This window comes from Nomascus leucogenys, chromosome 17, assembly GCF_006542625.1.
Source record: "Nomascus leucogenys isolate Asia chromosome 17, Asia_NLE_v1, whole genome shotgun sequence".
Lineage (NCBI taxonomy): Eukaryota > Metazoa > Chordata > Mammalia > Primates > Hylobatidae > Nomascus > Nomascus leucogenys.
In genome coordinates this window covers 66,408,469-66,613,549 of record NC_044397.1, presented here as the reverse complement: position 1 = coordinate 66,613,549, position 205,081 = coordinate 66,408,469, and the positions used below count along the sequence as shown (strand labels likewise).

The 205,081-nt window shown below is 38.5% G+C and overlaps 1 protein-coding gene across 3 annotated transcripts; it reads right to left on the bottom strand.

The window, feature by feature from the left end:
• Positions 1–10,796: 10,796 nt before the first annotated feature.
• Positions 10,797–202,821, bottom strand: VPS41 (VPS41 subunit of HOPS complex). Of its 3 annotated transcripts, none has more exons than XM_030795990.1 (29): positions 202,711–202,821; positions 190,522–190,560; positions 157,721–157,828; positions 151,099–151,176; positions 115,881–115,955; positions 106,830–106,892; positions 103,470–103,535; positions 85,060–85,179; positions 83,779–83,925; positions 78,203–78,269; positions 65,059–65,156; positions 62,469–62,598; positions 60,880–60,995; positions 59,561–59,617; positions 55,584–55,645; positions 53,616–53,697; positions 51,491–51,583; positions 46,434–46,561; positions 44,930–45,074; positions 42,995–43,036; positions 42,802–42,852; positions 40,272–40,409; positions 33,396–33,450; positions 31,242–31,382; positions 29,795–29,931; positions 16,499–16,598; positions 16,349–16,393; positions 14,713–14,792; positions 10,797–14,133 (listed from the first exon to the last, which is right to left on the bottom strand). In XM_030795990.1, exons 1-29 carry the CDS (start codon positions 202,714–202,716, stop codon positions 14,053–14,055), a joined length of 2,550 nt encoding a protein of 849 aa, XP_030651850.1. In that variant the 5' UTR covers positions 202,717–202,821; the 3' UTR covers positions 10,797–14,052. The 3 variants fall into 3 exon arrangements, with proteins under 3 accessions (XP_030651850.1, XP_030651849.1, XP_030651851.1); XM_030795989.1 differs by lacking the exon at positions 202,711–202,821 and adding an exon at positions 201,580–201,654; XM_030795991.1 differs by lacking the exons at positions 151,099–151,176; positions 157,721–157,828; positions 190,522–190,560; positions 202,711–202,821 and adding an exon at positions 145,896–145,914 and having other exon boundaries at positions 11,801–14,133.
• Between the last annotated feature and the right edge of the window lie 2,260 nt (positions 202,822–205,081).

The window sequence follows — 205,081 nt, the reverse complement described above, 5'->3', positions numbered from 1 at the left end:
TCATGTTTTCCAAATTTTCTTCAATGAAAATATAAAAATATAAATTGCCTTATGATCAGAAAACATATTAAAAACCACCAATAAATAAATTCAAACAGGAAAAAAAGAGGAGGAGGAAATGTATAGATGAAAAGAGAGTTAAGAAATATATCAATGTGACTTACTTGGCTCCAGACTTGAATAAATTAACTATAGAAAACATTTGTAAGATAATCAGGTTAATGTGACCATTGACTGGATACTTGACGACATGAAGAAATTATTATTGTTTAGTTATGATAATCAGATTGTAGTTTTAATTTTAAAAAAGAGTTCTTATCCTTTCATGACATATACCTAAATATTTGCAAATGAAATAATACTATGTGTAAGATTTGCTTTAAAATGATCTGGTGGCGTAGGGGGAGGTAGGTGAGTACAGAGGAAACAAGATTGACTACTCAAGTAGGATGGTGAGTACATGAGGATTCATGATAATATTCTATTTTTGTATATGTTTGAAATTTTCAGTAACGAAAAGTTTTAAAAGATAGTAACAATGAATAGCATACAGCCCCATGAAGCATAGCAGGAATAGGTAAAGGTGGCATTGAGGTAAGAGGCTGCACTTGGAAATTAATTCCCCAAAAGTCAATTTATTCATATATCTCTTTGCCTCTGGCTTCTGTCACTCTCCAACTTCTGGTGCCTCTCACGCTTTGCACCTCTAATTTGAAGCAATTTCATCCCCTGATTCTCAACCCTCTTGCTTCTGTCAAAGGCTTATAAATGATTTCTCTGTCTTGACTAAGAGCCCCTTGGCCTGATGATCTGGAAAAATACCCCCCTTGGCAGGGCCTGGGGAACCCCATCCTCCCATCCTTCTCTAACTTCAGAAGAAACCCTTTCTAGACATAGTCCAGACCTACAGGATCTGCTCCCTCAGTGCTGAAAGGGTGAAATCAATGTCTCTTGTCCAGGACTTCCGGCAGTGGAATGTTTGTCCCAGCGCCTTCTCAGTTCTCTTGCTATGTTGGGGTTATGGTTAATGCATATCTGTGTTACCATCCAAAGGAGAATGTCCACCTTTTAAAGGTAGGCATTAGTGCTTCAAATATAAATATTGTGTCCAAGAATTCCTGAGCTTACCCGATGGTCTTAGTAAAAGTGTAGCCATACACCGGGTACATGTTATTCCATCATCCAGCCTAAATGACCCAAAGTTCTCATATTAATTTGCACTGATAACAGAAGCAAGCAATATGTTTTCCTTATATACTTTTTTTTTAGTGTTTCATTCCTTTAAAAAATAATTACAAATCACAGATAGGATGGGAGCGAGAGCAAGATCTTTGCATCTCACTTCCTTGGCTTTGATAAATATGCTGTATCACCAGCAATGTTAATCTTTAAATTGTTCATAAAGACCCATGTTTCTTGCTAAATATATTGAAATCTCCATTTATAAATATTTTTACGTGTGACTTTTTCAAAATATCTGCAGTATCAGTTTGAGTTGGACTATAGTTCTACAAGTGGAGCTAAACTCCTGTGGAAGATGGGTGGCCTCCTCCACAGGGCACTGTGATCAACACTAGGAAGGTCCAGGTCCCAAGGGCCTGTCTCATGCCTGGATTAACACTGACTTCACGGTCAGTCGTCTAGTCCCTCCTAAAATATTTTCTCCAGTAGCAGCCCAAATGATCTCTGCAGAATATAGGGGTTGGTAAACAGGTCTATACCGGTTAAGTGTATTAAAAAATATATTCACCTTAACTTTTCCTCCCATTCCCAGCCTCCTCTCCCCTCTCAATCTATATGGTTTGGATAGGACTGACTCCCATTTAGTGGCTTCAAGTGTCCACATGCAAACCAAGCTGGGCCAATCACGTTAATAGAGACAATTTTCTGGGACCATTGGAAAAGGGGCTCTTTTTCCTGTGAGCTGTGCCTCTGATGGACTGTAAATGCAGTTTTAGGAAAAATCTTAGCTCAAGTCTCTTAAGGCCAGTATGTCTTTTCCATTCAGGAACCTCACTATTTGTTACTGGAAAAAAATGAGATTTCCATTATTTTTGTGGCCACAAAGAGAAATTAGAATCATAAAATTTCAGCTGTGGCTACTGCCAGTGACCAGGCTGCTGAGGTTATTAAAGCCATTTTTCTATCTTAAATGAATATAAGAAATTGTAGGCACTTTGGGAAGAAAACTACAATCTAATATGTTTCCAGGGATCTTGAAGGAGCATCCTAACTATGTATTAAGGATGCAGCGTTGAATACAGGGTCATCTAAAGGTTATGTGGCAGGGAACAAAGATATTTCAGACAGGACTGAGGTTGCTACTGAGGTGTAAGGAAGAACGTAAGCTAAAAAGCAAGCAACAATTTAGTTTCTCTGTTGGTCTTCCATACTGGGCATCAAACAAAATGGTACCCCTTGGGAAACTGCCAATTTCATGAACACTTTTTGGATGACCATGAGGCCAAATCATTCTTCACTGTCTGGCTCTGCTTCTGGATTTGGTTAGCAAAATGATAAGATTAGAACGGGCCAGGCCTTACTTAGCAAAGTTGTGTCATCTCCCTTTGGGAGCATTTCAATCAAGAGATACATATTGATAACCTACTGTGTGCAAAGTACTTTGTTTTCCTGCTTCTTCTTTCTCCCTCTTTCCCTGCCTGCTCCCTCTTCCTCCTCCTCCACCTCCTTTTTGAACATCCTTATAGCATAGGAAGGATCATGCCAGACTCTTTGGACCACCTCAAAGCCACAACGGCAACAGCACTATTCTTGGCACTTGAACAGAGAAGAAAGGGAGACTGAATGCAGACTGATTCCACATTAGGCTTCTGTAGTGACTAAATATGCTTCTCTGTCTTTAGACACTAGATTTGGGTCTGAGTTGCCTGGGGCTGATGCAGTTAACTCCACTGTTATCCTGCTAGTCAGTTGTCCTAGTCTGTTTTGTGCTTCTATAACAGAATACCTGAAGCTGGGTAACTTATTTTAAAAGGAGGTTTATTTGGCTCACAATTCTGGTGGCTGGGAAGTTCAAGATAGGGGCAGCTGCAGCTGGTGAGGGCCTCAGGCTGCTTCAACTCATGGCAGAAAGTGGAAGGGGAGCTGGCGCGTGCAAAGTAATCACATGGGGAGAGACGAAGCAAAAGAGAGAAACTGAGGGAGCCAGACTCGTTAGCAATCCATTCTCAAGGGAACTAATCACTTAACCCGTGTCAGGGGGCATTTATCTATTCATGAGGGATCTGCTCCCATGACCCAAACACCTCACACTAGGCCCCAACTCCCAACATTACCACCTGGGGGATCAAATTTCAACATGAGTTTGGGTAGGGACAAACCATATCCAAACCAATCCACAACATCAGTGAACAGATATTTGAGTGTCTTCTACATATATCCCCAGACACTTAACAGAGGCACTGGGGATAGACAAATAATGGCACTCCTTACTCTTTAGGAAATAATAGTCTAATGGGAACAAAATGAATCATTAAATTACTCCAAGGGCTCAAATATCTTTGGATAACTCCAGGTTGCTATGGAGGCACTTAACAGGGAAGGTAGCCTTATCTGGAAAGGCAAAGAAGGCAATTCTGGGGAAGCAATGTTTAAACTGAAGGATGTGTAGGAATTAGCCAGAAGGCATCTAGGGGAGTGTCCTCCTTTCTTGCCATCACTTTCTCCCCTAATATTAAGTTAATACCCTGTCCCTATTTATTGAGGAGTATGGCCCTGACCCTAGCTGACACTATTCACAATGGAGAAGCAATACGTGAGAATGCAGCTCAAAGTCCTGGCTTAAATACTGACAAACTGCCCATCCTTGTGGTAAAACTCCTCTGGGCAACCAGTGGTTCTCCGAGGCTCCTCAGTTTGTTTATCCGGATTGTGCATGGATGGCACGTTGTGGGTGACAACTCAACTCCAGTAAGTCAATCTTGCTTCCTCAGGCTGCACAAGGATCTCCTTTGCAGATCAAGCCCTGGCGTCACCAGAGTTCAGGAGGCCCAGGCACAACTCCAACCGTCTTGCAATTCCACTTTGACCAAATTTAGTTTGAGTTGTGTTTCTGTCGCTTGCAAGCAAGAGTCCTAATGCAGTCATGTTACTGAACGTTTGTATATTTTATATATATATATATATATATATATATATATATATATATTATATATATATAATATGTTTTGAATCTAAATCTTAGGCTATGTTTTTTAATTGAAATAAAAATAAATCTTAAAGAAGCTACCTATGTAAAAATGAACTTCCAATCATGGTAATATCATTTACAGATATTTTATTAAAGCTCTTAAGAGCAGCTTTTCTAAATTTTTGGAATTAGAAATGTATGTTCTTGAGCCTTTTCACATTGTTTATAAGTAGGCAATTCTCAGTTATACATTTTGGTGCAGCCTGGCATCAAAGCATAGGAGAGAAAGCGTGGAAAGTCATACCTGGAGAAATGATAAAGACATATGGCATTTTTGGATACAGAGCCAATGTGTGAGTGGGCTCAGATGGGCCCCCTTGTGTTTATCAGAAGTTCAGGCAGTAGCCCTTAGGACAGAAGTGGAATTCTGTTCCTATTGCTGAGACAGAGCCCAACAGCAGAATAAGGAATTACGTTGTATTAGTTTGCTAGGGCTGCCCTAACAGAAGACCACAGACTGGGTCGTTTAAACAACCGAAATGTATATTCTTAGAGTTCTGGAGGCCAGAAGTCCAAGATCCAGGTTTGGGCAGGTTTGGCTTCTTCTGAGGCCTGTCTCCTTGGCTTGCGGAGGGCCATCTTCTTGCTGTGTTCTCACATGGTCTTTCCTTTGTGCACGTGCATGTCTGTGTCCAAATTTCCTTTTCTTTTTTTTATTTTATTTTATGGAGACGGAGTCTCACTCTGTCTCCCAGCCTGGAGTGCAGTGGCCCGATCTTGGCTCACTGCAACCTCCACCTCCTGGGTTCAAGCAATTCTCCTACCTTAGCCTCCCGAGTAGCTGGGACTACAGGCACACGCTGCCACGCCTGGCTAATTTTTTGTATTTTTAGTAGAGACAGGGTTTCACCATGTTGCCCAGGCTGGTCTGGAACTCCTGAGCTCAGGCAATCCACCCACCTCGGCCTCCCAAGGTATTAGGATTATAGGCATGAGCCACCACGCCCAGCCAAATTTCCTTTTCTTATAAGGGCACTAGTCATGTTGGATTAGGGCCCACTCATATGACCTCATTTTACCATACTTACCTCTTTACAGGTCCTGTCTCTAAATAGTCATCTTGTAAGGTAATGGAGTTAGGACTTCAACGTATGAATTTGGGGAGGGCATAATTCAGTCCATAACACTTGTGGTAACATACTCTTATTAATTTTCCTTTTAGAAAAGAACTAGCTCGTAAGAACTAGTAATATTTATCAGTTGAAGAATGCATTATCAAGCAAAATAGAGAAGAAAGCTGCAAAATAGATGGGAGACACAAGTGGATCCTGCCTTGCAGGGAGGATAGAAGAAAGGACCCTGTAGTGACACTGAATTAATAAGCTAGCCAAAGATGTGGGTATTCAGACACAGAACAGATGGGCATAGGATCTGCATATAAAAATAACAGAGTGTGAGGGTAACTGATAAACCTGCTGTTTCTAGGGAGATTTAGATATGCTTACAGTGGAAAGAGGCCTTAGAGAACAACTTGGCAACTCAGAGTTCTGTCTGCAGCAACCTGACACATGGTCACCAGCCTTGGCTCAGAGCAGGGCTCCAGAGGGCACACACATCTGTAGATGGACATCTCCAAATGTTAGAAAGTGTTTTTTTTTGAGATGGACGTTTGCTTTGTCACCCAGGCTGGAGTGCAGTGGCGCAATCTCGACTCACTGCAACCTCTGCCTCCCGGGTTCAAGTGATTCTCCTGCCTCAGCCTCCTGAGTAAGTGGGATTACAGGCACATGCCACCATGCCCAGCTAATTTTTTGTATTTTTAGTAGAGACAGAGTTTCACCATGTTGGCCAGGCTGGTCTTGAACTCCTGACCTCAGGTGATCTGCCCGCCTCAGCCTCCCAAAGCACTGGGATTACAGGTGTGAGCCTCTGCACCTGGCTGATTTTAGGAAGTTGTTTTATGTTGAACTTAAACCTTTGTTGCTACAACTTTCACTGATTAACCTCAGCAACTGGACTTCTGAAACAATGTGAAAAAATGCTATCTTCACTTTCCCCTTTGCATGCGACAAACTTCTAACCCTTGCACATTTAATGTCCTCAGTTTTCATGGTTTTGAAATCATGTACTATCCAATTCCTCCACTAGTTTCTCAAATTGTAAGATTTCAAATTCGATCACTCTCCTAACGACTTCTACTTTGTCAAAATCCTTGTTTTAAAAAAATGCCCTAAGCAAAGTGTTCTCAGAAGCAGAATGGAGAATGCTACTTTCTGTGAATAGGACGAATAGCCCATTAAAATGTTGCATTCAATTTTCATTTTTAGGAGTCACTGATGGTCCATATTTGTAGTCAAGTAACAGAAACCAGGCTGATTATTAATGGATTGCCTATTAGTTACCTACTGCTGCATAACAAATTGTGCCCCCCAACTCCCAAATTTAGCAACTTCAAACATTTATCTCACACAGTTCAGAAGATCAGAAATCCAGGAATGGCTTAGGTGGGTGGTTCTAGCTCACAGTGTATCATGAGGTTATAGTCAAGGTTTTGGCTGGGATTCCTGACTCTGAGGATTTGACTGTAACTGGAGGATCACTTCCAGGTTCACTCATATGGCTCTTGGCAGGGTGCTTCCACTCTTCACCAAATGGGTCTCTTCATTCACAACATGGCTTCTTTCAGATGGCATGATATCAAGCTGCTGTCTCATTACCTAATCTTGGAAGGGATGTTCTGTCCATTCTGCCATATTCTTTTGGTCACACAAACCAACCCTGGTAGAGGTGGGGATCATGGGGACCATCTTGGATGCTGACATTTGTGAAGCATTTGCTATGTGTTAGTTATTCTTCCTGTGCTAGCACTAGCTAAGCATTTTGCATGCATCATCTCACCTAATGCTGTTAACATCCTCCCAAGTAGATGTTATTATCATCACCCCATTTTACACATGAGGCAAGCAAAGCTTAGAAATATGAAGTAAATTGTTGCTTAGTAAGTGACAGAGCAGAGATTAAAACTTAGATCTAACTTCAGAGGAAAATGCTCCAGTTTTCTTACCCAAGACCTCTCTTTTCATTTTGACTACTAACCAAATCTCTCCTTACTTATCCTTGTGTGAATAATTTTTTGAGTATAATTGCAGAATTTTGCATTTCATCTCTATTAATTGTGCCATAATTATTAAAAAATTACATGGTAATTTTCATTCTTGAGTCTGTTACTTGTGAGTTCCCTTCACCCTTATTTGTATCATCTACAAATTCTCTTATTTTCATACAGAACATGATGTAAATGGATCATAAAGAAACCAGGAGGCACAGATATGTCTATAAAACATAATACACACTAAGATTAGAATAAAATCCTGGTGACAAAATGTACGCAGTTTCTAAACTGAAATTATTGCCCTCTTTAGCCAAATGTCGTCAATAGAGATAGAAATGTGTAATTTGATGTAGCTGAGGTCACCCAGTCTTTTGAATCCATCTAAAATTGGCTCAATGCCTTTCTCCACTGTTCTTTGGGAAGACTAGTCTCTTGACATTTCTGCAGATTTTAGGGTTTTTATATTCTTCTTGTCTCTTGTGGGTCTAAATTCCTGTTCCCATTCGACTCCAGCTACTGCCTCCTGCTGTTCACTTCTTTCTGCTCCTCAGGGTCCCAGATGTGGAACACAGCTCTTCAGTTTTCCCTAAAAACTACTCAGAGATGACATTGTTTTTACACCAAACTTTACTGAATATTTGGGGAAGATGGAAGGGTTTAGCAGCAATGCAACAGAAAATTGAATATTAACCCTTCCCTTCTTAAAATGTCCTGATTGCTCAGGTTGCTTGACTTTCCCTAAAACCCTCACCTCTCAATTCCCCTCACTTTAGAAAGCTTCACTCTTAATCCTCTATGGAACTCTGGGCTAATTCCTGCCTATCTAAAGATTCAATAATTTGCTCTGCTTAGGAGCAAGGAATTTGAGGCTTTGAAGTTTTAGTGTTTCCTCTTCCTCTTCAGCCTCCATTCTATTGAGCCACCAGTCTTTATAAGTGGAAGTGTGTGGTATAAATATTTCTTTTTTCCTCTGATATGACTTATACAATTTCCCTGAGAAGGCAGAACCAGTTTGGCTTTAAGTAACATTATTTTCCTCATTCTGTTACATGCAGTATTGCATCAATAGAACTACGCAGTGGAGACTGGATGAGACACTTCTCAGGTTGCCAGGAACAGTCATGGTTTCACTAATTTGCTTGGAGTCATTTATTTTTATTTAAAAAATATATACATTTAAACAGAGATGGGGTTTCTCCATGTTGCCCAGGCTGGTTTCAAACTCCTGAGTTCAAGCAATCCTCTCACCTTAGCCTCCCAAAGTGCTGGGATTACAGGCATGAGCCATCGCACCAGGCCTGGAGTCATTTTTAATAATACACTTTACACTCTCAAAGTGCTCTGATTTGGATCACAAATTATATAATCACTCTAGTCAAAGAGGAGTTGATGGAATTTTGAAAATATGTCACTGACATGTCAACATCAAAGCAAAAAAGATTGAGGCTATCTGGAATAATTGGGGCAAAAAGATTAATTTTGGAAAAAAGTGTTTTAACTTGTATTACTCCATTCTCACACTGCTGATAAAAATATACCCAAGACCGGGCAATTTACAAAAAAAAAAGTAAATAAAAAAGAGGTTTAATGGACTCTTGGGCATGGTGAGGAAGCAATAAAGATCAACTTGCATGGCAAAGTCTGCATTTTCCACCATCAGAGCCATGAGGCAGTTCATCAAGTTTTCCCAGCCCAGACAGAGGTGCGGCAGGAGCTTGTCAGAAGCAGCAGGGTTACTGCAAGGACTGATGACCACAGCCAGCTGGGACTCAAGACATCCTGGAAATGATGGCAGCAGATGAAGATGCTGGCGAGGGCCGGTGGGAGGCATTCCAGCCAATGCTGGCCTGGACAGAGCTCCACTGAGGACCACATGCCTCCTTCTAATTGATTCTGGGGCACAAGGAGACCATTCCTGCCACAACCCCCAAACTTCAGGCAACCTAGGAGAGAAAGGGGTGCCTAAACTAATCAAGAAAAGCCTGATTTAGCTGAGTTTACTATGAACTACATTAAGTTTATGCCACTAGGTAGAATGTGAACTCAAGAGAAAACTTAAAAACCTATTCATTTGTAGACCTGAGTTTGTGGACTAAGATTATACTTGCTTCACAGACAACTGCAATGCAGTGTGACAAGGCAGATGGGTCCCTGGGTACTATATGAGGACAAGTGAGAGGTCTCCTACCCAGTCTGAGGATGTCAGGGTGAGCAAGGGGTCCCGTCTGAGCAGAGTATTGGAGGATGAATCCTTCGATAGCTGCAGTACAGGGGTGAAGGGAACCAGAAGTATACTCACAATGGCCAGAGTTCAGGGAGTGAAAAACGGAGGCTGCGAAGTTAAATGCAATGGGTTGCTTAAGCCAAGCCAAAGACAGCAAGCCCTTTCACACACGGGGCACAAAGACTCCCATGGGACTGGAGAAGGGGAATGGCATGACTTTGCTTTCATTAAGAACCACGATTCTGGGTAAATGTAAAGAAAGGTCTGGAGGGTGGCCAACTCTGGAGACTTGCTTTTGCAGGCTGTTTCTCATTCTCGCTCCTGTCTTATCTTTACTATGAATGTTGCATTGATCCTAATGACTCCCAAACCTGCGCTGCATGAGAAAAGAAGGAACTTCATTCCAGATTTCATAAATCAGCATTTAGCTAAGAGCGCCAGGAATGGGTTACAGTTCAGTACCAAAATTCGTGGTTTTAGTAGCCTGTGTCCTGATAATAGAAACCAGAATGAACTGATGTAGTATTTAGTACATAGAAATGTCTCCCACACACACGTATACACGATTTAATGTTACTGAGAAAGGGCTTTAGGAAAAACTGAGTAACGTGTACACTTTTATTTACCAATGTTTACTTAAAAGTAACAACTGACACTGCTATGTGCAGCCCATGATCTAATGGTGGTGGGGCAGTGGTTCCCTGGGCAGCCCAGTTCTGTGGGGTGGCTTCGTGAATTGCTTGAAAGCTCCCTTATTGTTTCTTTGATTCCCATCAAGGATTTTGTAAGCCATTTAACACTTGTAATAAATCCCATTCTATTCCAAGAGTGGATTTTGCTTTCTAATCACTGACCAAAACAGCTCAAATAAGTTATGTTTTAACAACAAAAAAATCAAATATGCACCAGTTAAGATCAGGCACTCCGAAGGCGACTGCATGGGTTTGAATTTTAGCTAGGTGTTCCACTATCAGCTACCTGACCCTGGACAAGGTACTTAATCTTTATGTGCTTCAGTTTCTTCATCCGTAAAATGACGATGATGGTAATAACACCAATTTCATAGGGATATATTAATATAATTAAATAGTATAAGCAAAGTGCTTCTAATAATTCCTGACACATAGTAATTACTCAATGCATGTTTGGCTTTTAATATTAAAATGCAGTAGACCCTTGAACAATGTGGGGGATGAGGTGCTGACACCCCATGCAGTCAAAAATCCACATATAATTCCCCCAAAACCTAACTACTAACAGCCTACTGTGGACATAATAGCCTTACTGGTGACATAAATAGACCATTAACACATATTTTGTATTTTATTTATATTATATGCTATATTCTTATAATAAAGCAAGCCAAAGAAAATAGTAAGAAAATCATAAGGAAAAGCAAATATATTTACTACTCATTAAGTAGAAGTGGATCATCATAAGTGTTTCATCTCTGTCATCTTCATACTGAGTAGGCTGAGAAGGACGAGGAAGGGGAGGGCCTGGTCTTGCTATCTCAAGGGTGGCAGAGGCAGAAGAAAATCCATGTATAAGTGGATCCCTGCAGTTCCAACCTGTGTTGTTCAAGGGTCAACTATATATATAGCTTTACACTGTAACAACAGCAAAATGAACTAAAAATCTGTTGGAAACTTCTCAAAAATTCTCAAGGATGAACATAATTAAACCAGTATGAAATCCCTTTGGCTAAAAACAAAAGCAAACTAAAAGTACTCCAAAATAATTTTGAACCTGGCTGTTTCACACTTCAAGAATAGCTTTCTTGGCCAGGCGTGGTGACTCAACGCCTGTAATCCTAACACTTTGGAAAGCTGAGGTGGGCGGATTACCTGAGCTCAGGAGTTCGAGACCAGCTTGGGCAACATGGTGAAACCTCATCTCTACTAAAGTACAAAAAATTAGCTGGGCAAGGTGGTGCGTGCCTGTACTCCCACCTACTCTGGAAGCTGAGATGGGAGAATCAGTTGAACCTGGGAGGCGGAGGTTGCAGTGAGTCAAGATCATGCCACTGCACTCCAGCCAAGGCAACAAAGCGAGACTCCACCTCAAAAAAAAAAAAAAAAAAAAATAGCTTATGAAGTGTGTACTTTGCAACTATGTTCTTCCCCAATACAAGGGGAATGGGTTTGCTTTTTACCTATATTTTAAATTGGGCTAGTCACACATGAAAAATAATTGACTAACACTTGGATTATTTTGCCATATTTAAGCCCTTATAGGTCGATGGAAAGTAAAAAAGGATTGAATATCCTTTAATAAATCACCCAATATTGTTTATCCAAAAGAAAAGTCATTCTAAGGAAGGAAAGCTAGTGTGTTTTATTAACGATAAAATCTATATTGTTCAGGAATTTTCCAGTGTGTTACAGAAATTTCTGAAATGATGAACATATTTTATTATTTTCCTTTTAAATCAGTTACTTAAAAATGAAGACTGTTTAATCATTTTCTCCTCTTCTATAAGTAGGATTTTCTTTATGTCCAAATGGGACTTGGTAACTAGGATAATTTACCCCTGAAGCAAAATGACTTCACTGAAATTAGCAAATCCAATTGATGATCTTAAAGTAAACTTTTCTGGAAATGAGCTTGCTCAAATCGTAAGAGGGGATTAATATAAATGTAATAAACTGAATCTTTAAACTGGTAATGTTGAAAACAAAAAACAACTGGGTAAGAACAAAACTGAAAACTAGCAGTGCAGCAGAAAGCACACTAGTCTTGGGATAAGGAAATGCTGAGAAGGCTGAGGGATACCTTCAATAATAACAAAGAGCCTTCCAGTTCTAAATATTTGTGACTAACAACAACAAAAAAATCTGTTGTTTGCTAGAGAATTCTTAACTCTAATGTGAAGACATGTTCTATGCGTTTCCTTTGAACTTGGCCCTATGATTTCTTTTCTTTCTCTTTTTTTTTTTTTGAGACGGAGTTTTGCTCTTGTTGCCCAGGCTGGAGTGCAATGGCATGATCTCAGCTCACCGCAACCTACGTCTCCTGGGTTCAAGCGATTCTCCTGCCTCAGCCTCCTGACTAGCTGGGATTACAGGCATGCACCACCATGCCTGGCCCATTTGCATTTTTAGTAGAGATGGGGTTTCTTCATGTTGGTCAGGCTGGTCTCCAACTCCCGACCTCAGGTGATCCACCTGCCAAGGCCTCCCAAAGTCCTGGGATTACAGGCATGAGCCACCATGCCTGGCTGGCCCTATAATTTCTTAAAGGGATCAGGAGCCCTGCTCTGAAGTTAGGCAGTCACCTCTGTGACCTCAACAACATCTCTACATTTTGATTTCTTCATCTGTAAACCAAGGTGCATCAGATCTTCTTCCTGGCGACGCTGTGACAATTAAATGAACTGCTGCTCATGGGAGTGGCTGGGTGACTTCGGTAGCTGGCATGCTGTCAGTACTCACTAGCACCCTGTCCTTTCTCCAAAAAGACAGAAACAGAAAGCTGTATTTGTTCCCATTTATGGGACTAAGAGATCAGGAACAATAAGGATGTGTTTTGCGCACTTTTACACTCATTAGAGGATGACCGTATATCCCAAGGAAGATGAAGCCAATAACTGTAAGACACAATTACAAGTTTGACTTTTTTCCCTCTATGATATGCTTTGTTCCAGGAGGGCAATGGAGGTACCAGAGAAGGCAAGAGGAAGCATCATTAGTCTGTCCTTCAGCATCAGGTGGTCCCACTGCTCCCGAGACACCCTCAGTTTTCAGGGTCACTGGTTTCCTCCCTCCTGGCAAACCCTAGCCACAAGTGCTCAGGCTCAAAGGTATTTAACTCTCTTTTCTTCCTTACAAGGGTGCCAGAATTCTTAACTGCATTTGTTCATCCCAGTAAAAGTGAGTCCTTCACAATGAGAAGAGCTAACATTTATTCAATCAACAAATGCTGAGTGTCTGCCATGGCCAGATACTCTGCCAGTCATCACAGCACACAGAACATGTGATTAGTAAACATAATGGTGCAGGACACCAGCCTGCTAATGTTATTCCCAGATGTCACCAAATGAGTGACAATTTGTACAATGTTTCATTAAATGCCTATTTAGAGGATAACCATAGTTGATGACATAGAAAAAGGCCAAACCCAGAATGCAAGAACGGTAGCCAGCAAAACACATGGAAACAAGGTCCAAGTTGCAGGTAGTAGCTTGCAGGATAACCACAGTTGGCGACGCTTTCAGGCAGCTGGGAGAATTCTCGGTTGTCCATTTTATGGTTAAATGGTTTTACTAAGGTCTAAAAAATTCATTTCTAACTCCGACACTTATGTTTCCATCACTATATAATGAGCCAAACAAATAAATAACAAAATATTGACTATAGACCCCAAAATCTGAAGGCATGGAGAGAGCCCCAAATTATCTGTCAACTGCAAAGAGAAACCATTAGTACAGGAATAGATGAAGAAACTGTTTTTGAGCATAATATAAACATAAATCTCTTAACAGGATGAGTGTCAACATATGCTTTTGTTATTGCAAAAACAGTCTCAGAAAGAGTGGTGACGAGGAGACTGACAAGGAGAAATGAGCTATTTTTTCATCTCCAAAATTGCACTTCCTGGTCCACGGTTCTTAGCACTGCAGATGTTGCAGAACTGTGCAGCAGAGTTCTAAAAATGCAATTTAAAAACACAGATTTAAAAAATGATCTTCTTTTTCTACTCTCATATTCAGAAACACTAAGGTAGCATTAGTCAGGGGTGGAGAGGAAGTAATAGAATGTCACTCCTTTTTCTGGAGTTTATTTCTGGTTAACATAGGATTTAGTCTAGATCAGCTGTTACTCTGTGACTCAAAGGACACCCAACAGCAGAATACGTCTAATGTGACCTGGGGGAATATGACGCTAAAAAAATGATAGCATCATGGAACACAAATCAGGCTGAGAAACACATAAGACACACAATGGCTCTCTACTGTTGTTGCTCATCTCTACAGCATGACAGCTGTCAACTGGGCCTGAATGAATTCCTTCAAATGGGTATGCTTTTATGTTTACTATAGTACAGAAAACATTTCTAAATATTTTTATATTTGAAAACTAGATTAATTTTTGTTATGTGATATAAATCCACATTATAATTTTTTTAACCCATACAGCCATAAGGATGACAGGTTATAGTTTAAAGCACATTCCTCTAAGTATGTTAATTTCCCTCTAGTTGATAGGTGCCAAGCTGCCAACTCACCATGCTGGGCATGGGCAGGCACTCCTTGTGGAACATGTGCCGGCAATGGAAGACCACCACGCTGAAGGGCTTAGCTGCATCTGGCGAGGAGGGCAGAGAAAGGAGGAGAACTCAATGCAACAAGCAAGATCATTTTAAACCAATCCCGACTGATTGTCCAGTTGCAGTTTAATTTTCAGCAATAAGCTGCCTTTAGAGAATGGCTTATTTACAAAAGCATTCCTGAGGGGTGGTATGATCAGACACAAAACAGGTATTATAATCATGTTGCTATGCGATTCACAGGTTACTTGCTTAGCCTCTGTGTCAGTTACCAAGACTACATTAAGGACAACTGTAGGAAAACCAGCATGTGTATGTGCCGATGCGCCCCTAAACCCTATAATCACTATACACCACAGCTGAAGTCGAGTCTGTGGCTTCATAAAAATGCTTTCGCAGTCCACCTGCTACCTTTGCCAAGACCACACACTGACTTCAGAGGCAGACCTGGGTTACAAGCCCAGGCTGTGACCTTGCAAAAATCTACTGCACTTCTGCTTGGGCAGATCCCCTCATCTGTTCTTGCTCTGTGTGGCCAGCTGATTTTTGGTAAGATTTAGTGTCATCAGCAGATTAAATTTTGAATTAAATCTAACTGTAGAGTGGGAATGTATGTGGTTCCTTTTTACTGCAACACTGTCTGAAACGCTACGGAAGCTCACTTCTTCACCTGAGCCCACTGCAGTTTTCAACAGAAGCACTTAAACATCTAAATCTATTTCCTCTAGAAAAGAACCTAAGTAGAACAACTCATGCACTGCCCCATGAAATAATCCTTTAATGCTAAGTAAACATGAGGTCAACTAGGTTTCTTAGTACTTTGTTATGCTGCACTTATATTTGAAAAGCATTTGTTAGCATCCTGACAATGATGCTTTGTTAATTTCTGCTTTTGAATTATGCAAATTTCTTATGTCATAATGAACCTTAAGAAGGTGCTTTTCATTACAGATGAAGACATATATATATATATCTGCCAAGAACTAGAAATAAACAAATGCTCATGTCTTTTAAAGACTCATAGTTCCAATTAGATAGCAGGTATTACGTATGTTTCCACTGAATGTGAGATGACTTGGGCATGTAGAACCATGTATCAGAGAAAAAGATTAAAGAAAAGGGAATGCTACCTATAAATTTTTTTTCCCCGGACACATACATGGTTCTTCTACCTTGAAATTTAAATGCTGATGGTTAGTTTTCATTTTGTTTTTACCCTAGACTAGCAGTTCTAAAAGAAGGGCCCCTGAACCAGTGGCATCAACATTACCTGGGAACTTGTTAGAAATATACATTCTCAGTTCCTGCTCTGGAAGTTTGGAACCAGAGACTCTAGGAAGTCTGACTGGGCCAACGATCTGGGTTCCAACAAGCCTGCCAGGTGACGATGACTCACCCTAGAACTTGAGAACCTCAGCTCTAAGCAATGGCACCAGCATTCCACTGAACGGGATGCAAGCCACAACACTTCTCTCCACTGGGTTATTCTGAAAGTTACATACTTTTATAAACAGTAGTTGGCTAATTCCAAAATTTTGATTCCACTCATCATTAAAATACATATTTGGGAATTTCGGGGGGAAAACCTTCTTACCTGATGGAAGAATAGGGGAAAGGCATGACTCACAGATGTTCTCCTCTGTAAGAAAACACACACACTTTGGATTATGCCCTGTTTATACCTGCTTGGCCGTTTCTGAAAGCAGGGCACATGGTTCCATATGATTATTTCAATTTTACCCACCATCAACAAGAACACCTTTCATTTGAGTTCGGTGCATTTTCTTCAGTAAGGACAAAGAGTCAGCTACGAGAATCTTCTTGCAGCCTTCACGAAGCAGAATCTAATGCACACATTTTAAAAGAAAAGCCATCTTAAATAGACTCAAATCTGAGGGGTGAAGGGACACTGTACTGGGGATTCCAATAGCTGGCATGCTTGAAATACTCTAAAGGGGCATTCACTGATTCTCTTGCCCTCAGTACCCTCTTCCTGCCAAACCACTGCCAGGCTGACCTGGCCAGCCAGGATCCACTCATTATTCTGTGCATCATTTCATCATTTCTTCCAACCATACACTGGCTCCTGTAGCATTTGTATAATCAAACATAAATTCCAAAGTCTGGCAAAGAAGGCCCTATATTAACTAACCCTATTGTTACTTCAGAGGGCTTCCTTATACAGATTCTCTTGGGCAGAGTTTGGCTCCTATGTCATGTGCTCATTCCATTCTTCAGATATTTACCCAGAATGAAAACCTGTTATTCAAAAATCATCCATTTATTTCACAAATTCATCTATTTACTGCACAAATAAGTACTGGGTCCCTATCATGTACAGGGTACAGGGTATAGGTAATAAACTAAACAGATACAAGCTCTGTCTTAAATCCCCTCCAGGCTGCAACCTTTTTCTTTCCAAATCCAATCCAAACCATTCAGCATAGTGCTATGAATGTGGGGTGTGTATGTGTATGTGTGTGTATGTGTGTGTGTGTGTGTGTGTGTGTGTGTGTGTGTGGTATTAACTGACTACAATAACCTTCAAATTTGGTGACTCCTGGGAGGGCTGACAATTGAAAAATGATCATGGATACGAATATTCTGTCACAAGAGTCCTTTTCTTATTCTTCACCCCAGCATTACAGCTTTTGTTTCTTTACACATTTTTCTTATTCCTCTGTAGGCTTTTTACTATTTCCCCACTTCCTGCCCGGAGAATGACAAGAGACATCACAATGCTTTGGCAGCCTCAGAAGTCAGAAGCACACAATGGAGGATGATGCCCATTTCTGGCTGGTACCAAGGTTCTATTTCAGAACTGGAGGCACGATGGGGTCCAAGATCCTCCCCTGCTTTTAGGTGGGGAAACAGCAAGGGCAGGCGACACTTTACCTTTCATGCCTATTCTGTGGGGCACAGTGTGAGCTTCCACCCTTTGCTGGGTTTTCTTAGGTATTAGTAGGAAACTGAGAGGCTCCAGGAGGTGCACATAAGCCAGATGTCATTTTATTTATTATTATTATGATTATTATTATTTTTAACCAGAACTTGTTGCTGCTTTTTCAGAGGGAGAAACTCAAGGCCTGAAGGACAGAGACGCTCTGGGGCTGTGCCTGTGGCTTCTCCCTTCGGGCCCTATGTGTCTTATTATATGTAGTTATGTGCAGTTACACGTGTCACATCACAGAAATTCACATAATAGCGCTGTCTCACCGCAGCCCAGCTCCAAGGCTGAGAAGCATGTGTCTTTCAGGGGCAAGTGCTACTGTTTAGAGGGGGCACTTCGGCTTTCTTCATACTGAAGTCACTCTCGACTCAACAAGCTAGATGGGTATTTCGCTTTCATAAGTTTTAAATTCATGCCACTGGGGAAGAAAAGTAAGGGAGCAGCCAGCCGCGGCCTTCTATCCTCAGAGGTTCACGTGTTCCTCTGAAAATCCCGAAGAGCATTGGCTTTGGCTGAATTCAGCCAAAAGCCTTTTTTCCCTAATTACACAAAGACAAATTAATATTCAGGAAAACAGAACTAATGTCTAGATTAAAGTTCTATGCCTGCCATTTCTAGTATTGATGAACAGGAAATTATATTATTTTAGTATTCCTACATTAATTGAGAAACTGCCTATGAAGTTTTATTCTTTAAAATTCTACCAGGAATCAATTTTTTTTTGGATTTTTTAAAAAACACATTAAAATTTTAACAGACTGCATTAAAACATACAGGTAGAAGAGAAAAATAACAAATACAGTAAGAAAGATAGCTAAGAAATATTGATGTCAGGAAACTTTAGGTAAATTTAAAAGCAAACATATAAAGCTGCTTAGCCTCCAAGACAAAAATAAAAAACTTAAGAGTAATGGTTTCAACCACAACATCTCAGATAAAACAATTTACAAAAATGGCTCTGACTCTCAGTGGGTGCTCCACTGAGCACCAGGCCCATGGCATGAATAATATAAGAGAAGGGCAGAGCCAGCAGTCTAGACAGAGGCCACTGTGTCTGTAAGCTAAAAAAGAAAACAGCAAGATATGCAAATCATGAAGGAACCATCTCCTCAGCAGGATTACATTTTTCTAAACAGGTACAATCTGTCTGCCTGTAGAAAGCATTTTCTAGGAAAATTCATTATTCAGAGGCAAACAGCCGGGAGAGGGGAAAGCACACAAATACAGCTTACTGCTATTTCCTACTTTATTTGGTCAAAATCCAAGGCTCCAAATCAGAAAAACAGGAAAACATTTTAAGTTTCATTTATATGATCCCAGGCAGGTATTTCAAAATATGAGACTATCCTCTATAGAATGTAAGCATTTATTCTATAACATCTGTAATAATCTGTAGGCAATTAAAGGTGATAAGTGAAGGAAGACAGTACAAGATAATAATGTACTACAATCTACAGGTATTGCTTTCAACATCAGACGTATGACAAGGCATTATGTTGACTATGGATTCCTAGTAGCAACTCCATCAGTGACTCATGAAAAATGTGCTGTTGTTCACATTCATTTCACCCTCAAAAGTTCATATTTGGAATTTCCCATGAGTGTCTTTTTTATAAAGACACTGATGGCCGAAAGTCAGATGCCACAGCAGTTGGCGTAAGCAGGTCATCCTCACCCCTTTCTGACCTTCACACTCACGATTTTGGATGACTGCCATGTTTCAAGGTCATCTTACCCAGCCTATCTTCCCAACCACAGACTATCACCACCTTCCCCATCTCCTTTCTAACTTGCGAATGTGATGTTCTTTACATACTTAGGGCACATGCAGTCTCTTCTGTTATTCAGGTTTCAATGACCAGAATGGCACTGATCACTGCTGCTCTTGCTCTGAGCACTATCTTTCATTACTTTGTGCTATTTTTCTTTTTAAAATATGAAATATTAAAAAAAACTGAAAAGAAAAAAAGACCCAGTCCCTACCACCTAGATTTAACAAATCTGTTAATATTTTCCCACGTGCTTCAGATCTCATTCTAGAAAATAAAGTATTACAGACACAGCTGACACCTTCTTGCCCTCTACCATTCTTGCTCCTTCTTTTCAAACACAATTCCAACTTCATTTAGTGTGTGTCCAACTGAAATATACAGCTGGCTGGGGCTCATGTAACATAGAGCTGGTCAACGAGATAAACATCTAGCCTGGGAAAGCAGCCCTTTCAAATAAAAAAGCAAAGCCTCATTAGGAAAAAAAACCCCTTGCTTCCTGCATGTGCCATATGAAGTGTGGATGTAAAGCCTAGTGATATGGCACCTACTTTGTCACCAAGAGGCAACAACCCTGAGGTACACTCTCCTGTTAATGCATGTTGAGTTTATGTCCAGTTTAGGGCTACTAAGGAAATCCAAAGGACATTCTTGTACAGATTTTTTTATGGAACTGATTTTCATCTCTTGAGTAAATACCTACGAGTGAAATTCCTGGGTCATGGAGTAGGTGTATGTTTAATTTTTCAAGTAAATGTCAAACAGTTTTCCAAAGTGGTTATATACCATTTTATACTCCCACATATTAAGTTGGATATCTAATAAAAATATCTTCCATCTTGAATAATAATCTTACCCTTAATTTTTATGTAAATGTTAGGACCAGTTTATCAATTTCCATGAAAAATTCTTTGGAGATTTTGATTAAAATTTTACTGAACATACAGATGATTATTTTAGGGAGAACTAATAACATTTATATATGGATGTACTTTTAACAATTGAATAAATGGTCAAGTTCAATTTGCTATTGATTTATGTATTATTTTTGCAATTGTGTTTAAAAAAAAAGATAGGGCTATAATTTTCTCATACTGCCCTCATATAATGCTGGTATTAGAGTTACACTAGCATCCCATAAGGAACTGAGGAACTTTTCCAGTCAATTATCTGGAAAAGTAAATGTAAAACAGAGGTTGCTTGTTTTTATTTAGTTTTATTATTTTTAATTAATTTTTTTTGACAGGGTCTTGCTCTGCCACCCAGGCTGGAGTACAGTAGCATGATCAGAACTCACTGCAGCCTTAAGTGATCCTCCTGCCTCAGCCTCCCATGTAGTTGGGACCACAGGCGTGAGCCATCACGCCCAGCTAATTTATGTATTTTTAGTAGAGACAGGGTTTCACCATGTTGCTCAGGCTTATCTCAAACTCCTGAGCTCAAGCCATCCACTCACCTCAGCCTCCCAAAGTGACGAGATTACAGGCATGAACCACCATATCCAGCCCCCTATTTTTTAAAAGGATTGATAAAACTTGTCTCTAAAACTGTCTATGGAATATGTGCCTTTATTGTAGCTATACATTTTGACTACCAATTTAATTTAGTTAATGACTACAGGTCTATTCTATTTGCTTGAGTAAACTTTTACAACTTACTATTTTCCTAGAAAATTGTTCAGTTCTTCCGAGTTTTCAAAGATATTGATATAAACTCGTATTCTTTGCTTACTTTAGGTGTTGGAAACTTAGTCTGCACGGACTGTTTTTTACGGTTATGCTAGTTGTTTCCCCGTGCCTTTTTCTCAAACTTTATGGAATTTGCAAATACATTCAGTGATATTTCCTGAATGTTTATAGACTACAGAAGCTTATAAGCATGCAGTTTTGAAGATTATGTCCTCCTTCACACCAAAAGTAGTTTTTGTTTGCCAAAGTATGTCTAACTGGCCTTTCAAAGATCAATCATTTTTAACCCACTAAAAACTTTCTCACCTGTTTCCTCCTGTTTTACCCTGGTTTCTTATTCTCTATGTTGGACAGCCTCTGATATCACTTTCAGAACTTAAAACTAGTTTGAAACATCTTCTCTATGAAATATCTCTACTTGGCAGATTAAACAGCACCATTATTAACCTTTGCTTTGTAATCTATATCTCTTATTAGAGTATCACTGACAATCGGATGGTTGTGGTAGTTCACACTTATAATCCCAGCACTTTGAGAGGCTGTGATAGCAGGATCTCTTGAGCCCAGGAGTTCAAGACCAGCCTGGGCAACATAGTGAGGCAAGACCAGCCTGGGCAACATAGTGAGACAAGACCAGCCTGGGCAACATAGTGAGACCCTGTCTCAACAAAGAATTAAAATAAAAAAATTAGCCAGGCACAGTGGCACATGCCTATAGTTCCACCTACTCCAGAGGCTGAAGTGAAAGGATTGCTTGAGCCCCGGAGGTCAAGGCTACAGTGAGCTGTGACTGCACCACTGCCACGCTCCAGCCTGGGCAACAAAGTAAGACCCCATCTCAAAACAAAACAAAAAGAATTTCACTGAGGATAAACCAATCTTTTCTTTCCTCAACTTCATAATGGTATTAATTTTCATCTTAAAAAATACTTGTAGGCATAGCTTAGAAAGTACAATATTATCTTTCAGAGATTTATTTTCCTTACGGGACTTTCCTGTATTTTCCCAAGATTATTCAAATCTAGGGGTTAATTTCTTCTTACATCCTACTCCAGGATTCTTGTTTCTTAATATTATTTTGTTTCCTTCCATAGTTCTAAGTTTTTCTAAATTACATATTTTATCAATGTGATCTTTATTCTTTTCTTTTCGTCATTTTGAAGTCAACCAGCTATGGCTTCTGTAAACAATCTGTTGCATATTATATTTTGTGCTACTGTAAATTTAAATAAGAATGAATTTACAATACAACTGTTGAAAACCAACATGAGAACTTAGATTTGCCTTATCTTCCCCTTTTCTCCTTATTTCTCTGCAGTTCATCATCATTGATAATAATCCCAACCAAAAGCAAAACACCAGACCCACAGAGATTTTATAAAGCAATAAAAGACTGTATATCAGAAAAGTTATTATGGTTCATCAGAAACAGCGGCCATGGGAAAAATGCCATCAAAAGTTGCCAAGTTTCTGAAATTTTTATTTTAAAAGATTCTTCGAACACTAAACATTTTGCTGACATTGCCTTGTTCATACTGCAATGCTTTTCATTAGAATTGCAAATGACAGACAGCTACCTGGTTTTAAAAGCCCCCAATATGACATGGGGTTAGACTGAGAAACTTTTCCCCTCACTTCTAATCCTTCCTTTAGGTCACAATGCTATGGGACTTGAATTCTTCTTGAAAAAGCTTTGCTTTTGGCTGGGATTCTTAGAAAAATGATGAACTGCAGAGATATACGAAAGGAAAGAGATCCTAAGGTCTTATGTTGGAGTTCAGAAACAATTTTATAAACACAATTGTATTTAAATTTCTAATGGCACAAAGTATGGATGTACCAAATTAATTTTAAAAGCTGTCACAGGCCACCTATGTCACCTAAAAGCTGTGATAAGGCAAAACTGAAATAATTTCAAAAGGAAAACAACAAATCTCATTTGGTCTTAAAAGTTTATTTCATGAACTTATAAATTCAAAAACTCTCTCTTAGAAGAAAATTAGGAGCTTATACACTGAGAGTCAAAAAAAAGACCATGTAGGCCCAAAAAAAGGTTAGTAAGAAAGAAGCCATTATTTCCTCTTATCCCATTTGGATTGCAAAGTAGAGATAGGGGAAATAAAGGACTATGGGGACTGCAGCAAATGCAAATTTGGGAAAATAACTTTGGGAGGCATGGAGATGTCTGAAATCAGTTTACCAGTTTGGATGAGGTATGTGTGTGTACATGTGTGTGTCTTTGTGTGTGTACATGTGTATATGTGTATGTGTGTGTGTCTGTATGTACAGTGCACGTAGTTTAACCAAATGGAAGTGTTAAGGATTTTACTTCTCCCAGAAACATCAATTCAGATCATGAGCTGCATGAACAAAGGGCTGCGTCTCGCTCATCTCCAGGTCTATGAGACCACCTGTGGAGGTCCTGTTAGCACATACTGTCTGACACAGGAGGTACTCATATATTTGAATAAATGTGTTTATAAGTCATCAAGTATATGGCATTTTGAAAACAACTATTCCATGAGACATTAAGGCCTCTGATAGCCCCTGTTAGGAAGACGCCCATCAGTGTTGCTGAATTCATCTGAGAGGGGCTGTCCTGCTACCTAGCCCCAGCCAGGGTTCAATCCAAGGGGCAGTTGGGAGGAACAGGGCAGGCGAGGGAAGGGAGCCAAGAGATGGATAATTTGTCATTTTTTTTTTTTTTTTTTTTTTTGAGACGGAGTCTTGCTCTGTCGCCCAGGCTGGAGTGCAGTGGCGTGATCTCGGCTCACTGCAATCTCCGCTTCCCGGGTTCATGCCATTCTCCTGCCTCAGCCTCCCGAGTAATAAATGTCATTTTTAAGGCAAAAAAAAAAAAAACCTGTGAAAAATAAACCCCAATTATACCTAAAAATCTAAGCTGCTTTATTAGATCCCAAATATTAAGGCTTACATTAAAATATTAAGTTAACATTAAATATGCAGCTGTATTCACTATGTAAAGACATATTTATAAAATGCCTCTGTTAAGAACTTTAGAAACAAAAGATATTTTAGAGATCATCTAATCTCAAGATTCTCAAATTTCAATACATAGACTAGTGCCAGACTAGGTGTGTAAGAAATATCAAGGTGGTTTAAGGACATGTTCCCTAGTCCTTCCCAAGAGAGTCTCATTCAGCAGATCTGGGCTGGGTGCCTGAAACTATGTAATGTACACAAGAATCCAGAGGATACTGGTGTGCAGCCAGGCTTCACAAACACTGGCTTAATCTAACTGGGAAACAGAGTTCCAGAGAGCTGAAGTACCTTACCAAAGTCTCCATAGGCTTGTTAATGGCAAAGCCAGAACAGCAGCCCAGGTCTGCAAATACCATGTCCACTGCTCTTTAAAAGACAACAGTTGCCTATTTGTCTTCCATGCCAATTCTGTATGTGACTCTGGTATAAACTGCCAGTATAATGAATGTATCTCCAGAGACCAAATGGGCCCAGCAGTGAGAGATACACAGGATATGATGTGAAGACCACACAACAGCACTATGTAGATAGTCCATTTTTATCCAGAGATAACATAAATGAAGTACCACAAGGCACTCACATAGAACTTCATAGACACTGCTAGAATAGAAAGACACTGCTAGAATATAAAGGAGGATGAGTATCATAATTGTAAAACTGAAAGCATGAGCACCAAAAAGTTTTGGCACATATTTGTCTTATAAACGGATTACAAACAAAAGCATTCACAAATAGTTAAACCTAATCATAGGGAGTGGCAAATCTCATCTACAAAGCTTCTATCTCAAGAAAAAGAACAGTACACGGTGGATTTTCCCTCTCTCATCAGGTGAGTTGACCTTACTTTCAACATGCAGAGATTCCACATTCGCACCACTTTTGAAAGTTGGTGGAAAAGGAAGTTGGGCAATGCTTCTCTTAAGATTGGTAGCTGGGGAGAGAATTATCTATCTTTAAAAAAATAAAATAAAAACAGGCCAGGCACGGTGGCTCACACCTGTCATCCCAGCACTTTGGGAGGCCAAGGCAGGCGGATCACGTCAGGAGATGAAGACTATCCTGGCCAACATGGATAAACTGTCTCTACTAAAAATACAAAAATTAGCTGGCATGGTGGCACGTGTCTGTAATCCCAGCTACTTAGGAGGCTGATGCAGAAGAATCGTTTGAACCAGGGAGGTGGAGGTTGCAGTGAGCCGAGATCATGCCACTGCACTCCAGCCTGACGACAGAGCAAGACTCCGTCTAAAAAAATAAAAATAAAAAATAAAAACAAAACTTCATAACCATAGTCTTGGTCATAGATATAGACAAAATAAAACATAAATCAAAAGCAAGAGTAATGGCAAGCATTACCCATGAAAAGAAAATATAAAACTGCCAAATCGCAGGAGGCAGAGCAGCACCAAGTGCACAGGCTTGGAATCCTGGCTCTACTGCATGACATGGGCAAATCACACAACATCTTCTAGCCTCAACTTTCTCATCTGCAAAGCAGGGGCGAGGGCCTACTGGGAGAACCACGTGGCATGATTCTGCCAAATGTAAAAGGATACAAATATGGGGGTCAATCACCACAATAACACAAGTCCAGAGGAGTTTCCATCACAGTGGAAACTCCTGAGTGTTGTGTCCATCTTGTAAAGGTTAAGTCACAGGTTTCTGTAGTGATCTTTGAAATTTTTGTAATCAGGAGACCCAAAACAGTGCCCAAAGGTGAACATCCTGCTCCAGAGAGAAATGTAGAGAAACCTAACTAGGCAGGTGTTGGCCTACAGGCAATTCAGCTTTGTACCTAATGCCTTAGATCCAGTTAGCCTTAGGAATGTCTGCAGCCCCTAAAGCATCTAAGATGGAGGTTTAATCTAGCTCCTGCTCCCTTTTATTTTTCTGGGGAAAACAGAGGTCCAAGGATGTGCAATGACTTGTTCAGGATCATCTGCTACTTTATTTAAGGGTTAGACTCACACCAGGGACTCAGGAGGCTTAGCCTGGTGAGATTTCCACCGCACCATGACACCTCTTTAGAAGCAAGTTAAAACATGCTTGCTATTTTCTTTTCCCAAGAGGTGTTACCCATAATGAAAAAAACTAAGACCCCACTCTAATTAGCAGATTTTTAGAGATTACTTGCGGCTGTAAAAGGTAATGTAGTCATGGATTAAAAAAAGGCATGAGATTTAGTCAGATGATCTGTGTTCAAACCCAGTTCATCACCTTCCCAGACTGGCAAATCATTTAAGTTTTCTGAGAGACAATCTTCTCATCTGTAAAACGAAGATGATATTTCCTACAGAAATGTGAAGATGAAATGTTTGTCAAATAAAACCATCAACAGAAGTGTTTAAGAACAAAGCTGCTGGAATTCTCAAGGGAAAAAGCCTCCAACTACAAAAAAGGACATAAACACTAAATAAATAAATGCTAAATTTATAATGTTTTAAAAATAGAAAATACAAAAACATTTAACAAGGTAGCCAGGTATAAAAACATAGAAAGTTAAAGAAATTAAACACTGCTGATGTAGTTGATTATACTATTTCCTTAAACTATGTCATGTCATAGGCATCTAACAAACCTAATGATGCTAACCTTCAGTTGAAGAGAGATGTTACATTTTAGAAAACGTGAAACTAAAAGCAGAAGAGTTACTCATTTCAACTTTTTCCCACAACATTCTCTAACCGGCTAATGAATGATCTCCCAAAGCAGTGCCCAAGTAAGTTTTAAATGCTGTACACTATTTTGTCAATCTCCCTTTAGAGATTCCCAATGCATACTAGCAAGAAAAGGTGCTGAGAAGCCCTGTGAGAACATTTCCCCAACATCTGACCATAGATCCCTACATTACTGAATGGTTCTTGATAGCCCCTGGGGTTACTGTCCCACCCAACCCCATCACACACACAGTCAGTTCCAGATTCCTGGAAACTGATGAACATGCAAAATTTCTCCCCAATTTTCAGTTTGAATAGGGTTGCTAATTTTTTACTTTGCTAGGTAAGAGTATGTGAAAAACAACATAGTTTTATAAAATACAAAATAAAAAAAGAATAAAATAAAAACATGCATGTGAAATCCTTCTGGAAATTGCAAAATGCTCTCTGGATAGATTTATTTTTACAGTGAACCCTAATAGGTTGCCAGAGAAAGGAAACACATTAAGTGGTCATTGATATATCATGTAAAAAGAGCAGAAAAATATTTTAAACTCTTTATCTATGAGTGAAAAATAACACCTGGAATTCTTTGAACAACCTGCCCCCGGAGAGCATTTTCTGTCTGCATTCTCAACAAGATGCCTGACCTCCAGTGGGGACTCCAGATGCAGCAGTTTCCACAGGCTCTGCTGCCTTCCCTGTTCATCTCTCCCTCACCCTCTGAGAAGCCACTCCTTGGTTGGGGGATTCATAGGCAACCACAGCTTTTTGGACCCACTGGCTAAATAATTCTGAACCTCCTTAACACATTACTGAACTACATACTTACATATCTTAAGGAAAAGCTCTAATTAAGAAAAAATATTGATTTAGCAGCTTCTTTAGTAGGTATTTTTACGTTAGGCATTCATTTTGCATCTAATAATAATTTTATTTTTATTTCCAGTTGACTCAGAACGATGCAAATTTATTTATTAAAAATGAACGAACACTGAGACCACAGTGGTGCCCATGAGCTTGGTTCTCTGGAAGAATGACCTAGTCAGAGGGATGCACTATGTGGTTTTGCAGTCATTGCAGAGGCTGGCAAAAAAGAAAGGCACAACTTTTAACCTGGAGGCCAAGCTTCTTGCACTACAGCTGAAAGGCAGAGGGACAATTATTTACTACTTCCCTTGGGGGAGGGTTGTTCAGAGACACCCAAATGACTTCTCATCAAATGTGGATTTGAAACCTAGAGCACATCCTGGCATGCCTGGGGTTGGTAGGGGTCAATGAAGTACAGGTCATTATGAAGCTCACTCACACCCAGAGGCTTATAAGGTCTGACACTGAAAACACTTTCACCAAAGCCCAATTCTGACCTTCAAAATTAGTGACTTCCCCAGGCAGGGACGTCACCTTTCTGGATTCCTAGGGCGCGGCATAAAAGGCCAGCTCCTCACCTCAACTCTCTTTGCCTATTAACCCATTCCCATATTTTTACTTCCTTCTTGACTTTCTCATTCTCCTTCCAAAAACCTTTCCCCTGGGTCATCTGCAAACCTCCAAATCCCACTGGAAATAGATGCCTGTATATCGTTAAGCTTTTTGCAGAATAGGTAATCTACTTCTTTGGCTTAACGAATACCAATTTCTCTCCCATGAACCCAATTTCCCACAAAGCCCTCCTGAGTGAAGGCTCCATGATCTCTCATACCCCCACCCCCGTCTTTAAACTTCTTCACTTTTAAAGTTGTGTTGTCCAGTTAATACCACTGTCCCCTGTGGAGAAGCTGGAGCCTGGCTTAGGGAATCTTGTTTCTTCCTCCCGGGCTTCATGTCCATTAGGATGACTCAGAAAGGCTGTGGCCTCAGTTTCTCTACTAATTCTACACAAATGACCTTTACCATCATCCCACTTTTTGAACATGTATACACCATGACTCCACTTCAGAAACATTGACATCGCACTCTCTGGCACAACCTCTTGTCCCTGCAGCTCTGCCATCCCTTTCATCTCTTACATCTGTTTTTGATGCCACCAATGTTCATGCAGTATCTTCTCCTTTCCACCCTGCCTCTTACCTAAGGCTGTTACCCTGAGTGCAGGCAGACCTCTACTTTGCAACCTGCATGGTGAATCCTGGCCCAACAGATCTCACATCATAATGGTCCCCAGCCAATAGCCTTTTCTTTTGGCTTTACCTGCAAAAATTGTTTCTAGGAAAGCAATTTCATCCATTATTAACAAAACATCATTTTCAAGTGAATTAGAGGAAGAACAACAGTCTGAATTTTTAAGGAAATGTTTTCATTCAAGTTCTGTAGAAGCTACCAGCATCCTGAAAAATAGTAATTGCTAGAGTCTTTTTAAGGAAAAGATTAAGATGCTTTGTAATTAGTATAATAATTTATATGGAAATAATGAGTTCCACTGTTCTTATCACAAATTCTGATTTAACAAGGATAATAAAGTTGCACTATTCTAGAAAACAGACAAAAGGTTAAATAAAATCCTATATTTTAACAGCTTTCAGGCAACAGATTACTGAACAGCTTCAAGAAAAATTATCTTACCGAAAAACATTTTGTTAATTCCCTCAAATGGACACAATACTTATTCTCCCTAAAAACGTTGGGGTGGCCCGATCTAATGGCCACTATAACTGCTTTCATACTCGCCTCAATTCCACGTTATATTAACCATACAAATGTAAGAATGTCTGCTCAAAAACAAGTGAAAATTGGAGATAGCTAAAGAATCAAATAGCCTTCTTAAGGCCTTTAAGGTATTACTGGACAACACAATTTTAAAGGTGATGTTTCTAATTACTCTATTTGAACAGTTTTCTAAATATCTGGGCCTAAATAAAATGTAACCATAAAATCGAAAGTTTTTAACTGATACCTAACATAAACCCTAGAAATATTTATCCAGTACTAAGTCAACTAATTCAGATGCTCATTTGTCCAAGAAAGGATACTTACTTGCAAATTGTAGTCTTGCAGAATTTTAACCAAGGAATCTCTCAAATTGGGAATCTCCATTCCTTCCTTAATACGGTGAATCAGTAGAATTGGGTCAACATGTGTGCCAATGTTGTTTAACAAGCCAGTAATAAATGCTACAAAATATCACATAAAACAATGAACATATAAGCAACATTATAATGCAATTACAATGAACATATAAGCAACATTATAATGCAATTTTATTTGCACATAATTTGCATATAATGCAATTTTAGACCAAAAGTAACTCAAAGAAAAAATTATTTCCTTCAAAGTAAGTGTTAAAACCATTTGAATTTCTAAACTCTTAAGAATTAATCTTCTAAACTTCCAAGAACTAACGCTCCTTAAGACAAGAAGGAGAAAGTAAATAACTGTTTTAAAACAGTTGAACAAATGATTACTTGCCTTCAAAATACAGTTTTTAGCATCAAATGGGTGCAAATAATATTTATTGACAACTGACTATGGCTCAGGTATTACACGCACTTTCCTCAAATACTGTGCAAGGTAGGAATGCTGTGTCCCCATTTTACAGACAAGGGAAATGGGGTGTTTAATTTTTCCAGGGTCACACAGCTAATAAGTAATGTGCCCAAATTCACTCAGGCCAGCCTCAAATTTATGATATGTTCTGCCATATCACTTTGCCTCTTGAGATCCTTAAACTACTACTTTATCTTGCTACTTACAAGTGAGATTCCTTATATTGTCAAGAGGATAGTTATTAAAGTCAATTTCAGATTAAGGTAGTTACATGAACATAAAGACTTCCTACCAAACTTAAAAAAAAAAAAAAGGAAAGAGGAAATTTCAAATCACTACTGCTAGTTATTTTCAAAAGAGCTGGGTTTCTGTTAGGTGACTGCTTTTGTTTTTTCCTTTCCAAAATGGGAGACCCAATGCAAATAGTCAAGCTGAGGACCAAGAAATACAAACTCTGGGTGCTGTACTGATAAAAATAGTGCAGGAAAGAGGCTAAATACTACAACACAAACATCCAAATATCATCAATGTCCAGAACAGTTACATGTTTACAAAAAAGACTGGTAAGGTCTATACACTTAAACTATAAACACTCCCATATACAAGCTAAAAACAATAAAACCCACACCAACACAACCCAGATGACATTTATTCAGTTTGCTTGCAGCAGGTAAAAATATGCCTCATGGGGACACAATTAATAAACTGTGTAGCCACCTGTTCTTCATCACATTCAGGTAATGCAAAGTGACGAGGCTCCAGGTTTTCCAGCACCGTAGTAGTATTGGAAATCATTACAACACACCTGGCCTATTTTTATTGTAGGTACACTGCCATTTTTTTAACCCAATGTACCTTGAGATAGTTTTTAATCTAGACATAACTGGCTACACTGAGAGAAAAAAAAGTTATAACCACAGATGGCTTTTATGCTTACGTGGTTTGTCAATGGAATATAAAATCAAATCTTCCCATAGCTCTCCATCATCTTGCTCCTTGGCAAATTCGATTGCTTTATCAACATCATGTAATTCCTCCATAATCATCTTCAGGGCACTTCGGCTATTACCCATTCGGCCTAGGTGGGGTGAAGACGGGAGAAGGAGTTCATTTAAGGTATTTTAATAATTTTTTTAAATAAATTGCATATCTCTTAATTTGTTTACATAGTTGGAAAGCTAAGACAAGGCTATTTTCTCATGTGACACCAACATTTACTGTCTATAACATAGCAAAATAAGTATTTCCTATTTACTGGATATTTACTCTGTGCTGAGTTATCATTTAAGTGCCTCATATAAATGACATCATTTAACCATCACTACAACCCTATGAGGCATGTTCTACTAACACTCCTCTTTTATAGGAGAGGAAATAGAAATATTAGTAGCTTGCTAAGATCATACAGCTACTAAATAGTACACCGTGAATTTGAAGCCAGGTCTGTCATACTCTGACTTCCTTTTGATAGACTTATATATATTCTGGAGGTCAATACCTTCACATGCAGATATACTTAAGACGTTTAAAGGCCCTAAAGTCATTCTGCCTCATGAGGTAGCTGTGCATATCACTTTTCTGATACACTTTGTGCCAGTCGCAAACTCAATTATCAGAGGGCTACCTCATTTTCTTCTCTCCCATATTCAGGGGAAAGCCTTTCAATAACCCTCATGAGATGAAAGTATTTATCAACCATGCCTTCTATTGGCTAATCGTCTTTACATACGTTGCTCATTGATCTATGGCATTTTAATAGTTTAAAATTTTCCATGAGTTTTTAATAGAGTACATGTAAGAAAGCCTTACTCAGCGGAGGGACAACAGCTGCCTGGTTGTAGGTTGTCACCCTTACCCCTGTCTCTGGGCTTGCAGGAACTAGTAAAGGATCTTGAATCCTTCCCCCTGCACACAGCCATTATCAACTGATAAAACCTGGCTTGTGAATGAAATGATATCCCATTTGATACCCCTTCCACAGCATTTTGTGTTTCTTACAAATATTATCTCCACAGTTTATGTCTCTAAAAATGGTTATTTAAAATGTTTACAGGATTATCAAGTTTTTATAAAATCAGACTACATGTCTCTATAAGTCCTCTACTGCTTCTAAGACAATATGACAAAAATTTATTCCACCAAAATATTTCTTGGGGAGAACACTGTTTGGAATTAGTGAATTGATGAGCTACTTAAAATTGTGATTAGAACCCCAGAAACATGCTGAAGTAACAAAATCAGCCCCAAAAGCACTTCTCCTAAGAAGGGCAGGTGCTATAACTGGACAGTTCTGGGTTTGTGGCTGAGCACCCATGAATCTGCATACATATAAATGGGAATAGAAGATTTGGATTATTTTTCAACAGAGGCAAAGAGGCCAGTGAGGGTGAGTGCTGTATAAGGGAAAGGCGTAAAGCGGAAAAACCCTACTGAGGTCAGCAGGAAAGTGACAATGGAGAAACACCAAATATGAATGCTATGCTATATGCTACATTATGCAATCCTCAGTACAACCCACGTTGTTGTCATGCACGTGGCTCATTTTGGAAGAATGTGAAAAGATGACAAGTTTTGTTTCTTGGTATGCATGGTACAAAAATTGTGACTCATGTGGAGGTAGGAGCCAGAAGACCAGGAACCCTGACACCTAGATTATATTAAAAAGCTCTCCTCTTTCTCCAAAACTATGGTATTCAATTGCATTTCCTCTAGTTATTTAGGGTGTCATTTCTAAAAGTGATTATTTATTTTCTACCAATATGATGGTAATATAAGCTGATTATAATTTTTTTTAAAATGAAAAAACTTGTCAACTCATCTACAATTTATTTTAATCTATGTTGTGAGGTATAAACTGATAAATTTTTATATGTTGATTATACATTACCAATATGTTATTTCAACATTTATTAAACAACTCTTCCTTCTTTACTGTGCGTGAAGTCTGTTTCATATATTAAATTATTGTAAAAATAGGCTCAAATTCTGTGTTACATTGGTTTAAAACCTATGTCCTTTCTTACACAATTTACTTCATGTTGTCATCCCATTTCTTAGTTTATGGGGACCAAAATGAATAAAAGCTACTTACTCAGAAGATAAACTGTCTCTTCTACAAAGTTTCTCTGTTGACAGATCTCAAGAGCCTTCAATTAAAGCAGGGTAAAAATGTTACTATAGACGATCAAATAAGAACAAATAGTAATAAAGTCATTTAAACTTACACTTGAAAGAATTTTTCCACAGCTTTTCTTTAAAAATAAAACAAAGCAAACAAATAAAGAACACATCTCCCTAGACTGGCTGCACTCAGTTACCTCTCAGAGGTACTGGACTCTACACAATTCAATTTAAAACATATTTGAAGCTACTTAGAACATTTCATGAGCAAGAGTAGAAAACAAAACACCAAATGAAAAGAAAGGGCCTTTCCCACTAAGCTTTCTCTCTTTACACTACTTCAGGTTTCTTTACAGCACTGCTTCCTTCCAAATCTGTAGTCATTTGTTTAAGCTCTGTTTCCCTCCATTAAGATGTAAGGAATGTTGCTCATGGTTGAACTTTCCTAGTATTGTGCATACCATAAGCTCAGGAAATATGAATTCATGCTGCATGAATGAATGAATGAATGAATGATTGAATTTACTAGGAATATTTGTACTGCCAGATCACAGGGGCTGAAAGAGAACTCTGCTCAAGGATCTGTCAAAGGTGAGAAGGAAAAAAATACTTTTGATGATCAAGAAGGATCCAAAAAGGAGCAACTATGCAGATGAGAGCATTTCCATTAGTCTTAAAAAAAAAAAAAAAGAAGACCTACTATATATTGATAAATTACTTACTAATTCTAAATTAATCAGGATAAATTTACTATATGCTCTGTGCTGGGTGCTAGAGGGTCAGGTTGGATAGAGATGCAAAGATGACAATAATAAAAATGTTAGTGATGATTATAGGTAAGAGGAAAACAAAGAAGAGAATAAAGGAGGAGGCCTAGTAGGAGCATTAGCAGCATGAGTCCACCCCCGGGAGCTCAGGGTCCAGGAAGTGACAGAGATGTGACAACACATTATTCCACGATTAGAGTAACATGAACAAAGGTCCATGTGTACAAAGGAGGGACACCAAAACTGTGTGGTCCTCTTGTGAGAAGCTTCAAAGGGAAGTGGCATCTGAACCGGGTGCAGTATGATGAATGAGTGCACCTGGGAAACCTTATCTCATACCCTGCCTACAAAACTTTCTATTGCATTGCTCCACTCAGACTTAAAGCTGAGAATCTCCACCACGACTTACAAAGCATGCACAACCTAGCCCTGAATTCCTGTGCAGCTTCACCTCCCTCTGCTCATCTCTCCATTGCGTCCCCTTGCCTGAAATGCTTCCCTTACCCTGACTCTCCACTACTGGATGGCACTACCTTACATCATGAGGTCAAGGTCACCCAAGGTGGATGAACAAGACGAAGGAGCCCCAGTCTCTGACCCTGCGGCATGCTGCCCTCAGCAGGGCCATTCCACCAACACTTCCACATGACAGAAAAAGAAACTGTTGCTCTGTTAAGCCACAATTACTTTGGGATTTTTATCACTCACAGTTGAATCTAATCCTAGCTAATACTGAGAAAATCTTCCTTTGTTTTGATTAAAAATATGGTTTACCTATTCCTATATGGTCTTGCCTGTCAATTATCATTGTAAATGATGAAACTTTCTTACCAACTCTTCACTCTCCTGCAGTGATACTACTGCGGAGACAAAAAACTTAAGTAAGAAGTTAAATAATAAAGCAAAATAGTGCAAATACATCAGAGGACACGGGATTCAAACAAAAAATCACTGAGAAGCCAACTGAGTGCCTAGATTTGTTCTGGGTGTTAAGATACAGAGAGTTTATAGTTGAGTGGGACTGCCATTCACAGATAAACAGAACACTGTAATACAACTGAATAAGGAGAATGTTTAGAGAAAGATAGTCTGACTAACGATAAGTATTCATGCTGCTTAAAATAATTTATTATTAAAAGGTATCCATGAATCAATTTTGTACTTGGAAATTCACTTACACACTTTAAAATACCATTCAAGATTTCAAACAGAACCATTACCCATTTTCTTCCGCACATGAGAATGCTTAAGAACATGCTAGTCTCAAACCACAAAGAGTTTGCAGTTTGAAGCCTCATCTGAGTTATCCAAGACAGCAGCCACTTGCTCTATGTGTCTATTTAAGTTTAAATTGATTAAAATTAAATTAAATTAAAATTCAGTTCCTTGGTAGCAATAGCCAGATTTCAAATACTCAATTGTGACATGTGGTTGGTGGCTACTATGTTGGACAGAGTAGATTATAAAACATTTCCATTGCTGTAGAATATGCCATAGAATAGCAAGGCTATAAGATCTTGTATATACTTTCAAAAAGAAAGTCATGTGGGAAGAAATGTCTGAAGGCAAGCTGAAGGAATGACATGGAATGCAAGCAGATGAGTATCACCAAGTTCAAAGATAATTTGAGTCTCTGAAATTTCAATTTCACATAATTTTAGATGTTTCATGATGAGTTTCTAACAGTATCTTCAATCATCCTCTTCTCACAAATGAGAAAATGGACTTTAGAAATCTCTAGAAATTTTGAGTGAAGTGGCCGGGCACGGTGGCTCATGCTTATAATCCCAGCACTTTGGGAGGCCGAGGCGGGGGGATCACGAGGTCAGGAGATTGAGACCACGGTGAAACCCTGTCTCTACTAAAAATACAAAAGAAATTAGCCGGGCGTGGTGGCGGGTGCCTGTAGTCCCAGCTACTCAGAGAGGCTGAGGCAGGAGAATGGCGTGAACCCGGGAGGCGGAGCTTGCAGTGAGCCGAGATTGCGCCACTGCACTCCAGCCTGGGCGACAGAGAGAGACTCCGTCTCAAAAAAAAAAAAAAAAAAAAAAATTTTTTTGAGTGAAGTATAAAAAAGAAAGCATTTAGATTCTTGAATGTTCCTGGACCATGGTGCTCCCTCTAGAGGAGACAGTAGGGAAACTAAGATTTTTAAAGCAGACACACACACAACACATGCGCGCGCGCACACACACGGACAATGCAGTGAAAATAGAAGTGAAAAGTCAGAATAATAATAGAACTTGAGTAAAAAATGATGCAAAAAAATATTTTAATTCTCCTCTTTCTGATTTAGTATGAAGGTAAAGAATGAAGTTAGAAAAGAGGGTAACTAATAAGAATCTTATCAAATGTAAATTAAATAATTATTTCTACCTATCCTTGATCTCGTCATATTTTATCCAATCTTCTGTTTACATTTATTTAATGAAAATCTGCAAACTTGGCATCTCTCAGCTTTATTCTTCCAAATTCAGAAATACTGCCACCTTGTGAATACTATTAGATATGAGAGCGATCACAAATTCCAGTATAAATCTGCCAAACTATAAAACTGATGATCTGCTCTTAACCACTCTAGGCACAAGCAAATCAGATTTGCAAAATGAAAACCAGTGCCTGATGACCACATCTGTAAATTACAGGACAGTTTAACAGTTAAAAAAAATAATCTTTCATGATTCTTGCAATACTAGGAAATACCTTAGTTACTGTTATTTCCATTAACTTTTTAAACCTGAAAATGATTCCCCAACATAGTGGAAAAAATACAGAGCCTAAAATTAAGTTCAGGTTCTACGTCTTGACCCCTCAACTAATTATTAGCTCTAGACTTTAGGCTTTTTTCCAGCTCCCTAAGACTTGGCTTGTCATGTATAAAATGACTCTATCCACCTAACTGCACTTTTTTAGAGATTAAATAAAACAATATACATGAAGGCACAGCATACATTATAAAGCACAAAAGAACTACAAATAATTTTTATTATCTTTAAAAATTGCTGTAGATGTTATAAATTCCCACAAACTCTGTATTTCCTTTAGAACAAACAATTTCATAAAAGTCTGTGATTAATTTTTGAATTTCAGAGTCCTGGTGATTTTAAATCCTGAACTCTGGCCTTTGATAACTATAACTAGGGCTTTTGATGTGACGTCAAGATCTTTCCAAAGTTTTGGGCCAAATACTATTGATTGTGGGATTTCAATCAATTCAAAATAAGGTTGACCTAGATTCTTGAAGATTTCAATCAGTTGCCAATCTGAAATCACCTCCTCTCAACAATTAGCCAATCCCCAGCAAAGGAAGACAACCAAAATTAGAAAGATATAGTGTTATTCAGCCAGAGGTAAATTATAAACAACAGTGCATCAATGGGTTCTGAATATGCCTTTGAAAGCTTAAACACTTCTCATTTAAAGTAGAAACAAAGAACAAAAAATCCTCTTGTACCAACAGGACTCAACAATCTCTAAATTCTAAGGAAGCAGACAGAAATTTCTTTGGGAAAAGGGAGGCATTATAATTTTAAAGTTCTCAATTTCATATTCAGGAAAAAAAGAGACCACATTTTCTATGTGTTGCTCTTTACACAAAACAGGCAGACAGGTATTCCGTGCCCTTTACTAGCAAGCTTGGGATGCGTTTAATTGGAGAAATCCACTTTGTCATTCACAAATTGGTACATATGATGGCTTTTCATGTCACATGTAAACACAAAAGGGATTTGTTTCTAAGATGACTGAGTATATACGGAATTCTTTCTTATTATTCTTTTTTATTTATTTAAAGAGAGTTTTGCTTTCTCGCCTAGGCCGGAGTGCACTGGTGCAATCATAGCTTACTGTAACCTCAAACTCTTGGGCTCAAGACCTCCTCCCTCAGCTTCCTGAGTAGCTATGAATACTGGCATGTACCACTACACTGGACTAATGTTTTTATTTTTGTAGAGACAGAGTCTTGCTATGTTCACCAGGCTGGTCTCAAACTCCTGGCCCAAAACTATTTTCCCACCCTCAGCTTCCCAAAGTGCTGGGATTATAGGTGTGGGCTACCACACCTAACCAGAACTTATTTTTAAGGAAAAAGGAGTAAGAATCTTGAGTTAGTAATACTGTCATGAACCTCTCCTTTAAGACAGCTTTGGGTACCTGATAGGGTAGAGTGCTATGTTTTCTACAAATATACAGATTTCCCACAACAGATCCTGACAAAGAGATAATCTCCTATGAAGAAGTCTCAATAACCTGAAACATGAAAACCTATTTAGGGAGTCCTAAAAATATGGATTACTACTTGATTATCTTATAATGGTCTGTTTCCACCATTGCCACCTCTAATCCATGCTCAAAATTCTCTTTCAGTGGGACACATGAGATAAATTTTTAAAAATAACTGTGCCTAAAACATAATTGGTTTTACTATGCTTGTGCTGAGTTCTTTTACATTCAATATGTTGTTTTCAGTGGACAAGAGAGAAAAATTCTACAAGGTCTACACAAATGCTCTAAGCAAGCCATATGTGTAGGAAGCATCACATGCAGGTCTGCAACGTTCTGCTGCTCCCTACTGGGTGGAGCAGGGTGTCTTCCACTGAGTACTACTAGACCCGAAAACTTTAAACCAGGTGGGCATAAAGTGTGTGAGCGATATAGAGATACTGGAACCTGGGTGGCGCCTCTGCACCTTGTGCTTAGGGAATGGGAAGGGCTGTTAATCACCCACATGTGACCTCTCTGTCTCAGAGGTCAATAGGAGACTTCAGGAGACTGCCACATCCTCTCTGCAAATATACAACGTTTTCTTGAAAAGTGAGAAACAAATGAAGGAGCACTGTTCAAAGAATAAGATTCTCCCTCTATTGCCAGGTTATAAAGTCCTATGGTGAGAGAAAAGGGTAGTATCTGTTTTTGCTTTTAGAGTAAGATAATGAATTTCCAAATTAAGTCCTCAGAAAATGTCTTAGGGCCCCAAATATAAAATGCTAACGTTGTTTTATAAGTTAACAGGCAGGCAAGATTTTTTTCATTAATTGTGGACTTTAAAAATCCATTGAGCTAAATTGGTTCACAGTACTCCAATGCATTTAATCATCGTGGGCTAAGGAAGCATACACGGAAGTTGTTAAGTGTACATAAACTGTGTTATCATCCAGCTTCTTTGCACATATCTCTAATGGGTCAAATATGTTTTTTATTTTGTTGGTCCACACAGCTGACTTTCAAAAGCATCTGGCCATCCAAATTTAGTCAGACATTTGTAGATGTTAGTGGTAGATGGTATTGAGAACTGTAGGACATAATACTGTTGGCTTTAAGGCTGCCCAGTCATTAGCACATATATAGTTAAGTACTTCAGTTTATTTTGAAACAGCAGTCTCATAAAACTTACTAGTCCTTATTTAGCCTGAACTAGGACCTTGCATGTATATAATGTATTCATTCATTCTCTCACTCGTGATGCAACACACATTTAGTAAATGTCTAATGTGTGGTAGGTACTAGATTTACCAAAATGAGTAAGACAAATTCCTTGTCTTTGAAGAATTTCCAGGAGAGAGAGACTAGTAAGCAGATAATTATAGTGGAATGTAGGATGTAGGAGAAATAAAGAAAAACATAGGGTAGACACTTAAAGAAGATAGGATGCAGGACCTAAGCTATGACCTTGTTTATCAAACCTGATTCCTGACTGGAGCAACTGCTTCTGGCTTAGGACAGTCTGTGTCTCCCTCCCAGGCTCTGACTCTGAGGTGTCACTCTGATCCTGGGAGATGGACTGAGACTCCTAATATATCATTTTTGCCTGATGGTTGATTAAGTCCTAGACCCTGGATTAAACTGTTCTTCCAATTAAACCTATCACAGAAATGCTTCAGCTCTTCACCAAAGTCTAATCCAATGAGATCTCCTTTTCTTGACAGAATGTCCCAGCCAAAAACCTACTTCTTTGAGAGCAACGGTCTTCCCCCTGGACAGAGATGGATGAACAGAGATAGGAAGAGAAGAAAGACAAACAACTTACCATCAATGACAACCTCTTCATCCAAAGTGTACAAGTGGGGGAGCCTGTGCCTTACCTTTTCAAGTGGGCAATGGGTACTGTCTCGGAGAAAGGGAAGTAAGTTTGGTCGATCATATTCAGCATAAAGACTGATCTGTTTTTCATGGTAACGCTGCCCCTTATGGTGGTCTCTCTTGAAAAGCTTATGCAAATACTAAAAGGAACAAAAGATAAGCCGTGATCCATTAAAATAAGAAAAGCAGTACCTGACTAACATTGCTATTTTTAGCTCTAAACACCTGCCATGGAGAGGTTGGGGGAGAAGCAGTCTTCAGGGAAAACCTCTAGGTGATGGAGAAGTGGAAAGGAAAACCCTTTGGGAGAGCAAAGGATTCTGATACTTTCTCTAGAAGGGCCCCAAAACCTGACTCTGCCACGTACCAACTGTGACCTTAGGCAAGTCATTAATCACTCTGAGACTCAGTTTATCTACAAAAATTTTATTGAGTTACTGTGACAATTAAATGAGTTGCCATTACGAAATCACTCAGAACCAATGAACTTAGCATACACCAAGAACTACAGAAAAGTTAATGACAGTAGTTGTCAATATCATCATTGATATCTGCTTTGGCTCAGAAATAAAAAGATGAGTGGTCTTCCCAGGTCATAAAAATTATTTTACATAAAAGAGGGCAGAATCCTGGGACAAGCATATGTTCTTAAAAACTCAAGTAGCGGGCACTAAACTCATTTCCATACATTCTGCATCTCCTCCTTGTTGACTCTTCAAATGAAATGCTGCCTAAACTGGTAACATCAAAAACAAAAATACAAAGTAAAAATCAAGAAGAATGCAGGTGTTCTGAAACAGTTTTCAAAACTGATTCCTTACCCTAGCTGTCTGAAAAAAAGGTTAATTGACTTCAGAGGAAATCAGTAATTCACTTTCTCCTCACAGGCAAGATTAAGTCTATCAATACAGTACTCAGAAGTGAGAAAACAATTCAATGTTTAGTTAATATTAAATGTAAACAAAAACCCCACAATCTACTGAAGACGGGAAGACTTAATCACCAATCCCGCAATGCGCATTAACACCTTGGGTGGCTGTTTCCAAGTGGATTGGTTTACAACATACATAGAGCACCAGGCCGCCCTGCAGCTAAGACTGTAAATGCACTGATGTTTGTTATCGCTGTTGAATCTAGTCACGATGACACCTAACCATGGACACATGCACCTTAAGAAACCAATCTTCAGGCTTCCTGTTCACCTCTTCCTAAGGCAAAATGGAGCAGTACAAAAAGTAGACTGAACTCATGTGCCAGGCAGAGGTCTGATGAACACCACCGCCAGTCCACTGGCACTGGGATCAGTGTGTTGAGCGGGGATACGTGGTGCTGTTTCCCAGAGTGCAAACAGGACGGGGAGGCCCTGTCACATGAATGCTGAGTCAAATTTATAGAGACAAGCCATTGCCTGGCAGGGAAGATGAGCCATGTTAGTGTGGGCTGTGCCACCACTTTACCATTGCACTGATTACACTGTCACACAGATAGCTACTGCCCGTAATCCTGTCTAGTGGCTTAAGTAGGTCAGAAATCACTACTTTATAAATGAATTCCCAAGGTGGCTAGCAGTGTGGATTCTTGCTTAGGGAAGCAGATAATCTTGAGATTTCCAATCATGAACAATGCAGCAATAGCATCTGAGCAAAAGAGAAAAAAAGGTGCCTCTCATTCCCTTCCTGCAGTCTTCAAAAGCTTCAAAGCAGAAAACCGACTTTTGAAAAAAAAGCTCTGTTCCCTAAGCCTCCTCCTACAGTGCAATGAGATGGGCAAAGATACAAGCGCACTTACTGTATCTGATACCCATAGTCCTACTGATATAATCCCTATGTGTGCTGAAGTTTTCTCTTGTATAAGTTTTAAAGGACATAGAAAACAACTATTCCTGCTTTACTCTCATGATGATGCAATGCAGAGAATCGAAGTAGCCCCCCAAAGAAATCTAGAATAACAGGCCTTAATTACACAACCACCAATAGCACACCATAAATATGGAATTAGCTATAGTCATGGTGAGGGACAAAAGAAATGAGGCTCTGCCCTTTTATCGCTCTGTGGTCCTGGATATGGAATGGTTGTCTGACATTTCCTTAGCAGAACTTGGTACAGTATCTGCAGTGCCATACTGGCCTTTACTGTGATGTATGCCATGGTTATATTTAATGGCAATTACAGAGGGAGAGTGCTTATTCCTAGACATGACGTAACACAAAAACATTCATTATAGTTAAATATATAGTTATGTTACATATATTTATATTATAGTAATATAATAGATAGATTGGTAACTTTTTTCCATCACAATTCAATTGTGGGTCAAAATTCAAGTGCCTGATCTACAATTAATCCCTGACCTTGAATTCACAGCATATGCTGCATTTTGGTAATTACAGAACATTGTTTGTGGTGAAACCGCCAACTGGAATATTAACCTCCTTGAAGAATTCACTCCAGTATCCTCCTCGCACCAATACTGAAAGATGATTCACCCACCGGTCAATCAAAAGGGCAAAAGGAGGAGACTGCCGTGCTCACCACATGCTGCAGTTCTGGTCTGTCTTCCAATTCTTCCACTACCTTTTTAATCTAGACAAAAAAGAAAAGTTTCAAGGTGGAGTCATGAGGACAGAAAGCCAGCTGCAAAATTATCTGATAAACTCTCTTCTTCACAGCTATAGGAGTCCCAGACGTTCATCTGGTAACACATATAAAAACAAATCACACTCACTGAAATTTTATCTTCATTGTCCAAAAGCATGTCAACAGCTTTCTGAAACATATAAAAAAAGCCACAGTCAATGAAATCCGTTATTTAAGAAGAGAAGACTAAACACAATGCAGTGCAGCTACCACTGTTCACAGGTGGAAGGCTTATTTTGTATACTTAAGGAGGCCCTTAGCTTTACAATGGCTCTTATGGAAAATGATATATGTGAAGAAATGCATTTTCAAATGCATCTCAATCTGAAGCCTATGTGTTTTACATACCACTAAAATGGTGCTTTGCTATAACTTACCAAATACAAAACATCTTGACTGCCCATATCCTAGCCCCCCGCCCCCCGATGTCTCGGATACCTTCACACCTTCTCATGAGACTCTCAGTAGTTATGGAGAGCATCTCTTTACCAGTATATCAAGAAAATGAGCTTTTCTTCTGGCTACTTCAACCTTGACCTAGTCTCCCTATAAGACTCCACAGACAGAAGGAGCTGGTTTTATGAGGAGAAGGGAATAAGAGCCAGAAAGAGAATGAGATACCTGAAGTTGCATAATGACATAAAGCTTTTGGACTTTCAGAATTTACTTTAGCCACTTTTATCATTCGGGAAACACAAATTAGACAGTTTATGTCAAGAGGAAGAGGGAAAACAGCACACCAGACTGAGCCTCACACAGAACACCTGGGGGCCCTGTTCTGGACTCTGCTACTACCTAGCTGTCTGCTCCAAATGCTACTTTTGCTCTCTGAAATACGAGGGTGTTGGAGTAGATTATCCCCAAGGTCTCTTCTAACTAGAAGACTCTGATTCCTTACATCTGGATCACATTCTAGAATAGCAATTAGTTTCAGCTCATTCATCTTTTTTCCACAGCTACATATGCAAAACGAGGCTCTGGAGAACAATGGAGGGGGGTGCATGAGGGGAGACGAGATATGAGGAAAATGTAATTAATTTTTACATAAGCATCTCATCCTCTGCCAGACAAGCAGAGCCTCTCTACCTGAACTTCCTTGGAGCTACATAATTCTTTGTAAATCTGTAGTCCCTAAAGACTTCACTCAGTATTTTAAAAAGGGCTAAAGCATCTTTGAGAAAAAGAGGTAGCTCTAGGTCCTATCTAAATTAAGTTTAAGTTGGTGGAGATTAAATAGCACACAATATCTCTAAATACAGTACAATATAATTGAAAAATGCATTAATCTTTTTGGAGCCTTTAGGGTTCTATTTTTAGGTTTATCAAAAATTTCAATTTTTTGAATAAGAACACTGTTTTATAAACCTCATTATTTCTGTCACGAGCACTTGTAATTAGATTTATTTCACACACACATACACACACACACACACAGCTTGCATCACTTTGCAAGAGCCAATGTGAGCTGTGGCTGGGTCCACTCATTAGGTTGCTTAAATTTAATATTAGGTTATTCAAATTTGTCACGCAATAAAATAACATATTGCACATGTCCTAGACATGAGCATCAACTCAAACCAGGGGAAACCCCACATGCTGGATACGTGAACACCAAGAAATAAAATAGTAATAAGTGGGTCAAGACGGAAGTTCACTTAATTTTTAAATTCTGGAACACAGGTTAGGAGGGATAAATGAGTCAAAGTATATACCTGGTTTGTTTCTATAAATTATACGAATTGTTTTAGCAAGAAATTACTTTATACACGCACACACACAACTTTAAAAGTTCTCTATCAAATTTGAATTGCTTTCACAGAATAACCACATTAAGAAAAGGATTCCTGAATGCCAAACAACTAAAATAACAACATCTAGTGAGGGTGAGAGTGTTCTAAAGATTGTCAGCATACAGCCAAGTTATGTGATTCTTTCACCAATCCAGCATTTGGATAGATATCTAAGTATTAAATATCTGGAATAGTAAAAATAATTGACAGTACTAAAATAAAAAGCACATTACCTCTGAATCAAAATCCATTAATAAAACAATTTTATCCTTGATAGAACTGAAAAGATTATGCTTGTGGATCAATTGAAAAACGTCTTTATGTCTTAATGTTAAGTATATTTCCAGAGCGTTGCCATAGTTCTTGTCATAGGTGTACCTGGTAATACAAATTTTTTATGTTAATATTCATCAACAGCTCTAATTAAAACACAGAGAGATCATGGTTCACAATATTAAAAATGGAAACACTCCTTTAGAGAGAAAAGTTAACTTTATTTCAAAAAATATTCCTTGGGATTTAACTATACATGACCAATAAGTATTTCTTTCTCAGAACTTTGCCTCTCATGTTGCCAAAATTTCAGAAAATTCACAATATTCAAGTAATAAAAATGGTCTTTTTTGGGGGTCTCAGTCTCAAAAGTTTTACAAACATCCATACAGCAAAGAAACTAGGATCCAGGATGAAGTTCTCATTTTAGTAACAGAAACATCTGTTCCAATTCTTACAAGCAGTAGTCAGCTGACAAATGGCTAATATTCCAAAAGTTGATTTTAAGGGGGCTGTGTCTAACTGAAATGTGTTTTTCCATTGAAACAATGTTTTTTACATTAAGTCCCTAAGTCAGCTCTTGAGAGCTCACTGAACTGAAGCTGTACTGTTGGTCCATTACGAACAGTGCTGCAGACTCTAAGGGGCATGTAACAGGACAACGTTTCCAAGAGAAAATGATTAGCATTTCAACTTAGAATGCCATAAACACAACCTCCTCTGTGGAAAATCCAATACGTCCAGAGTTCTAGGTCATTTTGGTATACCTTTCTTGGTTTTGGGCAAAAGAAGAAAAAAGAAGGGAGAGGAGTGGTCTAAGGTGATGGGGGCACTGAGGAGAGGTGGATGCAGGGATGGTCGTCTTGGCTAGACCTGCAGTATACTTCTTGTTTCCCTAGATGGAAGGTACTTGAGAGCATATCTTATCTATCTCTGTATCATAAGCATCTCGCACAAAGCCTGCATCACTGAATGTGCCCAAGAAATATGAAAAATATTAACCAAGCTGCCATTTTCTGAGCCCTGACCCAGGGTCAGGGAGTCCTCTATTATGACATCTCTTTTAAAGTTTAAAATTATCCCATAAGGAATTGACATTTGAGAGATTAAATTAACTGACTTGAAGACCCTAGAAGAGCAGAATCCAGAGCCTCGCTCATTGGGAAACTGTTATGCTTGAGTGATCTAAAATTTGGCACCCTTTTGTTTCCTAACCACTGCCTCTCCTAAGCACTGTGCGTTAGGGTTTCTCTTCTCTGGGAAACAGATTACATTGCAATTGTACAGTTTCACACATGTCCTTACCTCCTACTCATTTGAGGTTTATGAAAGGTTTTTACTAAGAGGGAATGTAGGAAAATGGTATAAAATGCATCCTCTCCACTTGGAGTTTGCCAAATCTAAAGTATGAAAAACTTTTCAACATAGACTGATATGGAAAAAGAAACATTTAAGTATACTCACAATTCTGCCAGGGTTTTAAGTAAAGTCTTGTTCTGATTATCTTTCTTCAGATGATCCCGAACTGCTTGAACTATGACTGAATTATTATACAGATCTCCAGGCCATTCTCGGATCAGTGTGGCAAAACCCTAACCAAAGGTGAAAAACAGAAAAAGAACACTCATTCAACAGAATAATGGTTGTGATATTGTGAAATATACATTTGGTCTTCCTTCTGTTTCCTGGCATATAACTCTTAAAAAATTTAGAATCTCCAAAATGATGTGTCTTCTTGCATGCTAATGAGCTGACTGGTGGCTAGCAGCCCCTAGGTAACTTAAGGATGGGGTTGGGCACAGGATAGACCGAGACAGGATTAAAGGGTTGGAACTTTTCAGCCCTACCCCCAACCCTGCCCCACAACCTCCAAGGAGGGGAGAGGGGCTGAAGGTTACGCCGATCACCAATGGCACAATGTTTAAATCGATCATGTCTAAGTAATGAAGCTTTCATTAAAACCCAAAAGGAGTGGCTTTGGAGAGCTCCCCAAGAGCTGAACACCTGGAGGTTCCTGGAGGGTGGTGCATCCAAAGAGGGCCTGGAAGCTTCATGCCTCTTCCCACATACCTTGCCCTCTGCATCTAATCCATTTGGCTGTTCATCTGTATCCTTTGCAATATTCTTTATAATAAACCAGTAAATGTAAGTAAAGTGTTCCACTGAGTTCTATGAGCTGCTCTAGCAAATGAGTCAAATCTAAGGAGGTGGTAGTGGGAATGCCAGTTTATAGTTGACCAGTCAGAAGTACAGGTGACAGCCTATAACTTGTGATTGGTACGTCTGACGTGGGGGCAGTCTTGTGGGCCTGAGCCCTCAGCCTGCAGGATCTGATGCTATCTTCATGTAGACAGTGTCAGAATGAACTGAATTAGAGGACGCCCAGCTGGTGTCCACTGCAGAACTAATTGCTTTCTTGGTGTGTAGTGGAAAAACCCAGACATTTGGTCACAGAAGTGTTGTGCTGTGAGAGTATAGCATGAGAAACTGAGTTTGGTTTCTCCTAAATTCTCAAAACAAACCGAACAATTTAAACCATCCCTAAAAGTATTCACTTTTAGTCACATAACAGACCAAACAATTATATGATTAAAAGTTTGTTCAATAAATATTTCATCAATTTTCAGACTATGGGTTTGGGTGTGGTGAAGAGTTGCAGGGAATATTATTGTGCAATAAATCTCCATTTAGCATTCCTGGGAGGCAGGTCATGCCATCTACTTCTGTCCTTAGTTTTACGAAATGTACAACTAAGAAAGGTATCCTGTTCCTTCTATAAAGTGCATGGACAAGAGTTTAGGTTGGACTTGCTCCGTCCCCATTCTGGACTAACTGTAACATTTGGATGACAGCTTTAACATCTTACAGATATTGCCCAAGTCAGCTACTTTCCCCACCACCAACAGTCCTCTAATGCACTTAGGCCTGGGCTGCTGGGTGCAACTGGTTATGCAGTTGTGCACTGTACAGCCAGCACAACTGACCGTGGCAGTCTGCTTGGGGCAGGGCTGCTCCCACAATGAAACTGCCCAGCATTCTATACCTTTAACAAGTCACCATCTTGGTCCTCCTTCCACTCTGGCTTCTAACGCCAGTTTTATGTTGGAATTTGGGACTTTGGCTCAAGTCTTATCCCCTGGCTCTTACCCTGGCTATCTCTAGATCTCAAATTTTGTGGTTCCCTGATTTGATCCTGTTTCCGTCCCACAGCTGATTCTGGGCCAGTATCTTGCTCAGTCTCTACCCCCTGATTCCTGACTTTAGACTTCATGTTTTATAACTCAAAGTATGATGGAGCAGTTTACTTACTGATCCTTGATAACGTTTAGAACAAAAACATGTTCATAAGACAGTAAAGAGAATTAAAAACGTCTACGTTATTAAATGTGAAAGGAAAATAAATTATCAGGACCCCCAATTCACTAGGCCAAAGGGAAAGTTAAGGGAACTGAGTCATGCAAAAATTGCCTTCCTTTTGTTCCCAGAGAGCTGTCATTTCACATGCTTCCTTTATCTCATGTCAAAGCTAGATCTACTGAACAAGAGATGAATGCATAAATTGACTTTTCCCCCACTTCTCTCTTTTTACATGTAAAACGTAGATTCCCTGAGCTAATCAGAGCATCACTGGAATGTGACCACATGCCTCATTGCTTACTCTCCCCCTACTTATTTATTTGTTTTTAAAATTTCCTCCTTGCCTCCTGCTTGCTCTTTCCCCTTTAAATTTTGAAGTCCTCAACACTCTCTTTGGAAATAGCACAGGACACAGACCCTGTTTCTTTTCCCCAAGTATGTCCCTAACCTTGGCAAAATAAACCTTTAAATCAATTGAGATCTGCCTCAGTCACTTTTTGGTTTATATAAAAAATAGTACATTATTACTATTACATAACTCCATTAATACTTTATTGAACTACTGTGAATTTGTTTAAATAACATTTAGAAGTGAAAACAATGTGATAGAAGCTGCTTCTGTAATGCACCAGGATTTGGTAAGAAAAGTGCAAAAGAATCAGTAATACAGTTTTCATTAAAGTTCCATCCAAATTCTACCAAAGTAACCCCTGGAAGGATGGCAAGAGACCAGAACAAAAGACCACATATTTTCCATTTAGATTACAATCTTCTTATATACTAATGTGACTGAAATTTTACTTCAGAAATTTGGGGAATGGATTCAATCAGAACATTAAAATGCTTGTAGAACCAAAATAATATTTCAGATCAAGTTTCTTTCTTTTCTTCCTTCCCTTTGTTTCCCTTTCCTTGTCCTTCCTTTCTTCCCTCCCTCCCTTCCTTTTCTTTCTCTCTCTCTCTCCTTCTTTGCCTTTCTCTCTCTCTCTTCCTCTCTTTTTTTTTTCTGAAGTGGAGTCTCGCTCTGTCGCCCAGGCTGGAGTGCAGTGGCGCTATCTCGGCTCACTGCAACCTCTGCCTCCTAGGCTCAAGCGATTCTCCTGCTTCAGCCTTCCAAATAGCTGGGACTACAGATGTACGCCACCATGCCGGGCTAATTTTTGTATTTTTTTTAGGAGACGGGGTTTCACCATGTTGGCCAGGATGGTCTCCATCTCTTGACCTTGTGATCCGCCCGCCTCAGCTTCCCACAGCCTCCCAAAGTGCTGGGATTACAGGGGTGAGCCACCAATGCACAGCCTCTTTCTTTATTTTTGTGAGAAAGGGTCTCACTCTGTCGCCTAAGCTGGAGTGCAGTAGCATGATCACAGCTCACTGAAGCCTCAGCCTCTAGGCTCAAGTGATCCCCCCACCTCAGCATCCGGAATAGCTGAGAATACAGGCGTATGTCACAGCACTCAGCTAAGTTTTAGTTTTTTATAGAGACAGGTCTCACTATGTTACCCAGGCTGGTTTTGAACTCCTGGGCTCAAGCAATCCTCCCACCTTGGCCTCTCAAAGTGCTGGGATTACAGATGTGAGCCACTGTGACAGCCCTGTTTTCTTAAGACTATATAAAATAAAATAGTCTGTAAAGATTTCTACCCCAATACCAGCAGCTCACAGTAGCCCCTAGACCATTAATAACAATGCTCAGGGAAAGAAGAAATTTTGGCCCCATTTTTTCTTTTCCCTATCATGCAACAGCCTCATGGTACTGCCAACTTCGAACACAAAATAAAGACAAAATAACCAATCATCTTGTGTGATAAAAGCATGATGACCCCACCATAAACTGAAATAAACATCTATCATATTTCATGTTAGGCTTCCCTCTGTTCAACTGGCTTTGTGTACCCTTGAATAAATGTGCTACCCAAGAAATATTTATAAAATCTATCTGTGGCCATTATTACTAATTAGAGGACACAGGTACGAGGGACCTGTTATGATTGAATGAGCAAAGTTATAGAAAACCTCAGTACCTATTATAATAAGTAAAAGTCTAGAAAGTATTCACGAAATGAAATGCCACAGAAATCATCCCATTTTTGACATGCTTATACATTTGTCATTAATATTAAACAAAGCTTAACTGTTTAAAATAACTCTGCTGGGTTGTAAATTAATAGGCAAAGCTATAGGCATATGACTAGAAACCCCATACAAAGAGGTCATGAAGCATCTTTACCTCCAATATTACTTCATATCTTTTTAGGGAGAAAAAAATTGACAAGTCAATACTCCAGAGAAGTACAGTTTGTTTTTTGTAATCTGACCTTCAGTGCTCTGTTTAGCAACACAAAATTTCTCTCCACATAATATGTGATCAAAAGTGTTGTTAGGGAACACAGCTATTTGACTGATTATGTGACAATTTAATTCAAAATGAAATAATTAAGCTGAGACTATGGGAAGGTAAAATACGAATTATTTGTAAGAGCTTATGAAAATAAAAACAAATTATTTACAACCTCCTTAACAGTACTGACCAGACAGACATCCTAAAACATTCAGGAGAAAACATCTACAATCTCTAAGGTTAAGTCATGCTTCTTTCCATCTCAGTAAAAAGTGTTCCAGATATGAAATCAACAGGGTAACTTTGATGATACAGGATTTTTAAAAGTTTCATGAAAAAATAAGAGTTCAATCATGTGCAAGAACTGTAACAGATTCATAAAAACAATAAATTTTTTTAAATGCTTAAATTAGATTACTTTAAAAATAGGAAAATTATACTTCAGCATTTGTAAAGAAAGTTTGTACTCTTCTCCATCATTTTCACAGAACACTCATAATTCTCTTTCTTCTGGGATGATATCAAAGATGGAATAGCAGCTGCTATTGTATTTATGAAATCCACAAAATAGCACTTAGCTCTTTCTCTTTAGTTCTAGAAAGAAGGTAACTTTAAAGAATTCCTTAAAATGCACACAGACTAAGTGTTTTCACGGTCTACATAAACATGAGTTATACTGGAGTTTCTCTAGCTCAGTTTCACCTGCCACATGCAAACTACAAATCTGTTTCCTTTACAGGCATTGCTCCATTGTATTCCTTTCTAGATTTCCTAACACTTCCCATTGAGAACAAGTAAATATGACCATATCAGAACACCATACCTCATAATCACTCTCCAAAAATTCATGTAAGATCATTTCATAGATGAGTGGTTTCAGAACTGGATCACCTCTTGGCAAATAAGAACTAATAGCCTAGGTAAGGAAAACGAAAAAAAATCCTTTAAAAAATGGCAAAACAAAACTGCATTCCAATTATGCAGAAAACATGAAGTATATTTTTACTTTAAAAATGTGAGACAATACAGTACTCTGAAAAAAATTTTCTGAAGAGGATTTAAATGAAAACTACTTTCTAACAATAAATTATATTTTAAAAGTATATACATGTATGAATGAATTTAAAAATTGCCTAGATTAATCTTTATCTCTCTGTTCTTCCTGATGAGTTAATAGAAATCTAAATAATAGGAAGGAGAAAGTCACAGAGATGAAAAAAGTCGACTTCTTAAGTAATCAAGGAGTATAGGCAATCTATTCATCTTTCTTTCCTTCAACTGGAGTTTATCAACCTTTACCAACTCATAATCATCTTTTGAAATTAGGAAAAATACATCTTGTGTTCTTCAGATATTTTCAGCACTGTGTTAAAAGTCAAATTTACAAATACTGTTCAATGACCCTATAATGTCCTACGATCCAATCACCACGCTTTTTACTGGGGACAGACAGATAAGGTCACCATCCCTAAGGAGCTCACAAGTCCTAGAAGAAAGATATGCAGACAATTAAACAGATAATAACTGTATTGTGTGGTAAGTGTTACAAGAGAGGGGTCAGCACAGTGCTGCAGCAGCAGAGGAGAACCTTGCCTACTAAAGCCCTGGGTTTCTCAGAAAAAAACAAGAGAAGGGCAGGACATCTGGCAGGGGGAATAGCATGAGCAAAGGCATGGAGCCATGAACATGCATCTGTGTGCAGGGAGGTCAGAGGAGCCCAGAGATGCGAGATGGCGTCACAGAAGACAGATGAGGCTGCAGAGGAAGTGGAAGTGGGGTCTTGAGAGGAATTCCGATTTTATTCTACAGGCAGGAGGGAAGCAACAGGTACTAGGGAAGTGAGAGTCCAGACTTATTTTTTATGCAGATAACTCTGGGCTAGGGCTGTCCACAGATCTATCAGAAGGCATTTGCAATGGCTCAGGCAAAAGTTAAGGCAATGGTACCACAGGGGAAGAGAAGAGCCCCGATTGGTATTGACATGAAAAAAATGACAAGAAGTGGAGATTAAGCAGAATGAGGAGGGGTGTAAGATGTTCTAATCAAGAACAGTGGCTTTGAGCTAATACGCCCTGGGGAATGGGTATATTGTGTATCATAAACACAGACTCAATGGAAAAGGACTGAATGTGGGAAGGAAATTGATTTATATTAACTTGAATTATCATCATCAGCAGTATATACAAGGAGAAACGGCCATCACATGATATTCAAAAAAGAGGTCTGAGTTACACAGCCATTAAAGTAAACAGGGAGGCAGGACTGGATAAAATCCTCCAGAAACCATCCAGTAAACCCAATGAGAAGTGTAACATTTACAGGGCAGACAGGAGGAGTCACACGGTTGACAAGATGATTAACTGGGAATTTTTAAAGCATATTTATAACTCCAAGAGAGCATTCAAAAGGTCCACAAATAATGAAAATTTTTTAAATGTTTAAAACAAACACAGGAATACTTTATTGATTGATTAGGATGTTGTGCACTAAGTTGAAAGATTTAAAAAAAGAAACATCAAAATTATTCATTAGAGCTAGGTGGTCAATTTTTTCCATCTGTCTTTCAGCAGGTAAAATATTACTTGAAAAATACATTAATTATTCAGTAACTCTAAAAAAAGTCTTATGCTTTATAACCTACTGGATGAGATTACACCTATTTTCAAAAGTCATTAAAAAGAGCATGAAAACTTCATCTAAACACAGAGAGAACTGGAAAGAGATAAATGAACACGTTGTACATGTAATATATATATAATCTTATATATGTGTATTTTTTTTACAAGAGGCTTATATTTTCAAACTGATCTCTAAAAGTTTGATTTTTCTTTCCATCTGAGATAATAATCAAGTCCTAAAAAAGAGCTGAGTACTATTATCTTTGTTTCTATTGCAATATCAATATACTACTTGCAGAAACTGAGAGTTAAAAATAAGGCTTTGCTTACCTTAAGCTGTCCAATTTCTTTAAATTTATAAACTTCATATTCCCAGAGTGCTGCATTTTTCCCAAGAATTTTCTGGCATTTGCTGGCAGTAAAAACATCCCAGGGAGAAAGAAAGTATAAATTAAAAAAAAAAAAAAAAAAAAAAAAAACAGAGCCAGAATAAGTAGACATTTTCCCCAGAGGTTTAGAGAAATCTCTCTTCTTAGAGTTTTGATGAATTTCTATCTCAAGTACCAATGAACATAAAGGTATTACTGTTACTCATCTGGTTGCATACATAAATTAACACAACTTATAAAAGTTAATATAAAATGCTTATAAATAAAGATGAATCACTTTCAGAAGACTACAACTAGGGACTTTCCCAACTATCTGCCTGTTCTAAGTTTCCCATTTACCCAGAGGAGCACTGCTGGTTTCGGGGAACCTTTCTTGCCTTGAAGAAAACTCATCATACCCCGAAGTGCCAGATCCTTTCTAAATGGCTTTAAATTATGCACTACAAAATCAGACTTCGGAAAATTAGAATCCTATCCTACTATATAACCTGGAGGACTGATTATGTACGGATGAAACCTTACTTTACACATCAAAGAAACACATTTTCTTAAATAACCTCAGGAGACGAGAAGCAGGTTTGAGGGCACTCTTCCAGAGCTGCCATGCAGTCATGCAGCGGGCACTGCCCAGTTCCAGTGGGAACCACTCACACAGACTTGCACACCACTACATAACATTTATGTGTTCTGCCCACCACAAACCTCTGCAACCCAGATCCTGGGGTCTGGTCACTTCTATTTAATTGCCATCCTCTGGTTGGGAAAATTCTCTTTGAATCATAAGCAGAGGCACTTTGTTCTGGACTATCTTCCAAGGATGCTTATAAAGCAAACAGCTCTAGAAATGAGAGGACACAAATAGTGTCTCCCACCTGAGTAAAGGGAAGGTTTCTTACTGCCCAGTACAATAAAGATAAAACGATGCCCTTAGGACAAAAGGCAGACAAGGTGATAGGGTTTGGCCGTGTCCCCACCCAAATCTCATCTTGAATTGTAGTTAGCATTAATCCCCACATGTCATGGGAGGGACGAGGTGGAGACAATTGAATCATGGGGACGGTTTCCCTCATCCTGTTTTCATGATAGTGAGTTAGTTCTCATGAGCTCTGATGGTATTATAAGGAGCTTCCCCCTTCATTGGGCTCTTGTTCTTCTCCTTCCCGCCTGCCTTGTGAAGAAGGACACGTTTGCTTCCCCTTCTGCCATGATTGTAAGTTTACTGAGGCCTCCTCAGCCATGCTGAACTGTGAGTCAATTAAACCTCTTTCCTTTATAAATTACCCAGTATCAAGTATGTTTTTATTAGCAGTGTGAGAATGGACTAATACACGGGGTTCCTGGTCACTAGAAAAGATTCAGATACCCTAAGCTCAGGGGTCCTCTTCCGTATCACAGACCGCTGTGTGGGCAGGATCTCCATGCCCACCCTCTGTTGCATTGTGGGAACTGGGACTTGGGGATCGGGGCAAATGTTGACACTCTAGTTGACTACTATTGTTGTAGCAGTACCTTGGCTGGTACTATTGCCCAGAGAGTCCTTTAGCTCTGACCTGGGAGTCTCTTGTCTTCTGCCAGCAACCAGGGAAATGACCGGCTAACTTGTTAGACCGTAAATAGGTAAAGTCTGAGATCCTTCATGGTTCTTGATACCTTTCTCATTAAATAATGACAAAAACAATTCTCCTTTGGTAAAAATGAAATAATTGGGAAAATAATATACATTAACTGATTCTGTGCTTGAAATCATTAATATTCAAAAATTATAATTTAAAAATAATATTCAAAAATTACCCTCGTTAGAAAGATGTACAAAAATAAAATGTCAACTGCAAAGAATGGCTTATTTTTATTGTTAGCAATGCTCAATTCTATTTATATTAACAAATAATTGTGAAGATGTCATCATTACCGTGCTGCTATGTCATAGTCTCCTCTCTCCACCAGGTGATTTATATATGCCAAGCCAATATCCTAGGGAAAGCCAAATGAAGAAATGTCAAAATTTAACTGAAACAACTGAAAAGTTGAGTCTCGGTTTCTGCACAGGGCACAACATAAGGGTCCTATTAGCACTACTGACTATAACCTGTTTATACTCTTAGCTTGCTTTATGTAATTATGCTTGCTTCTTAAGCATATTCATATTTAAATGTATTTATATTTTCATACATTTTAGAATTCACAGGTCAGGTCATTAAAAAAAGTAAATAACGCTAGTATTTTAAAGGCTCCTAATCTGCCCCTTTAAGACATTTTTTCATAAAGGAGGTATTCGATATTAGAAACATGATCCGACAATTCCACTTTGCCAATGTATATAAAATTGTTTCCTGTGCCTTCATCTGTAGAATGCAAGCTACCTACTTCTTCTACCCCAAGTCTGAAGAGAAGTTATAAGAAAAATGAAATAATGACTATCATACTAAAGGAAATAGGGAATATTAAAGTTGATATGAGCTCAGAAAAACCTATGATTCAAACTCATCAGTTTATAGAAGAAGAAATTGGGCTGAAAGCAGGGAAGTGACTGGCTTCAGAGTATTCATGTTTATTCGCTTATTCTACCTCGGTTCTGAAAGGATTTGGGGTGGCCAACATCACCAGAGGCATGGGAGGACAGCTCTTGCTTGATCTCCCCACGACTCATCTTCTCATATACTATTTGCACCTATAAGTATTTTCACCAGAAGCTTAAGCTTGACACATATAACAAAAGTTGGGTTTTAATTTCTACTTTATGTACAAAAAGGTGCATATGAAATACCTTTCTTGGATGGCAAAAAAAAAAAAAAATGGCAGGAGCCCATTTCTTCTCTGTATGTTTGGTATGAAATTACATCATGCTAAGAGAAAAAAAATCTATTCATAACTAATGTATAGGATGAATGTATAGGACATGCCCATTTCAAGAGTAAAGGAAAATACCCATCATTTTTTTTTACTTTAATAACTACTATTTGAGAAATCACATTTCAAGTCTATAGGAACACAAGTGAAGAAAGAGTGTCTAACTTCCTTATTTTTCTGGAAACAGATCACACATAACAATTCTATACAGGATCTTTCCATCAAGGTTCAGAGAAAGAACGTCTCCTTTTCAGAGTCAATCCTTCCAACCTTTCTTCTCACGTCCATGCTTCTCCACTGTGGAGCTTATCCTGCACTCCTCCTCTTCCTTTTATATCAACCTTTTATGTCAACTCTATTTTACCTCTTTTCCCTCAGCATAAGCATGTTTAAGTCCCTCTCTTACACAAAATACCCAAAAACTACCATCAGCCGGGAGCGGTGGCTCACGCTTGTAATCCCAGCACTTTGGGAGGCCGAGGCGGGCAGATCACGAGGTCAGGAGATCGAGACCACAGTGAAACCCCGTCTCTACTAAAAATACAAAAAAATTAGCCAGGCGTGGTGGCGGGCGCCTGTAGTCCTAGCTACTCAGAGAGGCTGAAGCAGGAGAATGGCGTGAACCCAGGAGGCAGAGCTTGCAGTGAGCCAAGATTGCGCCACTGCACTCCAGCCTGGGCGACAGAGCGAGACTCCGTCTAAAAAAAAAAAAAAAAAAAAAAAAAAGAAAACTACCATCATCCCAGGACGCCATAGCCCCAGCTACAGCCTTCACTCTCTTCACTCTCTTCCCCTTCACAGCTAACCTGATAGTCTATACTCAAAACCCTACTTTATAATCTCCTATTCACTTTTCACTATCTATAACATGTTCAGAATAAATAATACATATATAGAAAATTCACTACTTTCATATTACCAAATCCAGTGTACAAATGACCAGTTGACATTGTCTTACGCTTCTGACCTGCTTACTTCCACTACTCAAGCATTTAACTCTTTACCCTGGAATTCTCTCCTCTCTCAGCTCCCATGAAATGACCTTGCTCTAGCTGTTCCAAATCTACTATGTATGCATCATCCTTTGAATGACAGCATTCCTGATGGTTCCATTCATGGTCCTCTGTTCATGACACTCACTCTAAAATGTATGAAAATATAAATACATTTAAATATGAATATGCTTAAAAACAAGCATAATTACATAAAGCAAGCTAAGAGTATTAACAGGTTACAGTCAGTAGTGCCAACAGGACCCTAATGTTGTGCCCTGTGCAGAAACAGAGACTCAACTTTTCAGCCCAAATTTCTTTCCTGGACTCTACTACGATGTCCCACAGATGCCTAAAACTAATGTGTTTAAAATAGGATTCATCATTTCTCCCAATCCTGCTCCTCCTTCCACAGGGTATCTCTATCAATCGGTAAATGGCAGCACCAAACCAGAGACCCAAGCTCAAAGCCTGGGAGTCAGCCTAGATTTTTACTCTTATTCTCTCTTCCACACAGAGTCAGTCACCACATCCCAAAGATTAAAGTTTACTGTATCTTCCATCTATCTTCACCTCTCCAATCCTACTGATTCTGTGTAAGTCTCGTGACTTTCCCCACAGATTAGGAAGCCTCCTGATCGATCTCCATCTCAGCTGGCCCTCCTCTGGCCCCATCTCCATCAGAGAATCTTTCTAACAGGGAAATCTGATGTCTGAAAGCTTAAATTGACTTCTAGATGTTCCAAGAGAGAACCAAGCTCTTAATTATGAACAGCACTTCAGGATCTGGCCTTTGCTACCTGTGTAGTAAACCCCTCAACTGCTGTGTGCAGTGGCTCATGTCTATAATAGCGGCACTTTGGGAGGCCGAGGAGGGCGGATCACCTGAGGTCGGGAGTTCAAGACCAGCCTGACCAACATGGAGAAATCCCGTCTCTACTAAAAATACAAAATTAGCCAGGCGTGGTGGCGCATGCCTGAAGTCCCAGCTACTCGGGAGGCTGAGGCAGGAGAATCGCTTGAACCCAGGAGGCAGAGGTTACGGTGAACCGAGATTGTGCCATTGCACTCCAGCCTGGGCAACAAGAGCAAAACTCTGTCTCAAAAAAACAAAAAAACGAACAAACAAACAAAAAGCCCTCAACTGCCCACATAACCAAGGAGGCCAAGTTGTGGCACCTCTCTGCATCTTCACATATATTAACTACTCTAAGGGCCGGAATGCATTCTCTTCCATTTCTAGAGAATCCTTGCTTATTCTCCACAATTTTGGCTGGATTTTTTTTTTTTAAAGATGCTCTGGTTTTCTCTTCTCCTGTTATTCCTAAATTATTTTGCTTCTGCACTCTCTGACAATTCAGGCTTTCATGTGGAGTTTTACAGAGAAGTTTACGGTAGGGAAAATGTAGGCAGAAAGAACTTGTACTGAAACCCAAATAGGCATAAAAGACTGAGTTTCCAGTTTTCACCTGTAGAAAAGGGAACTAGGCTAGATGGTCTCCAAGGACCCTTCACATGTGAAGGATATGAGTTCCTCTCTGCTCTCCATCTGCACATTCACTGTCACAGTTAGCAAAGAAAAGGGGCTTTCAGTCACTCTATTTTTCCTGAGTCCAAAATGTAATAAAAATGTATTTGATATTCTAGATTAGCTTCCATAACAAAATCAATTGAGTCTGTTATTATGGAAACACCAAAGCAATGCAGTTTTAGGAAACCTCTCTTTTGATAAATTTTGTGATAATGTGATTTTTACCTACGATTTAGAGAAACTTTCATACACGTAACTAGAAAGCTCTGTATTTAAAGTGTTTTTCACAGATACAGTTTCCAAATTACCTAAAACTGCCTCCTAGCAGGTGTTCATGTCTCTTGTTTACAAGCAGAAACTGATTTGATAAAATATTTTGATCTCATAGGTCAGGGAATTAGTTTAAAATAAATTCTCAAAAGATAGGAAAAACCTGTTCTTTTCAAATTATTTTCAGTCTCACTATAACTTATTGAAAGATAAAGTTATGTTTCAAATAACAAATTGCACACTTACCAGAATCTTATGTCTTTTAATATTTTTTTGGCTAATTTCAGCTGCCATCAATGCTTCCTATATTTCAAACATAAGGGTGATAAAAAAAAAAAAAAGGCAGAAAAGGAGGGAGGGAAAATGGGAAAAGGTGGGAGAGAAACATATTGAGGTTATAAACACTATAGTTACTATGGTTTAGCATTCTGCACTACACGAATAAAGCTCCATTTTCCCAAGGCTTTTGCTTGAAGCACTAGAATTGTTAATACTATGGCTGAATGAACCTCACTGAATTCAAACTCAAAGGCAGTCAACCAAAATGAAGATTTCTCCCACTTCCATTTGAATTCATTTCCCCATTAGGACATTAGAATCACATTCGAGACACAACTCAAAATACAACAAAGTCTCCTAGTCTCCATACAAAAAAAGGCAGCTGTCTTCTAAATCTTTATGACACATATTGATAAAGAAGCATTTTCCCTTATGTTTCAATAAAAAAGTGAACTATATGCATATGTTTATGTATATCTAAAATTAAGTTTTTGAAAAATCTCTTTATTTTGGAAAGTTTACAAATACTACTTTAACATACATGTTTAAAACATACAATTATTTCTTTGAGAAACTACTGGATTTAAAGTAACATGGTAATTACTAGGTTATGAACTAGGTATCGATACCTGTACTTTAAATAGTTTATAAATGAAAAATAATTTTTTTTCCAAATCCTTTCAGATGGTTACAAACTTAATATAACAAATACGTAGACTATTTGTTGTTGATGCTGTTTTAAATTAGTATATAAGCCCATCTACAGAACGTAACTTTGTAGCTATTAAAGTTGAAAAATGGTTTTTTTATTTTTTTTTTAAGCGATACTGGGAATTATCTATTCAAATTAATCTAAGCCAAACCTCAATGAAGTGGACAACATCATTCTATCCAAACTGGTAGTTCAAACCATCCTAAGTGACTACCAATGTGATAAGCATAAAATAAACGATTTCATTAAATCCAAATAGACACCTCTGAAATACTGGCTCTATTTTAATTTCTTTGAACAAAATCGAAAAATAAAACTTCCAACAGTCTAGATCTAACTCACCTCCTCCCTCTACTCCCAACTCCTCCCCCACTTAACAGTAAAGCCAGTCAATCCATTGCAATCTTTTGGTTCCCTAATTTCTGAAGGGGGTACTGGAAAGTTATTAACTTCCTACATATTTTTGGCTTGGGGTACTCTACTTTGACTACGTAAAAGATTTATTACAAAAATATTTTATCCTCTCTATGCTGTAGATTAGTCAATACTTTCAATGAAGTAAAATCAAGGGTACTTCATATTTCTTCTTTTCAAGGAGCCAGTCAATGTGATCATCTTGGTCTCGTTCCTTAGCCACTACAACATCTCTCGGACTCACGATGTAAAAAAGTGATTCCCCTTCAGAGTATTCTGTAGGTGAGAAAAGAGAGGAACGACTTGGTGACTCAACAGCAGAAAATTGGCAACGGTTTCAGAGGACCTGGTTAGGTTACCCAACCCAAGAAGGAACAGAAAATGTGTCTATCTTTGTTGTGTGTTTGGCTCTGTTGGAAGGTTAAGTGTGGGAGACAGGGTAAAGAATGACAGAAGCGTATTTCAGTGCTTTTAAAAATATTTAAGTGTAAAAATACTTGATAAAAAAGCAAAGGAGTAAAGGAGAGGGACGGGAAGGGAGGGAATGACATACTAAAAAACTTGAAAAAAAAGTAAGGTGAGTTTAAAATTCTACGTTTAATACATTAACACTCTGACGTCAGCTGAAAAAGTGTTAAAAATTCTCCATGTCTATTGCATATTAGAATTCATCTACTGTATATAAATTTTATTTATGGCCATTTACAGCATTGTTCTACTTTTACAGAACAATTACACCCCACAGTCGGCGATAAATGTTTCCTCCTCATCAAGGTCAAGGCCACCTAAGGCATAAATGACAGATGCCCAAGCCCTAGGGACATAATCTATCATTTCAGCATGTTGTGCACAATGCCAATCTGAGGGTTTCCTGCAGAATTCAATTATAAAACCTGTTCTGAAGGGTTTCTAAGTGTGCAGCAGAGTTTGCTCTGAGCCAAATACCTAGATTGGACACTTTCAGTTGTGAATCACAGTTGCTTTTTGCCAAGTCTAGAATATACTCTTACGTTTTTCAACAGATTAGGGTCTTCATATAAGAAGGTTTAAACATATATAGAATATTTCTTCATTTCCTATGGCCACAATGAGAACTGAAAATATTCTCAACAAACGTCAACTGTGTTTAAAGTAGTACAGCATTCCTACAAAGCTTAACTGTTCTATTTTCATTAATATATTTTACAAGGGTATGATAACAGCCAAACACAGATGTCTCTGGTATGACTAAATATCAATGGTTCTCCCTGTATTTATGAGCAGTGACTAAGTGTATTTCTCTGTGCACTCAACAAATATTCGCTGAACATCTAGAATGTGCCAGAAGTCTTTCAGGCTCTGAGCACTCAGTTACAAACAAGAAAGACAACTTCTCTGCCACTCCAGAGCGAACTTTCCTGACACATAAAATGGGAGTGATATGACAACCATGGAGCCATGCGGCTTGACATTAAATTATGTGTCACATTAAATAGTTAGGACAATAGAAAAAATACAAGAACAAAAAACAAGGAGCCCAATCCTCCCCTGGGCCCTGGTCTGAACTCTAGCCTTCCCTTTTGCTATAGGAGCTTATGCAAGTTCTGCAATCTCTGCATCCAAATGTCCTTGTTTTCAGCATACATGGTCTACCCAGGTATTCTCGTAAGATTCTTTCAGCACCTTAATTTAAATTCCATTTAGTGCAAGTAGGAAGGGGGAAAAAAAACATAAAAAAAGCCTATCAGCCAGATCTTTGATATCTCTTACCTAAATGATAATCTCTACATTCATTCTCCTGAAAGCCTCTGACTGTCAAAGCATCAGAAGAGATCTCTTCACAAGTCTCAGAAAGTGGCTGGATGATGTCCAGTCTAGGCCTGGCACAGTATTCTCTTTCCTAGTGGGGGAAAAGAGAGAAACATTAATTTAAATTACATTTCTATATATCATACAAATTAATTCTAGTTAGCCGTACATATTAGTTTCTTCTCACATTCCTATGAAGAAATACCCAAGACTGGATAATTTATAAAGGAAAGAGGTTTAATTGACTCACGGTTCCACATGGCGGGAAAGGCCTCAGGAAACTTACAATCAGAAAACATTCCAAAAATAAAATAGCAACTATAAAAGATCAACTAGTGAAGAAAAATCTATCAGATCTGTGGAGAAATTATAAATTGCTAAACTCCGAAAAACTGAAAAAAAAAAATGGAGAAAACTGAAATATATTTAAAAATTGACTACTGTAACAATAAAAATATCAAAATCAGAATAGCAAAATAAAAAATATTTTGAACAAAATAAAAAGAAAATCGCTTCACTAGACCATAGAAAAGGCTCTTTTTTATGTGTAAGAAAAGCATCAGCAATGTGAATCTCATTTTATACTTTTGTTCCCTGGCCAAACAGCCCTTGCCTATGAACTCCCTAAGAGCAGAAATCTGGTTTTGTTGATCTTGGATCCCCAGCGCCCAGCATAATTTCTAACACATATGTGCTTTATCAATGAATGAAAGAAAAGTAAAATACTAGAACACCTTAATAAATCAAAGTGTACCAAGCAGATGGAAGAGTACACAACCACTAAACACAATGATGGTGGAGAGTACACAGACATACGCAGGGAGAATGGAATAATGCTCATGGAAACAGGGCAATGCAGAGTAGCATGTGACTATCCCTGCAACTATGCGAAAACATGCATGTATGTGAAGGTATCACGTGGATATCTGGGGGATAATATTTGGGGGATAATACTGAATGATATAAAACAAATTTTATTCAATGTTGCTAAACCACCTTTTCAGTATGAAAAAATAAAGGGGGAAGGGAGCTTACCTCTTTGCTCCTTTTGCCTTAATTTTATGAGTTTCTTCTGTGTTTAAGGATTTAAGATGTACTTTAATGTTCTATAAAATGAGTACCTACATACACTGGCACACACATTTTCCAGTCATCTCCGAAACCCTCGCTTCTTCTTCTGGAAAAAGTCCATTTTCTATGTACTCTATGAGGCTGGCCTGCCTTTGGCATTTATTCCCTTCAAATACTCTTTTATTAACAAAGGTTTCCTTTCTTTCTTTGCTCAGTTGTTTATTAGGCTTCTCCTTTTTCGTTTTACTTTACTGCTTCTTTCTTTATTTCTTCCAATCACATTCTCAAACCTTCCTGCATTCCTCCTCAAAAAGCATTGTATTTACTCCCCCAGGAGCCACTGCTTTTCTTTATTTTCAAAAAATAAATAAAATAATAGCAAACTGATGTCCTGCAATAGGGCTAGAAGCCAACCCTATTGATTTTAGTAGGTCTGAGTGTTCACTTAAGCCTATAGCATTTCATTGCCTAGCAACATGGGCACCCAGAGCCTCAGGTTACTATAGTGATGGCTTCCTAATGCAAGTGCTTGCTCAGAGAAACGCTCAAGAGCAGCTACCACTTCAAAACCAGGGCTCCCAGGGTTTTTCTCCCCCATTTTATTTCTTGCCATTAAAAAAAAAAAAACAGGATACAAACAAGGATAGCCCACTTGCCTACTTACTGTAAAGGACTAGGGAATCAATTACAATTTCTTTTATATACAGCATCCAAAAGAAAATCCTTTACAGTATGCTCTCCTTGTTTATGCCTCGAAGCCACCCCTATTCTTGTGCTGGCAGGACCCCTGGACTCTCATAATAAAGACAAGCTGGGAATGGGGCTGTCCTCAGCTTCAAAGAGAGACTGGGTGTGGATACCCCTCCACTGGGCAATATATAAGCTTCTTCCAAAGACACGCACAACAAAATTTAGATCATCTGCTGCTTTTTATTAGCCACAGATTTTGACGTACCATTATTTGCACTGATAACTGAGATTTCACAACAATCCATTTCAAAGCCATAGTCAAGCCACTCAGAATCACCAGCCCACTGGGAAGTAAACAAATATGTCTGGACCAAAGAAAATAATGAAATGCCCTTTCTGTAATTCCCTCTGACCACAGGGACCCCTGTTGCTCCTGCCGATCAACTTCATTGCTGTCATTTCTGCTAATGCACAGTGTCAGCTTAGTTTCTTCCCCTTTCAGCAAGAGGAATCCTTCATTCCTTTTGACTAATATACCAAGAGAGGTTGAAAAAAAAGGAAAAAAAATGACTCTTTTTTTGGCTCAGCAATAGGAACAAAGGCAGGCAATGAGTAGAGTTTCTGGAAAGTAAATATGTCAGGTCTAAAGGGTAATCTCTGCCAACCTTATTTTATAGGTCAGAACATTCTGCTCAGATTATAGCATATGCTACTGATGAACAATCTGATCTGGGTGTAATGCTAAAAGTGAACCCCCACATGCCATTGTATTTGGGGAGAAAATAATTACCGTTTTTTCTGAAATCTCCTTCACATAGGAAAGTACAACAAGCTGATCACAGAGCGGTGCAAGTCCACTGATGTAGAATTCAGTTTCAAACTGAGACACTGCAAACAAAAGGGATACAGGAGTCATCATTAACAGGGGCAAACAGCAGCACACATCTGGAGGGACACACTGACTGTGAATGCTAGTGGACCCCTTTTTAAAAGCTAACATAAAGGGGACACCGTTGAACATACTTTCATAACTCAGCACTGCAAGTGCTTCACAATGATCAATCCTGGAAAAGAATATGCGGGAAAGCAGACTTGCAAATTCCCACCACAAACAAAAATGAATCCAACAATAATAGCAGCATGAATGGGCAAGGGTGACACTGTGCTCAGGTAGTTTAAAATGACATAGACTACAGGAAGACACTTTGAAACCCATAAAAAGAAATGTAAACCATTATTAGTTACAGTAATAATTTTTTTAAATTCCTGAGTTCGTTTTTCTCAATTGGGGCATTATAGTAGTACAAAGGTCACAAAGAATGTTATCTGTAATTATGAAACACTATTTTGGAGAAGAGGGATATTATTTAAAGAACTTGAAGTTAAAAAAAGATGCATAAATACAGATTACTTTATGATGAAACAGTACTATTTCTTAAGTGAAATAAAGGCTAGAGAAAAATAATAAATTTCTCTTTTCTTTAAAAAAATAGTCCATTTAAAATCGAGAAGACATATTGCATCACTTAAGAAGTACGTGACTTTAATTGCATTGGACCCCAAAGATCTAACAGAAAGCTCAGATGTACACATATTATTATTATATGATTCTAATTATTAGCCACTACAAAATATAAAAGATCATTGTTTTAAGAGACTGAGCTTGGGAGTGGTTTGTTTCAGAGCAGAAGCTAACTGATACAGTAGTAGTATTACAGACATCCTTCCAGAAATCATACTCTACACTTCACAGATTCATTTGGGAGTAAACTCTCATTCTGACCCACCACATTTTCTAACAGTTTCTTCATTCAGATCATCTCCACGGTTCTGTGGTATTAGCTGCAGATTTAGTTAATTTCCACACTCTTTTCCCAATTAGGGGGCCTCAATGTATCATACTGGAACCAATATTGAATGCTGAATAAGGAAATTTGGGTTATAACTTCCATTAAATTGAACTTGAATAAGTCATTTTAACATTTCCCATCTATAAGAGAAAGGAATGACGGTAGAAATAAAATCCATAATACAGATGAAATACTGAATTTTCCTTTGTCCTCCTCTTTCTTTCCCTTGCAGATCACTTAGTGTTCCTTATCTTTGCTGACATTTAATGATCCTCCTTACACAGCTGTTATCACAATTTAATTTTCGCACCAAAATAAAATTGTGGATGACCAAAAAGATATAATAGTTAGCAACATAAACTTATAAAAAGATAATATTTTGCCTGCTTTGTCCTCAATTAAAGTACCATACCATAGAAGTCCAAGGGCAAGTGCTAGGTCCCAGTTCTGCCATGAACACATTTTCTTCTTCATCTCTGTGGGCTTGAACCAAATGTGTTTATCCAGATACTTAAGAATAGTTTTAGTAAAGTGGTAATGTGATAAATGTTCACAAAATAGGAACAAAGGCAGGCAATGAGTAGAGTTTCCGGAAAGTAAATATGTTAGGTCTAAAGGGTAATCTCTGCCAACCTTATTTTATAGGTCAGAAAATTCTGCTGACCTATAACCACCTCAACCTCCACCACATGTGCAGAGACAGTGTTTCTAGCATAACCAGGCTGGGGAAGGTTCTAGAGAAGCTTACAGTGCTGTGTATGTGTGTGGGCGGTGAAGCAGGGAGCAGGAGAGAGCTGGAATGTACAGATGATATTAAACAGTATGGGGCCACAAAGGACCCAGTGATGAAAGAGATGGCAGTTTCACATTTTAGAAGACATATTAACAAGAGGTTTTGGTTGTCATCACTCTTGAGGTTACTAACCTTTGATTGGTAGAAATGGACTTGCGTTCTGTTTTACTAAATCACATTCCATTTTTGAAATGCTACACATACAGTTCCCTTACCAGCAACTTGGGTGAAGAGCAGAGAATCCGAGATTCTCACAGGAATCACAGGCTTTGCTGTGCTTGTCTGCCATAGACATCTAAGGGAAAACATCTTCTAATCGCAAAAGAAGTGGTGGGAGAAGGAGGTATTCTCCCCACTTGGGATGTCAAACAAGCTGCCTACTCTCACTGACAGACACTGTCAGTATTTCTCCTAAAGGTAACCAAATATACATCAAACGCCTTGGTTTTTGAGAATGAGCTCCAAGATACAGAACAGAGAAACTACGAAATAATCCTACCCAAATCTTTCCTCCTCTACATCCCAACTCCCCAGTCCACAACAGCTTGTATGAGTAAGACACAAAATTTCCTGTTCTCTAATTAAGGACATGATAGAAACTCCAATGTGTTCTAAAACAAAACAAAGAAAAACTGCAGATGCACATATCTATTTCACTTCTCAATTCCAGATGTTGTAATAAATGCTTACTTGTTAAGTACTAAACCTTGCCAAATTTTGCTAATTGAGAATTAATAATTTGGACACGGACTATATGCAGTGGCTAAGTTACAAGCTGACAAAAATGTTATTTATAAAGAAAAGATGTGGTACACGAAAATAATATTGTCAAGACTTCCAGACGCACAGGTAAGCAAGTAATCAACATTTGGATAAAACTGAAACTAAACTGTATCTTTCTTTTTGTTAAAGTAATTCCCTAATACCAACAAAAATCTCTTATAGAAAACAAAATTGCAATTATAGTAATACTCAGCATGATTCTCAAATTAAGAATTCCAAAACAATGGCCATTTATCTGGTTTCGAGTACTCTCCCACTCAGCAATTCGTCTCCATTAATACCCACTAGTAATGATATCATGCAAAAAAGAACTCACTCCTAATGTGAGTTGCTGATTTAGGGAAATGTCTGCAGCTACTCTGCCACAAAGTAAGACATTTTAGAATAAATGGTGGTGTCTTGTTTTTCCATTAGTCTTTACTAATGCAGCGAAACATAATGGCTTTTAGATTTAACAAGATTCTGTTTATCTTTTATATTAATGCTGAGTCCCAGAAGGGCTGGCTGCAGACAGTGGTGTCAAAGTGAACATGAAGGTATAAGGAATATTCTTCATATAGATTTAGAGAAAGAATGTTGAATGACAATATATATTCTTGTAAAAAATGCATATAAAATATATAAAAGCTTATGGACTTTGTAAAATATATTCAAGTAATTACAGACTTTATATTTCAAATTTTCAGTGGACGAATGGAAGTTCCAGTTTATTTACTTTCACTAAAATTCTATTCTACTCCACATAAAAATGACTCTATTAATTTAAATAAAAGTATTTTGTTCTCCTAAAGGAGACTCAGTTTGAATAGAGGTGGCTGTCAGGTCTAATACTACAGAAGCTCATTTTTAACCTGATTATCTGGAAAAGATAAATCACAAACAAAATAAACATAAATTCTGCTGGAGAGGAAATATATGAAAACAGGAAGCAAAAGCTGGAGAGGGTGTTTTTTTGTTTGTTTGTTTTTGAAGTGAAAAATGCAGGCGGAGTTCCTAAAGGTAGACAGAAAAGACAGTGGCTTTACTTCAGATCAAGGTCATCTAGAAAGCCAGCTGAGGCTCAGCTTGCGGGCCCTGCAGGAAGTGTGCTATGTTCACCTAGATGATGGCCTTATACTATGGTGGGCATTACAGCTGAGGCACAGCCTTCCTCCTCCTGATGGAGATGGAAGGACTTCTGCATTCTGCTTTATTCAGGAGGATAAAGCATTCCTACACATGCTAGAAATAACTCAAGAAAAAAGACAGAGATTCTAGCAGAGTAAGAGAGTTTCAAAAGGACTATATTCACAGGAAAATTCTATTCAGCAAGGTCTTCTGGATCCAGAATGAGGATGAGATGAATACGATTCTGTACACAGTCCTCGTCCAAAAGGGAGGCTAGAGTTCTTGATCAGATGCCTCGTGGAAATATAATGTGGGCCTAAACACAAATGACATACGTAATTTAAAATTTCCCAGTAGCCACGTACCGTAGCTTGGATGTGTGGCCCTGCCCAAATCTCATGTTGAACTGTAATCCCCAGTGTTGGAGGAGGGGCCTGGTGGGAGGTGATTAGATCATGGGAATGGATTTCTCATGAATGGTCATTTCTCATGAATGTTGTAGCACAATCCTCTTGGTACTGCCCTCACGACGGTGAGTTCTCACAAGATCTGGTGGTTTAAAAGTGTGTGGCATCTACCCCTGCCTCTTGCTCCTGCCCTGGCCATGTGAGGTGCCTTCTCCCACTTCATCTTCCACCATGATTTAAGTTTCCTGAGGCCTCCCCAGAAGCCAAGCAGATGCCAGCATCATGCTTACTGTATAGCCTGCAGGACCATGAGAATTAAACCTCTTTTCTTTATGAATTATCCAGTCTCAGGAATTTCTTTATAGGAACGCAAGAATGGACTACACCACGATAAAGAGTTCAAAAAAAGAGGTGAAATTGTAATAATACATAACATACCTAAAATATTATTTCAACATGTAATAATATAAAAAGTGATTAATGAGATATTTTACCTTTTATTTCTAGACTGTCTTTGGAATTCTGTGTGTAGCACAAATCAATCCACACTAGCCATACCGCAAAGACTTAACAGCTATAGTGGCTAATGGTTACCACGTGTGACAGTGCAGGTCTAGATGCCCAAATTTTTCTCTGTCTTTAAAGTCCAGTAATTTTATTAGAACATATCTTGGTGTTGCTCATTATGGGTCACTATTTTCAGATACACAGTGTGCTATTTTAATTTATAATGTCAACTTCTGTTTCTTTGCATTTTCATGAAATTTTTCTTGAAATTCTATAGTATTTGTCCCATTCTCTAGTTTTATTTTTTCCTCAGGGACTCTTTATTGGTAGACTGAATCATCTTTGCCTGTCTTCAGTATTTAGCACTTAACCTTAAATCTTTTTGTTCTTATTGCTTTGTGATTTTTACAGTTTTCCTCCGGCTCCCCTTCTATTCCTCTTACCAACGTTATCTTTGTGTCTATTTGTTCTTGTCTTCCTTCAGGTTCAGTCTTCAATTCTGAAATGAGCTTTTATTTATAAATTCTTCCTGCAGCCTGTCACCTAATTTGAGATTTTCAAATTCTGATTTCCTACATCACTTTTTAACGATGTCTTGTACCTCCTTCTGAAACAGGAAATTACAGTTGTAATCTATTGGGTAGGTGTGTCTTTCTTGTATGTCTCCTTCTTACTCACTTTTTCTTAAAACTTACTATGGATTTGCCCTTGCTCGCTTTTTAGGTGAAATGACCATTACTGAACTCTCAGAGCTCCCTCTTCTGCTGTTTCCATTTAGTATGAAAAATATGGCAGCTTGCTTTCTGAGATTTCCTGGCTCAGCTCCTCCCTCGTGTTACCTGGACCTGTTTCTTTTGTTTCTATTGTCCCTGTCTCTTCAGCGGAGACAGCAGGCCTGGCTGCTCCACAGTGTGAGTTCCCAGGGGTAGCTGGGCTGCCCAGCCTCTCAGACCTAACTGCAGGTCCTGGGCCCACTGTTCTCAGAGCAGCCTGTTGGCCTTTCCAGTGAATGCCAACTGGCTATCTTGGAGTTCCCCTGGCCTCAAGTCTGCTAGATGGCCACTTGCTCCCCTCTGCTTTCTCTCACACAGATGCTGATACCACCCTGCGGCTATCAGTGTTTTATTTTCCCATTAATTTGTGTCTTGGGGCTCTTAGGACTACCTCTGTCACTAAGCTTTGTTGTAAATGTTGTCTGTGCATTTTTGGTTTTGTGACCTAGTTGTTCTGCTTTTATGGGAGGACTAGGTAGGTTGAAAAATTATGCTGCCACTGCCACCACATTCCCAGAATCTTCTAACCACAAAATTTTCACATATTGGTGTTACACATGTTTTGTATATCAACCTTACATTGCCCAGGGCAATGGGGTCAGGGTGAGAGTCACAAATAGATCAACAGTGTCTGGCCCTCGACAGCATACTACCATCAGTTTCAGAATGAATGCCATATGATTGGTATAAAAATTAACAAGAAAGAACTTTCTCATACCTTGGGTCTCATAATCTCTGAGGGTTACAACTTAATTCAATGAAGAGTGACTGAGGCTGGGTGTGGTGGCTCATGCCTGTAATCGCAGCAATTTGGGAGGCCGAGGCAGACGGATCACTTGAGGTCAGGAGTTCGAGACCAGCCTGGCCACCATGGTAAAACCCCGTCTCTACTAAAAATACAAAAATTAGCTGGCAGTGGTGACATGCCCCTGAAGCCCCAGCTACTTGGGAGGCTGAGGCAGGAGAATCGCTTGAACCTGCGAGCACCCAGGAGGCAGAAGCTGTAGTAAGCCGAGATCCTGCCACTGCACACCAGCCTGAGTGACAGAGCGAGACTCTGCCTCAAAAAAAAAAAAAAAAAGAGTAACAAAGTACCAATTACACAAGACACTCTTCTAGATGCATCAAGATGACTAAGACCTGACCCTGACTTAAAGGAGATTGTGAGTCTGCATAGTTAAAGAAATAATTAGGCCAGGTGCAGTGGCTCATGCTTGTAATCCCAGCACTTTGGGAAGCCAAGGCAGGTGGATCACGAGGTCAGGAGCTCAAGACCAGCCTGGCCAACATGGTGACACCCCATCTCTATTAAAAATACAAAAATTAGCCAGGCATGGTGGAGGGCACCTGTAATCCCAGCTACTTGGGAGGCTGAGGCAGAGAATTGCTTGAATCTGGGAGGCAGAGGTTGCAGTGAGCCGAGATCGTGCCTAGGCAACAGAGCGAAACTCTGTCTCAAAAAAAAAAGATAATTAAAATACCACATGCTATGTGCAAAAACAGGAACAGGTGTAAAACAAAAAATAGTACAGCGCAGGAAAATTTAGCTTCTGAGGAGGTACAGATGAGGGTGGAAACAGCACCAATAATCATGACCATAAGCTCCTTAAGCCAGAAACGGTGTGGACAACATGAGAGAAAACAACCTCTTTGTTTCGTTAAAAAAAAAACTGTTTAAAACTCTAATGGATATTAGATTACAAAGGATAAAAATCAAAATTTTGTTGAAAGAAAAAAACCATCCTGCAATAATTCCCAACTAGGTTATCTCACTTCTTATCTGTGTATTCAGACCTATGAGACAACATTAAATCAATATGCTTATTACTTGTACCTCTGTCATATTTGTTTATAGATACATTTTACTGAGAAATGCAATTATAAAATGTATCAATCTCCTCGGAATCATTCAGTAAGCCCTTATTTATATCTTCCCAAAATTTTCTTTAAATTACTTTTATAAAACACAATTTTCAGGTCTTCTGATTTTAAAAGAAACCACTATTTTTCTCTCTCACTGTAACTAAATATAACACTAATATTAATAATACCTCCCACTTAATGAACGTTACTATGCTGTGAGGCAGTATGCTAAATATTTACATGCAATATCGCTTTTCACCACAACAACCCTATGGTTATTTTAGAGAGGGAAAGAGGCTCAGAGGGGTTAAGTAACTTGACTAAAGTCACTTAAGTGGAAGATAAGAGAAGTAGGAATTTGACGTCCTATTTTTCCCCAACTATAAGTCACACTAGAAAATATAAGTCAGGGCCGGGAATGGTGGCTCACGCCTGTAATCCCAGCACTTTGGGAGGCCAAGGTGGGAGGATTTCTTGAGCCCAGTTTGATACCAGCCTGGGCAACATAGGGAGGCCATATCTTTCCAAAAAATTAAAAAATTAGCCAGGCGTGGTGGTGTATGCCTGTAGTCCCAGCTACTTAGAAGGCTGAGGTGGGAGGATAGCTTTGGCCCAGGAGGCTGAGGTTGCAGTAAGGTGTGATTATGCCACTGCACTAAAGCCTGGGCAAAGAGCAAGACCCTATATCAAAAGAAGGAGGGGGAGGAGGAGGGAGAGGAGGAAGGAGGAAGGGGGAGGGGAAGGGGAAGAATATAAGAATAGAGAGATGCTTAGATTCAAAGCACACTGCAGTTGGCAAGAATAGAAGCAAGGGCTCTCTGGTGATTCTGCTGCGCACAGTCAGGGTGCCCCAGCCCCTCTCTTGAATTTGCAGTGCTACTGCAAGGGCTAAAGCTCTACAGTACACAGAACTTGCATTGCCTTTTTTCCCCCATTTCTTATCCCCTTATTGGTCCTCAAATGTCCATTAGCTAAATGTTACCCAGATTTCTTTATTGAAGTTAAATAAGGTGACATCCCATAGATCTTGGCTTCTATGATTCTTAAAGAAACACACAAAAAAGTGTGTCAAGCAATTTACAAATAAGAACAATTACCTTTCATTGTCTTATATTCATTTATGAAAATGCATTGAGGGCCCTTTATGATAGTGTCTTATTCCCAAGAGATTCTGGCCCCTTAGTCACCAGATATTAGTATTTTATAAACAACTGGATGTAATGCCCACAGACTTTTCAATAAGTTTGGACATTTTGTCAGCATGACCACTTATCACTGAAAATACATTTGGAAATCACAGCACTTCAACAGCTTCAGGGCTGTGCTATGAGGCAGACACATTAAAGTAAAACTGACTTCACAATGCTTTACATCAGCAAATTATGGAGAAGTCCTGATACATGAAGTGAAATTGAAAAGAATGGCTAATGGACAAAATAACAAAAACATTCAAATCAGACAAGAGCCAAACAGTACACACAGGTAAAAAACCACTGAAAACAAATGTAGTTTGCAATTTAATTCCGTATTTTATAATCAATATTCAGCAAACTATTGTCAATTAAATAACACTAAGCTGATATGATTATCTCGTCTACTAAATTTTAGCACTCCTGAAACAGCACTGATGAGGAATATTTAGTGAGCATATTACAGCACACTGCTTAGACAAAAGAAAAGGAAATGCATTGCCAATGACCTGCTAATCACAAGTTTCAAACCAAATGTTACACTTTATTTTATAAATATAAAACTACCTTGTTGCATCAACTAAACTTAAGTTAAACACTAAAAAATAGCAAACAAGGGCTTTTCTTCTTTTTAAAAGGGCTGAAAGAAGCATAATCTAAGTTTGGTTCCCTTTTCTTAGAAACAATTTCGAAGGTCATCCACGGCAACCAGGTTCTGTAAAGTCTCTAAAAATGTGGAGGAGAAGCAATGAAGAAAAGCTCTCAATCTCAGGATAAAGCAAGTGAAAACATAATTTCTAACTCTCCAAATGAGATATTTCTCTGAACCAAAATAAAAAAAAATCTACTGCATTTCCATTTCATCTGGTAGTTCCTAGAAAAGGTGAGCAGCCATCATCACTGATACAGAAAAAGGGTCTTCAGATTCTAGAGCTTTTCTGCAGTGGTTTGTATCTGAATGCCTGGAACAAGGCTCTGTAAACAAAGGCCAGGGGCTGGGTAGAAGAAACATGGGAAGCACTGTGTGACACCATGACTACAAGCAACAACTTTACAGCTAGGCAAACCTAAGTGCAAAAACTGCCTTCTTTGTTTATGAATAATCTTGAGCAGGTTACCTGACCCTTCTGAACATCAACTTCTTCACCTACACCATGGGAATAGGAGCCGCTACCCACTTGCATACTGAGAAGATTAGATAACATTCTGTTTGCAATGTAGTCAGCACTGTGCTTGGTGGTGGTTGTTATATAAGGAACAACAGATACTTGTTACTTCAGGTGCTTCAGATTTCTTACCATTACTTATTATGAAGAAACTTCATTAAATCCACTCCTAACAACAAAAACCTGAGTCTACAGTACTGCGTGGGGAAAGAGTTGTTACATCCCTCCCAAAAGGAGGAATGAATAGATGAACAGATACGTAATAAAGCAAATATAGTAAAATCTTAACTGCAGAATCTTGGAGGTTCTATTCACTACAAAGTTCTTTTCTTTAAGGAAAATTTCATAACAAAATGTTAGAAAAAAATTCAATGCAGAACAGATTAATATATTACAGAGATTTATACTGAACTATCTATAACAGAACACAAAACCATACATACCTAGACCCTCAAGTAAAAACACCTTGAAGAATGCCAGCTGTCATCATCTCTATGGAGACTCAGACTAAGAGATGAAACCACATCACTCCCGGGCACACACACAACGATCCCACTACTGTAACCCATATAGTGGAATCAAAATGGCAACAGGTGGATAAAGAGAGATACTTAGACCTAGGAAAGAATTATCTCACAACTCTCCTCCACTGTGAAAACAGATCATCGATTTTCAGGTCATTGTTTTTTCAGTCAATTAAGAGACTGAAAAAGAATGATGTGCTAAATTCTAAGACCATAGTATATGATCAATGAAGATACAGACAATACTGAAAGTAAAAAAGATTTCCCTTCTTTTCTCTTCCCTTTCTTCCTGACTTGTCATTCTATATAGATTCTCATATAGTTGTTTAATCTCAATTAAACAAAATTCCATATGAAATTAAGACCAAGAAGTCAATCATTAATTCCTTGCATGTAAGTCAACTACCCCTGGCAGAAAACTCCCAGAAAATGACACACAAACATTGGTTTCATTTCCCAGCATCATGATGTCAGCTCTCCAACTACCATACCACAGAGATCATGGAAGACTTTGGTGAAAAGTACAAGAGGCTCAAGGAGTCCTGTGAGAATACAAGAGATGCAAGTGAAGTTAAAGTATGGATGCCAGGCACAAACCATCATCTATTTTTAACAATGCAATTTGAAAGAAAACATGATGTCCCAAAAGCCTTATGTATAGAGAATCTCTTCATGTGTTGGTGATTGGCCAAGAAGCTTAATCCTCATTATATTATTATTATTTTTTATTTAACAGAATAAATCAATAGCCTAAGTGATAGGAATAACTTTCATGCTATTTTTGAGAGTCTGAGTTGCAACAGAAAGAGTTATAAACAATTGGCTTCTAAGAAATGTACAGCCATACGTATTTCTTTAATCTTAATGCCATTTTCACCTCATTTACCAAAGAACAGAGGCTCACACTATTCAGGGCTAAAGGAAATTGTAATCCAGACCTCCTAATATTTCCCTTTCTGCTATCCTACTCAAGGACTCTTATCCAAAACTGTTTTGCCTCCTGCTGTGGAAATGGCTTATATTCTTAAAGGTTTACTCTTAAGAGGGGAAAAAATGGTACTTAACCATTAACCATAGTAGTAAAATGTCAGTAATGTGATACTGTTAGTACCCACATATGGTCTACTTCACGTAAATCACAGTACAGATGAACCACACTGTAATAATGTGATCCCAAGGTTCTAGGCTAACAGGGCCACCACTGAGCCAGCTATCAGCAGTCACAGAGTTGGGATGAAAGTCTACATGGTGATAATAACCATCATGGTTTAGTGAGCATCTACTGTGTGCCAAGTACCATGTTAGGCACATTTCTTATGCCATGTCTAATTCCCACACCCATCCTGAAAGATAGATATTATCACCTCCATTTAACAGGTGAGAAAAGGATGGTCAAGGTTAAGTAACCTCATCAAGATCACACACTTCAGCAAACTTCCTTGCCTCCCTGGAAGCTTTCTGGTGGTTCTGTAGAGTTAGATTCTATCAATTTTTAACGCTATAGTAGTAAGATCCTGGACAAGTCATTTACCTCCTAAGCCTCAATTTCTTCATCTATAGAATAAAAAGCAAACCACCTGCACTGAAAGAGTTCCTGTGAGGATAAAGTGAGTTACTGCAGTTTATGTAAGCAGCACGATGCCCTCCACCTAGTATATGATCAGTATCAACCAAGGAAAGAAGATGACAATTGCTACATTTTTATACCTCTCTGGCAATTAAAAATATCCAAATACTAATCTCTCAGGACATTGCATTGAGATGTTGAGAGGTTTTTGTTTTTCTTTTTATTTTCTGGTAGGCAACGAAGGAAGAAAAAGATATTGAAACAATTATCTATATAATCTAGTCATAAATCTTGTCTCTTATCTTGGTCCTCAGTTTTTCTCAGCACTACTACATTCTTCATATACCTACTGTCCATACACTAAGCAATCTGAACTATGTAGTTAACCTCCTAAAGTCAAAAAAAATGATTAAAACTCTACCACCAACTTCTGACTTCAAGTACAAAATTGTCCAGATTTAAATGTTATAATCACATTAGCCATGTGGGTAATTATGTCTATTTACAGAAATAGAGTCATGTGCAAATAATTTATTTCAAGTTCACCTTGGCAGAATAACCCATCAAATTGATATTACCCATCCACCAAGCAAATGGGCAAATGAACTTTTCAGCTGACTCATAATATGGCAATTTTTTTTCTCAGAATAATTTTTTCAAACTAAATTATAAAAGTCATGGTACATCATCCAGGGCATACTTCTCCTGAACAGTTGTTTCCCAGAGTCACTGATTCATTCAACTCAATATTAAGCACCTTCTATGTGCAAGTATTGTGCCAGGTCCTCAAGATACAAATGGTGAGCAAAAACAGACGCTGTGTGTGCTCACAAGGAGGTGACAGGTAGAAAAGACAGAAATGCATCGAATAATCACAGGATCTCTGGCACCCGTGACAAGTGCTAGAAAGGGGAGGAGGCCTGCAGTGTTGTAGTGCCTAAAATGGGAAGACCTGACTCAGTCAGGGAGGTCCACTGGCTTTCCCAGTGTTTTCCCTGGAAAGCAACACTCAAACCAAAGAATGTGCTAGACAAGGGGAAGGAGAGGCATGGACAGGTAAAAGGTCAGTGTGGCTGCGGCACAGAGACCAAGGAGAAGCTTGGCGTAAGCTACAGCTGGAGAGGTGGGTAGGGGCCAACACGGATCCCCGTGATCCACTGAGGAGTTCCATCTGCGCTCTGAGAACGATGTGGAGGAACTGAAGGATGATGACAAGATCTGATCTGTATTTTGACAGCAGTGGGGACAGTAGATGACAGTAATTCACAGCGGAAGAAGATAAACCAGTTAGGAGGCTGCTGCAGGGGTCCAGGCAAAAGACAATGACAGTCTGGGTGAGATTAATGCAGATGAAAATTTTGAATGAAGCTTTACATCCACAGAAGGCAAGTGTTGGAGCCATACCTATTTCAACATATCGACTTGGCAAATCCCTCATTTCACTGGCATGCCGTTCCTTCACTGAGCATACCTGGAAAATAAGTTCGCAGGTTATTTTATTCATTTGATGGAAAATTCTTCATAACACTTTATTCAATATATGGTATCTTTGTTAAATTAACCTTGTAGCACTGCAGATGGAGTACAATCTACCCTATGACTTAAATGACAGAAATTAATGTAAATGACATATAGCAATCACTATTTATATTCACCAACATTATTCCTCAATAAAGCCTTATTCACATAAGTTCAGCTTTCCTGGTGAGACTGAACCTGAAGTCAAGTACTAATCCAAGTACAACTTCTGTCGGTGATCAGGGATTTTTCCTTTTTCTTTTACATAGTGTTCTTTTATAGCTGCTAAAATAACTATAACTATGGTATGGAAAATTCTAAAATACGGAAAAACTCAAAGGGGAAAACAAGCATTAGTCATTCTCCCAGCACAAAGAGAACACCATTAATAATCTTCTTTTTTATGAAAGCTACCTTTATTAACCTAACAATTCAATTCAAGTAATTCAATATGTTATTTAAAGATTCTTCTACAACATAATTCTGTAAAGTCTTTATAATACAGTGGGCCCTCCATATCCATGGGTTTTGCATCCATGAACTCTACATTCATGGATTTAACCAAACAAGGATCAGAAATATTCAGGAAAATAAAAATTCCACAAAATTCCAAAAAGCAAAACTTGACCTTGCTGTACACCAACTACTTCATTAAGTCTATGCAAATACAGTGATGTGTAGGCATTGTATCAGGTGTTATAAGTAATCTACAGATGATTTAAAGTACACAGGAGGATGTTATATCATTTATATAAGCATCAGAGAAGCCCAGGATCCACAGGGGTCCTGGAACCAATTCCCCACAGACACTGGAGGGATGACTGCCTTTTATTACATGAACGTACTATACTTGATCAACCCCCTTTGAGGGCATATTTTTTTGTTTTTATATCTATTGTAAGCAATAGTGCAATCAACATACTTACATATAAAACTTTAGGACTTTTGTTTACTTAGGATAAATTCCTAGAAGTAGAATTGATACCAGTGGGTACATAAACTTTTGTAAGGTTTTGTTTTTTAATATACATAGTATACTGAGCTGCTGCCCAGCAACACTGCAGTGACTCAGTGAATGCAAAGTGCCCACTTTCCCTAATGCAGGGCTTGAACCCATGGCTGCAGAGGTAGAAGCCTCCACGTAGAAGTGACCAGCTGTCTTCTTCCTTGATTGCTTTTTGCCATTTGTCTCTTGTCCGTTTCATATAACTGCCTGTCCACTTCTCCAATTTTCTTCCCTTCTGGTAGACTTTTGAGCTTGTAAGTTATCCACTCTTCTTCCCACACTTACTAGGGAAACTACTAAATTATCTAATGGCACATTCCACAATGCCAAATGGATAACTCTTTAAATGTGCTGATATAAGTACATGAGGAACAGTCTTTCAAATGGTTTGAAGTATAATAAAAAAGCAAATATAACGGCAATATTAGTGAACACTTTTTGGGCAGTTACTGGCACTGCTCCTGAGTTAAGGCCTTTGTGAAACGGATATCGTTATTTTCTTAAGATTATGGTGCAGTGGGGGAGACACAAAAATAAGGCACTTCACTGAAGTGTGACAGGGAAGTACAGAGCAGGGGCATCTCCTGCTACGGCAGGAAGACTTCCTGGAAGAAGTGACATGTAAGTTGAAGCAGGAGAGACAGCACACGAGAACAAGGTGATATGACAGCACAGGGCCTTCAACTGGAAGCTCAATCGGATAGAAATGAAGGGCATGGGGAAAGAAGGGGACAGAGTTGAGGCTGGAGAGGAATGGAGAGGCAGATCACACAGAACCTTGGAAGTCATGTTTACGATCAGTTATCCTACGGGCAAGGAGGGGACTGACCTCATCCGACCTGCACTTAGATTATTCTAGCTATACTGTTTAGGATAGGTTTAGGGGGGGTAAAACCAGCACCAAAAAGACTTGACAGGAAGATGAAGTGCAGAGATTTGAGAGACACTGACAGAACTTGAGGGCTGACAGTCTTCCAACAATCAGACACTCCTAAAAGACAATGTTATTATGTTTAATCTAGAGATGAGGACACTGAAGCTCTGTGAGTGATGCCAGACTGCCTGGCCAGAGCTGGAATTCACACCAAGGCCTGACTGGTAGCTCGCTGGCCATGCCACAGCTTGAGGACAAGGACGCATTGTACTACTGGTAGCTGGGCATGGCTCTACTGCACTCCTCAGCTCTGTGGTCTGGGCTCACCCAGCACCTGTCTCATAGGTAGGAAGTGGCAGGTAAAGGTGGGTGAATAGGTTAAGTGCTACCCTAAGCTCATGTCTTGCATAAGCACAAATCAAAGATTATAAGAGCCCTTTAGCACTGATAGGTGGGTTCTTACCCATGAATTCTAATCTGCTTCCTCCAACTGTCTCCTCCACTTCTCCACATGGGTGGATAACAGGCATCTCTCAAGTAGACACACCTAAAACCAACTCTTGCCTTTTTCACTCTAAACATGCTCTATCAACAGTCTTTCCCATTTCAGCAAAAGGTAGCTTCACCTTCCAGTATGTTAGGTGACTGTGATCTTACACCCCACATCCAACTGTCAACAAATACTGCAGAGTCTACCATCAAAATTTCTCACCAGCTGCATTACACTGACCTGAGACAACATTATTTTTTATGGAGATGACTGCAGTAGCCTAATTGGTCTCCCCTCTTGACTGCCCCTTTGCTGTTTAGCTCCACACAGCAACCAGAGAGATCCTTCCAAAATACAAGTTAGATCACTTAACTGACTCCACAACAGCTCAAAGCCCTGTGCTGGCTTCCTACCCCACTCAAAAGCCAAAGACTTCTCAAGGGCCCCTGGGCTCCAACATCATCTGCTCCTCCACCGCACCCTCCCCCACCCCCACTTACATCCCTCTCCTCTACATCTGCTCCACTCACTCTGACACAGCTTCCTTGCTGTTCCTCAAAACCACACCAATCACACTCCTGCTCCTTCTGCAAACACCTCCTACCCCAGGCCCCCACAGAGCTGCATAACTTTTCTCTCCAGACCTCTGACCAAACAACATATTAGTTATTGGACAGGTCATCCCTGGACCACCCTATATTAAATGGTACCTACCCCAATCCCTTTTCCTATTATCCTGTTAAAATGTTCTCCTCTTTATTTGCCACCTTCAACATGCTATACTTACTTGTTTTTGTCCACCTTCCTCACTAGAATATAAATTTCCCAAGGGAAGGAACTCATGCATTTGTCTATTTGTGTTCTGCAATACTAGAACACTGCCTGGAACACTGCAGGCACCTGGTAAACGTTTGTTGGGCAAATGAATGAATGAAGTAGATGGTAAGCTCCAATTGCACACTTTATTATACTGTTTCTGGTTGCTTCTCCCCAACAAGATTGCTGTCTCTCTGAAGAAAGACCATGTCCTTATCTCCTCTTCCTTGAACAGAACTCACTAAGAGTCTACACTGAGAAGTGCTCAACATATAGAACTGAGTTTGAAGAAAAGGAACCTCCAATAAAATGAAATATTTGACATAAAAATTGTATAGAAGCTGGATCTTAACTTGGGCATAAAGAAAGGGTATATGTTTCCCATGGCTGCTATAACAGACTGCCACACTTGGTGGTTTAAAACAACAGAGATGTATTCTCTTACAGTTCTGCAGGCTACAAGTCTGAAATCGGGTTCACTGGGCTAAAATCGAGGTGTTGGCAGGGCCGTACTTCCTCTGGAGGCTCTAGGGGACAATGTGCTGTCTCCTCCAGCTTTCTGGTGGCTGCCACCATTCACTGGCCACCTCACTCCAATTTCTGCCTCCACAGTGGTACTGCCTTCTCCTTCTCTCTTCCATGTTAGCATCTCCCTCTGCCTCCCTCTCATAAAGACAAACGTGATTGCATTTAGGGCCCACCCAGATAATGTAGGTTAATTCCTCATCTCAAGATCCTTAACTTAATCATATCTTTTGCTAAATAAAGTAATATTTACCTTTTTGTCATATAAAGAAACATTTACAGGTTCTAGGAATTAGGGCTTGCTATCCTTGGGGCCATTATTCAGCATACCAGAGAAAGAATTTCTGGTAGTAATGAGTAAACTTGTTACATATTCCTATAGGCTAATTTTCCTTGTCTTTCACCATAAGAAAAGAAAATCAGAACTTTAAAACTAACAAGCAACCTGGTCCATTTAAGGGATTTTTAAAATACTAAGAATATAAATTTATTGGATGAGTAACCACACACATGGGACAGGGAGCCCAGGGAATCCCTTTTTCCATCCTACGCTATAGGCACAGCTTCCTTCCTGTTACCCTAAATATAAATCAGGTTGTGTTCACGTAACACATGAAGAAAAAAAGAACCTGAATGATAACAACATAAGGGCTGGGAGGGCCTGAAGTGTAACAATGTTTGTTTTGCTAATAACAATCATCACATTAATAATTTTCCACTTTCCCTTTCCAGAGAAGAGTAAATTTTAAATAGCCACGTCCCCTTCATGACATTGCTAGAACTTTATATAATAATGACAGCTAACATTTATTAAGCAATTATATCAGATTCCATGCAAAACTCTTTACATGCATTAACTCATTTATTTCTCCCCAAAACTTGTGATGTAAGAAAAATTAGCACTACCATTTTGCAGATGAGGACAGTAAGGCTCACAGAGGATCACAAAGGAAAATGGAGAAGCTGGACTGGATCCCAGGTCTGTCTGGCCTCAAAGCCTGAGCTCGTCCATGAGACTATTGCTGGGATACTCTCTCATGCCATTTTTATACTTCTGTTAATTTTTAGCTTATTTTGTTTGAATTAAGCTGTCTATTTTTTAAAGGGAAACAACTTTTGGCTCTGAAGTAGCTAATATAACAGAAGCACTAGTAGGCATAAAATAAATGTGAATGAGCTTTGGGCCCCCTTTCATAGAACAGCTAAATTTCATTTACCTAGGTGCATAAGGGTCAGATAATTAAACTTCTGAAAATATTCCCAAATCTTATTATTGATGATAAGTCTGGGTCTCTACTCCATCAAATTATTACCAAGCAGCAGGATGATTTAATTTTAACCTTCTCTCTCTGCTATCAATAACTCTAATGAAGAAGTGAAGGGTCAAAGCTAAGGGAAAATGAAAAGAATAATAAAGAGAAGAAAACCTGACTAAACAACAAAACTAACCCCATGTTCTGTAAATAGCTAAGGCCAGCTGGGATGTGAGAAATTAAAAGAAGATTGAAAAAGACAGCACCATTCTGAACATGAAAAAGTTCACAAACAGTTTTATATGTCATGGAAAAGAAAGAATATATCTTAAAACGTATGCACAGGAAATAATTTGAGCATTAAATGGTAATCACATCACAATCACATCCATGTGAAAAGATTTGGGTCCTAGAAGCCAGTCAAGACTCACAGTCCTTTGGACCACCCTCAGTGGATCTATAACAACACGGACTTATTATAAAGACAAGCAAAACCACCTTGACAGAAGTCCCCCAGCCAATAATCAGTGTCACATTGTCCTTCCAGCAGAGGCTGCAGGGATACATGTCTGGGCGAAGACTTATATCATCCCGGGGCACATTGGTGATTCTTTGCTTTGAGATGATGTCAAAAATCTTCACACCCTGGAAAATAAAACAGCAGTAAGCATCCTCTACTCAGGAGGAAAGTAACAGAAAACTTATTAATAGCCCCTGCTACATACTACCAATAACCAGCACGGAGAAATATTAGCAGTGTTTACTGAGCATGCAAGGAAAATGCTCCTGCTCCACACAAACCCTGTGGAAACTAAAACCACAAGGAAACCTCCATCCTTCTTTGTGGACAAAGGAGATTTTCTTAGACGGCATGGGTGACCCAAATCCAACAGAAACATGACATGTACAGACATCAACAGCTGCATTTCCAAACTGACAGACAAGTAACATTTCTAATTTTATCGTTCTACCACGAAAAATGAAGTTTGTTTTTTAGAAAGGCTTTGAGTCTGAAAAGCCACCTATACAAAGAAAACTACATCTGACATTTTAAAGTTCTCAAATGAAAACATCAGGCAAGCAGCTAACTAAAAATGAACCAAGAGACCACGGGTTTGTTTTACCTTCATTGTGACCCAGGAGAAGTAAGAAAAGTTCAGAATAAAAAGGTAGAGTCTAGGCAGATTTCTACCATTTAAAACTGAACAGAACTGATTTACTAAATTATACCTTGATGTTTCAAAATATATGCCAGATGTCAAAAAGACCATTTTTAAAACTTCCTACTAGCCCCAATTCATAGCAAGTAAACTTTAACTTAAAATGCAACACTGAAAATTACGATCCACTTTCTTACAGGCAGGTCTATACTTCTGCCTATGATTATACTGGGAGTAAAAGAGAAATCAGCAATATTCTGCACTTGTTTCATATCAACTCTTACTTGCCTTTGGCCAACAGGCAAATGATATTTTCAAGACCCATTCCCAATGCAGTCCTTCAATTATTAAGATAGCTTTCCATTTTCTTGGCTACTCTCCATGCCTCAGGTTTCTTACTCTAAAATAGAGTCCAGAATATGTTGGGAATGACTATATTATGAAAGCCAAGAGCAATCTAATTTCTTTAACCTCCTAGGTACAATATCAATCGTCCTTTCACCCTTTAGAAATCACCACCACAGCAAGTGGCATCTTTTCCCTTCATTACAGCCCTATCAACTTGGCCATTCTTCTGCCACTGAACAAGCATTAGGAAGACAGAGGCGTTATTTTTTACCATATTATTGGCCCAAGCAATCAGATGGCCTCTCCACTTCACACTCCTTATGTTCCCTTCCCCTTCATGCAGAACAGCAGACTTCCATCTGTTCATCCAAGACCGTTCAAACAGTAGCAGCTAGGGACAAAGAGCATAGACAAAGAATCTTAGAAATTGAAAATCATATATCAGGTTCTTTACTTACTAGTTTTGCCTATCCTTGTGACCAAATAACAAACAACTCACTCTCGACATCTTTAATGTAGACTTATAGTAGTATATTATTTGTACCTTGGAAAGAATTCCTAGCACATCATATTCTCCCAAGGACGTTGTTTAAAATGGATGAGTGTTGAAGTTACTACAAGGCCAAGCCACAAGGTGGCACCAAAACACCAAGATTCATGGAAAATAATGCACGTTAGTTATCAAAAGATTTGTATCGCAAAAGTTCTTCAAGTGATTGTCCGGGAACTGATTTATTTTGTAAATTGGGAAATCAAAACCTCTTAAGTTTTTCACTGAAAGTAAGATATTAATCACAGATTAAACTGTAATAGAAGCAGTCTATGTTTTTCATTTAACTCAAATAATTGAACAATGACTTTTGAACAGTAATTCACGTCACAAAATAAGAAAAATTGGAATTAAGCTTCTTTAGAAATTTCATACTATCTAGGGTCTTTATTTTAAAGGGAAGATTCTATCATTCAAAAAACCTGCTGGATAAATTTTAATATAAAATATAACTGGTCAAAAAAACCTCTACGATTAATAAAGATGTAATTCTAGGAAGTCATACATTATTAAGAACACAACAAATATTTTTCTTGATATCTTCCATTTAAATCCTTTAAGAAAAGACATTTATACAGTATGTAACTTAAGGCATGCAATCCTGAAACACGTTTATCCTTCAAAGCAAATGCTGACAACAGATTCCATAACAGAATTATTAAAATCCCTACCACTACAAGCAATTTCAGTCTACCTTAGTATATTTTATGTCCTCTACCCACCCCAAAAGAGGCAGGGGAAACACGTTAACAGGGGAAAGAGAGTAAATTCACATTTTATTTGTAATTCCTGTATATCTTTCTCAATAGACTAATACAGGCAGAGGAAGCACAAAATAAAATCCCTAAAATTAAATATGATGTCCATCACCACAAGTAAGCAAAGTACAGTTATTTTAAAATGCTGTAACAGTTTGAAGTTGTGTGATTTCACAACTTCCACAGGGAGACTGGAGGCAGGGATTCTTCTGACCATACTTAGCCCCGTCTTCCCATCAGATATATCCTATATATTCTCAGAGACCTTCTAACCTACCCTGCCCTCTCCCATCCCAGGTTCCAATTCAGAAGTCACTACTACCATGTCTCCCTATCCCCCAGTTAGAGGCCTTCGGGAGTGTCCCTGGACTGTGATTCAGCCTCTTTCTCCCATTTGCAGAGAACAGAGAACAGACCCCAGAAATGCAGGAAAGGGGGAGAAAGGCTGAGCATACAGTTCCTGCTACAGAGAAGATTATGCCCCACTAAACACAGGCAGCTAAAAACAATTATTTTTATTTATTTATTTTTGAGATGGAGTCTCACTCTGTTACCCAGGCTGGAATGCGGTGGCACCATCTCAGCTCACTGCAACCTCCACCTCCTAGGTTCTAGCAATTCTCCTGCTTCAGCCTCCCGAGTAGCTGGGATTACAGGCGTGCACCACCATGTCTGGCTAATTTTTGTACTTTTAGTAGAGACGGGGTTTCACCATGTTGGCCAGGCTGGTCTCGAACTCCTGACCTCAGATAAGCCACCGGTCTTGGCCTCCCAAAGTGGTGGGATTACAGGTGTGAGCAACCATGCCTGCCCACAACAATTAAACATGATGAATTGATAAGATCAAAATGTCTATCTTCTATCTGTGGCCTGGATCTGATGGAGGTGATCATACGAAATGGGCGAAGCACAGTGAGTGCTCAATAACCACCTGCTGGAATGAAGGGTTGACTGGATGGCTGGGAGAACAGCACGGTGAGACACAGCATCAAATTCCTTTCCCTCACCAATTCCCACCTAGAAACAACCAATGTAGTACTAAGAGGAGAACAGTCTGCACCTGTCTTGAAAAAGTTAAATATGCTCCAAATTTTAAGCTAAAAATTCTGTAAAATATGCTAACAATAAGACCCCAGTGAAGGCCATGATTTAACTCATTCCCCCAGAAAAAGCCTGCCTGGGAAGTCAGGCAGGTACTAGAATGCCACAACATCCCCCACACTCAGTGTAATGGGGCAGGAACGAAGGGGAGTGGCCAGTCTCACTCTGAAACACAAAGGGTTGGGTCCCTAAGCATGCAGCCAGCACTGTAGCTGTCCCAGGTGGGAAGGAAAGCAGGCACTCTGACAAAAGGCAGGCACCTATGGAAAAATCCTGCATTTGAAAAGAATACAAATTATCCAGGGAGTAATCCCCAACTTGTGACTCAATATGAATAAGACATTCAAAAAAACAAAAGAACTTAAAAGTAAAATCTAATTCTTATCATAATTCTCATGTAACAACAAAATTGAGAAATTAATAACAAAGAATGAGAAAAAGAAGAACACAAAACAAAAATGATACAAAAAACATTCTCAATCTTTGGGTAAAAGAGGAATTCATACGGTAACCAGAGTACTTTGAAAATGAGAAAATACTATAAACCTAACCTGTATGGGATACAATCAAAGTTGTAAAAAAAGGAAAATCTAGATTTAAAAGTTAATAATGAACATGACATGCCGCTACACAACAAAACAAAAACATTTCATTGAGGGATACGAAAGGAGAACTCAATAAACAGAAAGGCACATTATATTCATGGACAGTAAGACTCCAATTCTCATTAAAGAGCTTAAGTCTCATTAAATTAACCTATAATTTTAATGCAAATCCAAAAAAAATCCCAAAGGGATTATTTCTAGAAATTCCAAAAATGCTAAAAATTCATTTAAAAAAATGAGAGAATAACAGGAATTTTTTTAAAATTAAGTAATTTAGGGGGAGGAATGGATTTGTCCAGACAGATAGTAAAACATTTTATAAAATCAACACTCAAAACAGTACAGCAATGTTTCTAGAATTGATAGATGAAGGAAAAGTAATGAACTGATAAAGACGAACCAAAATGATATGGTCAGGAATGGGTATGTGGGGTGGGGGGTACAGTGGAGTGTGTGCAGAGAAAGAGGTATCTTCAAACTACTGAGCTGCGGTCTTGGACACCATCTTTCTGGAGGATCGTTTGGCATCATGGACTCAAAGCTTTAAAAAAAAAATGACACCAGGAAGTTGCTACCTAGAAACTTACACTAAGAAATGATCAGACAAGTTAGTAAAGATGCATGTAAAGCTATTTATAACAGCCACAAATGGACTAACAACTGAGGAATGACAGAGCATAATATGATGGAGCACACACAATGAGTATGTATCCATTACTATTTTATGCATGTATCTTCATTAACACAAAAAGCTATGAGGGCATATTAAATAAAAAAGCAGATGACAAAACAGTATTCAATACAATGTCCTTAAAATGTGAATGTATATCCACATATATTATAAAATCTAAAAGATACATGACAAAGTAATCCTAATTCTATAAATGAGTGCTGAAATTTTATATTATTTTTATTTTATAATTATTCTGCACTAAATATATGAATATTTTTATAATGCTAATACATTAATGGGAATGAAAATCCATTCTCTTATTTTTACAATCAGGAAAACTTGGAGGAATAGTTAAAATGTAACAACAAAGTAATATCAAAAATTCACTGGAGATTGGGTGCAGTGGCTCATGCCTGTAATCCCAGCACTTTGGGAGGCCGAGGTGGGTGGATCACCTGAGGTCGGGAGTTTGAGACCAGCCTGGCCAACATGGTGAAACCCCGTCTCTACTAAAAATACAAAAAAATTAGCCAGGCATGGTGGCCGGCACCTGTAATCCCAGCTACTCGGGGTAGGGGGTGAGGCAGGAGAATCGCTTGAACCTGGGAGGAGGAGATTGCAGTGAGCCAAGATTGCGCCATTGCACTCCAGCCTGGGCAACAAGAGCAAAACTCTGTCTCAAAAAAAATAAAAATAAATAAATAAATAAATAAAAATTCACTGGAACTTAAAGAAGTAATGTTTGAGGCATACTGAACATGTATTAGAATGAATTTACATAAACTGTATATACTTTTCAAATAAAACATTAACTTCTTCAGAAAACTTAATTAAATCTCGTTGCAATTCCTACTAAAATGCAAGCTCACTCCAATGGACCCTTTCTGTTACACTCAGTGTGCTCTAAGCTATGGGAGGAAGCAGAGGTGGCTGAACTCTGGCCTCCTTTTGCCTCCTACTCTACGTCCCAAAACAAGAAACTATAAACTTCCAGCAGAGGGGAGGAGGCAAAGGAAGGACAGAAGAATTCTGAACCCAGGCCATCTCAGGATTGATTCCCAAAAACCTTGCGGACCCTGCTCTGACATGCAATTAAAAGAGCAAAGAAGCTTCTCCCAGTGATATTTCTACAATGCAGACAGGCATATGCCATTCTATGCAACTGATGTGTGCTCAAAAATGGAGGGGATATAAAAAATTAACCTCTGTAAATGAAACATTTTAACTAATTAACAAGTTTTGACAGGATTCATGTTATTTTTCTTATGTTTTTCAAATAGCCTAAATCCCTATCACTTTATATTTTGTGGATGAAAAATAAGAAAATATCTGTAAATAAAGTAGGTCATCATAAACATACTAAGGAAAGTCATCATTTAAGAGAATTCTTTTGTAAGTCAAATAATTTCCCCCCAATTTACTGGTTCTGTATATGTTTTATGGTCACACTGGTTTTCTCACTGCACAACTAAGTCTATTAAATCTTGTTCACTGAGATTGGTGTGTTTACCTTGCATTTCCCCAACCAGTGCATTGGGGAAAAGGATCATATCTTATACTTTGCTAGACACACAGGCATAATAAATATTAAATATTAAGTAGGCTATCCGAGTCTACTAGTCTTAATTCTTTCCTTCTCTGACCATACACACAATGCGTTTGCTACAGGAGGAGCTACGCGATTTCCCAAAACCTTTCAGTTACTCAGCCTATCTTTACAGTTAGTAATACTCCTAAACTATTTTGAACACACTGGAATCTACTCCAATCTCAAAAATTTAAAGAACCCAATGACTAATTCATACAATCAACACAGCCTTGCTTTTAGAAAGGGCTCACTTCTATGGATCCCATATCCAGGCATGTAATGTCAGTCTATTTCCCTTTGCTGAAGGCCAGCAGATAGAATTTGTGCACAACTTGTCAAAAATTTGAAAGCTGCTTTTAAGGTTAGCCTTCCTCTATTAAGTTTAAGTAATTGCAGCTCTTTTATTTCAGAGACATGAACTGGCCACACATTTGGCCTGAACGGTAATTTCTGAAATGTGTCTGCAGGCCTGCAGAAGGCTCTCTGGACTGCCACAAGTGCCTACTTCTCCAGGCTCTCTCGCATCTGGCCTGCTTCTCTCCTTGATGTTACCTGCCTGGTCCCGTCGAACATTTATTTCTGCCTTTCCTCTCCACCCTACTTTATTCTTTACTCCTGAGTCCACTCTTCCTATCCTACATAGTATAAAACCTTAAATGCCTGCTAGTAATTATGGAGTCATTTCTATATCTCTGAAACTCTCATGCAGGATTTGCTTTGATTTGACATAGAGTTTCATACAGAAGGGAGAATGGCCAAATGATCCACTCTCCATTGGCTTTTTTATCCTAATCTCTGTGAATTTCAAGCAGAAACATATTTTCTGACAGGAATGCCAAGGAAAGCTTTGCTTTGGTGATTTAAGAAAAGATGAACTTCTTTTCTTACAAACATTCTATACTAATTTAACTACCACAAAACTATCTGCCTGTACTTCACTGACATTTAATAATATCCATTTTTTCCTTCCAGTCATAAAACTGCCCACAGACCTACTGAGCACGAATGTTCTACAAAGCATTTTATGGGGTAAGGCATTGAAAAAAACTACCCTTAAAAGCAGCTGGTTAATTTATTTGGTTCATCTTCCATACCCTGTAATATTGAATTGTCATTATCACAATACTAAGAGCAATTTAAGCTCAATGGGAGCTAAGTACATAGAGAGGAAAAGCTGTTTCCAAGAGGTCTATTTTTTTGTTGGAAAAAGTATTTTAGGGCTTTATTTCCCATAAATCCACATTCTGGCAGTCAGCACTCTCAGTACTTATATTTCAATATGAGCCCTCACATCCTCAGCAATATACTTTATTCTCCTCTGTTTTGTGCTGATAAATCTATCTAGTGCTTTCCTACTCTACAGAGTGGTATAAGGACACGGAGCCCAGAATCTCCCACATGTGTAGCAAGATTCCTATCGGGCTGTAATGAAGTCCTCGATTCTGGTCACCTAACGCCCATCATTACTTATCACTCACTCTTCCCTGATGGAGTTGAAAAGAGTATGATTGGCCCTGCTTTAATCATCTTGTGATCTTTCAAGTTGATAAATCACTTGGCTCCTTCAGGCTTCCTAAATACTGACCACACTGCTAGCTTTGAGGCAGACAAGAAAGTGGGCAAGATTCAGCAGGGGCTTCAGCTCAGGGTCAGGGCTTAGATACCATGTGTGTTCCTACGGGGAGAACCGAGGAGCTTGAAGAAAACAAATATTTCACAAAGGAGAACCTGTGCTAGGTCAGGAAGGTGCAGAAGATCCAGGTAATAAAATAGAGAAATAGAGAAAAGTAAAACCCAGCAAATAAAACTATCTCAATAAAAATAAACAAAGGGCATAACAATGGGAAAGTCTTGTTACAAAAGGATTTAAATATTAAAGATTAGAAAAGATCATGAGCAAAATTTTAAAAGTCAAGAAGGCAAGTGAGAAAAATATGAGTGAGTGTGGAGAAGACCTAGGATGGTGGCTGGCTACTGACAGCAAATAGGGTCTTGAATCCTGAAGGGGGCAGGAATGACCAGGAACCCATATGGAGCAGGTAAGTGTCTTTGTCTTGCTTTGTGCTTAGGCTTAGTGCCAAAGTTTCAAACACGCAGCTTTTCTAAACACCACCAACAGCTCTACTATGTCCATCAAGATAGAATATAAACATGTGGGAGGAAAAAGAGAACTTCCCAAATATATTATTGCCTTAAATTCAGTGGTTATTTTCTGAACAAGTTATAATGCTTCAATCTCCTTTATCTGAATTTAACATGTTTAAAACCAGTTCAGTACAGACAAAATGTTGGTACCATAGAAAACCTCTGTGCACAAGGGTTCCTAGAGCCCACTCAAATGCCACTTGCTTACAAACAATATTTTAGTAAACACCATTCCTATGCAACACAGACATTTTTTTTTTAACTTGTATTTTAATTTCAGGGGTTTATGTGCAGGTTTGTTATGTAGGTAAAGTCGTGCCACAGGGGTTTGTTGCACAGATTATTTTGTCACCCAGGTATTAAGCCTAGTATCCATTAGTTATTTTTTCCAGATCCTCTCCCTCCTCCCATCCTCCATCCTCCAATAGGCCCCAGTGTGTCTTGTTGCCCTCTATGTATTCACGTGTTCTCATCATTTAGCTCCCACTTACAAATGAGAACATGTGGTATTTGGTTTTCTGTTCCTGCATTAGCAACACAGACTTTGGACAGGCCCTTGCAGTTAATTCTGTGAAACCTATATAGACAGACCAATGCTTTGAAATTTAAAAAACACTGTATCAACATAAGGTAATGATCAATTCAGCAACCAAGAAATCCAAGCAAAGGTTCCAGGAGAACAAAATAAGTTAAACACCGGAGGTGCCATTTAGGAGCAGCTTTCTTTGCATTAAAAAACTAGAGATGACAGCCAGATAAAGATCTACCTACCCATCTATGCGGTATCTACCTACACACCTATGTGGGCTTGGCAATCAAGCCAGCATGTGAGGTAGTCCCCTATTTAAACTACTAATCTGCAATTTCTGCAAATGCAAGCACATAATTACAAGTGCGATTTCAGAAATGACTAGGACACTTTCTAAGTAATTTTACCACTTAAAAAACATCTTCCATATGGATCCCACAGATTTAATAGAGCTGGCTGTTCATACCAAACACATTGAGTCTGTTTTTCAGTTTGCAGTTATCTGAGGATACATTTCCCAGGGCTGGGCTCAAGGTCAAACACCCTCACCATCAGGGTAGAGATAACACAAAAGTCATCCACTGGGTGATTAAACTTGAATTAATGTTCTCTGCAATGAACAAATATCTCTAACTTTAACTACATATAATCTCAATCATTGATGACTGGTGAAAATCCTTGCACAGTGAGTATATCAAAAAGAAATGCGAAATTGCTAAGTCTTCAATAATGCAGACAGTTAACTGAAAACACGGGTTTATGTATTTGAACAAGCCCTTCACACAATTCAAAGTAAAACAGGCCAGGCGCAGTGGCTCACGCCTGTAATCCCAGCATTTTAGGAGGCCGAGGAGGGCAGATCACAAGGTCAAGAGATGGAGACCATCCTGGCCAACAAGGTGAAGCTCCGTCTCTACTAAATATACAAAAATTAGCTGGGCGTGGTGGTGCACGCCTATAGTCCCAGCTACTTGGGAGTCTGAGGCAGAAGAATCACTTGAACCTGGGAAGCAGAGGTTGCAGTGAGCCGCGATCGCACCACTGCACTCCAGCCTGGCGACAGAGTGAGAGTCTGTCTCAAAAAAAAAAAAACAAAAACAAAAAAAACTAAACAAAAACAAAAACAAAAACAAAGCCCAAAAGTTGAAAAAAAAAAAAAAATCAAGACACTACCTGCAGAAGAAAATGAGTCAAATGAACCCAATTTCAAACATTATAATCCACTTTCTTACCATCTCTATGAAAAACTGGCATTAACTGGACACACTGGTCAGCACTGATAGCTTTCATGGAAGTGGCAGAACTGATGGTTTTGGGGCAGACTCACATCTACATGGTAACATATGTTCATCTTCTCTACACACTTCAGGGTCTACTCTAAAGTCTCATTTAGACTCCTATAATGCCTCCCTGGGAACAAGAATAATTATTCCAGATTTGGCCAAAATTGGAGAAAAGGCTGCAGGCTATTCAGTAAGCAGCAATAATTTGTGCTCAAACTGACAGTAAATATCAAGTGGACAGCCTTCATTGTCCTGGCTTCTATGGTAATATTAAAAGCTGCCCTAAGCAAGGAATACAATCAGACAAATCACAAAGGAAGCTACAGAAGTAGCTAATAAATAAAAATGTTCAAAATCACTAAAAATTCAAACATACTATAAAATAGAAAAATGGAGTATCTTTATATATCAGATTGGCAATGAGCATGTGGTAAAATAGGTACTCACACATAGCTGATGTAAACTGGTGTAAGTTTTCTGGAATACAATTTTACTTAGCAACACATATTAAATGCCTAAAAAATAATCATAACCTTTGATTCAGTAATTCCAATCCTAAGAATCAATGGTAGGAAAACATTCAGAGGAATAGATGAAAGGCCAAAGATTTCAAGCTTCACCACATCATGATTTATGACAGCCAAACATTGGATATAACCTAAAGGTCCAAAGACAGAAGAATGGTTAAGAAAATCAAATAGATCCATAAGATAGAATATTATGCAACTATTCAATAACACTGAACTAAGAATAGACGTCCACAATGTAGGGAATTTCATATGATGTGCAATGATAAGTTAAAACAAGATCTAAAATAACTGAGATTACTCTATACATTCCTTTACTTTTTATTATTATAAAAATAATGCATGCTTACTACAAAAAGTAAATAAAAGCCAATGAAAGTCAGAAAGAACATTCATAATCCTGCCCAGACACAAATACTGTTAATATTGGTGTACAGCCTTCCATGAATACATCTACATACATAATTTTATTTCTACAGAAAAGGATAATCAGACCATACATGTATTTTAGAAAAGTACCTCAACAGAAGCAATCTATCAAATGTTGAGAATTTTATTTATTCCAACTGAGAAAGAGAAAAGCTGACAACCAGAAGCTAGCCTGGCACCCACAGCAGGGCCCTGATGTTCTCTTGATGAATATATACAATTTCACAGAAAACCAACATCAGCCAAGGCCACTCCACGACCACGGAGGACCAGGACAGAAGCAAGACCACTCCATAATCATGTCTGAATGCAAACAAGACATGAACATTTTCCAAGTCATGGCAATGACCAAACACCTCCCACTTTGGCTAAAATGACAGACTGCTGCTTCTTTACCAGTTATGACTTTGGCTTTGGCTTAGCCTTTTCTCCTTCTAGATAAGATTTATTAAAATGCCCAGCTGTAGAATTACTCATGCTTCATGACAGCATCCAATCTAGAGCAAAGCCCTGATGCCTTAAACCTCCCCGAAATCACCTCACACCAGCCTAAATCCTACAATTCTTCTAACATCTTCCTAAAACCATATGGCGTGCTCCTGGTGATCTTTGGCCGCAGGGCACTGACACAGCTAATTCACTATTGTTAGACAGTTAGCTTGTACCAATTTTCACTGTTACAAACATCAAGAAAATTGGCTGAAATTAAGTTAGAAAATTAAAAGGAAAACAAACAAACGTACAGGTTGAGGGGGATCCAAAAGGCTTAAAGACAAATAAAGGACTGTAAATTTACCCCATAGTGTTGTATGCGAATATACAAATACACTCATTTTCCTATCAAGTCACTATTCTGACTAATGGTCTTATTAACTATATTCTACCTACACCATCCTACCTATATGCTTTTGGAAGCCTGCCACCATTTCTGAAATCAAGATCCCGTGTACACACAGCACCTAACATGAAGCATGACACAAAATTGTATTCAGGAAGCAGATTCAAACCAAATACTCCTGTGAAATGATGTACCATGACACCAACTAACAATGACTGCAATTGTGACCCCTTGCTTTATACAGCCTTATCTTGAAGCAAAAGAGAGAAAGAGAACCTCTCAGTGTTAATGGATCAGCTGAGGTTAAATCCCACAAGAAAATCTAATGAACATCTCTGAACTGGCAATGACACTTGCGGTCATTGCTCAAAATACTTAAGAATAAGCACAGGACTCTCCACATGCAAAAGAAGATATTATCAGCAAGGAGCAAAAGATGGTTGTAAGGAAGAGAGATGGTAGTTTTAACATCAGAGTTCAGGGGAAAGCTACAATCAGTATAGAAATATTATATGAAAAAGTTAGCTGAACTCATTAAAGAAAAAAGTATATTTTTAACAGGCATTTGATGGATATGAGACAATGGGAATCATAAAGGAAAATGAAGTTGCTATGGACCCAACTCTCCCACCCTGACCACTGTAGATACCATTCAAATACTCTGGGAGTCCTACATACTGACATTAAAAAAGCAATCAGCAATGAAGAACACCTGTTTTCAGACTGAAAATGATTTTTATTTAAGCATTATATTTCTATTTTTAGCCTCAGATAGCTTAGCATACATAGGAAAACTCACCAAAAAATACTTTAACAATAGAGCTATTTTATTGCTTGGTTTTTCATATCTAAAAAATGCTTGTGAAGGTTACATTTGTGTTTTACTTCCTACTAATCAATAGTTTTTAATCAATTTTGGTACATTGGTGACAGCATGAAATAAATTTCTAGGAATGGAACCACGACTTACAACACAGTACCTAGAAGAAATAAAGGTATGTATTTACAATGCCTCAACGTGCAACCATTAGACTGGTGGCTGCCTGTGGTGTAACTGTGAATTAACTAGGAAGTCTTAATTTTAATTCTTAAAAATGTTCAGACGATTCACTTGAAAACTACAATGGTAAGTAATGTGGGAAGAAGTTTCAGGCAGAAGGCAACAATCAAGCATCTGAAAACTTGCAGAAATATTATCCTAGAGATCCAAACAGTGGACAGGAGACAAAGAGGAACTGCTAATGTCAAAACCCTTCTAGCCACCAAAACCCCGGCTCCAATCTGACCCAAAGATGAACAAACACATGAGGAAGCACTCCTACACTTCATGTTTAGGGATGGCAGTGGTAAGAAAAGGCTCACTGGATCGTCTAGATTCTAAAAAGATTTGTAGCCAGAGGACTGGAAGCTATGGGGAGATGCTGGCCAAAAGGGCACAGACTTTCAGTTCTAAGATGAATAAATTCGGGGACCTAATGTACACTACAGTTACTATATTTAATAATGCTATATTAAATACTTAAAATTTACTAATAGATTTTAAGTATTCTCATACCCAGAAAAAGGTAACTATGTGAGGCAACTGATAATGTTAATTAGCTTGAACGTGGCAATCACTTCACAATACATACTAAATACATTTGGTATATATCAAATTATCATTGTATAACTTAAATATGTATAATTTGGCTGGGCGCAGTGGCTGATGCCTGTAATCCTAGCACTTTGGGAGGCCGAGGCAGGCAGATCACGAGGTCAGGAGTTTGAGACCAGCCTGGCCAACATAGCGAAACCCCATGTCTACAAAAATACTATATATATATATATATATATATGTATATATATATATATATATATAAAATATAAAATTTTAATTTGTCAATTATACCTCAATAAAGCTAGAAAAAAATAAAAACAATGTTGATAACAAAGGCAAAAGAAATAAAATTTAAGAATAATCTTAATAATAATTTTTTAAATATTTAGTTTTATAAAAAGCTTCCCGTATTGAATCCTCCTTCAAAAAGGATTCAAAATCCAATTTATTATTTGCAGACCACTGCTGGAAGCTTACAGAAGCTGGTTGACGCTACCATCTCTGTCCTTCAGGTAAAATTTGCCATTTCAAATTTTCCTCATTTCATTCAGTCCAGTCCTTTCCTTGTTGGCTGACTGACATTTTCTAGCTTACAAAGCAACTTGTCCCTGCAGCCAGGTCCCCTCATTCTATCCCACCATAATGCCAAACAGCTGACTGTCTGATTTCTAAAAATGAACTCCACTGCAAACGGCATCATGACAATTTAATGATTTGTCAAAGTAGTAGAACCAGTTATTATAAAGTGTATTTCAGTGTTCAAAGGTAAAGGTTCTGTGAAGCTAAAGTTTACCTGCTGACAGGGAAAGCTGGACAATTAAAAAAAAAATCCAGACAAGAATCACTTGGCAGACTTATTTCTAAAATAGAAACTTCATTTGCCATGCTCCTGTATTAAAATTCTTGCTACACAAGAAGGTTACACTTACAAAAAAAATTCATTGGTTCACGTGTTTGAAAGCTCTCTCCAACGGCACTTTTAAGAGATGTGCTTCCTCTTTTCTTTCTTTTTTTTTTCAAGATGGAAACAAAACAGAATATGGAATAAGCTTTTTATGCTCATGTGTCAAGCACTGGAGTCCATAAATCCAGCTATGCCATTCAACTACTAAGAAGATACCTTGAAAACCTAAAATAAAAGTTTATGCCAGACAGAACTACAGCCTCCTAGTCCTAGTCCCTGGTGGATAAAGAGCTATCTCTAAACACCTAAGAAGCCAGAACTTTAAAAAGGAAATAGCTGTCAAACTACAGTTTCACGTTTTCTTCTGCTACATTGCTATGTTCTGCAGTACTGTTTTCAAAAGTATGTTCTGATTACTTTAATAATTTTTATAGGAATCAAAAATTGTAATAAGATTAAACAACTATTAAATATTAATAGACATCTCTCTCAAATTTTCTTATGACTTCATGAATATCTCATAGTGGTCCTCTACTTTTCTACTCAGTTCCTCTAGTCTCTGTGCCACTTTAACTCATTGTTTGTAGAAGGTGGCATATAATTCCAATGATTTATTTGGCTGTCAGTCTAGAGATCAGTGTTCTTAAGGGTTAAGAACGTCTTTATTCCACATTACACCTTCATTTGGCTAGTCTTTGCTCCAATTTTTTGAAGATTAAATTATTTCTTAAAGGTGGAAAGTCGTAACCTCTCAGTTATCTGATGTATGTCTTTATTCTCTTTTCCTCCTATGTGATCTGCCACCTGTTCTCAAAAGAGGAGGGATCTTGATATCTATAACATATGATTATTGCAACGTTATAATCATTTGCTAAATGTTGGGCTTTTCAAAATTGTTCTGCCTAGTTTATGCTGCTAGTTTAAAATTGCAGCTGAAAGGATTGAAGTAGCTACTGAGCCAATGTAGTTATCTCATTTTTCAAAGATATAAACCTCTATAACTCAGTTACAAAAAGAGCAGCTCCTAAAAATTTGCAAACACTTTCAGAATGAAAGTGATCATTTCACAATAGTCCTCCTTTCTTAATGTAACCTTCTAAATGCCTTTAGTTTTTAACATCAAAGATATATTTCTTAATGAAATTAGAAAAATACATCCTAAAACACCTCAACTAAATAAATCTATTTCAAAACAAACAAAACACACTAATGTAAAAAACATGTAGCATAAATAATCTTTACAAGTACATACCACACAACATGTAGAAAAAGGAAATTCTCTGGAGATTTCTGCAAACCACACCAAGCTGATACACATTTTGAAAATCTCCATTTAACCATATGCAAACAGATCATTATAGTTTATCAAGTAAATGGTACCTTTTAGTACTTACTAAATACATATTTACATGATAAAATTTAATGGATCCAAATAAATCAAAGTTTGTATGTTACAAGTCATTAAATTGTGGACACAGTTACATGTTTCTAAAGCCTTTAACATAAGTAAAATAAATTATAATGGCTTTTTAAATAAATTATTCTAAATCACAAACTATTATCACACTTTTAAAAGACTTGTTTTGTCATACACACACACAGACACACCCCTCCATATATATAGATAAACAGGTATATCATATATATATATATATATATATATATATATATATATCTTCTTTAGTAGTGGAAATACTTTGCTTGTATTACCCTAGGGTGCTTTGATTGTACTGGGAATAAAAACAGGTTTTCCTTAAAGAATGATAATATATAATGGCTTTTTAAAGGGAAAGAACCCCAAACCAAAGTTTTAAGAGTAGATAGTCTTTGACTTATGATTATTTGACTTAACGATTTTTTCAACTTTATGATGGTACCCATACAATGATTCAATTTTTCACTTTCAGTCTTCAATAAATTACATTATATATTCAATACTTTATTATAAAATAGGCTTTGTGTTAAATGATTTTGCCTAACTGTAGTGTTCTGACTACAATTAAGGTAGGCCAGGCTAAGATGTGATGTTCAGTAGGTTAGGTATATTAAATGCATTTTTGACTTAACAGTATTTTCAACTTACAATAGGTTTATCGGGACAACCTCAACTGTAAATTGAGGAGCATCTGTATTTCATCTGCCATCCCATAACTAATTACAGAAAAATTAGTGGCTCTGAAACCTAAAAGGAGTACTGGCATAAAGATAGCTATATAGATTGGTAGAATTCAGAGTCCAGAAATAAACCCTAACATTTATGGTTAACCAATTTTCCACAAAGGGCCCAACACAATGGGAAAGGAATAGCCTTTGCAACAATGATGCTGGGTCAACTGGATATTCATATGCAAAAGAATAAATTTGGACTCCTGTCTTACATCATACACAACAATGAACTCAAAATATATTGTACACCTAATTTAAGAGTAAAAAATACAAAAGTCTTAAAAGAAGCAAGCATTAATCTTCATGACCTTGGAAGAGGCAACAGGCAGTGATCTCTTAGATACAACACCAATAGCACAAGTATCAAAAAAAATTAAGATAAATGTGACTTTATTGAAGTTACAAACTTCTGTGCTTCAAAGGATACCATCTATAATGTGAAAAGACAACTCATAGGCTGGGAAAAAATATTTGCGAATCATGTATCCGATAAGGAATATCTACCCAGAATTTATTTTTAAAGTTTACAACTCTATAATAAAAAAAAACCCCAATTAAAAAATAGGCGAAGAATCTGAATAAACATTTCTCCAAAGAAGATATGCAAATGGCCAATAAGCACAGGAAAAGATGGTCAGCATCATCAGTCATCAGATGAAAGTCAAAACCACAATGAGCTATCACTTAACACATACCAGAGTGATTATAATCAAAAAGAGAAAATAAAATGAATATTGGTGAGAATGTAGACAATTAAAACCCTCATATATTTCTGATGAGAATGTAAAATGGAACAATCACTTTGGGAAACAGTTTGGCAATTCTTCAAAATGTCCAACATAGAGTTACCATATGATTCAACAATTCCATACTCAAGAGAAATGAAAACACACAGCCACAAAAAGCTGTACAAAAATGTTCATAGCAGCATTATTCATAATAGCCAAAAAGTAGAAACAATCCAAATGTCAATCAAGCGATAAACGGATGAATAAAACATGATAGATCAATACAATGAAATATTATTTGGACATAAAAAGGAATGAAATACGGATACATGCCACAACATTGATGTACCTAGAAAAATAAGGAAAGAAGCTAGACACAAAGGCCATATATTATATGATTCCATTTATATGAAATATCCAGAATAGGAAAACTTATAGAGAAAGAAAATAGATTAGTGGTTGCCTAGGGATGAGAGGAGGGGAGGAAGGAAGATGGGGAGTGACCGCTAATAGGTACGAGGTTTCTTTTTGGGGTGATGGAAGTGTTCTAAAATTAGATTATGTTGATGGTTGCACAGCACTGTAAATATATTAAAAACCACTAAACAGCATACTATCATCTGGTGAACCTCAATAAGGCTATTTTAAAACATCTAAAAAAACAGATGACTTAATACCAATTACTTACAATGACATGGGTAATCACGGGATTCCTCACTTTAAAATATCATACATGTGCTTTTCTCATGCCCCATATACTAAGCCTTACATACAATATACTAAGTTCTTCAGTGTATGTTTTTCCTTTTAAATTATTTTAGTCCCGAATGTCTAAGTTAATAATAAAATCATTTTTAATTCAATTTTTCACCAGATGACCTTAACTGTTTTTATTTTACTGTCATTTTATATACATACAAACATTTGTTTTTCTGTGTGCTTGGAATGAGATGTCAACAGATGCATTTTTGGAGAACTGAATAGGAAAAAAAAAAAATAATATTCGGAGTTCCAGTATGGTGATAGCATTTATTATAAAATAGTCTTTAAAATATCTCTAGATAATAAAAACAGAAAAAAAACTAATTTGACTTACTCTATAAGCAGACAGATTCTTTAATTTGAGAATTTACTATATCTATAAACAGAAAAATGTTAATATATGAAAGTTTTTCTCTCTTATTTCTCTTTACATTTTTTAAGAGACAGGGTCTCGCTCTTTCACCCAGGCTGGAGTGCAATGGCGTAATTATAGCTCACTGCAACCTCAAACTCCTAGGTTCAAGTGATCCTCCCACCTCAGCCTCTTCAATAGCTAGGACTAGAGGCATACCACCACATGCAGCTAATTTCTTAATTTTTTTGTATAGTCAGGGTCTCACTCTGTTGCCCAGGCTGGTTTCAAACTCCCAGCCTCAAGTGATCCTCCCACCTTGGCCTCCCAAAATGTTGGAATCATAGGAGTGAGCCACCATTATGCCCAGCCCAATCTCTTATTTTTTAAATAGCACTGAGATAATAAAACGTGCCATGAACATGTCAGTGAAGAGTAGCCATAACTGTTCTAAAAGTTTATCAAGGCCCACAAGAGATTTTCTACATGGGAAAAAAAAAAATCGGAAAAAAAAAATCAGTAGTTTAAGCGTGCTTTTGTTATTTTTAAATGCTGCGTCTTTTTTGTGGAAGGGGCAATGTTTCAAAGCTCTAGATGTAATAGCTCTCTTATTTTCTTGTCCTATATCTACTTCAAAGAAATGTAGTGAGAGGCTGGGTGCAGTGGCTCACGCCTGTAATCCCAGGGCTTTGGGAGGCCGAGGAGAGCAGATCACCTGAGATCGAGAGTTCGAGACCAGCCAGGCCATGTCTTTAGTAGAGACATGGCGAAACCCCATCTCTACTAAAAATACAAAAACTACTCAGGCATGATAGCAGGCGTCCGTAATCCCAGCTACTTGTGAGGCTGATGCAGGAGAACCACTTGAACCCGGGAGGCGGAGACTGCAGTGAGCCAAGATCACGCCACTGCACTCCATCCTGGGTGACAGAGTGAGATTCCGTCTCAACAAAAAAAGCAATGTAGTGAGAAATACTGAAGCCACAACTCTCCCAAGAGATGATGATCATCAGATTTCATTACATTTGTCTTGCTCGAATTTCTCCTAACGAATAGCCAGACATAAAAACATTAAGGATAAATTACACAGTAAACACACAACACCCGTCAAGGCTACATATCAAGGTAGAGACACACAGCACTTACCTTCTTCCCTCCGGTCACAAACTGCTTGCAACTGGATCTCACAAAATGTGGATGCACAGCAATAATCTACAAGAGAAATAGAACCCAACTCTGGTTTAGGAGTCATGGCTAATGCACAGAATGAAAACCCCTGACACAGTTCAAGCAGCATGATCTAAAAATCATCCTGAAACCTTGGTAGGAAGTAATATATTCAAATCATATTTTACAACAACTGATGACATCTGAGTTTTCTTCTTACATGAAAAGATTTCTTCTCTGAAGCCAGGTCAAAGCTCAAAGAGTAGGATAAGTCAGTTCTAGTTTCTGGCTGAGGACCCCTATAAGTGGATGTCCCCTGTACAGAGGCAGCAAGGGAAGTCAAGGGAGGATGGTCAAGGCAGCAAGATGTCACAACTGTTTCTAACTGGATACAATTTACAGAAAACAAAACAAAACAAAAACAGAGAAAGAAGTCAACTAACTCCTTGTCCAAGATGCCTCTCAATGATAGATGGCACCAAGTGGCAATGCAGCCTCCCAGATGTTTAGCCCACTTACACCAAGACCCCATCAATGGAGAGAGAACAGAGTTACAGGCCCAAAGAGCTAACCGTTCAGGACTTACCTTTTTACATACAACCTGTTCCCCTGATTCTCATCTGCTTCCCACTCATCCAATCTTTCTCCAGCCCCTTGCCACCCAGGTTTCTCTTAAGGTTCTCCACCACCCTTGTTACTGTTTCCTTCATTTGCAAGGGCTTTATGATTACATAACATCATTAACATTTTGGGGAGGGGGTGAAAACAAAAGCCCTCATGGCTCCACTCAGTGCACCTCCATCTTTGGAGCTCATCTGTTGTGGCTGTAAGCTTGCATAGACTCCACTTCCTTCTCTCTTTATCCCCAAACCACCCATGAAATCACCAACTTAACTAATTTTGTGTTTTTCTAATTTAACATAGAGAATTTTTTTTAGGCAAACACACACACAAAATCTCACACAATTATACTTCTATATACCTTCAATTAAACATATTTTATACTTGTATTAATTGACACATTTCCCTCCTACAATGGAATAGATTCCTCTTCCTACAATGTCATTTTTAAGGCTTAGCATATGATCCTTCATTGCTCTAACCACTCCTACCTCCCAGGTTAGCCCTTCTTCCCTTCAATACTTTCCTAATCCATCCTCAATACCAGTACTGAAGGATTCACACATTCTATTGTTTCACATTCTTAAAACCTCCCCCTAGCTCTCTCGTAATGCATAACTGGAGATCAGTGACTGATTCCAAACATCTTCTCTGCTCCTCAAACACATTATGTTACCCTTTTCTTCCCTTCAGATGTAAGAAAATAAAGCTATCAGGGTCATTGCCCACAAGTGCTCCTCCTTCACTGTCTAACCTGCAATAGCTAGGCTCAGTCCACTTCCTTCATGCCTGTTTCACAGGCAGAGGGTCTAGGACTCTTTTCCAAGATTATCTTCCCTACCTAAGCTGTTGATCTCATTGCTTAGTGCTGCTCCAAGAAGCATTCTCTTTTATTTTTAATCTTTTCCTCTTTACTGGTTTTTGCCATGAACCAAAACATGATCGGCAAAAACCTTCCCAGGACATGGCCCCTCTCTCTACCAGATGATCTCTCTTCTTTATTACCAAATTTCTTGAAAGAAGAGTCTCTGCTGACTGTTTCTACTTCCTCACCTCCAATTTATTCCTTCATGTATAGTGATACTCCTGCTCTGAAAAGAGTCCTCAGCAAGGTCACCAGTAACTTCCTAATTACCACGTAGAATGCCCTTGTTTCAGTCCTTCCCCCTATTTAATCTCCACACTGCATTTGACACTGCTGACCACTTCCTCCTTGTAGAAACCCTCTCTCCCCTGGCTTCTCTGACACCACTCTTCGGGATTCCTTACAGTCCCTCCAACTGCTTCTTCTTAGACTCCTTTGCTGTTTGTTCTTCCACAGCCTGAGTCTTCAAGTTAGAGTGTTCCAGATGTTCACCATCAGTCTTCTCTTCTCACTCTACAGCTCTAAATTGGATAATATCTTTAAAAATAGCTTCACCTTATTCAACTATGGTTATCACGTTTGTGTTTAAGGGCCAATCTCCATCCTGAGGCCCATATTCATGTTTCTAAAACCTCCGTAACATCCCCACCTGATGTACTACACTTACCTAAACTCAGGACCAAACTAGCCATGTCCTTACTCAAACATACCCTACTGCAACTGATGGCATCCCACACCCCATCCCCAAAGTGAGAACCTGAACTGACCCTGAGCTCTTCCATCTTTCATCACCCTCATCCAAGCCATCACTAAGGCTCGCTAAGTCTATTTAGCACAAGCTGTCCAAATAAATTTCATCTACTCTATCTTGAACACTCACTATCATTCTTTTCACTGAGATCCTGTAATGCCCTGCCTAGAGTATTATATTAGGCTTCTAAATTGTCTTTTGTCCCCAATCGCTCTCCTGTTTAAATCACCCTCCGCTCTGGCAAATTCAACTTTTTAAAACATAACATCAGACCCTATCTCTCCTTTACCTGCTGGTCAATAAATGTTTGAATAAACAAGTGAAAAAAATAAATGACCTCTTCCTTCAACAACTATAATAGACACTTCAACCACCATAATTTTTATCTAAAACTAGTCCTCTTGACTCTTATCTGTCCTTCAATCAATACTGTATACAGTCACCATATTAATTTTCTTAAAGCTTAGCTCAGTTTATTTACTTTGTTCTTAAATATTCAGTAATTTCTAGTTATTTAACAAATGGAGTGCAAATTCTTTAGCCTGAATGTAAAGCCAGCCCAATCTTCCTCCACATTCTCTTGTGAAATCAGTTCTTTTATGTACCAAATAAATTGGACTATTTGCCATTTCCTGAACACAAGGTGAACTTTCTAGCCTCTCCATTTCTATTATGTTGTTCTTCCACATGGAAAACCAGCTTCTCTCATCAGTCCCTCTCCATTTATTAAAGCCAAGTTAAACATCACTCCACCAATGAAGCCATCACTGACAAGAACAGCTAAAAGTGATTCCTTTCAGCTTTGGAATGCTTAATATTATTTCTACCTCTTTGAGTCTTTTATCACAGACCGTGTGTGTGTATGTGTGCGTGATCTCACTCACTATAATAAAATACCCCTGAAGACAGACTGAGATCACAATCACAAAATACACATTCTGTCTTCTTTCACAGCATCTAAATAGTATCCAGTACATCTGAAGTGTTGAAAAGACACTTATTGACAAAATTAATACAGAAGTGGTAATGTTCAAATTACTGTAATCCATATTGCCTTACTTGAGAAAACTCTTGGAAAAAGTAAAACTTGCTGAATACTTACTTTAATGGGACAGTCAAAAGTCTCGTGAAATTCTTCTCCAGAATACAGTCCAAATACCTGCACCTACAAAGAAAATGGATTGTATCAGTTCACCATGACAGCAATAGAGAAGGCTACTGAGTCAGTATGAACACATACTATCAATAAGAAAAGTAGAACATTTAATAATCCTAAGGCCCCGTGACCTCTATTGAATATCTAATGAAAACAATCCCATCAGCCAGGCGCGGTGGCTCACACCTGTAATCCCAGAACTTTGAGAGGCAGAGGCCGAGGTGGGTGGATCACCTAAGGTCAGGAGTTCAAGACCACCCTGACCAATATGGTGAAACCCCATCTCTACTAAAAATATGAAAATTAGCCAGGCATGGTGGCATGCATCTGTAGTCCCAGCTACTCAGGAGGATGAGACAGGAGAATTGCTTGAACCTGGGAGGCGGAGGTTGCAGAGAGCCGAGATTGCGCCACTGTGCTCCAGCCTGGGCGACAGAGGAAGACTCCGTCTCAAAAAAAAAAAAAAGAAAAAGAAAAAGAAAATCCCATCAGAGTGAGGGTACTTTACTGCAATTAAGCTTTCATAAGCATTCCATGGATAGAGTTCCCTTCAATCACCACAAATTGTATTAAATGCATGCCATTAAAACAACGAAACAGATTTGAACAAGTTATTAATATTCTTTTATAAACTTCCATAAGCCATCCCTAAAGGAACTATTTTTTCATCTCTTAAAGGAAAGGTGAGTTTTTTTTAGTCTCTCTCATATATATAAAATAAACCAACCACGTAGATCAGTGTGGTAAGAGATTAGGTGAACTGCACTTCACTCACAACTTATGCTGAATCTATTGAGAATATAGAAATGAAAGATTTAAGTTCCTGCTTATCAGTGTCTCCCTTAAAGTTGTTCCAGGCTACTTTATTCATACTTAGTATATTTTCTGAGTGCTTTACTTAACAACAACAAAGCAAAAACAAAACTGAAATATAAAACACATGCTATAAAGAATACAAATCATAAATTTATAGTTTGACAAATTTTTATGACATGAACATATCCCTGTAACCATCACTCTGATCAAGAAATAGAAGCCAATAAGCTCCTTTGTTTCCCTTTCCAGTAAATAACACCCTCCAACTAATCACTACCCTCAAAGCTACTGGCATGGGTAAGTTGTGCTGGTGTTAGAATTTTGTAAGTAAGGAATCATATTCTACTTCACTGATTTATTTCATTCATTATTTAACATTTTCTTTGTGAGATTTAGCCACACTGTTGCATATAGTGGAGGTTGGTTCTTTGCCACTGCTGTGTATTATTTCAAGTATGAATATATCACAGTTCACATATCCATCTTCCACTGATGACCACTTAGGTTGTTTCCAGATTGGGGCTATCATGAATAATGCTGCTAAGAACATGCTTTGCAAATCTTCTGGTGGACTTATATACATATTTATGAAGGGTGTATAACTTGGAATGGAATTGCTGAGTCATAGGTTATGTGCATGTTCACATTTAATAGGCAAACCATTTCACAAAGTGGTTTCAAATTAATTACGCTCTCACCATGAGAATGTTTGAATGTTTGTGTTCCCCCAAATTCATTACGTTGAAACCTAACCTCCAAAGTGATGGTTATTTATACTCTCAGCATGAGAATTCCATGAGATCTCAAATGCTTGGAGCTGACAAATAGTACTAGAGCCAATGAGAACTATTTCCCAACATTGGAATGTGTTCACTGTCTTTCTAGTCTCTAGTATAGTGGTATTATTCTTCTTTAACTTTTGTAGGAATTCACTGGTGAAGCCATCTAGGTCTCATGGCTTTGCTATGGTCTGAATGTATGTGTTCTCCCCAAATTCCCTGTGTTGAAACCTAACCTCCAAGGTGATGGTATTAAGAAGTAGGGCCTTTAGTGGATGATTAAGTTATGAAGGTGGAGCCCTCATAGGTGAGATTGGTGCCCTTATAAGAAAGCTTGGAGTAACTAGCTAGAGCTTGAGGCAATTAGCTAGCCCTTTTGCTCTTCTGCCTTCTGCCACACACGGACACATCATTCATCCCTTCTGCCATGTGAAGTTACAATAACAAGGTGCCATCTTGGAAGCAAGGAGAGCAGCCCTCACCAGATGCCAAATGCTGGCACCTTGAAATTAGACTTCCCAGCCTTCAAAACTGTGAGAAATAAATTTCTGTTGTTTATAAACTACCCAGTCTAAGGTATTTTGTTATGTCAACACAAATGGACTAAGACAGTTTCTTTGTGAAAAGGTTTCCAATTATAAATTCTATTTGAAAAATAAATATAGGACTATTTAAACTTTCAATTTCTTCTTATTTTAATCTTGGTAAGTTCTGAGTGGTTCATTCTTTCAAGCCCCAAGCAGGAAATTCACTTATGTTATAATTTTGGGAAATAGATTCATACATTAGAAGTTAAAGTTTTGGGGACCATCCACTCATTTTGTAACTACTGTTTTCATATACTTGTGCCAAGTTTGTTATTTGGGTTCTACAAACAGGAGATAATATAATGTAAAACGGAGGGAATTTCATTTTTCCTGAGGCTGGCCTTGAAATGTATTCTTGACATGGCAAATATACATATGCCCCCCCATCACCTGCTTCTCATTGTTCAGAGGGTATAAAGTCATTACTTTTATGGAAATATATAGGCATAGGATAATATAACAAACATCTTATAAAATAATGGCTAAAAAGCAGAAAAGGAAAGCACTGCATTCAGGGTTTCACTTTACCTGGGGAAGTTTAACTTGATGGACCCCAACAAATCTAAGAAAACCAGGTGAAAAGAAGGAGGTTCCTGAACCACAGGAATCTTAATGGAGTGAATCAACAAATGGCCACCTTGATGAAGCTACCTCAGTATGAACACCTGCTCAACTAGCAAGCTGAACTTCTAACATAATCTATTTCTTTTCAGTACAATAAGGTCATGTACCGCATGGTCTTGTGCTAAATCTCATAATACTGCTACTAACTTACATCCCTAAATGTGTCAAAATGCTTTACCTTAGTGATTCTCAAACACACCTGCACAGTTAAAATTCCTGGAAACTAATGGCCAAATCCCACCCTGAACAAACAAACTCAAACTTTCTGGTGAGGCGAAATGATATTTTTGAAGTCTGCACAATTGGCAATGTTCTGCTGTTCCTCATTTGGTCCTCATAGCAAAACCGCTAGGTCTGAGAGCAAATACCATTATGCCTGTTGAACTGATGATTCTATAGAAAAATGACTTGCCTAAGGTCATAAAAATCATAAGCAGAAGAGTTAGAACCAGAACCCGGATTTTCTAAATCCTATTCTTCTACATGTTATCTTTACATAGGATAAACTGAAATTTGCAAAAAAGAAAGATATCTCTTTACCTAAAGTGTAAGAAGAGTAGAATAGAACAACAATAAAAAAACATTCAAAAGCCTTAAATATGTGCCAAACTGAAAAGAACATGAATATCAGACTTTGAATTAAGGGCACTCTATGACAGAAATTGAAATTAAATGAAGCTGATTATTCATTCAAATGGATAAACTTCCTTCTGCCTTATAGACGGAATAAAGAAATTTTAGAAAAAAAGTGATTTCTATTATGCAGAAAAGTATATGACACGTAAACAAATGATGCATAAGCCTGTAGAAAAAGACTGACAGATCAGTAAATGTGTGGATAAATACTGGGACTGTGGATGTAATGCTGAAAATTAAATTAGGAATTGCTGAGGATAAATGTCCCTTTAAAAATTAAAAATGCATATTGAAGGCATACTAGTATAGTGATAAAGAGGAATAAACAAAAAAGAGAACAAAATCAAACAAGTTCATAGTAAACAGGCACCGATACACATCACTATCCTTGAGAATTCGCCAGAAGCAAAAATGTCACTGTCATACCCACAGTAGGGGCTGGAGGAGTAACTGCTGAAGGTGGCAAATCAAGAATAGAACTCTCTGGTCAGTTTCTATTATGATGTTTAACTGAGCAACATTTTCCTCAACTGTTCTTGTATTCTATTTCAATATAAAAAACATATAACTTCACGAGACAAATCTCATAAGCTTCATCAGTATCAGCACAAGGGTGATTTATAAAACCTTCAATGTTTTGGTTCATTTCACTACTATGACATGCCAAACTAGCTGCTCACACATTATACTACTAAAGCTAATAAAATCCAAAACAATTCTCATTTATTTCCCCTCTCTCTCCCTATTTATTTTGCCATTTTGTCCGTGAAAATCACACTTACCTGTGAAGGGAATCCCTCGGCTTTTGGGAAGAGCTCATCTCAGATAAGAATCACATAATTAAAGGTTACGAGAGAGGACCCTTTTGAAAATGGTATCTCCTGTAGTAGCCCTAACAACTTCCCTGAACCTGCTAACAAAAATACCTAATGAAGAAAAAGAGAAAATTCCTAACTATGAGCCATAGAACCAATCTCCTGCAAAGTCCTGGGGGAATTCTCATTAGCTACAAACCAGAGAGCCATGTGAGTACCTTAGAAGTATGTGGTACACATTTTGTTACCCCAAATAGAGGAAACTTACCCTCATGAAACAGTAAGGGATGTAATCACTCTCCACTTTAGCATGAAACTCTATGTATTTGCCAACCAGAACACTGGGCAACAGCCCTGATGCAGAGAAACGAGGATGGAGGTGGCCAGAGTGCTATAAGACCTTCCCAGTTAGACTTCCCTTGTAACAGCCTCTCTCAAACTTCCGCTCCAAACAACACATTAAAAATCAGAATAGGGTGGGCATGTGAACTGTCATTACATCTCCAGTGGTAGATAACGGACTCTGGTAGTCAAGATTGCTGGTTTTCATACTCTCCACCCAGGTTGACTATCAGAGACCAGAGAGTGATGACAGAAGAGACCAGAGAGTGATGACAGAAGCCTCTAGTTCCCCCCAGAGAGCTGCCTTCATCTAGTTATGGGAAACTGAGCTCATTTTAGGGTCCCTGTTACTGAACTAAGGTGATTCTAAAATACCCAAAACAACAAGGGCAAGTTAGACACTGAATCTGTTTGCTAACCCAGGTTGAGAAAGAGATCTCCCTGTTCTGGAATGGATAAACAAATCAAACAAAAACATAGCCAAGGTCTATTAAAAAAGTCCTGCAGAACATTCCAAAGACTCAAAGGGAGAAAAATCACGCTTTAAGAAATATCTTAATATTAACCAGAAACCAAAGAAAAAACTAGAAAACTATTTGGCAACCACAATAAGAAGATTAGACCTCTAAGAACTTGGAGCAGAAAAATAGGAAGACGACGACAATGATTATAATAATAGCTCACAATTACTCAGTGATTCTTCTGCTCTAGGTTCTATTCCAAGTAATTTACATATATTAACTCATTTAATCCTTCTAATAATTAAGTAGGTACTGTTATTATCCCCATTTTACAGGGGAGGAAATGGACTGAGGTACAGAGAGGTACAAATAACTTAGCAGACATCACAAGGCTAAAAAATGACAGCATAATTCCACTGCTAACCACTAGACAACACACGTCTGACGCTCTATGGCATATAAAAAGTTGTAATTTTTGTTTATTTATTTATTTGTTTATTTTTATTTTCTTTTTTTGAGACGGAGTCTCGCTCTGTCACCCAGGCTGGAGTGCAGTGGCGTGATCTCAGCTCACTGCAAGCCCCGCCTCCCGGGTTCATGTCATTCTCCTGCCTCAGCCTCCCGAGTAGCTGGGACTACAGGCGCCTGTCACCACGCCTGGCTAATTTTTTGTATTTTTAGTAGAGTCAGAGTTTCACCATGTTAGCCAGGATGGTCTCGATTTCCTGACCCCGTGATCTGCCCGCTTTGGCCTCCCAAAGTGCTGGGATTACAGGCGTTAGCCACCGTGCTGGCCAAAAAGTTATAATTTTTAAAAAATTAAATATATATCAGGCTGATGTGAAAACAGAATTGGGAAAGATTTCAGACAAATTAAAAATGCAAAATGCAATAAAAATCTACTCCAGGAAGTAGTAAGACACAAAACTGACTTTGGAAGAAAAGTGAATCAGCAAAAGGAATAAACAAGTAGAGCAACTCTCCCTGACTACACAGAAATAAAAGGCTAAAAATGAGAAAGCAAAGTACATGTGTGAGACATCACACAATATGAATGAACAATTTTCTATACAACCTATGTATTGCCAAAAGGGAGAGAAGGGTAAATAGTGCTTAATCATTCACCCTCTTGCCTTGAGAAGTTCAGGTACAAGAATGGGAGACAGGAAGAGGTCAGACTGCAATGGATTAAAAATGAATGGTTAGCAATAAAAACAATTAATACATAACTGACAGCTCACCATATTCCCTGCACCTCACAACACTCCTTAGGGGCCTCCCACTGCCAAGCTGAGGAGAGGGAGGCACTGCTAGGACCAGCAACATGCCCAACTTCACACAGCGAGTGGGAATGCCAGCCCAGGCAGCTGGAATACAGAGCTATGCTCTTAGCCTCTAAGCGATATTGCCTTCAGCTTTATATTATTGAATTTCTTTGAAGAAATGAAAACAAATGCAACTGAGGCAATCATCAAAATTATAACCAAACTAAACTTTTCTGAAATGAAAACAATACTTCAGTGTATGGATCAAAAGGACTGACTGTGCTCCAGACAAAATTAATGAAAAGAGACCAGAACTAGACATAACTTAGCAAACTGAATTACACAGACCATTTATTATTGTTGTTGTTCTTGTTGTAATTATTACTATTAGTCCAAGTTCAAAGGCAGGACCAAAAAAAAAATTGTAAAGGTTTTAGAAAAGAACAAAAGTAGGCTGGCTTCAGACGTGTCTACACAAATAAATGTCAGAAAAAAGGGAGCAACATCTCCAAAATTTTGACAGAAAATATTCCAACCCAGAATTTTATACTATAGTTTACATATGAAAGCAACATATGCAAGAAATCCCAAAATAAACCTTGTATGTACTTATCCTAAAAGTTTTCTAGAAACATATGCCAGTAAACTGAAACTGAACACACACACAGACACACACACACACACGCACACGATGTATGTGTGTGTCTCAAAATGTAGAACTGTAGAAAAGTCATGACAAAAAAAGATTGAAAATGAGCACCAGCTGAATAAACGGAGTAAATTTTAAACAACTGCTGGAATTATGACTTGAAAACTGAATGCAAATATCAAAGGTCACCCTTGAAATAACCTAACAATTATCTACGAGCCTTAACGCACTGAAGAAAGGAAAAAATACCCACAAAACCTATTTAAAGATGCATTAGATTTAGATATCTGGAATGTATTTGTGTAATGTCTTTATGTTTTTATCATCACCAACCACTTTACCAGATCATTCTATACTAGCTTCTCAATTTTCACAATACTGACTAACCCATGGTAAGGGGGTAGCTTACATATAAGTATGTGTACTAAAAGATTTATTTTCAATTCTATCAATGTTAATAAAAATATGGGAAAATTATTTCCCAAAATATATCATGGTTCCACATCAAAATAGGCAGCTATAAATTTTACCAAAATAGGAAACCAAAGGTGTTTGACAAGAAGGGTACCATGAGATAATGTGAGGTTCATCTTATCTACCAGATGGAGTAGCTAACATATTCCACTTTGGTGCATTAAATAATAATTCTTCAATATTTAAAGTTCTGAAAATTCCTAGATGAAGTATTTAGTAAAAAGTCGTTTCCGATTTTTAATAAAAATGAGTACTATCTTTCAACAAATTAGTTCGGTTAAATTGATAACAGCCCAAAAAGAATTCTTCACTTTTAAGAAAACAAAATGAAGATTATCTTTCTTTACAAATACATGAACACAAAAAATGTTTCAGCGGTGTGGATAATTCTTCTCAATTTCTGCACAAACCAACTCCTCCCTCATCTCTCTCTGATAATCATGACAATCTCAGAATTTCTGAAAGTACTGTAAAATTTGACAGTGCTTTTTGAAAAGCACTAGTGTTCCAATTACTGTTTCAAAAGACTCTTTGGGCAACATTAGGCTTAGATATATAAAATGCATTCTTGTATGTCAAGAGACTTCATGTTGCTTTTTGTTAACAGATTAAATGGGTATATCTCTTTTACACTGAGTATACTGTTTTTAATTTACCCATCTTAATGGCCCACTGAATTTAGGGCACATAAAAAATACAAAATTAGATTAGGAAATCTGCTTTACTCAGTAAGGAATATGTAAAGATCTATAATGATTCTTAATGCACTCTCTCAAACTGTTATTTTAGAAAAGTAGCTTAAATACACTGTGCATTAGAATTTTATCATTGCAAACCAACATTAGGGAAGATTTCCATCGACTTAAAAACAAAAAAGACATTCTTATAAGTGAAAAATCAATCATGACAACCATTAAATGTCACAGCTCAACATCAGCAAGAAGCACTGATAATTGTTAGTTATACACTGCACAAATGATGTATGTCCTTGGTCAAGGAAGTAGGCGCCAGGTTTTTAGAAAACTGTACATATATTGATTTTACATTTATTTAATGTGGCCATTGTAAGACACTTTGTTCTTCTGATAAACTATGATTGCTTATCAAAAGATTCTATAATTCAAGAGAAACATTCATAACTTGTGTGTGAAAATGAAAACCACTGGCCCACAGAAATCATGCCCACAAAATCCAATTTTGTGGATTTATGGCAGAAAGGCATTAAACTACTGTCTTGCAGGAACTGCAGACTAGTCACTGAAGTAGAAGTGGCATGGTAGTAATGATTAAGGTGACACATCACCCTGCCACAGCTGTTAATCAGCTCAATACTAGTTACATTATTGACATTCTTGTAATTACTTTTCCTAAGGCACATTTTTGCAAAATATATTTTATTTTAATTATGACCAATCAGAAGCAAGTTCAATACTCAGAAAGAATAATCAAGATTGTCTTAATGCAGGGATATAGTAAGCAAGGTGCTGTGCCGATCACCTGGGGCTGGCGCCACAGCAGAACTCTCAGCATGACCACATCCTTGCCATACCTTGCCATCCTCTGAACACACGCCCATGTGCTCTCCACTTTCATCCAAGCTAATCTGATTTATCTTCACAGGACTCTAAAACGAAAAAGACAAAAAGATGTGTAAAACTTCAGGAAAATATATATCAACAATCAAATGTCTTTGCTCTTTGTAAAATAGTAAGCTTTTTGTTTTCTTCTTAAATAACGACGGTTTCCAACTATCTTACACAAAGCACAGTGGAAACTATGAGAAGAAAAGTAAGCCTATAGCAGCTACAACATGAGCTTGCAGAGTAGTTTTTAAAAAATAGCCTTAAAATGGTTTGGCTTGATGATAAAATAAATGGAAATATGCAAAGTTGAATGTGGAATCTTCAACTGAAAAATATCTCAGATCAAGCAGGCAAAGGTCAGGGCAGACCAAGGCTCCCAGACCTCAAAAAGGCCACCCACTGATTGATGCTGTGGAAAGACATTTCAACGTGGAGGATGAGACTCCTGGCTACAAAATCCTTTCTTATCTTGATCCCTAAATCACCACACGAGCGACACCTCTGAGATGCAGTCCATGAAAAGTAAGCTAGCTCCTTAAAGTTCCTAGAATGTTAGAAGAGTAAAGGCTCCTTGAAGATAGATATTTGATCCATTTTGTAGAAGAATAAACTGAAGCTCATAGCAGGGAATCAAAACAGAGAAAAGAGAGGAGCCAGGGCTACAACCTGGGAAGAGTGAAGAATACTGCACTGGGCAGCAAGGAATCTACAAAGAAAGCAAAAGCTGATCTGGGAAAGCACCTAGGCCAGCATGTCTGGACTTCTGGCTGAGAAGTCTAAATGTTCAACTTCTATAGTCTTTGAATAAATTCCTTCCTCAAATTGAATATCTTCTGTTAATAGTTTCCTTATTCAGATCTTGAGTTCATCAAACTATATTTTTTAATATCGATTTTAGTCTTGGCAAATATAAACTGCACCTACTTCTGACTGTAATTTCTTTGGCATCTCGTTGTAAGCTGTCTCAAATTATAATTTAGTAAGTGTGTGCAGCCTAGGTTTCCTGTCCAATATGGTACTGTCCACATGCAGCCTTTAAAACTGAAAGTTAAATTAAAATTCGATAAATCAGATCTTCTGTTGCACTAACACATGCCAAGTGTTCAACGACTACATGTGACTAGTACTGGAAAGCATACAGATCACAGAACATCATCACTGCAGTAAGTTCTACTGGACAGCATTGTTCTATGCTCAGAAAACTGAGACCCAATAATGAAAGCAACTAAGACATCAAGCCTTCTTTACAAAGCTCTTCTTTACTGCAAGTTACACTTAGTAGATTTTCTTTCTATATACATGTTTATGTAATTTGTTCTTGGACTCTGGTATTGAAAAGCTCATGGCCTATCCTAATATTCTGTAAATCACATTATATCCTTTTGCAAAGACCTGGCATACACAAGATCTGTTATTCAACCCCAGAGGAAAGCAGTCGGCTAAGGCTGGTTATCTCCATCTCACAATGAGGAAAACGAGGCTTCAAGAATTTATGAGTGGTCTAAAGCCACAGTGCTACTAAGGGCTATGCATGCCACACAATAGCATTCCAAGTGCAAATAAACAAAGTTTCCATTACAACATGTTTCTCACTGAGAAACATTTGTGCCATCACATTAGCAACATTATGGGGGAAAAAAATCATACCTCTAAGGTAAGAGAATCCTCTTCCCCACGTACCTCTATTAGCAATAGAAGGGTTTTTTTTTTTCACTTTTTTTCTGCCAGTGATCAATATTCATTGATTCATTTCCCTGACTATTAATAAACTTAACCATTTTTCTTAAGTCTATTGGCCAATTAATTTGATCTTCTGTAAACTGCTTGTTCACTTCTTTTACTCATTTTTTTCTATTAACATGTTTGTTGTTTTGTCAATCTATAAGAGCTCTTTTCTATTTTTAGGGTATGGGGTATAATACTTATCCAGACATTGTATATATGGTCTCCTATTTTTTTTTGCATGATGGTTATTACTTTATTTCTTATATTTAAGTCTTTCACATTTCAGAATTCATTTTCTTTTTTTTTTTTTTTGAGACAGATTCTAGCTCTGTCACCAGGCTACAGTGCAGCGGCACAATCTCAGCTCACTGCAGCCTCCGCCTCTTGGGTTCAAGTGATTTTCCTGCCTCAGCCTCCCAAGTAGCTGGGATTACAGGCACATGCCACCACGTCCAGCTAATTTTCACATAACATTTTGAGTTTTCAGTTGTGGTCTCTTTGTCCATTTCTGTATTAATTCAGTGTTGATTTAATTATAGAGGGTGTACATAGTATGTTCTGATATCCAGTAAGTCTCAGTCACAATTTTTCACATTTTCTTTGGCTTTTCTCAAGTATTTATTCTTGTAAATTTTGAGATCAAATGACCCCAATGTTGCTAAACATTGACCCAGCCATCCCATTACTGGGTATATACCCAAAGGACTATAAATCATGCTGCTATAAAGACACATGCACACGTATGTTTATTGCAGCACTATTCACAATAGCAAAGACTTGGAACCAACCCAAATGTCCAACAACAATAGACTGGATTAAGAAAATGTGGCACATATATACCATGGAATACTATGCAGCCATAAAAAATGATGAGTTCATGTCCTTTGTAGGGACATGGATGAAACTGGAAAACATCATTCTCAGTAAACTACCGCAAGGACAAAAAACCAAACACCGCATGTTCTCACTCATAGGTGGGAATTGAACAATGAGAACACATGGACACAGGAAGGGGAACATCACACTCCAGGGACTATTGTGGGGTGGAGGGAGGGGGGAGGGACAGCACTAGGAGATATACCTAATGCTAAATGAGGAGTTAATGGGTGCAGCAAAACAACATGGCACATGGATACATATGTAACAAACCTGCACATTGTGCACACGTACCCTAAAACCTAAAGTATAATAATAAAACAACAACAACAACAACTACAAAATGTAATGGTCCTTGTTCAATCCTAACTTACTTCACCTAATTGAAGCACGTAGCACCACTGGTAATTCCTGACTTCCATATCTCATGGTTCAGTCCTTGCACCTCTTCTTTTTTACATCTATACTCAAAACATAATATTTTCTCCAGGCCATGGAATGACTCCTACATTTTTATCTCCAGGCGGGGCCTCTCCCTATTGCAGACCAGTATCTAAGATGGTTTCTTTTATATCTGTACCTGGATGCCTAATATGCATCTCATCTAAAACATATCCAAAACCAAGATCCCAATATTCCCTCTGGAAAGGGCTCTTCCTGATGGTTTCCCCACCTCAGTTAATGCCTTCTGCTTACCTTTTTCTAGTTGATCTGGGTAAAAACTTTCAAGCCACTTTTGATTCCTGTCTTTATGTCCACTCTATATCTAATCTTTCACAACTCCTATCACCTCTTCTGATGAAATTTATTTAGACTTGGACCACATTTCACCAACCCTACAGCTGCTATCCTGGTCCATCATTCTCATACGGATTACCCTAATGGTCTCCTAACTAGGTGACTTTCTCCTGCCCTAACTCTACTAGAAATCTATTCTCAGCAAGCCTGCACAGTGACACTATGTTAACAGGTTGATAAGAGTTATTCCTTTGCTTAAAACCCTCCAATGGCCTCCTATCTCAAGAAAAAAGCCAAAATTTTTACTATGACCTGACGGTCCTAAATTATCTGGCCTTTGCCCTCCCTCCAACTTCTTTTTTTTTTTTTTTTTTTTGAGACGGAGTCTCGCTCTGTCGCCCAGGCTGGAGTGCAGTGGCACGATCTCGGCTCACTGCAAGCTCCGCCTCCCGGGTTCACGCCATTCTCCTGCCTCAGCCTCTCCGAGTAGCTGGGACTACAGGCGCCCGCCACCACGCCCGGCTAATTTTTTTTTTGTATTTTTAGTAGAGACGGGGTTTCACCGTGGTCTCGATCTCCTGACCTCGTGATCCGCCCGCCTCGACCTCCCAAAGTGCTGGGATTACAAGCGTGAGCCACCGCGCCCGGCCTCATCCCCTCTCCCCCAGTTCTCTCTACTCCAGTCCTGATGATCTTTTGCTGCTTCTCCAGCCTTAAGGCCTTTGCATTTGTCCACCCTGTGCCTGGAATGCCTTTCTCCCTACTCTGTGCTGGTAATCATCTTCTCAGTGAGATCTGGCCAACCAATCTAAAAGTTCAACATTTTACCCAAACATTTCATAACTCCTCATTGCTTTTGTTTTGTCTCCTTAGCACTTGCCACTATCTTGGTATATCTTTTACCTATTTGTTTTCAAACTCACTCACTAGAATATTAACTTCATGAGAGAATGTTCAAAGAATAAAAAATTCCAATTCAACATAAATTCTTCCAGAGAAAAAAAAAATGCTCCTCAACCCATTTTACCAGACCAGGATAACCTTATAATAATAAAACTCAGTAAGAATATTAGGAGAAAGAAAAAGTACAAGTAAATCTTACCCACAAACATAAATGAAAAAATCCTAAAGAAACGATTAACAAAGCCAGCCTATAGAGAAAATCCAAGTTTATTCCAAAAATACAAAGCTGATTTAACCTATAAACGCTGATTTTCTATATTCATAAAAGAGAAAAATCATAGAATTATCTCAAGGGCTACAAAAAGTTTTTGATGAGACTCAATATCCATTCATGGTATTTAAAAAAAGAAAACTTTTAGCACACAAGCAGAAAAATTCCTCAGTCTCTTAAAGAATATCTTCTGAATGGTTAGGAAAATATTGCACTTAATGGTAAGATGTTGAGAGCTCTCCCTTTGTTATCTTTGTAATATTGAATCTTCTAATCCGCAAACATGGAACATTTCTCCATTTATTTAGGTCTTCTTCAGTATCTCTAAATAAAGTTTCATATGTTTCCCCTGATAGGTCTTAATATTCCTTTGACAGTTTTATTCAAGGAGCAGCAATCACAGAAAGCATCCTTTCCTCATTCCTGACACATAATTGTGTGATTCCATTTACACAACATACAAAAATAGGCAAAACCAGAGTGTGTAGGGGGTGCACACACAGGTTGTAAAATAAAACGGAGAAGTCAGAGAGTTATTACTATAAAGGTCAGTATAGTGGTTACCTCTGAGGGGAAGAGAGAACACTGTCATCAGGAAGGGTCACACGGTTTACTCTCAACAGAGTGGTAGTTTTGTGACTGTTTGCATGGTGACAATCTGTTTTACTACACGTTTTATGTAAAGTTACATTTCACAAATAAACATTACAAATTTAAGAAGATAAAAAAGAACTGGCCCATGAAAATGTCTGAGATCAACATCTTTAATGGGTTATTTCTTAAATTTTGAGATTTTTTTTTTTCATTTTTTTCCACTTTAATTGTCAAGCTACTCAAATGTTCTCATTCTAATCTGGTCATTCATATTTTCCAAGAAAAAAAAAAATAGCACATTTTAAATTCATTAGTGATCAAAATATCTTTTATTTTACTTTTTGTTCTTTAACTATTTTAATAATACTGATCATATAAATACTACTAAGAATAAATAGTAAAACTATTACTACTAAGTTAATATTTACTATATGGTCATTATACATCAGGCTGTATTCTATGAGTTTTATACATACATCATTTAATACATCAATTTTATAAGGTAGGTACTATTACTTTTCCTATTTCATATTTGCAAATATACAGATATCTTACAGGTATAAGTACTTGTGTTTCCTTTTTTTCTTTGATTATCATTATCAGGTGTTTATCAGCTGTACTAGCCTCTTTGCAGAAACAATACTTTCATCAATTTGCTTTATTTTAAAATTTTTCTATTTTATTAATTTCTTACTATTATTCCTTAATTTTTTCCCTTTTTACTTTAGAACAATTTTGTTCACCATCTTGTAATTTCCAGACATTAATATACTGCCTAATAATTATAATGACCCATTTGTCAGTCATATAATAAAATGCTTTTATCATTGGTCACAAACCAAAGGACAAAAGTTAATGTGTAATTACAATAATTATTTCCTTTTTGAGAAAAGTAACATTTTGTTTCATTTCCAAGGATGGTAATGCTGTATTTGCCCATTAATCTAGTTATTAACAAAGTCTAGTGTGGATGTATTGTGGTCTGTGAATGTGGTTTGTATAATATCTATTTTTAGAAATTTAATAATTCCTCTTTGTAAACCTAAGATATAATTTCAAAATAATTCATATTCTCTATTTTAGGCTCAAAATATGTATTTTAAAATCATGCTATTTATATTATTTAATTTCTCTATATACTTACTGTTTTCTTCTTCATCTATCAAAGACTGATTAAAAACAAGTTTTAAAAACTTCATATTCCAATTGTAGTTTTGTTCATTTATCCTTGAATTTCAAATGAATTTTGGTCCAGATATTAGATGCCCTATAATTTGGCATATCAAGGGGTATAATGATTATACTCAATCTTCCTTTTAACTTGTAAATGTAATCAATATACTATGCCTTCTGCTGGTTAATGCTCTTTTGCCCTAAATTCTAGTTTTTATCACATTTCTACTGCCAACATGCTTGATTTCTGTTTGGCTTTTTAGTGTGTATTTTGCTCACATTTTCATTTTTCACTTTCATCATTTTGTAAAATATGTGTCCTTCAAAGCTGAGGTTATTTTTCTTTAATCAATAGTAACAATATCTGATCCATTTAGCATTGGCTTAGTTACTACATTATTTTATAGTTTTTATGTTTCCCCATTTCATTTTTTATTATTTGCTATGTTACTCAAATTCTTTTTTCTTTTCTACCCAAGAATTAGATGTTGTTGATCTACTTTTATCTTATTTGCAATTACCTTTAAATTATTATAAATTATACTTGATTTATGCCTCCCCAAAATCAATGCAATCACATTATTTAGTACTTGATTATTTACTACAGTCTTCCCTTCTCTGTTTCAAAGTGGAAGTATAAATATTTTCCATTTCTTGGGTCACTTTAAAGAGAATTGGAGAGAAAAGCTAGTTAATACATCAGTAAAAACTGCAGTCTTAAGCTATTAGTTCTAAGAATGAATCCAGAAGCAGAAACTATTTTACTTTTGAGATGTCCATAAGTTTTAAACTGATTTATAAGAAGTAATTACAGGTTAAGGATATTTACCCAATGTCATGCAGACTGCAAACATCTTTGTACCTTATTACACATTTTAAAATTTTCTTTGGAGTGGTTTTTGAAGAAATTTGAATTTTTTAGTCACCAAAATCCAACCAAGTAAACAGTCAATGTGCATAAATTATAGGTAAACAAGAACAAGAGTCAAACAAAAAAAATGAAAACCAAAACAATAACATATTTTACCTTTGGAAATAGCAAACTTTTTAAAACAGTAGTTTTGGCAAAGAAGCACAAAAAAGCATACTCATCTTACACTGCTGGTAACAATTCAAATTTGGAAAATGTTTCTGAAGGGTATTTGAAAATGTGTATCAAAATTACTTAAAATATACATTACCTATTATGACCAAAAAGAAGCAAAAAGATTATTTCACAAAAGCCTTTTCACAACAAGTTTCTTTTGTAAGATACTAAGAAATAGAAATTACCTAAATTTCTAAAAGCAAAGCATCTAAATGATAATTCTTAAAAATTAACTTAACAAAAAGGTATTATGTAGTAAGGTATTTGGCTTTGTCCAACGAGAGGTCCAACCCTTGCCCTTGGCTTCTGTGTAACAGACAGGAACATCTTAGGTTAAAGTCAGGGGGCTGGCCAGACCAGACATTAGGGTAGGCCTGCCATACCCAATCGTATTAGCGTGGGAGCTGGACAAAGCAAAAAGACCAATCATGTAGTGGGTGGGGGCTTTGGGTCAGAGTGGTATTAGTCAACCTGGCAGCTGAGATTAACCACATGAATAACCCTCAATCGATCATGCCTGTGTAATAGAGTCTACATAAAAATCCTGAACACTGAGGCTCAAGTGAGCTTCTCTGGTTAGCACACATCTATACCAGGAGGGTAGCACATCCTGAGGACAATGAAAGCTTTACATTTGAAACCATCCCATGCTGTAGCCTGTATGTTCTCTCTTCCTTTGGCTGATTTTTGACCTGTATCCTTTCCCTGTAATAAAGCACCATGAACATAACAGCTTTCAGGGAGTTCTGTGAGTCTCCTACCCATGAAACATGAGGGTGGTTTTGGGAATCCCCACAACTTGCAGTGTATGTCAGAAGTCTTGGGTAGATTTGGCTGTCGGGAGAACTGTGCTCTCAAACCTTGAAGTTCGGTTAACTCCAGGTTAACCAAGTATTACTATACTTACAGTATTTGTATATCACCTATGTGACTGGAAGCCGATACTCCCAAATATTAGCATTGGTTATATCTGAGTGCTAAGTTATTAATGTTTGGGTTACTCCTTTCTATGATTTACTAGATTTCTACAAAAAATATATTTATTTTGTTTCTAATCAGAAGATAGTTTTTAAAATATGGCAAGGTAGCAAATTCATTAATCTAAAAACAAAAAGAAACCAGATATTAAATATAATATTTAAAACCATGATTCCAGGAACTTACACGCATATTTTTGAGTGATAACTGAGTACCATCGCTATGCACACCATAATAGTTCCATAACATTTAATAAAGAACAAATAAACAAGAGGATTTCAATATTACAACTGTCAATGTTGCATGCAACTAGCCTGGCATCCATAATCCTATAAAAGAAACAAATGCCTTACGTACATCTGCCATTTCTATATACTGAAAACAAAGAAACAAACAGCAACAACAGGAAAAAAAAAAAAAAAAGGAAAGAGAGAAAGGGTACAATATATTCCCAAGCATAGAGGGAAACCTTCCAGTACAAGACTCTGCATAGCTAAAACGACTGATTTTCCTAAACCTTTTACCGTAACAGCAATGAGCAGAAAGCATCACATCTAAACATACAATTTGGGGTGTGTGTTTGCAAAGATGTAATACTGGCATAAATGTGGGAAAGAGAAAGGGACCAGAGAAAAGAAGACCAGAGAGAAATGGCCTCAGCTGTATTTTCCATTAGCTACAATTTTATTACTAATGGAGACATGTTTGGAATTCTGGACAATATAAGTGAGTTTGTTCAAAAATCAATAATGTCAAGCTGACACTATAGAACATACAAAAATGCTTCCTTAATGGAATAAAAAAAGAAGTCTGAGTAAGCAGGAGGGGGCAAGGACCAGCACATACCTTCTAAATCTAAGTCCACTACAGGTGGTCTCAAGTTCTTAAATTTAAAGAAAAGGCAAAATTACCAACATGTACACCTCATGTGATAATCAATTACCTAATGTAAGATGCTTGTAAGATGCCTGAAATAAATACACTTAGTATGGATTATGTCAGCTCTTCAATTAGGAATAAATTCACGGTCATTTTGAAAGCTGCTTTTAATGGTATTCTTTGTGGCAACTTCTTTTCCCCTGACACTCCTCATCATCCCACCTTAAGCTATCAGTCCCCCAACAGTGAACCCAAGAAATCAATCTGCTAATGTATAATTTGTAAGGCTCCTCTGACTAACAAATGGATAATTGATTCCTTCAAAAATGCTGCATCCCCATGGACACAGAGAGGAATGAATAAGAAATAGAAGCCAGGATTTCATTTTCGTTCTCTCAGAGACCCACTAGTTAGCAATCCCAACATCCACATGGTTGCCTATGCAGCTTCATGCTCTTTAGTCACAGTTAGCAAGCACGCCACACTTACACTCCATGTGTGAAACGCAAACGTCTGTTCTTTCATACTTGGGAAAAGCTCATTTTACTGCTTATTTTACTCTCCACTGATGATACACCCAGGAGGGAAGCAAGACCTCCATCTGGATTTAAGAAGCCTATGAAAAACGCACCTAATCGCAGGTTTTCTATACATCTACAAAACAAAACAAAACAAAACAAAACAAAAACAAATACAAATACTTATTTTCTCACTGACTTATTTTAAAACCAGAACAGTATATTATTTTTTTTTTTCTTTGAAACAGAGTCTCGCTCTGTCGCACAGGCTGGAGTGCAGTGGTGTGATCTCGGCTCACTGCAACCTCTGCCTGCTGGTTGAAGGGATTCTTCTGCCTCAGCCTCCTGAGTAGCTGGGACTACAGGCATGCACCACCATGTCCAGCTAATTTTTTTGTATTTTTAGTAGAGACGGGGTTTCACCATGTTAGCCAGGCTGGTCTCGAACTCCTGACCTCAGGTGATCCTCCCACCTCGGCCTCCCAAAGTGCTGGGATTACAGGTGTGAGCCACTGTACAGGTGTGAGCCACTGTTCTGCCCGGCCAGAACAGTATATTCTTTAACTATAAACTCTCCAATCTTTTCAGTTGCTCTAAGATTTCCTCTCCAGCACTAAACCCTTCTTTGATTCAAGATGGATAATATATTAATCAAACAAGCAATCCTGAAGTTGGAGAACTTTCATGAAGCTCTCTTGAAAGTCTCACAATATAGGTTCAGTAAACGCAAAAGGGAAGATGGAAGGGCTCCAGCCAGTTCCCCAGGACAGCCATCGACTCAGTGCTCCAGGGCCTCCCATCACTGTCACTCCTGAGTAGCATGGCAGCTGGCTGCTGTCCACCCTTCCATCGCCAACTGCTCTCCCTAAGGTTGCCAAGAACTTCAGAGGCTGAAGCAAACGGGGAATTCTTTCAGCCTTCCCATCCTTGACTGCTTTGTGACAACTGACGCTGCTGACCACTGCTTCCTTCCAACTTTCTTTTCCCTCAGCATTGACAACAACGAGCTATATAAACACTGTTGAGTAAAAAAAAAGTAAACTATTGTTATGTTTTTATTTTTTGTCACGTTTTTGTTATTTATGGGCCCAACGACAAAAGTGAAATCCATCATTCTTACCTAGCACATCAGTACTCCTTCCCACCAAAAATAGGCTATAAAAACATGAACCCATTGCACACTATTTGTGGGGAAATTATTTAATGACAGTTATTACAATATGCTTCCCCTTAGGGAAATGGGGGAGAAGACTTTAGCTCTCAAGTGAACAATCATCGCAAATATTAGGAAAGAGACTGAACAAAAATCCTACAAGAAAAAATAATGAATACATGCCTAGTCTGACTTCACAGCAATATTAAATTCTGGATATGTTATAAATGTTAAGTAAATGAAGATTTTTAAATGTTCAACATAAAAAACAGAAACAATGATTACTAAACATATGATGAAAAACTAGTTCAGAATTAAAACAAAGTAATGCAAAAGTAAACATTAAATGTAAAATGAAAGAAATGAAAATTAAGACGCTGAAAATTTCAGTCCCCATTAGCAAATGTATCATATTAATTACCAGACAGGCTGCTGGCTTTCACTTAAAAGTGAGAAGAGAGGACTTCCTTCATTGAAACAGTAAAACCATTTAATGTTTTCATACCAGGAACAGATAGTGAAAAGGATCAGACCCACCCACTCTCTGGTCTAGTTCACCACTCCCGTACTTGAAGTACACAAGTTTCTCAGGTGACCTAGCTCTCCTGCCCCAGAACAGCTGAGAGTTGCCACTGTGTGGGCAGCAACTCATCTTCCTTCCCCCTTTTGTTCTCATTCAAAACCAAGTTAAAATATTTACAGTTTGAGGGTTGTAGATTTTTTAATAATTACACTTAGAATTGGATAAGTACCTAGGAAGAATCCAGAACCAGACTTACAAAATAAAAAAGAAAGAATTTTTGTGTTACAAATACCGTTTAAATTGCATCACAGTCATTCACCCAACGAAGCCTGGTTGGCTAGCCTCAGGTGTACTTCGTTCCTCAAGAGCATGGATGTGGAAAATATATATACACACGCCTCACTATTCTCTTGCTCAAGTTACCATTTTTGCCAATTGATAAGAAAAGATACTTCTGAGGAACCAATCATCCAAGGTATACAAAGGAACGGCTGCCTATTTCCTTTCCTTCCCTATGTCCATTTACTAGTAGACAAGAAATGGGTCTTCTACCTGAATGACACCACCAAAATTGCTGGGGGAAAGGTCACCAAAGCCTTCTTAGCTTCAAAGTCAGTGGATGCCCTTCAGTCCCCATGGCTTTCTGGCACCTGAAACTCTTCTCCACTGGCTTCCATTTACACCCACTTCCTTCATTTCGTTCCTGCCTTTCTACTCACAACTGTTGTTGTTGTTGTTGTTTTGAGACAGAGTTTTGCTCTTGTTGCCCAGGCTGGAGTGAAATGGCGCGATCTTGGCCTACTGCAACCTCCATCTCCCGGGTTCAAGCAATTCTCCTGCCTCAGCCTCCCAAGTAGCTGCGATTAGAGGTATGTGCCACCACACCCAGCTCATTTTTGTTATTTTTAGTAGAGATAGGGTTTCACCACGTTGGTCAGGGTGGTCTCCAACTCCTAACCCAGGTGATCCATCCACCTTGGCCTCCCAGAGTGCTGGGATTACAGGCATGAGCCACTGTACCCGGCCTCTACTCACAACTTCTCAGTCATCCTTTCAGGTTGTAGATCCTCAGCCTGCCTCTTAAACAGCGGTATTTTCAATCCAGCTCAGGCCTCTCTTTAGAGCTGCATATTCACATTCAACAACTACTCTACAGCTCTACGTCAAATTGTCAATTCCAGAACGAGTGCCTTCTTCTGTATTCTCAATTTCACCTAATGACCCTCAGTCCACTTAGCTATCTAAGCCAGAGTACTAAGAGTCATCCCAGAGAAATTTTTCTCCCTCACACCCCACACAAGCAATCAAAAGTCACTAAGTCCTATCCTTTTATCTCTCTTAATACCTCTCAAATCCATCCTTTTCCCACTGCTGTAGCAGATGATCTCTTAATTGACACCACTTCCCCAAACAAGCCCCACAAGCACATCCCCCGACACACACTAGTCTTCTCCAACACCCCATTTTCCACACTGCTAATCCCAAAGTCAGTCTTCTAAAAGCAAATTACACATGTTGCTACCCTGTTTAAAGTAAATTCCTTAATATGGCTTTTAAACAGAACAACCATACATCCCAGTTTGCCCTTGTCAGTGTCTGTCACTGCTGTCCAGGTATAATTTTTAAGAGCTGCCCTTTCATCCTCATTCGAATAGTAAAATATAAAGTCGTCCTACTGATAAAGCCATTTTTCATTGTGTGGCTCCACCTCTCTCTTCAGGTTCATTTCCAGCCAGACCCAAAAGATTCACAAGATTCTAAACATCCTGGTTCTTGAAATGTTTTCTTTAACTCTATATATTTGGCTTAGAATAGGCCATGCATAGCCTCTGTCGCCCACCACTTGGCAAATTCCTGCTCTTTCTAAAAGATTCAATGCAAGCATCACCTCCTATGGGAAGGCCCCTAACTTCCTTTTTGCAGGATGGCATACCCCTCTTGTGTGTTCCCACATCAGTCTCTATCCAAGCATTCCTGTTTCAGAACAATAACTCACTTTGCTGCCTGTCTCTGGCACTTAATTGTGAGCCCATGAGAGCAGAAATCTACTTTAAACTCAGCATCTGGCATAGAAAAGCTCAATGAAGCTCCCGAGGGAACAAGAACCACAATCATTCAGAGTCTGAAGCACATCTCATGCAACGAGAAAACAGGTAAATACATAAATAAACAAAAGCTCTATAAAAAGACAACTAAAGAGCGGAATAAAAACAGAGGCAGAGTTTTGTTAAAATGTTATTTTCTTAAAAATAAGAAAAAATTTAAAGGATGATAAAGCCTCAATTAAGTTCAATGGAAAGAGTTAACTTCTGACATGCCCCTGTTCTTTTGGGACCCAAGGTTTTCAATACTCGACTGCAAAGATTTGATCAGATTCGAGTAGCTGATGAAGAGCTGACAGTCCACATGTGGCAATCATGTCCCCGTGACACTAACTGTATTTCAGAATTAACATGAGTATGCAAAAAATGTCTTCTTATGACGTTTTAAAGATGACTCTACGCCTTTAAAACTGAATGACTATATTAAGTTGAAGCTCTTTCAAGACAATCCAGATTTTAACAGAAGCTGCTTTAAAATAATGGAAAATATGCTTTATCAGTAACAATTCATTCCAACTTGAGAAATAATTAGGAAATTCAAAAGGCAGCAATTGATAAGCAGAAGGGGTAAGTGATAAAATGTGGCATGGCCGGGTTATGTTACATTTAATACACTGCATGAAAATGTGGTTGAAATATCCTTTTATTCCAAAAACAACTACTGATTATCTACTATAAATTTATACTTTTAAAAGTTCACCTCTATTTATATGTATAAGCAATGCTGCTTTCTAAGCGAAACGTATTTATTTAAGTTACATAGTAGCTAAAAATTAGTCATACAAATATTGCTATTTTAATAATATGAAACAATTACATGTCTACTATTTGAGATGATGACTGTTATACTCCTAATACAAGAGTGCACAAATGCTCCCCAAATATCACAGTCAATTGAACTGCAGATGATTCCTTCCCAGTGATTTCAAACTAGCTGCAGTGCTTCAAGTAGCTTTATGGTTCATTAGGGCTGTGCCCTGATGCTACAAAATTAAAGTGAATAATATAAAATCATTACTTTAAGATACACAGACTGCACCATTTATATGTATCTCCGTAGAGCCCTAATATTCTCTAACTTCTAACATAGACTGAAAAAACTAAATTTGTTAGGAAACTTGTTAGGAAACTTTAGCCACTTAAACTTCCATTCTAATGACCTAAAAACAAATTACTCTATTAGAATATAAACGTCCTTGATTAAACTCTAACATCTTGGAAATAATCTAAAAAAAATAAAAATCATCTGAGAATGTGAAGAACAGAAAGAAATTTTGAGGAAGAGTCATCTTGTTTGGAAAGAAAATAATTTTGCCCATCCATGTCATCCCTGTTTAACAATGGAGCTTAAATTGTCTGTATTTATGATAATGTTTATAAATCAGTCTCTGCTTATTCATTAAAATATCCCTACCTTTTTCCTTAACTTTTCCTCTAATCAAGAGTTTTTAACCACCTCCCCCAGAAGAGCATTTATATGCTGTAAACTTATGAGACCATAGGCAATGACCATTTGCAACTTCATTTGACCCCTAAAACCCTAGGCTACTGTCTCTACTCTGTGCCTGAGACCAACAGCCCCGTGTGCATGGCTGACAGGTCAAAGGCTCGGATATTCACCCCCCTGTTGCACCCACCAGGACGGTAGAACCTCAACAGAGGCAGGGGCACGGAACGGCCTTTCCGCCTACAGAAGACTTATTAGATAGACGTTGGTTTTCTAAATCCTAACAACCTTTAAAAGCACAGGGAGGATTTGAAGGGTTTGCCTCCTAAGAGGCTGGCATACTGCTGATTCCTTGAGCTGTTTTCCTTTTGTTAAACTTCATCGTCTGCCTGTGCCTGCCACAAGCCCATGGACAATGGTAGAAGCCTGGCTTGCACACAGCACCAGACAGTGACTATGTACTCAAGACAGTTATTCACAATCTGGGAAATGTTCAAAACATTACTTCAATAAAAGGAAAAAAACAGGCTTTTGGTACAAATTATCTCTTTTATTCTCATGCCAGAGACTGTGCTGGATACCAGATACATAATGGTACACAAAACAAATGTGATCCTTGCCCTTATTAAGCTTACAGATCACTGAAATACCGTTTAAGTTTAAGATAGTCACCTTCCAGGATGCTACAAATCCTGCAGTTGTCCTGTACAGTGAGGTGGATGAACAGCAAATCTAGAGTTGGAGCTCATTTTCCCCAGAGCTTGCAATGCCCACATCCTACTGCTACTAAGAGAAAGTTAAATTTCTCTAACAGTTCAGATCAACACCTTGGACAAGTTGCACTGTGGTCTCCCCAAGATGTCTTGAATGGTTGTTTACAATACTAAATTTGGCAGGTAAGACAGGAAACTAATGGGACCTTCCTATATAAATCAAAACCAGTCTGAGCAATGGCATAAGGAGCCAACAAAGTTTCTCTTTCTAGTATTCACACTGTCAATGAAGAATTGCTAAGCACCTGCTATACACCAAACACTGCATTTGGTTCTGATACCACTGTGAAACAATTCACTTTACTGGAATACCGTTGTTAAAGAGAATAAACTTTTCTTTCCATATATAAGTAATCTGAAATGAAAGACAACTAAGTTTTCAAAATGGTGACATATAATGTGTGAAATATGATTTAAAAATTATTTGTTCTTAAACCAAGTAAATATTTTCCTTGCTTATACATATATCCAACAAAGATACAAAAGAAAGAGTGATAGAGAAAGAAAAGCAGAATGACCAAGTCACTGGATTATTGCAAGGGAATAATGCAGAACAATTCAATAACTGCACTTAACAAAAAAGCAACTAATAGTACCAAACACCCAACATGATATAAAAAGAATTAAAAAAAAAAAACATGGCCTGAACACAAGGTGTTTGTGTAGAGTCTGTGACCCCAGTACTTAGAACACAACTCTATTTTATACTTTAACACATTATATTACAAGCCATTGTTTATATGGCAAGTTCCACAAGTGACTTGACTTAAGAGCAGGGTCTGTGTTTTATTAATGTAATATCCCTAGCACATCCTTTGAGACTGTTTGCTGAAGGAGTAAGAAGAAATTACTAAATGAATACCAAACACATACTCTTCTGCATGGAGTCATCAAGGGCCGTGTCACAGAGAAGATGACACCAATAATTTGCGTATGCAAAGACAAGAAAGTGCATTCGAACAAGGGCCAAAGGACGAAGTCTGGATACAGTGTAGGCGCAATGCAGGGGACCGCTGTTAACGACAGAAAGCAGAAGTCCTGAGTGCTGCCCAGAAGAGCTGTTTTATTCCACGGGCATCAAGGAGTCAGTCGAGTGTTTTCAGAGGGGGAATAACAAAATCCCAGCACTGCTTTGGGAAGATTACTTGGGCAGCTGTGTGAAAAAGGGATTAGGGGAGACACAAGGCAGGGAGATCAGTTGGGTTTTACTGCAATAGCCCAGGTTTGATTCAATAAAGACGTGAACAAGGATGATGGCAATATAAAGAACCAGCAAAGGAAAGAACCAGCTAAAAGAAGCATCAAGAGGATACACAGGGAATAATGGAGGCAGATGATGGAGGATAAAACGTCACAGAAATGGAAGAAAACACTGAGGGTAGAAGAGAACAGACCTTCTGAAGACATAATATTCATCAGGAGTCTGGAAACACAGTCTTTGCAACTAGCCAAAGAATGACTTTTTCTTGGGCCCAGTATTTAGATTAAAAAAGAGTACGAGACTTCACCTTGTCTGGCCCAGTAGACCACACCAAAAAAGAAACAAGGACTTAAAAAGATAAGCTGCCTAATAATCAAAAGGGCTGTCCCACTGGCAGGACCTTGCTAGGAACAGTTCAGTGCTGTCTGCGGAGCCAGAACTCCGTGGAGAAGGGACAATCCCTTCCATTCACAAAACAGACATTTTCATACATCATATAACCAAATTGATCTGAACTATTTTAAATGACAATTTAGCCTAGAAATAAACACTGATGTTTTAGTATCCAAATGGGTTTGGTAAAAAAATACAGCATCCTCTAGTAGTTGGCCATACCCTTAAGATTCCTAGTCCACAGGACATCTAACACTACAGTTCCAGAAAACAAAATTCTTCCTTTTTTCCCAGAGAACATTCCCTAGGGAGTGTAATGAACTTTTTTTCTCTAAGAGTAAGGCAACAGAAATGGGGTTGTCATCCCTGAGACCATATAACTAAAAAGGAAATTATAAGTATGTTAATATTCTGTAAAATTCAGTCTTAGATCCTTAGGCTCAGATCCTTAGGCTATACTAATCCTAAGGATCTGCTATGCCACGCCTTTGAGGACAAACTCCACTAATAAAAGCAGCTAAAGAAAGCCAAACATATAGCAGATCCATGAAGGCTGCAGAGCTTTTTGAACATCTCAGCAGGGCCCATAAATATCCCTGTTTAAGTTCTCAATATACAAGTAAATGATACCGTCAATGATAAAGGAAAAATCTGTTAGGAGTAAAGGTGTGTTCTTATTTTTCTCACTTTTATTTTTGATTTAATGATAGCTGCAGCAATGCTAATGCATTCTATTTATCTAAAATCTAAACGTTTAAGAGAGAAAAGCCCTTGTTTTCCACATTAGTAAAGTCACTTACCTATAAAGGGTGGGTAGTACAAATAATTTAAATAACTGAGACCAAGTTATTAACCAAAGAGAAAATGCCTAATTTATTTTTCCAACATATGATGAAGAACAACCACTTAACACTTCACAAATTTGGCTCTACTTCCACCACAGAAATTATTGTTATAATGCTCTCCAGTGTAAAAACACTGCTTTATCAATCCCCATTAAATCATTTTCCAAGAAGTCTCTCAAAACTTTTCAAAAGAAGCATCTTACAAGCCATGTTGCAATGTTGCTATGTCGAAAAGACATTTCTGAAGTCAACTCACTAGACCTGCACTGGGATCGACTTCGCACACCTAATTACTCAAGCTTAATAATGTTCTTAAAACACTATTTGTGTATGTGATAAAAGCTACCCACTCCTCCCAAATAAACACAGGAGCTGAGGGGTGGGGAGGCAGCAAAATGGGTGTAAGAATGGGTGTGTTGCAGAAGCTTCTCTTTTTTTCCCCTTCGTTTTTCCTTTATTCTCCCCTACCTCCCTTTCAGTTTGCCTACCCCATATACAATTGAACATTATTAAAGCCAAACATATGCATAAATTCAAAAATAATAGTTCTTCAGGAAGTGTAGTAAACATGTTCAGTTGGACTCTTAGCTTGATCCACCTTCTGATAACAACTAATGTTTACTAAGCCTTATGTTACATATTTTACATGTATTCGTTCATATAATTCTCAAAACCATCATCGAAATCAGAGGTGTGACTATGATCCACACTTTACAGATGAAGAAAGTGTGGTAACACACCAAGCTAATGAACGTGTGGCAGAGCTGGCTGGCTGGTGTCTGACCCCAAGCCTGGCCTGCGTGCAGTGCTGCCACCTCCAGAACCCGCCAACCATTCTTCTGCTGGACATTACCACCCCGCCAGAGTTTCTTCTCTAATTATTCCATCACCACTGCTCTTTCTATATCCAATCTGGGATAGTAGATTCCACTAATGCAACAGGGTCAAGGGCTGGACAGGAGCTAAGGAAAGAAAATGGGAAATCAGTAGGTTCAGGGGACTCATTTTCGTGTAATTTTTTTTCTGGCAAGATAAGAACTTCAGTATCTGTCACAATATCAAGGAATAAATTCTTCTCACAGTCCAGTGAGAATTTTTTTCTTGAGGAAAAGTGAAGACAATGTAAAAAGCAAAACTTTAAAACTTTAGAATCACATACAGAGAATATTGAAACTGGAAAAGTTCCCTTATCTCCTTCACAGGGCATGTGATGGGAGTGCAGCTCACTTCTTCGGTGCCCGGCTGTTCAAACCCCTAGGAGGAGCATGCAGACGGGTAGGCTGTGGTGCTCCTGACCCCATGGCAGCATCTAGGGGTGAATGTTTAAGCTTCTCAAGCCCCAGTGGGGGTATGTTACAGGATGCTCTTTTAGCTTAGCCATCTGTAGGTGGCTTGTGTTAGTCAGCTCAATCAGACCCCCTGCTTTATTGCAAGGACAAAGGGCTTTCTGTATCCTAGGGTTTCTTGCCTTGAATCAGATCACACCTGGGCTTGGAGAATTACTGCAAGGTTTTATTGAGTGGAAGTAGCTCTCAGCAGATGGGGGAGCCTGAAAGGAGACGGTTTTCCCCTGAAGTCTGGCCGCTCGGCAGCCCGGCCTCTCCTCCAACCTCCCAGGCCAAACTCTGCGTTGTTCTACCAGTCGATGGCCTACCAGCGTGCCGGTGTCTGCCGGCGCCTGTTGGCGTGCTCTTCAACCAATGCGCTCCTCTCAACATCCCGCTTGTGTGTTCTTCTGCTGATGTGCTCCTCTGGACGTCCAGCTGCTTGTGTCTCTGCCCGCTAAGGCCTCAGGGGTTTTATAGGCACAGGATGGGGGTGTGGCAGGACAGGGTGGTCTTGAGAAATGCAACATTTGGGTAGGAAGACAGGAATTCCTCTCCTCACCTGGGTCCTTAGGTATAGGCCCAGGGGTGGAGCCCTAGCCAGAGATACACCCTGCCTTTCCCAGCACTTCCTTGCCCCGCTTCCATGTCATATCTTTACAACTTTGTAGAAGCAAAATACAATTTTCCCTTAGAAGACACAAAACACACAAACTATAAATGAGAAGACTGATACATATTTACTGCATTAAAATGAAAAATTTCTGAACCTAAAACACCATAAATGGGAAACTGAAAGATAAGCCCACAGACTAGCAGACATTTGTCACTCTTCAAATAAGAAGTTGTGTCCAGACTTTCTATGCCTTCCACCCTGGAGGACAGCTCCCTATTCCCTGGCCCAGCACCAGGATCTGGTATTGATCAGACTTTTAAATGCTTTGCCAAGTTGATGGTTATAAAATGGTACCATATTGTCTTACTTCACATTTCCCTTATTTGTGTTACTAAAGAAATCAAGGGTCTTTTCATATGGCTACTGGGCATTTGGTGTTCTTCTGAGAACCACCTGTTCATGTCATTTGCCCAATTTCATTCTGAGTTGTTTGGGTTTTCCTTACGGATCTGTAAGAGTTCCTTATGTAAGTAACATTTTATTTTATTTTATTTTTTTATTTATTTATTTATTTATTTTTTATTATTATACTTTAGGGTTTTAGGGTACATGTGCACAATGTGCAGGTTTTTTACATATGTAACTATGTGCCATGTTGATTTCCTGCACCCGTTAACTCGTCATTTAGCAATAGGTGTATCTCCCAATGCTGTCCCTCCCCCCTCCCCCCACCCCACAACAGTCCCCGGATTGTGATGTTCCCCTTCCTGTGTCCATGAGTTCTCATTGTTCAATTCCCACCTATGAGAGAGAACATGCGGTGTTTGGTTTTTTGTCCTTGCGATAGTTTACTGAGAATGATGTTCTCCAGTTTCATCCATGTCCCTACAAAGGACACGAACTCATCATTTTTTATGGCTGCATAGTATTCCATGGTGTATATATGCCACATTTTCTTAATCCAGTCTATCGTTGTTGGACATTTGGGTTGGTTCCAACTCTTTGCTATTGTGAATAGTGCCGCAATAAACATACGTGTGCATGTGTCTTTATAGCAGCATGATTTATAGTCCTTTGGGTATATACCCAGTAATGGGATGGCTGGGTCAAATGGTATTTCTAGTTCTAGATCCCTGAGGAATCGCCACACTGACTTCCACAATGGTTGAACTAGTTTACAGTCCCACCAACAGTGTAAAAGTGTTCCTATTTCTCCACATCCTCTCCAGCACCTGTTGTTTCCCGATTTTTTAATGATGGCCATTCTAACTGGTGTGAGATGGTATCTCACTGTGGTTTTGATTTGCATTTCTCTGATGGCCAGTGATGATGAGCATTTCTTCATGTGTTTTCTGGCTGCATAAATGTCTTCTTTTGAGAAGTGTCTGTTCATGTCCTCTGCCCACTTTTTGATGGGGTTGTTTGTTTTTTTCTTGTAAATTTGTTTGAGTTCATTGTAGATTCTGGATATTAGCCCTTTGTCAGATGAGTAGGTTGCAAAAATTTTCTCCCATTCTGTAGGTTGCCTGTTCATTCTGATGATAGTTTCTTTTGCTGTGCAGAAGCTCTTTAGTTTAATGAGATCCCATTTGTCGATTTTGGCTTTTGTTGCCATTGCTTTTGGTGTTTTAGACATGAAGTCCTTGCCCACACCTATGTCCTGAATGGTATCGCCTAGGTTTTCTTGTAGGATTTTAATGGTTTTAGGTCTAACATATAAGTCTTTAATCCATCTTGAATTAATTTTTGTATAAGGTGTAAGGAAGGGATCCAGTTGCAGCTTTCTACATATGGCTAGCCAGTTTTCCCAGCACCATTTATTAAATAGGGAATCCTTTCCTCATTTCTTGTTTTTGTCAGGTTTGTCAAAGATCAGATAGTTGTAGCTATGCGGCATCATTTCTGAGGGCTCTGTTCTGTTCCATTGATCTATGTCTCTGTTGTGGTACCAGTACCATGCTGTTTTGGTTACTGTAGCCTTGTAGTATAGTTTAAAGTCAGGTAGCGTGATGCCTCCAGCTTTGTTCTTTTGGCTTAGGATTGACTTGGCGATGCGGGCTCTTTTTTGGTTCCATATGAACTTTAAAGTAGTTTTTTCCAATTCTGTGAAGAAAGTCATTGGTAGCTTTGATGGGGATGGCATTGAATCTATAAATTACCTTGGGCAATATGGCCATTTTCACGATATTGATTCTTCCAACCCATGAGCATGGAATGTTCTTCCATTTGTTTGTATCCTCTTTTATTTCATTGAGCAGTGGTTTGTAGTTCTCCTTGAAGATGTCCTTCACATCCCTTGTAAGTTGGATTCCTAGGTATTTTATTCTCTTTGAAGCAATTGTGAATGGGAGTTCACTCATGATTTGGCTCTCTGTTTGTCTGTTATTGGTGTACAAGAATGCTTGTGATTTTTGTACATTAATTTTGTATCCTGAGACTTCGCTGAAGTTGCTAATCAGCTTAAGGAGATTTTGGGCTGAGACAATGGGGTTTTCTAGATATACAATCATGTCATCTGCAAACAGGGACAATTTGACTTCCTCTTTTCCTAATTGAATACCTTTTATTTCCTTCTCCTGCCTGATTGCTCTGGCCAGAACTTCCAGCACTATGTTGAATAGGAGCGGTGAGAGAGGGCATCCCTGTCTTGTGCCAGAATATATATACTCTTAAAACTTGGTAAAAACACCTTCTAATTAAGCTTTTAAGTAACTTAAAGATCAAAACAAGTGCACAAGCAAATGAAAAAAATTTCAGATTTAAAATATTGAGTGTGAAAGTGAATGTCTCCCTAAAAGCAAATCACAGTATTTCATTTAATAATAGGAAGACTGGTAAGTGTTAAATTTGACTTGGTAGCGACTTAATTCTTCTGATTTTGAGCCCACATGAGCCACCCCTGATCAACGTTATTTCTGCTTGTAAACAATGAACTTTTTAATTACAAATCAATTTAGAACTTTACACATATACTGGCAAAGCATATAAACTAACAATTCTCAAGAGTAAACAGCCTCATTAGTAACCAGAAAAATACAAACTAAATTGATAAATTTCCATTTTCTAGAAATCTAAGTGGCAGTGAATTTTCAAATAACAACAGCCAATGTTGGTGATGCGATATAATGATAAACTCTCAGACTGCTGGCGGGAACATATTTCGGTATAACCTAACTGCAGGGAAATGTAGCAATCTGCAATAGAACCCTAAAAATGTTTACAGCATCTGTCCAGGTGATTTCACCTCATAGAACTTATTCGAAGGAAAGAGTCAGTAACAAGATCCCCACCCCACCCAAAGATTTTGCATCACTCACTATGTGTACAGGACACTGAAAAGTTGGTTCCCAGGCAACTCGAAGCAGTGACAAACCTGCTATTTTCTGTAAGAAATTCCCTCTATATGATTAGGGTAGAACTCACACACATATCTGCCACTGAGCAACGAAAAGTGTCCTGAGTAATATATTAATTTTTTTCCACATCAGTAAAATGAAATCAGATTTTTAGATTACCCCATAGGGCATTTAATTCTTTTCCTCTGAGATGAAACTCCAGGCAACCACTGATCTGCTTTCTTTGACTACAGATTGTTTGCATTTTCTAGAATATTATATAAATGCAAATGTTATAATGTGTAGCCTTTTGAATCTGCCTTCTTTTACTTAACACAATAGAGCTGAGATTCATCCATGCTTAGCACGGATCAGTAGTTCATTCCTTTTTATTGTGAGCTGAATGGCCATTGTTTAGATATACCACATTTTGTCTATCCATTCACCTGCAAATGGACGTATAGATTGTTTCCAGTTTGGGACTATTACAAATAAAACTGATATGCATATTCATGTAGAAATCTTTGCAGGAGTATATTTTTTCATTATCTAAGTTTAGAAAGGCTGGACTGTCTGATAGGTGTATGTTTCATGTTTTAAAATTTTGCCAAACTGTTTTCCAAAGTTGTTATACTATCGTACATCCACCAGCGGCGTATGAGAGTTCTAGTTCTTCCACATCCTAACCAATACTTGGTATGATTAGTCTTTGTAATTTTAGCCATTCTAAAGGTATATTTAGTGGTATGCATTATTCCATTTTAATTAGTTTTAATATGATTTTTTCCTTGCTATAAATTAAGCTTAAAAAAAAGGCTGAAGTGTTAAGATTTAATAGCTGCCCACGGAAATAATGAAATTCATCTTAATCGAAGTATAAAATAAAGACTGGGCAACCAAATGACAAGAATGTTGTGGAAGTATAGCCGCACCAGAACAACATGGTTCAACTTCTGGGTAACAAAGTTGTGCGTTTTCAGTTGCCATGGACCCTCAGCTCATGTAACCTGAGCATGCCCAGATGAACCAAGCATGCAACCACAGGGGGAATCTAAGAGCAGGATGAATTAAGAAGTGAACACCACACAACAGGATCCAGGATCCAATCAGATGGAGCTCTGGCATCATCCCAAGGCAGGATCCAGTAAGATCAGGCCTCCCGGCATCACTTCATTGCAAGATCCAGTCAGATCACACCTCATTACCCTATGCTTACAAAACCTGACCCAGTCCCCAGCTCCGGGAGACACTGCTTTGAGAACTATAACTGGTGTTCTCCTTACTTGTTACAAGCAATAAAATCCCTTTACTAAATACTAAATCTTACTAAATCTCCTTGGTTGTGGTCATTGGGTTGATACCTAGCCCAGCAATCAAACGAACCTCTTATGTGGTTAACAAGAACTTCATGTCTTGAGTGGATAGATGAAAAATATCCATTAAGTATTCATCTATCCTAATATATCATGATCCTATTAAATGAAAAACATTAGGAATTATAGCCAAATAAACAAGTTCTAGAGAAGGTGAATAAAACAAAGCTACTCAAACAGAGAAACAGAGCTTGTTTAAGAAAGAAGTATACACTATCATTTTGAAATATACCCTGTCATGGTTCCCAGAGACTAAGAAGTCTATTATTAACAAAACAAACTCAAGGTATAAATTATTTATTGTTAAACCATATGCACAGACACTCATACCTTATCCACATATCTGGTCCATGACATCCGATTTACCATCATCCTTCTGGTTCATTTAGTTCCCTAAATACTCTGAACTCCAAAGTCAGTCACCACAAAGACACTCCCCTGAAAGACACTCCATTCTTTTTCCTTTGGTCCATTGGTCCTTTGGCTAAACCTGCCAAATAATTTGCTCCTATTGCATCTCACCATCCATTCTTTCCTCTCCACTCCCCTATTCCCAAGATACTACTAGATAATTAACACAATATATATGAAGACAAAAAGTCCATGGTAAATGTTCCTCACCCTTTGGTGATGCCCTGTTCCATAAGAATAATGTGGCCAGGCACGGTGGCTCACGCCAGTAATCCCAGCACTTTGGGAGGCTGAGGCGGGTGGATCACGAGGTCAGGAGATTGAGACCTTCCTGGTTAACACAGTGAAACCCTGTCTCTACTAAAAACACAGAAGATTAGCTGGGCGTGGTGGCGGATGCCTGTAGTCCCAGCTACTCGGGAGGCTGAGGCAGGAGAATGGCATGAACCCAGGAGGCGGAGCTTGCAGTGAGCCGAGATCGCACCACGGCACTCCAGCCTGGGTGACAGAGCGAGACTCCGTCTCAAAAAACAAAAAAAAAGAAGAATGTATCACTGTCTTAATTCCACTCTAACAACCTGGAAAATACACATTCACCTTTGCAGAGTCACCTCAAATTTCACCTTCTACAGGTTCCCTGTCTCCCACTTGCAAAGGTGGAAATTCCTCCCTTAGGTCTACACCTTATTCATAATCCTTTTAAAGCTCTTACTTTGCAATAATGGCCTTGAACCCCAAAGAAAGAACCACCAGAACTGAGAGTACCCTGTACTGAAGAATGAAATCCAAAGGCTTCAGACAACTAAGCCCCAGTCTACTACCCAATTCAGAGTCATGTTCCACAAAGTTAAAATTACTTCAACCCCGACTTTGAAATATGTGAAATACCAGGGTAATTTCATTCAGTGAAGGAACATTTTCAATTTTAGCTATTTAAGGGATATTTGACTAAATGTAGTTACCACTGAAAGGTCAGATATTAAAACATTCTGTAAGTATGACACTTACAGAATGCTACTCTGAAAGAGAGAAGCATCCTTAATTCTGACCATGTTTTCTTAGCCACTTTGGTGCGTAGAAGGCATCAAAATTATTGAGCTATCTATAAATACTTAACCCACAAACTTGAGATTATTTTTTAATGCAGACAACTGGAAATATGACTTGCCTTGGCATCATTTATCAGAAGTTAGAATGATTTCCATTTAAGTAATTCTCAATTCCTTTGACACATCTCTTATCACTCAAAATATGGAGTTCAAATATAGAAAACAAGTTCTTTAAACACACAAGAATCTGAGACCTGTCAATCAGTCTTAAACAAGTATTACAGGCACTGGCACATTTGAGCCAACAACGAACCACTTTGATCATATCAAAAATATACATGCCCTGCTTGCCAATTAATGATGCCACATCTAGAACAGCATACTACAGATGGTATTTGCTTCAGGACAATAAGTGAGTACCATTAGACCAAGAGTAGAGCAGGGTTCTTTGTTCAAGGATACACAGCTTCAGTTTATAGATCTGCTCCAAAGATTCTTTCAATCAACAGTCACCCAACATCACACTGGCCACATTATGAATAAGACCAAAAGAGTTAGGCTGTTTAGGTGAATAATGAATGTATGGCATCTGTATTAACTGTCAAAGAGATGGTCATGGCCATACAATTTCCTATAATGTACACACAATAATCCTGATATGGGAGAGGAAGGTATAAAAAAACCTTGATTATCTGGAAAATAGTCTAAATATGTGAAACTCTGCAGATTTGGAACTATGGATTAGTTCAGTCAACTTCCATCAATTTCTTATTTCTATCAGTTCACCAGCTTTTATGTTGAGCACTGATGATGCAGAGATAAATTACACAAATTGTCCTCAGGAAATTAGCATTCTATGGGGAAAATGACATTGAGGCATATAATTGTGACAAAAGTACGTTCAAGAAGTGGAGGAAAAAAAAAAGCAAAGTGGAGGTAACACAAGGAGATGGTTAAGCCACATAAAGGATAAAAAAAAAGTGGGCCAGGTGTGGTGGCTCACACCTGTAATCCCAGCACTTTGGGAGGCCGAGGTGGGCGGATCATGAGGTCAAGAGATCAAGACCATCCTAGCCAACATGGTGAAACCCTGTCTCTACCAAAAATATGAAAACTAGCTGGGTGTAGTGGCACATGCCTGTAGTCCCAGCTACTCAGGGAGGCTGAAACAGGAGAATCTCTTGAACCTGGGAGGCAAAGGTTGCAGTGAGCTGAGATCGCGCCACTGCACTCCAGCCTGCTGAGAGTGAGACTCCGTCTCAAAAAAAAAAAAAAAAAAAAGGTGTTTGTGAATACTAAAAATGCAATTTAAGCAGCTTCAAGGAACAATGAATCTTCACGACAATACTGTCAAAGAGAGAGGAGAGAAGGAAGATGATCATTACTTTTGCTGAAACATGAAAAAAGAGATGGGTGATCCTCCAAACACTCATACATCAATCCAAAGGAAAGAGAAAAGAGGAGCTGAGTTATATTAGAAATAAATTCTTCTAAGCCAAAGAAAGCAACAAAAGGTCAGGAATACAGTCCAAAAGATGGTTGAGTCCCAAAGTCCAGGGAGAAAAATGAAACCATCACCACTCACAGATGAGGAACCAGTCACAAAAACATATTTTGAAACTCAGGTTAGAGAAGTACCCTAATAAGAATGTCTCGCTACATAATGGAGGTTTTGAATGTACAAGGAGATAAGGGTGGAAGAATAGTGGGCATGGAATACATAACTAGAACAGCTCAAGCCCAATTTACCATACTTCCTTCCCTGATACCTTTGGCATCTGGAATGATCTTTTAAAGTCTCTTTAGCTTCTAAACTTTGGTGACCTTATACATTACCCATAGCAACTAGAAAAGGTATGAGTATGTATTAAAAACTTAAATACTGCTGAACATAAGGGTTACTTTCCAAAAGTAAGATTTAAGACTCTGATCTTACATTAGTCAGCTTGAACTGCCACAACAAAATATCATAGAGTGGCTTAAACAACAGAAATTCTCCTAGTTTTGGAGACTGGAGGTCCTTAATCTGCCAGTATGGTCACATTCTGGTGAGGGTTCTCTTCCTGGTTTGCAAATAGCCTTCTCTCTGTGTCCTTACATGGCCGGCAGGAAGGGGGAGGAAGGGAAGGTCTCTCCTGTCTCTTCTTATGTGGGCACTAATCTCATCCTGAGGACTCCACCCTCATGACCTCATCTAAATTGTTTTTAACTTGTTTTTGTTTTTAAGAGACAGGGTCTTGCTCTGTCAACCAGGCTAGAGAGTGCAGTGGTGCAATCATAACTCACTGCAGCCTAGAACTCCTGGGCTCAAGTGATCCTCCTGCCTTAGCCTCCTGAGTTTATACCATGCCTGGCCCTCATCTAAATTTAATTACTCCCCAAGTCCCTAATTCTAAATACCATCACACTAGGGGTTAGGACCTCAACATATGAATTAGGAGGTGGGGAACAATTCAGTCTACAGTAGCTCTCAGTATAAAATTTCTAATTATACATCCAATGGGCAAGTGAAGGTGGAATAATACACAGGAGAACAGAGAACCGGCTCCCAGAGGCCCTCCTGAAAGGTAGTAACAGAAAATCACCAGTTCCATGGTTATATTTCAAAACAATATTATCAGCCAATATATACTTACTGGATACCAAATGGCACCAGAGAAAAGAGAAAGGGTGAAGAAGAGGAGAGAAGTATACCAGGAGACATGGCAACTGTCCTCCAAGACTTTAAATAGGAATGTGAGGCTGGTACTGACATTATGAGGGGCCACACTACAAGTGAAATAGTAATAATATAGGAGTTTAGAGGAAGGAAACACCTCAGGGCTACAATCCAGGGGAAGTACTTTGCAGAAAGAATGGAGATTCACAGAAGTGTATTCTAGAGAGAAAAGAAGTCATCAAAAGCTTAGAAACAAGCATGCCCATGGCAATATTTAGAAGGTAGTGAGCAGATAAAAATTACTAGAGAGGGAAGAAATTAAAACTAAGATTAGAAAGGTGGGTTTCACCAAATGACCAGGGTCTGGAATGCTTAGCTAGATAGTTAGGACTTGATGTGGGAAGTAACAAAGAACTGTGAAATGTTCTCAGAGACACAATGGTTAGATGGACAGAGGTCTGGGTTTTTATCAGCACATGAACATGAAAGGTATCAGCAACTAAGGAATACAGTCTGTTAGTTTAATCTCAAATCAAAAACAGGAATAGAAATACCAATAGAAGGCCAGGTGCGGTGGCTCACGCTTGTAATCCCAGCACTTCGGGAGGCCAAGGCGGGCAGATCACGAGGTCAGGAGATCGAGACCACGGTGAAACCCTGTCTCCAGTAAATACACAAAAAATTAGCCAGGCGTGGTGATGGGCACCTGTAGTCCCAGCTACTCGGAGAGGCTGAGGCAGGAGAATGGTGTGAACCCGGGAGGCAGAGCTTGCAGCGAGCCGAGATCGCGCCACTGCACTCCAGCCTGGGTGACAGAGTGAGACTCCGTCTCAAAAAAAAAAAAAAAAAAAAAGAAATACCAATAGATTCTGCTACCTGACAAGGAGAAACATCAACCCACCTCTGCCTCAAGAGTTGAATTTCAAAAATTTCATATTTATCTTTACACAAAATGGCCACTAAGCTCTTGTTTTGTTTTAATCTCCTTTTTTTGTAATCATCCATTTTATAAATATTTATATAATGTCTCTTACCATAGTGCGTTACAGCAAAACCTCATCATTTTCTATTTCTAGCAAAGAAAGAAAAACACGTAAAGGTGAACAGTAGAAATTTATGTTTGATCAGCAAGTTCTTTGCTCTCTCACTAGCACACTTAAAGGAATAAATATTTAAAACACATGGCATGATTCTCTTAATATTTAACAGAGGCATGGCATAATAATTGGATCATTGCTTCAACGTAAGTACCCTTAATTAACAAGTTTTAAATTAAAATGCTTAAATAAATTGGAGGCTATTAAAGAAAAAGTAACTACAGTCATGCATTACATAACAACATTTTGGTCAACAAGAGACCACATATACCCACTGTTGACTAAAAAGCCAAATTGTAAAATACTCTAAGAGATTTATTCTAAGCCAAATGTAAGGACCATGACCCATGACACAGCCTCAAGGGGTCCTCAGAATATGTGCCCAAGGTGGTTGGGTTACAGCTTGATTTTATGTTTTAGGGAGACATAAGACATCAATCAATACTTGTGAGGTATATATTGGTTTGGTCCAGAAAGGTGGGACAACTCAAAGAGGAGATGAGAGAAAAGAGGGATGGTTTACAGGTCATAGGTATATTCAAAGATGTTCTGATTGGCAACTGGTTGAAAGAGTTAAGTTATCAGCAGAAAGAATCAGCAGAAATGAGTATCTGGGTTAGGATAAGGAGTTGTGAAGACCAAGGTTCTTACTATGTAGAAGAAGTCTCATAGATGGCACCCTTAGAGGTAATACATGGCAAATGTTTCCTATTCAGACCTTTAAGCTACTCTCTTCAGGATCAGAAAAAGACCTGGAAAGGGAAGGGGATTCTCTACAGAATGTAAATTTTCCCCAAAAGAGACAGCTTTGCGCAGCTATTTCAAAATATGTCAAATAAATACATATTAGGGTAAAATACTTTGACTTCTTTCAGGGCCTGCTATCTGTCATGTGATGCTATATTAGAGTCAGGTTGGAATTTGGTATCTTATTTCCTTTCATACTACAAAGAGTCTGTTTTGTCAGTCTTAAGATCTCTGTCTTAATGCTGGTCAGTTGTGCCTGAATTCCAAAAAGAGAATATAATGAGGCATGTCTGACTCCCCCTTCCCATCACGACCTGAACTAGTTTTTCACGAATCCTGAGAGGAGGAGTCCATTCAGTAGACTGAGGAGCTTAGAATTTTATTTTTGGTTTATACCATAGACTACAGTCATCCCATAAGACTGTAATGCTTTACAAGCTATCTTTTCCTAAACATTTAAATAAAAAAAGATTATAATGGAGCTGGAAAATTCCTATCACTCTGTGTCATTGAAGCCTAGTAACATCACAGCACATGTTACTCACATGTCTGTGATGATGCTAGTGTAAACAAACCTAGTCAGCTGCCACTCATATAAAGTCTAGCACACACAATTATGTACTACATAATAGTACATAATACTTGACAATGACAATAAATGACTATGTTGCTGGTTTATGTATTTACTATACTATATTTCTTATCGGTATTTAGAATATATTCCTCCTACTTAAAAAAAAGAAGTTACCCGTAAAACAGCCTCAGGCAGGTCCTTCTGGAGGTATCAAGAAGAAGGCATTGTTATCGCAGGAGATGACAGCTCCATGTGCGTTACTGCCCCTGAAGGCCTTCCAGCAGTACAAAATGTGGAGGTGGAAGACAGTGATATTGATGATCCTGACCCTGGGTAGGCCTAGGCTAATGCGAGTGTTTGAATCTTCATTTTTAACAAAAAGTTTTAAAAGTAAAGAAGAAAAAAAAAACTAAACAGAAAAGAGCTTATAGAATAAATACATAAAGAAATATTTTGTACATCTGTACAATGTGCTTGCTTTAAGCTGTGCTATTATAAAGTCAAAAGTTTTAAAATTAAAAAGTTTATAAAGTAAAAAAAGTTACAGTAAGCTAAGGCTAATGTGTTAGTGGAGAAAGAAAATGTTTAACTAAATTGAGTTTAGCCTAAGTGTACAGGGTTTATAATGTCTACAGTAGTGTACACTACTGTCTTAAGCCTTCACATTCACTCACTACTCATTCATTGACCCACCCAGAACAACTTCCAGTCCTGTAAGTTCCATTCGTGGTAAGTCCCCTGTACAGATGTATCATTTGTCATCTTTTATACCATATTTTTATGGTATCGTTTCTATATTTAGGTATGTTTAAATGCACAAATACTTGCCATTGTATTCCAGTTGCCTATGGTATTCAGGACAATAATATGCTGTACGGGTTTGTAGTCTAGAAGCAACAGGCTATACCATGCAGCCTAAGTGTACAGTAGGCTGTACCACCTAGGTCTGTGTAAGTAGAGGCTATGATGTCTGCACAATGACAAAATTGCCTAACGCCACATTTCTCAGAATGCATCCCACTGTTAAGCGACGCATGATTATACTACGATTAATGTGGTTATATGGGCATAAATATCGTGGGAATTTAAAAGGAATCTAAGATTCTGTAAGAATTCTGAAGTCACATTATTTTACTCTGTGAGTTAAGTAAAATTGCTTTAGCAATTAAGGTTTGAGTTAACATAAAGCTATATCTAGAAATAATCTCAAAAACCAATTTATGGCCAAAGTATTTGAATTAACATATGCTGAATATTCTTTCAAATATTCTGAAATCTGAGTATTAATATACATAATAAAGTATCACTCTAGCAGTTGTCATTCTGCATCAACAAAGGATGGCTGTATAAAACAGAATCCTGTCAACCTTCTTACGTAACTGTAGAATATACAGCCATGAGAATAACCTCAGTGTCATGATTCATTTACAAAATGATCTCTGAAGAGGATGTCAACCTAGGAAATTAGGTACTATTCAATATTGAGTAGCAGAAAGGGGTTGCTTCAACAAACAAGGAAAATTTGAGTACTGCTCAAGCTCAACCAAAGACATGTACACATGTATAGGTGTTCGTGCAAGTATGTGTGTGTTACTGAGGTACAACTTATATAGAATAAAGTACAAAGATCTCAAATGATAGCTTAGTGGTTTTTACATATGTAGATCATGAGAAAACCACCAAGACAGTATTTTCAGCACTCCAGAAGACTCTTCTGTGCTCCTTCCCAGGTCAAACCATTATTTGAACTCTATTGCTATAGTTTAGTTTTGCTTTTTCTTGACCACCATATAGAAGTTATCATACAACATGAACACATTTGGGTCTGGTTTCTTTGGCTGAACATTAAGTCTATGAAATTAATCTATTAATAGCTTGTTCTTTTTAATTTGCTAAGAATGCACCACAATTATCCATTCTACTATTGACGGACATTTGAGTTGTTTCTAGTTAGAGGCTATTATGAATTAAGCTATTATTAACAATCTCTGTGTGTGTGTGTGTGTGTGTGTGTGTGTGTGTGTGTGTGTGGACATACGCATTGCAAGCATTTTTGTTGAATGTGTACTTAGGAGTGCAAACTGCCAGGTCATTAGGCAGACATACGCTTGGCTTCAGCAGATTCTGCCAATGATCACGAAAAAGCCATGGCCTAAGGAGAACTTTCAAAAACAGACTATCAACTTCTTGAGTAAGGTAAACAAACACACAAAAATAGCACCAAACTATCTTCCTCCCTTGCCAAAAAAAGGTGCAAAGCTATAGACAGCTTAATTTTCAAAGATATCATACAGTCAGGACTGAAAAAAGAACTGAAGAAAGATTTAGACAAATTTATGGATGATACCATAAATTACCTGAAAGAGGATAGATGTAGGATATACTCGACACAAAACAGACATGAGAGAAGATATAACTGAAGGCTTATACTGAATAGATACAAGGACTGACTTTTGGCAATGGAACCAATGGTATATGTCCATGAACCTTAGCAAGCAAACACTGCAATTTCTATTCAATATCAAAAAGACAGAAGCAGAGTGTTAGGGACTCATTTAATGGGAGTAGGAAATTTAAGAAACCATACAGCCAATCTTTTTTAAAGGTGAGGGGGCATGCACAACGCCACAGAAACGAGCCCTGGCCCAGTAAACGTTTTAATGGATGGCAAATGAAATACCAAATGCTTTGGTCATTAAGATGCATGTCCAGTGTCCAGGGGGTAGAAGAGGGAGGGTCAAAAGTATATTCCTCTTGCCTCAAAGGGATTTGCCTGATGCATCAGTATGATTAGAGCACATAATTCCCTGTCTGTTTTGCTTTAAAGATTGTCCTCATTCCAGGGTTCCATTTCTTTTCAGCAAAACAAGGCATCCCTTTTCCTTTCCCATACAACGTGTCAGCTTTAGAAACTGTAATCTCCTTTCTAAACTATGTCGATAGATGGATCTTTTGACAAGTGCTGATGCTTTCTTCAAAAAAGTAGTATTTGTCCCCTGAAATGATCACCTTTTTCACACCAAGTGGTTGTGTCATATTTACACAACCATGGAAGTTCTCGACACCTTTAAGGTACACCTTACACACCAAAACCAAGCTTCAAATTCAATAGTCCCTTCATCCTCAATGATTCCAAATCACAATTAAAAAAGAAAGCCTGGTTCTTTGCTTTCAATCAATATAATCCCCTAAGAGTCCAAGCATCAAAATAGTCACATAAAATATTTTAGCTTTGTATATTTAGAAGAGATAAACTGATCCGGCAAGGTGATCAATCAATTTTCAATACCTTTGGCATCTCAATAAGAAGACAGGGCATGTACTTACAACTGACATTAGTCACTAAATGAGGGGGTTCATACTTTAAGGATTCCACAACCTTCCAGAGTATGTAAATTTGCACTATTATCCACTAACAAAGCAGCATTTTTTCTTTTAACAACAATTCACCAAGACATGCTACATTGTCACAATTTTAAAAGAATACAGGAGTATACTAAACGCCCGAAATTAAAGCCAAATAGATGACTATAATTAAGTAAAGAAGTTGCAATTAAATAGATGTATAGACTTTTACATGGAGTTTGCATATAAAAGATACCCAGTCAAAATATATAATGCATGTATCTAGACCCCTTTCTTTATAAGTTCACCTTTAAGTTTTTAGAATATATTATAAAGTTCAAATTTATACTCTTAGCACTCTAATTGAATTAATAAAGATCATCTTTATGCTATTAAACTGGTAAACCAATATTCTAAAACACAAATACTTAACATGAAGTTTAACTCATACATTATTTTATACAGAATACTTACTACATCAAACTTCTGAGTGATGTTCCCCTGGACATCAAGTAAATAAACCTTGCCATAATGTGTGCCCAATGCCAAAAACTGTAAGAACAAAGAGGCCAGTTAATTAATTAACAATAATATTAATAACACAAGTAGTAATAAAACCATTTTTAAAGACAAGACGCTTAATGCATAAATCATCTGCAACGTCTCAGAAGATATGCATTCCTTGGAGAAGGCTTGTTTCCAGCTTCAGGGAAATAACAGAACAGGGCCTATTTTATTGTGATAGTGCAAGCCAGCTGTCAGAATGACTCATGAGGACCCTCATCTACTGACAACTAATGGTGTGTATGCAGTCTATACACAATGCCTGATGGACTGAGGCAGTAAATTAAAAATGCAGCGGTGAAAACACGACTAACCTACAGTTGAACTCAAAGTGAGAAGAGAATGATTCAGAAACTCCCCCTAATTTATGGCAAATGTGTAAATCAGTGCTACCGCTTAAGCTGCAGACATATACAAACAATAAATTATTTTTTCGAATGGAAAATCCATGCCATATTGAGAGACTGAAAATCTCAGGTGTACTTATACCATCAGTTAGCTTTAGGATGCTTCTATAAAAGTTAACATATAATGTTGAGTGTTAATGTTTATATTATGCAAAATAAAAACCCTTTTGTGTCATAAAATAACTGTTGAACTACACACTCATTTTATGTCGTAACTCCTACTGTTTCTTTAATTCTCTGAACTAACCTTAAATAAACCAGAAGAAACTTTAGGACTACCCGAAATATGACATGAGAGTTTTCTTCCTTTTTATTTACTTCAGCATTACTCAAATAGTCCAAAATTCTCTGTATTTCATTGCATGTGAGCATGCTTCACTGCAACCCATAATGAAATGCTCAAATTTACAGGCACTACTAAGTGTTTCAGTCAAGCAGCACAATCTTTAAAAAATAACCTTACAGAAAGTCAAGATTTAAAAGGATTTATCAAAATGGAATTGCTTAAAATGAAATTTCAGTTCAGGCACTTAAAATATGAAGCTACATTAAAGAGGAGTCACAAAAAGGGAAAGAAGGAGTTCATTAGAAATTCATCCCCTGCAATGCCTTTCACTCCTGCAAGGTTGCCTTTTTTCAGGAAGAAAAAAGTCCCCAGGGTAAAAAAAAATCAATACTGGTTAATAAAACATCAGGTGTGCAGACATAACTAGGTATGACGATTCCGCTGCACAGGCCTGCCTGAATGCACCAGGTGCCATGACGATTAGTCATCCAGGGCAGACAGCAAGCCTGGTGAAAACACAATGCTTAATGCTTAGGCGCTGGAAGGGAAAGGGGGAATAGGTAATTCTGGGGGGAAATTAGTCTGAATAGTTAAACCAAACAGGAATGTTTCCTCCAAAGCAAAAGAATGTTCTAATCAGAAATAGAGGACTGAAATGATTGTAATTTTACCTCTACAGTGACACTGACAATATTTAAATAGAAAAACACCACATACGATAAGAATTGAAAACAAACAATACTCCATTCTGAGGCTATCTGTGGTAAAAAAAAAAAAAAAAATGGGTCTTAAAAGCTCACTGCACCCCAAGTATTTCACAATATTGATTCTCCTCATAAATACTGTATTTAGTTTGTTAGGAAACTAAGGGAGAAGGGAGCTTGGATCTTTAAAACGCTTTAATGCTGCCATTCTCTGACACCTCTGTAAAGGCCACTTTTGAACTTCTAATTACATTTTATTTTATGGAAGTTAGAAGTTTTATGTAATTTACCCAAGTTTTAGTTCCTTCCCTTCTTTTTTCTAAATTTCTAATTTCATTCATTTAATCTTTAAAATAGAAAGAAAACATAAAATAATTATTTTGACTTTACAGTCTCATCCTAAAATTAAAACTATGTTAGAACATTTTGGAAAAAAAAGATTCAGTGATTTTTATGACAAGCTATCTTGTGTTTAGGAAAACATTTCATTATCAGATTAGATAAATTAGTGCTATCCACTTTTAGAAATATATACTCTTCAAAAAAAAGTTTACTAAGCCAATTATAGTTATTTAACTACCAATATTATGGATGAGTCATATTTTCATCATTTGCTAATACTTTCCACTACTTAAAATATATCAAAAAATGCAAAATGGCCACCAATGTGACAACATAAATACAAATTCTCAAATTTTACCCACCTTCCAGCCATTAAAAGCCTTAAAACTTTTGTAATTATTGAGTTTTGTTTCTTTTTTTTAACCTGAATGTACTTAAAATTCAGGATGGGCAAAGAATAAATATAATTTCATTAGACCCTTTCATGTTTAATTACAGAAACTTGACCCATTTTCTATACTACCAGATTGGGCATCATCCACTAAGCACAACTGCTTTTACCTTAAACTTCATGTAAGTAACTTAAGTAACTGATATATGTACATCCATAAAGATTGGACTTTATGTAAGGAAACAAGTAGAAAAGGTGATAAGCAGTCCTTTGGACAACGCAAAGGAAACAAAAGTAGTCCATTTTAAATCTGGTCAACTGTCTAATATCATCTACCTTCACATAGTGTTTTATAGTATTCAAAGCATTACAGCAGGGAGTGCCTTCGATTACACATGAGGAAATAAGTACAGCAAGTTGATGAGACTCCCCTGGAAACAGTCGATGAGTAGCAGAATTAGGGTCAGAATTAAAAGCTAAAACACTCAACTGGATCAGAATCCTCTTAAATAGAAACATGGACTTCAGATAAAGAGTGCATGTTCTAAAAGTTAGCATTGATTACACTTCCCAAATATCAGGCTCTTTGGCAAAGTTGGTTTACATACACTGTTAATAAAGTTTGACCTCTAGGCAGGCAAACTTTGTTCTCCATTTCATTCATTCACTGGTTCATTCAACAAACACACAAAAAAACACTCTGTAATACGCTTAGACAATGACCAAGTGTGACTTAAAGGGGTTATGGTATAATGAGGGAAACAGACATAAAAATGGATTAATTACAATTAAATTTAAAGAGAATGCTTAAAATGGAAGTATCTCTAAGACCCTATGGAACATAGTAGATGACAGCTGTGCTGAACTTTAAAAAAGAAATTAGAAAACAGACACTAAGGCAGACAGGGTAGGCTTGTAGTAAAAACCATTTTAGGCAGAGTGGATACAACTTGCTCAAAGGCACAGAGACACATAAAATGCAGGATAAAGTCAAGAAATTATGGATGACACATCTAATTCATGCCCAGGGGAAGAGACAGGTGATAAGGTTGGAAAGGTCAGCTAATAAGAGGCATTCAAATATTTATGGAGAGATGAAAGGCAGGAAAGTAGAGGAAATCAGGGTGGGAAGGCCCAAATAATTAAGTCATCAAGAAGCCAATAAAGAATTCTAAGAAGGAAGATTACATGATCAGGTTGAGGTTTCTGGAAAATTACTTTAGTAGAATGTTATGAACAGACTAGAGTGAAAGCAAATCTGAAGGAAAATAGACGAGTTCACAGTATGTGCATTAGTTCCTAGGAAAAATAAAGAATACCTGAACAATGAGAAGAGCTCCGCATGTGTGTGGATCAAGCAGAATGGGGTGTTCTGAATAGGAACAGCCAAGTGTTGTGGCCGGAGCACCACACTTACGGCAGAAAGTGGTAAGACAGAAGCCAATAATAGGCAGGGAGCAAGATCTTAGAGAGCCTTAGATACAACATTAACGAGCTCAGGTCTTATTTCATAGTTGATGAAAAATCATACAAGAGTTTTAATATCTGTATTTTCAGCAGATTATTCTGGCAACCAGGTGGCAGATGGGTTTAAAGTAGAAAAATTAGAGGCACAAGAGGTTCTTTTATTTACTCCGTGGAGGCAACAGAAGATAAGAGCCTAAGCCAGAGCAAGAATAGTAAGAAAATCACCAGGACTTAGGAAATGGCTGGGTGAAAGGAGAGAAGGATTCATCCGTGGCTTAGGTGACAAAGGAGGCGGTGATGCCACCAAATGGGATAAAGAACAAAGATAGATCCAAGTTTAGAGGGAAATGCAAATGAATTCATTATGGACATGCTGAGGTTCAGGTAAAAAGACAACAGCAGATAAAGATGTTTAAAAGGCAATTAAGTAAATATGCATGCTATTCCAGTGAAGGTCAGTGTGCAGGTGGTCACAGAAATCCTGAGACTTAAAACCAAGATAAAGTACAAATTAAGAAGAAATGTGGATAATGGACCAAATCCTAGGAAAGCCAACATGTAAAGGAAAAATGGAGGCAAAGAAAGGAAAGTGAAAGAAACAGAAAGGAATGTCACAAATGATCAACAGGAAAAGAATGGTGTCACGATAAAGTTTTGAGAAGAAAGGTGAGATCCAGAATTTAGAATCAGCAAAATGTCCATCAGCTGATGAATGGACAGACAAAACATGGCATACCTATACAATGGAATACTGTTCAGCAAAAAAAAGGAATGAAGTACTGATACATGCTACATCATGAATGACCCTCAAAATCATTACATTAAGTGAAAGAAACCAAACACAAGAGATCAAATAATGTTGACTGCATTTACATGAAATACACAAAAATAGGCAAATCTATATAGATACAAGGTAGATTTCTGGTTACTTGGAGGTAGCATTAGGTATGTTCCAATATATAGTACGCATCTCTGGAAACAAGGGAGGAAATGTGATGAAGTGAAGAACAAAAGATTAATGAATAGGAGAAAGAAAATCTCCTGTGGGTGGCCAGGTGTGGTGGCTCACGCCTGTAATCTCAGCACTTTGGGAGGCTGAGGCGGGTGGGTCATCTGAGGTCAGAAGTTCGAGATCAGCCTGGCCAACAGGTGAAACCCTGTCTCTACTAAAAATATAAAAATTTGCCAGGTGTGGTGGCAGGTGCCTGTAATCCCAGCTACTTAGGAGGCTGAGGCAGGAGAATTGCTTGAACCTGGGAGGCGGAGGTTGCAGTGAGCCGAGATTGCACCATTGCACTCCAGCCTGGGCAATAAGAGTGAGACTCCATCTCAAAAAAAAAAAAAAAAATTAATAAAAGAAAGAAAGAAAATCTCCTGTGGGTAAGAATGGGTGTGAAAAAGAGGTCAGGAATTGAGGCTGTTCATACCTGACAATTTCAATCTTCTTACATAGAAATGACATCATCCTCTAAGAAAGAAGGGACAGTGGTTCAGAAGAGGGACTGAGGACTTAAGAAACTGACAAAGGACAAATAATTCAGAACAATTTTTAGTGACAAATTTACCTAGGTGTGTGAGTCTGTACCAGCACATGGCTGCACTTGTCATGAAAGCACTAATTCAGGGTTGAGAGTATGGCTGGGGGCACAACAGAAAGACAGGGATGTAAGAGAATTGAAGATGCTGGTAAGATAGGAGTTAGGATAATCAACCATTTCATAGACACAGAAAAATAAAAGAAAAAGAATGAATGGATTAGAGATCAGGACTCCATAAAGTCATACAGCTTGTGGGAAAATGAGCACAAAAGCTTGAAGAATAACAGGGGTCAACAGAGAGTATCACAGAGGCTAAGCTCCTGAAGTTCCAGTGCTGACACCATCCAAAGTGTGGCCTTATCAGTGGGGAGATGAAACAGGCAAGAGGTAAGGGTCACTGGAATGAAATTTGGTTGAAGAACTACAAGGCCAGTCTTCAATGAGTGAAGAAAAGGGACCAGAAGTTGGAGAATGGCAGCGATGAAAAGGGGTCGATGGCATTGCAACCAAATGGCTGGCACCTCAAAGGAGAAGGTTGCTGGTAAAACATGAGAAAGAAGGCATACATTCTAATAAAGTGTTGGCGGTACAGGACTCTATTTACAATGAAACAAAATTTGAAGTAAAAAGGAACTGGGTGGGAAGCAAGCAGGAGGATGAGGCCACACTGCTAGTAACATAGGATAAAGCCAGGAGATGGATCAGACAAGAGCAGTTTGCTTTTTGTGGAAGGATTAAAACTTACAACGTCATAGGGAAGAAGAGAGCAATGGGTGAAGCTCCCTGCCCCCCAATATTCTGAATATGACACAAACTGTTTTGGTCCAAGAATAGGCTAACGGTGCTATCTAGTACTTACCCTGGACTCAGAAAGTTGGTGGGAGCTTTGTTACAGCAAGGACCCAGATGTGGAATAAATTCATTCATTCATATAAGTAATAATTTGGGGCATTTCTACTATTCATAACACCTATAATGTAATCCCTTATACTTTCCAATAATAACTTAATAAAATAATAACTTAATAAAAGAATAACAAATAAAAGCACTGAGCTTCACGTTATTTCTAATCTTAACAGGTTCCTAATTGAATCCTTATAATTTGAGGAATTAAGTGAGCGACAGAGTTTCCAAAACCCATTTCATATAAATCTTTGACTTTGATCACTGTCTACATTCTACTTAATACAGTCTTGGAGTGTGTTGTATGTGTGTGAATGGGCGTGTATACATATATAAAATATTTGGGGTTTTTTGTTGGCAAGGAGGAAGAGAGTAGTGGCAAGGAGACAGAATCAGTGTAAAAAGCCACCACCAAAAGCATCAGGACTCCAAAGCACAGGCAAATTTACAATAGAAACAATTTACAGAAGAATCCTCTGAAAGTGCTACCCTACCTTGTCATGGACTGTCATGCAACTAGCTGCATCCTTCTGAAGTATTTCAGTTACCCCATTGGAAAGCCTTTCATACTTCAGCTTGGGTTCCTCTTCGCTCTCTTCTTCCTGCACAAATGGCAAAGAAAAATGACACCCATCATAGATTTATTTGTTTTGAAAACCTCAAAACACATTTCTTAAAAGAGAACCAGAGATGGTTCCTTCAATGATGTTAATAATTCCAACTATAGCTAAAGGTTAAAATCTTCGTATTTCATCTTGTCTAGGTACATCAATTGCTATAACTTCACTGGTATAATAAATTCAAAAGTTGAAAACGATTAAACAGACTTGGTGTTATATTGTCACTAACTTTACATGTTCAACCTTACTATCTGGTATGGCTTCATAAACTATTCTTAATCCTCATAGTTATGGAATAAAGTTAGTAATCAATATTTATTATAATGGCCTTGAATTAATAAATAGAGTTGTAAAAATTATTATAATAATGATTCAGAGTAAGATTTTATTTTACTCCAATAAGTAGTAAGAAACAAAAAGTTTATATACAGAAAACTGTGATGGCATAAAGCTAGCCAAAACAGAAGTTCATAAAAATAATCTACTCATTGACATTAGCTAGAGGGTGAAGAGACTATGCAATTATTGTGGTTTGTAGAGTCAAAAAACCATACAAACCACCATAATTGCATAGTCTTCACCCTCCAGCTAATATTAGAGTAGCTTGAGGACATCAGTGCTCCCACCACAAATAACTAGAAAGTCTTGATGGAATATACAACAATATCTATCCAAGGCATCAAAGGGCTGCTGAGGCAACCTCAACTAGAAGGATCAAGATTTCAGGGCAGCAGAGAATTGAGCTGGCATTCTACAGCCACTTTCTTCCTGGAGGCATTTACTAATTCTGGGTGTAGGACAAGAGGCTGAGAACCCAAGCTCTGCCTGGGAAGACAGCCACTGCCGGGGGTAAGGAAAACAGCACACCTTCTGGCACTTGCAGGTACGGAGTGACAAAACTGGAGAGAGACCTGAGGGGCCAAGATATCAGTGGAAGAGGGGCAGAGACATGAGCTTGTTACACAGCTACTTTTCCCTGTAAGACAACTGTCAAGTTCTAAAGCTGCACAGGATGAAGCTAAAAAGCTGAACAGAAAGAAAAATGCAAACCAGCTGCCTTGATGTGTTAAGAAGATAAGAATAAGAGTTCAAGAGGCATCGGGAAATTGGATCCTGGTGAATATCACAGTCTTAGTTGGAACTCCTGGTCCCCAAAGGACACAAAAACTTAACTCCCTTAGAGCTCTGACTCAGCTCAATCTTTGATTGGAGTAAGGTATATAACCCCCAACATAACTGTCTAGTGAAGAAAAGGGTGACTCCTCTTCGGAGAAAGAAAACTGCTGGGGCCTCTGCAATTTTTCATGTACAGTACTAAGGATTCAATAAAATATTACCAGGTATGCCATAAGACAGGAACAAATGACCAAAAATCAAGATGAAAAAAGACCATAAAAATAAACAAATGGGTGACCTAGACATTGAAGTTAGCAGGGCTTTAAAATAACTATGACTACATGTTCAAAAAAAAAAAACACACACAAAAAGAAAGCTGATGAAAAGATAGAAATTTTCAACGGAATTCTAATCTGTAAAAAAAAAAAGAATCAAATGAAATTTTTTACACTGAAAATGTTAACTGAATTAAGAAAGCAATAGATGGTTTAATATAAGATTAGCAAAACAGAAGACAAAATAAGTGAAATGAGTAAAAAAATATCCAAAGGGAACCCCAGAGAAGAATAAACGGAAGGAAAATATATAAAGGAATCTATGAGGCATGTAGAACACAGTGAAAAGCTCTAACATACTTTTCATTACAGTCCCAGAAGGATAAGGAAAAATGGAAAGGAACAAGAGCAACATTTAAAGAGATAACAACAGAATTTTCCAAAACTGATAAGACATCAACCTACAAACTCAAGAAGCTGGGCGCCTGTAGTCCCAGCTACTCGGAGAGGCTGAGGCAGGAGAATGGCATGAACCCGGAAGGCAGAGCTTGCAGTGAGTCAAGATTGCGCCACTGCACTCCAGCCTGGGCAACAGAGCAAGACTCGGTCTCAAAAAAAAAAAAGAAGCTCAAGAAGCTCTGCAATAAGCAGGATAAATATAAAGTCACACCTAAGGTGCATCATAGTAAAAAGAAAATTAGGCAAAAGAAAAACGACTTGTAGAGTAATAAGTGCTCTGCCTATGGAAGATTATAAGACTGATGAGACACACTAGGCAGAGACTGCAAACTCAAATTCTTACAGAAGTCTTCACCTGTGGGGCAAGGGATTGGATCTTCACATGGAAAGGGGTTAATCTGTGGATTAATGGAAATGATGGACTATATCAAGCATCATGCTAGAGACTTAATATTAGATATCTCATTTCATCCTGACTTAAAAGAAAAAACAAACAAACCCTACTGAGAGTTAAGTATAATTAACCTGTTTTACAGATTTTCAGCAAAAACTGGTGACCAGAGATTTTAAGTAATTTCCTCAAGACATACAATGGGTAGAGGAGAAGCTAAAGTTCAAATTCAGCTGTGAGTGCTCTAAAGTCAATACCTTCTATAACACACTCCAAAATCTCCTAAGAAAATGACTCCACTAATCACAACAGAAGCCTGTTCTAAACCTAGAAATAATTATAAACTATGTGATCATTAGAAAATGTTTTAAAATATGTTTATTTAGCAGGTGCATTAGCTAACTATTGCTGTGTAACAAATTACGCCAACACTTGCTGATTTACTTACTTTATTATTATTTTCTATAACGACAGAGACTCATTATGTTGCCCAGGCTGGACTCAAACTCATAGGTTCAAGAAATCTTCTCGCCTCAGCCTTCCAAGTAGCCAAGACTACAAGCATGTGCCACACTCCTGGCCACCAAAATGTACTGATTTAAAACAACAATAAATATGTATTCGTTTACAGTTTCTAAGGGTAGACAATTCAGAAGTGGCTTAGCTGAGTGGTTCACTGAGGATTTCTCATGGGGGTTGCAGACAAGATATCAGCTAGGGTTGTAACTATCAGAAGGCCTGACTGGGGTTAGAGGATCTGCTTCCAAGACGGCTCAATCAAATGGCTGGCAAGTTGGTCCTCACTGTTGGCAGAAGTTGCCAACACTCTTGGATCACTCATTCTGGAGGAAGCCACTTGCCATGTTCTGATCAAGCAGCCCTGTGGAGGGGTCCATGAAGCAAGAGTGATCCAAGAGGAAACAAAGTGGAAGCCCCATCCATGTTTCATATGGCCTCAGATGGAACACTGTCATTTCTACAATATCCTTTCAGTCATACGGGTCAGCCATGATTCAGTGTGGGAGGGGCAGACACAGAGCATGAATAATAGGAGGTGAGGATCACTGGAGGCCATCATGCAGGCTAGCTACAAGAACAGTAATAATAGTTTAAGAGCCATAAGCTCAGTTAAAATCAGTATTTCGTGTCTACTGATGAGCTGTCTTAAATTTAATTCCCTTGTTATACATATGCTATTAGCTGTTTATTTCAGATGCAAGTATTAAAAACAAAGATGATATACCTGTTATTAACTTTCCAAGAATAACTTTAAGAACTAATAGCAACAAAAGGGAAGTATACGCACAGTTATCCATAGGGCCTACACATATCTATGAAAAGGTAGTGATAATCTACCCAACCCAAGGAGCTGTTACACCTCAAAACTGACCTGTTTTTAATACAAAATAGCTAATTAGCTAAGTATAAAAAATTTGAAAAAAGAAAACTGCAAAAAACAACAGACACTTCTACTTATGTATCTACAAGCAAGAAAGAGAAATCATTACAAAGTTAATATTAAATGTAGCAAAGATGATGTGTGCATTCTGAAGTAAACATGTTAAATACAAATTGAATCCTGAGTGTTAGTCTTTATAATAAGATGCCACATGTTGCTCAAGTCTGGACATCAAATGTGCATCCAATGTGAAAAGTTAATTCTAGCCTCTTGACTATTTTGCATAAAAGCACTCATCCACGGACCATTAGATAAAGTTACTGTAAATAAGGTTTTCCTGTCTTACTTATAAGTGAAAACTAAAAATTTCTCACACATAAATATACAAAAATAAATACTTTCACAACACAGCTCAGTGAAGCATCCTTACTGGGTTTCAAAAACCATGAATAAAATGAAAACTCCAATATTAGGCATTTGATGTACCATTTCATGCTTTTCTGACAGGTATCTTTTATGTTAAGTTAAAAGCAGGGTAAAGGTGAATTTTTTAAGTTTTTTTTTTTCCTCCTTGCTATAAACAAAGAAAATAGAAAGTGATTCAAAAATACGATTCGCGGAGGTTATTCTGCTGCTGCAGACTCTATATCACACTTTAAATAAAAAACATTTAAAAATCCAGTAGATTATAGAGTTTCTCTTTAACTAAAAAAATAATAATAATAGAAATTAGGTTTTCATGCAGTTTGGACTTCCATGGTAAACAACCCAGTGTTAATAAAAAGCAAATCAATAATTTTTGTTAAATTTTAATAATCCTACAAACCTACAAATAAAACCATCAACAGTCTGAGTTGACAGTTAACTGCGTTTCTATGACAACCTAGTGGAATAGTACAAGTCCTGACTTGCAGCTAAGCGAAGATATGAACAGAGTGACATTTACCCATACAAGAAAAATTTGCAGCTTTCTTTCAAAAACAATCAATTCCTCAACTCACATAGATTTTTACTAAGTGTAGAGCACTTTTAATTAAAGACAAGTCCTTTATACCACCCTACAGAATTCTAAACACTATCTGAAAATAAATGTCACATCATGGTCAATCTTACTGAGTTTTGGACTTAGGAGGAGGAAATTACTTTTAAGGATAACAAATTAAAGCAATTAAAGACTTCTCCCTGAAAAACTGTTTAGTAATGTTGTTACAGTGTTACCATGGGGTAAATTTTCATGGAGGAAGTCCTGTTTACCTAACTTGGTCTTGTATACCAACAAGAATATTTTACATTTCTTTTCACCTAATAATTTAAAATTTGTGTACAAGAAATAGATTTTTTCAGTGTTTACAACCAAAAATAATTGTGTAGAATGGATTCTACATTTTTCTTCTTGTTTAAACGTTATATCTTTCACATATTAGCACATTTTATATGGCATGTATATAGTCTGTATACATTTTATATGGCATGTATATAGTCTGGAACAGTGGTTACATACCAAATGAAGACTTGAATTTTACTTTTTAAAAATGTGTGTCACATGAATTCTAGGGGTTAAGAGAAAGATCATTACATTTCCTACTGTTACTACTTATACAGAACTTAAAACGTCATCTCTGGATACCATTTCTTTATTAAAATCCATTCTGTTTTGTTTTTACAAAATAAAATGATACTCAATATACTGATTGGGGAAAGGTGAGATATCTTATAAAGCCCAAATTACGCTGGTAGAAACCACCACCAGTGGAGCACTCCTCAACTATTCACATCTCACTCTGTGGAGATGACCTTCATCCTCTCCAGCTTCACCTGAGAAAGACCTCAGCTGAACCTCCAGGAATTTTAATAAGATGAATGGTTTAGTTGGTTTCATGTCATCAACTACATCTGACTAGGGGCAAATCCTTTTAATAAATATCCAATGTTTTAAAGCTAGATACAATAGGGAAACACTAATATCCTCAAAAGAAATTCACACACAAACACACACACAAAAAACCTTTCATGCAGTTTGAACTTTCACAGTAAAGAACCAACTATTAATAAAAAGAAAATCGATAACCAACCCTGGGGATGAAGCTATAAAATACAGGTTTTCTTCCTCTAGAACATTCTTTCTAGAACTCTAATTACCTATGGGGAATTGAAATATCCAAAATTAGTAGTGGACCTTACAAGCTTAACATATAAAAACAGCTATCAAAATCTTGTATCAGAACATTTGAATTTTAGGAAATCTGCATTTTAAAAAATTCTCTCTTTATAAATAATTCAATTTGTAGAAGCCCTATGACTAAAATATGTCTTTGCTATTACTATTTATTAGAGGAGAGAACAGAAAGATAAAACACAGTTGGTACCAAATACAAATAAATTTTTAAGAGCATAATTAAAATTAATACAAGTCAATCAAAACACATCTTGAGTCTCAAAAACATGTAACAATATTTTAAGGAATAGTTCTAGTCACCACCACAGGATATTAACATATTAACAACATGCACAAATGGCAACATACACAGGAGCTACATATTACTGGATATTCACATTTATTTGAAACTATAACATTATCACTTAAAAGTACATGCATAATATAGGACATCTCCAAATTTGTCATATTTGTATTAAAGTTTTCCATAACGTGTAGAAAAGATCCAAGATAAGAAAAAAGGATGCCTAAAAAAGAACCTGAAGGTAAAGTTCAAAATTAATCAAAGAGTAAAGTCTTCAATTAGCTTTGTATTGCCCACCCCACCTCATCCCAAGAAAGAATGCTACTTCCTTAAAAAGACAACTGTAACTATTAATACTGTACTCTATAGTTCTATTAAAGAAAGATCATTTTATTTACACACAAAGATGACTATGTGGTAGGAAAGATGGCTTTATAGATCCTTCTAAAGTGTCAAAACGTATCAAGAAAACTACATAAACAAGCTGAAAGAGTAACTTCTGGTTTCCATTAATAACACAAGGTATTATAGCTGCCTCAATGACCAAACTTTTTAAGAAAGTGACATGAAGATAATGGAATTCATCTACAATAAAACAACTGTGGTCAAATCTACTCCCAGCATGCCTTTCCATCAGACTGCTGAGAGATACGCAATTACATTCTTATATGAATGCAGATAATGTTGTTAAATTTTCAACTTAGAAGCAATATTGCTATTAAGGAAAAATTATATTAATTTTTAAAGTAGCTGAAATTAGGAGCTGATAAATGTAATCTGGATGGCATGGGTCTACTTTTTCAGACAGAAAATTCAGCATGAGTTTACTATACCCACATGTTATTATTTAAAGCATAAAATACATACAGTTAAATAAGTAGTTCAAGGCCAGAGGTGACTTTCGTCCCCCAGGGACATTTATTTGGCAATGTGTAGAGTCATTTTCATTGTCACAGTTGGGTGTGGGAAAGGTGCTACTGACATCTAGCAGGTAGAGGCCAGGGATTATGCGAAACAATTTACAATGCACAAGACACTCTCCCAGGACAAAAAATTATCCAGCCCAAAGTGCCAGTAGCCTCAAGGTTGAAAAATTCTGGATTAAATAAATTTCACAAGATAAAATAGTACATGTACATTAAAATCTGTTTTCAAAGACAATTTAATAACAGAAATGTTCTCACAATGTCTTCCTAAGTGAAAGAATCGGTCATAAAACCTGCTTTGTATGATCCAAATTTTATTTAAGAAATGTATATGCATATATGGGGGGAAAATGAGAAGAATAAACACCAATATAGTAATTTCCCTAAGGTTGGTTTCTTCCTCTGTAGAATGGGGATGATAATAGAAATCACATCACCGGGTTGCTGTAACTATTAAAGATAGCAAATGAAAAAAATCACTGTTGTGAGCTATTGCCAATATTTTCTAAATTTTCTAAAACAAACATATTTATTATAAAAATGGTTCAACACCCTCTTCAACACTTTGTATCCACTGAGCTAAGATTTTGATCTCTCAAAGCTGCTTTCCTTTACCGTAACACACTGACTAGAAAACTGAGAAAAAGTTGAGCCCCTAATAATTGAGGAGCTCTACTTAAGATTCACAAGATATGCAGTCTTCATAAACCCTGGTCTCTCCTGTGCCCTGTAGTATTAGAATTTCATGTTCAATTCAAGGAGGAAAAAATAAGGTGAAGGTTCCCATGCCCTAAGCCACATACCATAAACAGGATCAACTCCCATCATTTAGTTTATATTGGGAAAGCGATAAGAATATATAGAAGAGGGGAAAAAATGAGAAAAGCAAATAAGCTTTTCATTTCCTTCTAGCCATATGGAATAACCTCACCAATCTTCAAGCTATGCCATTCAGGTGGACAATTTCCGCCACTAAAGCCAACATAACCCTCTTTTCCTTTCTTGCCAATATCCCTTGGTTCTCACAAGATCCTCAGAAGCAGAGTTTATGCCTTTTCATTGTTCTGAACTTCACCTAACAGAACTGTGGGTACCTAATAAAGACCAGTGAAAACAAACGTATGTAGTAACAGCAGACCAGGTTTGGTAAGCAGCTTTTCTAAGACATTCTCATTTAGATTTCCACACAGGAAAATCCAAATCATAGAATATTAACCAAAGGAACCTCAGAGATCATCTAAACTATGCGTTACTTCACAGACACAGAGAGAGAGGGGTAAAAGGGGGAGCAGGGAGGTAGAGGCACCAAATAGAAGGAAAGGGCTGGCAATTTTGAAATACTGTAAACTAGAATTATAGATAAATTTATAGAAGTGGAACTATATCATCTTCTAGCAGTAGAAGCAAATAGAGGTCCTGCAAACTCAGTTGTCAGAAAAACTTACACTTATTTCTAATAAATCTATGTTGTTATACGAAAAAGGAAAATGCCGAAGCTCTTCAAATTATTTTGTTTGAGAGGAGATTAAATGCCTCTCGAGCATTTCCAATTGCACATTCCGTAAGCCAAGTGCAAAGAAGCATCTTGCTAACCATCCCCACCAAAGCCTCTACCAGTTTCTCAATAATTTCCAAGAAAAATTAGATAAAGATAAAAACTCACTATAGCAGTAAGGATTAAAATGGTTACCAAAATCAAGGAGAAACTGACACATTTGTTGAATCTAAATTCCTGACATATCCTGATTTGTTTCAAGAAACATAACCCACCTGAACGAGATGTATTGATGATTTTTAGCTCTCCCACCAACCCTCTGTGCCCAAGACTGGGGCTGAGCCTGCCCCAGCCTCACAGAGCCGACCCCTGCTCTACCCCTTAGCTACTCTTTTCCAGAAGGAGAACTATGCTTGCAGCCTCTGCCCACTGTATCCCCAATCCTCACACATTTTAGCCCTGACCACCATCTTTCTACATCTTTCTTCCACAGGCTGAGACTCTAAATCTCTATCACCTGGGCAGTGCCCTCCATGGTCTGGGAGTCCAGCCTTAAGCAGTGCAGGACCAAAGGACCTCTAATAGCAGGAAGGTGGGCACTGCAGGGACCAGAGAAAACTAACAAAAGTAAAGCTAAAATGAATTAATAAACCAGAAAAAAAATTAGTAAGTCCAAGCATTAGTACCTTTTAAAGACAAATTGAATATGAGACACACAAAAAAACAGTGAGAAAATAAAAGCCATTAAAATACTATCTATCTCATGCAGAAAGGTACACGGCTCAGACTGTTTTAGTGGCAAGTTCTATTAAAAACCTTCAAAGAATGGAAAATTCCCAACTTATTTAAGCTGCCCCATAAGAGGCAAATATAAAAACTTCCAAATTCATTTTGATAACCATGATATCAAAACTCCCAAAGAGTACACCAAAAACAACAAAAAATATACATATAATTCTGTCATCTCATGTAGGAATTTAAATGTAGAAAGTCTAAATATCATAAATCAAACCCAGCATATATTAATAAAAAACATTTAAGATCAAATATTGCAAAAACACAAAGACTGAGTATTAGGAAATCTGATGTTATTTGATAAGTCAGAGGAAAAAGAAAACACAGGGCCATCTTGACAGACACTGCAGACAGCATTTATAAAGTTCAACACTTGTTTCTGATCTTAAAAAAGCTTTCAGTAAATAAAAAGGTTTCTTTACCGAAGAGCTAAGAATGAAGAACCAAGAATGACCGTTTGAAATCAGAAGTCAACATGATATGGAACAATGAAATAAGAGAAATATTCCCATCATCAGCAGGAAACAACGCACGGGTGCCAACAATCACTTTTGCTTTTTTCAAAACCAACTTAGAAGTTTTTGCCAAGGCAAAAGACAAGAAGATGGAAAACGTAATAAATCGATTCTTGTTGGTATGGTCTTATTTGAAGACAGTATGACTAGAAAGAACAAAACATGGCTTCTGCCAAGACAGAGAGCTGATCTGCGCTGCTGGCCTTCTACCCCAACTCAGCCCTGAAGACATGCTAAAAATGAGAGGAAAGAGGGATTCCAGACATTAACATGCCCAAGTAAGAAACTATGGAGGCATTGAAACGACCCACAGTGGGGTGCCAGGGGCAACAGTAAGGATGAGGGTCAAGGAAAGCTGGTAGATCCAGCACTGACCTCTCCCCCGGGTGCCTGGTTTTGCTGCCCCATTCACTACAGAAATGGGCAGCAACAGCCCAGCCTCACAGGGGTGAGGACTGGCCAGCTGCATTCACTCCTCCATTTTCTCTCTTCCTCCTAACAAGTAGAGATGCTTGTTAGGGGCTGCTTCCTCTGTGGATTAACCCAAAGTGCACTTCATGAAGGCTCAGAAGAGTCACCTCACAAATTCCCACACTGAATTGTATTTTTGGAGGAAGTATTCAGATAACAGAAAAAAAAAAAAACCCAGAGGCCACTGTAAGACAGTGGTCCCCAACCTTTTTGGCACCAGGGACTGGTTTTGTGGGAGACAATTTTTCCACCACGGTGGGGGTGATGGTGATGGTCTCAGTTTGGGGATGAAATTGTTCCACCTCAGATCATCAGGCATTAGATCCCTCATAAGGAGTGCAACCTAGATCCTTCACATGCACAGATCACAGTAGGGTTCATGCTCGTATGAGAATCTAAATGCTGTGGCTGATGTGACAGGAGGTGGAGCTCAGGCAGTAATGCTCGCTCCCCCACTGTGCACATGGACCAGTGGGTTGGAGACAGCTGCTGAAAAAGGTATGAGATGTAAGGACAATCAAATATCTTAATAAAGGTCACTAATGTCATTAAAAAAAAAAGAGAGAATTATCCAAAATCCTACTGAAATTCATAATCAAAAGCCAGTCACAAAACAAACTAAAATTTTTCTTTTGCCATTTCTACCATATGCAGCGCATATACACTGTACTAGTTACTTAAAACCTTGGTTACCTTGCCTTTTGTGAAAAGGAAATGATAACCTGCATCTCAGAGGATTTTTGTAAGAATTAAATGCAATAAATGTATGTAAAGCACAAAGCTCAGTATCTGGTAATACCCAGTGAATGTCAAATACTAAAAATATGGCCATGATGTGTATTACAACCCCAACTTCACACTGCAGAACTCATGGCCCCCCTTCTAAGTTACTTCCTATCACATGACCAGACCATAAAACCAAACAGTAACACTTCTCATCTAATTACCTCATCGTTTTAAGCTATTAAAAGATGAAGATACCTTACTTTTTATTTTACCACATCATTTAAAAAAATATTTTTTCACACACATTTAAGTGTGAATCTTGTTATTAGGAATGTAAAAGGAAATGCTACCCTCTCCTATTTAAGCCAAGAACCTCTCCTGGATGCCTGTAAAGACTAAAAGTAGCCCATGACAGCCCAAATCCCTCACAACTGCCCAATCACTGGTGATGGAAATGATGACAACGGACTAAACCCTTAAGCTCTATCAGAGGTTTCCCCACTCCCATCCCTCCCTGATACGATTCTGAGAGACGTATTTTATCTACTGAGGTCTTTGGGGAAAACAGTCATATTCTAAAGTAAAGAACTGTGATGACATGGATGCCTGTGAATCTCTGTATTTAAAAACGGCTGCACTGCAACTGAAATAGCTCATGGATGAAAGAAACCTTCGTGCTATTTAGATTTGTTACAGCATTTCTTGAGCCTGCAGAGACAGGAATGCCTTAAAGCCTTGACAGCATAGAATCAGGCCCTAATTGTCAAGTAAAATGATTGTTTAAACACACTCTTGAACAATCATCAGAAAAGATACATTTTTATAAATACAGCTCCCCACAGTATTAGCAGTTCTGTCACAACCATTTTCTGTATGTTTTCCTTGCTGGATGTATTTGACTTCCAAAACTCTGAAATGCAGCCTAATGAAAAGTGTTAAGGAGACAAGGTCATTCAATCAAATTATTTACTGTATTAGTTTCCTATCACTGCTGTAAAAAAAAAAAAGATGACAAACTTAGTAGCGTGAAACAACACAAATTTGTTGTCGTACAGTGCTGTAGGTTAGAAGTCCGACACAGATCTCACTGGGCTAAAATCACGGTGTCAGTATTGCTGCCCTCCCCTGGAAGCTGGCGGGAGAATCCCTTTCCTCTCCTTTTCTAGCTTCCGAAAGCGCCGGCATTCCTTGGCTGTGGGCCCTTCTTCCCCCTTCAAAACTAGCAAAGGCAGGTTGAATCGTTCCCACACCACAGCCTTTTCTCCTGCCTCCCTCTTTCATTTACAAAGACACTTAGGATTATACTGGTCCTGTCCAGATAACCACACTCTCCTACAGTCAGCTGATTAGCAACCTTAATTTTCCCTTGCTGTGTAACATGACATATTCACAGGTTCCAGGGATTAGGATGTAGACATCTTTGGGGAACCGTTATTCTGCCTGTTACGGAGAACAATATAAGGATCAGAGAGGATAAAAATGATGGTGAGCAAAAGAGTTGGAAGCCCTGAGCCAAACCCAAAGCTAAATAAAAGAAACTTCTCATTTGCTTGCTCCTAAATTAAATTAATTGATCCCTGTGAGGACACAGCATAGGATAAAACAATTCTCAGGTTGAGTCAGGAGGCGAGGAGTGGTCCTTGTTTCTGTTTGACAAAGGCCTCCTCAAAGCCCTAGTTTCACCATCTCCAAAATAAGGACACAACACCAGCTTGACATAATTGTTGAGACGATTAATAAAATCAATTCATTCATTCACTGATGAGCAGCTCTACTAGATACTGGGGACAGGGTCCCTATCCTCATGAAAGTGCCTTGCATACATATGGACAAAACATAATAAAATAGAAGCAGCAGCATGCTTTCTGAATACCTTTTAATGCCAGGCAAGGTGCCAAATACACATTATCTCCTTTAACAGTCACTCAATAAAAGTGTCCCATACAAGCATTCTAGATTGCACCATTTTGTAATACACAGTACAAGAATTTCTCAGGGCATCTCAAAGATATTTTGCCAACTCAATCTCTCCTGAGCTCCTTCCAGTCAAGCCCCACCACCACAAGTCACCACAAGTGCTCTTCAAATCACCAGTGGCCTCACTTTTGCAGATCCAAGAGTGAATCCCTAGACCTCATCTCATTCCTCCTCTCAGCAGCATTTGACACAATGATGGTGCCCTTCATCCAGAGATGTGATCCTCCCTTGGCTTCTGGGGCACCACTCTCTCCTGGTTCTCTTCCTACCTCACTGGTTACCTCTTCTCTGTTTCCTTTGCTGATTTCCCCTCATCTACCAGATCTCTAAAATGTGGTAGCACCTCTCAGGGTCCAGGAATCAGGCCTCTTTATGTGTCCTCATGCCCTAAATGATCTCATCCAGTTTCATGGTTTTGAACACCATCTAAATGCTGAGTCACAAATTCTTACCTCCAGTCCAGACTTGAACTACTCTTCTTCAGGTCTACAATTCCACTTGGATGTCTAATTGACATCTCCAACTTAAAATATGCAAAGTAGAACTTCCAACCTACCCATCACCACCATCTTCACCCTGAGCACCAAAACTAACTCTAGCCAGAGTCCTCCCCTACCTTAGTTACAGCAACCCCATTGTTCCAAATGCTCATCCTTGACTGTTCCCTTTCACTTACATGCCCACATTTTAGTCAGGAAATCTGTTGGCTATACTTTAAAAAACAAAAAGCAACTACAGGCTTCATCGCCTCTAGCCCAGAGTTTTAACAAAGCCTCCCCACTGGTCTCCCCTATTCCTACTTATCCTCCTTAGACATTTTTTAAAACAGCGTCCAGAGTGATCCTACTAAAACAAAGACTCTCCAATGCTTTCCAGCTTACAGTAAAAAACAAAGATAAGGGCCAGGCACAGTGGCTCACGCCTGTAATCCCAGCACTTTGGGAGGCCGAAGCAGATGGATTACTTGAGGTCAGGAGTTTGAGACCAGCCTGGCCAACATGGTGAAACTCCGTCTCTACTAAGAATACAAAAATTAGCTGGGTGTGGTGGCACGCACCTGTACTCCTAGCTATTCCGGAGGCTGAGGCAGGAGAATCACTTGAACCCAGGAGGCAGAGGTTACAGTGAGCTGAGATTGGCCACTGCGCTCCAGCCTGGGTGACAGAGTGAGACTCCTTCTTAAAAACAAACAAACAAAAAATAAAACAACAAAGACAAGAAATCGACCTGTAGGGTCAACATTCTTAGCTGCCCATTACTTCTTGGACACCATGTCCCACCACTCTGCTCCAGCCACACTCACATCCTAGAAGACATCCAGCATGACCCTACCTCTGGGCACAGTGTTTGCTCTTCCTTTTACCTATGAGACTTTTTCCTCAGATATTTACTCAAATGTCACCTGAACAGACAGGCCTTCCCTAACCACCCAGGATAAAACGGCAACTCCTCAGACCACTCCGTAGTCCCCTTAACTAGTGTTATTTCACTTGGTTTATTATATATTTAAGTGTTTTTGTTTACTGTCTCCCTCATGAAATACTTGCATATCCTAGCATCTAGGACATAAAAGTCATCAATAAATATTTGTTGAATGAATAAAATGATCAACCAGTCCATCTTGGACTGCCTAAAATAATTTTTCTTCTAGGTAGTGAAATTATAAATTCTGCTCAAATATATATCATACCAGGGGAGTTGTTTTCATCTCTTCCATCTCTAAGAAAGGGGCATAATAGAGATTCAAAAATCTTGCCCCCAGAAAGTTTCTACTAAGTTTCCAAACATACAATTTTTATAATATATGCTTCAAAGGGAATGTTTATCCATGCCTGAATGATGCAATAATCAGCAGAACCTGTTAATATTAATAGCTCATTAAATGAAAGAGCAAGTTTGTAAGCCAAGTGCTATGTGGAAGCTATGTGGACACTATAACCCTACACTCCATTTTTCTCAGCAATCAATCTCATAACAGGGCACATTACCATTTTTGTTACCAGTTGCCATAAATCTGTTTATTAAAATTAATACATGTAAAGAATCAATTTAATTTTCAATAAACGATTCATAATGTTCTACCCACCAGGTGAGATAAATAAATGACTTTTGTGTGATGCATTTCCTGATTTAAAAAGCTATCTCCTGATTTCTCACAATGACTGGTTTTCATTTTAACAAAACTAAAAAAGAACTCTCTTTGTGGCTGATGCACCTAGAAATTGCATTTCATTTTAATTTAATTTCTCATTCAACTAAATAGCATACAGATTTTAAATAATTTCAAGTATTTGTCAGTCCACTTGGTTTTATTAAAATTTATACATCTAACATATTTAAGAACTCCTAACTGGTATTTGGAAGAACTACACCAGAACTAAATGCACATCTGTTTAGGAGGCATGCTTATTTACTAATGGTAACAAAAATTGTAAAGACAGAGGTAACACAATTTTTTTTTAATTTGCTTTTTTTGTAGAGGGGAAGGATCACTATGTTACCCAGGCTGGTCTTGAACTCGTGACCTCAAGCAATCCTCCCACCTCAGCTTCCCAATGTGCTGTGATTACAAGTGTGAGCCACTGCACCTGGCCTACACCAATTAACTGTTCTGTAATTATCTGCCTTGGCCTGGGCTCTGAGTAATACAATGTGCACGCAATCTTTGCTTCAGTGGAACAAACTATAGGCAGAATAAGCCTAGTTTAGCTATTTAGTTGCGTTCACAAATCAAAGGTCTCTGGAACCTTCATCTGGTACAAAGCAGACCTCAAAACACTTCACTTGCTATTTGGTGCTCTTCTCTTTCCTTAACACTCCTCTTCAGCCTTTTTTTCCCTTCTTATTCTTCTCTCTGCTGTTCAACTGTAATCTTGAAATGTTAGGCTAATAATTTGATGCTTATATTGCAAAGTTCTTTGTACAACTCTAAACTCTTCTGAGAAAGGTGGGATATACTTCTAAATATATAATACACCAAGAACCTATTCAGAGATGCAGGATTTTTTTTTTCTTTTTTTTTGAGACGGAGTCTCACTCTGTCACCCAGGCTGGAGTGCAGTGGTGCAATCTCGGCTCACTGCAGCCTCCACCTCCCAGGTTCAGGCAATTCCCCTGCCTCAGCCTCCCAAGTAGCTGGAATTACAGGCACATGCCACTATGCCCAGCTAATTTTTTGTATTTTTTAGTAGAGATGGAGTTTCACCGTATTAGCCAGGATGGTCTCGATCTCCTGACCTTCTGATCCACCGAGACACAGGGGATTTTTTTAAAAAATACTTATCTCCATGAAGCAGAGCTGCTTTAGTCTCCAGTTCTATCACCAATGTATTCCATAGCACATTGTTTATGTTCCATAAATAGAAAAAACCCTACAGAAAATGATCACATTTCTGTATTATTAATCGCTCAATTTCCTCTCCCTGCACTACTAGTTCTCCTCAGAAATAAATGTTGTGTTAAGATACTACAATTTTTGAACTGTTTGTTACTTCAGCATAATCAGCCTCTCCCACCAAATATACTGTAACCTGATAGGACTGTGGTCCATATTAAATGAGATAATCACAACATGAGGCATATAGGAAATATTGAAGCAATTGATTCTTCATGATTTAAATATTGTCTTGCATTAAAATGTTTATCATGAGATGAATCCAGTGTTGGAAATATCAAAGCAGCCATTAGAAAAATGTTTCAACAAGTAACTATAAATTCTCTTGAAGCAAGTGAAACAATAGGACATCTCAGAAAAGAAATAGAATTTTTTTTAAAAAAGGAACATTTTAGAACTAGAAAATACAATAACCAAAAGACATAACTCACTGGATGGGCTCAATAGCAGTGTGGAGATGACACAGGACAGAACCACTGAATCTGAGGATAGATCAAGATGACACAGGACAGAACCACTGAATCTGAATGAGAGAGAGAAAACCAGCTTTTTAAAATGAAGAGTCGTCACTTCCAAGATGGCCAAACAGGAACAGCTCTGGTCTACAGCTCCCAGGGAGATTGATGCAGAAGATGGGTGATTTCTGCATTTCCAACTGAGGTACCTGGTTCATCTCATTGGGACTGGTTGGACAGTGGGTATAGCCCACGGAGGGCAAGCAGAAGCAGGGTGGGGCATCACCTCACCCTCACAAAAGGGGTCGGGGGATTTCCCTTTCCTAGCCAATGGAAGCCATGAGTGACTGTACCTGGAGGAACGGTACACTCCTGCCCAAATACTGTGCTTTTCCCAAGGTCTTTGCAACCAGCAGACCAGGAGATCCCCTCCCATGCCTGGCTTGGTGGGTACCACGCCCACGGAGCCTTTCTCGCTGCTAATGCAGCAGTCTAAGATTGACCTGGGATGTGGGAGCTTGGCGGGGGGAGGGGTGTCTGCTGTTACTGAGGCCTGAGTAGGTGGTTCTATGCTCACAGTGTAAACAAAGCGGCAGGGAAGCTCAAACTGGGCAGAGCCCACTGCAGTTCAGCAAGGCCTACTGCCTTTCTAGGTTCCACCTCTGGGGGCAGGGTATATCTGAACAAAAGGCAGCAGACAGCTTCTCCAGACTTAAATGTCCCTGCCTGACAGCTCTGAAGGGAGCAGTGGTTCTCCCAGCATGGCATTTGAGCTCCAATAACGGACAGACTGCCTCCTCAAGTGGGTCACTGACCCCCAGGTAGCCTGACTGGGAGACACCTTCCAGTAGGGGCCAACAGACACCTCATATGGGTGGGTGCCCCTCTGGGACAAAGCTTTCAGAGGAAGGATCAGGCAGCAATATTTGCTGTTCTGCAGCCTCCGCTGGTGATACCTAGGCAAACAGGGTCTGGAATGGACCTCCAGCAAACTGCAACAGATCTGCAGCTGAGGGGCCTCTCTGTTAGAAGGAAAACTAACAAACAGAAAGGAATAGCATCAACATCAACAAAAAGGACATCAACACCAAAACCCCATACATAGGTCACCAACATCAAAGACCAAAGGTAGATAAAACCACAAAGATGGGGAGAAACCAGAGCAGAAAGGCAGAAAATTCCAAAAACCAAAACACCTCTTCTCCTCCAAAGGAACACAACTTCTCACCAGCAAGGGAACAAAACTGGATGGATAATGAGTTTGACAAGCTGACAGAAGTAGGCTTCAGAAGGTTGGTAATAACAAACTTCTCCAAACTAAAGCAGCATATTCTAACCCATCACAAGGAAGCTAAAAACCTTGAAAAAAGGTTAGACGAATGGCTAACTAGAATAAACAGTGTAGAGAAGAGCTTAAATGACCTGAAGGAGCTGAAAACCACAATACAAGAACTTCGTGAAGCATACACAAGCTTCAATAGCCAATTCGATCAAGCTCAAGAAAGGATATCAGTGATTGAAGATCAAATTAGTGAAATAAAGCAAGAAGATAAGATTAGAGAAAACAGAGTGAAAAGAAACAAACAACACCTCCAAGAAATATGGGACTATGTGAAAAGACCAAATCTACGTTTGATTGGTGTACCTGAAAGTGGTGGGGATAATGGAACCAAGTTGGAAAACACTCTTCAGGGTATTATCCAGGAGAACTTCCCCAACCTAGCAAGACAGGCCAACATTCACATTCAGGAAATACAGAGAACACCACAAAGATACTCCTCGAGAAGAGCAACCCCAAGACACATAATTGTCAGATTCACCAAGGTTGAAATGAAGGAAAAAATGTTAAGAGCAGTCAGAGAGAAAGGTCGGGTCGCCCACAAAGGGAAGCCCATCAGACTGACAGCGGGTCTCTCTGTAGAAACCCTACAAGCCAGAAGAGAGTGGGGGCCAATATTCAACTTTCTTAAAAGAATTTTCAACCCAGAATTTCATATCCAGCCAAACTAAGCTTCAAAAGTAAAGGAGAAATAAAATCCTTTACAGACAAGCAAATGCCGAGAGATTTTGTCACCACCAGGCCTGCGTTACAAGAGCTCCTGAAGGAAGCACTAGACATGGATAGGAACAACTGGTACCAGCCACTGCAAAAACATGCCAAGTTGTAAAGACCATCAACGCTATGAAAAAACTGTATCAATTAACGGGTGAAATAACCAGCTAGCATCATCATGACAGGATCAAATTCACACATAACAATATTAACCTTAAATGTAAATGGGCTAAATGCCCCAATTAAAAGATACAGACGCAAACTGGACAGAGTCAAGACCCATTGGTGTGCAGTATTCAGGAGACCTATCTCACGTGCAAAGACACACATAGGCTCAAAATAAAGGGATGGAGGAAGATCTAGCAAGCAAATGAAAAGCAAAAAAAAGTAGGGGTTGCAATCCTAGACTCTGATAAAACAGACTTTAAACCAACAAAGATAAAAAGAGACAAAGAAGGGTATTACATAATGGTAAAGAGATCAATTCAACAACAAGAGCTAACTATCCTAAATATATATGTACCCAATACAGGAGCACCCAGATTCATAAAGCAAGTTCTTAGAGACCTACAAAGAGACTTAGACTCCCACATAGTAATAATGGGAGACTTTAACACCCCACTGTTAATATCAGACACATGAACAAGACAGAAAATTAACAAGGATATCCAGGACTTGAACTCAGCTCAGAAGCAAGCAGACCTAATAGACATCTACAGAACTCTCCACCCCAAATAAACAGAATATACATTCTTCTCAGCACCACATTGCACTTATTCTAAAATTGACCACATAAGTGGAAATAAAACACTCCTCAGCAAATGTAAAAGAACAGAAATCACAACAAACTGTCTCTCAGACCACAAGGCAATCAAATTAGAACTCAGGATTAAGAACCTCACTCAAAACCGCACCACTACATGGAAACTGAACAACCTGCTCCTGAATGACTACTGGGTAAACAACGAAATGAAGTTAGAAGTTATTTGAAACCAATGAGAACAAAGACACAATGTACCAGAATCTCTGGGACACCTTTAAAGCAATGTGTAGAGGGAAATCTATAGCACCAAATGCCCACAAGAGAAAGCAGGAGAGATCTAAAATCGACACCCTAACATCACAATTAAAAGAACTAGTGAAGCAGGAGCAAAAAAATTCAAAAGCTAGCAGAAGACAAGAAGTAACTAAGATAAGTGCAGAACTGAAGGAGATAAAGACACAAAAAAAAACACCTTGCAAAAAATCAATGAATCCAGGAGCTGGTTTTTTGAAAAGATCAACAAAATATATAGACCACTAGCAAGCCTAATAAAGAAGAAAAGAGAGAAGAATCAAATAGATGCAATAAAAAATGATAAAGGAGATATCACCACCGATTCCATAGAAATACAAACTACCATCAGAGAATACTATAAACACCTCTATGCAAATAAACTAGATAATCTAGAAGAAATGGATAAATTCCTGGACGCATACACCCTCCCAAGACTAAACAAGGAAGAAGCTGACTCTCTGAATAGACCAATAACAGGTTCTGAAATTGAGGGAATAATAGCCTACCAACCAAAAAAAGTCCAGGACCAGACAGATTCACAGCCGAATTCTATCAGAGGTACAAAGAGGAGCTGGTACCATTCCTTCTGAAACTATTCCTATCAATAGAAAAAGAGGAAATTCTCCCTAACTCATTTTATGAAGCAAGCATCATCCTGATACCAAAGCCTGGCAGAGACACAACAAAAAAAGAGAATTTTAAGCCAATATCCCTGATGAACATCCATGCAAAAACCCTCAATAAAATACTGGCAAACCGAATCCAGCAGCACATCAAAAAGCTTATCCACCATGAACAAGTCGGCTTCATCCCTGGGATGCAAAGCTGGTTCAACATATGCAATCAATAAACATAACCCATCACATAAACAGAACCAACAACAAAAACCACATGATTATCTTAATAGATGCAGAAAAGGCCTTTGACAAAATTCAACAGCCTTTTATGCTAAAAACTCTCAATAAGTTAGGTATCAATGGAATGTATCTCAACATAATAAGAGTTATTTATGACAAACCCACAGCCAGTATCATACTGAATGGGCAAAAACTGGAAGCATTCCTTTTGAAAACCAGCACAAGACAAGGATACCCTCTCTCACCACTCCTATTCAAAATAGTACTGGAAGTTCCGGCCAGGGCAATCAGGCAAGAGAAGGAAATAAAGGGTATTCAAATAGGAAGAGAGGAAGTCAAATTGTCTCTGTCCGCAGATGACATGATTGTGTATTTAGAAAACCCCGTCATCTCAGCCCAAAATCTCCTTAAGCTGATAAGCAACTTCAGCAAAGTCTCAGGATACAAAATCAATGTGCAAAAATCACAAGCATTCCTATACACCAAGAACAGACAAACAGCCAAATCATGAGTGAACTCCCATTCACAATTGCTACTAAGACTAAAATACCTAGGAATCCAACTTACAAAGGATGTGAAGGACCTCTTCAAGGAGAACTACAAACCACTGCTCAAGGAAATAAGAGAGGACACAAACAAATGGAAAAACATCCCATGTTCATGGATAGGAGGAATCAATACGATGAAAATGGCCTTACTGCCCAAAGTAATTTATAGATTCAATGCTATCCCCATCAAACTACCACTGACTTTCTTCACAGAATTGGAAAAAACTACTTTAAACTTCATATGGAACCAAAAAAAAGCCCGCATAGCCAAGACAATCCTGGGCAAGAAGAACAAAGCTGAAGGCATCAAGCTACCTGACTTCCAACTTTACTATGAGGCTACACTAACCAAAATAGCATGGTACTGGTACCAAAACAGATATATAGACCAATGGAACAGAATGGAGGCCTCAGAAATAACACCACACATCTACAACCATCTGCTCTCTGACAAACCTGACAAAAACAAGAAACAGGGAAAATATTCCCTATTTAGTAAACAGTGTTGGGAAAACTGGCTAGCCATATGCAGAAAACTGAAACTTGGACCCCTTCCTTACACCTTACACAAAAATCAACTCAAGATGGATCAAAGACTTAAACATAAGACCTAGGACCATAAAAATCCTAGAAGAAAACCTGGGCAATACCATTCAGGACATAGGCATGAGCAAAGACTTTATGTCTAAAATATCAAAAGCAATGGCAACAAAAGCCAAAATTGACAAATGGGATCTAATTAAACTAAAGAGCTTCTGCACAGCAAAATAAATTACTATCAGAGTGAACAGGCAACCTACAGAATGCAAGAAAATTTTTGCAATCTATTTATCTGACAAAGGGCTAATATCCAGAATCTACAAAGAACTTAAATTTACAAGAAAAAAGCAAACAACCCCGTCAAAAAATGGGCAAAGGATATGAACACACACTTCTCAAAAGACGACATTTATGCAGCCAACAGACACATGAAAAAATGCTCATCATCACTGGTCATTAGAGAAATGCAAATCAAAATCACAACGAGACACCAGCTCACGCCAGTTAGAATGGCAATCATTAAAAAGTCAGGAAACAACAGATGCTGGGGAGGATGTGGAGAAATAGGAACACTTTTACACTGTTGGTGGGAGTGTAAATTAGTCCAACCATTGTGGAAGACAGTGTGGCAATTCCTCAAGGATCTAGAACTAGAAATACCATTTGACCCAGCAATCCCATTACTGGGCATATACCCAAAGGATTATAAATCATTCTACTATAAAGACACATGCACATGTATGTTTGTGGCACTATTCACAGTAGCAAAGACTTGGAACCAACCCAGATGTCCATCAATGATAGACTGGATTAAGAAAATGTGGCACATATACACCATGGAATACAATGCATCCTTAAAAAAGGATGAGTTCATGTCCTCTGCAGGGACATGGATGAAGCAGGAAAACATTATTCTCAGCAAGCAATCACAAGATCAGAAAACCAAACACTGCATGTTCTCACTCATAAGTGGGAGTTGAACAATGAGAACACATGGACACAGGGAGGGGAACATCACACACCAGGGCCTGTGGTGGGGGGGTGGGGGGCTAGGGGAGGGAAATCATTAGGAGAAATACCTAATGTAGGTGACAGGTTAATGGGTACAGAAAACCACCATGGCATTTGTATACCTACATAACAAAACTGCATGTTCTGCACATGTAACCCAGAACTTAAAGTATAATTAAAAAAAAAAAAATGAAGAGTCTCAGGGACCTGTGAAAAAAATAACAAAAGGGCCAACATCCACGTTATTACAGTTCCATAGGGAGAGAGAGTGGGACTAAAAAAGTATTTGGAGAAAAAATGGTTGAAAACTTTCACAATTTGGTGAGGGGCATAAACCTACAGATCCCAGAAGCTGAGCAAACCCCAAATAAGATAAATAAAAGAAATTCATGCCCAAAGACCTTATAATTAAACTTGTAAACACTAAAGTTAAAAAAAAAAAATCTTGAAAACAGCTAGGGAAACAGCACATTACTTACAGGAAGCACCAATTCAAATGAAAATGGGTTTCTCATCTGAAATGATAGAAGCCAGAGGGAAGTGGCACAACATATCTTATGTCCTCAAAGAAAAGAATTGCCAACCACAAATGCTGTATCTGGTTAAAAAAAAAACACAAAAAAACAAAAAACAAAACACCTCAAAACTGAAGGGAAGATAAAGATACTCTCATATTAAAAAATTTAAAAATTTAAAATAACTAAGAATTTGTCACTTGCAAGCCTATCCTTAAAGAGCGGCTAACGGGAGTTTTCTATACAGAAAGGAACGGTAGAAGATAGAAGATAACAGAAAAAAGGCTTAGAACTTCAAAAAGGAGAAGAGAACACAGAGACGAGTGAAAACAGGGGTAAATATAATACATTATTCTTTTCATGAGTTTCTTAAATGACACTTGATAGTTGGAGCCAAAAACTACAATACCAACTGATGTGGTGCTCAAAATATGTAAAGTAAATATTTAAACAATTGCACTTAAAAAGCAAGGAGGGTAAAGGAACTAAATGGAAGTAAGGTTTCTACACTTCACTAGAAGTGGCAAACTGTTGTGGACACCAGTAGACTGTGATAAGTTATGTATATATATTTCAATACCTAGAGCAACCACTAGGAATATTATACAAAGGAACTAAAAAATATTATAAATTAAGATGGAATCCTAAAACATGTTCAAGTAATGCACAGGAAAGAAAGGAAAGAGAAACAAGAGAAATGAAAAACGGAGGATACAAACAGAAAACCAAAAAATGGCAGACTTAAGCCTTAACATATCATTACTTTAAATGTGAGTGGTCTACCTACAACTAGTTAAAAGACTGGCAGAGCACCAAAAAAAGTCAATTTCCAAAGGTTACACTCTATATGGTTCTATGCATATAGTATGTATAAAATGACAAAATTATACAGATGGAGAACAGATTAGTTGCCAGGAGTTGGATGGGTGGCAAGGAGTGGCTGTGACCAAAAAGCGATAGCACAGGGAACCTTGTGATGAAACTGTCCTGTATTTTCGCTGCAGTGGAGTGGTGGGTACATGAATCCTCACATGGTAAAACTGCACAGAACTAAGTACACACAAACTCATGCACACACAAATGAATGCATGTAATACGGGTGAAATCTAAATAAGGTCTGTGCCTTGTATCAATATCAATTTCCTGGTGTGATATTGTACTAGAGTTACGTAAGATGTTACCCTTTGGAAGGTGGGTGAAGGATATTTAGAATATCTTTGCATTTTTCCTTTCTTTTTTTTTCTTTTAGAGATAGGGTCTTGCTGTGCTGTCCAGTCTGGAGTGCAGTGGCATAATCATGGTTCAATGCAGCCTCAACCTCCTGGGCTCAAGTGATCCTCCTGCCTCAGCCTCCCAAGTAACCACGACTACAGGCAAGCTCCATCATGCCTAGTCAATTTTTAAATTTTTTGTAGAGACAGGGTCACACTGTGTTGCCCCAGCTGGTCTCAAACTCCTGGCCTCAAGTGATCCTTCCACCTTGACCTCCCACCTCTGTGTTATTTCTTAACTACATGTGAATATACGGCTATTTCAAAATGACTTTTTTTTAAATTTAATATCTCAAGGAAAAAAAAAGTGTAGTAGAATAAAAAACAATTTTGGCTTTATATTAACAGAAAATCTTGAATACAATAAAATTGGCTAAGAAATAAACCAAATCTTTCCCCTAACTCCCTTGTTAGAGAGTTTGAGATGGGGAAGGAAAGACATACCATTTAATTCTGGGTTCCACAGCTCTGCAACCCAAACATCAATACAGAAGACACCTATAATATGTATAAAGATGAATATGTTTTGCTAAAAAAAAAAGTTATTTTGCTAAGTATATAAGTTATGCATATTTATTATAGAAAATTTAGAAAATGAAGGCAGATAATGATATTAAATCAAATTAAAAAGCACATGTCCCAGTGATAATATGGTCTGGTATGCTTTTTTTCCTTTGCTTATATATGGATTTTGCGGGGTAGAGAGAAACCAGTATATATCCTAAATCGGGAATCAGCAAACTATAGCCTGCAGACCAAATCCAGCCAGGCATCTGTTTTTGTACAGCCCATAAACTAAGCATGATGTTTACACTTTTACACAGTTACATACATGGCAGATACACACATAATATCTGCCATATTGCCTCTGTCTGCAAAGCTTTTGAATATTTACTACCTAGAACTTTAACAGAAAATGCCTGTCGACTTCTGTTCTTTTTTTTTTTTTTGAGACGGAGTCTCGCTCTGTCACCCAGGCTGGAGTGCAGTGGCGCGATCTCGGCTCACTGCAAACTCCACCTCCCAGGTTCACGCCATTCTCCTGCCTCAGCCTCTCCGAGTAGCTGGGACTACAGGCGCCCGCCACCACGCCCAGCTAATTTTTTTGTATTTTTAGTAGAGACGGGGTTTCACAGTGGTCTCGATCTCCTGACCTCATGATCCGCCCGCCTCGGCCTCCCAAAGTGCTGGGATTACAAGTGTGAGCCACCGCGCCTGGTTCTTAATGGCATTTTTATAAAAAGCTTTTTAAATTATAAAGATAACATGAAAAAGGACATATGAAGGTTTTCTTTACTTAAAAATTAATGCCATTAATCAAGTTAGTGGCAGAATAACAATCCATTATATGGATTATATGAATAAACCTTTATTAATCAATTTAGTTCTGGATATTTAGCCTGTTTCCAGATGTTTGTATTATACAAAGCAAATGAATGCTCTTGTAGCTAAATTTCTAAATATAGAAATGAGTATTTTTAAGGAGGTCTCACTTATAGCTAACATTATTTCACAAGTATTTTTATAATTGTTTTGTAAATAAACAGCATTATATATTTTGAGGTATAACAGGAACTTTATTAAACAATTAATATTATATATAAATTAACTATTCTCTAGAATAGAAAGCAATTCTGAAATTGGTATATTTTCCTACAAGTTGAACAAATCGAAATCTGTAATATCACCCAAAAATCTCATTATTATACATAGAGAAAGTTTCAAAGATTTTTTTTTTTTAATCCTGTCAAATTCTATAAAGGTACATAGAGGAAGAGTTTGGCCTAAAATCAGAGAGTCACAAGGAAGTTAAAGGCAGTATTAACTAGAGGTTGGAGCCTTGGAGTCAAACTACGGGATCCAAATGCACTTACCAACTGGGTAGCCTTGCAAGTTACCGAAAACTTGAAGTCTGTGTTTTTATCTGTAAACCGGAAGTGATCATCATGGCCAAGTCACAGGGCAGATTAAGATACCTAAAGAGCACACCAAAGTGCCCAGCACTGTTTTCTATACTAAATAACTGTCCATTTTTGTAATGATCATCATTATCAGGGTAGACTTCTCACACAATACTTGTTCCATTACATCTTTGCTCCAAAGGGGGCTCAGACCTGCCTCTAACAAGCAGTAACTTGTAGGACTTAAAAAATAAAATTCCAGAAATTAATTTATTTGCTTTTGCTTGAAAATATATTTAATACGAAAGCATATTATTTGTTTCAGCTTGAACAAGGCCATATAAAAGAGGTCACTAATGGATTACAAAGTACCACTTTAAAGAAAAGAATAATCATCATTCTCAGTAAACTATCGCAAGGACCAAAAACCAAACACTGCATGTTCTCACTCATAGGTGGGAATTGAACAATGAGAACACATGGACACAGGAAGGGGAACATCACACTCTGGGGACTGTTGTAGGGTGGGGGTAGCAGGGAGGGACAGCATTAGGAGATATACCTAATGCTAAATGACGAGTTAATGCACACCAACATGGCACATGTATACATAATGTAACAAACCTGCACACTGTGCACATGTACCCTAAAACTTAAAGTATAATAATAAAATTTAAAAAAAAAAAAGAAAACAACAACAACAAAAAGAATAATCTAAACATAAAGAAATCAATCTTTAGGTTCAGAATTCAGGATTAGAATATCTTTTTCCTCTCACTGTTTATACTGGACGCATTTTACTGTAACAAGGCTGAACTAGACACTGGAATTTTCCTGACTCCCCATCTGGCTCGTCTCTTCCACACTATCCTATATTTCCTATTGACTGGATTCAAGAAGCATCCCCTTGGAGTCAGTTCCTCTTTGTCTTCTGCTACTGCCTTGCCCAGGCCCCTACACTCCTCCTATCTCTTATGGGGACTTCCATGAGAACCATGCAAATGGTCTTCCTGCTATCTCATCTCTCCTTCCAGTTCATCTGTCACCAACCCCTTCCCTACTCTCAACAATCAAACTTTTGGGTGGCTCCCCGTTGGCCACAGAATCAAGTCCGCACTTCCTGGTTTAATACACCAGGAGCTTCACAACCGCACCAATTTCCTTCGCCAGCCTCATTGCCCCCACCCTTCTCCTACACTACAGACACACTGAGTGCCTCATGGTTGGCTAAACATATATACATACTCTTGCGTGACTCAGTCTCTGCACATACATTCCCTCCTTCCCAAAGACTCCCAGCTTCGCTGCCCAGACTCACCTCCCAAGATTCCAGGCATACTCACTCTTGAAGACTCCAACTGAAGCCATTCCTGACCACTCATCCACTCCTCTGTGCTCCCACCTCACTCGGCTACCATTTACACAAGAGCAATCATCCCTAAGTATTGAAAAGATCTTAGTGCTTCAAAATAGGAGTGAAATCCTTTTGAAGATAATGTACTTCTTTGTTATGCGCTTCAAAAATAAAACACCATCTAAGAAGTAGTCTGGCTCATAATATCAAGGTGAAATAAACAGCACACTACATATTTTTCAAAACATCCAAGCTGGAAGGACCAGATTAGTTAGTCTACAAAATTTTGCCACAACCAATTATTACTGTAAATGCAGGACCCTTAACCATGTAGCCTATTAAATGGCACACTTAACTATCTTGGTTGTAACATGATTTTGCATTTCTACTTTAACTGCAAAATAAATTAAAATTCTTAAAAGTTTTATATATTGACATATACACCACTTTCCTTTACATTAATAATACTAACTCAACAATTTCATTTCATTTGGTTGTAGTTTTCAAGAGTAATGAAAAACATATGGCCAGTTTTTGGTAGACAATATTCTTTTCCCAAACATATATTAAAATAAGATCTTCAGATAAACTTAAAAGTCTTACTGATATAATATAAAAGCACAGTTTACATGAAATACAACATTTCATAAAATGATATATAAATTGTTATATGGTTGAAAACACTACATTTTTTTTTTTTTTTTTGAGACAGAGTCTCGCTCTGTCACCCAGCCTGGAGTGCAATGGCGCTATCTCGGCTCACTGCAAGCTCCGCCTCCCGGGTTCACGCCATTCTCCTGCCTCAGCCTCCCAAGTAGCTGGGACTACAGGCGCCCGCCACCACGCCCGGCTAATTTTTTTTGTATTTTTACTAGAGACGGGGTTTCACCATGTTGGCCAGGATGGTCTCAATCTCCTGACCTCGTGATCCGCCCGCCTCGGCCTCCCAAAGTGCTGGGATTACAGGCGTGAGCCACCGCGCCTGGCCCACTACACATTATTCTTTATGGAAATGGAAATTATCCTAGCACTTGAATAAGGAAAAGGTAGAAATATATAAGCAAAATGCCTGTCCTTCAAAAAAAGTTTAACAGTTACAAAACACAATGAGAAGAGATAATAGAAAACAAAGAGAAATGGATGAAGGAGGAATCTCTGGCGGACTGAGTGTTGTCTTGAAATATCGCTCCTGGAACTGGAAAGTGATTCAAACTGAGTAAAAAAGACTCCAAAGTCTTCAAAGGCTCAACTGCAAACAGGCTTAGCACTTACAAGGCCTAAACCTGGTCTATCAACATCCTGACTACTTTGCTGGTCCATAAACTCAGTAGAATCAGTAATATCTAGGAGAGTAACTGCTTTCACAGAGCTAGTGGTGGCGGGGGGCACGGAGGCCAGGGTTGGGGGGAAGTGGGGGAGGAATCTCTCTAAGCCCTCGGGTTGAAGCACCAAGCTGGAAAATGAGCCACCATGACAATATCTAAAATATAAACTGAAGGTCATTAATATTTAGCAAGTGCTTCCCATGTGCTAGGCTCTATACAAGATGCTTTATGAACATTAATCGTATCTAATCTTCACAGCAACCATACAAGGCAAGCAACAAGACCCATTTTTCACACGAGGAAACTGAAGGATATAGGAGGTAAGTGCTATGCCCAGGTCATACAAAAAGCACAAGGTATGGCCACGATACAAATGAGGGTCCACCTCCCGTTCTTTAGCACTATCCCAAGCAGTAGGCACTGGAGGCTAGACAGCAACACAATGGAAAGAGCCCAGAGTTGGAACCCCTTTCTCCCACTCATCAGCTGTAGGACATTAGACAATCAGGCCACATTTGGGTCTCACTTTCCTCAATCTTAAAATAACTACCTTTTCCTTACATTTCTCTCCTCAGTTTGGCCAACTCCCATTCCCTAACTTCCTAGTTTCTTTGTCCATTTCTAACATAGTTTTTAAATATCTGATTTAAGGTACTTTACTGTGGCCAGGCATGGTGGCTCACACCTGTAATCCCAACACTTTAGGAGGCTGAGGCAGGCAGATCACTTGAGGCCAGGAGTTTGACACCTGCTTGGCCAACATGGCAAAACCCCGTCTCTACTAAAAATACAAAAGTGAGCCGGGGGTGTTTGTGCACACCTGTAATCACAGCTACTCAGGAGCCTGAAGCATGAGAATTGCTTGAACCTGGGAGGTGGAGGTTGCAGTGAGCCGAGATCGTGTCATTGCACTCCAGCCTGAGTGACAAAGCAAGACTTTGTCTAAAAAAAAAAAAAACCACGTTAAGGTAGTTTATTGTATCTGCAAATGCTTGTTTATAGATATTCAATTCATGATGGAGTGTTATGTTATTGTTTTCTGCTACTGAAACCTCTGATTCTGACTATTTTCTTCCTATAGTAGCTTTTTATGGATGTTACTTGTCATTTCAATTCATTTTTAAATGTCTTGGATGTTCCTGGATAGCAGTAATAGATGCTACTAGGGAAGAAGGGGTGAGGCATCTGTGTGGTTTACCAGGTTTCGGCATTTTCTTTTCTAAGAGGCATCTTTTTTTGGTGAGTAGGTAAGTCTCCTGATCTGATGATGTTCTTTGCTTCTGGGCACCCTTAATTTCCTCTGCTTTGTCCTTTCCTTTCACTGCCAAGCCTCTAAGGATGCCTCCCCCATCTCTGCCAAAAGCAGCACCATCCAGCTCTGTTACCTAAAGCCCTACATACTTTCAAGCTCCTTTCTTTAAATTCTCGAAATCCACCAAGTCTCACATCTGTTCTTAGACTTCCCCACTAAGAATGGGGCCCCCTTCTCACTAAGATGATTTTTATGTGCATTCTGCCTCAGCTGGGTCTCAGCTGTACTCTCTTCATTTCTACCCAGTCTCCACCTGACTGTCAGCTCCAGGGTCAACTCCAGAGCTGACTCTGCTGGCTTTGGATGTTTATTTCCCCACTTGCACTGAAGTTTGTATTACTCCCCATTTGCTAATTATACTAGAGGCCTAGATTGTGTGTGCTTTTATTTACTCTCTTTGTTGAGCTGTTTAGTATTTGGAGCATGTGTGGAAAGATTTAGATTTAGGTGGCTGCCAACACCCTCCTCACCTGTAAAATGAAATTCCGGGACAGAGTTCCAACACAGTCTGATTCTGTACCAATGATTCTAAGAACACTGGAATCTTGGTTAACTAGAGATTTCCAAAATAAGGTAACCTAAAATGCTTTTCAATACTCTATAAGAAATTAACAAATATACCCTATCTATAAGCAAACTCAGAAATGCCTTACCAGGAGCCCCACAGTAATGGAAGTCCTTATTAACGAAAATGTTAGAAACCATGACTACACGATGACATAATACAGAACAAGCTTGTCCAACCCATGGCCCACAGGCCACATATGGCCTAGGATGGCTTTGAATGCAGCCCAACACAAATTCATAAACTTTCTTAAAACACTGTTTGATTTTCTGTTGCAATTTTTTTTAGCTCATCAGCTATTGTTAGTGTATTTTATGTGTGGCCCAAGACAATTCTTCTTCTTCCAATGTGACCCAGGGAGCCAAAAGATTGGACATCCCTGATATATAAGCTGTTCTCTACAGAAATATGCGTAAGTCCAACTTTTCCCTGGAAAAGCAACAAAATTCACATAAGCTTATGCGGTATCAACCCAAATGTAATAGATTATCATGGCTAGAGTCATATCAGTGTGCATTTCCGGCAGGTTATCACAGATACATTTTCATTCCTCTGAGCAAAATGAAATATTAAAAGGAAAAATGTACTTCTTCTTATGAGTCCATGTATAAAATTGATAAGCCAATTACATTATGCTTGGGCCAGGCGCGGTGACTCATGCCTATAATCCCAGCACTTTGGGAGGCCAAGGCAGGTGGATCACCTGAGGTCAAGAGTTTGAGAGCAGCCTGGCCAACATGGTGAAACCCTGTCTCTACTAAAAATATAAAAATTATCTGGGCGTGGTGGTGGGCGCCTGTAATCCCAGCTACTTGGAAAGCTGAGGCCGGAGTATCACTTGAACCCAGGAGATAGAGGTTACAGCGAGCCCAAATTGCACCACTGCACTCTAGCCAAGGTGACAAGAGTGAAACTCTGTCTCAAAAAAAAAAAAAAAAAAAAATTTTATATTATGCTTAAACATCTCTTATGCAGACTTAAAAATAAATTTTTTAAAAAGTCCTTCCTTATATATTATTCTCCTTAAGAAACTATCTTTATCACAATACCCTAACAACTTTTAAGGTAGTTCCCTTTTTAAGAAGCAAACTCCAATTTCAATGATTCAAAAATTATACCAACAAACATGTCACATTCATTAAAAGAACAAATAAAGAATAAACATCATAAAACCTACAGTGGCTATTTTTAAAAAGCAGGTGAGGGGGATGTTATAGTGTTGAGATAAATTTCTAAAACTTTGTATCAATTTTCCAACTGCCAACATGTTTCAGGTTAAAATATTGTTTCAGATGAAAACTTTTTGTTTCTTTTCTTTTTTATTTTTTAAGCTAATCCATTGTATCTTTTTTAAGATATCTGGCATATTAAAAGCTCTTCCCCAAGGCTTAGTTACCTATCGCCCTGCTTTACACCCTCAGCCCCTGGGAATGCTGCATTTAGCAAAGAAGCGCAACTCAAGAGAACAACGTGGTGAGCTACAAATCCGAGGGCTCCTGAGTCACCATCTTACCTCAGACTCATCTGTAGATTCTTCAAGGGACCCAGTTTCCTATAAAGCATAGAAAAAGAAAATGGTCAGAAGAGATGATAAAAGAATAACAATCATTTGCAAGGCGGAAAGAGTCCTCATGTTCCTACCACCACCCATCTGCCCTTTTTGGAAGAGAATCTACAACTACACTTTAGAGGACCACATGCTCTGACTTTACATGTCTCCTGCAACTTCTCCACACCCTGGCAGGCAGATCTTGCTGCTCTCCGTCAAAGAGTTAACAGGTAAACAAATTACCCCAGGAACTTGTCATCTGAGGGCCTGGAAGACTCTCTCCCTTGTTAATAATGGAAACCCATCTGGCAAAGCAGCCTCACTAATCTCGGAAGGGAAGAGGAAACTGCCATCTCATGTTATCTACAAGCCAATTTTTATACTGAAAAGCTCTTGTGCTATTAATTATCATGCTATTAATCTGGTTGAGTTAAAATGACTGTCTTGCTAAAACAGCTTTTTAAAAGAATCTCCTACAGTGGTACCTATCAGACCCTGTGTAAACAAGCTGTATAATTTACATGCACTCTTTAAACCATTACCACTAAGACAAATTCTGCCATTTAACAGTTTCCCTCTTGCTAGACAATGAATCTTGCTGCTCTGAAGGAAACAAAGCAAAAAGGGAAAAATTGACTTGATCCTGCTAATCTCTCACCTGTCCAGTGAAAGAGAGAATCTGCTGATGCCATGCATCCTCAAAGAGGTCAGCAAAATGAAGATTTACTTAACGTACTTATAGATATCAATAGCAATAAAAGGTTACAACTAATATGCTGACACCGAATGTAAGCACTTTACAACAATCCATGAGATAAACAAAGAACAAGAAAAAATGGGGCAAGGACATTTTAAATATAACTAATATATTTTCAAGAAAAAAATGAACATTTTAAGGAAGATCGATGCACGTATTACTCAATACAAGTTGGACAGCAGGATAAATGTAAATCTAGTGTTTAAAATCATTTTAATTTCACTCATCAAAAATTAGCAAGAGCCTGACAGGTGGCAGGCACCCTCCAAAGTACAGCCTGGAGGACAACACAGTCCTTGCCTTCAAAGGCCATGGGTAAAACGGGGATATGTTCCTTGTAATTAAGAATTTTATTATACTTGTATCATTAACCACAATGAATATTAGAATCTCCTCTATATCTCAATGTAGCCTGTTTAGCTTAATGTCAATCCAAGTCTCATAAAGTTCTTATTCATTTGAAGCTACAGTAATCCATAGTAACATTTTTGTTCTTAGCACTACATAAAAAAACCAATTATTCCACTACATGATAGCTGTCCAGAGAGTTAATGACATGTATCATGTTCCACCTTCTAAAATGTTTCTCCTCTGCACTCACCATCACAGTTCCTGGTTTTAGTCCTCTTACTGTACTGATCGTTCTCTTGTGGACATAGTCCACTTTAACATTAACAGTCACTATTCTGACTTCTTTACTGAACATCTATTATAAACTGCTCATTATGTTCCATTCACCACCCACAACATTATAAACTTTCCTAACACCACTGGGGTTGGAAGGGTGAGGCTTAGAGGTTAAGTTTAATGACTTCTAACATCCTTTCCATCTCTGTGAGTCGCTGAATATTATGTTATTAGCATCAGCAATACAAGGCTTTGATAACTATGCCAATAAACCACACTTAAGATTCCTATTTCCTGTATGTACAATTCTAAAAAGAAACTTGAGTACTCTTCAGAAAAATTACACTAAACCTAAGGAAATTTTTTTTTCCTCATATAGAATCCACTCAAGTATGCACATGAGGTAAATAGGTGAATACCCCATTTATGTTCTTCATTAAAACAAAAACATCTGGGCTGGGCACAGTGGCTCATGCCTATAATCCCAGCACTTTGGAAGGCCAAGGCAGGCAGATCACCTGAGGTCGAGAGTTTGAGAGCAGACTGGCCAACATGGTGAAACCTCATCTCTAGAAAAAATAAAAAGAAAATTAGCTAGGTGTAGTGGCATGCACCTGTAGTCCCAGCTACTTGGGAGGACCACTTGAACCCGGAAGAATCACTTGAGCCCAGCAGGTCAAGGCTGCAGTGAGCTGTGATCGCGTCACTGCGTTCCAGCCTGAGCAACAGAGTGAGACACTGTCTCAATTAAAACAAAACAAAACAAAATTATCTTAAGTGAAACAACTCAGAAACAGTCAAATATGCATGTTCTTACTTATAAGTAGAAGCTAAATAATGTGTACACGTGGACAAAGAGTAGAGAATGGCAGACCACGGAGACTGGGAAGGGTAGATGATGAGAAAATTATTTAATGGATACAATATATATTATTCAGGTGATATTGACACTAAAATCCCAGAGTTCACCACTATGCAATATATGTAACAAAATTGCACCTGTACCCCTTAAATGTATATAAATTAAAAAAGAAAAAAACAGAAGTCTCCAACCAGCAATTTCAATCCAAAAACTCAAAATCAAATTACACTCTTTCTCCACACCAGAAAGCATGCAGTGCCAGAATTTGACACCGTGAGGCATTGAAGATCTGAGACCTGAATCTTCAGGGAAAACTGGGCTCTGAGAATAGCTTCTTTGGCTATGGAACTGATGGAGAACATTTACTCTAGGAAACTCTGAGACTTGCCTTCAGCACCACTACGAACATCTCACACAGACAGGTGATCTCAAAAAAAAACTTGTTTCCACAATCCTACCAAAGCAATGCATGAGTGATGTCAAGAATTAGGCTGGTCTGTTATTTCTTAGCTTCCTTCATTCATCAAGCCCTCTAATTAATATGCTAGAGACAGAAAGGCAAAGAAGACATAAAGTAAATGTCCTCATTAAGAAATCCAAAAAGGGTGAACTTTGAGAAAGGTAACAATTTGAGAAGGAGTCAGTGGTTTTCAAACTTTTTTTTTGCTTCACTCTCTCATTTAAAGAATCTAACTTCAAATCCTGAAGATATAAGTTATAAATTATGCTGTTTTCAAAGTGAAATAAGCAAAACACAAAAGGACAAATATTGCATGATTCCACTTACATAACACAGAAGTAAAACAGAGGTTACCAAAGGCAGAGGGAGGATGTAGTGGGGAGTTACTGTTAAATGGGTACAGAGTTTCAGTTTGTGATGATTAAAAGTTCTAGAGAGGCAGAGTGGTTGTCTTAGTACATTTGTGTTGCTCTAAAGGAATACCTAACTAAGGCTGGTTAATTTATAAAGAAAAGAGCGTTATTTGGCTCATGGTTCTGCAGTCTGTACCAGAAGCACGGCACCAGCATCTGCTTCTGATGAGGGCCTCAGGCTGCTTCTACTCATGGCAGTAGGTTGAAGGGTAGCTGGCATATGCAGAGATCACATGGCAAGAAAGGAAGCAAAAGAGGGCAATGGGGACGTGCCAGGCTCTTTTTAACAACCAGCTCTCGTGGGAACTAACAGAAAGAGAACTATCTCAAGGATGGGACCAAGCCATCGTGAGGGATCTGCCCCCATGACCCAAACACCTCCCACCTCTAATACTGGGGGGACATGAGATTTTAGGTGGACAAACATCAAAACTACAGCAGTGGTGATGGTTGCACAGCAATGTGAGTGTATTTAATGCCACTGAATCATACATTTATAAATGGTTAAGGTGGGGGTGGCTCACGCCTGTAATCCCAGCACTTCGGGAGGCTGAGGTAAGAGGATTGCTTAAGGCCAGGGAACTTGAGACCAGTGTGGGCAACACAGAAAGATCCTGTCTCTACAAAAAAAATGTTTTCAACTTTTTTAATGGTTAAAATGGTAGTTTTATGCTATGTATATTTTACTACAATAAAAAAAAGTGCTGTTGATCAAAGCAAAAGTGATAGGCTGGAAGATACCCAGTGATACAAGTGTCTGTCTGAGCCAATTCTGGGTAACAGATTGACAGCTAAACTCAGAAACATTTCACTTTACCTTTCTTTTCCAAACCAATCCCTTAAGTCCAATCATCCACCCAAACAGCTTTACCTAATGATTTCTGTGCCTTGACATGTGGCCTCTCTAATATACTCACCACCTGCCATCAGGATTATCTTCCCAAACACAGACCAGATGGCCACTGCCCTCCTCAAACAACACTCAGTAGTGCCCCAGCCTGAAGAATAGCTTTCAGATTCCCCAGCAAAGTAGTCAAAGTCCTTCCCAGTCTGGCCCCCAACAGACCTTTAGCCTCACTCCCCACTCTCTCCACAAACCTGTGACCCTCCAGCCACACTGGAGGATCCCTCGCCGAGATATTGCTTATATCTCTATGTCACAAGTGGCAAATCAGTGGCCTGGGGTCTGGATATGGCCTGCAGGTGTTTTGTTTGGCCTAGGTGGTGTTTTTAAAAAAGCTTCCATATAAAAACCTGTACTCCTGACTGTATGTCTACATAGGATCCACACTTCCACATACCATCAGTTGCAGCTGAGCGGTTACACTCAGGACAGAATGCACTCCACCACCCCTATCACTCCCAATTTCCAACACCAAGGCTCTCCTGCTCATGTGCACCGCCCCTTCCTGAGTTTGTGCTGCCTGCTCTGCACTTTCCTCATGTCACTCCCTCCATTTAGAAGGCCCCTGGCCCCATCCTGCACTCATCTTGATGGAATGCTCTACAGGCTCAGTGGGTCTCTCAGGGATACCCCAGGGAGGGGTTGCCAGGCACTCAGCCTGAGAACCTTCACTCTCTCTTCAATATCAGAGCTTGGTTTTTATGTTTCTTCCCATATCCCTCAGCTAGCACCTAATATTAACTGCCTTGTCCTACAAGTTCTCATTTTAAATATGCTGTGGATAAACCCAAAGTCTTTGCCCTCTTTGTCTCCCAGTATCCTACTGGAAAAACATGTTGTCGGTGATGATGATGAGACAAGCTGCCAATCTAAAACAAGATTCTTCCTCCTCCGTATGTTGCCTTTCCTTTATGAGCAATACCAAGCATATTTTCTCCAGACTCATGTCTGAATTATTAGCTTATGAACTGTAGGACAGTTACAGAAAGGGAACTGCAGGAAGGTAGCATCAAACAAGGATGCAGCAAGTCCAATAATTCCTTGGGCTCCTAGAAGACCTCTCATACAGGCTTTCAACCAGCCCCCATCCCTAATCCTCCCATCAGCACAGAATCCTATGACAGTGGCCTGGGAGAAGGCTTGGCTCAGCTGGCCTCAGAGGTCAGGAGTGGTGAAAAGGAAGACTGTCAGCCCAGGACAGAGAGGATCCAGGACTTGCCTGGGTTGTGAAGTCCTCAGAATTGTAAGTGCCCACATACTGTTGCGAAAGAAAAACAGAATTTGGGGGAGAAATGGTAGCCTGGGGCCTGAGGAAGGCCACTCCAAACTTTGCAGGAGGGCTCACCTGGCTCCGTGTTGCAGGAAAGAAAAAAGAGCAGAGACTAGGCTCCAAGAAATCAGCTATCTCCATCTATGCCTGGAGGTACATGTGAACACTTACTGAGGTACTGCCACCTTCTCTCTCTTCCCAACAAACTGTGTGCCCTAGCTGAGCATAATGAGAAAGGGAGTTCTGATATAGGCACAGGAAGGAGGAAATATTTTGTGTGGTATGTATGTGATATCCCTGTTGTCACAGAGCTTCAATTTCAAAAACCTCAAAGGAGTTGTGGCCAGCTTTAGACACTTAGGGACTAGGCTGGTTGAGTAGTAAGGATGAGGACTCAGGTTACCAAGCCCATTCGACCTACTGGGCTCAGCTACTGCACTCATCTTATTCTGCAAGTGAAGAAAAATCTTGATGTCTGCCCCAGCGTGGAAAAGAGGGCAAACTTGGTAACCCAGTGACCCAGTCCCAAATCTGGCTTTGCATGAGAATCATCAAAACTCAGTTTGGGGAATTAGCTAATACCCACTAATACACTCCATCTGCACAGATTCTGATTCAGTAGGTTTAAAATAAGAGCCTGGAATCACAGGCAGTTTTTAACAACAACAAAAACAAAAACAAAAAAACCATAAGGAGGCCCAGGCATCAAGAAGAAACAAAGGCAACAGGGGACTGCACAGCCACGAATGGGAAGTAGCATGAGACACAGAACCCACTGATCTGATGAGTGTCCTCTCTCCAAGGTGTTAATGTGGGCGCGGCGGAGGCTACTAATAATCAGCTAGTGAACTGGCCTCTAGCCAACCAACTCAAGTGAAGATAAGTGGAAAAACTAACAAACCAATTCGCTAGTCCAGCAAAACTAATTTGTGACTACATTTTAGTTACACGATGGGAAAGAGTGCGCCCTCTAAAATCTGTCTGACTCTGTACTTTTAAAACTTCTTGTTTGGGTTTTGTTTTTCCTTTAGTTAGCAGTAACGCTGCCTTTAAAATATCTATCTTAGCCAAACTGTAAGAAAAGAGAATTGTGCATACGTAAGCCAAGTCCAGGTTTCAATGATTAACCTCTGTCTTATTTATATGACCATTTCAACCTAGCCACTTTAACATACTTTATATTCACAAAAGTTTTAACATACTTCATACTCACAAAAGTTTTAGAGAGTAAAATTCCCAGTTTACAGGCAAGAAAATTGAGGCACTCAAATTTGTATTGATTTGATTTTTACTGTAACATAATCACATGGGGATATACATGACAAATGTGACATCTAATAATCCATAAGTGATCTACAATAAGGACAGAATTCCCCTAATTTCTAAAATGCAGAAGAAGAATTCAAAGTAGAAACTCTCCTACTTGGTTAAGAAATAGATGGTCTAATCGTGGAAATACTTTAATGGACCAGGGTCCAGGCTGGTTGAGTAGGAAGATCAAAGGGTACCTGGGGAGCAGGCAAGAGTAAAGGAAGTATAGAATGTAACCCACATTATAGATGTAATCCACATTACATCTGAATTAATAACTTACAAAAGGTGCAAGTAAGATAAAATAATTTCACGCAAATCCTACTAATTTACAATTTGACAATTTGAAATGCTATTTTCCCAATAAATTCATTTAAACACTTTACTAAACACTTAGTACCTATAAAGCACTAGCCCTGTGGAAGATACAGACATGAGTAAGTTCTTGTTCTTTTTCTTGAGGACTCAGCAATCTCTAGGAGAGATAAGACAAATACACAAACAACCAGACTTCAAGCAGAATGTTATTCATAAGAAAGATATGGACAAATACTGTTGGGCATCTGTGATTATGAAGGTCAACTATAAATCGTTTTGGAGCTAAGCAAAACTGCTGGTTAGAAGATTTCCAGGCAGAATGCAGGGTATTCGTTTTTTCTGTAAACTATAAAATATATATGTAGTTACTTTTGACAACTACCTTTACCATATTAGGCTAAAGCAAGGATTTCACAATGACTTATAAAAAAATTTTCATTCATACCTAAAAAGTGATTTTAGTTTCAGATCCTCTGAGCTGTTTTACACCACAATAACTCAGTGCAGATGTCACTATTTCGGTTCTTCTGAAAATTAATGGGGAGGGAAGCAATCACCAAAGAAACAACACTCAGGAAAGATAATGTGGAGACGTTTAGTTTTGTGTTGCTAATCCTGGAGATTACTGGCATTTATGATACATGATACCAAGAAAAAAATTTATGCCAAGTTTTCTAAAAAGTTCAATAGAACAGTTAAGTTTATTTTCTCCATTTTTTGGTTTTTGTTGTTGTTGTTGTTGTTGTTTGTTTGTTTTTGAGATGGAGTCTCCCTCTTGTCACCCAGGCTGGAGTGCAATGGCACAATCTCGGCTCACTGCAACCTCTGCCTCCTGGGTTCAAGTGATTCTCCTGCCTCAGCCTCCCGACTAGCTGGGATTACAGGCGCCCATCACCATGCCTGACTAGTTTTTTTGTATTTTTAGTAGCGACGGGGTTTCACCATGTTGGCCAGTCTGGTCTCGAACTCCTGACCTCAGGTGATCCACCCGCCTCAGCCTCCCAAAGTGCTGGGATTACAGGCATGAGCCATCGCACGCAGCCCTACTTTCTCCATTTTTATACACTTTTCGCTTTTAAAAAATGGTATAATAAAGCCCTACTACCGTCATCAGTTTCAATGGCTTCCTACTGTGAAATGCAAAAACAAACCAGAGAAAAGCCTAACCATTTTTAATCTATAAAGGATAAGATTAGGTACAATTACTTTCTTTAAAAAAAAAAAAGAACTGAACAATTTGTGAATGTTTGTTTCTTTCAGCCATTTACAACAGACTGCTGGGGTTTTTTTGTTTGTTTGTTTGTTTGTTTGTTTTTTTAAACAGGGTCTTGCTCTGTTGCCCAGACTGGAGTGCAGTGGCACGATCATGGCTCACTGCTGCCTCAACCCCCTCGACTCAAGCGATCCTCCCACCTCAGCCTCCCGAGTAGCTGGGGCTATAGGCACACACCACCATGCCTGGCTAATTTTTGTAATTTTTGTAGAGATAGGGTTTTGCTACGTTGCCCAGGCTTGTCTCGAACTCCTGGGCTCAAACAATTGCCCCACCTCGGCCTCCCAAAGTGCTGGGATTACAGGCATGAGCCATTGTGCCTGGCCCATGACTAATCTTTTTAAGATACTGACACCATTGGAGAGGAGAATGCCCACTCCAACTACATATTGGCTGTTAAAGCATCAAAGTGGAATGGTGGCTTGAGGGAAAATCATTAAAATGAAAAGGGCTAATTCTACTTCATAAAGTAAAAAAACTATTTAGATTTAGGTTCTTACATATATTTTAAAAAGGTAGGGTATTCTAGTGAAAAGTCATGAGCTATGGAGACAGAAGACTGGAGATTTATTGTATTATAGATATAAGCCTGAGCACGTTACTCAAGTTGCCTGATTTCAATTTGTTTATCAGTAAAAGTCAATCATTTAGCACAAATTTATTAAGTATCAAGCAATATTCTAGGTATTGGACATACAGCAGTGAACAAATCCTTGTCATGATGTTCCAAGCTCTGTGGTGAGAGGTACACAGAAATATATAGGGAAAAAAAAGAACAAATTTTGTAATACAGTATGTCTAACGCTGATGCGCATTATAGAGAAAAATAATGCAGGAAGGTTTCAAAGCATGGTCAGGGAAGGTCGCAATGAAAAGGAACACTTGGACAAAGACATGAAGGAAATGAGGGAGCCTGTAAACATCAGGGTTCCTCAAAAAGGAACAGAACGAGCAAAGGCCCTGAGATAGGAACCTGCCTGGCTTTTTGAAGACTAAGAAAGCCAGTACAGCTGATGCAGAGTCACAGAAGGGGAGGAGAGTAGTTGGAAAAACGGGGTCAAGAAAAGGTGGCTAAGGGCAGCTGGGTCAAGGTCCTGTGGGGCAACCAGGCTACTATAATGGCTGTGGCTTTTCCTCTGAATAAGATTAGAAGCCACTGGAAAGTCTAGAACATCAGAGGTATTTCACCCATGTATGAGAGTAAACATTTACCTCATAGAATTCTTTTCGGAAGACCAAATGCAATATGGAAGGGTTTTTAAAACTAGAAAATAATGTACAAATGTGAAACATTATTATATCCCTAACTTTTTTACATCAGACAACTTTGTCAAATTCTCCTTCTGCACTAAACAGTGGTAAATATTTCATAGGTTTTTTTCAAGGGAAGAAAAAACAATGGTTTTTCTAGGAGCAACTCTCTCCATTTCTATTACACTATATCTAAGAACATATGAAACTCAGTTTTTTGCTTTCAAATCAAACCATAAAACAAATATTTCAACATGAAATAAAGATGCACAATGTGAAAAACAATCTCACCCTTATTCAAACGAGCAATGACAGTCATGAAATGATATGTTCTTAATGAGTGTTTTCCTTTGAACTGCTAGAATGGAAATGGGAGGCTCTAGTGTTAGATAAGAGATTTTGTTATCTTGTTATCACAAGGACCAGCCAAACCAAATTTCTACCTAGTCGAACGCCTCAATTATTGGCATATATAAAATATATACAGAACAAATTTTCACTATGAAGTAAAAACAAATGAAGTATGTTGAAAATAGTAAAAATTATTGAACTAGGTAAAAGTCTCTTATGATATTAAACAGCCCATCATGAAGTCACTGTTTAGAGACAATGACTGCAACTGGCAGCCCTGTTAACTTGTGAGGAAAAACAGTATCCAACTGAAATAACACTGGAAATAGAAACTTAAGTTATCTCCCCCAAGTTCTAGCCTCTTTTTTGGTCTGCTTCTCTTTTTTGTCTTTTTTATTTTACTTCGTCATTTCATAAAATGTGTGATTACCACTACTGCCATATGAAAATAATTCATATTCCCATTACTAATTTCTGCCCTAAACTTCAGTGCCACGTTGCCAGTTGTTGACTGGATACTGCCAGCAACAAATAATCCCATTTAATTTTTACTGAGTCCAACAGTTTTAAGCACTCTAACTTTGTGTATAAACTCCTCTCTCCATCTTAAACCACCCTCTGAGGACGGCCCTATTATTATCCCCATCTTACACTGGAAAGTTAAATAAGTAGCTCAAAGTAACACATTGAGTAAGAAAAGGAACCAACACTTGGACCTCAGGCATTTTTGCTCCAGAACTGATGCATTTAATCCCTGCTGCACCGCAACAGTGCTCCAGTTCTGTGCCTAAATCCAGCAGATACAAAACAAAACTCATCGTCTACTCTCTCCTAGTTCTTACTGTCCTACTTCAAGTGGAAAGCAACTTAAATATCAGTCACCCGGCCTCTCTTCCTCCTCCCACAGGCAGTCAGTCCCTGGGGTAGCCTGGCCTGCCTTCATGCCAAAATTTCCCTGGGCAAAGGCCACAGAGATGGGGCCCAAGGAAAGGCAGCCTCCCAAACGCGGGGGTGTGTCAGTGCGCTCTCCCTAGGTGCCCTCCCAGGGCTGGCATCCTCTCTGCTCTCCGAAACCAACTTTCGCCGTCCCACCCCGCCCTGCCGTGGACCTGCCTTGCGCTCTTCCAGCAGCTCCGCACCTCCACCCACTCCACTCCACCCTCCCCAAACAGCTCACCCTAGCCTCCATATCCCTGTGCCCTCAACTACCAACTGCACCCTTTACCTGCTCCTCTGCTTCCGCCATGGCGCGACCGGAGAGTCACCTGACAGACCCGGAAATGAGAGGAAACCAGACACTGGGCCCAGGGCCTTCTGGGAAATGTAGTTTTAGCTTCATCTGAGCCTGGAAATCTCTTCTAGGGGACGGACCTGTTAGGGTTCATTTCTGCTGCCAATTCTCCAAACTCAGTGGAATTCTGCTTTGAAGGATGTGAACATAACCATTGCTAATATTATAGCTTATTTTATTGTTGTTCTTGTTTCTGTAGTTATTCTAGTGTTTATTAAGCACTTACTATGTCACGCCCTGGGTTTATAGCTTTGCATAAATTATCTCATTTAATCCTCACAGCAATTCCTACTATCATCCCCATTTATAGGGGAGAATACCGTAGCTCAGAGGTCATGCAGCTAGTAAGAGGCAGAACTGGTAACAGAATTCAGCCTTTTCTGATGCCAAAGTCTCTGTGATTGCCAAATGCTGCTTACTCTAAAAGTGTTCTTGTCCTTTTTTCTCTCTTTTTTTTAAGTATATTCAGTGAATATAAAGGAATCTTTGCAGTGGAGAGTCAGAGAAAATTTATATGCCAACAAATAATATCATTATTTTTGCTTGCTACTTTAAGTTGTCTTCTCCTGTCATATGAATATTGATTTAAAAAAAATCTCTGTTGTTTAATAAATTAATTGTTAAACCTTTGTTGAGGATATTCAGTAGGTAAATGTTCAAGTGAAGACACAATATGAAGTTGTCCTTGGTCAAAATCTGCACAACCACTATATTACTTCCAGCATTCAGAATGACTGATCCCCTCTCCATGTTTCTGAACATTATGAATTCTGTTTCCTAATCCTCAGGAATCTGCAGCATCTTGTACAAAGACAGACATATTAAAATTTCCATTCACTAGAGTAGCTGGTGACCAGCAGAGGGCATTGCAAATGGCAGCATGTGGTGGTTGCCTCAGTACCTTTTTTGACTCCCTGTGCCTCATTGACTCTGACCCAGTAGGAAGTCATGGACTCAGTACTCTGTCTGTAGCTTGCTCAACCCATGATTCCTCAATGGCCCAGAAGCCAAGGTGACATCATCTCTGAGACACCTGTCTTCTCCCCAAGGCCTAAACAGCCTTACCTCCATCTTCTTCCTCCAAGCCTTGCTGGGGTTCCTCTTCCAGTGGGCTAATCACTCAGCCGACAGGATAGACTACGCTGAGGTATTTAAATGTCTATAAGCAGCCAGGTGCAGTGGCTTTCACCTGTAATCCCAGCACTTTGGGAGGCCAAGGCAGTCAGATTTCATGAGTTCAAGAGTTTGAGACCATCCTGGACAACATGGCAAAACCCTGTCTCTACAAAAAATACCAAAAATTAGCCGGGCATAATGGTGTGCGCCTGTAGTTCCAGGTACTCAGGAGGCTGAGGTGGGGGTTGAGGCTGCAGTGAGCATTGATGGTGCCACTGCACACCAGCCTGGACAACTGAATGAGACCCTATCTGCAAAAAAAGAAAAAAGAAATCCATAAGCAAGTATAAACCTAGGGCAAGTGTAAACCTAACCCAAGAGTTTCTCAAATCTCTTGCAAAGCAGCCCAGGGCCAAACATTGCTCATGATGAACTCCAGATCCCAGAAAAACTTTAATACAGACCAAAGAGACTGTGGAAGCCCTCAGTCCAGTATCCACGGGAAAGAGAAAATGAGCTCTTCAACTTTTCTGACTTTCCTCACAAACTCTAATTTTCTCTTTCCCATTGTGAGTGACAGCCACCCATAAACCTCTAGGACTACAGCCTCTCCAACTTGGCAATCTCCTCTTCTATGGTGAACAGATGAGATTGGGATGAAGAAGGAAAATAAAGAATTATTACCACTGTCTTAACCACAAGGTCATTTTTGTTTTATGGTTCCATTTTATTTCGATGAGAAGTCAAGCAGCCCAAGCAAGCAAAGCTGAAGGCCATCCACTCTGGGCCTTCCTGGCCTTTCTACTTTTCTGGAATGAGAATGTTTATTCTCTTTCTCTTTCTCAAGAAGGGTGTTATGGGTCTTATTAAAGATATAGCCAAACTTTACAGATTTTCCTCTGCTCATTTAACCGTAGAAACTCTCAATTCCCCAAGTTTGTTCCGCATTCAGTATACTCTCTTGATTACAATAAAATATTATGAGCCTCTTTCCTTTTGGAGACTAGAAAAGTGAAGAGACACAGGTATGGAAAGGTGAATTAGAGGAAGAAACCTACTATGAACTAGCAGGTTCGTGCTGGGCCAGTGGACAGGATGAAATTCACATGTGACCTCCAAATCCCATTTTCTCACGTGAAGTGAGAGTCTGAGGCTCTCTTATCTAGGTAGTCTTGTATTCTCCAACTACTCTAAGTGTAGTCCAAAGACTACCTGGGAGCTTGTTAAAAATGAAGAATTTGGGGCCCTTTGAGAGACGTATTTAACCACAATCTGGATTTTAATAATATCCCTCAGTTATATGCATACACTTCAAAGTTTGAGGAGTAGTCAGCCTAATAGTCACTGATTCTGTGTCAAATCACCTGCTTTTTTTCTTGCACATAATCAGTCCACCCTCTCCCAACTTCAAGATACGGAGGTAAAGGGCTGGGCGCAGTGACTCATGCCTGTAATCCCAGCACTTTGGGAGGCCAAGGCGGGCGGATCCCCTGAGGTCAAGAGATCGAGACCATTCTGGTCAACATAGTGAAACCCCATCTCTACTAAAAATACAAAAATTAGCCGAGCGTGGTGGTGTGCGCCTGTAGTCCCAGCTACTCAGGAGGCTGAGGCAGGAGAATCGCTTGAACCTGGGAGGCGGAGGTTGCAGTGAGCCAAGATCACACCACTACACTCCAGCCTGGTGACAGAGCAAGACTCCGTCTCAGAAAACGAAAACAAAAACAAAAACAAAAAAATGCATATGGAGGTAAAGGTAAGATTCAACTTCTCATTCGCAGTCTATAGGACCTAAAATTGTTAATAGACTTCAGAAAACAGATCTAAGACCTTATATTTGCAGAGTGGCTCACTGGTTTCAAGGATCTGTCTCATAACGTTTGTTTCGTAGGTCTGAAACAGTTTACTAACTCAAATTATAGCCATTTTATTCATGACAATAGCATTATTTCATTGCTTAAACAATCTGAATCCCTTCAATATTTTCCGTTATTAAATAGCATTTATAAATTCAGGAAACTTGAAAAATCAGCAAAGTGGAAAGACAAAGTTAAAATAATTCACTCTTATGCCCTTGCTAATTAGGGAATGTGTTGTAGATTCTTTTCCCAATCTTCAGCTTCCATTCCTTCTTAGATTGCTACCTTTCTCAATCTACAGGTGTGACAGCTAATGACAAGCAAATTTACACCACATTACACTACTAACTCCAAGCTACAACCTTAGCCTTTATTTAATTAACTGCACCAAATAGCTAAAAGAATATTGATGTTATCTTTAGCAAATCTGACCAGCCTCAGCTTATTTTGCAGTTTAGTTT

What these genes read in the sequence shown, in the direction of transcription:
- VPS41 (XM_030795989.1), bottom strand. Translation starts at nt 201,600, where the DNA reads ATGGCGGAAGCAGAGGAGCAG. An exon ending in AATCTACAGATGAGTCTGAG is followed by an intron (nt 157,829 to 190,521) that starts GTAAGATGGTGA and finishes CCATTTGTGCAG; the next exon opens with GAAGAAGAGAGCGAAGAGGA. An exon ending in GACCAGAACTGCAGCATGTG is followed by an intron (nt 40,410 to 42,801) that starts GTGAGCACGGCA and finishes TGTTCCTTTTAG; the next exon opens with TATTTGCATAAGCTTTTCAA.